Below are 288358 nucleotides of genomic sequence, written 5' to 3'. Positions count from 1 at the left end.
TGTTGTGGTAGATAATAAGGTCTATGCTTATTTTTGTGGATATTTTTGCCCACTTTAAGATGATGTCCTCAAACAAGTTAAGTTGTTGCTGGTGTTTCAGTGACTAGAACACAAAATGGAAAAAAAATACTTTTATTGTGAATTGAGGTCAGCAGTTGCTGTTCACCTCCAGGAAAAGAAGATGGACTTAATAGGTTCAGATTACTCTGAATTGCAATTCTTTTTCCCCTTTTTTTTCATAATTTTTAATGCATATTTGTGAAACACTCAAACTGACAGCTTCTTCAAGACTTACTTAGGGATATTAATTACAGTTTTCTTTGGAGTATTCTGATGGTTTATTTTACAATGAAGACATGGTCCAGGTCTCAGATTGTTTCATATATACTTAATGTACTAATCTTTTTTCTTACAATTCAACGTTGAGCAATTTACTTTTCACTTACAGTGGCCTAAGACAAAGAACAACTAAACTATTTCTTAGGTATATTCAGGTTACTAGCTGTTTTGATTACAAGATACAGTATCTGAAACTAGCCATTTTGTTAAATTGCCCAAAGAAAAACAGATTGTAAGATTTAAAACAAAGAAATCAATTCAGCCCTCATGCAAATTCGGATTTTGATCAGGGTCATAATATGTTTGAAGTTAAAGTAAGCTTTCATCAACAAAGTATGTTTTTCTCATTTGCAAAAGTCAGTGCTTAAATGAAAAATAAATCTTTGGCTATTTAAAATAGCTCTTTTTTAAGTCATAGCTTCTCTTGCGTTTCATGCTGAGGTTGATATCTTTATGTTAAGTACTTTTAATGGAAAATGGCATTGAATTAAACTATGCAATAATCTTCAGTTGCTGTAGAAGTGTAGAAATTGAATTTAAACCAAATTATTGTTTTTAAAAACAAGTGCATGATCCCCTGGAAATAATATTTTTAATTGAAGCTGTTGGGAATTTTAATTCCACCCCAGCCAATAAAAAAAAAAAAAAGAGTTGTAGTTGGTGGAATTTTACCAGTATTTGAAATCGACATAGAGACACTAACTTACACCCTTCCTGTATAACTGAATTCAAACCTCTTTGGAAAAAAAGACTTATGCCTACCAAGAAAAGAGTATTTATTCTGCTTTATGTATGAATCAAAATCCAATTATACTTTTAAAGGATTATTATTACTAATGTACGGAATTAGACTCTATAACTCGAAAGTTATAAAGTAGGTATGTTTATTGCGCGCAGATGCACAGGGGATCGCTCCTCCACGAGCGTGCATGCCCGAAGTGAGGAACCATCTCACATTTATACAATAAAACAAATGAATACTCAATTAACGCCTATACATATTAGTTACCTAAACCCGCTTACTCTCGCTTTGTATGTTAATTAGCTTATCAGTCCTTTTTCTGGAATGTGGTGGTCTTGCAGGTTTGTAGGTGATTCATGTCCTTGTGCCCATCTGATCTTCTCCAGCAAGGAGACTTAGCACTCCCTCTAGATAACATTGGAATATCTCTCATCCTTTTCTCATCCTTTTTATAAATAGCCCCTTTGTCAGAGGAAGCAGGGTAGGTGTCTCCTCAAAGCTGTGTGGCTATGTGACCAGACACCGCACCCATGACCAGTCACCATACCCACATTCCTTGAGCCGACATATACATCACAATCGATGTCCATTGTCCCCATTTCACACTATTTCTCCCTATCATTAAATCTGTTATAATCTTCTTATTTTTGTTTGGCAGTTCTTCAACAAAGATGATCAAAATAATATGTTCAACCTTAAGCTGAGATTATTTTTTAGTCATGTAATGTATTTCTCTCAAGATCAGTTTTATGGGCTGTCCCTCAAATTTTGTCTAATTTGTATGATGAAAAGTTTCTTTGCAAAATTTCCAGAAGCCAGTCAAAAAAGGAACTGTTACTGTTACATAAATCATTTAACTTGTTCAAAGACAAAGAATAGTTCTATTTTGCATCTGCAAAACTATTTGCAGTCGGTCCCTTTATGTGTTATAGGAAAACTTTAAAGTTGTAGCTGTAGCCATTTTCTGATGGATTTCTGAAGGATTAAGCAGCTGTTTCCATAGCCATGTAATCAATAAGGCTGTAGAATATTAGTGGGGGGAAAATGCATTCATGGGTGTCAGTTTTCATTCAAGCACTTCCTCCTCAAATTCTCTGTCCAGTAACTTTTAGGTTCACTGTGGTTTTTTTCATTGACTGCTGAAATGGTAGTCGCAGCCTGTTGGCAGAAAAGGATGGTTTTGAATGGTGGGTATTGTTCTGTTAATGTTAGAGGCCTCTAGCTAGGGGATCAGCAAGAATGCCTGTTGAGATAAAGTGACAATGTTGTCTGGAGTTCATGGGAATAACTTGCTGATAAACTATGACACTACAAAAAGCCCTAAGGGCTGAGGGTGGGAAAAGTTCTATGAAACTTCATATATTGCTCAGCAGAATTATTATTTACATGCTAATTCATCCATCAGTACCTATTAGGAAGTATGAATTCTAGGTGCATCTTGCACAATAAACCTTACTTATTTGTACTGTTGTTTATAAAATAATGCTTGAAACAATTACAAATTATGAGATTGTATTTCTCTCACCTTTCATGTTGTTTTTTTGATGCCAGACTGTTTAAGGCATCATTTTACCCTTACAGGGCAAGGGGTTATGCAATGTTTATTAAGTAAGTATATTTCCAGTACTCTTACCCAAACTTGTATGCCGAAAGGCTAAATAGTAAGTTTCTCTCTCATACCTCTGAAGAGTAACTCTTACATTCAGACTAATTGTAGATAAGGATTGGTGCCATCATTGTTCCATCCAGTTCTGCTAGAATACTCCAAAAGATACTCAGTTTAATTTAAATACATTTATAACAAGTATTTGTGATTAATATGCTGTTATAAAAATACATGCTTCTACATACCTCTGGAATTAAACTTTTCTGTGGTTCTTGAAACATTTTAGGAAGTACTGCAGATTAGAATTCTCGGAGACTGTTATTTCATCCCTACAGTAATGTATGCTTTAAAAAATTTTGTAACAGTTGTTGAAACTGTTAACTTAGAATCATGGAATCGTTTAGGTTGGGGAAAGACCCTTAAGGTCATAGAGTCCAACCATAAACCTAACATTGCCCAAGTCCACCACTAACCCATGTTCCTAAATACCACATATACACATCTTGTCTGTAAATACAATGGTGCGCAACCAGCATGAGGTAAAAATCCAAACACTTACGAACTAAGATTTACTGTAACTCTTAAAGATTTATGTCTAGGATTCATATGTATTTAGAGAAGAAAATATAGCATGTCTCTTATTTCCCTTTTTTTTTCTGTCTTGAGTGATGTTTCTTACATTAAATCATCATGTTGTAATTATTGTTCACTGATTTCTATCATCATAAAATTTAAGCATTTATTGTACTGAAACTGGTGAAGTATAGATGTTCCCTTTGGCTGGACTGTTTTTTCAATAGTGAAATTGTCACATGGAAGGAATAACAGAATTAATCTCTTACACTTTTTAAATTCTTACTATGGTTGTACAGTCAATTTTATAGCTATGTATTTGATTACATTTGTGAAACCTCATCAGCTCTGTAAGGCTATCCCTTGCTTTGAGATCCAAATAATGCATACTGTAATCTAAATAAGTGGAATGAAAATGACCTTTTTAGAGTACTTGCAGAGAATATTTTAGAGCTTCCATTGTTGCAAATATACTGGGTTTCTGGATAACTTAGAGTCTACTGGAATCTTTTAGTCTTGAAGTGTGTGGGTTGCATACCTTTATTTTATTAAATACTAAAAATTGTTCAGACTTGTACCTGAAGGTTAAGTCATTCTGAAGTCTTCTGCGTAAGGGTCTAGCTAAACAGGTGAGTATGAAACAGAGTATAAATACATAGGGATCTGTAATTCTTGTGTGGTTACTCTTGCTCTAGTAAAAATAGGGTTTTTTTCTGGCTTCAGTTCCTTGAAACTTAATTGAGCCTTGCCATGAAATTTTTTTTTTTATATATTTTCCAAAAAATAAAGTGTGTCCACATGGGGGAATGTACATTGTTGTAATAGTAGTGGTTAGTTGTAGGCTAAGCTCCTGTTCTGTTCATAATCTTCTAACTTCCTTTTTGTAACCAGGCAGAAAGAAGCTCTAGTACAGTGTTTCTTTAATTTTCAAGACTAATCTGAAGGCAGTACTGAGTAAAATACTTTCTGCTATTCTGTCTTTTGTATGATCAAAATGACTTCACCCATTCCTTCTTTGCCCAAAGAGTGAAGGAGGTCTGTTCTGTGGCCCAAAACAATATTTGAGGTGCGTCCTCACCGGGGCCAAGTACAAAGGAACAGTCACTTCCCTAGTTCTGCTGGCCACACTATTTCTGATACAAGCCAGGATGTCTTTGGCCTTCTTGGCCACCTGGGCACACTGCTGGCTCATTTCAGCCAGCTGCTGACCGACACTTTCAGGTCCTTTCTGCCAGGCAGCTTTCCAGCCACTGTGCCCCAGGGGTTGCCCTGGGATTGTGACACAAGTGCAGGACCCGGCACTTCTGATTGTTGAACCTCATACAATTGGCCTCAGCCCATCGGTCCAGCCTGTCCAGATCCCTCTGCAGAGCCTCCTGCAGATCCCACAGATCAACACCCCCCCCCCCCCTACTTGGTGTCATCTGCAAACTTACTGTGAGTGCATTCAGTCCACCAACACTTCGGTCACAGTCTAGAGCACATGTCTTACAAGGAGCAGCTGAGGGAACTGAGGTTGTTTAGCCTGGAGAAAAGGAAGCTCAGGGGAAACTTTATTGCTCTCTACAACTACCTGAAAGAAGGTTGTAGTGAGGTGGGTGTCAGTCTTTTCTCCCAAATAACAAGTGATAGAATGAGAGCAAATGGCCTCAAGTTATGCCAGGGGAGATTTAGATTGCATATTTGGAAAAATTTCTTCACGGAAAAGGTTGTCAAGCATTGGAAGAGGCTGCCCAGGGAAGCAGTTGAGTCACCATCCCTGGAGGTATTTAAAAGATACATAGCTGTGGCACACAGGGCCGTGGTTTAGTTGTGGACTTAGTAGTGTTAGGTTAGTGGTTCTCTTAAAGGTCCTTTCCAACCTAAATGATTCTATGATCTGCCAAGATCAAAAACTGCAGTAATGGGAACTCTGACCTGTTTTCCTCATCTGTAGGCTCTTGCATTGCCAGAGGATGAGACATAGAGTTCTGAGAACCTTTTCATACTATCTGAGATTCTTTCTATGAAGCATCCTTTGCAAGGGCAGAGTCAATCCATCTTAAGGTTTGCAACCTCAACAATACATATTGTCCACACCTATGAAAATTTTTGCCATACGCAGGCTCCGTTCCCCTCTAGCACAAAAGATCTGGTGTCATACCATGGAATCCTTAATTGGTTATTCTGATACAAGAGATTTGGTACTATCATTTCCAAGCTTTTTTTCTCCCTTTTCTAGGTATGCTCCATTGCACTTTCTTTTCATGTTTTGTTTTAGTCATGGTTATATTAGTTTACTGTTTGAAGCCTTATAGTTGCCAAGGAAAGAAAAAACACATGCTCAAAATGGGTACTTAAATGGAGTTATTGAGGACTATTGTTTTTGGAAATACGTGTTAAGGAGCTCTCAAAAGAAGTAAAATTTTTAGCTTCTGGCATTCATATTTCACAGTATAACAGTGCATTTAGTATCTTAAGGTCTCTTCCTATAGTCTGTCTTTTTTCTACTCATAAATCAGCCAAGAGATACATTTTGTGACAACATTGATGTAAAGAGTATAAAGTTCTTATTCTTGCTTTCTTAGCGATCTAAAATGAAAGGAAGTAGGTTTTGCATTGACTTGAGAGGTTATTTATATTTATTGAAAGAGTAAAGAGAGGATTCTTTAAAAAAATAGATTACTTTTTCACCATTAAAATAAAGATGTAAAATACATGCAAGTTAAGTTAATTTCCTAATAGCATGAATTTATTATATTAAGTATTGATCACATGTAGTTCTTATCTCCAAGTTTTGCAGTTGTATGCTAAAGGGTCTGTTCCCTCAGTGTAGATACACAGAAGCAGAACAGGTAACAAATCTGGCAAATGCCATCAATAACTTACTGATGATAAGTATTTAAAGAATGATGTAAAAACCTAAACACTAGAGGGGTGACTGGATTACTTAGTGAAAATGAAAAGTTTATTTGGCAATTCCAAATAATAATGAACAGGTCTGCAGTTTTGAAGGTGAGATTAATTTACTAGTCTCTTTTTAATGATGACTTTTCACTATACCCCCAGCTCCTGCTTACGCATTTTTACCATTTACTGTGCACACCTTTCCAGGCCTCGTCAGAATCTGACTTATTTCACTTCCCTGTAAGAAAATTAACTGAGCAAAAGCCATAAACTGTATGCTTTTGTAAAGGGAGTGAGGCTGCCTAAACTGGATGTTGTGGTAGAGGAAGGAAGAGCAGATTAGAAAGGCAGTAGTGCAATACCTTCTGTTTTCAGTGTCAGCGAGAGCAGATTAGGAAGGAACAGTAGGCAATACCTTCTGTTTTGTGTCAGCAGCCTATTAAATTGTCTGAGCTGTTCATGAGACCTTCATCTATGCATACTGGTAAATCTCAGTTTCAGTAGTATTTCATTATGTTGCTTTCCAGTTGTCAAATTGTATTAAAGCATATCTGGTATTTTCCTATTTTGTGAACTTTACCTTTCCAGTAAATCTTTGTTATAGTTACAGGTACAGTTGTTAATTAACTGTGAATGAGAAATGTGAACTGTTGTGAGTCTATGGTAGAAAATATTTGTTGAAAAAATATGAAATAGCGTGATTTCTGTAGAATTGGTACTATTGGAACACTGACTCTGGAAAACAAGAGGGATGACAGACAAGTTATTTTGATACAGGAAGCCCATTTTAAGATCAGACATTTAGTTTTCTCATCCTTGTGTGTCTGCCACTCCAGCAGTATTAGATTGTAATGGTATGTCTTGGGAAAGACAAGAGACCACAGGTTCTCAATAGAAAGAAAGAGTGTGTGGGAATAATATCCTTCAGTTCTTTAAAAGTTATTTCCTTATTGTGTTAGAAATTGAGGGACATACTGATAAGAACCTGAGAGGCCTTATATTCTCTCATAGCATGTTGCCAATAACAAAGTTTTCAACTTCAATATAACAAAAGAGTGCATCAGTGAAGCTTACATGGTCAATGTTTTGCCACTACTTCCATTAGTACCATTATTCCAATAATGAGGAGGATAGCCTGATGCAGAACAGCAAGTGTCTTCCCAGTGTTTCCTTGGGAACTTACTTTACTTGATGAATCTGACATACTGAATTCAAAGGCATCATCAGATGCTTTCTCTCCTTCAGATGTATTTTCTGGGGCTTAAATGGTGTTGTTTCTGCTCATTTTGTTGGGTTCAGGTGGAAGGAAAATGAATTAAGGAAGAAGAAAGCTTTTAGAATTGTCTCCCTCCCTCTCTCCCTGAAAAATTTTTAACAGGAAGCTGGAGAAATTTCTAAGTGAAGTTATGTTTTCTTTTCTGTGGCATACTTACTGCTCTAGCAGTCTGCCACTATGAGATCTTTCTATCCTTTTTTCATATCTGTATAGTTCATTGCTCTCTCCCAGTTTTTTTCTTTCCTATTTAATTTCTCTGTCTGATTTTATTTTGACCTTACGTTGAGCGTTGTCATGAATTTGGTTTTTTTTCCTGTCTGTCTTCTGTTTCTTCCTGTTTCTCTCCAGCTGGTGATAAGTTCTATTATCCACTGCCTAGGCTGACAAAGATTTTAAATGTATGCTACCACAAATTCTAAATATTTTCATTGTTTTCATTTTAAAGCTTTATTTTTTTACAGCAGGACAACTTAAAACCTGATTTATTTCATATTGATTTCTTGAAAAATATGTCAAAATGGAATTTATGTGCACCCAATACTCTTTTCAGGCTTTAAGCGCTTCTAACTAAATAAAACAGGGAAAAAATTCCATAATGCAAAATGAACCATATTATGCCCTCCAACTCACCCTCCACAGAAGAGTCTAGGGTTACCTTAACTATTTGCTGACCCATCAATAAAAGTACATTTTTGTTATGGCTGTCGTAAGAGTTATGGATTCCATGATTTTAATGTTTTTTAAAAAATGTCTATGACTTCTGACACTGTGGGTTTTTTTAATGTGTGTAGGAGGTTGTGATGGTAAACAGTTTGAACGATTTTCAGTGAGAGCTTTCAGAGCTGCCAAGTTAAGCTTTGAGCTCCATGGGAAGCAAGTGAAGAACAGGAGCTCAGCAGCAGTTCGGCAGTGACACGCAGAATTAGGCATGCAAACTCTCAGTGAGAATTTCTAATTCTTCCAGAGGTTGTTAGGCTTCCACTTCCTCAGGAGGGTGGATTTTTTTTTTTTATATTGTTACTTGGAAAGGTCAATAACTATATAGCAGTTCCTGTTTGAGATCACGCTGTAGTTCTCAGAGTGAACTCCACTCTTGGTTTCTGGGGTTTTTTTGCCTTATTTGGTGGAGTCAAGTACTTGAACTTCTCGGTATAAGAAACTATGGCTTACAACACTTCGCACTGCATTTCTATAATCTTTAACCTTTTATGTCAGCTCATGCTCTCAGTTTTTGAAAAATATCTAAGAAAGAGCTCTTACATATGGTTGTTGATTATAAACACTGAATCAATTTCAACAAATGCTGTTTTCTGTTTTGGTTTGAAAATATGATAAATTGAAATAGCAAAAACACTGAGTTTGTGGGTTTTGTGGTTCCTGAATTTGGCTGGGACTAAGGTTTGCAAATAACTTCAGGGACATAAATTAAAACTGCATTGGATTAAATAATGGTTTATAGAAATGTAATCTGTTTTTACCTTAAATGCCTCTGTCTTTTTCCACTCGTCTATCTACATGTGCCAGTGCCTTATAATTTGATATTAACAGATTATCATATGAAGAGTGGCTTTCAAAAGCACACAAAAATAATATGCAGCTAAGTTTTGTATTACAGATTGGTCTTGAAGAGAGATATTTACATGCATGTATGAAAGGCTTATGTTAAATGTCATTTGCTGTGATAACCTGTGGCACTTTGTAATCTCTCTCAAATGGTCTGATCTTATGATTGAAAAGAGATGCAAAACCAGTTATGCTTAATCAGGAAGTATTTTAACCCATGCATGCTTTCTCTTAATGAAGGGGCCTGTTTTGTTTTTTTTGTCAAGTAAACTGAGTTTTTCAACTGTGTTGCACAGCGCAGTCAGGAAGTTTAGGCTAGGCAAGCTTCTACTTGATAAATAGACCCAGTATCCTTGAGGCACCATGTCCATTCAGATAAGACCACAGTTTTCAAATTTTAATTTGAGAGTCCATCTTTTTTGTGCAACGTGTGTTTCTATCAGTACAGCATATATAGATAACATATGGAACTGTATTGTTAGTGTCAAAAAATGTGGTATCTTCAGATACTAGCAACTTGTTATGAAGGGGCATGAATTAATGTTTTTGTTCTTAGTTTTTGAAGGCCAGGAAGTGCTATTAGAGTATGTAATCTGACTTCTTTCATACCACTCATTCACTTTCACAGTTACCTAATACTGAAACTTGGTTATTTCATGTTTTAGTCATTAAGCAATTATTGTTAGTAAATTGGCGTATAACAATTGTGCGTATAACACAACTAGAAGGTTCTAGTAAGAGATATATCACCAGTAGTCAAATAAGTAGTGTATTAGAGAAAGTATTAAGATTTGCCCATATTAGTGGGCAATCTGAAGAAAGAAGGTGAACTCCCAAAATTTCTTGTCAGCTGAATCTGTGGATAAAGTCCCTTGTGATGCCCAGTTAGACATTTTGAGTCTTTTATCTCAGGATTTTTTTTTTAACTGCCTGAGAAGAGTGGTGTAGCCCCTCTGATACTTTATCCCCATTATTTTTCAATTACTTATTCTATTAAGGAAAGAAAATAACTTCAGCAAATTGTATAAAATGGGGTAAAAGTCTTTCTTCTCCTTTTTTTTGTATAGTGTCATGTATGATTATCATTACTGTCTTAATTTAGATTTGCTACTGTTGTGACTATGTTAGAACTGTAAATGTTAGCATTTCGCCGTAGACTGTGAAGTATGTGCAGAGAAGGTAGGGCCATTTGTTCGTTAAAGAGCAATAAAAATTGATCAAATGTTATATTCTTAAGATAGTGAAGTTTGTGCTTTATGCTTTTGTCATGTGGGAAGTGATTTTTAATAAATATAGGCTTACTGCCAGGAAATTCTTGGGTAAACAAAGGCCTATTCTATTACGCGTAGAGAGAAGTGTTTAGGAATCTAGGAAGAGAGGTATAAAAGGGACCTTTGAGGGCACTCAGAACAAGCCCCTGCTATCACAGGTACAGAATTATACAGTCCCTTTCAGGAATTTATCAAGATTTATTCTAAAAGAGAGTGTGCTGGTTTTTTCCTTAATTTAGATAGGTACTACCACATACATATATTTTCACTGTTACATTTGGGTGTTTTTCTTTTTCTCATGTCAGAGATTTACCTGGACGTGATTTTTGATTTTCTGGAAAACAGTTAGACTACTCTCGGCACCTAGTTATTTATATATAATTAGGCTTTTTCAGAGTTTTTAATATAGAAATGTGACAGCTGGCTACATTTTGTTTCCCTAATGTGCTTACAAAGCTGTCTTCTTTTTTGCTGCTTCTCATCACTTCTTTACTGTACATCCTTTTCTAAATACATCCTTTACTACCATGCTCCCCTAGACATCTACAGTTTTCTTCAGAGTAGCTGAAGGAATAGATTACGGTTTTATTCCATCCTTGTCATTATATCCTTCATTTATGTGACTGACATCTATGAACTAGATTAGTGATATAAGAACAAAAGAAGAAAAATAAAAGCAGACATATTTTCGTCTCAATTTGCTGCTTAAGTTTTGGAGATTATCTTCATTCTTTTGTTTTACAAATACAATGACTGTTTTGTTTTCATGAAGTCCAGCAATCCTCTTTGAGTCAGAGTGTGATTAGACACAGCAATATTTCTGCTATCGAATACATCACATTTGTGCAGAAGAGCACAGAAGGAGTTTTATCTGTTCATTAAAAAGATTCTGTCTTTTTAAAAGTCTACCATGCATTGATAAAATGTGTAGATCAGGACTGAGGTCTAGCCATTTAGTTTAAGAAAATGAAAATTACTCGCAGTCATTGTTATAAAGCCAAATATTTTTTACATATCCTTCATAGATTACACAGACTCTGGAAGAGACCGCGAAGAGAGTATTTCCTTGTTGGTCTGCATGATTCTGCCATTAAGTAGCCGGGGGTATATTAAATTAGCCCAAATACTCGAGCTCAGGTATTCTATAACAGCTTTGGAAAGTACAACAGATCCAAAGGATTTTCACTGTATTTTCTTTCCAGCTCTTTGTAGGTAACTATCAAAAATTACAGCATTAGAGTAGACCATTCTGTTTCTGTGTGTAAGTGAGTAAACGGTGCCTGATTCTGTCACCTTCGTACTAATGATTTTTCAAAGAGAATAGTATGCAGTGAAGACTTTGGTCAGAAATCTATGGTTTGCACATTTCATTTTTATACAAAAGTCTGTGTTCTGGTCTATGAATCTTAGTTAACTTTGGACAGTATAGATTTTTGAATGCTTGGCAAGGAAGTATGTTTATTTTTGCTAACAGTGTGGAAATGTGAAACTTTCCTTTTCCCCATCATGTAAATTGGAAATAGAAAAAAGTGGCATAGATTTTTGGAAGAATTAAATCATCTAGTCTGACCTTGTGTATACCATGATTTGTCCCACTTACCCTTATTGTAAGCCCAGTAACCTGTGTTTTTTGAAGGCAGAATTTGTGTTCAGTTGCAGAATATATTTTTGGGAAGTGGTTATTTTGACATGAAGATAAGAAAATATGGAGAATGTACTGCTGCTTCTAGTGGCCGGGAGTACCTCCTGTGAAACATTTGTGCCCAGTTTGGTACTGGCAAATATGTCTTTTTGCTTTTCTCTGCTAAATGTTAGGTCCTTCTCAATTCTCAGTGTTGTTTCCTCTGATTTCGTTTGTAGACTTATGTTGTATTTCTTCTCAACGTTTTTTTAATTTCTTTTTTTTTTTGCCTTGGAAAGACAGAATAGGCAGTCTTGCACTCTTTATACAAGGTATTTTCTTCAGTAGCTGAGCAATTTTTTGGCTCACTTCTGTGCTACCTATGAAATCGCACTTGTCAGAAAAGACCTATTTTCTATAAACTTACTAAATATTTGAAACTTTCCTACTTACTATTTACAGAATATCTTTGCTTTTTCCCCTCTCCTTTTTCCTTGTATTTAGTAGTTTGTTGGTACCAAGCTAACTGGCTGATAAACCCCCTTGGTAATCCTAAATTCACTTTGCAAAGATTAGCATGATATTCTTAGTCTTCTAATATTCACATGATGAATTGAAAGATGAGGAGACAGTCTTGCAACTAAGCCTTTTAGATATTTAAATAGAAGTTGACAGATTAAAATGTATTTATTATTCAAGTAGATGGAGTTGTAACAACTTCCTTTGTAACTGGTGGCCAGAACAATACTGCAGCATTTTTGCATGGTATGATAACGCAATTTCTGGTTTTGCCAAAGAGAAAAAAATACTTTTTTTTGTGTTCATCTCTCTCATTGTTATACATAGTGTTTTCTAATTCTAGTTGCTACCTTCACTTTGACGGTGAACCTGGCTGGATTTTCTGTCAGTATCGTCCTTTTTCTGTGTTGCAGAATTGTAATTTTGGGCCAACTAAATAGCTGTCTTCAAGGGCTTTCAATTACAATCACAATTTCTTTGAATTCTAGTGTTCTGGGTTGGGTTTTTTTTTAAATAATTTTAAAAGCCTACTATAATTTTCATCGCTATAGGAGAATAGCTCAAATGTCACACTGTTTTCATAAGGTTGTGAGCTAGTTTGCTCTTTTTTGTGTGTGTGGGGTTTATTATTTTGGTTTTTAATGTGTCATCTTTAAGCAGTTGCTTAAAATTCAATAACCAACTAACCTTCACATCTCGTAGTGAAGGCCAAAATGCTTTGTGTTGGATGCAGTATCAGTGATGTCAAAAGGTCATATGATACTCCTTAAAATTTGCTTTCATTTGAACTCCTAATACAAATTTCCTAATACAATTTCTGCTTTTTTTCACTTAATGTCTTCTAAACAGGTAATTTTAAAGTATTGTGCTTTTTTTTGTTTGTGTTTTTGCTTGGTTTTTTGGTTTTCTTTTCAAGGCAACACCTATAAATATTCTTTTTTAGGATGTTCATTTTTTTATTAGCTGTCAAACTGGTCTGCAGGCCTGAAGATTTCTTCAGCTCCAAAAGTATTTTAAACTAATTTCTCCTTCCTAACCTTCTTTTACTCTGTACTATCTTTATTAACTAGAATTCTGATTGCTAATTTCTACCCAGAGTTTTCAACACTTCAACCGTGTGTATTGACCCAGTAGGTTTCAGTAACGTCAATTATATCAGTTAGCCAATTATACCAATTAGTGTCATCTCACTAAGTACTTGGAATGTACGATCACTCATACTAGAAATAAGGGCATTGTAGTAAATTCATGTAATCTAAAGGCAGAAGGGATATATTAGGTCATCTAGTCTGTCATCTCATCAGCAGGGGATTATACTCTTTCATACTTTCTAAAATTATGTTGAGGACAAAATGTTTCAAGTTATGATACTTCCATCACTTCTCTAAATTACTCCACAGCCAAATATGTTTTCCCCAGCAAAATTCCTCTTTGTTGTGTTTACTACTAGATTATTAAGTAACTTATCTTTAAGGTACTAGCAATTGTCTTGATCAAGCAGAACTTCCACCAGTATGGTTGCGTATTTGTTATATTTGTGCCCCTATTCTTCTTTTAGATTGGTGTGCCCTTTCGTAAAATCCAGCTTATATGTATTCTTCTAACAGGAATCTTTTGTGCAATTTTGATAGCTTTTTCTAGTGTTACGAAGAGTGCTTCTATAAGCGAGTTCATGTGTCTTAACCACTATTTTCCACTAGAATGTCAAACTGTATTAATTCCATTGCATCTCTCACTGTTGATATAATTCTTCTTAATGTACTGACTTTTTATAGAAACATGTAATCATACTGCTGGAGAGAAGGAAGAGGGTCATGTGCCTATCAGAAATACCATTTCATTAAAATATTGGGGTTTTAATGTGGTGTGGTTTATTTAATCTCCACATGTGTTTGGATAAACTTTGTTTCGTGTATTCATTTGGAATGTTTTTTCCTCTGCCTGTTCCCTGCAGTCAGATCATAATTTTTTTCATATAGTTATTGATCCAAATTGTTTTTATGTATTTAAAATATCTAAACAATTACAATTGTTATTGTTAAAAATTATTGTGGATTAATCTTGAATGGTTCAGTGCAAATCCTTGGCATCATGTAGTGAGAAGTTATGTAGTTGGTCATTATCTATTTCTCTCCTTTGGTACTAGGTATCAAATCTGTTTAAAGTTGGCAGTTTCTGTGCATGTTTTATTGCTAGCTTATACCACGGCAGCAGGTAAATATTGCAACAGTACAGCTGTAGTAATGTGAGTTCTGAAAATGGGGAGAAGGTTCACAAAATTTTTTAAATATTCAGTGAGCTTAGATAGAAGTAGATAATGACTATTTGCGTTTTTAAAGAATTATTTTAGTAGTTGTTTCTGTGTGTAGTGTATAGTGCTTGCCTTTTGGTGGAGATGTAGAATGTGCAAACATTTCACTGGAAGTTAAAAATGCTGACTCATTGAATTCAAGATGCTAGGCTCTGGGTTATGGAGTGAGAGGCTTGTTAAGACTGTGAAACAGGAGACAGACAAAACAGTGTCCATGACTTAGAACTTCTTAGGAAATACATAAACATGTGGCACAGAATGGAGACAAGAGAAGGAGTTTGGAGGTGTCTCAAGGAAATGAAGTTATAGGGAAAGGATGCATTTTAATGAAAACTCACTGTGTGTGCTGGAAATGTCTTTTATATGCCCCCCAAGCAGATGAAAGGGTGCTTTTTTCTTTTCATGAATTGAGACCAAAACATAACATCACTACTCCACTGGAGACTCCTGTGGGACAGGTGTGGTCAGAAGACGACTGCTAATGCTGTCTGAAGGGAGGGAGCCTGAGTGAGCAATGCTTTGAGACAGTTAACATTTACTATTCCGTAACAAGTTTTCGCACACATTTCCAGACCATTTTTTATGAAGCTTACTTAAACAGTGGCCATAATATTTTTTTTTATTTTCCTTTTTTATTTAAAAAAGAAACAAAACAAAAAAATCAGTCAGATTTTTGGGTTTGCTGTGTTTTGGGTTATTGACTTGAAGATCTTTGTATATAATTCATGCCTATCTGTATTAAAAGATAACATGAAAAATGTAAGTGATACTGAGTTAATCTATCATTTTTCCGTGAAAAGGAAATGGACAACCCAGAAGTTACTAATTACAAGTAGTTTGATCACCAAGAGAGGCAAAGGCACATTTGCTCTGTGACTAAGAAAATAAGTATTTCAGAATTGCAGATGGGTTGTTGAGCACAGTGAAGTATATGTCTCTAACAGTATTTTACATATATTATTTTGTGTGACAGTATGATGGCAGTTGAATGTTACATCTTTAATTCTGTGGTCATTAAGTGTGTGTTACCTATTTTTCAAAATTAACATAAATATTTACACAAAAGGTAAGCTACTTCGATCAAATACAAGACAGGTATGTCTTGAATATAAAGAGTCTTGAAGTACTTGCATTAAGTTTAGTTGGTTAAATTGCAGTGTTCTCATAAGCCTATTAATGTTATAGGAAGAGAAAATCACAAAATATTCAGAGATACAAATAAAATAAACTTTTGTCATTAGCTCAAACTATTTCGAATGTATAAGATTGTTCTTTTCTATGGGAGAATGAAAGACTTGTCAAACAATACATTAAAAAGGCTGACACCAGCCTTTTATCCTTCTTCCTTCTTATCCTTCTTAAGAAAAGTGGTAGCTGTCAGTAAATTCTATACTTTTGGGTTTAGAGAAAGGGATAGGCATACCTTTTTGACAATTTTCTTCTGATTTTTCTTTCCATATACTTAAAATTCATATTAATACATGCGTGAAGCACATAAAAAATACAGAAGAAGCCAGACTTACTGCAGAACTTGCTATCCTGAGAACAAAACTTAGAGATTTCATTGAGAAGATCATTCCTATAAACCCCAACCAGCTGAACAGAACAACATGGAATTTTATTTTCATGTCAAAATGCTTTTAAGTCATTGTTTCTCAGGCCATAAAATCGGATTGTTCAGTTCTAAATGATTTAACATTCCTAGCCCATTCATGCAATGTTAAAAATGTCAGAGCAGCATGAATTTCCATTTCAGTGTGATACTAGAGAAGAAATACTTCTGAATTTGAGACTTGATTTTTTTAATATTCTTTTTTTTGGGGGGGGGTGTCGGGGGGTGTCGGGATTAAAACAATCACCTTTACATCCAGCAGATGAGCATTCCTTTGATCCCAGCACTTGACAAGTTACTAATTTGTACAATAGTGGTGCAGCTTCATAGCTGACAACTAATTCGTTTTTTTTAAGTTCTCAATGTATCTTTTTTGGGACTTCAAAATGTAGCAAACAACAGAACAGCAGATGTATTGTTTTGTTGTTTCTATGCTTAAAAATATTAAATATATAAAAGCAATTTATTCAGTTTAAGTTTTAATTTCTGAGTTCAGGAACAGAGAAGACCCCAAGCAGTAAAAATTGCCTGCAAGTGGTGCCATAGCATGAATTATTCATGAAAAAATATGTAATACCTGCTACCAAATGTAAATAAAAATATAACCAAAAGCAAACCAAACCCCACCCAACAAAGCCCTGAAACATAAGTCAAAATGCATGTGCAGCAATATTCTCAAAATATTTTGTGGACTCGTTTCCATGCATGTTTAAAACTCAGACTATTCAGTTAGAAAGTACTATTTAATGAATTAGGACTACATTTTCCCTCTGCCCAACACCTAATATGTAAACATTTGCAAGTGTTAAGTATATGAGAGAGTGTATATACTGTCTTCTCCTGTTCTTCTGGCTACTAGCCTGTCTGACTGGATGTCAAGCTAACCACCCTTGCAACTGATAGTTTCACAAACAAAATGTTTACTGAATTTCTCAATTTAGCAAGTGTCTCCACCTCTAACTCTCTTAGGGGCTCAGAAAAATATTCTGAAGGAAATCAGTAAGTATTTTAAGGTTAAAGGGAGTGAGTCTTTTAGCAATGGTACTGCAGTTGTGCACCATCTCAATGCTTAATGCACTTGGAGGTGGCTTAAAAATAATCAGTATGATAATCAGCTGTGCAGTTTTTGTCAAAATTACTTTTTTCTTTCCTCGACTGTAATAGTTTTATAGGACTCCTAAAACCACTCCTTGCCTGCATAAACTAGTTTGGTTTGCACTTGCATGGAAAGTAAGATTGCCAGTTATCCCAGTAGTAGTTTCATACGTCCTAACACCACGAGCTATATTCAGTTAATGTTCCAGCATAAAGGTTATGAGCTCGGCACTGCACTGAATGTACTCCCATCATATCTTACTTTTGTGATGTGTATTTGAAGTACAGGTTTGGTTTTTTTTTTATCCATTTACAATGACAGTTCTATAGAAATAAGTCTTTATTTGTGGTCATATATGAAGGCATTTGGCAATTAGATACTGGAGAGAAAAGTTACTTTTTGTATGTGTATATATATGGATGAAAAATGCTATCTGGTGGTAGATCATGCTTATTTTTAACAATAAAACTGTGAATTGCTATTGTTTGTTTGTTGCCACTGGATGGTGTTACCTGTATGGAAGATGGTGTAATGATAATGATTTTTAAAATAATATTTAAATATTTTTGCTGATTTTAAAGTTCTCAGCAAAGTTGCTGTTTTAAAATAAAAGGTAATTTATTTTCTGTTACTTCTAATAGTCTTGATGATTATTGACAGTGAGGGTATTGATGCTACTATATGTAACTGGATTTAGGTAATTTCAGACTGGATTTTGTGTTAGTGTGGAAAGCATATAATCTTAGCTAGTGTACTGCCAAGCTATGGGCAAACAGAGAAGTGGGGATTGGGGGTATTCATACAGCATACAAATACTGAGCACCAAATCATAGGATTGTCTTTAGAAAATAATGTAGTTCCTCTTGTTTACTGTTTTGATAAGTTGGATTAGAGAAAGACAGTGGGGAAAAGTAAAGAGGACAGAAGGTGGCTATAGACTGACATCTGTTTTCCCGTGGTGTCAGTCAGGGGTTTGTGGGTATTTTGGCTGAGGATGAGTAAACAGGAGGCTTTTGAGAAAGAAATGTTAGTCCCTGTTCTGGATTTTATCACGGAATTTCAACCCAGACAAAAGAGGCAATAAAAGAGAAAGCAAAGTAATATTTAGGAGAGGAGCTAACAAGTATTGATGTACAGACCTAGATACAGCTATTATGGAAACCTTGTGCGAAAGGGTTTAACAATAATTTTACACCGTAGTAGTTACATGAAAGGCATTGCCTGAATTCATTTTACTTGTCTGTAGTAAACCCACATTTTCGTATTTCTGGTGCAGATATAGTCTGATAGGAGTCAAAACACAGCAGTTGTATAGGATTGGTATCTTGTACAAATGTAATCAACAGTGAACATGTGCTGTTGCCATATTCCATTTATAAGTACTGAAAAACTGCCAGGGCAGCATTTTGAGCCAGTAGTTTGTATTACCTATACCCAAGGCAGTCCCTATATATTTCTGTAATACCAGCTACCTCGTACTTAGGAAGAAAAGCACTAAGAACTGCCATTATTTTCTCATTTCATATGTTGTCCTTTTTAATGCAAAGGAACACAAGATTTCAATCATCATTTAGTGTAAACTTCATTTTGCATTTATTTTATTTCTCTCAAATCTAATTTCTGTATATCTCTGTAACTTCAAGGCATCAGTCCTCTCCAGAAGCAGTAAATTCTGTTACTTTAAAAAGACAGTTTTTTAATTAGAGTTCTGTTTTAAGGAAGCATCTCTGAAACTTAGGTTTTAAAACAGTATTTTCATATTCAAATATACCCACTCATCTTTGTTTTCCTAAATGCTCTAGACTGTGCTTCTAGAGAACTTATGAACCTAGGCCCTATTTCTGCAGCAGATGATATAGTCTAGTGAACCTGAAGGTAGTAGCACTTTACCATATGGTATTAGAGGTGTGAGATGCAGTTGATACTTATGCTTCCTTCCAAATGCATTCATTCTCTAGTTTGTTTTTTTGATAGATCTGATACTTAAATCAGTAGGATTTATATGACATCTGTTCCTGGTTTAGCTCTCACTGGCTTCCTTTGCTTGCTAGACAAGCTTACCACCTAAATTTTTAAGGCAATGTTATCTGTTAGTATTGAATCCTTTATCTAGAAGATGCTAAATATTGTAAACTGCAAGAAAATGCAGAAGTAATCAGAAGACTGCTTTGTTTTCTAGTTCTGCATAGTTTATAAAATGTAGCTAAGAAGTAATAAATATCACTCAATAAAAACTATTTATTAATTTTGCCTTAGCTTCTTAAAGAGTTTTTTACTGCTTTCTCCAGAATGTTAAAGAAATTACTTTCATTTGTCATAGGGTTCTGGCACATCTGCTTAGTGTCAGGGGTGGGTAGAAAGGGCAGATGTGAAGCCTGGCGAGAGAAAGGCATGGCTGTACTTCAGTGGGGCTCACTACTGACCCTGCTATTTTCACTGTTCCACATACCTTAAACTAGTTGTGGGAAAAACTGTTCTTAATGAATTAACCCTTCTCTTTAACCTTTAAATTTTTTTTTAGTAAAGGCATTAATAAAAGTATGAGCAATATGGCTTTTCACTATCTCATACACCAATCATAAATGAATGGATTGTCTTTTTTCTTTTATTTTTATACCACACCACAAATCATGCAATAATTTGTAAACTTAAGATTGCACCATTCCTTGTAATAAGTGCTAATCTTTCAAGAAAGATAAGGCAAATATACAAAACACAGTATTTGGCAATAGTTTGCGTAGGGGTGAATTGTTAGAAGGAAAAAGTAGGTAGCGGAGCAGTCTGAAAAGAAAAACAACTGATAGGCAGGAAGCACTGTTGCAAGAGTAACTACTGGGAAACTAATGAGCCAGAAGTCAAACACATTAATACTTGACTGGGATGAATAACCAAGCACTTTTTAATCTAAAATAAATGCTAGAACTAGGTCGACTCGATATTTAATTTTTTCATGTCTTTTTTTAGGGTCTTAAATGGTCTTGTTGATGTTTTTCTTATCTAGTAACATAGTGAGGCAGAAGAGTTGGGCAGATTCTTGCAGTTGCACTGATACAGAAGGCTGCTAAGATGATCAGTGTTACTCATAGGAATGCAGAATAATTTTTCTGTGTCTAAGCTACACAAAGCTGATGTTAAGTACCTACAGAAAGAGTGTGTGAAAGTAGCTGGCTAGGAGCCAGCCCAGTGCAGGGTTCATTATCAGGAAAAAATACATGTTTGAGGAAAGCAAGCCAGTGAAATAACTTGAGAATAAACTTTAAAAACAAAAAACACCAAAACCCAAGAGCAGGTGGAAGCCGCCTACATAAGATGGATTTATGCAGCTGTGGGACATAAACATGTCGATACAGTAACTTCCATATAAGTGTGCTGTTCAATTTTTATTTTTTTCACAATGTTGTGAATTCACAAAATGTTGTGAATATGCAATTAATAGTTTCATGTTTTTATGGTTTTGGGAATACTTTGATCACAACCACAATCCAATAAACTGTTGTTGGTTTTTAAGGGCTTGTATTATACACAGTTTAAAAAAAATATTTGCCAAGTTTTAACTTGGAGATTTCCCATTAGTGCTTTCTATTATCACTTTACTATATCACTTGCAGTGTTGGCTGTTATGCAGATCCCTTGTTGAGCAAGATTCTGTAGTAGTGAAATTCTTTGGAAAGTAATGAGTTACAAGAAAGTTTCTGCATGTACTGCTTACTTGGTGATTAAAATTTTGTTTAACAGAGTTTGGGTTTACTAATTGTGAAATTTTCTGTAATATAAATATGTCAGTAATAGAAATCATTATTCATCTTCCCTTTCTGTGTTTTGTTCTGGTAAGACATACTTTAAACAAAATGTGCTATGGTTTGATATGACCATTTGGTCATTTCTGAGAACAGAGATACAAATGAGATTATTCTTTTATACAGGGCACTTTAAAAATATGTATAATATTTTACTGGTGAAACAATTATGGGCCTGTAGTCTGTTTGTTGATACATTACTTCAGAATAACATGAACACTAACTGTTTTCCTCATCCAAATTATATGAAGCGTAAACACCAGCCTTGTCTTGGAAGTTAGAATTTTAAGGATGTTGTGGCACAAATAGTAAACTGATTTATCAGTGTGTTTTAGAAGGCATTTATACAGAATATTAATCAGCTTCTTGCAGAGCACTAAATTTAGAGGTATGTAATACTGTTCTGTTAGTGGTTTCTTCTTCTAATGGCCATAACCACCCAAAACTGTGGATTGTGAAACTTCTCTTTTTTTCACTAGAAACATTAATTGCTATATAATGTCATGAAAATAGCTGCCTAGGTTTTCTTTACAAGCTGCATTATTTATTTTTTTTTTCTCCTTTGGAAAGTACAGTACCTACTAACGGATAGGGAAACCTCAAAAGGAGCCAGTTATCCATTTGAATGTTTTAAGTTTTACTAATCTGTCTAAAAATCTTTTTGTAAAGTACCTGTGCATCTTTTGGTATCTCTTGGATTTCATTCAGTTTAGAAATACAACTGAATATAGTCTTAACCAAGCATGTTCTTGTATGGCTTGGCTTACCAAAAGTGTAATTGATACTGAATTGATATGGTGCAACTACAAGATTACTCACCTCAAGTAGCTATAATTGACAATTTAATTTTAAGCTAGTGTGCTTTATTTTGTATTTGTGATTGCCAGAGTGTATATACAGTTATAACTGGTCAGTGGACAGAAGATAACTACTAAAGCTTTTGTTACCTAGTCATGTCTGAGGGTGTAAAATGGCATGTTACTAGTGGGGGTTTTAAAAGAACATGAACAGAAAAGATTCAGGATGCTTAAAGGAAGGGGGAATCAGAATATTTGAACTGGATATCAGAAATATTTTCCAAATTACGAAACATAAGGAATTTGTTGTTTCAGATACTTGAATCAAGAGTACCAAAAAGGAGTATGTCTTGTAGAAATGAGGAAGTAGATAAACAGAATAACCTAGTAGATCTTCTGCATTTTCTTCCTCCAGTTTTAAAAATTGTTTGCTAATAAATTTGAAGTATCCCTTTTTAGCCGTTCCAAAAATCAGTTTAATGTTTGTCATGTCATTCTTCACAGTGAAATTTCAGCCAAGACTGATATGACCAGAATATTAGTTCCACAAAAATTTTTAAAGGGAACTGCAACTATCTCCACAATGCTGGCTTTAATTAGGTTTGTTTCCCTTGTCTTCTGTGGCTTTCATGTTACTGCTTAGTTCTTCCCATCGACTATCTGTATTTTTAACTTTTTCCCAGATGTGTTTTCTTGCAATTTTCAAGACAGAGTTCTTTCTGCCCATATTTTAATTTTTGTAAGTCTGTTAATGCATTTCTGTTTTCTTACTGGAGATAACAGTTATTTAGTGTCTGCAGATTTTATTAATGTGCTGTTTACTGTCTGATTCATGACTTAGCCGAGTCAGTTCACCCCTCAGAAATAGCTAGTGAAGAAACACAGTGATGAGCAATACCAACAAATTCAAAACACAGATGACCACTTGAAAAGTAAGATTTGTGGTATTAAAAGCATGGCAGACTGGGTAAAAACCAAAAGAGCAAAATCACGTATTTCTGAAGTAATCTGGCCACATGGAACAAGCTTATCTCATGTGTGTTGCATCAGTATAACTCCAATTCAGCCATAATGTGAAATGAAACACTTTTTACATGAATAGTATTTAGTCTGAGCATAAATGTAATTCGATTTGTGGAAGTGCAATGCATCTGTATTAGCAGACACACAATGATTTTAACAAAAAAAAAAAAAAAATTCTGCTAGCAGATGGTGTCCAACAAAGACCACTATTGTTTCAGTGTGAGATGCTTCAAATATTCTGGGCATTTAGCCCAGACAGAGCCATTTTTCCTATAGTATGTGACCAGGCAATAACAAAAAGAATGAAAATAGAGGTGTCAGTCCATATAAAAATATTTTTAAAACTTAATATATCTAACAAGTCAGTGGCAATTATTAAACCAAGTTAAATTAACAAAACTGATAAGATTGTTCTTTTTACATTTTCATGTCTCTCCAAACAGTTATTTGGCATTCTGCCTTCCAGGAAAAATGAGTTTGGAAAGTTAAGCTACCTGCTGATACTGTTTAAATGCCCACAGATAACATAACTCAAGCTGCATTGTGCCTGAAAGTGAGTGTTAGAGCAGTCAACAGGAACAATAAAAATCTGTTCAAACAGAAAATCCACAAATCCCAAGGATTTAGAGCCTCCCTATGGATTTTCCGCAAATTTTGCTGTTTTCAGCAGAATCTAAGTTTTTATTATAAAGGTGAATGGCAAAGCTGAAAAGAAAATTGAGTTAGTAAAGTATGTGCTGAATCCCCTGCTCTCCTTTTGCAGCCTCCTAACTGGGGCCGTCTGCCACATATGTTTTGAGTTTTTCTTTTTTTAAAAAAAAAAGCAACAACAAACTCCCACTTTGAATATCATCTAATACTTGCTAACTTCAAGAATAAACTTCCATTATTCTCAGTACTCTGAAGTAGTTCTTAAATCCATGAATTCATTTTCTTCAAGTCAGATGACTGTCATCCCTCAGTTTAGTCTTACCCACTTTCTTTGTCCGCATGTAACTCTTCAGAATGTGAACTCTGGAGCATACATGTAACTCTTCAGAATGTGAACTCTGGAGCATACAGCTGTATCCTTCCGTTTATAGCTGATATATTTTCTAAGAAGAATGAGATTAAGTGTTCCTGAGAAAATGCAAGGATATTACTGATACACATTTAGGTTAAAATGTTGGTACAGGTAGCTTGAATGAGGGGTGACTGTTGATTTTAGTTTACAACCATCAAAGTATTTTTGGTTTTAAAAAGTAAAAAAAATCAGATTAACTCTCAACTGTTGTGAGAATTCAGTTTATGGTAACTTAAGAGCCACAAGAGATTTTTATATAAAACATTTCAACTGGCATTCCTTATTTGAGACTATTTAGTGATAATCATTAGTAGTTCAGTGAAAACAGGAATAGGACTTTACTGATGGATCAACAAATGAAAACCAGATCTCAAATTGGTTATAGTGATAAAAGGGAAGTACCCAATACTCTAGTTAGTAGGTATGGATTTTTAAGTAGAAAAACCTAAATTACTGAATGTATATTGCTTTTTTAATGTTACTATGCATGCACTTCATGATAGAAAGGAGGAATCATAATAAAAATGCCTTTTTTTTCTTCCTAAATGTAACGGAGAAGTAGTGATGAAGACTAGGGTACCCATTCTCAGTGTTCTAATGATGTTTGTTATTCTAGCAGTGAATTATGGGTGCAAAGTTAAAACTAAAACAGAATATGCATTCTGGTAAAAAAAGCATTGGCAAAATTTAACATTCTATATTGTTGCAGTAGTAATACTTCTTGCTTGGGATCTCCTTAACTTTTTCTTTATAGTATTTTTTTCTTCATTGATCTTGACTGGCAATAGAAGTTCTTTGCCAGTTAATTTTAGTAAGAAAAGGAAAACTTATAAAAAGGAAAGGACATCCTTTGGTTTCTAAGTGTAGATATCATCATTATTTCAACTGTCTCTCTGACTTAAGCACTGAGTTTTATTGATTTACGGGTAGACTTTCACATTTTTAGCTGATTAAATAAATGTAAATTCAAAGCAACTTAGAAATAATTTATAGTTTGATGCTGAGAGTTTTTTTGTATGGAGAGACTCCTATCAACTCTGTGAATTTCTCACAAAACAAAGTTCACCCTTAACATTATGTATTTAAATAAAAACACTGTTGAAAGCATTGTTTGTGATGCTGTGTGCCTATTTTTTTCCACAGGTAGGGATGCACTGGGCCCAGTTAGTAACTTTTTTTGCTTAATCCAAATGAGCACTGTCTTTAGCAGGTCATTAGTGCTACAACTGAGCTGATTTTCTTGTCTGTTTAATGGAACTCACCTATCCTAAGAATAATTTGTTTTTATAGAATCTAAAACGTTAAAATGATGATGCTATATGAGCAGTATTATGTAGGATGTTGATAATTCATGAGGTATACTATGTAGTATATAAGCAATAGTAAAGCAGTTGCATTATTCAGATTTTTAAAACAAATTATATTTACACATGATAAAAATATTATTTTAATTATATAATCAATTTTTTGTATTTGGCCAATAGGTCTTGCCTACAGCACTGATCAAATTAATGTCAGTGGTAGCACTGTTACAGGGACTGTTCTTGCGATACTAAATGTAGAAGTACTGTCTGTGTCAACTTAAATATAAAATTTAGACAGTTGTTTTATAATAAATTAGATCTGCAAGGACAAAAATTTAATTGACTGAAACCTAAAAAGATGAAAATTGCAGGATAGTTATTGATGAAAGCTGTTGGGTTAAAATGCATGTCATCTTGCACCTGTCTTATAAATGCTCAAATATAAGCTTATAACTTAACTTGCATGCTTACAGCTAATTGTTCAGAAGTGTTTCAACCTCAGCATTTTAAGTGTGTAATACATGAACAGTAGTCTTGCTGAATTTTTTTAGCATTTTATTTCAATTTGAGATACAGGAAATAAATTAAACTGTACTTTGAATAACACAGTGGAATTATTTACATGTAAAGTGAAGTACAAAAGTGCAGTATTTGAGACCGTACTTACAAGAGAAATAATTGGTTAATTATGCCAATATGTTATCTCTGTGTTGTGACTACTAGAACAAAAAATAATGTTAAGCATAATAAAATAGATTTGATATAAATAATATTCCTTATTAGTCAATTCCCTGCTTTGCTTTTAAAATCAAAATAAATGTTTTCAATTACAACTGGAGTGAGATGATCATCTGAAGTGAACATCATGATTCAGGTCCAGTTTGAGATCTGCTGCAAAAATAAAACATCTTTGGTATTTGGTTTGAATTTTTGAGACTTTCTTTAGCCCAATCTAAAAATACCTTTTATTCAGTCTAATGAGGTCTCAAAATGTTTTTTCTGACTCACCTACAGTCCATGCTTAATTGATGTACAGATATGCAATAATAATGTAAGAGGCATTTTGGGGCCATTCTGTCTTCACATGAGAAGGGAATGGATAAAGGGAAGAGATTAGAGATGGAGCTGCTTTGTAAGAATGTGAAATCCATCGGGGGTAAGGAGCAGATGAACTTAAATATTCTTCTGTAAAATAACCTAGAGCTCAGATAGTGGTTCTGTAACTCTGAGTTAATCAACCTTACTTTTTGTTCCTCACAGACTTAACAGATTTTAATAGTTGTTGAATTCCTTTTAAAGTCTTACTGGGAAGCTACTATGTTGGTGATTCTTGTGGCTGATTTTATAGTTGAAATAAAAAAATCAGATGCACAGAATGTACTAGGCACACTGAAATACATGATGATACTGTGAGAAGCTGGGGGAGTTTTTCTGGTTGTGCATACATTAGTGTAATTAATTCTATAGTCTTCAGGCATTTGCTGGATAACTCTGCATCAGCTGTGGTGTAATGGTCATGTGTTGACTGTTTGGTATGGAAGAAGTTCACACAGGTCCTAAATACCGAGTCGGGCTTTGATTATATTTCAAAATCCATCTAATGATTATTAAACTCCTTCCTTATTTAACCATTCATGCATTACTTAAGAATTAGAAACTTTTTTTTTTACCTTTTTACATATCTCAGTTATTGCTTTCAAAGTTATATCGAACTTTTCCAGTTACATGAAAAAGAGAATGATCTCTCCTAAAGCTGTGAAAAAGCCTACTTTTCCTCCATTCAAAACCAGAAAACAACAGATCACTTTCTCTGAGGAATACTTTTACATAAGAGTTACTTCACCAAAAACCAAGCAAAAAAACCCAAATATATTTTTTGTACCTTTAGACGTGGACCTCTCCAGTATGGAAAATATCACTGTACACTTACGTGCTGCTAAATCAAAGTAATAAATGTCAGGTTTTTAGAAGTCATAATTGATTTAAGAATAACCTATGCTGGATTAGATCAAAGATGCATTTAGCCAAATATCCTGTCTCTTGACAGTGGCCAGAAGCAGGTCAGCTCTAAGATACTACAGGGGAACTTTTTCTGTTGCCAACAATTGCGATTTTAGGGTTTATTTAGTGAGAAGGTTCATTTGGCCTGTTGTGTTTAATATTCTTCGGTGTATTTTTCTTCCGTGAATAGATGTAGCTGCTTTAACCTGTTTGTGCTTTTGGTCTGTATGACGTCTTGTGACAGTACATTCCTCAATTTGATTGTAGCCAGTGTGGACAATATTTCCTCTTGTTTATTTTAAATCTGCTGCCTGCAGTTTCATTTTATACCAGCAAGTCCTTGTCATATGAAAAGTAGTGAATAACACCCATAGCTTACATTCTGTTGAAGACATTTCTGTCCTGTATTTGTTTAGATATCATTTTCAGGTTCATTCAAATCTCTAATTACATTGTAATTTACCTTCCATATGAAATGTCCATATCCAGCATCTCTCATCACATCCTGTCTGTAATGTCTGGATTCTGAATCAAGAACAAACTTGGGAAGTGGTGCGACATGAGGGATTTCTTCTTTCAGTGGACAGCCAGAGGGACTTCATGGCCCATTCTCACTGAAATCCCAACTAAAAGTGGTCTGCTCCATCTGTCAGCATATTTAGATACAGGGGATCATAAAAATAAGGCACAGGGTTCTTAAAAGGTTCTCTTAACCATCCTTGTGTTCTGATAGAGAAGTAGTTGTAGACTGAGCTATGGTGCTTGACTGGTGAGTGAGCCACAGTTTTTCCAGAGAGAGAGAATTCTCTAAATACTACTTGGCTGATTGTGAATGCATTGTACAGTGCATCTCTGAGGATCAGTTCCCTGAAGTGCTGTGTTTACTGCGTGCCTGTGTTTTCTGCCTTTTAACAGAAAATGAGAAACAAGGAGCAGGATGCTGCTGCCAGAGCATCTCATCCAGCCCCTACCTAGCACTCTCTGTCTTCAGGAGCCCCTCACACTTAGACAAGAAGTATGTTGTAAGACAGAAAAATTGTTCTGACAGTGGAAATCCTGGCTTTTGACTTCCCCAGAAAGTCCTGCACCTTCACTCTGTCGCATCATGTACATGTGGTCCCTTCATGTGACAAGAGTGCTTGGGAAAGGCAGTGCTCCAGCTCAGTTTTTTTTTCTTCCTGCCAGAAAAATTCTTTCCAGTCTGCTCTCTCTTGTCTGGATCAGAGGAGCCCCTAGAAGAGGGGCAGCCGGGAAGGATCTTCAGGCTGGATGAATCACCCTGTTGGATCTTTTGAGGCTCAGATAATACTATTGGAAAGAGGATGGGTTTTTTTCACTTTGAGTGAGGCTCAGTGATTGCTTCTAGACTTGAAACATTCTGCAAATCAGTCTTTAAACTGATACTAAGTTGATGACATTTTTATGTATAGAAAAGCAGTTGTATGTAAAGTTGAGTTTTAGAAGATTAAGTTATTTTATTTCTCTTCAGAGAGCTCATTTTCAGTCTTAGTAAAAAAAGAGAATCTACTTGCTTGTGGAGGATTACAGTAGGTAGGTTGAGTAGAATGTTTAGCTGATGTTTCAGACAATTTGGCATTGATCCTGCAAACACCTCAGCACATGCTTAACTTCAAGCCTTTTTTTACATGATTAGAACTGTTAACCACTGTGTACTCGGGGTTCTCAGTTGTAGTTTGCAGTAGCAGAACATTTGAATAGGATTTGTTTATATAAAATATGCATTATATAGAGACTGCAGAGCAGACTCACTTGGGAATAATGTTGCCATTTCGTAATAGGGAAGAATGTTAAAATCTAGAAATGTCTAAACCAGCTAACTCTGTGAAATATTGTTGGCAAGATTGTCTTTTTTGAATCTGGCTTTTCAATATAATTACAAATCAAGTAAAGTTGAGTGTTTGTTTTATTTAAGGCTGCTCCTGTGACTGAATTTACTATTTTGTATAGACAGGTGCTGTGGCAGGTCAGAAAAGGATTCTGTATGTCTGTGGTGACTATATTTTACAGTGTCTGATAGGTTTTTATGGAAGTAATTTGGTGATCTCATCAACAACAAGTCTATTGTTTCATTACTATCAGATTCAGTGTGTTTGTGATTAAATGAGCAGAATGGAGAACATGAAGGGAGTGCTGTTCACTTGGCAATCATTCCCATCTGTTACAAATTTTTATCAGATGTTGGGAAACAGCAGGCAAAACTCAGAGCAAGTGTTTTACCCAGTTTCCAAGAAACAGTGATATGTAATTGGCGTATGTTGTGCTCTTAGTTCAATCTGTCTATTTAGATATTTGATATCCTATGGTATACTGGTATTAATAGAGTATCTAGAAAGCTATTTTCATCATTCCTCATGTTATTTTCTTTTGAAGGCTCTGATGCGGATATATATATTTTGGTACTTGGTAATTGTGAGCATTCATGGCACTTACTATAAAATGGAGAGTCAGAGTGAGATTTGGAGAGGAAAATCTCTGTTAGGCATATGCTGCTGTCGTAAGCGTCTTTGCCTCTGTTGACGATGTATTGGCCAGTACCGTTTGCCTCAGAGAAGTGGGAGAGGAATCCATCAGCAATACACATCAGCTGATTTATAATTAGATGGTGCCAAGGAATGAAGTCTTACATTCCTGAAATTCATTTTTATCATTAGTTGTTCTAAGTAGATGTTCCTGGTTTTCATGTAAATGTCTGAGATACTTTTAATAATGTGAAGGCTCTTACTCCAAAGAAATTATCTGTGAAAGAATTGTGTGGTCTTATCTGAAGAGTGAAAAATATTTTATCTTTTTTTCCTAAATTACTGAGATTTTACAGTCTCCTGGACTCAGATATTAGAAGTCTGTAACATTTGTGGTTTTCCTGGGTTTTTTTCATGTTTCCTTTGTTTAATTTTCTTTCTGAAGTGAGTAATTCCATCTTCATGTCAGGGGCGATTTTTCATGGTGGGAATAATCTTTGTTATCCTTTCTGGAGTTTCCTGTATTATTGTGTTGGTCATTTTGACATGGGTTGTGCAGATTCATTTATAGTATTCTAAACTGAACAGTATTGGCTGTCTCTGATACTGCCACTAAAATACTTCTTGTATTATTCTGCTTAATAACTGTACCTTTTATGTTACTCTTTTCCACAACTATGTGTTATAGAGGTCTTCATTGAGCTGTCAGTAGTAAAGTTCAGAGGCTTTTCATGAATTCATTTTGAACTCATTTTGTTACTTTAGAGCTGTGTAAGGTGTACGAGGATTTCCCTCTGTAGTCTCCTTCAATTTTGGAAGACAGGTCAATCAGAATTTCTGAGAACCTGACTGTGGCCATTTGTTCTATTCTCCATTCCTGAGTTACAAGCATGAGAAATCACTGAATTTTGACTGGGCTTTACTGAGCACCTGATTTTGGATCTTCTGGAAATGTCACCATCAAGTACCTCACTCAGTTTTTTAAGCGTATTTAATTTGAACTATTAATTTTGCCATATCAAAAGTTTATTGCTTATTCTTTTCTCAATTTGGCTATTTTTTTTAACCATGTGCTTTGTTTTCAATCCATTTCTCACCATTTGCTTTCTCTTTTTTTTTTTTTTTTTTTAAAGACTCATTTGTGAAGGCTGTTTGAATATTTAGAGCTGTTCACCTTATCCATTACTCTGTTCATCCACACTTTCACCAACACATTGGAATGAAACTACTAGTTCATTGAGGTAACACAGAGACTTACTGTACAAGCTTATGTTCATTGTATTAGTTACTTAAAGCAACTCACCAGAAGCTGCCATGAGGTTTACTGTTTTTCCTTGGTCATCCCTTTTGTTCTAAAGATACAGTGTTTGTTAGTCATCTGATACAACATTGTTTTTAAGGTGAGTTAATGGAACAGCCATTCCCGACATCCTTCCAGAGGATGTACTCCAGAGTTTTATCACACTTTAATATGTTGGTATTTCTTCTCCTGACACCTCTGTCTCTGATCTTGTCTCATCTTTATGTCCAAGTCAGGTCAGATACTTAAGAGTTTTCTCCCTAGCACCTTCTTTTGAGAAAGCTGACACGAATCAGTCATTTATCTTATCGGCAGTGGTTTTGTTTTCCTTTATTGTTCCCTTTAATCCCATGTGACCTAGTGACCTCTTCCTTCTCTTATGTTTTCTTGTTTTAATTAATTCAGTCATTTTAGCATTAATACCTTCAGCTGTTTCCTCTTTAAAACTCATCATAGCCCCTTTTATACATCTTTTAACATGTGACCTGCTACAATCTGTTCTGACAGCCCTGTCTTTAGATTTACAGATACAAAATTATTTGCTTTGAGTAACCTCTTAAACTTTGTCCTTCAGTCACACTTAAATTCCTTGTGTTTCTGGTCCCCTTTTTTGTGAGGTTTGCATTGCATCCAATACTTTTTTTGTTTCACAGGAAGCATCTGTGTTAAAAGCATTTACTACTTTTATCTAAAACATTACAACTTGTCTGACTTGCCTGGTGAAACCACCCTTGTAAGTTTTCATATTGACTTACAGATTTGGTTTGCTTCCTCTAAAATGGTAGAACAATATGATATAATGTTCTAGATTTGAAAGTAAGAATAATTAAAGAAAACAATTAGCGGCTAATCGAAAAAATGTGTTGAATTGGTTTACTAAAACAGATTCTGCAAAAGTAGCCTGTCTCTAGGTATTTCCTGAGAAAAAGTAAGCTTTTTTTCTAGGCTAAATATATATGATAAAACATTATTCTGGACTAAGCTGGAGGAAATGGTTAAAATGAAAGCGAGGGGAATATAGATCAAGAACTGTAAGATAGGTAAGAAGTTGGTTAAAGGAGAATATAAATGATGTTGAAAGAGCAGCTATTGTTTTGGGTCAAATTTATTAGAATAGTTTTTATTTCAGGTTTTCGGTAATACTTTAAATATTAAAACAAACAAAACAAAACCCCCAAAGTTTGTTAAAATAATCTTGTAAATAGTACAGAGTTGGAAAGTAATGTAATGAGATGGGATTAATTTGGGTAGGAATATCCTAATGGAAAATTGGATGATCTCGAAGCTTGAATAATAGAAATAGGGTGAAGCTTAACAGTCATAGGATCATGCACGAATTTACCCTGCAAGCTGTCATCCAGAAGTGACAGAGGAGGGAAACCTCTTAATTACAACAGCTGTGAATGACCAGTGTGGTGTGTAATTACAAAAAAAGAATAAAGGCAAGTGCATTTCTATGAAGCATTAACTAAGCATTTAGAATCCAGATACATATGCTATTGACCTGGATGAGAGATGCTGGCAATCTCCTCCAGTTTTTCTGTTTATTTGTTTTAGTTTAATGGTGTTGCTGTCTTACATTAGCCACAGTTAGGTTCTTCTCTTACATTGTGAAAATTTAGGTTCTTCTGTCTGTTCCAGAACCTGCTTTGAACATGGATGTGCAGATAATGCATAAAATCAGCTTTAAGTTAAAACTATGATATATGCTTCTATATGTACCCTAATGCATACATCTGCAGTTTCTGGCAGTGTGACTGGTGGCTGAGCAATGTAAGCAAAGAAAGTTTGTAGGGAAAGCTAATACCTTTTATTAAGCAAACTGGAAGAAAAATAAACTAGCTGAAGAAGAGCTCATGTGCACTGAAACCTGTGGGGTTTTTTTCCCCTCTCCATCTGTCTTAGTTGCCATAATGGAATAGATCACTTCCCCCGTTATATCTTTCTTCTTCTTGCACAAGTTTATACTTCATGCTCTGCCTGTGGGCACTGCTATTTTGCTAAGCTTCTCCCAACAGAGTAAAATGGTAATGTTCTTCATCAGTTTCGGCGAGTGAGAATTCATTGTTTAGTGCTGTGATGACATAAATGACATACAGTGTCATTTATAATCCAATATGCCTAATTACATTAAAATAGAGTGCCAGTTATCTGATGCTTTAATTATGTGATCTGCTTATTCACACTCAGGTTTATGGAAATGGAAAGACAATAGTCTTTGATCATGCCAGTCCTATTAGATTGCAGCACTGAAGTCTTTCAGTAGTCCTAGATAAAATGTATAAATATTGGTAGTTTGTCCATAAATTCTTTCAGTGCAGGAGTTTAAACAAAGACTTACAGTACTAATTTCAAACTGTAGTTTACCAATTACTGTTAGAATCAAAACCAGCATTAAATGTTAGCATTAGTGTTAGCACATGTGTCCACACAGGGCCCAGCAGCTATATATTAAAATACAGGTTTCCAGTGTCAAGACCTGCTGAATATGTCTCCCACCATTTTTGTATCATCATCTTACTTGAGATATGACTGTGGTGTAGCATTTGTAGAAGTCAGACAGATATATATCTGATTTCTACAGCAAAACAAGGCTGGCAAAAAGACACTGTGTGTTTTCCAAACCTACAGGGTTTTTTCTCATTTTTACAGCTGTAAAATTTTTGCAGTGTCAGAGATGAACAATAATGTAATCCAGACAAAAATAAGATCCCTGAACCCTAGAAAGGTCTTATTTTTACATAGAAATGGGGGAATTTACTATCCATTCCAAGAACTGTATGTTCTGCAGGTACCCCAAGGGGCAGAAGGGGGAATATCAGAAAAGGCTTCAAATCTGACATTTTAGAGCAGACATTTCTCTTGGTTCTTCCACACATTCTGCACATCAGGTAGTTGTACAAGTCTGACATTTTATATTGTTTCATTTTATTGTTAGTGGTCTATTTAGAAATACTACTTGTATTTTAACTTAGAATTGGAATTTTCAAACAATGTATTATGCATTTTTTTAGTATCTAGCAGAAACTGAAAGCTGTCATCTGAACAGGGGTTCTTCCTCATTGTTCCTGATATTAAGGTGTCCACTTGTCTGTTCTACAATGACTTTACCATATAAATCATGGGTGCTATTGACATCATCGGCATTGAAAATTGTCATTAGTAAATTTAAGAAAGAGAACATGGAATGTGCTTTTTACCTTAATACCTTTGGGAAAAGGAATGCGACTGCGTTGAATCCAGGACTTCCTTCCAGGCTATTAGCTTACATTATGAAGGGATACAGTTGTACTACAGCTCGATTTTTACTTGGTTTATCTAAACTAAACTAGAATAATCTATTCTGCCATGAAATTAACATGACCAGTGTTAAAGTATATTAAAGTACTTCAGTATTAATTTTATTTTATTAAGGTGTTAAAGGATGCTGCTCATGTAAAAATTAAACTTATGTGACAATCTTGACATGCTTTTATTATAGATAACATTTTAAAAATATGAAGTAAACTGAATAAGAGTATTTTTTTTCTTGTTCTGATATGTATACTTTGAACAACACTCACTAAATAATGTTACTATTTATGGATACCAGTTAGTAATTTTCCTCTGATGATACTGAATGAGAAGACAGCAAAAGCAAATGAAAGGAAATGGCCTTTAAAAACAATAAAACCAACGTAATTATAACACCATAAAAAGAGGAAGGGAAATAACATGCTATGCCATCAAAAATAATAATTTAATGTAATACTTTTTATTACAGAAGACAGTACTTCCCTGAATAAATTCTTGTTTCAACTACAGCATATCTTTTAGAAAAACACACAGTCCAGTGATGCAGAATACATCATAACCTTTCAGTTGTTCAGTCACTGAACAGTTTCTCCATTATAAATTCACATTTACCTGAGTGAATCCTCTGACTGTGAGGCTCTCTGTATAGTTTTGGCACCATCTGAGTACCTAAGTTTTGAAAGAATGTGGCCTTGTTTAATATTGTGTGTGCAGGGTCAGTGATGACTGTGTGCTAGGATAACCTCAAGCAGGTTGGCCCTAGGGGCTTAGGTGCCGTTTAGAGGGGGAAAGGTGAATACTCTTGAATTGTAGTGAAGTTTAGACTGGAGTTGGAATACGTTTGGAAATGTATAGAAGGCAAAGTTTTCAGGCATTTTGTGATGGGAATGGTATCAAGTGAAATTCAGCATCTACTGAGCTTTGTCATCACTGGATGGGGAATATCTAAATTACAGTTTCAAATATATGCACCCACCTTTTCCCTAAATCACAGCTGAATAAGGTCCTGTGCTTCTCTAGGTCTTATTTGTGTCTGTGTATCATATATATTTTATTAGTTACAGATTTTATATGCTTAAATAAATACAGCCAGTTATGGTTTATATATACATGTGCATGAGCCTACAAGTACAAAGAGACATATATATATATATATATGTATATATATATGTATATATGTATGTATATAGAAAAAGATGGGTAGGTTTGTGTTTGTGCATATCAAGTATAATTATATGGTCACTTACACCAAAATCACAAGTAGTGTTTATTTCTGTAATCAGTTCTCTTTTCCTCTGCCAAAGTGAAGACAAATACAGAACTTCTCCTTTTTGAATTAAGAAGTTACTTTGTAAATTCAGAAGAACCCTTACTACTTGCAGCAAGACACCTTCAGTACATGGCACTTGAAAAAAAGGTTTATTTAACTTAGAATATTTGGCTAAATTTCCAATTTATTTTATTCCTTATTAACTAAGTATTAATTCCTGATTTAAAATGCTAAAGAAAACCAAAATAGATTTATTAGAGAGCTGGAGCGTGGAATATGCGATGTTGTAAAGATAACTGCAAAACCCCCTACTATTAAGAGAAAAGTGTATTGAAATATAAAGCTTTAATACCAGTACAGATAAGAGCTGAGAGATGGAAGATCTGTATAGTAAACAAGCACTGTAAGTGGGTTTTGCAGGGCTAATGTACTGAAACTCTATACCACAGCATACCACCTTGAGTTTTTGGATCTATGCTTGCTCACAACTCATCAGCTACGGGTGCAGCATAGGAAGTCTGTCCTTGTTCACTTGTGGGTTAGATCCTTAGTGACAGAACTGGGCTAAGAGTTATGTTATTAACCTTTAGTCTTGTGTTCAACCCACTGCTTCCCACTGCATTTGGTCGGGATGGAATCCTGATCTGCCAAAATCTTCTTTCTTTCAAATTCAGTAGGAGGATTAAGGTCAGGCAGTCTCCAGCAGATTGTGTGTGGAGTCTGTCCAGCCGTAGGGATGTCTCTAGGCTTCTAGGATATTATAACATTATATGACTTGTGACATTAATCTCTGAAATATTTTTAGACTTGTAGTCAAGAAACTTTTGAAGATTATGTATTGAAATAATCAATGAAAAAAATCTTTTAACCTTGGGATCATAGAAAATAGAGGAAGATTTTTCAGACCGATACTTCTGCGTGTCTGAGGCCTGCTTCACCATGAAGTACATAAAACTGCAAATAAATAATGAAGGTACTTCGGCTTGCACCTAATGACTGTGAACCCTTAACTCCAATACAGCAGAATTGTTTGAGATATGTTGATCCACTTTACTGCTGGCTTAGGGATTAGCAGACAAATAGTGTTTATGGTTGAATCACAGAATTATAGAATGGTTTGACTTGGAATGGACATGTAAAAGTCATCTAGTCCAACCCCCCTGCCATGGGCAAGGACATCTTCAACTCTAATTTGCTCAGAGCCCCATCCAGGCTGACCTTGAATGTTGCCAGGGATGGGGTGTCTACCACCTCTCTGGGCAATCCATTCCAGTGTCTCACCACCCTCATAAAAAATTTCTTTTATCTAATCTGAATCCAGCCTCTTTTAGCTTAAAACCATTACCACTTATCCTATTGCTACAGGCCTTACTAAGAGTCTGTCCCCATCTTTCTTGAGTACTGAAAGGCCACAATAAGGTCTCCCTGGAGCCTTCTGTTCTCCACACCGAGCAACCCCCAACTCCGCCTTTCCTCACAGGAAAGGTGCTCCAGACCTTTGATCATTTTTGTGGCTCTCCTCTGGACCTGCTTTGACAGATTTGTGTCTTTGTTGTGCTGAGGGCCCCAGAGCCAGACACAGCACACCAGACGTGGTCTTAACAGAGCAGAATAGAATCACCTCCCTCAACCTGCTGGCCATGCTTCTTTTGATGCAGCCCAGGATATGGTTGGTTTTCTGGGCTGCAAGTGCACTTTGCAAGCTCATGCTGAGCTTCTCATCTGCTGCTGCCCCAAGCCCTTCTCCACAGGGCTGCTCTCAATCCCTTCATCCCCCAGCCTGCACTGATACCAGGGGTTGCTGTGACCGAGGTGCAGGACCTTGCACTTGGCCTTGTAGAACCTCCTGAGGTTCACATGGGCCCACTTCTTGAGCTTATCCAGGTCCCTCTGGGTGGCATGTCATCCCTCAGGTGTCATCGGCAAACTTGCTGAGGTTGCACTCAATCCCACTGTCTGTGTCATTGATGAAGATACTAGACAGTCTCAATATGGTATCCCCTGAGGGACACCACTTGCCACTAATCTCCATCCAGACATTGAATTGTTGAAATGGGAGATCAAAGACAGAATGAAGGGTTGTCAAAATATAGGGATTGTTCTGGGATATCCAAATCGAATGTGGAATAAAGTCACACTGGGAAGGGAACATTCTGGTTTAAAAGAAATATGAAATCAGTGAAAAAGAATACTGATATGGCTATGAATATGTCAAATTAAAATACAGATACCAACAGGAAAGGCCAAAAGAGTCAATGATAACTTGATTACATTACCATGATGCTTAAAGTAAGCAAGGAGGCATCTTTTAAACAGTTTAGATGAAAAAGCGGGTGGGGGGACACCTGAGGTAGGTTATGCATTAAGTCATCTCCTATATTAAAATGGTAAAATCATTATATAGAAAATTTAAAATTACTCAATAGGTATTAATGTTCTGTGTGTGGAAGAAAGGAGTAAAAAGTTCACATCCATTAGAAAGCAGGAAGTTGGGCAGCATCTTTCATGATTAAGCATTTTCAGGTAACAGGCCTAGCTAACTTAGTCTAAAAATGTTGCTGAAAATGCAATCCTTTCTGCTGTACTGGTGTTCATTTTTAATAAAAAATGGAAAATCATGAGAATTCCAATGAACAGAACTCCTATTTCAGAGTCTAATCATGGCAAAAGGTATGATGTAGAGAAATTAAGACAAGTTAACCTTACTTGACTCCTAACCAGGTATAGCAGAATGCTTTGTTTGGTACGCTCTTCAGGAAAAAAAAAAATAGACTGAAGTTGCATCTAATGCTGGTTAGAGTGATTTTTCGAGTAGTAGATAACTTGTGTTGCCTTTTGGGGAAACTGGAGGGAGGGGATGACAGGTTTAAAAAGGATTGACTTTTTTGATTTATAAAAATAACTGTTGGTGTAGTGTTTATAGTACAGGTAGACTTGTATCAAACATTTGTTTAAAAACCACTGATATCTTTATGTTTAAAAAGACTTTATAAGAAAATGATAGGATGCGTGGGAACAGACCATTACAAATAATTTGAATTGAATACCTAAGTGGCCATAATGACATAAAAACCCTCTTGTCATACAATTAAATACCAGGCTGGAAATTAGAAATGCAGGGTTGTAGCTGCAGGATAGTACAACTGCTGAATGACATTTTTGAAAGAAGTGACTAAGAGGTGGGTTTAGTGTCACTGTGGAAACTCATGTGAGTGGTCAGTGCAGTGACAACCATGTGTTCCTTGGTGAGTTAAAACTAAGGTGCCAAGTGCACTATTGGCAGGGCCCTACAGGAATGCTGGAACCCATCAGTATGTCTCATTCTGAAGCTGATGTTCAGAAGGATTGTGGAACACACTGCAGGGTGTCCCGAAGTAGATGGTGGATTAAAGCTGGGAGAACATCCTTTCCTTTAAAAAGAATTCTTGAAGAAGTATAAATTACTTAGTTTGCTAAAGGGAAGCCTGAGTGGTGGCTAAGATAACAGTGTCAAGGTGATTTTTGATCATGCATTCAAATAGTTTACTAGGAAAGCTGATGCCTTCACCATGCATGGTGTCTTTAGGTTGTAACTAGATTTCAGCCTGAAGTTACCCAAGGTCTTGTAGCTCCTAGATTCTGGAGTTCCTGTCAGTCCTAGGAAACTAATGCACAGTCCTCTCAAATCAAGCCACAGCTGAACCAGGTAATTCAAAGGGATTCCTAGACCTGATTTCACTAGAAGTCTTACAGATTAAAAAAATGTATTTACTCTGAGGAAGCAATCTGAAAATTCTGGAGTTAGACAGTTTGTCCTGAAACAGTTTGACTTTTTTTTAAAAAAAAGTTTTCTGCAGAACGATTATTCTGATTTCAGTAAACTTTAGTATGATTAGGAAAAAGGAATAATCTTTTTTTATTGCTGTGTCATTCTAAAATTAGACTTCAACAGGCAGGTTTTTGGGTTTTCTTTTTTCTTACAGTGCTTTTTGGAATTAAGTATCCTAGAAAGTATTGGCAATATTACTTAGAGAAAAAGAATATGCTTTATAATTCTTGTCTTCAGAAACACTTAATACATAATTTATTGTATGCATGCACGCATATACACAGAGTTATTTCTTTGCTTGATCTTGAATACAGAACAGATGGTTGAGACTGTTATGACCATTGTACTCAGCCTATCAGTAAAGTTGTTTAAGAGCTGCTATCTTTCAGGATCTTCCAACTTCAGTCAGAAAAAGATACTGACGGTTATACGGTTAAGAGATTGTAGTGATTACACAAAAATAGTTAAGCTAAGCTACTTCAGATAAAAGGGTAAAAGCTGTTGTTTATGTATAAGCTTACATATTTGGAAAGTTACGGCTTTCATTTACTATAAAATGTAATTAACTTGCAAAAGTTATATGAAAAAATCACTGGTAGTAGGAAATTTGGTCCATGTCATCTAGCTTCAGAAGAAATTTCTGGAAGATAGAATCCAGATTGGTGCTTAAGCAATTTCACTGAAATATTCTTCACAAACTGTGGAGATAATAGATCAGTTTTAAAGGATTGGCTACTTTTCTGTTTTCAAAATACGAAATACAGGAAGGAAGTACTTCTTGGTTTTGTATGCAACATTGGCAATGCCATTTCTGGAAAAGAAAAAACAGTCGCATGTCACTTCTTTGTTTTCTATTTGTGTGTTTTGGCCCTTCAAAATGGTGGTAAGTAGTCAGAGAATGAGTTTACACCTGCTGTGGAAGTACCTCTCTGTGTTGAGGGAGGAGGGAGGACAGCTTCGAGGCTGCAGGAAGTGGCAAGGAGATGAAGAACAGGGAGCAAGAGCAAGGGGAGAGCCTGCAGTGTAGCAGTGGGACTGAGAGAGCAGTGAGGCAAGCTTGGAGGGGACAGAGCCTGTGTAGAGACAGAAACTTTCCAGGGACAGGTGGCAACTGCATAATTGGCTACAAACCAACTACTAGGTTATATGAAACCTCAGTGCAAATGTAGGGCGCAGGTACAGACTGATTTGTAGTCCCTTATTTTAATTCTACTCCATCAATTTGACATTTTCCTGTTTACAGAACGTCAGTTATTTCTAGTTCTGTTCCAGTAAATCTGGCTTGTGAGTATGGCCTGACATTTCTACCAGTCAGTACTTGTGGCTTCCTCTTCAGCATGCAGACTTTTTGGATTACCCTGCTCATCAACTTAACTTGGTAAAGTGAGCCTAGGAATAATAACTGTAGGAAGCATGGAGCCTCTAAGGAGCGAAGTATCAAAGTCCTTTATTGACACACTACTGATCATAGAGAGAGCTTGAAAAGGCATTTTAGAATTAGGCCGTGTAGGAATTAGGACCTTCTGTGTTCTGTGCAGAAACCTCTTTCCACGGGAGGGGGAAAAAAACCACACACACTGGAGGGGTGTGTGGGGTGTGTGTGTGCACTGAACAGTTGTCATTAGCTAGTTTGTTCTTCATACAATAATAGCTGAAGGCAACTAAGAGAAAGAGTGTGTTGTTGCTCTTACAGGAAAACTTCTGATGTGCTAGGCTTTGTTACTCATAAGTGCCACTTGTAACCCCTGCTTCCTGGGTTCCTGTCACTGCATTTTGACATTCTAAATATTGCAAACATACTTCTATTGACATGAGTGTTGTTTCTGCTGTACAACTTCTGTAAGAAAATGTTACAGTGTACTAGATTAGTGTTGTGATGCAGCTTGCTTCCGTACTACCCCCAATTTATATAAAAGCAATGGAGTTACTTGGGTTAAAACTGTCTTTTTATCCTTCCTCTATGGCTTTCTTTTCATGATGGAAAAGGAGAAATGTAGTTGTTAAAAGCTGTTAACATGCCTTAGTTTAGCTTCTGCTATGATGTTGCCATCTGTTCTGTTCTTTTGTTGTCTCTGCTAATGAAAATATGAACTTTCTTAGGTTCTAATTGATTTTTAAGCCATGTCCCTAGCATTGCTGAGTCAGTACCTTTCCTTGTTTATATCAGAGATTTACTGTCCATTGACTTCGATTCTGTTTTTTCTAAGTGGCTTTAGATTCCCAGAAGATAAATTCTTGTAAATATTTTTCTCTTTGCAGTGAGGAGCTACGGAAAGAAGTGCGACAGCTGAAGCGTGAACTGCTGGAAGCAAAGCAGAAAAAAGAAGAGCGAGGTTTAAAACCCAAAGAAAAGGAAGGTAAGAGTATATTACATCAGGTGTTGTGTAGATCTCCAGTTAACATTCCAATTTTGAAGTTTTTACTAGTTTTGTGTTATATGTGGTTAAATGTGGACACCATATTGTTGAAATTTAGAAATTCTTTTCCAATAAAATTGGATTTCCTTAATAATGGTAGTAATGTAAGGATGCCAGCATATAAATAAATTGTACAGGTGGCATTTATTCTTTCAGATGAGGTAGTATTTGTCCTTCCAAGTTGGGCAAGCTTCTGGATTTGAAATACCATGGTGTATGATTGAATTCTTTGGTGGTATATTGGGTCTTGCTGGGCCCCACAGCAGCCCTCACAGTGCTGTGCTTGGTTTGGTAGCTGGAAAGGTGGTGATAACACACCAGGGTTCTGGCTGCTGCTGAGCAGGGCTCACCCCGCATCAAGGCTGTCTCTCCAGCCTTCCCCTCATCCGCACCAGTTGGGGGGGGAGAAGGGGGCAAGATATCAGGAGGGGACATAGCCAGGACAGCTGACCTAAAGTGACCAGGGGGATATTCCATACCATGTAACGTCTGCTCAGATATGAGAGCTAAGGAGAAAGGAGGAGGACAAAGCGGGGGGGCATTCATTATTTATGGCGATTGTCTTCTGGAGCAACTGCTACAGGTACTGAAGCCCTGCTTCCTGGAAAGTGGCTGAGCATCATCTGCTGGTGGGAAATGGAGAATAACAACTATTTTCCATTGCTTCCGTGCATGTGACTTTTGCTGTTGCTTCATTAAACTTCCTTTATCTTGACCTCAACAGTTTTTTTCACCTTATTTTCTCCCCCCTCTATTCTGCTGAGGAGGGGAGTGATAGAGCAGCCTGGTGGGCACCTGGCATCCAGCCAATGTCAACCCACCACAGCTGGGTATTTACCTGTTCAAACATGACTTAGAATTCTGTCTTCTTGGCATTCTGACTTGAAAAGGTACTTAAATGCAGATGGTTAACTTTGAACTCAAAGCTGCTGACTTCAAACTTTTGTGCATCTTAGGACACCAGTGGAACTCAAATTCAGAAAGTCGGTTCCATGTGCGTTTTCCATAAACCTAAGCAGAATGGGGTCTTTCAATGCCTGCTTCCTGGTCAGAAAAAAAAAATATTCTATTTCTTTCTAAATGTGCATGAGTTGCTAAGTTTATAATAGTATGTAAAGTGCATGTTTTAGTGCAGGTGGATGTGTTACCCTTTAATAGCTGAACTGAAGAAAAAGAAAAAGGACTGTTTTTTAAGCACACTGGTGTTGCTAGATACATTTCTGGAGTGGATTCTTGGTCCAGTTCTCAATACCATAAGAAATATGGAAGAAAAAATAAAATTATTCAGAAAAAAAATCCAAGCGACACACAATTTATAGGAGTGATAGAAACTATAATTTCTAGAAAAATTCATGGACTCTCTTGAGCAACAGATGAGCTTGGTCAGCAGCCAGTTTGGGAAAATGAAAAATATAGTATCCTGTACTTGTGTATGAAACCTAGCACCAAATTTTACAAAGCAGCAGCTCTGAAAAAGGCCTAGTAATCATGCTCAGTTACTGAATTGATATAAACTATTGTTGGCAAGACAATGAATGCTATCACTGGCCATGTAATAAAAGAACTGCAAGCACAAAAGGTAAAGAGTAGTCCTTCTGTACATATATGATAAATTATTTTTAGTAGTGCCATGTATGGCATGTAATACTATTGCTTCAACATTATCCCTGTTCTGGTGCCAGTTAAGTCAGAGGACTTACTGCAGAGTAATTTGAGCAAATCCACCTTTACAGTGACAGACTAAAGTAATACTTGGCCAATACTCATAGTTACTACTATGGTACAGTTTTGAAGGATACCTTTCATTTGAGGAAAGGGAACCTAAATGCCAGAGTTGTTTGGGGGTTTTACTTTCTTTGAAATAATAAGCAGGTGGAAGACAATCCTATTGGCAATCTGTAGGTAACAGCTAATGGTCAAAATAATCTTTTTGGAAAAATCTTGGTTTTCCTTGTTGTGGTTACTGTCAGAGCACAGGAAGGAGTCTGTTACAGTAGCTGATGAGAAAGATATGTGGCAGGAAAGAACCTATTCAAAAAGTTCTTGGAGTACCTACACTAAAAATTCTAAGAATAAACATTTTCTAAACTTTAAGATACAATTAAAAAAATTACATGAGATGCAAATGGTGAAGGGCAAAATGATTAATGAAAATACAGTAACAGGAGATGAATGAGCAAGAAGAGAGTTCATTGTCTTTGGCTAAACAAAGAGGAAATAAACTTGAATGCTTGTTTTCATTCTCTTTAGCACAGCGGTCAACTTTGATCATATGGTTACGTATGATTGGTTGGCATAGAAAGAAGTATTCCGGTACAGAACAAGCAAGTAGAGACTACTTAGATAAATTAGGTGCATTAAAATCATTGGAACTTGATGGTGTTCACTGAAGCATATTAGGGAGTTGGCTAAAGCAGTCCCAGAGACATTAATATCAACAAAAGATTAACAAAGTGCTTTCAGAGTATTGTTTGTAATCAAACTGGAAAGCAGGATTTCTGGGAACCTGTTTATTAGTGATCTGGAGAAAACAACAGATTACCTTTACAAAATTTGCAGACTAAAAAAATATATGGGAAATACATGGGACAAGGGAAGGGGAAAATGAAAGAAAACAGTAAAGAAAAAAATAAACTCATGTGATAAGGTTGCATTTTCACATGGGGTTGTTAAACAGAAGAGCCGAGTGGCTCACTCTCTTCCCTTCCACTACTCCATGTTAGAGCTTTTACTGATGTGATTCCGTTTAAATTGGAAGAAAAGTGTGCCTTTTAGCTATGGTAGGATATATTTGTGTGGGATTGGTAGACTGAGTCAGTTCATAAAGGTTAAAAGCCAGGTCAGGATAAACAAAATACATTTACCTTGGGAGATCTTGGGCGGGGAGGAGGGGGGGAAGGGTTATAGTAAGTGGTTTGTATGTATCTCAAATGATGAGTTGCACAAACACAAGATGTTAGGTAGCACTTGGGCAGCTTAAAATCCAGAAAACATAATAATTAGAAAGCTGAGAGCAAGCTGATAGTGGCATGCTATTAAAAAAGACTAAATTGTACCATAAAATATATAAAATGGACTGTTGTATGCAAGTCAGACTCATTTTCTGTTCAGCCTGAGCAAGTCTTCAGCCTGAATCCTTTGCCCAGTTTTGGCAATTGCGCTTGGAAAAAAAACCGTACAAGGCATCTCAAGGGAGGACAGAGGAGAGCAACAAAGGTGATTGATGATCTAGAAAGCATATTTGAAGATTGTAAGAATTTTGTGTTTAGTTTAGAGAAGAGGTGACTTTGTAAAAGGAGATACATTAATGATCATTAAGAATGTTAAAGGCTACTATGGAGAATAATTTTCCATGTTCTATGGAAACACTGTGGAGAGGACAGGAGATAATAGGTTTCAATTGCAGCTGAAGAGATTTAGGTTAAATGTTAGGGAAAACTTCCCAAAGGTACCGGGATAGCTGACCTACAAAGTGGAACTTCTCAATAATGAATTAAGCAAATACTTCTTATGACTGATGTAGATAAGGTTGATCCTGCCTTTTGGGAGGAATATGCTTAGATGTTCTGTTTTTCAAGATTCTGTGAAGTACCACTTAAAAGAAAGGTAAGATGTCAACCGAATAAGGTTTTGATGGGAAGGAAAAACTAAGCTTCCTGTTAATAGTGATAGTTAGGTGGAAGCATTACCAAAAGCTTTGTATTTACAGTCACTGTGAGTCTTCAAACCAAGCAGTTAAAATAGAGGCTTGGTTGTATGTCTACCAAAGTAATTCAGCAACGCAGTACTCTCTTTACTTTTTGCTTTCTCTTCATATAATCTCTTCTGGTTATCTAGTTAATTATTTTGTCTGAAAAGAGAATGTCCTAATGATGTTTTCCTTTTTGAGGAGGTCTTGCACAAAGGAATGTAATTCACTATATGATCAAAGAAGCTGAAAAATTTTCTGGTAGTAGGCAACCTACCATTACAAAACGCACACACAAAGAATAAATGTAAAAAACTCATTAAACTGAATTGATATGGTCTTGAAGGAAACTGTTGCTATATTTAGATAGAATTAACATTTACTGTTTAAAGGTGGTGACTGAAAGATAGATGAGAGATTTGTTGTATAATTGGCATATAGTTTGGATTATAAAGGATTCTGGATTAAATATAAGAACAGCTTAATTAAGAGATGAGTTTATGATGCCAAACATGTAAACATGATTGAAACGCTACTGTGAAATACCAGAATTAACTCAGCATTACCACATGGCCTTTTCATTAGATATTTAACTGAAAAATATGTTACTTGTCCTCTGTCTAGCTGTGGATGCATACTGACACTGGTAGCATAAAATAGCCATAAAGTTGCCATAAATACTGTGTGTTTTGACACCAGAATTTAGTGCAACCAATATAACAAATTGAAAAATGTCAATTGTTGAGGGAAAGAGTGCAAACAAAATATGAAGCTGTGATCATATTCTCTTCTGTGAATTGCTAGCTTTGCTGAAAGGGGTCGCCCTGTAGGATATAGTCTTTGGGAAAAGTTTTTTTTAATAAAAAAAGAGAATTTTTAATTTCCCATCCCTGCTTCTAAGGGATTTCTGTGGTATCTAATAAAGTCCAGGTACATTAATAGCTAGGTAAGTAATCAAATCTTGCTTTTCTGGTTTTCTTTATCCATGCTTGGAATATATTTTTCTATCTCTAAATCCTTTTCCAGCTCTCGGTTTGAATATTTTTTTAAAGCCAGCAGCAATCAAAATACAAGGTAGAGATTCAATCTTAAGTAATTTTTTTAAATCTGTCCTTAAAAGTTCAGGAGTCAGATTGTCTTTGCTAATTTATCAGGACAACAGCTCACTTGGCAGTATTGACAAAATTCAGACTTAGAGAGAACTGAGCTTTTAAATAAAAGAAAGATTTTAAAATGTAGGGTAAGTGGTTTTTACAGTATTTTATAGGTCATCTTGTGTATGTCATTTAAAGTTTCATTCACTGTCTTTAGTAAGTAGATTATTTAGTAAGGAAGTAGATTTACTTAGTAAATAAAATTACTGTCTAAATTTGTTTAGTAAGAAAGCTTTCTGTCTTTATGGAATCAAGAATAACAATGGCATAATCTGTGCCTTGCAATGTAGGGTTCACATTTGTGACTTATAGGAAAAACTAAGATTCCAGAAATAAATTTTCAATTTTTCAGGAAAAGGTGTTTTGGTTTTCTTATTTAAAACTAAATAAAATGTTTCAAAGTATCAGCAACACCAGAATCCACATAACTTTCTCAAACATTAACATTTGATGATTAAATCACATGCTTAAATTGTTTGTAATACAAAAATAATTAGGTGATGGAAAGATCTAATTTTTGGTGTTGGCTGTTTTTGTCTTGACTTCAGCTGATGTCAGAAAGTATCAAAATGCTGACAACATCAACTGGCACTTGCTATGTACAACGGCACTCTTTCTATGATGTAGTCTTTCTGATTAGTGCTGTTATTTAAATTAGTGATCCAGTTCGCCTGTCATATAGTGTTTCCCATCTCCATTTATCCTTTAGATATGCTTTATTTCCATGTATAACTAAAGTAGCAAGATCAAAGTTTGCCTTATCTTTCGGTGTGATCCCAACACTTACAGTATGATTTAGTAATGCATGGTCCCAAAACTGTTTGATTTGGAAGGGTTAGATTTGTCCCAGTTAAGAGGAAAACCAAAACTTGAGTTGGGAGTATACTGCTGTTGTTTTTGTTGCAATCAATTAATTTTCTGCTAAGAGAAAAGAAAGAAAGGTCACAGTGAGGAAAGCCAAACGGGTGACCCCTTTCATGATGCAGAATAAATCCATCTAGAACTGATTTTATGTTCTGCTCCACTGCTACAAGGAGCTTCCCAAGCAAGTGGCCTGTGAGGTTTAATTAGTCATAGGCACAGTTCCAGTTTGTGGTAAATTTACTGTAACAGGTTGTCCTGGTTATTATCAGACATTTTCTTTCATCAGAAGGTGGAGCACCAGGTTCAGTTTTTGCAAAGAATGCTCTGTTGACAGGGCTCTTCCAGTGGGCTGGAACTGATTATTCAGTTGGTGAAATACTTTGGAAAGTCCAGTATCCACTGAACCTCATGTGGTTTAAGGCTCCTTTTCAACAAACCATTAGCTCTTTCTATCATCCCATTTGATTTGGGGCAATATGGGGTGTGGAATACCCATTAAATCTCTTGTTTTGCCCAATTTTGCACCTCCTTGCATGAGAAGTGGGAGCAGTTATCACTTTGGAAGGTGTCAGGAGTAGGCAAACTTGAGAACCAAGATGATAGCACCTGTATTGTATTTTGTCCGTCGGCACTTAGTTGCTGTAAAGAGTCCAGATTCTACTTCTACACCTGTTAAAATATATTCATACCCAGCTAGGGTTTCAGCGGGTGAATATAATTGATTTGCCAGGTAGACCATAAGGTTTTACCTTTGCTAATGTACAAAGGTGGTACTTTAGTGGGGTGATCTGTTCATTATCTTAATTTACACTGGGAACATTCTGTAAGAATAACTTTACAAGTTTTCCTGTGTCGAGGCCAGCCTTTGCTCTGTGCAGCAAAATGAAGTACTTCTTTATCTGTATGAAATGATTTTTGATTTAGCTGTTCTCCCAAAGAATACTACTCAGGATTTAAGGAATTCCCTAGTTTTATCTTACTGCTTTTGGTCAACTCATCCACCTTTTTATTCCAGTTTGTAGCTGGCTCATTGTCTTTGGCATGAGCTTTTACCCATCCCATCCTGAATGGTGTTTTCCTGACTATATCTAGTAGTAATTGCCAATCTTGAGTTCTCCGTACTAGAGGTCTGTTTACCTCCTAGTGTAGGGATGCCCACTGACAGAACCATTGTGTGGTGCCAGCCCACACAGCATAGGAGTCTGTGTATGTAATCGTTGCTCCATTCTGTGCTGCCAAAACAACTGCCCTTAATTCTCCTGCTTGTGCACTACCTTTACCACCTTCTATTACTTGTCTGCCAGCAGCAATATTTAATGCAACAGCCTTGTATTGCTGTTTACTGCGTATTCTTTTTGCTGAGGCGTCAGTGAACCAAATGTCTTCTGATGGTGTTCCCTCACTGAAGGGGAGGCGCATTTAAAATTGGTGAAGGTTTAAAATGTTGTTGTAATACTGATGAGTCTACATTTACAGCCATTTGTAATTTGGAAACTTTAGAAGGTCCTTTGGTTAATTTCATTCCTTCTTGCAGTTTCTCTCAAACAAGCATACCGTTTTCTGACTGTAGGTTTTTGTGCAGCTCCTTCTGGGGGAACAGGCCCCTTTAGGATTGCTTCTAGCAAATTAAGTGGTGCTCTGGTTTGTATGGGTTGTCCCTGGAGTATTTTCTCAACATGTTTTACTGATTGGACTAAAGACAAAAATCCCTTTTCCCACTCAGAATATCTTGGCTTTGTCTCTTTAAATGCAGTCAAGCTGAATAATAAAGGTCTTTTTGGTCCATCAGAGCCAGTTTGGAAGAGGTTACAGTAAGTACCATGTTCAGCAAAACCCCATTCTGAAGTAATAAGGTTATGGGGGTGTGCTGATCCCAACGAGTGATATGTTTTTATTCCTCTATTAAGAGTTTTAACTGCTTCTTCATGTTCTGGGTTCCATTTCCATAGTTTTCCTTTTCATAAAGTAAGTATAGTGGGTGCGCAATGATAGAACAATCCCAGTATATGTTTTCTCCAATATCCTGGAGTGCCTATGAGCTGTTGTTATTCTTTCCTAGATTGGGGCAAATGCAGTAGTTTTGTTATTCTCAAGGTAACTGGAGGAATCATTGCACTAACTGTTGTCCACCAAGTACCCAAAAACTTCACTTCTCTAATTGGTCCCTTACATTTTTCAGATAGGATCACAATTTCTGCTTCATTTAGTGCTTGCCTTACTGCTATTGCTGCTTCCCTCATCTTTTCAGGGGAATCTCCTCCTGTTGTAATATCATCTATATTTTGGTATAGTTTCACATTCTGAGGAAGTGAGACTGTTTGTAAAGTTCAGCAAGTATAAGCAATTACAGGTGTGTGTTTATACCCTTGTAGTAGTCTGTTGAAGGTACATTGTGTACCTTCCCAAGTAAAGGCAAATTTCTTTATATCTTACTGTCATAAGGGGACCATGAAGAACTTGCCATTTACATCTAGTGCTGCCATCCATGGCTGCTTGTAGGGTGGCTGCTAGGGTTGTAATATTAGGTACTGCATCTGTTAGTGGGTCTGTATTAGCACTCAAGCACCAGTAATCAATTGTAAGACAGCATTTCCTGTCCAGTTTTCAGACTGGCCAGACTGGTAAATTTTATGGGGAGTGGGTTCTGAGGTTCTGGAGATGATTTGTTGGTTTTCCACATCAGCTCTGACTTCAAAAATTCGTTTTTGTGCTGCAGCAGGAATTAGGTGTTGTAGTACATTAGTAATTTTTGACTCGGGGAGTACATTTGTTGTGTGGAGTACACACCCTGTAGCTTCCTGATATTTATCAGGGTTGGGGTCGATATTTGAACTGAAGGACCATAGCTGCAGTCTGGCAGGCGCCAGGTCTGGCCATTCAAAACATCAAACCCCAGAATGTTTTCTTTGTGATCTTTAATCACAAAGGGATTAGATGACATGCGCATCTCGCCTGGGAGCCATGAATTAACCCTAGTGGTTTGACAAATAACACTTGCTCTGGTTATTTCAGTGGTTTTAACTCTTTGCTATCTGGGTCATATACGCAGCCTCTTGGCTTCCTGCTAACATTGAAGTGTGTACACCTGTATCTATTAAAAATTCTAGCAATTGTCGTCGAGGGCCAAATGGATTTAGAATGTTTGGGCTGTTGTTACCTATGCATTGATAGGGTTCCACTTACTGGACAGACAGGCCAAATTCTTGACCAAGGGCTATTTGGGTTTTGGTCTCAAATTTCGAGGGAGAAAGTGGCTATCACCCTCTCGTGGAGCTGATGATGGTGTCTGAGTGTTTGGAGTGTTTACCGTCCTACTGCTATTAGTGCGTCTCTGCACTGTGTGAATTAGATCTTGGATAATGCTGGCAGGTTGCCTCTGAATTACAACTCTTGGGATGCCTATGCTTGATCATATAATTCTCTCCACCTCTGAGTCTGGGTGGATGATCAAAGGGTCCATCCTATTCAGGGATGATGGTATAACTTGCCTGACATTACAGCCTGTATTTTTGGTCTCACTAGGTTGATCACTGTATCCAGCTGTCTACACACTAGGGCTTCGTTATATGATGCTGAAGTCAGTGTCTTCTAATTTCATCTTGTTTTGCAATGAGATGTTTGAGCGTAGCAGGGGCTTCCTTAATTAATGGTTTCAGCATATCATGATTTACAATTGCCAGTGTAGGGGCATCAACAGGATGGTGCTCATGCATCATGTGGATCCAGGCAGCTCTTGTAATAGCTGTGGAGACCTTGTTCAAAGGTTTAATGGGTTTTAACAGGGGTTTTCCTCTTTCCAGTGTATCTATTCCACTAGCCCAGTATGCCACCCTGCTTGTTACTGAGTGGGATCATCTGGGGGCCCAGGCCCAGCATTTATAAAGACACCAGCACCCCAAAAGCCATTGGCTTCATTGCTGTTTAGTAAGATTCTGTCTCCTCCAATTGAACATACTTGCCATAAATACTCAATTCAGTCTCACCTGGCTTATGGCCATAGCACTATTGTGAATTAGCCATCTGAATTGGATTGAATGGGGTTGTTTTTCGGGTACAGTCTCCTGCTCCACCCCGAGGTCCAAAAGTTCCTTCTGTTTTTATAATGGGTCTGTTTTCATATTAAGGGAGGCTTGAGGCAGGTAAAAAAGTGTTTTCCCCAGTTTGTTGTTGTCGGGTTCACCCCATATACTTGAATCCCATTCTTCAGGGGTTGCAATTCATTTCGTAATTTGTACAATGTCAGGGAGGTTGGGAGCCCACATAAGCATAATTTCAACCTTTTCTTCCAGTTTTTGTTTTTTTCTGGTTTTCTTCCTCTAACTGTTTCTGCAGCTGCTCAGTTTTCAAAGATAGTAATAACTTGGCTGCCTTTCTGCCTTCTATTTCCTCTTTCAGATTTTGTTTCTCTTTATTGCTATTCTTCTTATCCCAACAAGCAGCTTTATGCAGGTGCCTAACATTTTGCAAATAATTCCTTTCCCTTTTCCATGTTCTGTAATTGCCTCTGGCCACCTTTAACTGTTTTTCTCCAGCTTCCTGATCATGCCAATTATCATGAGCCCATTCTTCTGAAAATTTAGGACTTGGATTTATTCCATGTTTTTGTAAGTAATCAGTGATATCACTTGCCATCCTGCTGACTACACCACTTAGTCACAAACGAGTGGTTTAGGTTAAGTCATGTAAAGAATCACCATCAAAGGTATAAGTGAAATAGTTTTAATAGGAATTTGTGGGAGTGCAACTTCACAAAGTTCAATGGCAAGGTTCACTTTATTGCTTACTACATGGATAAATTACACAAAGAAGAAACAAATTAAGATTAAGCTGGAATGATTTACACAGAGATTAAAAATGTAAAAGGTTAAGGGAGAACCCTCCCTTTGAGTCCAGAGGTTCAGAATGGACCTCTTTGCTTTCCAAACCGTTAATAGAGTTTAGGTATGGCTAGATCCAATCTTAACCTCAGATTTGGTCAATGGTTTATATCTAAAGGATATCAGAAATATTCACAGTTTAAGGTTGATCATAGGATTTTAACAGCACTTAATCATTGGTTTATCATTTACAAAGTGAATCAAATAGATTTTACTTAAATTATAACTTAACTATGGATTCAAAATATTAATACTTAGGCTATAGTTACTATGAGGTTACTAAATTCACATGCACATGCACACAGTATTAAGGAAAAATAATTTCACACACAAACTCATAAAATAAAGAAAATGGGAAAGCCACAACAGTGAAAGATACTTCAGGTTTGTACTAGAAAACTGAACATGAATTTACACTGTGATGTGGCTGTGATTGTGTGGTCATTGCTACAAAGGCATTAACTGTAAAAGCACAGTTGTACTACTGTACTCTGTTCCAAGTATCATACCACCAAAAAAAGACACTGGAAATGACTGGACAACCACCACCCCCAAACTAGCAGAAGACTACATGAACTAATTTATTGGGAAATACTTGAAGATATGTCTAATTTAGGTAGAGTGGGATGGCAGGGTGGAATCTTAATTGTTTAAAGATGGTAAGTGAAAGAAATGAAGGATACCTTTACTGTGAAACAGCCATTTACAACTGAAAAATAACTGTAGACCCTAGAAACACTTTAGTTTGAATATAATGCAGTGTAACAGCAGTAAAAGTGTTGTACCTGAGCAAGTAAGTTTGCCTCAAAGTTAAAAGCATTTATTATATCTCACTTAGTAATTTTTTGTTTATTGAACTAAATTTTCATCAATGTAATAAAACTGTCAATATGTGAGACAGACTGCTAGATGTGTAACAGTTTACCTGTTCCGCATTAATTTACATATAAGAAATTACATATATTTAAAACCAATTACTGTGAGGAAATGAATGTGTGTGTAGCAGGAGATTTTTCTACTGTTCTCTGCCTATCCTCTTGGGGAATGTGGGATGGAGAGTGAGTTGTGTCATGCCGCATCAGGTATGTCTATCCAGATGGTGCAGACACTAGCACGGTGTCTGCCTATGCTGTGAGCATTATGAAAAAATGCTAGTTCAGAGGCTATGTAACTGTGTTAATATGAATCTGTGCTTGATTAATAAACACTGCATCTCAGCTAAAACTTGCAGCTGTAGTGGGAGACCACAGGACTGTGAGAATAAGTCTTAGGTCATACTGGACTTTTTGCAGGATCAGGGCTAATTCTGAGAGGACATTTAAGGAATAGGTGGCAGCACAACACATCTATTTTATGTCCACTGGGCAGACCTTTATTAGTGTGGGTATCACAGTTAGTATCGCTACTTCAAATTGTTCATGTTATATATTATACCTACCTAATTTTTTTCTGTATTCAGAAATGAGAGTAATTAAGAAAGATTTGGGGGTGAAAATTTAAGTGTTTACATTGTTTCAAGAGGATTGAGAAGAAAAACTTGATTCCCTCTGTACATGTTTGATTATAACCAGCCTTCCAATTTGTGAATAAGATTGTTGACTATGCCAGACTGCTGTCAAGACCTTGCTTTAAATAAGATGGTTTTCTTTTATGTGACATTTGCTGTAGTGATGCCAGAAATTACATCAAACACTATAAATTGAGTGCTGAATTACTTAAGCATTTTGAAGTGCTTAATAAAATATTTGAAAAAACTTCTCAAAGTTCTGTAGTGTAAACCTGTGAATATACTTCAGTGAGGTTTGCTTTAGATAAATACCATCTGCCCACTTGTTTAAATATATGTTGTTTTTAAATACTAGTAGTATTTAAGTAGTATTTTAGTTTTACATGTTAGATCATTTTTGTAAATTGATAATCTGTGAAAGGTGAACTTTAATTTTCACACATGAGAAAACAGAAAAGCTACAAAATACTATCTGAGCAGCAAAACCTAAAAACTGATATAAAAACCAACATTCAAGTGTAAAAATTCTACTGAGGCATGACATATTTTCTGTTTTCTTTTAATTGTAGTATGGTAATCCAATGATAGAAGTATTTAGAAAACTCAAAATCTAGCAAGGATGCCAGTTTAAGGTTATGTTTTATTTCTGTTTTATTCCTAAGTTTGGGTAATGTCAGTGGCACTTAAATAAGATTTAAGTCCTGTCTTACACAGTAACATGCTTTCTTGAAGTCTGAGACTAACCAAATTATGCACCCTCGAGAATATCATGAAAACAACAAAATCCAAATTTTAGTGGCTTGGAAATTATGCAGCATAAATACATTAAGCATGAGAATTTTGCAGTATATACAGTATAGCTGCATTGTATCAAGGTATGTGTCTTTATTGTGTCACTTTTGCAAACCTTTGTTTCACTACTAACATTTCTCATTTAATCTCATAACATAATACCCAGCATCCCTATTTAGTCTCTTCCCTGCTGTAGTGAATGCCTTTCCCTCTTGTCTCCCTGCAAAAGAAAAGAGGACAAAAACCTCACTGTAAGCCAGCTTTGATTTTAGTAGTAAACTGAAGCATGTGCTCATGATTAATTGACATAAGCAAATTAACCACGTTTTAGACTGGGACTGTGTGTGTAAAAGCTACCAAAGTTCAGAAGACTTTCACTAGAAACTTACACTATTGCGTATTAAAGGTTACACTTTTTTAGAAATCAGTGGGCTATGCTCTTTCAAAGAAATGTTTTGAGACTCTAGGAATTCTAAGATTTTATTGTTTGAGTCTGTTAATGATCAAGTAAGTTTGTTCTAAAACTGTTGCTTTTTTCACTGTAGCAAACTGAAAATCCAGGTATAAGTCCAACCCCTGGAAGCTCATCTTGTAAACAAATCTAGTTATTCATGGTTACTAAATCTGACTTGTAGGCAAACAGTAGCTCTTCAGGAACTCAGGCAGGCCAGAGCTATAGTAACAGTAACTGAATAGTATTTAAAGGTGCAAAGAAAACCACAAGTAGAATTGGTCCTAAACAAAAACATAGTGGAGAGTATGTTTTAAATTCTTTGAAGCATAATATTATTTCATATTGTATTTTCCTGTAGATTCACTGTTATTTTACTTCACAGGAAATTAATGTTTTTATTTTCAAAGACACAGTATTTAATGCTGGAAGAAATTTTTTTCCTGGATTCTGGAAGAAGTGTGTTATCTGTCTTAGCTCTTAATTATAGAAAGTGGCTTTATGTTCTCCATCTGTCACTTCTGATAGGAATTCCATTTTAATTCATGAAATATTGAGATCTATCCGAACTTCTTCTGTAATTCATAAGGGTTTTGTTTGTTTTGGAACAAAAATAATTCTTCTTGTCAAGATTTGAATCTCATCAAGATTTTTAAAATCAGTACCAAATATCTCTGTACTTCCAGAGGAATGCAATATAAACGGAATATTGATGAATAGCCAAAAGTGGAATGTATTGCACAAATACAGGAATGTGTTTTAGGCCTCTTAATTTAACACACAAAGACATTCAGTCATAACTTCTTTCATTTCAAACAAGTTGTCCAGGTTTTTCAATTTGTTGTTTTCCCTTTGGTATTTAGTCTAGCTATACCATACATTTCTTGAAATTTCTGCCCAATAGCTCTTTTATCATTTCAAATGTGTCATCTGAGTTGCTAAAGAATACATTTGAGATACTGGAAAAAAGTTAATGAGTCCACCACATTTAAAATATACACAAACCCTGCTAAATAAACCGGGGTGCCCTTTAATACAGATTTCTTTGTATTCTCTACTTGTTATCTTACCTGGGTTCTGCATGAACTCATGATCATGTATGCAAAGTGTATTACAAGAGTTAATGGGACTACTTTTGTGAAGTTCAGCATATCAGGAATGTTTTGCAACGTAACATACTTGTTGTCTTGTGTAAAAATCTTCATGCTAGCTGTACCTTATCAAAGAAAAAACATAAACCAAAATTCTTTCATTGATCCTTGTCAGTACTGTAGGCTCTTTCTTTTTTATAGTGACATTAAACCTTCAGACACAGCATGTATTTTTCTCTATCATAATACGTATTGCTTCTACCCTTCTGAAGATTAGTGTTTCCGGTAATGCTTTCAGCAAACCAAACTGCTTCTTTCTCCAACAAATGTTTTATATGCAGCTTCATTATTTCTTTCTTAAAAAGGAAACAAAATGTCTACATTTTATACAGAATCTACCACCTTTGCTACAAGGACAGTAATTATTACAAGGTTTGTCAAGACTGGTACAAATAGCAAAACTGTTAAATAGCAAAGATCATACTGTGGGAGATTGTATGCATACTGAAATACATCTGTCTCCAATTGTACCTTATCCATGCTACAACTGGTGTACATGCTAAGCCAAAGTTGCCCCACCTGCAATGTTAGAAATGAAGCCCAGTGATTAAGGCCAGTGTGAATGTGAGCATAAGCAGTGATTGTACTTCTCTAATCTGCCTCAGTCAGCAGGCCTAGAACTCATGCTTCTTGGTTTTCATATCGTGGAAGATAAAATTCAGTTGCAGTTTCTGAAATAGATCATGTCTGATGGAACTTTTCTTGAATGTTTACTATCAAGCTTTCTCTTCTGCTCTACTTCCTATTTAGGGATTCATACAAAACCATCCAGACTGCCATTCAGTTCAGTTCAACACCCCTGGATCAAGTTCTCATGTCTTAGTTATACTTCTGCAATTTTGTAGTTAAAACCTGACATCATTTGAACGGTTTCTAATTTAAGTGTGAGCATAATAAACCCTTCTGTATTATTATTTTTTTTTTAAATCAGTCTCTTCCTTTCTGGTTGAAAGACTTTCGAATATCTTCCTTAGTTTCAGGCTATCGTTGGAAACCGTGTCCCAAAAATGAAGTTTTAGGTTAGATTATACCGTTGTGTTGGCATCTGTTACTCATTAAAGGAATATTCCAGGACAGAAGAATCTATCTGAAAGAAAATAAATTACTTAAATGCTAAAGTTTTTGTCTCACTAAGATGAATGGTCTCTTGGCAGTAAATCAAGCTAGCTAAGGTAAGTAGCAATGTACTTACAAATTCTGTTAAAAGTAGGATGAAATGGATTTTCAATAAGGAAGGTTGTCTTTTTATTTTTCTTTTCCTCACCTTCCTTACTGACAGAATATACACAGCAACTTGTTCAAACTGTGATGCTGTTTACACTTTGTGATGAGATGCCACTAGGGCACGAGTGCTACAAGACCCCTGTAACTTGAACTAGCATCTTCTGCATCCTGCAGTACTTAAATGAGACATTTAATTATTATTTCACTGCTGTGCATCTATGTTGTGTTTCATTAATTTTTGTCTGAATAACTCCTCTTAGATTAAGGAGTTTGGAGCTTAAATATTTTAATACCAATGTAATGATCCTCATACTTTTGCTGGATCAGCAAGCTGGACCTAAGTTTTTCAAGCTTGATGTGAAGATTAAGTCCATTGTACAGTGCTGTCATTCTTCATTTCTCCAGCTCTATTGCAAAAGATCTGGAGGGGCTCTGGAATGCTGACTGGGAGATAGAGAGTAGTAGCCAGCAATCTATTTTTACATTTTAAAATGTTTTTTACATTTTAAAAGAGTTCTTCCCACCAACAAGTGTCCCTTCTGGATGTTTTCTTTTGCTTGCTGGTTACCTGAGTTTATTCATTTTATTCATTAATAATTTTCATAAGGAGTTTTTACTTACCAAAACTGAATGTTTTATTTCTATTAATAAAAATAAAGCTTTGTGTCTTTGAAATGATTGTTTGGAATTTTCAAAAGTTTTTAAATTAGTTAGAAACTCACTGACTTAGGGGCTTTTCTTGAAAATCCTTTCTGTTGTATTACTTGCTTTTAATGTGGTTTATAAGACCTCATAGAGAAATATAAGCATGTCTTTAAGTCATTTTATTGAAAGGTGCAGAAATATGATGCATACAAGTGCGTAACTGTTTTGGTTGACTCTCCCTGAAGTTAGTTCAGGTGGATCTGATTATCTTTTGTCTGACTTAGGAAAAGGCTTTCCTAGGAGGCCGAGAATGAAGTTGAAGATTAGAAAAACTGACAGGCGAAGACCCTAGAAAACAGTAATCTCACGTCTTAAACTGAAATGTAAAGTATTTGTGTTAACATTAAAGTGACAACCATATGAGTGTGATAAAAATACACAAACACACAACTGCAGGGGAATTTAAGATGTTTGTATAAGAACTATATTTGAGCTGCACTAGATCAAACTAAAATCTTAGTCAAAAGACCTATATAACTAAGGACCACATCTTCTTTAAATTCATCATATGTTTATCAAAGTTTGGATCACAGCTTTAAATGTTTATGGCCAGCTTGAGACTTGTCATTTTCATAAGTATTCAAGAACGCTTTTCTCAGTTCTTTTACTTGTCATAGGTGGGAAATTATACTTATAATTGGGTAAATGGGATTTATTTCAAATTACCCCCGAAGTTAAACATACCCAAAAGGTTGTTCTTTGTAAGAAAGCAAGTGGTTTTGTAGTTCAGGTTCTTTATCTAGAGGCACAATGTTAGTAACACAAGGCAGTAAGTTGTTTCCACACAGTGATCAAGTTTGATTGGATACATGCATTCATGCGAAAACTAGTGGTTTGTCTTCACAAGGGATTGGTCTTGAATTAAGAATGGAGATTTTTATTAGTAGAAAAAACCTGATGTAATAGGGGGAAAGATGGAGATGAGCCATTATGATTTTTAGTTTTATACTGTACTTTGTTATTCTTTCCAGTTCATTTGCTGTTATGCTGCATGAGGTTCTATAGTAGATTTTATTTCATTTATTCAGAGGCTTAATAATCCCTAAATGTCTGTGTATATAAATTTATCTCTTTTGGTCATTCTAGAAGATGACTTTTTTTCTTTCTTTATCTTGCTGGTACCTGTAATCCTCTGTTCTTCATTTTATCCAGCATGTCTACTGGAAAACAGGAAAAAAACAGCTCTGAATGGTATTGTGTATGTTTGATTGTTTTCCCTGATATTCTTTAAATACATACATGCGACGTATATATTAGAATAAAAAGGATGAGATTTTATTTGTAGAAATATATAAATAAGTAATTTACATGTAGATATACCATTAAAATTTATTTCCTCTTATTATAAAATGCTGTGTTTATGAACTTTATAGAAAACTTCAGGTGAGAGAGAAGTTTGTTTGGAATCAAAAATTTTCTCTGGGTGGCGGTCAGCAGTTATGTAAAAAAAGCTGATACAGGCTTTGATTTAGATTCACAGTTCATCAGGCTGTATATCCTGAAATTTGATGAAGCATTTTCCTTCATAAATTTTTTCTGTTGATCATTTGAAGTGGACATCTGGAGTTCTTCTTCGGTTCCTTATCAGGAATAACAATCCTGTAAATACGTGTACATAAATTTCAAATATACTAAATCAAAGTGTGAAATGTCGTAATGCTATTCAAGAGAAAGAAAATATGAAAGGATGGTGTTGATAATTTTTGAATTGCATTTTCGTCATGTTAAATTATTAATTTGTTATGGCAAGAGTAGCTGTTGACTAGTCCAGATATTACTTGGTTATTAAGGAGGCTTTTTCCTGATTGACAAAATGATCTCTAAAGTAAAAATGTTATGGGTTTTTTCCATATTGCAAGGTTAAGCATTTGGTTTGTGGCTACTTCAGCCTACAAAACAGGAAAACTGTGAATGTGTCTATAGGCAATATTTGTCTATATTTTTCTACTCTGTAACAAATAGTCATAGAATATTAATACACATAACAGTTTGGCTGTTCCAAGAAAGAGTTTCAGGAATTAAGGTAAACTTGTTAAAGGAATTTCAGCAGTTTTCATTTCTCATCTTAACATCAGGGGTTTTATTTCTGTTACCATGCTTTCCCTGGCTCCATAGCAAAATAAAATTGAAACAAGAATTTCTGGACTCATTGTCTGCCCAGTACAGTGTTGTGTTTTTCACTTCAGCAGGTAGCTAATCATTCTACTTGCTGAGAAAGCAATACAACTGAAACATTTTATGGAAGTGTTTTGCTTGGTTTTTCAGAAGTCAGAAACAATCTCCAAAATGGTACTAAATCATAAAACTAGATTTAATTTGTTTAACCAAATATGTTTCCTTACTCAGAGGAGGAACCTGCTCCAAACAGCGTTGTTGAAGAATACCTTCAGGAGAAGAGAAAATACGAAGACAAGAGGAAGCAGCAGCCAAAGAAAGGAGTTTCTCGTGAAGATCAGGTAATAGTTTGACAATCTGGCGAAAAAAATCCAGAAAAAGTTCTGAAAATATTTCTTTCTTCATTTGTTTAAAAATAAAAGTTTTAAAATACAGTAAGTTTTATTTTTCATTAAAAAAATAGTCTTATTTGTAAAAATAATTGTGTACCATCTAGTTGGCAATTTTGATTACCAAAGTAGACAGGTAAGTGAAGTTTCAATGTGTATTCGAAAGTGCTGTCGGTTTAGTCACTAAAATCTTCCAAAAGGAAAATGCTGCCCGCACAGATGTATATTTGATTACATTTACAAGAGTTTGCATTTCTGTACAGTGCTTTCCTTGGCTCTGCAGCTTGCCATAAGGTAACATGGGAGAGAAGTTTGCATACTTGGCATCTCTCCACACTGGGGTTTTTAACATTTTAAGTTATGTTTTAAAGAAATTACATTCATCCATACCTTTTCGTGTTGTGAACAGAAACAGTTTTTAATTGTACTGGGGAAAAAATAGGCTTTTAAAATATAATGAAAATTATTTTTCAGAATGGATGTATGTAGACTTCAGTATGCAAATATGAGCAAAGTTTGACATAAATATTTGTTTTTTCTAAAATAAGAAAGTTTCAAACTGTTAAATACGTGAAACTGCCTGTGAAGTGGAAAATACCGTTAACTGAAAATCTGTTTACATCCAAATGCATTGGTTTATAAGTGCATGTCAGTTCAACTATGAAGATTTTCATATTCAACTGTTGAAGCTAGAAGAGATTGGAAACTTTAGGCTTAGTAGCTTAAGAGCAGTGGCTGGCAAACCTTTATATGTGTGACCAGCTGATACAGCTCTAAACTACTAAGTTTATGGAAACTTGCATTCAAAAGCCCATTAACTTTGAATCAAAGAGTACTAAAGCTCTGTTGGCAATGTGGATCAAGGGACTTAAAACCACATCTAATTAATTTATAACAGTCCTGTCCTGGACATCATAGGAAAACAAGATGAGATGACAGGGATGTGCCTGCTGTTAAACAGTAATTAATCAAGTTCTTTGTAGTCCATTTCACTTGTGGAGAGCCTCTTGTAGCCTTGTATCCCTTCTACCTGGTCCTACAGCACAATACCATTTTCCATGGTAACTCCATGCAAGAATTAAAGAGGGGGGAAAGGTATGTGTCTCCTTACAAACTAGATATTGGAAGTCCTAACCTTGTAATTCCACAAGAATCAGTTTATAAAGTTACTTGATCCACAGTATGGCATTTAATCACTCACTGCAAAAATGCCTACTAAGATACTTAGAAATTATTTCTGTCTCCAGATCTATTCACAGCACCTCTGGCACCAGAGAAAGATAGACAAGACAAAAGGAATGTGTCTTTGGTTGTTCACAATTCAATGTAAAAATTTCATATGAAAAGGGTTTGTTTCTTGCCTTCTGATGGCCTAGGCAGGGATTTTGTGTCTCAGCTGTTCAAAGTACAGGCTTTGTTTGCAACAGTATGGAATGCTATAGAACTTGAATGTTTTGCAGGTCCAAATTATCTTTGAAGTTTTCCTCACTCCAATCTTAAACAGAAAATGAAAAAAATAAATGCAAAAAATGCTCCAAAACCTGCCTTTGGCAGTGCTAAGATAAGTGTTTGAAAGAATCCAAAAGCCAGGAAACTCCTAAAGTTAAGATTGCTCCCAGAAGGAAATTTGATTCCAGTGAACACTTCTGGTATTTCCTATTTCTGTTTTCTATTCTTGTTTAGTTTTTATTCTTTTAAATTTGAAAAACTTGACCAAACAAAACCAAACAGCCATACAGAGGTGTTTTACAACATAGGCTGCCAACCTATCACCTACAGATCAAATGTAGCCTGCCACGTAAATTCAGTCAAGTGCTTATTCCCTGATGCTTTCCTTTCCAAGAGTATCTCAAATATCAGCAAGAAGTGGGCTGTGCAGATTATTCATATGATCTGCCCTTTTGCTGAAGAGCCCCCTCTCCTATCACAAGGCTTAGGCATACAATTCTTGCATAATCAAAATATCATCCCAGGTGATCAGAAACAAGATCTGTGGTACCTCAGGTGTCACCTGAGATTTAGTGACTTCATTGTAGCCAAAAGACTGGACAATGTCAGCTGGAGAATAAAACAGCAAATATAAATCAGTATGAGCTTAATGTATGCAGTGCAAGAACCTGTATCTGTATAATTACTTAAGGTGGTTCATTGCATTTGAGTCAAAAGCTTTGAATTTTTTTTAGTGTCAGTACAGAATTTAAAAGATCAGCAATGTAAAGTATATAAATATCAATCCAACTGTGTCTTCAAAGCTTGAATGATCTGTAATTTATACAATGGATTGCTTTACAGTAAAAATTGTCAGTAGTCTTTAAAATCACCTATTTTATTCTGTAAGGAGCCACAAGGTTTTATTCCTTAAATATGCATTTTGATTTCACTAGACAGTCAGACAAGTGTGCTTTCACACCTGCAGGACGCCGTCCCTGCTTTCTCTTGCTGCCTCAGCATTGCCTGCTCGCTCTCACTTGTTCTCTTGACGGGCACTCTCAATGCATTCTCGATTTTCTCAGACACACACCCCCCTACTCTAGCTCTCTACAGTGTTTCTTACAAGTTCATATGAAAGATCATTCTTCCATCTCATTGTACTATTTCTCAAAATAATAACAGTTCAAAGATGTTGTATATACATATTGTTGTGTGTAAATATGTATAACATCTCTAAACCCATGTATTTAATTTCAGACACTGGCACTGTTGGACCGATTTAAATCAAAATTAACCCAGGCAATTGAAGAAACTCCTGAAGATGAGGTTTCTGAACCTGAAGTAGATAATGATGAAGGATGGTGAGTTTTTTGGATTTAGATTTCTGTGTTTAGAGCTGGCAAGCCTACCACACTGACAGAGTCTCACTGTTAAGTGTAAATTCACCAAATCTGAAGGCAGCTGCTGCAGCAGGAGTCTGCTAAAATGTACTGGTTCAGCACTCCAGAAAAAAAGGCAGAAGTGTATAAGATGTTCTGCATTGTGTCCTACTAAAGTTCTGTGTTGGGGGTGATAGGTATTTTAGAAATTGATGGATGAGGTTAAGATAGACTCATCTGAACTGTAGGGTCACTCCAAGGAAGCAGGGTAGCATTTGAATTGGTAAAGCACTGCAGAAGTTATGACCCCAACAATTCCCAGTCAAGGAAGCAACTTGTACTGTGTTGTCTCATGTTCATCTTCCATCCTAAGAACAAACCGTAGGTAGGGAAGGGGATGAAAATTGGTATGATTTGAAGTGTGATCCTGAAGTCCTAGGCTGCAAGCTGTTAAAGAGTAATAAAAGTATCTGCATAAAATTGCTAGGGAAAAAGCAAAACAACATTGCAAAAATGTTTTGTAAGGATGGGTCATCTTATTTTACAAGGTGAGCAATATAGCTGGTCTAACGAAATAAGTTGTCTGTGCCTACAACTTTTTCCTGAGTTGTGTGCCTAAGCCATCACAAGTACAGCAACACTACCACTAAAATAGAAACTTAACAAATTTTTTTGTGTTTTAAGACAACGAATATTTCTGTATCCCAGAAAACTTAAAATTATTAAGTGAAGGTATGTCAGATGTATGCTTATGGTCTTCCTAAAGGCTCCTTTCTTGGGAGAGGGAAACCAGTTGGATACCTGCCTGCCCCAAAATCTCCAAACTAGCACCAGAACTAAACCTGAAAATTTTTAATTACAATAAGGAGAAAAACTAAAATATGTAAGCATGTCCAACTGACATCTTTTTAAAATAGAAAATAAATGATGTACCTAAATGTGACTCAAGCATCCTGTATCTGTTTCTACAGGACTTGTACAAAACTGTAAGGTAATCACGTTAATTAAATTGGTTTTCTCACATAAGACAACAGTTGGCACTGGTAGGATATACAGACTGTCTAAATAACTTTGTTATTTTTGCTTTCTACAAATGAGAAAGATGTGCATGCTGAAGTAAGAAAAGACACCGTAAAAAAGGCTGTGAGGAAGTTAAGATGTAAAAAACATTTTTCATTCCATATATTAACTCATATATTTTTTCCATATGTTGATAAATGAAATTCTTCAGCTACCTGTAAGTTACACATCAAGTTACGGTAAGCTATATTATAAAAATGTGTGTTTATATATATATAGGATCAGAATATCTTAAGACTATTTGAAGATACATAGCATAAAAATCACAAAAAACATCATAGGTCGTAAAAGGTAAGCTGAATTGCAAAATCTGAGACCAGCTGTGTTGATGAGACTAAAATTTTAGATCACTCTTAAATAACTTCCTTTCCTGCTTGTGTCATATACATAATGAACCATTGCATATGTTTTAATTTAATAAGATAAAACTACACAGAATCTGCAACTTTACGTTCACACCTTCTTGCTTTTCACTGAATTGAGCTGAGACCTGACAAGGGAGATTCTAGGATTTGTAGAAAACTTCAGATACATGTACTAGCAGAAAGAATAACTCCAGTAGTATAGCACTTGTGGAAATCTTACAGTTTATAAAGCAACATTTTTACATAAGTATTGTGTAATGAGTGCATTTGTTTTTTCAGTGTTTCTTTGTGGGCATTAGTGTAGTCTGCTTTCATCTTGACATATCTTGGCATTTCCATCTGGAAATGCACTTAAGTGTTACTAAGTTGGGTATTAAAAATCCTGTGATTCTTTCAAAATGGTAGCAATTCAAACATCTTGCTTTTCATTTTATTGATTAAACTCTTTATTTAAAATTATTTTATTGTTTTCAAAGAACTCAGAATTTCTCACAGCTATAATCTAACCAAGCCCTCTATGTCTCTCCTGTCCTCTCCTCTCCTCTACTTTTTTCTTTTCCTTTAATCTGTCTGCTCTTCTCTCTCTCTCTGCTCTTCTCTCTCTCTCTGCTCTTCTCTCTCTCTCTGCTCTTCTCTCTCTCTCTGCTCTTCTCTCTCTCTCTGCTCTTCTCTCTCTCTCTGCTCTTCTCTCTCTCTGCTCTTCTCTCTCTCTGCTCTTCTCTCTCTCTGCTCTTCTCTCTCTCTGCTCTTCTCTCTCTCTCTGCTCTTCTCTCTCTCTCTGCTCTTCTCTCTCTGCTCTTCTCTCTCTCTCTGCTCTTCTCTCTCTCTGCTCTTCTCTCTCTCTCTGCTCTTCTCTCTCTCTCTGCTCTTCTCTCTCTCTCTGCTCTTCTCTCTCTCTCTGCTCTTCTCTCTCTCTCTGCTCTTCTCTCTCTCTCTGCTCTTCTCTCTCTCTGCTCTTCTCTCTCCCTCTGCTCTTCTCTCTCCCTCTGCTCTTCTCTCTCCCTCTGCTCTTCTCTCTCCCTCTGCTCTTCTCTCTCCCTCTGCTCTTCTCTCTCCCTCTGCTCTTCTCTCTCCCTCTGCTCTTCTCTCTCCCTCTGCTCTTTTCTCTCCCTCTGCTCTTTTCTCTCCCTCTGCTCTTTTCTCTCCCTCTGCTCTTTTCTCTCCCTCTGCTCTTTTCTCTCCCTCTGCTCTTCGCTCTCCCTCTGCTCTTCGCTCTCCCTCTGCTCTTCGCTCTCCCTCTGCTCTTCGCTCTCCCTCTGCTCTTCGCTCTCCCTCTGCTCTTCGCTCTCCCTCTGCTCTTCGCTCTCCCTCTGCACTTCGCTCTCCCTCTGCTCTTCGCTCTCGCTCTCTGCTCTTCGCTCTCGCTCTCTGCTCTTCGCTCTCGCTCTCTGCTCTTCGCTCTCGCTCTCTGCTCTTCGCTCTCTGCTCTTCGCTCTCTGCTCTTCGCTCTCTGCTCTTCGCTCTCTGCTCTTCGCTCTCTGCTCTTCGCTCTCTGCTCTCGCTCTCTGCTCTCGCTCTCTGCTCTCGCTCTCTGCTCTCGCTCTCTGCTCTCGCTCTCTGCTCTCGCTCTCTGCTCTCGCTCTCTGCTCTCGCTCTCTGCTCTCGCTCTCTCTCTTGTCTTCTCTCTCTCTCTCTCTCTGGTCTTCTCTCTCTCTCTCTCTCTGGTCTTCTCTCTCTCTCTCTCTCTGGTCTTCTCTCTCTCTCTCTCTCTGGTCTTCTCTCTCTCTCTCTGGTCTTCTCTCTCTCTCTCTGGTCTTCTCTCTCTGCTCTTTATTTGTTTGTTTGTTTATCATACCTCAGAAGAACAGATTATGAAATTTTAAAATAGAAATTCAGGTTATTTTTCTGACATGTAAGTTTTCTTTCTACATTTAATGTTACTTCAATTATCTGGAAATATTGCCTTGCTTTCTTTGCTTATATTCTTTGGCTATTCTAACAGGTAGATCAGAACACAAGCGTCTTGGCTGTGAATTAGTGGTTTTGAAACAACAGAGAAAATAATTTCCTAAATCACTCCCCTTTCACAGTAACTGTTGTTACTAACTTGCTATTTCTTTAAGTTTTCTCTTGTCACCATCTTATGGGCTGCTTCTTCAGACCATATAGCCTTGTTTTATTATGTCCTTTCCTATCTCAGTCTCTGTAATGATGATAACATATAGCATAATTTTTGAGGTCCCTTGATTTCACTCTGCTTTGAGATTCTTCTGAGCTACCATTGTGCTTCTAAGTTCTCCAAGAATTACAGAATAGACTATTTCAAGTGGAAGGGACTGCAACAATCATCTGGCCCAACTGCCTGGCCACTTCAGGGCTGACTAAGTCAATGCATGTTAATAGCGGCATTGTCCAAATGCCTCTTAAACACTGACAGGCTTGAGGCATCAATCACCTCTCTAGGAAGCCTGTTCCAGGGTTTGACCACCCTCTTGGTAAAGAAATGCTTCCCAATGACCAGCCTAAACCTCCCATGTCCAGCCTGAACCTCCCTTATGCAGCCTTTCCATGAACCTGAAAGACTGTTCTTCATATCTGATATTTTTCTTGTCACAGTAATATAACCAGTCTTTTAAAGACTGTATTACACAGTCCGATCAGTGTTCCCTTTCTGAGTAACTACTGACACATAGTTGGCAATAATCTGTAAGTAATACTGAACGAAGAAGGGTGCTGTAATTTCAGACTATTAAGTTGTATTTTTCTTCAGAAAATAATATTGCATTCAGAATTACACTAAAACAAAGACTTAGAATAATATGAAACTACGTAATAGACCAATAATTAACTTATTATTAATTTTGTAGTGCAGTTAATGACACGTTAACTTTACAAACAGATGAGACATCTCTTCAAAGAATTTACTTCGAAGCTAAGTAAATTGTAGAATGAACATGTTGCATAAATTTGCTATGAACACATGAAGCATCAACAAAGGAATTAAGTCTTCTAAAAACTATTAATGATTGTTAGAATTGCTTGGAGTGGTAAATATATTTTGGGCTAAGTGTTTACATTTTCAGTGTCCTTGCTGTGTTGGAATATTTGGGATAATTATAGTGACTTTACAGTTTAATATTCTTTCTTAATTCTAAACTACTCCTCAAAAGACAATACTTCTACTTTATTTGACTTCTATTAAATATAATTAGCATGTGACATATGCATATATGATATGCACAAATTCTGTGATTTTTTGTAGGTTATGGTTGCTGTTTTTATGGGAAGTGAAAGCCTGCCAGTATGCTTTGCTCTACTGTCAGGTTGTGTTATCTGAGGTGAAATGATTGCCTCTAAGACATTTTTATGTGTCTGCATGAGTGGCCACACATTGAGGTATAATTTTCATTTTCTGTCAAGATAAAAACCATTACCAATTTGTTATGTTTTCTTTTATTTGGCAAACTTCTCTGCATATTTGGCTGAGCTGCTGTGTTGGCATGCTGCATAGCAGACATTTGGGCATTTTTCAGCAGCGTTCTACTTTTTATGCAAGAAAAAAAGAAGAAATATGACTCTATTGTAAACACTGTATATGGTGTTTGATAATTATTACCAGATTTTACTGTCTAAAAAAGCATCTGAGGAAGTGTTGTGAAGAGAACTGAAGAGAAATGCATAATACAAAGGTTTAACATGAAATACAGAATCTTTGCTGAGACGTTTCTATTGCGAACAGTACTGCTATGTAAGAACAATTACATACATCTGTCTGCAGCAATCAAAATCCAGTTTCCCCTACAGAATTCAAAAGTATCAAAATAAATATGGTTGATACTGGCAGAAAGGGTATTCATAGCAATAAAAATGTCTGCAAACAAGTAGAAACACACATTTTTACAGCATCTGAGTACCCCAGGAAGGACATGCCTGATGCTAGTTCTTCTAGGCACAACCATTATTGTCCCTGTGGTTCCATGTTGAAAACTATTGCTTATACTTTTAATGATTTGTGAGATATCTTCAGTACTATTGGATCATGAGTTTTTCTTTATTAACTTACAGTCCAAATGAGTCAGGTGCATGGCTTCATTCTTCTCTTTCACAAAGGCTGTACAGCATGCAGCAGAGGTAGGTAGAGATGATCTGGAAGAACTGGACTTAAAGTCTTACCCAGGAAGACACGGTGGCAGTAAGGTGTCATCTGCTTAGAGACTAATAGTATGAAAACCAAATATGTCACAGCAGAAGACCCAGCTGGAATAATTTATCTACTTGGTACTCACCATCTGGTTTAGCGGATAAGCCTGAATTTGAAAGTGAAAACACTGCACAAGGCTACATTTTATACAGAACACTGCAGCCTTCTCATCTTCTTCAGCACTTGGACTGCTGTACACATATAGTTGCATGCCTGTGACATGTAGTCAGGTTGTCGTTCCGCTTCAAGGCTCTGATTATAGTATCAAATAGTTACAGCTATAGTAAACCCCAGATTTCAGACCAGAAAGTGTTACGGCATTTGCAGATGATAAAACTGGTGATGCAGATCCCATGAATACGACAAAAAATGTTTTGCTTAAAGATAATCCATCTGTGGGAGAAAAAAATCTGATGCAATCAAACGTATTCAAAGTTTGATTGCTTTAGTTAATCTATGCAATATATTCCTCTTCAAATAGGATAGGAGTGATACTTAGTACTCTGAAACACCCTCCCATCAAGTAATTCTGGGAGTTCTGAGTGGTTCATCTCTTCCAAAGCATGAAATCGGAGACTAGATACAACACTCGGCTAAGTCTTTGGCAGTGTTGAGTGCAAGGATTACTTTATTTGTCATTGTTTCTTTCATGCCTGGTTTCCAATCCCTTCCAAGCTACATATCTTGTCCTACTGAATGGTTGCCTAACCTATTTGTGTCTGTACACATGCTGTTGATGGCTCTTACTGAAATTCAGCCATTGCACTTTCTGAATTTTATCCTGTTTTTATATACAACTCCCGTTTACCAAAGGCACGTAAATTCTAAATTTTCCAATAAACTTTCAAAACAGTTCTTCACAAAACTTCATATTATATATACTGTCTGTAATTATATTCTTCCCCAGTAAAGTTGTAAGTGGAAGTGAACTAACCAACCCTACCACATGAATCTTTTTACTATGGCTATCTAGTCCTAAAAATAGGGCTTTCCAGCTGAATTTTTACTAGCCTTACCTACTTAAGAAATGTAAGAAATACATATCTATGCTTTTCCAGATGGAATACTGGTCTTTGTGGAAGGAACGGATTCTTTGCCATAAAAATTCACCTGTCATATCCTTAACCAAAATTCTGGACTGTCTTCTGCTCCTCTCTGATCTTTGAAAACAGGCAGAGGCTTCCCTGAAATTGCTAGATTTATTGATATACTGAAGTATTGCTAGTCCTATGAGAAATTTTACAATCCTAACAATTTTTTGAAGTGATGGAATTTTCTGCAGAAAAGAGCCCACCATTTTCGTTCTTTAAAGCTCACCTGGTTGCCAAGTCAACTTACGGTATTTCTGTGAAGGGTCGCCATTGTTTGTGCATTCTCACAGATAAAATGCGCCGGAAGGTTTACAAACCAGCTCCAGTACCACTCCTGGATTTAAAGCTTGTCATGATCGAGTAACCCAAATCTCGAAAGGAGCAGCCCTCCATACATCTAAGAAAACAAATACAATGCACACTAAACCAGTTGAGTTTACAGTACCGTACAAAACCTGGAAGACACGTAGGCTAGCAAATAATGGTGATTCTTTTTTTTCATAGATTGATTGAAAAGATACTCCCATCCATTCACTTCTAAACAAACTAAGTCCTTAGTTGAAGTACATAATATCTAATAGGCAGCAAATAATAGAAGAGCACCAGAAGGTATTGGTATATGAACATTGTATTGAGGCAGTATTCTCTTCTTACTTGAAAACTGTTTCTATGGTGGTAATCTAAGTCCTGATAAGTATGGTTTTACATTATTGTACTTCTTCAGTTTGGATTTTATGGAGATGCCCCATTCATCCTGCAGGACCTTCAATTAGAAACTGGAATATTAACATGTGAAAGCCATTCCTTAACTATTGTTGCCACTAGGGAAGCAGCCAAAGTTTGTATCCTCATCAGTAGAGGGGTTTGGTCTATTATTAATCCCATCAATTCACAAGTCAAGGCTGCAAGTAGATCTCCAGTTGATTTTAGGGTTTGTGTTACAGTAGAGCCCAGTAATATTTTCTTCATTCTGCACCTGGCTAGAAGTTTAGGATTTCTTCTTCTGGATTCAGATCTCATTACTGGCCTCTATCTGCTCTACAGCTATTTAGAACTTGACTGTGACTGCCAGCATGCTTCATTTAATTAATAGCATGTGATGCCAGTGCTTCAGATCTGAACCAGTGCCACGCTTCATGGGTGAAATGTGAGGTGTTGGATGTGAACAACAAAGCTTCTTAATCTTTAAAAGAGATGGACTTTTTCCTTCCCCATGAATGCTGTCGTAGCTGTAACTAAATGACAGTGTAAATGAGACAGTCACTTTATTTTTGGGAGGATGTCTAGTCTTTGAAACTTACTCTTTCTTTTTATATGAAATAACATAAATCCATTCAGCTTTGAGACAGACTGTGGGACAAGAAAGAATGAGTAAAATGGGAGTTTGGAATGAAGTGGTGGTTTTTCACATAGGTTTTCAGTTTAAAATTCTTATGGTTAGTTACCTTTGTTGAGACTGAGCTATTCTAAATGTTGGTTAATTTAAGGGATAGGAAAAATAGGCATTTTTTACAATCAAAGTAAGTTATAAATCAATGCCTGAAAATACTTTTCAACTTCCAGTCAAAAGGTTGTTGTGAAAATTATGTGAAATTCTTCCATCTCAAACAAAAAGGCTTTTCAGATCTTGCTTAATAGATTGTTTCATGTGCATGTTGTGTAATTACATGTTGGCATGACTATTGTCACCTTAGTTATTTATGACAAACCTCATTTAAGATAGGGAAGATTAAAAACAAATCAAGTGGAAATTTAATGGCACTGTTCACTTAATTAGACTGTTTAAAATCTTGTGGCTCTCAGAAGGCTTTTAAAGATACCTTCTTTCTGGTCACAAAATACTGTTTTGATTTGTGCAGTGCAAATGTTTGCATGGATCCGATCACCTGATTATAGCAAAAAATAAAGAGAATGGGTGTGCTTTTATTAATTTATTGCTTCAGTGGTCAAAAACCACTGAAATTCAGTACTAACCATTTAAAGTGCAACCTGGTTTGTATATGTCAAATTCTGTAATCTGTTCCCAGTTCTGAATTTTGCAAAACTGCCACTGAGGCCACTTAAACATGACAACATCGGGTGCTAATGCTAAGCCCTTGCTGTCATGACATTAATTGCAATTAAACTGTATAACTTTTTACACACTTTGTAGAGACAGTTATATTTTACTCCAGAAGAAACAAAAAATAAAACTGTAAAATATTCAGTTAAGTTACTCTCTATCCAGCATCAATAGTTATGTCCTTTATCTTCTTTAAAAGTGCAAGGAAAACTTCTCTCAGAATATTTAGCATTGGTTTTAGTGAGAAATCTGGTGCAGTTAGAAGTGGCAACACACACTATTTATTTTTTTTTATATATTTTCCCAGCAAAAGACTTTGTGGCTGAGAGATACTTGGGTTTAGAACAAGGTATCAAGGCACCACCTTTCCAGTGTGTGTTGTAGAGAGTAGGTTAAAGTTGGTTTGGGTTTGTTTTGTTATTTTTTTTTTAATTGAAATAGCAGTTTCTGGATCAGGTAAATGTTGACGTTAGCCAGACTTGTTATATTGCAAGATTTCATTTATAGTAAGAACTAAATCATGGTACACACTTAGTATCTACTCCATGTAAATTTGATAATGTCTTCCACATTTTATTTCCAGGATTTCCTATTTGATACAGTATCTACTATTAAACTTTGCATAGTGAAATTCTTCTGGACAAACGCCTAAAAATATTCGTTATATTTCTTTCATAATCCTACCTTTATAAATGTTTCCTAAAATACAGTCTCTTTCATTCCTATAATACCTCAGACTGAGGACTGTGAAATATGGCTTCCTCAAGATTAGCACTGGTCTCTGCAGGTTCAGTACAGAAGCTTAACTGTGACACTCAGAAGCACACTGAGCTCCTGAAAACTAAGCAGCAGTCTTTTTCACATGCTTATGCTAGCTTGGGGAATGAAAGAAAAAGTGCTGCTGTAATTTATGCCAGTGAGACACAAAGAAAGATTAAAGCCACTTTTGCTCCCCTCCTCCCATTCAGACTTGAGCCAATCTTGCTCCACTAGTCTGGAAAAACTGGCTTTATATTAGGTCTCTCCTGCTAAGGCCATTGATTTACTCAACTACGTTTTTAAAAAAGTTGACAAAATACTTACTTGATTGTTACAAAGGATAAATGAATGCCAGAGTTCTATATTAGAAACACATTGGAAAGAGAGGTTTCTTTTCTCTTTGGCAAAAATTAAGTGTTTGTTTGGGTTTTAATATTGCCACTAACATTTAACAGAAGAAAGAAAAAACCCCAAACTCCTGCTGTAATTTTTTTTTCTCCAATTGTATCTCCACCTTCACTTGTCTACTGCTAGAACGTGGTCAGACCTTGATATGTAAATGCTAGCACTGATTCAATCAGTAATTTTGTATTAAGGAATTGTTCTTCTGCTGAAATTGTATATTATTGTTGTATATATTTATTGCTTCTAGCTGTTTAGCATGCCTGAGAAACTCGGGATTTGGGGTGGGGTTTTTTGTTTGTTTAGTTTTTGTCAGTTCTTCCATGTCTTGAGTTTATTTGGACTGGGCATCTGGACCTGGAATCAACTACTGTTTGACTTAAATTCAGAGATAATCCATGCTTTGCTCAAGGGATATCTAGTGTTACATTTACTGTCTGGAAATCTTAAATTTTATTTATTGCCAGAAAATATAGTGAAGAATGAAGAAATAATTTTCTAAATCTTTAATAGCCTAGCTTAAGCTTTCTGCATATTTACACACCTTTTCAAGCACCCCAACTTCATCTCATTCAGTAACATGTTTAAACAGTAAGGATTTGGACATAATATGGGGAGAGGGAGGGACAAAAGAGAAAGGAGGATATCCAGAGAATGTTGAATGTTATGAACATCTGGGTATTTTTGTGCTAGAAATGCTCTCCTCTCTTTCCCCTCACTCCAACTTTGTGCTCTGGTGATACAGTACTGCCTGACTTTGTGTTAATTTGGGGAGGCAGTTTGCTGACTTTTAGAGTATCAGGTATTGTACAAGCTGTTGCCAGAGACAGGATGCTAGACTGGATGGATCATTGGTCTATTCCGGTATGGCGATTCCCTTGTCCTTATAGTAAATGCTGTGTAAAATTTTTCTACGTTGGTACACTGTCTGGAACAACATCTGGAATTTGCGTTACAGTCTTCCACACCAATCTACTCTACCAGGAGCAGTTGCCTATTTAAAGCGTGCAGTTTCTTTCATCAAACTACTTAACATTTTTGTGAAGGGGACAAGGATATAGTGTGACTAAACTATATTTGAACTGGTACTGAACACATGTGATATAAAAATAGGATAACTGAACTTTTAATAGAAATACATTTATTACTTAGAATTGTAAGTCATCATGGGTTTACATATTTTTAATTCTGATCCTATGAGAGCTAATCACATTTTCCCCTAGTGCTTTGATTATTTTTTGAATTCTGTGAACTTTTCTGTAGATGATTTTCCCTTTCTCTTAGAAAGTTACTTGCAACTAAATCTTCTTTCAAGAGAAAAAAATGCTCAGTACTATCTTGAACAATGGAAGAATATGCTGTTACATTAGTTGTCACCACGAATAGTTTACTTTGTTGTTAGCTTTGCAAAAACTGAAGTATCTTTTGGCTTTTTTTAACCTGCATATCCCATACTTAGTGAGACTATGAGTTCCTTATTATTTTTCCAGTGAATATTTTGTGTGTAGTGTGGGGTAAAACTGAGCGTGTAGCATTCAAATAGAGTATCTAAATATTATTATGTTAGATATATCTGGAAGAGTTCCATTCTGATCTTTTTATGCTGAGGCTTTCACAAAGAGAAGATACCAACAATTCAGTCCTGGCCCTGTGGAGGACCCACAATTTTCTGGTTATTCTGAAGAGGTTAAACCAATTTCTTCATCCTCCACTACTTGTAATACAATTTCAAAGAGCTAGTAAAAATTAACAGAAGTGTACAGTCTGACTTTGTATAATATCTGTATCGGGTTTGCTTGCTTGGAATTGGGAAGATACTTGCTCTGTGTAAGAGCAGCAATAATATATTACCGTCATTGTTAACATCCAAATGCTGAAATACTGTAGGCTAATAGTACTCCATTCATCCAAAGCTAGAAAATACCACTTTTAGGTCTTGCAGAAACAAAATTAACCTCAGGAGAGTACTTGGGTGTTGGGGTATTTATAGCAATAGTGAAATCTTAAATTTCAGTTTAACATCTATGTTCTGTACCATATTCAATAATATAGATTGAAGCAGTGTTGTTTTGATGTAGAATTAAATACTTAACCTGTTAAACTGACTATGATATGGCAAATATCTGTATTTATAACCATTTTCTTGATACTCTTCTAAGCATTTTTTTTGTAATAGAAACTTCTGTGGAATAACTAAATCATTTGAATTTGGCTAGACCTGCATAGCAAATCTTATCTCTCTTTTTAAATAGCAAGTCAAGTTTGAAAAATACAGGGTTTTATGAAAGTACAAAATATGGAGGGACAATTGGTCTGATCATTAGGAAAGGAGATGGGGAAGGAAAAGCAAAGAAATATGGAATGGTGGAAACAAGCAGTGAAACAAGGAAGAGTGAAATCTCTTAGCGGTAACAATTACAGTAGAAACCTATGACCACAGGTTATTACTAGGAGGCAGTGGGTGGCAGTCTCTTCTCCCAAGAAACAAGTGATAGGACAAGAGGAAATGACCTCAAGTTGTGCCAGGGAGGTTTAGACTGGATATTAGGAAAAAATCCTTTACTGGGAGTGTCATCAAGCACTGGAACAGGCTGCGCAGGGAAGTGGCTGAGGCACTATCCCTGGAGGTGTTTAAAAGATGTGTAGCTGTGGCGCTTAGGAATATGGTTTAGTGGTGGACTTGGCAGTGTTAGGTTTACAGCTGGACTTGATCTTAAAGGTCCTTTCCAACCTAAACGATTTTGTGATTCCATGATTATAAGCTTGTTTAAAGTGAAATCAAACCCAGTTTGGCAAACTAGGCTCAAACAGGAACAGTGTGTGACACAGTGGAAGGCTTAAATACCAAATGCTACAGAAGGGTATGGGCTTTCATGAGTAGTTTAGCACAGCTCCAGTACTAGGAGGTAATGAGACAAAACATACTCAAGGAGGCATGTTATCTGTACACATCTTTTATTGTGGTAGCAGTGGCTGTGTGAAATAGTGAGAATTGAAGAGATGAATCCAGGGTGAGACTGTCTATAGCAGTTACTTACGCTATCAACTCTCATTACTGCAAGAATCGGAACGTACTTAAGTACTTGCGGAAAAAGTTACGTTCCTTTTCATGATCTGTAGTAGAGGAAAAACTTGGATTACAGGACTCCTTTGCGGGAAAGGAGGGATGATGGGTTATCTCTTAGATGAAAGCAAAAACAAAGCTGGATATTGAGATGGGGCAGACAGAAACCAGGGGACGTGCCCGCAAGAGTCATGTTACCCAGAGCACTGAGTGATGGTTGCAGATTTCATTAGAGACGTAAACATATTTCCTCTCTCCTGCTGCACTGTGTTTACAAAACTATTTGTAAAGCACTTGGACACTTGTGCAAGGAATGGTGACAGGAACCTGAGCCAAGAAGCTTGTTTTGGTTGTAGCATCTCAAGTCTGAAAAAAGGTGAAAACAAGATTGGATGTTATTAATGTATTTCATCCTTCAAGATTGCCATTCTTTTATGGTTTTTACATTCTTTTTGTCTTGTTCATGCTCTTGTTCTCTTGATACAAAACGTTCTATTCTCAGTTGTCATTTGACATTTGTCCTCAATTCATTTACATTTTGGTCAGTCTCTTTTTCTCATTCTTGTCTTTTTTTTTTTCCAGTTTTTACCTTCCTCATTTTATCTTTCTTTCTGATCTGTTTACTATCTCTCAGTGTTTCTCAACTGTCTCTCCTCTTCCAATGCCACCCGCTAATCTGCTGGAAGTGAAAAGAGTGCCAGAGAGTTCATTCTTCCAGAACAGCCAAATTTTTTTTTCCTTGGAACAGAGATCTCATTTGCTTTGTTCTGTGGATTCACTCATCTGTAATTTCATCTGTTCACATGAGCTACATTTCTATCCACTGCCTACATATCATGAGGGTGGTGGGAGGACAGTGGTGTAATGTTTCCTACATTAATGCTTATGTAGTTTAACATACACATTTACAGTATTTGGAGGAAAATTTTGGTGGCAAATAGAATGTAATCTAAGGAAAGCACTAGTGCTCCACTACCTCTTACTATTGTTTTTTTAAGTATATGGTGCCTTGGTGATAATTGAGAAAAATAGGTGGCATCGTACTTGCAAGCAATGTTGAGGTCAGAAACAAATGGTAATACTAGCAGTTACAGTCCATACTGGTGTCTCTTTTCTAGACAGGCTGTACAATGCAAGAAGCAGCACTGAATTTCCTACACAGGCACTCCTGCTTTGTTCATTTTAAGCATCCTGATGGAGAGAACCAGTAACTTCCATAAAACTTAGCAACAATTTGAAAAATTATGTTATTATAAATTTTATAGCAATGTGATTAGTTGCTTACTTAATTTAATCTGCATTTAGAAACAGCATGTAATTTTTACCTATGTTCTGAGTACCAGTTTAGCTACGCTGTAACTAGTGCATTTTTAGTAACATACAGTTCTGCATCTAAAAAGTGAAAAGCTGTTTATTACTTGTTCTTGATGCCTGCTGATTGCAGAAGCAAAGGGTATATGACCAGCTGCCATGTTTTATACAGGCACCTCCAAATGAATCATGGCTAAAACTGCTTAAGAAGTTACTGCCTCTTAACCAAAAGCTACTACCCCCACAACAGACTTGACAGAACATAACTTTTGTCCACACCTGACAATGATTTACTGCAAAGCTCAGCTGTTTAAAATGCTGACATAGGTGAGTGTGAGGTAATGTCCCAGGCTCTCTGCTGAAGTGGTGGAGACACCAGAGGGCATGGTGTGTAGAGTCACTTGTGCAAGGTTAAATGGACAGCAAGTGAGCAGGTAGCAAGCAAACAGCTGTGTCAGTTTGGTAAGCCAGTGTGGAATTAAGCAATGCAGCTTTGTACTTTCATTTGGTTAGTATAAAAATCACTGACCTGGAAACCTGAGCTTCATCAGTAGTGCAAAAGCATAGCGCTTCCTTGCTGTTGCTGAGATTCAAAATTATTCAGTTACTGACTGCCAATTCAGTTTCTCCTGAAGGGCGGCTCTGGAAAGGCCAGAGCTGTTGTGATACCAGACTTGTGTTTATGCTGCATTTAACGTGACTGACACCTAACAGCCAGCAGCTGGTGTATGGTTCAGATCCACTGCATGGCTCATGCATCTCAAAATCAGAGGGATTACTCTATGTTGTGTCTTTGCTTACAAGTATCATCTCACTAGAGCAGTTCAAAAGAACATGACCAGTCTCCTTAATAAACTGCTTGAGTCTACCTGGAGAGCAATGTGTAGGTGGATTCATTCTGTGATGCACAGCTGGCAAATGCGGTGTTGCCTGTACTAGACTATTGAACACGCAGCTTAATTGTGTTGTAATACTTGAATGCTTTCTGGTGTGCTGAAGTTTCTCTTTCAGCTTCAGTTGCATTGTCTCACTTGTTACCTCCTAGAAAGTAATCAAACTGATCGCCATGGTAATGTATGAGTCACCATAGCCTATGGACATATAGGAGCTATTCTGCTGGTAACTGTGAAGGAACAGTCTCATTTACTGACTTGCAAAAAATCATTATCTGAGAATATCACTAGGCCAGGGGAGTATCCATGTACCTTTGAAATCTGTGCTGTCTCTGAAAACAGTCTTAAATGGATTCAGATATTTCAGTCTTAATGTTTGAAGACATTTCATTTGCAGAATACAGAAGAGAGCCAAGTAAGGAATGTCCTTTAATAGCACTGAAGGAAAGAAGTGCAGTACAGCAGAACTGCTGCTCCCCCAGTCCATGGAATAGGACAACAGTTGAAGTGTAGGATGCTCTCATCTGGCTGGGGTGCAAATCAACCCTCTCCAGAAGTAAACCCATGCTTATTTTGGTTTGCAGCAGTATCTTGAGAAAAGAGGTTAAGAAACTAATTTTGTGGTTACTTCTAGAGAAAGTCAACAATTTGCACACGTAGATATTTTAAACACAGAATCATCAGTTTTGGCAAGCTATTTTATTACAACTGGTTTTGAGCAAAAACAACCCTAAGGCGCAAAACTTCTTTTTTTCTTCCGAGTTTTGCATAGGAGAACTGACAACCTTTCATACTTCAAATTTTGAAGAAAAAATGTGTTTTAAAGTTATATGTCTCACTCATTTAAAATTAACTGTCAACAAGCAGTGATAAGCACAGGTTGGTAGGTTCCTGCAAACCAGAGATCACTTTTGCACCGTGATGCAGAAGCATGACTGGGCAGCCAGCTCCCCAGTGAACCCAGGAGCATGCAGAAAGGAAGAGAGCTATAAAGCAAACAAGGAAAAGTCTCATGCAACCTGTATTTGTGGACTTGCAGCCCTAGCTCCACGCTTGGAAAATTAAGGAAGTCAAACTGTTGTTGGAGGACCCTGAGTAAGATAATTGTAAATTCCAATAATTTATATAGAAATAATTATTAAATACTTCCTCTGCTCCTTAAAAAAGGGAACAGTTTGAATTGGTTTCGGAAAATACTATTAAGTATGATTTACCATTTAAATACATGCAAAGCAGGTCTACCTGTGAAGATGTTTGACTTGTGAAAAATAAGCTTAAGTTCACATCAGGAAAATATTTTTTAAAGCCTCCACCAGTCTGTGTTTATTTTGCTTTATCTGTGAGATGCTGCATCTGAAATTGATTCTGGGAATATCAAAAAGTTTCTTAATATTGTTTATTTTTAATCACAGCTGGGAACACCTCATTGGAAAGTTATGAGTAGGAGTCAGAGACTACGACTTCTTTCAGCTTCTGGGGAGAAGTAAACATTGCTTAGTCTGAATCTACTGCATCTAATTTGCAAACTACCTGTGATGTGCAGTGTGACCTGACCCAAGAATTAGAGATGTATTTATTTTTAATTCCTGTTATTTGTATCCTGCAAGTGTGCTGTGGCACACTTTGAAAACCTGAGTTGATGAAATGGCTAAGTGCGACTACACTTCTATGTACATTCATATAACACAGTCTAAAACCACTCACCATCTCTTTAGGACTGTATTTTAGTTCATACTAGGATAATGTGATTTGGTATGTGTTCTTAAAAAAAAAATATTTAAATGCTCATCTTCAATAAATCGAGAAGAATATGACAAATGCAGAAAGCACGTTAACTAAAATAAATTACTTCAGTCCCTCCACTGTGAGACAATGTTTTTCTAATTAAACTACAAATATGCAATCATGAGTCACTCTGATGGTACATTATGTTATTCTGAATTGTAGATATGACTAGAAAAATAAGTTTTGGTGTTTGTAGTACATATAGGGTTATAAACTACTGAAGGTTTTACACACTAGAAACAACTGAAGTATTTCCATAGGACCGGGTAATATGCAGGCATGCTGACAATGCTTTACAATAAGAGATCTATGAAACCCACACGTCAAGAATCAATTGCAATGAAAAGTCTCAAATTTTGGTTTTAGGATTTTTCTAAAGCATTCAAACGGATCCCATACAATCTATAGCTTTGAGTTTTGTCAGGTAATAGTACTATGTTGTAATCTACAGTAACTGACCTGGTTCTCCCTCCCTCCCTTTCTTTACGTATGAAGATTTGCACTAGGGCTCATTGAAAAACCTAATATGGGATCTCTTACATGTTGCAAGGGACTGATAAGGCAGATATTCACTGGCCACAAAACTTTAGTTCTGAATATCATAATTACAGATCATAACTTTCTGTTCTTTCACTGAGTTTGAGCTATGTTTTATTTTGCAGGATGTCACATGTACTTCAGTTTGAAGATAGAAGCAGAAAGGTTAAAGATGCAAGCATGCAGGATGAAGACACTTTTGAGATCTACGATCCACGGAATCCTGTAACTAAGAGGAGAAGAGAAGAAAGCAAGAAGATAATGAGAGAAAAAAAGGAAAGGAGATAAAAAGAGTGTAAAGCCAGCCAGAGCTGCCTTGAAAAGTGACTGCAATAAAGTACTGGCTCTTTTGCAAGCTGTAGTTTCTAAAAATATCACTGGACAAGTGTGAAAAGGAATCTCTCTCAAGAACCTGTTGTGCAGTTTTGAAGCAGAGCTATCATTTGTTTCTTAAGTTGTGCAGTCAAGTGCTTGCAGTGCATTTATTATCCAACCTCTCTAAAGGTTTTTAGAATTGTGTATTTTAATAAAACAGCTGGCTTGATTTTTTTCTGTGTTTTAATTACAGTAGTTACTGTTTATTCAACATGTGCTAATCAAAAAGTTTTCAAATTAATGAATGAGAATTTGTCTAAGTAGGAGTGAAATTAGGAGGCAGAAAACCCATCTGCAGGCTTTTAAGATCTTCTGAAAGTATTATTTTAATTATCTGTATTAAAGGCACATGAATGTTACAGTGGTAAATGCTACCTGCCTGAAGCACTCTGTCACAGAATTAAGATGGTGCACTTGCAGAATTCTGTAAATGGTCCCGGCTTTCTTGAAACTAACAAAATTTAATTTGAGAATTTGGTTATTTTCTCCTTCTTTTGAAATATGTATTCCAATACAAATCCCTGCTTGGGAAGCTGGGATAACACGCAATCTGAGGAGTGTTATTGCAGTATTTGGACCACATGAACAAAAAGAGAATCTGAACATACTGTAGTGGTTGCTTAAACTGTTGCAATACCAGAAACATCCCTCTGGTAGAATTATCACTGCAAAGTAGCTGGTAATGAAGATTGGTTTGTTAATTAGTCCAATACAGAAGTGAAAAAAAGTGATCAGCTCATAAAAAACATAACCCTTTTTTTTAACAGTGATTTTACTGGTTTTTGTCTGATCTTACTGATTTTATCTGAAAATGTACAGCTCAAGTTTCCAGTTTAAAGACTTTCCACAGATTTTTCATCCCCGGATGCTAATATTTTTACAGAAAAAAATGGGAATTCTCAGTGCTCCTTACAGCATTTCTGATGCCACAGAAGCTTGAATTACCCATATGGGCAATAGCTGAAGAAGAGTGAGTGCAAGTGAGCAAGGTCATTAAAAGGTACAACCCGAGGAGTGTTTGGCTGATGTTGTTTTTAGAACAAGTTCAGTAAGGTATGGTGTCCTTATCAAGCTGCCACTGCCAAACTTCTTGATAGGGTCTGAGGTGTGAGATACATAAACCTGCATCGGTGGGTTAATATGGCCCAAATGTCAGAGGTTAGATTAATACAGACTATTGCTTTAATGCATGGTGCAACCTTTGAGATAAGAAGAAAACTTGGATGTGTGATGTGAAATCCTGTATAAAGCTGTCATTATCCTCCTCTTAGGCTGAGTGAATTATACTGTTCCATGGTGTAAAGAAGTTAAGAGGGGTTACATTCTTAAACACAGCCGTTCAGAAACTAAGTTTTTTAATCATTAAGTCATTTGCCATCAGGGTGCTATTGGTGAAATCAAGAACATCTCATGTCACGTGCTGTTATCTTTATTCATTGCTTTGTGGAGAAAATTTTAAAACTGTTATTACAGGAAATGAGCGTATCAAAGCCCCATTCTGATGAGGATAGGAGAGAGGAAGAGAGAGTGAGCATGTGTGTGTGTGTTGGCAGAAGAGGTCAACGTGGGGAAAGCGAGGGCTGGATCTAGAAAGAAACTTGACCATCAATTCCAGGAGACAGCTACTGCCTCTGTAATAGTAATAGAAAAATGTTCTAATGACATGTTTTTCCTGTAAGCTAAAGGAGGATGCATGACTCAATGAATGGGCAACTTGACTAACACCCCTTTTAGCTGAATCTTTTTGCCAGCTACCTGCAGCAGCTCTGTGTGTGCTGTATTACACAATTCCCATTTCTAAGCACTAGACGAGCACAGGGAGAAAAGCTTAATGCCAGGTTTAGGGCTCTGCCCAGTAGGAAGAGGTCTGAAAGGCTGGACCTTGCATACACAGGACTGATAACGTCACAAGAACAAGAGAGCAAGTATCTTGACATTTTCTTGATAAGTGAAGCATGTACTGAAAATCAGTGAACATTTTTACAGAGATAATACTTCTTATGTAATTAATGCTGCAGTTGAAACCAAATGTGTTGCCTGTTAAGCTCATTCTAAACACTACACTGTTACACTTTCTGCTAGGAGAGCACAAGGGCTGGACCTGGTGGAAGGATGTTTACCCCAAGCAGCTGTCTTTTCTGTGTCTTATCACTCTAAGTGTTAATGGACATTTACTGCATTAAGCCAGTGTTCCCAGTAGTAAAGCCGGTATGTGCTTTGCACTAAGGCTGGCTATCCGGGTACAAAAGAGGAAAGTTTCTGGAAAGGAAGTGGGGTTTGATGTCACGTTTTTTTTTAAATGAGAGTTGGGACCAACATTCCTGGCAGTTTGCATTTTGCTCTGTACCAAACCCATATGTAAGGCTAAGGATATTTGGATTAAAATCTTTCAATTTCATTTTGATTGTGAATGGAAAATCCACTTTACCTTGATGGGGACAGCTGGAAGTGCCTAGCCCTGGATGTTTGCGAAGGTTTTTGGACTACTTGAGTCTAAAATCAGTCCTGTGCCACAGGGGCTTGGCACAGAGCCTTGTGCAGGCAGAACTCACCATGAGGGAGCATCAATGAGAAATGCTACAAATAGACAGATTCAAGCATTTTTTGGTTATCAAATCTAGGTGCTAAAAATACTTCATAATACTTCCCAGGAATATAGAGCCTCTAAACATTTTTTAATAACTACAAGTAATTGTTAGAAGTGATACTAGTCTTCAGGGCCAGTCAACCCTGCATAGTATTTCACAAGGTGTTCATTAAATAAACTTCTCTCAGAGTTCTCAGTTCAGCTGTTTTAATGTCATTCAATACTTCTTCAAGAAAAGAAAAGGATCTGCCTTTATTCCTTCCGTAGGGAAAGAACAAAACTATGCTTGTAGTAAAGAAACCACACCTATGCAGTAAAGTTACCTTCCATTTTTAAGGAAGGCAATTTTAATAGGCATCCCTGTTGTTACTTTTTCTTCCTACAACCAGTGACAAAACTTTCTTAGCACTAAGGACTGACATATGCCACACTATGGGAACATTAGACATATGTTAAAACTATCAGGCAGATAATCTCAGCTAATCATCTGAGAATCACTTAGAAATGGACTGAAGTGTCTAAATTTTATTCATTTCACTAAGGCAAAAGTAGTTCTGCATTTCATTTAGGAAATGTCTAGAGCAAAGTTAAACCCAACACCAAAAATTAAGAACCTCAAAGAAAGAGGCTGATGTGGTGACAGTTGTCTGAAACAGCTAGTTTGCAATGTGACAGCAAGCTCCCATGCGGCCAGTAACAATCCTGCATGTTTCCCATACTGCTAGGCTAGTAGAAGCATCTTTTAACTCAAACCAATTTCATTCATCACCTGGTGTTCCTATAGTTACATTAAATGTAGAATCCTACAGGGTTGCAGTATTTTTAATACACTGAAATACATACACCTTTTATTTGTCAATAGTGAAAAGCATGTGGGAAATGCAATGTGGGCATGCGTCCCCCTCTCCAAGAAGCAGAAGTCTTATCCTAGGTTATTGGCTGAAAACTGAAGGAACAATTGGTTTTGTGGCTGTCGAAATAATTTTTTCAATGGTAGTGAGATTTTTCACTGAATATCTTTTCTTGAATCTTTTTATTAAGCAGCAGCCATGTTCCACCCTGGTGGCTAGCACCTCACCTGTCTGTATAAACTTGAGCAGAATGTCTACATAGTTGTAATATAACATCTAGGAATATTTGTCTATGCACTAGTAATATAAAACCAGTGTTTTGACATTTGAAGTTTCCTTTCGTAAAAGATGCTATTTTTGTGCACAGATCACTCAGTTTGAAGATGCACACCACAGTGCTGGTATGTAAAAGATTTCTGTGAAAAAGTCAGTGTTTAAAATTTCAGGGTATCATTCACTTCCCCCCCCCCCCCCCCCCCAACCTGCTTTTTCATTACTCAATTCAATAAAAATTTTGTAAGTCCAAACTATGACTGAATTTTGAATTAGAGCACAAAGGTCAGGGCTAAATTAAGTGGCAGCTAAATTGCAGTTTCAATACATCGGCTTTGCTGCCAGTACAGTGGGCCACTGTTGACAAACCATCTGTGAGACAGAGTCCTTCCAGTCATGCCTGTCTTCCTTTAATTAGAAGGAATTTAACTTTCCTAAATGAAAAGAAAGGGTGGGGAAAAAGTATTTGGTCCCTGCACAGACCATTCTGTTGGTAAAGTGGACATTTTTGTTTCCAGACCAGCTGGATTTCAAGTAGTTAGGTCCTTCTAGGCCACAGCTGGTAATAGCAAGATCCTCGAGAACAGCTTGAAGGTTTGCCTTATGAATCCTGTTGGTGACGCCAACAGCTAGTACAATGTACCCTTTCTGCTTTGGAGCTAAAAAAACGCTGATTTCCAGCTGAAGCTGGTTTAATTCTTCCAAAGAGCTGCTACACCTAGGCTGCTAGGGGCATAGTCTGCAATGCCACATTACACAGCTTTCCCTGAGCTGCTGGCTTGCAGCATGAGCAGGTTTGGGAAGGTTGTCCGCACAGTCTCCCCCAGTAAAAGAGTGTCTGAACTCCAATAGTTAAAATAACTGCACACCAATGTTGTCTGTTTTTGTCTAGAGGACCTCAAGTTTGCAGGAGCCACAGATATGTTTTGGCAACATAAAAACTAACCTCAGACAGAATGGATAGCTCCAGACTCTGCCTCATTCTGGCAGAGACATCTGCGTCTGTCATTACTTAAATGATGACAGACTTGGATGCTTAGAAGATGATGAGGGGACTCCTGTGTGTATATTCACAGTAAAAGATGCAGGTATTTGCTTACATCTTTCACTGTAACAAGACATGAACGGATCATACAGTGGCTACATACAGCACAGAGGTTGTGAAGTTAGAAGTGAGACCACATCTCCTAGTGTAGAGTTTTAGACCAACTAGGAATATCTACCAAATGTCACCGATTAAATCCAAGGGGCTGAGCACATTATATAGCCAGGACATACACTGGAAAGTCATGACACAGAAATTCCTTGAAGAGAACTGGGAGCACTGGTGACAAGCATCCGTTGCTACCCTGCAGCGCAGCCTCCATCTCCCTGCTTCTCCCTGCTAGCCAGCATACGTGTGAAGTCATGCAGGCTGAGTGGGGGGAACTGCCTTACTGCAGTGCTGTTGCTGCTCCTGTGTCCTCCTCTTCCAGCACCTACATCACCCAGGCTCAGCTCAACAGCTAATTTACCTTCCCTCAGGCAGCACCTTGGACTAAAAAGTGCCCTGAGTGCATGCTCATGTCCATCAGCTCTCATCCCATTTTTGCATGTAGATGGTAATCCTTTGATAACACATCCTGCCCTGCCAGTACCGTAAGCTTGATATATCCCAGTCTAATGCTGTACAGTGATTCCCCTTCAGCTATCCTGGTCAGACATGCTACATTCCAACTTGCTAGTCACAAATTCCTCATGCAGACAGACAGAAACCTCACACTCCCAGTGGGGCACTCTGATTGATAACCTCTACTCACAAGATCTGCAAGGCACAAGGGGCAGGTGGCACACAGCTTCTCAGTGGCCAACTACCTATGACCTCAGCTGCTGTCACAACAGGATAACTTCTTCTGAATTCATTTTCTTCTACACTGTACTGTGAAACAAATACTTTTTTTTCTTGAGAAGTTTTATCTTCCACTTCAGTATCCATCACAGATGGAGTTTTCCATTTATTTTACACACCTTCTTTTCCCCTTTTTTTCCAAGAACGCTTTCACATGGCACAAGTTTCATTTATAAGACACAGATTGGAAGCGTATGTTTAAAGAGCTACTAAGCTACTGCACACTTGTGCAGGTCTGTCTTACACATCTCACACAAATGTGTAAGAATTGCTTTTTGCCTTCCAGACTTCGCCACCACACTCTCATCATCATACCTTCCCTGTCAGCCACTGTTACTGAAGGGCCAGAGGAAGAATTTATATCATCCTCCTCCTCCTCCCTCTTTTGAAATGGATAGCTATTAGGTTTATAGCTAGGCTCTGCCTCACTCTCCTCCCAAACTATTTCTATGTCTCTGTGTGCTTGGCATCCCAGTGCAGAACTGAAGAATCTGTACAACCGTAGAAAAGCCAAACTTAAGCTGAAGCTGCATTATATTTTATTATGTGCATGTGTAGTTTCTGCACATACTAAAAATGAAAAAAAACCCTGAAGTCAAAGCTTCAGTGAGTAGAGTTATAATTGATATTTTAACTTTATTATGGTTAAAACACTTTCTCTGTATATCTCGCTTTTTTATTCCTGAAACACACAGCAAAATAGCATTGTACCAAAAGTACTTTCTCTGTTCATTCTTGATCCTACCTTTAAGTCGTGCATAAAGAACGAAAGCTGGAAGCTGCTAGAAATACCTAATATGCATGACAAACTGACATTAGTTAACTAAGTTTGAAGTATCTGCTACTCAGAAAAATCTGACCACAGAATGAGGATCTTCTGATTGCAGCCTACAAATGGTATCTGATACTCCTCTGGAAGCAGTAAAAACCTCTGAAAGCTAATTTGGGGGAAAAAAAATCAAACCTTTTCTTTTCCACTTTTTTAAAATACGAATTGGTTGATAGTAGTAACCTTCTACTCCTAAAGCACCATTTAAAAAAGCACAAGGCCTACCTTAACAACTCTAAATTTACAGACATGAAGCTACAAGCATGACAGTGCCTTCTAAAAAAGAAACAAAAAACCAAAACAACAAAACAAAACAAAGCAAAACCAAAAAGACCCACAAACCACACAAACAAACAAAACCCCCTATTCTTAAATCTCAATGCATCAGAAAAAAAATGAGGGGTTTTGCAATTTTATTTAGTGTCTCCAGATCTACATGAAGCAATATTGCAGTGTGGGAAAGGTAGAGGGAAAATCTACTGTTCTTGACTTAGAAGATCTCTTGGAAAACAATGACTGATACAAAGAGCTTTTACTATGGTTCCTATTTTTAGTTTATTAAATACACTGGCTATGGAACAAAGCAAGATGCAACAGTTGTATTCCTCAGTCAATGGGAGTCACAAACTTATAACTCCACTCCAATATTCGTAGGGTTATTTAGGCTGTACACCTGCTCCCCGTTCCGATCTGTTTGTAGTAGTAAAAGGGCACAGTTACAGAATAGCCCTAGGATAGCATTTCGTTTTGGCAGCTTCATTTTGGCAGCCATAAAGCATTAAAAGCTGAAGCTCTTTATATTGAACAATCTGGAAGATCATGTTTTTGCAACAGCTACTGAAAACTCGGCTCAAAAACATGTTTGCTCTTCTTCAGAAGTAACTTCTAAGTCAAACAGATTTTAATGCAACATTGCATTCAGAGGATACTTCTTGCACCTCTTGGACCAAGTGCCTCTCTATGTTCTTGGCAAGCAGTCAGAGACACTGATTCATACAAGTTCACTTATGAACATACACTGATTCAAAAATATTTTTCCTATTTCTTCTTTTTTGTAGCTTTACTGTGTGAATGGCCTGCATGATATGACCTATATTATCAGGTATTGTGCCCTTCTGCCTATAAAGTTATTTCACTGGAATGGCAGAGAATAACAGTCAAAATATGTATAGTAATTAAAAAAAAAAAACAAACAAGATTTCCATTACAGCTACACTATAATATCTCTTACATTTAAAGCATATACAAACCAAGGGATACCATACATTAAACACATTAAGCACAAGAATTATTTCACATGGTAGAGCATGGGTTGATCCCATTCTTATGAACTGGGATAGACTTGGCAACATGGCATAGTAAGCATGAACATCTGAATAATGATTCAGGGGGATGAGCTGGTAAATGGGATACTATAATACGAATCTTTGCCCTGGAGAGTGGGAAGACAGTTTTTAAGATGATTGACCCTTGAGGGGAAACAGAAATATGCATGTTTTAATAGAGAGCAAGATAATGCCATCTAAGGCACCCAAACAATCAAGTTATCTCTGAATGACACAGAACAGCATTTGAGAGAGCTGTAAAAACATGAGGAAACAATAATTCTGACCCGACTGTTGCAGGCTTATTTATATTTGTAATGTAGGCAGAAGAGTCTCCTTCCAGTGTTTCAATAATCATTTTATTTTACAAAGACAAAAATCATTGGACAGAGAAATCAGTAGCAATGTTTGCCTTTCCCAAACAAAGAATTTATGTAAACATCTGCAACTGAACACCCCCCACCACCCCCCGCAAAATCAAACCAGCTTACTTCAACCTTTAAATCTAATGCACTTTACTTGTTTTTGTTTAATTTCAGGTGGTTTCACTGCTACAAGATGAGACTTCATATACCGAAGGGACCAGAATATACTACCTCACTGTCATATAATTTAGGCTCAGTCATACCTCAGACAATATTTTTACAAGGTCACTTTGCAAAAGTATGTCTAGCCTATCCAAATGACAGTATTATTTTTGCCAAAGGTTTCACTTTGGGGATGGAAGTATTCCAACTACTGTTTAATAGGCTATATGGAGAGGCTAAGAAAACATCATTTGTTGCACACACAGCTTATGTGTATAATATAGAACTAAAGAGTACAGACTGACCATTGGCAATATAGCCTAAAACTAGCTTTACTGAAAAAAGCCACAAAAGCAATGAGATTTTGAGTTTTCCTTTCTGATATTATTTTTGGAATTCCTGAGCTTAACCAGAAATATGAATGCACAAGTGAGAAATACATCTGAATTCAGTAGCTATCTAGATTTTCAAAATGCAAAAAGATATTTTTCAGAAGATAGTTTATAACCCGGGTGTATGACTTTTTACAAACAGACAGGACAGCATATTCTCAGCTACAATCTTAGGACAGGGAATGGACAGGAGAGGAATGGCAGGAACTCCAATAAAAAACTTTTTAGAAATACTGATGTGAAGACAACACGCTCTTCATAGCCAAAGTAATTAGTATCAGGCCCAGTTTCAGGAGGGGATTAGAATGTAAAGTAAAACAAGCACATATCTTTCTTCTCAAGCTCTGTTCTTAGAAGACAAGCTTCATCCACAGACTTCATTTCTAGTCAATTTGTAACAGTTTTTCTGGTAAACTTCTTCACGGTCTGAAACTTGAATTCATCATTGTTACTGAATATAATTATAGTGAGAATGCAGTATATTTTAATGGTGTGAAATCTGTCTAGATATTAGTCCTGATTCTTGTAACCTGTGCTGTTTAAAAGGTTAATTTATTCAGGAAGTATGGTGTTTTACTGCAGTAACAGGAGTTCGTATTGAATACTTACTTATTCATAAAGCTCAACGGTTAGAAACAGGAAAAGGTGTTTTTCCTGTGACTCTGTCATTCTTATCAAGGACAGTGGCATTATTCCTTAAAGAAAGTCACTCACCTGCTGTCAGAACCCCTTCAGTGCACCAAGAAAGATCCTTATTCTCATGCTGTGAGTGACTAAAATTACAAAATCCATACCAGACAAGCACTGCCACATGCACCAGAAGAATACAGCACTTGAAAATCAGCTGGCATCTGAACAATCTTAGTATGCCACAGTCAGTAGGTTACTGTAAATAAAATTTGGAGGAACAGAATCACAAGAGAAGACCCCACAGGCTGAGGAAGGAGCTGGAAAAAATACTGCAGCTGTGTAAGGATCTTAGCCAGGGAACCATGGTTCGTAGGCATGGGAAAGCCCAGCCAGGCATTTTGAGTAAAAGTACATGGCATAAGAGGCTTCACAATGCATAATATATACACTACATAATATTCTGTGATAGTTCTGCTTTCAATATAGAAAATAAATGTTTATTTACCCTACAGAGCTGTAGAACAGCTGGCATTCTTCCTCTGTTACAGTTCCATTTAACTCCATGCTTTTTGACAGCACCAGAACATGCAGAAATCTGGGGCTTCTTACCAGATGAGAAAAACTACAGAAGGGTAAGCAACCATTTTTCCTTTGTTTTGAAAATGCTTTTTGTGAACTGTTGGTCAAAGCAGCTACGTTACTGAGACTGGCAGCAGACAGTGGAGTGTTGCTCTCCCCGACCTGGCCACCATTCTAGTGTTTAGGTCTCATCTGTATTTTGCATATATCAGTTGGCCTTTCAGTTGTCAGATCACAGGTTTAGTTCAGGTTCCAAACAGGAGGGAGAGAGGCAAGAAAAGAGCTTCTAATAGCGACAAACTCTTCGCTATTTCCATAATGATACCATGTGACTTTTGGAGCAGTAGCCCCCTGTGACCACAAAAAACCACAGGCATTCAGATATATTTGAGTAAGCTAGTATAATATCACACAGCTATGGACAGACAATATATGGCTCCTGGTCACCCTGTGTGGAATGCAGTTTTAGAAGAAAAACATCTTAAACTATTCAGCTGAAGGGCAAGTCCAAAGATGTCTTGCATAAAGACTCAGTGCCTCAAGTTATCTATTGATTTCTACCCTGAACAACTAAAGCACACATTTTCTGAATGGTGTGAATGTATCTAAAAAGAGAGTTTGGAGACTGAGGTGGTATTTATTCACATACCACTAAATAAATATGCACTATACCTCTCAGAAATATAGTCAACATTAGGAAGGGAGAATACAGACAGCAACTCTAATCATGGAAAAAAAGGATGACACTGTACAGAGATCAAACCTGACTGAACAAAAGGTAAGTCTAGACTCATTCAACAGTAGTGAATTAATCAAGAACCTTTAGTACCAGAGCTACACCGACAGCAAGTGGGGCTTTGTATGACACAAATTTTCCTGAAGTTTCTCTTTTCATGCTTTCTTGGCTCTGTGCTTACATACAGCACCCTCTTTTTAGTGAGTTTTCCAAATAACATAGCCACTAAGCATGATTTCAGGTCAGAACAGACAGGATATAATCAAATGTTCCTACATAATTTAAGTAAGAAGTTTGTCTAATCTCTCTCCCTCGGTATTCCACACTTCCCCAGCATGGTCTTTTCCAGTGCATGACCATTCTTGTCCTCAAAAATCTTTTCCTAAAACCTTACCTAGACCTCCCCTGCTGTAGTTAAAACTATAGCTTCTTGTACCACCCTGAATGAATAACCTTTTCTGCTCTGCAGCAATATTTTATGTATTGGAAGATTTATCATGTCTCCTCTCAACTTTTTCTTCTCTAGAATAAACAATCCCAAATTTTTAGTTCTAAATCATCCCTACTGATTTTCTCTGGCTTTTCTCCCAGCTGGCCTGCATTCTTCTTTACCTGTGGTACCTACGGAAGGCTGGACACAGCAGTCTAGCTAAAGCCCTACTAATGCTAAGAAGAGAGGAATGAATTTTAACTTACAGCACCCCTGTTCCCCCTTCTCCATTGGCACAACTTTTTTAATGACATTTAGCTTGTGAACCATTATAATTCTCAAATCCTTTGCTAGTAACATACTGGTTAGTATTTATTTTTTATTTTAGCAATTTGTTATTCCCAAGAGTGGTATTTTATATTCATCTGTATTGAACTGGACTTTATTGTTTTGGGATGTTTTTTCAATTAGTTGCAATTGTTATGATTTCTAGTCTTATTCTCCAGCACTCTTGCAAGCCTTTCTAGCTGTAGTTTTGCCTAGGCAATACTTCCTCGGTTGCTTATGAGAATGCCGTATGAGACAGGTCAAACTATCAAACAATTAAACTTATGTCTCTGCTATCTGCAAGCCCTATTACCATACACTAGAAGGAAATTAGGTAATCAAACTAAATTTATGCAATGAAGGCTAAGCGCAAGTTCATCATGTTCTGAAGAATAATATGAAGTGAAAAAAATCTATTCCACAGAAGGAAAATATTTGCTGAAATGCAATTTGTTCTTAATATGATATAGTCTGTGCAGGATAAAGAATGCTTTTCATATTTCACTAAATCCAGCAGCATGAGCCAAGTTAAGATAGAGCTGAGGCTTAAAACCTGATTGGACATTCAATCACATGCATTTCTTTTCTTTAGTTGTGTCATGAACCTCTGGCTGCAAATTGCAAGATTATGCATACCCCAAGCCTCCAGTCCGTTAAACTGGTTGGATGAATGTGTGAAACTGAATCAAAAGCCAGCTCTGGGTCTGCACAGATGGTAAGGCAGAGGTAAGCACTACCAAGCTTTCTCAATCTTTTTATGTCAGCAAGGGTACAGATCTTCTGAAAAAAGAGAATCTGTAGAGGCTTTTTACTTGCGTTGACATAGCAAGTTGTGTCATCTAGACACAGTAACTAAAACAATTTCATTTCCTGTATGTCCTCATATGAATGTTTGTAATTCCTCTTACCAAATAAAAGGGCTGAAAAGGAAAAGAATTAAAGTCTCAGAACAACTGCTCTCATCTGTCATTTGAAAACTGATATGCCATGTCTCCACAAAGGAAGTCAAATGCCTCCAGCAATTCTTTTTAGACTGATTTCCACATGGTTCTTTACACTTTAGTCAAAGGTACTGCCACTGAGAGGAAGCCCACAAGCTACAGAGAAGGAAGATAAGGGGGTTGCTAAGTATGTGAAATATTTCATGATGACTGTGAACGTAGAACAGCATTTCACATTTGTGAAAGCCAGCTGGACTTATGGGGAGATAATTGGAGGTTGTCTAAAAAGAACCTCAGCCTTGCACGTGAAAACAGAATCTGTCAGTGGTCAGGCTGAAGGTGAATCTCGTCTTTATCTTCTAAAATACTGGACACATAATCAGGATGCGACTTCTATTTGAACAGTTGTCACTAAACAGGTCCAAATATATCTGTCCTGTGCAGTGCAGTCTTTGCTATCATCTAGCCTTTGATTCTGGCACTTCGATTTTTCTCTGTGATCAGTGAGACTTTAGATACCTTGATTCGCCTGTCTTCTCAGGATCAAAGAACATATTTTTTTGAATGGGGCCTGGTAGTTTATTAAGCAGAATTCAAGGAAAACAATAGATATTGTCTTGAAAAGTCTGTTGAACTGGGAATCAATTGCCTTTTCTTGTTCCTCCTGGCATACTGGTACAGTTTAGGGGAGTACTGTTTCCATACACTGCTCTAATCCTGGAAATTAGTAGACTTATTCATTATAAGGTACAAGTGAAAAAGAGTGACAGTTGTTTCCTGGGAGGTATTGGTACTAGAATGTGGTTATTTGCTGGTATCAACACAGCACTTAATGTTCTGCTGTTAATCCTTTCTGTAGGACTATCCCATCCCATGCTCAACATTTTGACCATTCTTAAATCATACACTTCTTGAACAGAGCCACTGCTTTCCTCAGACTCAAATATGAAATCATCTGACTAAATGAACATGTCTACATTTCTACAACTCTTTTTTTTTCAATGGGCATTACCTAATCAGAAGAGATGTAGCAATTACACCAGTAGTTTGTGCCTCAGGTCTCCAAATTTTTGTTCCCAGAACAATAAGAAAAAGGTGGTCAAACAATAGTCAGGTGATGCATCCCCTAGAAAATCCCACTAGACTAATTTTTCTGAAATTAGAAGATTTTTAACATGACAAGCAAGGCTGACACCCCCACAGTAGGGCCACAGAGAGAACCACTTTTCAGGTCTAAAGAGAAATATTAAATATTCATCTTCTCATACTTGAACGAAAGCAGTCCTGTATCAGGTTTGGAGTCAGATTATACCACCAGCCTCTCCACTTCCAAGCAGAGCTTAGAACCTGTCAGGCAAAACATGGCCGTGGCCAAGAGCTGCAGTCCGTGCTGTGCTTCTGAGAAGCATGTTACAGAAGCTTAGGCTGCCTTAGCTGGGAATACTTGCATGCTGCTTCACACACAGTGCTAACTTATCTCCTCTGTCTGCTTCTGCCACATTTCTGCTTTGATGCTGTGCATTGAAAAAAAAATAATCGTTTTCTTGTTAGAGCAAAGCACTAGGTGTCAGAAATAAAAAGCACTACCTCTTTATACACTGGTTGCACCAATACAGTTACTTCTTTTTTACCTAATATGAAATTATTTTTACTTACTTTATATTAGACGTTATTGTTATGAAGTAGCTACGTTTGTTTTGGTGTTTCTTTTTTGGCCAAAACTGTCTTGCAGGAAGACCAAACAGAAAAACATATTTTAAACCTTCCATTTTACTGCATCAATTTTACTAATGTGATCTTTTTTTCTTTACAAGTGTTTTTCCATAGCACCCATGCCAAACTTACTCTTAGGCTATAGGGAGGCAGAAGACAGACAGGGACAATGCTATTTGAAAGCAGTTCAACTCACCTCCGAAATAATGCAGCTGTAGTCTGTTGCTACATTGGCCCATGCTCACAAAAAAACACTAAATGAAGTGCTTAAACACAGCACTTCATTCCCCTCAAATCCAAAGAGAACATATGTCCCTGCTCAGTACTTGGACTCTGACTGTTTTTTACATCCAGGTAGAAGTGGGAAGTCTCAGGTATTGAGTACTGACGTAGTATTTTGAGGACACAAGCTCTCAAGGTCAGGGCTTTACGTTTAAACTAGTTAAGAGGCATAAAAGCCCTTCTGAAGTACTTAGGAGTTTCCCTTTCAGCAGAGTTCTAGGAAGATTTTTATGGAGCAAATCCATTTGATACGTAAAAAGGATGGAATGCAAATACCATTAAAATAGATTAAGATGGATTTGCTTTGTTCACGACCTGTATGAAAAGTATCATCAAACAGCAAGCTTGGAGGTTGCTGAAGGAACAGTCTCTGGGAAGATTACAGAAAGCTTTTTCCTCTTGTCCATAATCAACATATTATGGCAAGTTCACAGAGTTAGTACTAATTATTGCATAAAAATTAATTTGTAACTATACGGTATATGAATGTTTTCTCTCTGAAGTGAAATACAAGCATATTCAATAAAATAAAAACATGTGTAAAAGCTAATGGTACAGAAAAATCCCACTAAGGGCTCACACAATATGTCCTCATGTAAATCAGCCATCCAGCTACATTTGTGCTAAAACATTGTGCTTCTGTAGAAAAGGGTCATTCTCTGTCCATCTTATTAGAAGATATTATTAGGAGTATTAGAAACTATTGAATGGAAAGTCAGGTCACCTCCAAGAAGTCACTGAGGAAAAACTTTATTCCTAGCCTTTAAACATAAATACTGCATGAAATTAAAAAAAAATACCATATGAAATAAGTCTTAGTCATTCTTTCAAAATAATTTTCATAAACTTTCAATTCTGGAGTCATTAGTGGATTCCTTTATAGTATAAAATGTCTATTTAGAGTTATGTATAGCGCTCAGAAGCAAGAAAAGGAACCAATATGGAAGAAAAAACCCAAATAAATTACACAGCTCAGTTTCTCTTTCATTTTCTCTCTCTCTCCTGCTACCTTGCTATAGTTTCTTTAAAAGCTCCTTTCACCTCAATCTTCCTTATTTTCAAATAGGTTTCTTCTATTTCTTCTTTAAGCCACTTCCGGCTAACCAGGGAGGTCCCAGTTGACTGGAAGTTCGTGAATGAGATGTCCATATACAAGAAGGGCCAGAAGGAGGATCTGGGGAGCTACAGACCTGTCCGCCTGACCTTGGTGTCAGGGAAAGTTAAAAAGCAGATCATCTTGAGTGCCATCACACAGTATGTACAGGACAGCCAGGTGATCAGGCCCAGCCAGCATGGGTTTATGAAAGGCAGGTTCTCCTTGACAAATGTGATTACCTTCTATGACAATATGATTTGCTCAGTGGATGAGTGAAAGGCTGTGGAAGTTGTTTACCTGGACTTCAATAAAGTCTTTGACACCACCTCCCACTGCATTCTCCTGGAGAAACTGGCTGCTCATGGCTTGGACAGGTGTACTCTGTGCTAAGTAAAAAACTGGCTGGATGGCCTGGCCCAAAGAGTGGTGGTGAATGGAGTCAAATCCAGTTGGTGGCTGGTCACAAGTGGTGTTGCCTAGGGCTCAGTACTGGGGCTGGATCTTTCTTGATCTGGACGAGGGGATCAAGTGCACCCTCAGTAAGCTTGCAGATGACACCAAGCTGGGCAGCAGCGTTGCTCTGCGGGAGGGCAGGAGGCTCTGCAGAGGGGTCTGGACATGCCGGACCGATGGGCCGAGGCCAGCTGGATGAGGTTCAAGAAGGCTCCGTGCCGGGTCCTGCACCTGGGTCACACCAGCCCCACACAGCGCTACAGGCTGGGGCAGAGCGGCTGGAAAGGGCCTGGTGGGAAAGGGCCTGGGGGTGCTGGTCGGCAGCCGGCTGGGCATGAGCCAGCAGTGTGCCCAGGTGGCCAAGGAGGCCAGCAGCACCCTGGCTGGTATCAGAAACTGTGTGGCCAGCAGGGCTGGGGCAGAGATTGTCCCCCTGTACTGGGCACTGGTGGGGCTGCACCTTGAATACTGTGTTCAGTTTTGGGCCCCTCACTGCAAGGAAGACTCTGACGTGCTGGAGTGTGTACAAACAAGAGCAATGAAGCTGGTGAAGTTTTTCGTGAGCAAGCGCTATGACAGATGGCTGAGGGAACTAAGGTTTAACCTGGAGAAAAGGAGGCTCAGGGGAGATATTATCACTCTCTACAACTACCTGAAAGGAGGCTGTAGGGAGGTGAGTCTCCATTTATTCTCCCAGGCAACAAGTGATAGGACAAGAGGAAATGGCCTCAAGTTGCATGTCAGGGGAGGTTTAAATTGGATCTTAGGAAAAAAATTCTTCACTGATAGGGTTGTCAAGTATTGGAACAGGCTGCCCAGGGAAGTGGCTTGTTTGTCTTTTCTTGCTGCAATTAAATAACCAATGTGACTCCAGCTGACTTCTGTGACTCCTCTATACCTTCCCCTCTGCCTCTTTGCTAACAGTCTTTTACATCTGGCTACAAATGTAGAAAACTGCTTTCTTCCTCACCTTAACAGGAAAAAAAAAAAAAAAAAAGAGGTAAAATATCCCAGGACACTGCTGAGGCAAGCAGTAACACTTTACTAATCATAACTGCATTCACATATCCCTCCTCACCAGCTGTCAGACCTTCCTCCTTAGTTATGTCACCACTGTAGCTCCTGACCAGGGGCTGTTCCTTAAGGACAAGCCAGCGAATACACCATACACGACTGAAAAGGTTAAGTAAAGAACTCTGGAGTTTACCCTTCCCCTGCCTCCTTGGCATGCAGCCTGAGCTGCCTTCTTTTCTATGAGAGGCTCCAGGCTTGCTGCCTGGAGTTTGAGGCAAAGATGATTTGGATGATACGCATGTCAGGTTACAAGCATATTCTGCTTTCCTGTAAAAGAATGAAGACAAGAAATCAGACACACATCTACACTTCAAATGTGCCATTTTCCAGATTGTGTAGTGCAAGCTAATGGCAAAGGCCCCCCACACAGCAGCTGCTGTCAAGGCAGATATAATACCATTCTATAGATCTTGTTTGTAAAGCAGAAAAACTGGGAGATTCTGTATTATTTACAGCCCCACCTTCTCATTGAGACTAGTTCACACTGGTCAAAGCAGCACCAAAATGTGTACGGATAGGCCAGATTCCTTCCAGCTAAGTGATTTCAAAATGGGAAGAATTCGCAGCTAGTCATCATTCCTAGGAGGACCACCCTGGCTTATGAGGACCAGGTCAGGTTAGGTACAGCTCAGTCACAAACACTGAGAGAAAGGTCCCTTTTTATGGGATCATACACAATCCTTCATCATCCATCCATAATAAAGGACCTCTACAGCCCCCCTAATGGATTTGAGCAGTGAGAGATTACTCAGAAAGGACACGGAACATAAACAAGGGCTGTTAGATACATCTGAGAAATAAGATGCCCCTTTAACACCTAAAGTAACTACAAAAGTACAATAAACCAGTCAGGGCTAAAAGCCCTTTCAGCTTTTTGACTAGGAATCTCAAATTGAGATAATGGGCTGTCTGCCCAGGAGCTCAATGAAACCTGTTCATTATCACAGTCTCCAGAGTGATATCAACAAGGCGTTCCACCTGTGGGGAGGGGAGGGGAGAACTTCTTTTGAAAGGTAGAAAGCAAAAAAAAAAAAAAAAAAAGAAGAGATTTGACTTTCTGTCATTTAGTGCTTCTGCAGGTTCCTATGACAAGCAGCTACTTGCTCCCACCATCTGCAGGTACCAGTCCTGTGACATCACCCAGTCTCTCCTGGACTAACATAATGGATGCAGTAGGTGCCACCTTCTCAGGTAGCCTGACTGGGTGCCCAAGTGCCAATGCTGGTAGAACAACTCACCTTTTTGGCTGCTCACAGGAACATGAACCCAAAAATGGGAGGGTAGGAGAGCTCTCCTGCAGAAGAACGCTTGCATTTGAGCCTCTGCTCCCAGTCGTGGGTAGTTCTTGCATTCCCCACAACCTTTGTAAAAGCAGCAGAGAACTACTCATCAACTAAAGCCCAGCTGACAGAAGCTCCTTGGAGTAGTCTGTAAGATGAGGTGAAGAAAACTTGAAAAAAGGCTGCTGTGCTGATTTTACTACTGTGCCCTTCTGGGCAAAAGGGCTTCCTGCATGCACGTGCAGTTGCTGGGAAAGGTAGTTTGCTGAAATGTAGAGATGTTCAGCGCTTCCCATGGTGGTGTCCCTGCCCTGCACTTTACCCCGACCTAATCCCCAGCAGATGATGAAGGTCACTGTGAAGCTTGATTCCTGCCCTAACCTCAAAACAGCAACTCCCCAAACACCCATAGCAGATGCCTGGCAAATCCAGTGAGTCTGAGCACTCAGAGCGAGTAACGCCTGCTGCCAGAGAGCCTTAAAGGAGCAGCCTGTGAGTCTCTCCAGTACCCAATGCGCAGTAACCCATACCAATGACCCATACTAATGCACATACTGGAAAACAAGCCGTCCTACCACCCCTACAGAGTGATCTAGGGCACACCCAGGTCATCAGCTTGGTTAGGAGGCCACAGCAATTCTCACCATCATCCATGCTGGAGGCAGCATGAGGGTGGAGGCATGCATGTTCACTTTGAACTGCTTTTCCTCCCCTCTCCAGCAGGTGACAAGGGATTTTCCTCACCCCACAAGGATGGTGTTTTTCAGAGTCACAGGGTGAGCAGTGACTTTCTTCCTCCAGCCCTCCTGATGCCACCTCAAGTCTAGGAGAAGAGAAATAAGATGTTAGTATTCCCTACCTTGGAGAGATTGTTCTTCAGCAGTTTGTTTTAGACCAATAAATAGGCCTCCAGTCCCAGCTGGGCCCTCCAGGCAGTGGTCTACATACCTTCCTCAAATTGTATACTTGCTCTGTAGGGGATCATGCTGTGCCTCCCTTTTCTCCTCACCAAGCAGTCAAGTGCATGAACACAACAGGATGGGCACTTTAGTACCATATTAACAAGAAGAGGCCTCTCTCTGCACTATGTCTGTGCCCCTGACTTTGAAGGGACGTGTTATGAAGTGCTGGCAACACAATATGCAAGTGTGCTGGTACAAGCAACCACATGTGCTGCACATGGTGAACAGAGAGCTCTGCAGTGAAAGCTGCACAACTGCATGTGGGTAGATTCAGTAAACACAGTGTGGTTGCCAAGGCTTCATCCTTGCTCCATCGAAGCATACAGTTGCTCTCACAGTGTCCTAAGGTTAGGACAGAATTAAGAGACAGGAAGATTAAACCTCTGGGAGGCCATGTCAGTGGCCTCACAGGATAGCTCACCCATGGCCAAACTTCAGTCTCTCTTGAGGAAGAGTACTGGGACTTTAGGATGTCAGTCAAAAGAGGACGATGATTAGAAAAAGATCACAATAGAGGCTGGAAAAGCATACTCTGAAAGGGTGCAGAATATACGTATATGCTAGGCATTTATGAAGGGGTGTGTGTTACTGAAACTGTCCAGAAATCAAATAATTTTGTTTCATCTGCAAACGCCAGATTACTATTCATCATTTTATAGATATCAGGGGGAAAGGACAAGCATAACTAAAGCTTTTACAATTAGTGCTTTTACCTATAGTTCATTTTCATATGCCTAAATTTAATCTGATCATGTAGATATACGGATTTTGCATTTCCCAGTCTCTTGTGGAATTGATTTGCATTCAGTGAATTTTCATTTTGTTCCCCCTCCCAGACTGAGTAACGTGCTACCACACAAAGACAAAAAAAGGACCAGGGCCATTGTAAAATTAAAAAAAAAAAAAAAGAGACTGCAAAACACACCACACACCAACTTTAGAGCATGCAGTGAGAGCTTTTAAAATCTCAGCCAATGTGATTGTCTTTTTGTTTGGACAGTGGTAGGAACAATAGGATTTTTGGCTAATCCCTACAGTTCTAGGGAATTAATAAAGGGAGATATTAAACAATATTCACTTGGCAAGGAAATACATATTTAGAATTACTGAAATGGCTACAGGTGAAATTTTATAGATCCCTATTTAGTTGGATGAGGAGAAGTTGCCTTTACATGTACTATTTTGCAAAATACATGCAGCAGTAAAATATAAAATTCTGGAAAAAAGCAGAATCTGCAGGATAAAGAAGGGAGAATGGGAGCAGGCTGTCAGAAGTTCGTATTTCCCACAGAAGGAAATGAACAAAGACATATGGGACAAAACCAAAACAATGAAACATGTAAGCAAAGATAATGCTTAAATGGAAAAAAAAACAAGAGAGAAAAGATTGGGACGTGGGGGTGGGGTTGCGGGGGAAGCATGCTATCAAAACAAAAAGATACGGGAAGAATACTAGAGGAACAAAGAAGAAAAATAGTGATAGATGGCTAATATGCTGCAGGTCTAAATTATTTTTTCACTACACTGCACACAAAAGGAAAGAAGATAACATCCTAGGGACTGAGGCATGTTTTCCTAGGCTTGGGGGAGCGAATTGTTGAAAGGCTTTGCCCTCATCATAAAACAGATAAGAAGGCAATTAGAACTACTGAAAGCCAACAAAGCACTAGACCCAGATGACTTAAATCCCCAGTGGAAGAAAGGGGAACTGGAAACCTTATAGAAAAGATTTATGACAGCTTATTGAGAACAGGGTATTACTAAAGGTCTGGAGAAAGAATTGATGCATTACCACATTTAATAGAGGATAGAAAGAGCCAGGGAACAAATGTGTTCAGCTGTAGGCACACATATGTGAAATGCTTACTAGGAAAGGTAAAAAATTTGTATGAGATATGGAAATAATAAGGAGAAAGGGAGACAGGGAACACACATTTGCAAAATTCATTATTTTTGGTTTCTTTGGATATCTGTTTGCATTCAGTATTGATCACCTAACAGTAAGGAAGGGCATATGTAGTAATGGCCATCTATCTGGGCTTGAGGCAAGAATGTAATACGCAGCCAGAGTCTCCCCCAGATCTGCATATGGTTGTTAGTCCAGGAGAGCAGTTCTTCCTGATAAAGGACCCAGCACAGGCAGCTGTATCAGTCAGTGGAGCATAAACACGTTCATTCTAGTGGTGGGTTCCAGCCTTGCAGAAGCAGAAGTTAATTGAATAACCTGGCAGACACATCTGACCACTTAAAAGCAATTTCAAAAGCACCTCAAAGCATGAAGACATGTAAATAATCCTTCAGAGACTACAGAGCAGCAGCAGAACACTACTGAAAGACATATGAGTCACAACTCAACACTGAAGGGACACTTTCAGAACTGCCCTTAACAAGTGAGCACTTTTATAAGTGCAGACACCACAATTCGAAATTATTTGCATGGTCAAGGCAACATATATGGGGAAAACATTAAAGAGATTGACACAATTTAAGGTCAAAACACAAAATACAGTACGTAGATGTTTGTATCCCTTCCCTTTCTCCCCCAAAACATTCTGCTAAATTAATCCTAGATTATGCTATTAATTTACTCTGGACATTGATTTATAGTTTTAATTTCCACTTTCTATTTAAGAAGAGTTACTAGCTTCAGAAAAAGCAAAATCTTTAGGATAAGAAGGTAAAAAATGCCTAGTTATGCATTTGTGCACTTAGGTTCTGGAGGGCAAAATTAGAGCTGCCAAATTAAAAAATACTCCAAACACTAATTTTCTTGATGTGATTTGGCACATGGAGCTGAGAGTCAGGTAGCCAATTAGCACACTAACTCCTTTAAAGGTCTTCTCACATACCACTTCACATTACAAGCTGAGAAAAGTACTATACAACCAATACACTAAGGATATTTTTCAAAACAAAAAGTATGAACATTTCTACCAAAATGAAGCTTGTAAAAGCATAAGCATGGTTATGGCAAGAGGCAGAGCCACAAGACAGCCTTTATACTTAAATTAATGTACAATCTTCAAAGACCTTCACCTTTCTTATCAGCAAGCCTGTGCACACTCTTGTCCAGAGTTTGTCACACAATTTATCTTTTCTAAGAGGGGGAAAAGATTCTGTGGGAAGTGCTGTTAAAAGACTGGCACACTTCATCAGTGTGAAACAATTTAAAGAAATGCTGCTATTTTTAGTTTCAGTGAGACATTTAGTTCATTAAGTGGCACTTCTAGCTGTCCTAATCACCATGTCTACCTCTTCTTATGGCCAAAATTTCTGATCATCAGAAAACTAAAATAAACTTGCAACATATACATCACCCCCAGAGTAACAACAGGGATAAGAAAGGGTTGGATTCACTGAGGGGAAAAAAAAATCCAAAATCAAAGAAAGATTTACCATGCAGATCAAAATGCTTATATAAGCACCAACAAATTAGAAAGTGGTACCACACTGGAGTCAGACATCATGTTTTGTCTTCTAAAAAGTGTCTGAAGTATTTGTGTACTTCATCCCAAGATCACAGCAAGACATTTTGTTCATAAGTTCACACACTGATTAGCACATAAAATCAGACGAACTACATTTACCAAAAAGAATTATTGAAATACAGGAGAGAAAAAGCAGCATTAGAAAAAGGATTAAGTGCACTGAATTATGGAAGTTGGGACACGTTGATAAGAGAAACGATGGAAGTTCAAACCAACTAATTTTTAAATGTAAAGACTGTGAGAAGAGAAACAAAGAAGAGCTAACAGCTATATTTGCATCTCCAGTATTTTATAATGACAGCTATTTGTAGCTCCATTCTGAACAGTCGCCTTCTGTCATTTAATATCTGTGTATTCATAACTGCACAGTTAATCTTACTAAAAGCTAGCAATCTAAGAACTGGCTCTCCACTCTTTATTCATGTAGTTTTCTCACTGTATTTCAAAGCATTGATTGGTCAAAAAAATTAACACAGCTGGGATTAAAAGTGCTACACAACAGTCAGGAGCACATGCTGGTTATATACAATAAGTTCAAAAACAAATAACAGCTGTGATGTTTTTTGACTCAAGACAGAATAGTTAGCTGCTAATTCAACTTCTGACACACCTCTGCACAGTCAATTTTTCTTTGCTGTTTTGTTTTTATGTGACTTTTCATTTCACCAGGTCAGACCATATCATCTTGGACAGCCTCAGGGGCCTCTGAGCAATCAATGGCACAGAGTACAAAGGTTGAAAAAGCAACTGCAGGTGCAAGCTCTGATATCACTGATCCAGTTTGGTGCACTATAATCACCCATTGCTTAAGGCTTCAAAAACACCAGAGTTGACCCTATGCTTTATAAATTATGCTACTTTTACAGAACTATCCCCTTCAGCTATTGAATGAATTGTTTTGTATAAACATGTATCAAATCTCATTGTTCCTTTCCAAGCTTCCAAAGTGCATAGCTTCCCCCAGAGGGGAAAGAGGCTGAGAGAGACTTGGAAGATTGTAATGGATGGGGTGTGGGGGGGTGGGAGCAGCGGGGGAAGAAACAAAAGAAAAAAAACCCAGCTACTATATTTTGGCTAATAAAAAACTATACAAAACAATGCTTATCCTCAGGATTTATCCCTGTTAAAACAACTTCTGGCATTAATTGACTGCAGCATAAATTTCCCAAGAACATTCAGCTCTCCAATACAGTAAAACAGGTTTGGTTTTTTTCATTCATAATCTCATCTAATTAGCATAAGCAAAGGAAAATGCTATAAGGCTGACCTTCAGGCAAACAAACAGAAGTATTTTATGGCTACTATCAGGAAAGAGGAAGTCAATATATTAGACTCATAAAGAGGCTCAAGATCTGCATCCATCTAGATGTCCATTAAAACCTAGCTCGTGAACCTGCTGTCTATGCCTGTAAATAGCTACTTAGCCAAGTTATTAAGAAACTACACTTAGGTTTAGGTGCGTGCCTAAATACATACCATTTCAGATGCATTAGGCAGGGGGAGGCTAAGTTATTCTTTATCATAGAATAGAGATGTTGAGTCTCTCTCATGTGTGGGTGTATGCACTCAGACCCCATATGTTCAAACAAGACACAAAGAAACTAACATCATTATTTCCTACCCTGTGATTAAAACTGTCATCCAGGATGTGGGAGACCAGAGTTCAGTGCCCTTATTTGCCTTGGGGATTAGAATCCATACCTCACCTGTGCTTCCTTCCCCCCCACCCCCCCCCTTCCCCAAGGACAAAGCTATGGGATACCTTAAGCAAGGGGTGAAGACATACCCATTCAAGGGAGATACCCATTACACTGACACAACATCCTTTTGTGCATCTAGCCAGTTACACACACACACACACACACACACACGCACACGCACACGCACACACGCACACACACGCATGCACACGCACACGCACACGCACGCACACACGCACACACACGCACGCACACGCACGCACGCACATGCACACACGCACACACACGCACACACACGCACGCACACACGCATGCACACACGCACGCACGCACACACACACACACAGAGAGTATTTGTTTACATGGCATTTTGCAGGCAGGCACATGAAAATTCCACCGAAACTGAGCCAGCAGGACAGTGCCAACTCTGAATGAAAAGCCATACTGTTGCATTTAGCACATCATTGAGCCTCAAATGATAAACCCCACTCAGCAGTAAGCAACTTTAAATTCGGGCATTTCTTAACTTTTCACTGTTTAACTATATTAAAACTAAAAATGCCTGCTTGCAATATATTAAGTAGCGAGATTAGTAATATTCCTCTGAAGCACTTTCCTAGGACTTGAGCTAATGATAGTAATAAAAGACTGGCTTTCATTTTGTGGCCCTATCTGTAGGGGGAAAAGACACACACCTTGTAAATTTGTTTTACAAATTTTTTGCAAGACAGTAATGCAATTGGAGATCCAGGAGGAGTGGTTCTGCAGGCAAGCAGGCCATAGTTAATAAGCCAGTCAAAATGATCTAGCTGCTTCTGTGAAAAAGCTTAGAAAAAATGCAAAGCTTAAGAAAAAATCATTACCTTAATGAAAATATTTATCGTCTTTGATTTCCCCATTCCTTTGCTAACAAGAAGATCTATGAAGACCACTGCTAAAATGTCCAAGATTCACATAGAAGACAACAACCTACTATTTCTGCCAATTGCTTGCTTGCTTCAAAGGATTTGCTTTGATAGACCAAAGTTTTCCATCTGTTTAGAGCTAAAAAAACACCTTAAAGAAAGTAGTATGACTTTTAAAATCAAGCACTCAAAAGTAACCAAGAAATTAAAATAACACCTGCTTATGCAGCATTAGTTCAGCTACCTGTTTACACATGCTCAGGTCAGATCTAACAGGAAAAGGAGCTAAAAGGACACCAGACTTATAAAGACACTTCTCAAATCCAGGGCTAGTAATATTCACTGCAACATTATTACCATCCAGAAAGTTACTAACAGCGATGTTGTCTAGTTTCAGTTAAGAAGTAGTAATTTTGGGGCATGCTTTTGGAATTTTCAGTCTGCCTATATGAAAAACAGTTTTCACTATGTAAAGCAATTTTATGCGCACTTACAGTCAAATCCCAAACCACCAGTCTGACATTCCCCTAACAACAGGTTAGCAGTTTGTATATATTTCAGCAGCAGGGCAGCCATTAAAAATGTCTGCTTACTGTTGGGAGTCTGAGCCTTGCCTAAGGGTCCTGCTAGTTTAAGGCAAGTAAGTGTTGTGAACAGCCGACCAGCAGGAGTGTGAAGCCTAACATTACATTCTGAATGTGCTTCTATTACTGAAAGAGGGGGCTGAATCTGAACAAAACCTCATGAGAAGTTCAGTGCTACATGTATCTTTTTGTGTCCAAGAGAGATTTTGCAAGAGGATTGAATTGTACTCTTGATGTGAACTATGAAAATCCTCACCAGACGAAAGAGGAAAAAATCCTTCAGGGGTTCATCTAAGTTAATCTTGTAACTATGGAGTTAATACTGAGGTTGGGTAGATAGCTATTTATGTACTTGTCTAACATTTTCTTGTGTAAATGTTGATTCCAGTCTAAGAGACCAAACACCACTGCATTCCTTTCCTGTGAACGTGGCAATTCCTAAGACTGAGAGAAGCATAGCATTTCAGCAGGGAGAGCCTGAACTTCAGGACACTCCCTATGAGTCTGCAACACTCCCTCACTCCCCTCATCTGTCCATGATGTTATGTTGCATACTTGAATGATCACAAAACAATTTTTCTTGAATGACCTCTGCCCCATTCTTTGTGTTCCAGACTTGGAGGATGAATCAAGGCTGCACATGCAGTACAAAAGCTGCCTTCTGCAAGTACTCAGTTTGGCCAAAAAGCTGGAAGAAAAAATTGAATGAGGCCAGAACTGCAGAAAGAAGAGTCTGGTTTCATACTCAAGGCTGATAAGTGATAATCTGGATCATTTCTCTTGCCCCTGCATAACACTTTTCTTTCAATTTTAGTTAGTGCTATACAATGCCAAGTACATAGCAGAAAAAAACTAGAAAAAAAATCATTCCAAGACTTCTGAAGCTGGAGACCCAAAGTGGGTTTTAGCATTGGATTGTAAATTTTCTAATCTATTAAATTATGAAATATGGTGCCTTTTAATCTGCTACAAGTTTTCTGAGAATATTAGTCATTACCTGACTAATATTTGAGGATGTTTAGATACTGTTATGGCAACTTCCTCGTAAGAAACCATTAGGAAGTTAATAAAACTGTTAACTTTTCATGATTTTGAGAAAACACAGTAAATATGGTCAAATTTAGACAACAAATTGCTTGTTATTCCATCATCAGTTATGGTATACAGAAGTAGCATAGCAAATAAAGATAGCATGATATATTTGGCCTTATATGCAAAACTACTTCACATTGCATTAAGAACCAGTTTAAAAATGTTGAGTTTTGTTAACAACAATCCAGAATTCTGAACAGTTTTGTTGTTGCCACAGTCACCCTGGTTAGGCATGATTAAATTTCAAAAATACAAAAGCAACAGCAGATCTGGGGAGGAAGGTCTTATTTTTTATACCATCATTAACAAATGAAGTGTCAGAGGAAGATAAGAAGAGCCCACTTTCTATTATTCTGTGCAAAGCTTCTGAAACTAAGATGACCTAAAAAGTATCTAAGACAGAAAACTACATTTACATTTTTACATCTTATTCTAGGACTTCATTACTGAAGTTGCTCACACTAAGGAAATACTGTAAGAGAGGAAATACTACTTAGAGGCCTGTTTCTTTTCCAAGGATTCACAGAAAAAGACTTTGAAACTTTCTAAAATGTAAAACTTCTCAGAAAAATGGTGTTAAATAGAAGGCACTTGGCAGTTTGCAGTAAAGCTTATTTCTCAGGACAGAAAGTACATTCCTTCTTTGTGGCCTGTAAAATACAGAGAACTGTATTACAAAAATTGACAAGTAATTACAAGGTGAAAAAAGATTTTCTTTTTAATCCTTTTTCTTTGTTATAAACTGGCTTCAGCTGATACTATTTTGACCACAGGACTTCGGGGTACATATATTCAAAAATCACTGCAAAATACTAAACCATTTACGATTTTTCTCCTCTTCACAGACAAATTGTGGTTTTCCTGCATATATTAATCTTAGAATGGATTTTCTTCTCCTGCAATGTTATGCTTACTTGACACTTCATAGCTTCCTTGCTTTGTTTTTTAGACCAGATCTGGGAGAAAGTTTCTTCTTTAATACTAAACTCCAGGTTCCCCATAATTCAGGAAACTCTCCCTAAAAATTGAGGGAAAGTGAAGTGTGTCTTGTTTGGTTTTGTTGCTATGCCTGCTAGTGGTAATGCTTAAGATTTTGAGAAGCTTCTCACTGAGTCTAGACTGAAGCACTTCCTAACTACCATAATCATATTAGGCAGTAAAAAAGTCAAGGCCCCATACCCATGGTCAAGAGGAACAATTTGATACATATAAGGCACATAAATTACTTTTTCTGGGTGAATATCATTGTTATGGCTTAGATTAAGAGGAGAAAAGTTATTGTAGACTGCACTACATGGCAAACTTCTCTCAAGGGTTATGAGATTATTTACTATTTGGATGTTTCTTCGTTGCTCAGAAGTTATTATCACATAGGCTTAGAAGACTTTGAGCATATGCTGAAATATGACATGTAGCATGATAGTATTTAACTGGCATACATCCATATTTCACAGTTGAAAGTATGTCTTATTCGTTATCTCCTTTTAAAGATTTGAGGTTAAACTTTCTAGGCAAATGACAATGCACACTGATATTTTTTTTTTTATTTCCAGAAAAATCCATTACAAATTCCATGTTACATGTAAATTTTCTTCGAATAAGCAAATAATTTGTTTGTACAGATAAAATATTCACAGATCTTCAACCCTGTTTCATACCAGCAAAAGGACACATTTTAAATGTACCATGGAAACATTTTGCAGGTACTGAGAATAAAGTATAATGGGATAGTTTAACTGTGGGAAATGTCAAACTAAAAATTCAAGCAAACTAATATTAAGAAAAATAAAAATCTGTCACATCTAAGGTTTTATATAAGTTTTTCAGCTTTTGTCCAAACATGCTGCCAGGAGATATTATCACAAAGGATATTCTTAGCTTCTTCAAGTCTCTTTCCATTTACTGTGTAGCAAGTATAGCCAGAAATTCAAGAATGTAACCTGTGTGCCATATTTTGATGGACATACCCCGAGGATGCAATTCCATAAGTGATTAACAGAAAGGAAACAACTGCTTTATTGTCATCTATTGACTGAAGAAATCGCCGTCATGGCTGTCAAAGAAAGCATCAGAAGTTACTGAAAGGAAGAAGAAATGAGCATCCCTCTGGGCATCAAGTTTACAGTGCTAAGCCACTTCACTGCAATATATAGAGTAAATCAAAGTCAGATAATTACTCATAGCATGAACAACTGTATAGAATAAATATGCATGCTAAAGGGATAGTAACAATTTCAATGAAGTATTATTTAGTCCCTTATTTTCAGTAAAGAAAGTTGTTGAGAAAAGTCTATCATTAACTAGCACGTGCTCACATACATGTTCTTTTGTAACTTGAAAATGGAAAGGAAATGCAATGTTTAATGTTTTCATTAGAATATTGTCCTTGTTATTGGTAATGATGCCTTAAAAAAATACTGACTAATCAAATGAAACATCAAAAGAAAAACAGCCTGAAAGGAGTTCCCTTTGTGAGGGAAGATTAAAAGAGCTACAGAATTGCAACCTCTCTTCCCCCATCTCTTGAGTGGACTGACTGAAAGGCAAGGAATGGGGGAGCAAAGTCCCTCCCACTGTAAGAGAAGATCAGGTTCATGACCACCTGAGGAACCTCAACATACATAGGTCTATGGGACCTGACGAGGTGCAGCCCAGAGCCCTGAGGGAATTGGCTGATGTAGTTACCAAGCCACTCTCCACGATATTTGAAAAGTCACAGCAGTCACGTGAAGTCCCCGGTGACTGGAAAAAGGAAAACATCACACCCGTTTTTAAAAGCCTAGAAAGGAGGACCCTGGGAACTACTGACCTCTGTGCCTGGGAAGATCATGGAACAGATCCTCCTAGAAGCTATGCTGAGGCACACAGAGGACAGGGAGGTGATCTGAGACAGCCAGCATGGCTTCACCAAGGGCAAGTCCTGCCTGACCAAGCTAGTGGCCGCCTGTGGTGGAGTGACTACATCAGCAGACAAGGGAAGAGCTTGGATGACATCTATCTGGGCTTCTGTAAGGCCTTTGACATGGTCCCCTGCAACATCTTTCCCTCTGAATTGGAGGGATACGGATTTGATGGATGGACTATTCAGTGGATAAGGAATTGGCTGGCTGGTTACATCCAGAGGGTAATGGTCATTGGCTAAAATTCCGGATGGGGACTGGTGACAAGTGGTGTCCCTCAGGGGACTGTACTGGGATCCATACAGTTTAGTATCTTCAACAAAGACACAGACAGCGGGATCAAGTGCACCCTCAGCAAGTTTGCAGACGATGCCAAGCTCAGTAGTGTTGCTGACACACCTGAGGGATGAGATGCCATCCAGAGGGACCCAGACAAACTCAAGAATTGAGCTTATGTGAACCTCAAGAGGTTCTACAAGGCCAAGTGCAAGGTCCTGCACCTGAGTTGGGGCAACCCATGGTATCAACACAGGCTGGGGGGTGAAAGGATTGAGAGCAGCCCTGTGGAGAAGGACCTGGGGATATAGAGGATGAAAATCTGGACATGAGCTCACACCCAATGTGTGCTTGCAGCCCAGATGGCAAATCATATCCTAGGCTGCATCAAAAGAAGCATGGCCAGCAGGTTGAGGGAGGTGATTCTGCCCCTCTACTCCACTCTGGTGAGACCCTACCTGGAGTGCTGTGTCCAGCTCTGGAGCCTGGAGCATAGCAAAGACATGGACCTGCTGGAGTGGGTCCAAAGAAGGACCAGAAAAATGATCAGGGGGATGGAACATCTCTTCTGTGAGGAAAAGCTGACAGAGTTGGGGTTGTTCTGCCTGGAGAAGAGAAGGCTCCAGGGACACCTTATTGTGGCCTTTCAGTACTTAAAGGAACTTATGAAAAAGATGGGGACAGACATTTTAGCAGGGCCTGTTGCAATAGGACAAGGGCTAATGGTTTTAAACTAAAAGGGTGTAGATTCAGACTAGATACAAGGAAGAAACTTTACTGTGAGGCTGGTGAGACTGTCCTGGTGGAACAGTTTACCCAAAGAGGTGGCAGATACTCCATCTCTGGAAACATTCAAGGCCAGGTTGGAAAAGTGTCTGAGCAACCTGATCGAGTTGAAGATTATCCTGCTCATTGCAGGAGGGCTGGACCCAATGACCATTAATGGTCCCTTCCAACCCAAACTATTCTATGATTCTATGTCTCAAGTGGTAGAGCCAAACCTTGACTAAGGAAAGAAAGTCTGTAAATACTTTGCAATAATTTGGGATACAGAATTATATTCTTTCATTGAAGCTAGACAATGAGCATTCATATTCTTGCATTTTCCTTCTTTCACATCCTTTTCTTCAGAAGTCTACATGTGACCATTTATCCAATGTGTGTCCTAGCTGTTTCTTAACTATCCATAATGGTCTAGCCTCACAGCTTGGGTAATGTAAATAGCTTTTGCCCCAACAAAATCCCAGAATCATGAAAATTCCTAAAGAGCGTGAAAAAAAAAAAAGCTGGTTAAGTTGGTTGAAGAGTTGGAAGGTCCTTCTTACAGATATTTATTCACAATCTTAAAGATGTTGGGTCTCCCCAGCTAAAATGGGAAGAGACTTTCATTAAGCATCAATTGTAACCAGGATCTTCCAGATTTTCAAGGAATCTTAGAAGACTTTTCCACATCATGGAACAAAGTGACATTTCTAAACACCCCACAGCAAGAGTGAATGCTTTTCTAACTTCCTGCCCCCAAGACTCTGCTTATCAAAGATTAGATACAGACCACAAGATGCAATTGAGTGGAACAGACAGGCCCACCAAATGAGGAGGAGTGTAGGCAATCATCTGTTACTGTTGTACAACTATTTCCACTCCCACTCCTTCTTCCCTTCCTGCTTTACTTTCTTGATTTATGAAAGTAGAATAGGAAAAGTTTTTCATACATTCAGTTATCTCCAGTGGTTTACACAGGACAGCATCTAGCAAATGAACAGTTTTTTTGTCCATACCCTCAAGCTATCTGAAGGTAATAATAAAAAACCTTGTTCTTATTTTTTTCTTCTGTTTTAGCTTAAGTACTACCTTTTACTGAAGAAACATGACTATCTAATTATCTCGGAGATGAAAATCAGAGCCAAGCTGATATATCAATAAAAAATCTGTATAAATGATCTTTTCTCCTTTGAAAAAATAGCAAAGTCATTGACTAATCAAATTAGACCTGAAATTCAGGTTTTATTTTAACAAAAGATACAATAAACTTAATTATTTCCTCAAAATGTGACAGTTCAGCCTCACAACTACAACATCCTGTGCTAATCTTAGAACAGGAGGATAGACCTATTCAAAAATTGAAAGTTACCAAGTCTCAAAGCATGGAATACAGTCTGGATCCAGACTTGGAGCAAAAATATTAAACCAAGTAATAAGTTCATTACTCGTCTAGTCTCTTTACAGTTCAAATTTTGTATAAGCATTGAAAGAGCTTGTGCAACCTGCTGCATGCTTAATGCAGGTACTTCCAAAAATAGTATTTTTATATGACTGTACTTTACAAAACGTCAAAAGCTCTTTAATTACAAAGAATTTCCCTGACTCATTATAATGTCATTGACAGTTACAGAGTATTATTTTCTCTTAGTCAAAGCCTCAAATTGCTAGCACATTTATATATGGTCAAAAACATATCAGCAGGGTGAAAGAACACATTTCACTTGTTCCAGGCTAGGATGGAGGATGAAACACACCTTGGAGTCTAGATTTTAGTGAAATGACAAAAAGAGGACTCTCTGTTATAAAGCCCTTATTTTGAATAAGAGTAGAACTTAATTGTACTAGTCATTTTCTACCCATTATCTTATTTTGGGATACTGCAGCCAGAGCAAAGAGAGGTAAGAGATAGGTCAAAACTCTTTCTCTACAGCGTTGTTTGCTCAGATCAGGTGGAATATATAGGAGACCTTTAAGATCATTTGGGGAAGGAGGGTTCTTGACCATTTTAGCTGCTGACATTGTTTTTCCACTAACAAGATGACTGAGGTTAGTTAGCTGGAGTGCTGAATAGTTTTAGTGAAGAGCTAAATAGATGTAATGCACATTGATTGCACTTAAAAAACTAAAAGCCATCAGATTGCTTTCTAATCTGCACAGAGCTTAAAAGTCATTTGGTATTGGTGTATTTTAAACTTCACTTTCACATCAAAAGACATAAAAACTGGGACATTTTACTTGGATGCCTTAAGCCTCTGGGTTAAAGTACAGGTTAGCTCTTCAGTTTTTGTGGGATAGGAAACTTGTACAAAGCATCCCTGAGTAAGACATGGCTCTTCATCTCTCAATTTTGTGTGCTTTGGTAATTGCTTTTCATCACAGGACTGTGTTTTATCTGCAGATGTCACTTCATAGCATGTAGGTAAACATCTGGCTAATAGGGTTGTACTGGGCTCCTTTTTTGTTCCCTCCCATGCCTCAAAACCTACATATCTAAGTTTGACAGTGGGCTGCCTCCATTCCTCAAGGCATAGGAAGGAAACATAGTAAACAAATATGTAAAATTCCAGGTGGCTAGTTCTGAATGTAGAAAGCTGTATTTCAATAAATGTTCCTTAAATGGAAGCTCTCTCCATGTTGGCAACATCAGCAACACTACTGCTGCATACATACATTTTGTGACGTATTTCTTACTGGTTAAGTGACTACCAAGGCCACAGCAGCTGATCAAAGGTTGTACAAGCACCAGGTACAGGCATCTAGGTGGAACACTTAGGTAGAATGCTAGGTAGGTATGTAGGCATTTAGGTAGAGGCCAGAAGAATCTGTGCACTAGAATCATATTTGAACAGATTTCATCTTGCAAGGGAGCTACCTTTTTATGAGACAGCTGCTGAAAACACACCTTTGTAATTTTCACAGTTCTGAAATAAAAACTCTCCCTTCAGTTTAATATAAGAGAAGAATTTCAGTTTAGCAGAAGCTTTTTAAGAGTGCAGATTTCCACTTAATCATGAATAATGCAGAAAAGTCCTGCTTTTCTGTCTGCCATATCCGAACATGGAAAGTTTTATCAAGCTAAACCACACTGTGAGGCTACTCCTTACATAGTTCTGGTCCTCCCTTTCTACTTCATTTTATCCCTTCTTTGGGGTGGGAATGGACAAGGTGGTTATTCTTCAGGAGTACTTGATTTGGGTTCCTGCCTGCTGTTGTGCACCTCTGAGCTCCTCTGGGCTTGCATAGATGGGCCTTTAGTGAGCTGCTCTCTCCTGTGATGAGCTTGGCAGGACAGTATTTGGCCTGCCCTTCCTGCCATTGTCTCTTTGATTTCCTTTGTGGGTGTTTTATCACATAACCTCCTACTTAGATTTAAAAATCAATAGGCAAATAATTTTGAAAAAAATATTTTTTTAAGGATGCTCTTCAGAATGACAAGACATCTCCAAAATGGCTGTTTATAATTTAAGCTTTCCATTTATTCTTACAGTCTCAAGCTGTAATGACTGACAGTTACAAAAGCACTGGTGGAACCAAAGGAGATAAAGTGGAGATAAAGTAGTACTTAAAAATAGAAATTGCATCTGATTCATACCTTTCTTTTTTTTTTTTTGTCTCATCCTAATTCTACATTCCTCAGCAGATCTTAGAAGACTTACATTTTGAACACACTCTGAGCTATATTTCTCCTGAACTTATATTATGCTTAGCTTCACCTTTTCACAAAACTTCTTCCTGTTTCAAAATCACACAAGTGTCAGATACATGGTCATAAGTAATAGCCTTAGATGGGATAAATACATATTCTGACTGTGGGTTTCAAATACTGCCATTGCGAAACCACACTTGGACACAGAGAGTCTGATTAGAGCCAAGTGTTTAATATTTTTTCTAGAGCTCACAAGTTTTGGCACAAACAGCAGGTACCTCAGATTCTTCTACTGCTTTTAGAATAAGACAACGTTTAGTAACACAGTATAAATTCAATAAATATAATACCAAAGGATTTTTTGCTTCATATTAATAAGGACACCAATGAACAGATTATAAGCAGGCAGGGAGGGGAATCTCACTTTACTGACTTTGGCCTAAGATTCCCTGAGAGAGGAAAAAAAGAAACCATAATTGCTTTTTTCTAACCAACACAGCATAAGCCTGACTAGTAACAATGCTTAAGATTACTAGATTTTCTTTTTTATAACACCATGCTCCTCAAGTGATTAGATACTCAGCAAGAAAGCAGCTTTAAATACTTCTCAGCTTCTCTTTAGCACCTGGGTTTGCAGCATCTACAATTCTTTGACCACCAAGAATCCAGTAACTGAGATTAAACCTAGCAACATCCAAGCTGCTGCTGTTTCAATTTATTACCAGATGTTTCAAAAAAGGTAATTTTATATCTATATGAAAGCAGAGCATTAACAGTGTTTCTGTCTCCCTATCCTTGCCAACAGGGCTCAAAATAGCTCATCGCATGAATGCAGAATGTAACTCTCCTGGACTGTAACACAGCTCGGTGATGACCATTTGAATTGCCTCTTAATGTGCACATATGCCAGAGCACTGCTTGATTTCAAAGCAAAAACTCAGTCAGATTGACACTGTATCTTCTGAAAGCAGGCACGCATCATCAGACCTAGTTAGCCAGGTCAAGAGACCAAACCTCTACTTACTCTTACTCTGTTAGTTGTCTGCATGTGCTACAACCTCTGAAAGGTACACTTTCATCAAATTACCAGATACCAAATACTTGCTGCCTCTCACAGCAGTGAAGTGACCTCCCTTGCCACCCTGCAAAGCGCATCAGTAAACCTGCACTAACTACTTGAAAACAAAGATTATCTCAGCTCTAATCACTGTAGTGCCAAAGAAGTTGTCTGTGAAGGTCTTTTGACTGCTGGCAGGCTTAGTAATGAGTTCCCAGTACTAGGGGATTATCAGCCCAGGCCTGCTTTACTCCCTCTTTGTTCTAAGCAGAGATCTAAGAAACAATTAACTAGCTAGGGAAAAAGTGGTATTCTCCATCAGTGGCAAAGAACTTTTTCTTCTAACCTTTGAAAGGGATTACAAACAGTGAACATCCCCTATATCTTAACGCTTTGTTGAATGCCCCACAGGACAAGAGATTAATTGTTAAAATTAACATGAGTTATAAGACTCCGCAGCAGCTTGGCCTGCCTGGGATCTGCCTGTACGCTTTCCTATTTGCCCCCATGCAACGCGTCATTGAGCAATACGAAATTTATAGAATTGATTAAATGTGGTCACTTGCTCCACACAAATAAATCCTCATGAGCTCCATGGATTTGCTGCTATTCACAGCTCCAGGTATCAGGCATCCTCTGGGAAACAGAAGCAGCCTTATGGACTGCTTTATCACTTCAAGAAATTAACTCATGAGAGCAGCAAAAAGACTGCCCAAAAAAGATTTGGGAGCCACTTCCTACTTACTAGAATTGTATGCTCCAGCCCCAAGTCACAGGAACACCACCAAGAGCTTCAGCTTTCCTTCAGACAGAATTGCTCCAGCACCAGCTCCAGAAACACCCTCTCACAAACCACAAAGGAAGCATCAAAAAGCCTATCAACAACCCTCCTTAACCTCCTCTTCAGAAGCCTCCCAATGGGGACAGCCACCTAAAGGCACTTTTGAGAGGAACTGTAAGAGCCATGGATCAACCCACTTCACAGCCTGACAGCTACTTCTATTAGTTTTAGAAAGTGCCTGAGGTTACCTAGGACTAATGGTTTCTCAGAACTCTCAGCAAAGGATTCACATACAATTTCCAAACCCTTTCAAACCTTTCTGCATTTCCATGACTAGCTGGAGGAGGAGTGATGATGAAGTCAGTTCCCTAATACACCCAAAGTAGCAAGGAAAGCACCTACAGGACCTTAAGGAGAAGAAATTCTACCTTTACTTCTGTTGCACAAGCATTTTGTAGCCTCTCATCTCCAAATGTACAAGTACTTGACTTTGTTTCTATACAGTCCAAAATCTATCTGTATACAGCATTCCTCACAGCTGTGACGACAACACCAACCCAGGCCGAGTAACTTTGTAAATTAAGCACCATACTGCATCTCATATGTATTGTCAATTCACTTCCCATATGCCTTTTGGGTTAGTCACACAGAATTACTATCTCAGAGCTTTGTGAAACAGGAAAAGCAGTTTTGTGCTGAAACACCGCCACTGCAAGCCAGTTCAGCAAGAGCATTCCCTCCTTTCTGCAGCATCGCTTCCCCTCTGTCTGCCTGTGCTGACTTGTACATATAAGGACCATGGCACAAGTGTAAGAGTTATGCCTTGCCAGAGCAGGTTCTTCATAAAGGCAACTGAGGAGTTGCTGTGGATTGCACAGAACAGGAAGGTGAGCTCAGTATTGATAAAGACTTTTTAAAGCTGCACCAGGAGTAACATTTGTTTCTCTTCAGGAAGAAGGGATGATCCAGAGCTGAACTTGAAAGCAGAGAGGAAAAAAACATGTCCAGACATAGGAACAGGCAGTCAAGTGTGTGACCCAGCCTGAATTCATTGATTTGAGTACTTTGAGATAAAACATGTAGCACAAAGCCCAGAATAGGTAAATGACTATATTAAAATGAGCTTATTCTGTAACAAAGTAGTTCTGTTTAAAAGTAGTTAAAAAAAAAATTAAAATTTCACATTAACCAGAAAGCAGTGTAAATGCATCTCATGACACTGTGTTAGTTCTTGCTAATAACCAGGAAACGTGTAACTAGCCTGAAGAGAGGTGAATGTTAAAATAAATGTTGTAACATGCAACTTACATAATTTGGCATTTCGTTCCAGGAACTAATGGAATAAAACAGTTAAAACTTTTAAGTTTTAAATATGAATGCTAGTGGCCAGATTTCAAAAAGTTAGTGACAGGTAACTTCTGGCACAAAATCATTTCCAAGCTGCTTTTCAAAAAATTCCTCTTTAACAGAAAAATACAACTATGACAAGGTAGTATAAGATACAGCTGGGAATGTCCAAAGGTTGTGTATAACATGGACACAATGCAAAAGTGATCATCACTGAATAAACACCTCAGTGCCTGTGTATGCTCATTTACACATGATCTTGCAAATGCTGATGAACTTTCTGAAGCATTAACTGATTTCTGTAAAATGCCCCAAGATCCACTAAGAACAGAGTAAGCTGAGAGTAAGATCAGATAAGGAAGAAAGAAGGGGGAACTGAAAGGAGACCCAAAGTGCCCAAAGTGGGTTTTACATTTTCCTGCTGTCAATTAACTGCAATTGCATGTTAGTTAAGCAATATAGGGATCGTGGGGGAAAATCTTTTTTTTTTAAATTTCAAAACTGTTTCTCCAAACAATGCTTTGTGAGTATTTTTCCTAGTACCTGCATATATTTTTAAAGAAGACTGCTAACAGCTTTTAAAGACTGACTTGTAATTTTAGTTCTGAGTCAGAAATGCTGTTTGTGCTCTTTATTTTGAAATCTGAACTGAAATTCCAAAATATTCTTCAAATACCCTTATCCCCACCACTTCTTCAACATCTGCCTATCAGAAAAATATATTTGCTGTGTAACCACATGGTAGGTTGCAAAAGAATCTTAAGAAGAAAAAGGAGACAAAATACATAGTTTGGGAAAAATTTCTGCCAGTTTGTAACTAAAAACACTGAAGGAAATTCAGTCCTTTACCTAACACATTCATATATAAGATAAAGAGTTTGATATATAACTTCTTGATAAGTTTTCAGAAAACTGTAAAGGTAAGTCCTCCAACTATAAATCACAGGAGCACCCAGATACCATCATATCAGCAGAGTCCTTCATAAAATACTTAAGTATGAAAATGGGTCAGACTATCCACCCAGAAAAATCTTATTCTTTCTTGTATGTTTATTTCAACATTGTTATGTACTTATATGGAATTGTTAAACCAATCATGTTTTTGCCAAACTGCCTATAACATAATCCACCTATGACTGACCAGCTACAGAACAAAAATTAAACAAACATTTCGCTGCTGTTAATCTTTTTTTCTGTGGGTTTGAGCTTCTGAAGCCAGAAGGTCACTTGGATTATGTATACAATGTTGGTAATTGCATTCCTTAAATCTACAAAATGCCATGAAGCTCACTATTTTCCAAAATAACTTCACAAACAATGACAATTACTGCCCAGACATTTTCAAACACAGCAGGTTATTGGCTTGGGCAGTGATGGAAACCCTAAAGAGAAGATAAATATTTTGAAATGCACTGTAAATCAAATTTGTGCACTGGAATAAGAATGGATTATCTGCCTCTAAAGAGCAAAAGATGTTTTAGTTTGAGAGGTTTTATTCATGCTTATTTACTAGAAATTACTTTAAATTGTATCTTTGTGATTTATTTTTTTTATTTTCTCAAGATTTTTAGCAGTTGCATTGTAATAAATACTCTAATATAATTAGTTATACATACTTTACTCATTACATTTACTGATATCCAAGAATTCACTGTTTCTTAATCTTTTAATAAAAAGTATATTTTTCAGATTAAAAATTGATTGGGAACAATGCTGTGTTGGCTTCATGCTGCTCTGCAAGTATTTATAGCAGATGTATCTACAGTCACAACCGGACAAACTATATTTTGATACTATGGCACCAAGACAAAAGCAGCCACTTTTTGCATCCTTCATTTCAGAAAGAAAGTATCTGGACAATAAAAACAGACAGTTCAAATGGGAATTCATGCAACTGACTGTCTAAGCAGCTTTGGCTAGTATCAACAGAGACACAACAACCTGGAAGCCAAAGGCATTGGGTGTATGTGTGCACACTCCAAGCTGGTTATGGATTATCAGGTTTCTGACTTTATGCCAGATTCACTTTCCCTGGCAGAGCAAGACTGTTGTAGGAGGAAGACAACATTACCTTCGTACTCTCATAGTAGTCCTTCAGCAGACCACTACTTCTGGTTTGCTAGGCATCTTCACAAAAGAAGTAATACAGGTAAAACAGGATGCTGCTAGACTGTTGTTGAGGGTTTACTAATGAGTATAGAGTTGGTATGGCACACCTCTCTTTCCTAGAAGATCACAGACATTAGAGACAAAGTGAATGTGGGCAGAATACCCCTGCGCTATAGCAGTTTCCAGCTGGAAGGCAATGCCTTGAAATGACCCAGAAAGAAGCAGCATTTCACTAAATCAGGTTATTATTTTTATAAAATAGGGATCAAAGCTTAAAATTTTATAAAACAGTTGCCTGCACTGACAAAGTGCAACTGGCACTTCCTAAAAAGTGTAGTGAGCATTTCCTTCTTAATGATAATAGGATATTTATTCCGCTAGCCCTTGTGATTTTATAGCATCTGAAAAGTATTTGTGTTTTCTACTGAAAGACTACTGCAATAACATGAATCCAGGTGTTGAATTTCCTACCTTTCCTCTCAACCTTACAAAATTAATTTTCTAGTTTTCCCTCAGTATAAAGAGGGGGGGGGGGGGGGGGGGGAAATGAAAGAAGTTAACCATAAAGTTTTTTTTAAAAAATGCTAATAAAAGATTAGTAACTCAGAAGTTTGGTTTTCATTTCATGTGGTTTTTTTTTTTCCCCAAAGTTTCATGATTTTTTCCAAATCCTGGCTCAAGATTTTTGAGCAGTAAGGCTGACTATTTATCTGTGCATCTTTTCCCAAACTTCCATAGACTGAGTCAAGGTAAGTATGGCCCATTAAAAGCAGCCTCTGAGAACAGCATGAATTTGATCAAAATAAAGATAAACATACCCAGTTGAATGACACACGATATAAGAAGGAAAACACGTGCAAAAGCAAGCTGGCATTTTACACATAACCACAGCACTCCACTCCACAATTCTGGACACTCTGTGCAAGGTGACTGCTTTTGTAATCAAGTTGCTTAAGCCACAGAGGAATGTACAAAATTTTAGTCCAAAGTTTACCAAAACATGTTACCACTTTCTTACCCTTTTATTTTTAAAGGACATTCAAGGTTTATTGTTTTGAAGGCTTTAGGTCTCAGACTGTTAACAAGCAACATACCTCTTGGCAGCTCTTCACTACCCTGACGACCAGCTGAGAGACAACACACGCTGTAAGCATTTGTTCATCAGCTCAGCAGAATTACATGGGACTCAGCAAGCATCTGGCATTCGAGAATGCTGCTGTCCTTGTGGCAAGCAGATTTATGGGCATCATTTTTGCAACTGCTACTTTTTGTAATCATTTGCAGATCACTCATCTGCTAAATACAGCATAGCCAATTAAAACAGGCTATCCAAAGAAACATAGAGTTCAGCCCACGCTGCAAGGCACCAAGAGCTATCGCTTCTTTCTTTTAACGGTATACATAGCACTACCAGAATTCACTGAAGGGATTAAACTGACCAGGGGTCTCTCTGCCTCCCCAGGCCTCGCATGGGCCCTCCACTCTCCATCCTGAGGACTGAGCTTCTGCAAGGGAAGTCCCCTTGGCCTCCCCAAGCCTAAGGCTTTTCTACAAGTTTTTTCCACACTTCCTCTACCCACAGGAGCCATCTCCTCTCCACTGTAGGGGCATCTCTGGCTGGGATGTGTGGTCTCCACGAGCTCATCCCATCCTTGCCGCAGGATCCCCTTACTACCTGAGATCTCCTCAGCCATTCACACCCACCCAGACCCCCCACTCCATACCCTCCCTCCCTAACCTCTGGCCCCTATGTAGCTGTCCCAGCCCAGACACTTCCCTCCCTCACTGAGAAGCCCCGCCGATGTGTGTGCCCCAGAGATGCAGCCCCACTGTGGCTCCCTGTGCCCCACCACCAGCCTTCCACCTCAGCTTGAGCCTTCCTGCTCACATGTGGGGACTTCTCTCTTTGGAGCCGTGTGGCTTCTCACTGTGGTGTCCCCTTCACTTCCCCAGGGGAGGAGGCAGCTGCCATGAGCCACGGGATGGGCAGCGGTGGTTGCTCAGCCCAGCCCAGCCCGTGAGGACCACAGGCGCTTCTTGCCCAGGTGCTCCCCAGATCTGGGACTTCCCAGCATGAAGCTGGCCCACAGCCAGCTCTCAGCCTGCCCTCGGGTGCCAGCTGCCCGTGGAGGGGACGCATCACAGCTTGGAGCTCCGCAGGTCTTCACACCACAAAGTGACCAGGGCAACCCCAAGCCCCAGCCAGGCCTGTGACAGGCTTGTGCACACCAGCACCGTGTCCTGGCTGCCGCTCTGGGCTGCCACGGGGCATGGCTGGTCTCCCAGAAAGGGCTGAGGGACAGCTGGTGCCACAGGCAGGGAAGTTAAGAGGAGGCTGCTGGCCAAGTTTGGAAGATGTCCTGGAAGGAGCCTGCTTCTTGAGTGCAGCCTGTCCCCACCATGCATGCCAGGTGATGGGAAGGCCACGTACCAAAGGAACCGATTCAGTGCAGCCCTGCCAAGGCACCACAGGGGCACCTGCAATGTCTGAAGCCACATCCACCCGTTTTACTGAGCCTCTGCCCACAGCCTGGGAGTGCCAAGGAGCAGCCAGTGAGCCTCTGGTGACAGAAATGTGTTTTGCTCATACTGGGGGGAAAAGGGCCGCATGGCAGTTTTCCATCTAGAGGAGGCAGAGAGTGAGGAAACACATCCAGGGCCATGAAACCAAGGCCCCAAACCCATCGTTCTCAGCAGTTTTTCTTTCATTAAAATTTGTGGTCACCATGACTGCATGAAGTGGCAAAAACAGCATTGCAACTTCACAAACCTTTCGAGGATCCTTTACAGAAGGATGTTTGTCTTAATGCTCGAGAGCTTTGTTAGGCTGATGAAGATAAGAAAGTTAAAAAAATATATCCATATAAATAGAATCCAGGCCATCCACCTTTAGCTTTACAAATATTTCACCAAGGACTGCAATGACAACCGAAGCTGAGCCAACTTCTTAAACCTCACTGAAAAACCCAGGATGGAGTATGCTTCCCTTCAGCTTCCCCTTTGTGTCTGGTGCAAAAGGCAACTTAAATTCTTTCCCCCTGTTATTTAAACAGGCTGTTCTGCACTCTCTTTCACAAGGACTCTGAGCAAGATACAGTTAATTGATACATGTAATTATAGCCATCTTATATCCACTCCTCCCTAGAAAATTCAGTTACCAGCCCTATCCCTGACAAAATGCTTGTCAAGAATAATACATCTGAAGTCAAATGTTATCTGCTAATTGGCAGGATGGTTTCAACAATGTAACCTTATCTTAGGTAAATAAACTTCTAAGGAAACTTTGAGCCAGAAAGACCAAATGAAATGTTTTGAGATTCCTTTTTACCGCAGAAGGTCTTGTTTTGATAGTGCATTTCAATAGCAAAGGCCAATGTGACAGAGAAACTCAGAAACCAAAAGAGAGGCTCAGTTCCTTCTGTTCATATTTGCTCCTCAGTGTTTTTCATAATAAGAAAAAGCATACTGAGGGGGTCTTTCATTATTGAGGTAGGAAAAAATGTGAAAAATTATCTGGTATCTTATTTGAAAAAATAAATTAATGCATCTCTAGAACTTGTTTATTTAAATTCTTACTTAAATTTTCTATTACTTTTTACACTTCAATAACTAATTCACAAAACCAGTCTAAAAATAGCATTTCTAACATACAACATTGTTGATATGGATGTGAAAACCCTTAATAACATTCACATTGAAATATCAGATCAAAGACAGCAGTACTCTACACCAAACATGAGATCCACAGACATGTGAAAGCAGTGAGGAAGAGAAGCAGTCAGCAGGAGGGAGAAGATGATAGAGGGAAGAGAAGTCCTCTCCCAGTATGTGGAATCCGAGGAATGAAAGAGAGCTTCCCAGAAATGGACTGCAAATTTTTCAAACATGTTGTTGTGTGTGTGCAAGGCCCTAACCCTGTCTGATCAGTACTGAAAGATGTTAGAAGGCAGTGACCCTATTATGTGCACTGCACTTCTGTAAAATTAATTGTTTTATAAAGCATAGCTGACCCCAGAAGAAATGTGGCAATAATAACTTAAAATGCACTCTCAACTTAAGTTGGTCTTCCTCAGGTAACTTGGGTGTCTGTGTCTTTCTATAAAGATATAACTGGAAGATATTTCCACATGTGCAGAACTGTTATGTCAGCTAAGCGGCGTACGAAGTGTTAGTACCAATCTGCTTCCAAGGGGAGGGAGACTTTGAATCCTACATAGAAGACTGATCTTCACTGCAAAAGAGAAATCATATTGTGAGATGGGTTTTCAAACAATATGAATGATAATTTTGTTATGTTATAAACATTGCAAGAGTGTGTACAATTATAAGGACTTTGATGTCAAGGGGGATGGGGAGAAGAATAAACAAATACACTGACTTTGATGTGGTTATCATTGAAGAAATCCAGTTTCCAAAAGTCATGGCTTATCCCTTATCAACCACACCAAATCTGATCCCGCTGGGTGGTCATGGCAACTGAAGCCTGGAGCACTCTTTGGATGAGCCTTCACTTCTAGCTCCCAAAACCTTCCTTTTCTATCTCAAGCTGTGATCCAACAAATTTGTTCCAAACAGGGTTGCTAAAGAAGTGAGATCGTTTATCTAGTGATCTTGCTAGGTCTTCTCTAAAAAGGTCTGCCTGTTTATAGAAATGGCATCTTCCCACTCTTAATGCAGAGATAGATACTTATATCCTTTCCAGGTCAGATTTCAGTAATTTTCTGACTGGCAGCTATATGACCTCTGAGCATAAACTATGTGTCTTGTAGCCTGTCCAGCTCAATGAAAATGTTAGTGATGTGCAGAAATAGAAGAAAATAAATAACCTGTAGTGCTTTGGTAAAATGCCAGTTTAAGGGACACAGTATCCTTAAATGCACACCATACCACATTCTGAGAGGCTCGGTTTCCTAAACTGGACATGAACTCCTCCTTCAGCTGGGCCAAATATACTTGGGAAACTACCAAGTCGCTAGTACTATAGTGAACCTTGTTCTGTGGCTGACTGAGCCCTTATAAATCTGTTTGGGATTCCATCCTGATTACTGCATGCAAATGCTCTTACACTGTTCTGTCTAGGACAAAAATTGGAGGGACCACACAGAAGCAATGATCCATCCCTTCCACCTAATTGTTGTTTGTGGGTAAGGGAAGACGGCCAGATAGGGTGTCACTTCTTGCAGAATGACAGCCTCGGCTTAGTAATGGTCTTCTCTTAAGACCCTTAGATTGATGACTGGCTGAGTCCAGATGAGGCTCACAGGACTCATCCAAAGCCTGCTGCAGTAAACCTCCACAGAAGAGTCCTGGATCTTAATTCCTAGTAATAAAAAATAATAAATAAGTCAGCAAAATAACCAGGGCCTGTTCAGCATTCTACAGAGGATATTTAAAAGTGTCTCTTGTAGGTCAGATGGCTTCAGAGAGAACAGGGAGCTTACTGATGAAGGAACTGCTGTGGGCTATAGCTAGGGAAATGAGGGAAAGGAAAAGCCAGTATCTCAGGAAAAGTAATGTCCACTGCCTCAAGAAATAAACTGAAAAAGCGTAACAGAGAATTATAATTGCAGGGTTGGCTCCAGAAGGAAGTTTAGGTGCAGGAAGAGCACATTTTCAGAAGACTGAAGGGTATGTTGTGTGTCAGGAATTCTGTAGTCAGCATGGGTGATGGTAGGTTTAAGGCAGGAGGAGGAAGAGGAAAAGCGGGGAACACAACAACATCTGTTTCAGTGTACCCAGTTTGTCATTATCATTCAAAATACAAACACTCCAGGGGGAAAGAATAACACTAAAAACCGAATAGCGGGAAACCTATCGGGTAGTAACTTGTAGTGTCAATGTGTGGGAAGAAAGTCAACAGTTTTGGAATAACAGAGAAAACTGTTATTAGACTGTTATTTACTAAGACTATGCCATCTTTAACTTCAAATCTGTAGGGCAATAAAACTTTGTGACAAAGCACAAGTAGAAATACCTGTACCTTTAAAACAGGTAATTGTTTTTTTTAATTCTTATTTGTAAACAGAATAAAAAAGAATAACCAAAATTAGTAAACACCTTATCAGAATAATGAAACTTCTCTACTTTTAACAGCCCACTCATAATAGTAGGGTGATTTTCACTATATCAGAAAGGAGATTTTAACTGAGAAACAAGAAGTATTTCATAGGACTTGATCAGAGATCTCCATACAAGGTTTTTTTACTGGAACAGATAAGAATCATCTCTCAGCAACAGTGGCACCAAGTCTTCTAATTTTCTTCTTTATATTAAAAACCAACATGTCTTCAGATAAACTTCAGATAAAACCTTAAAAGCTCAATGCAAGAAGGACATTTTATTGTTATTATTGACTAGCTGTTAATCAAATCATTCCAAGAAGTACAGGATATTTTTGCTGCCATTAATTTAATTCTTGATCTACATTATTGCTTAGGCTAAAATATCATCTAACAATGTACATGACCACGGTCTTGACTTTTCCTTTTCCTTTTTTTTTTTGCTGATATATGACAAACATTGCTGCTGCCAAGGACAGGATTGTAGCATAACATATAGATGTTACTTGAAAGAAAACATCTTGTATATATTTTGATGCATCTGATGAAGCAAATGGTAAGCATACAGAATTCTAGTAACTGTTAAATCAGGGAATAGACAACTGTACCATGGGTATCATTCTTAAAAGCTGCAGTTTTATTTTACTAAATTATCTATGTTAAAAACAAATTTGTGGCTGGTGTGGAATTTCACTGCATCAAGTGTTACAATATTTTTTTTTCATTACAAGCAGGAGAATGCATGTAGAACAAGTGTTAAGAAACTTGACAATAAATTAGAATATAATTTACAAAAGCAAAAATAACAAAGTAACAGTGTACCACATTAATACTGAGTATAAAATAATAAGCAACTAATCACAATAATACAAAGGTAATTTCAGTCTGTATTATTAAGGATATCTATGTGACATTCACTCCATTACAAAGTTCCTAATGAAATGGACTATTTTTGGGTGTATACACCTTGAGGGGTTAATCTCTAGATTTTTCTTTCTGTTTTGATCTTCTTCTAGCTGATAGTGTTGCTCAGTGGAAGTACTGGCATCAGATTGATTTCTGTATTTCATATTCTACTATTTGATTCTAGGCCTGCCATATTTATAGCCTATACAAATAGTCCTTTTGTCACTATTTAGGAATATAACACTATTTAGCTTAGATTACATAGATGGCTACAGTGTAGCAGCAGCAATGAACTGTGCTGTGGAAACCAATTATTTTTCTTTGAATTATGTTTCATTTTTCAGTCTTAGTCTGAAGTGTTGCTTAGTTTGTAAATCCACATACATTCTGTGTTTTCCCTTTAACAATACAAATTCAACCTTGCTCCAGGGAGTTCTTTAAATTCCAACCTCAGAGCTGTTAAGTTGTAAACATCAGACTCCCTAGTGTTCTAGCACCAGTAAGAGAGCAAAATGTGTCTTTGGAAACACTCCTTTCAATTTTAATGTCCTAAGTGAGGTAAAAAAAAAAAAAAAAAGTTTCTTTCGAATACATAGAAAACCCTTTTCCTGTTAGCTGAAAAGACACATTAGCTGATAAGCAAAATCATGCCCTGGAGAAAATTGGACCCTGATACAAAGAGGTCTGTTGCTTAGGGAATGCCATAGCAACCCCTTTCCCTTTGACTGTATTTTTGACCTAGCCAGGGCATGCTAGCACCAAGGTGTTTTGTCAAAAGAATATACAAAGTCGATTCACTTAACAGAGAAGGACTGCATATTGCCCTTAATGTCTATGTGCAACTCCCAAAGGCTGTGGGGTTTTTTATTTACTGGTGTCAGTTTTAACAGGAGTTGTTTACATGGTGATGAGAGCAGCAGATAAGCATATGTGAATACACATGAGCCAACTGAAAATGAATTCCACTGGTCACACAGGCCTACAGAAGTGGAAATAATGGCAAGAGGTAGCAGATGACAGGAATCTGATGGTCATGAACACATGGGCTACACAAAACCCCACGGACAGACTGTCAATATGTTGGAGGGATTTCATAGTATGAATCCTGTTAACAATACTTATTGTTCCATGTTAATTCACGTTAGTAAATAGTGTGCAACACATTTGGCTTGTTATTGGTAAAATACACTGGTACACTTCAATCTTGTATTTTGGAATTATTTTTCATGGAAAAGAGTACTTTTTTAAAAAAGTGCTACTTGAGTTAGAATTTGTAACACATTGTTCACGTAATTTTAATTGCATTACAACAAAGGAGGCATAGCTGGACACAAAAGCACTTCATCAAGTACCTGCTGCAAAATGCAAGTGTTCAAGTACAATATGTTAATATAAACAAGTACCTACTTTTCTTACCTCCTTTATTGAGTCTGTTACTGAAAAGTGAAAGGGAAGAGGAACAAGACAATTAGCTTTTTTATAGTAGATTCCTGAATGTTTGGTTTCACATTTAAAAAGCCAAGTATTTGGTGACTATTAAAAATATGGTAATAACAAAATAAGTGGAGTATGGCAGCAGAATAGTTAAGGTATCCGGTTACTAATCCAGAGGCACGGGTTTGTTCCAGTCTCATGCTGAAAACTGCCCCTAGCTTTAAGTATGGTCTAGCTCTAAATATGTACCTGGGCATTTAGGGTAAGGTGGCTAGACTTCATTCTAGCCACCCTTTTTCCAGTGTGCCTTACTCCTGATAGTCCAACAGGCCTCTTGGCTCAAGCACACTTTTCACTTCTCATTTGAACACAACCTAGATACCTCCATGAGTTGTTTATTCTTTGGTTGTAAACTTTGCCCATGTGGATGGGTTCGCCTGAACTGCACATTCACATATTCTTCCTCACAAACAAATGTACTTCTGCTATGGTATCAAAGAAGGGAATACCGAGAATCCATTTTGACTTTCAGCTTTGCAAAGGATGGTTGCTATTACACAGTAGGCTTATCTTTTGCACTGGAATTCCTTGGTTTTGGAGAATCATAAGTAACAAGAAAAACAGATCTAGATGCCCACAAAGTTGTTTCTTCTTTGTGGCTGGTGTTGTAAACAAAAGTGTAAGTTCTAAGCAACCTATATAGCAGTAGTGAAGCAGCTGGCAACATGGTCTTCACCACTGCTGGGAGTCTGCCTCCTCCATGATTTTGAAATATGTTCCCTTTCAGTGGAAATCTCAGCTTCACTTGTACAATGGTAAGATGGCTATAAACCTGCAACACAGATTTAATTTCGTTTCATAGCACACTTGTATTTCATGCACCACTGCAATAACTGTTGCACCTCTTAAAACTAAGTCCCTCATGGTTGTTCGGTTTAGTATAGCTTTATATATGGCTCACAGCAGTATTCAGGAAATATGGATTACTCCAAAGGGAATTAGGTGGAATGAAAGAAAAATACATATCTTTTTTTTTAATTTCTGCTCCTTAAATAACATTTCCAAGCTCATTTTATAATTTAAATTGTGGTGCTGTGTTGTGAGATAAAATAGTTAACATTTTTAAGCTATGACTTAAAATTTTTTTTGATTCTTCTTTACTTTCATAGTAGACCAAGTCATAACAGCTACATTTTAAACAGTTTTAAATACAAATGGATTCAGTGTCATTGCTAAGTCCATAATAAAAATTATTTTAATGGTCCAAGGAGGTAAACAGACTATTGGATTTAGTCAAAAGAACACAAATGTTCCACAGTAAGCTATTCTATATGTGTTGTGTGGATCTTTCCAATTTGGCATGCCCTCCTTATACTGTGTCCAGCACTTTGGATTAATAAATCCCACTTCACAGAAGTTAAAATAATATTGAAATCCTGTCAGCTGGGGCTGACCAGTGGTTACGTTTTCCACAGGGTAATGCATTTGCAAGGACGTCAATCTCACTGCGTTGTGTGACTCTCTTCAATGGACACTCTGACACTCTTCCACAATGGTAATAACAAGGCACATTCTTGTGCTTTCTGTGGGTCAGTGTCCTTGGCAGGTCTTGCAGCACATCTGTCTGAAGTATGCTCGACTGCAGAACTTGAACTTCAGCACCAGTGGGCAATATGCCACTTTGTTCACATCTTTGCACTCTAATAATTAAAAGCATTAAAGAGAAAAAATCAGAAATAAAAATTAAATTACGATGAAAATTTTACGTTTAACATGTTGCTTCTCTATCCAGCCACCTTGCCCTGTTTGTAACTACTCTTTCTAGTCCAGCACTGTGCACACAATATATTTTAAAAAGCCATAAACATGTTTGCAGGGCTTCTCCCCCAGACATTTAGAAGTGTGCCCGCTTTGTCTTGGAAGAATTATCATTTATTGGGATAAATGATCACTTTAGACAGCTAGGAAATACAAGTAATTTTTCTTACAATGCTTTTACAGCTTTTTTCTCAGGAGTTATTGTACCCATCCACGAGAGGTTATCCAAACGATTCACGCTATTTGGTACCATGCCTCTACATTTGTACGAATCCCTGAAACAGAATGGGCACTGCAGCTAACAGGGATGGGGAAAATGATGAGTGTTATGAATAAATGCACCAACAGTGCGAGTTCATTGACTGGACTGAATGGTGGATTATATTTTAGGCTTTGTTCCACACATCCACAATTTCTTTTATGTAGAAAAAAAAGCCATTCCTATGCCCATAATAGACATGTAAGAGGTTTTTTTCATAGTTGCCTTTTCCCTATATGCTGGGCTTACTGCCTTAGCAGCCCGTCATACTGGCAGGTAACTCTCCCAGGAAGAACAAAAGCTCAACCATGTGGAGGAAGGATTCCTTTTCTGTCCCACACAGGTTGTATCTAAAGTGACTTGTGGGGGTACGTTACAGGAGCACTGCTGGAATACACTGTGGTTCTCCTCTAGCTAAGTTTCCTTTCTGTGTAAAGAAGGTGTGAATACAGAATGGAATAGTTTGGCCCATTCCCAGTTTTTATGCTGATATAGCTGGAGATAAAGCTGCATCTGTCAGCTCAGGGGCACGTTCTGGTTCTACAACTCAGATGTTGCTGCTGCAGATTTCCTTTGCACTGGAGTGAATATTATGACAGATGCCCAATAGGGGATTTTTAGTCAAAAGCATTTGCACAGTTCCTTCCAGACTGATACTAAAATAGGACTTTGGCAAGGAGCTTTGCTTCACGTGTAGGAAGATGGAAGAGATGTATACAGAGAAAAAGTAAACCCCACAAGTTTGAATACCAAAAATTAAGTGATGGGAAGAATGAAATTAAGATTCATTTTCTCAGATGATTTGTCTCAGAAGAAAGCTCTAAGTTTTTACTTTTCAGGTTGGATTTGATACTGGCTTCCTCCTACAATCTTTCTCAAATTGCAACAGCTGTAAAGAAAATGTGAAAAGGGTATGAACTAACAGTACTTCGACCATTATCATTACTTTGTATTGATTTCATATCTAGAAGTGCAGACTGGAGGGCAGGATGTTGTTGCTCTAAGGCATAACGAAACAACAACCCTTGACTCCAAGATGTCTGTAAGCCAAACATGAAAGAGACAACAGACACACCAAACAGGCAAGAAAAGAAAAAAGTAGTAGAGAAACAAAGACAATCAGCATGTACCATTTTTCAGCTCCTTCTGTTTGTGTTGTTCTGCATAGAGTTTCCTAGTATGTAATTTTTGTGTTGGAACATGTAGTTATGGATGATGCATTCATGCTGCAAGCATACATGTGATGGGTTGACATTGGCTGGATGCCAGGTGCCCACCAAGCTGCTCTATCACTCCCCTCCTCAGCAGAATAGAGGGGGGAGAAAATAAGGTGAAAAAACCCTTGTGGGTCAAGATAAAGGCAGTTTAACGAAGCAACAGCAGAAGTCACGTGCACGGAAGCAAAGGAAAACAGATGTTATTCTCCATTTCCCACCAGCAGATGATGCTCAGCCACTTTCCAGGAAGCAGGGCTTCAGTACCTGTAGCAGTTGCTCCAGAAGACAATCGCCATAAATAATGAATGCCCCCCCCCTCTGTCCTCCTCCTTTCTCCTTAGCTTTTATATCTGAGCAGACGTTACATGGTATGGAATATCCCCCTGGTCACTTTAGGTCAGCTGTCCTGGCTATGTCCCCTCCCGATATCTTACCCCCTTCTCCCCCCCCAGCTGGTGCGGATGAGGGGAAGGTTGGAGAGACAGCCTTGATGCGGGGTGAGCCCTGCTCAGCAGCAGCCAGAACCCTGGTGTGTTATCACCACCTTTCCAGCTACCAAACCAAGCACAGCACTGCGAGGGCTGCTGTGGGGCCCAGCAAGACCCAATACAGTACTACAGTAGCAAGTCAAGTGCAGATGAGGATTTTTAGTATTGGAACCTAGGCTAGCATCAGTGAGGCTGAACCCTAGTATCTGTACTGAATGGTATTTTTTAATTTCACTAACCCAATGTTTTATGCACTACTTTTCTAATTTTTAAATTCTCAATTTGGAAACAGAGTTGGGCACCAGGAGAAAAGACATTTGGGGTAGCTGGTTGAAAGAGACATGTTTCTCTATCATACGCAGTCATTGTGTTTCACTGTTTCAAAAACCTTCCAAAAGAGGTCAAATATTTCTCCAAGAAATATTTCAGGTCCTTGTGTTTGTGAAGACTGGGAATATAGGAGACAGATGGTGAATTATAAATGAAGTAAGGAATAAAAAGGTTCACTTCATCTTGATGAGAAGTAAAAAGTTCACTCGGCCCCAAAAATAACCTCATACACATTGCATTTAGTCAAATACAGGTAAAGCCACTAACTGCATTTCTGCTAAAAGTAGGATTTGAAATTATCCTATTTCATGTTTCCTTGAGTTATTCTTCCTTTTGACTAAAACTGGAACCTGTCCAGCCAATGCCATTTGGACAGCAGTGAGACAATATTCTGGAAGTTGCCCACAACTTCTGTTTTAAAAATCAGTTTTGAAATAGATACAGTGGCTGATGAAGTAGCCTATTCTTCATAGGACTGTGGTTGAATGGAAGAGGTTTAGCAGAAGGCTTTTTGTTCCTAGTAACTACTGTTAATAAGTTTCAGAAAGCTAAACATATTAAACTCTCCCTTCCTGAACTTTTGTGGCTAGATCAGACAATATTATGATATTTACTATCACATTACAGTAATAAAGTCACAGAAAGTCACTGTGCCTTTCAACTAAAGAGACTACAAAGACATACCACACAAAGCACAAGGAAAACTGAAATGACATAAATAGAGATAAAATAGAATTTCAGGTGAAGTTTCAGATGCCTTTTAGCAGTCTAGACTCAGCAGATGTGTGTGTATATATATATACTTAAGACAATAAAATAATTCTGAATACATTTCAAATCATGTGGTACCTGCTGCCTGTAGTTCACTTCTAGCAGCAAATGCATGTTACCCTCCTCAGTGGCAGCCTGTCAAAACCCCATCTACAAAATTCTAAATCACAAGTCAAAGAAAACAAAGAGCTAAAGCAGATGTAAAATGTGACATGATGTATCATAACTTCCTTTTACTATTTCTGTATCCCCAAAATTTTGAGTCTTATTTTATGTAAACAACCTGCACTTTCCTCCAAACTTTACCAACATGGTCATTATACTGCAAAGTGGCTCAAGCTTCCTCAAAATAATGTACGTTCTTTGCTTGGGTTAGCAAAATTAAATTGTGCAGGAATTGTGTAACGGGTTCCACAGGCAGTGAGCACTGGAGTTTGGTAAGTGAAGGGAATCAGGTGGTTTGCTGGGGTTTGAAATGGGAAGGGAATCCCCTCAGCTACAATCCCCCTGCTGCAAATCAGTGATCTGGAGCTGAAGTTGCTTTTGGTCCACACTGGGGCCCAAAGCACGAGGCGATGCTACTATGTGGCATACAGACAAAGTCTCCGCATGTGAGCAGGTATGCTCCACTATGTACGCACATTCCCACCGGGCAGAACACTCCCTCCCAGAGACCTGACTCCTTCCCGTAACCCAAATGCTGATACACAGTTCACACCCCACTGCACCGGGAGAGAGACAGGAGTGAGTGTACAGGCACAGCATGCTCCTCTCACAAATACATCCTCGAAGAAATATCAGAACTCAAATATTTCCTTCTCAGAATTATCTTTCAAAAAGTAGTTGTGCTCTTTAGGATTAGTTACTTCTTGAAATCTAACAAGCTTTCCATCATCTGTTGTATGCTGAAAAAGATATGCCTCTCTGTTTAAAGGCTAACACCACCAAAACAAGAGATGGGAACTCCTTGTGTGCAAGAGGATTATTTTAAGGCAGAAAATATGCAATATACAGACATTATTGTGCAAATCCTCAGTTTATGCTTCTTATATTCATTATATAATAGCAGCTTTGAAATGTGTATAAGTTAGAGTATGTATTTAAGAAATACTCACAGAAGTATTGAAAAAATACCACGAAGACAAAATCTTTATCTAATTTTGGGATAGGGCACCCTTATTACTTCATGGATTGCAGCAACAATTTTCTGGAAGGATGTAGGTATTTTAGATTATCAAATGATCTTCAAGATTACATTTACTTTTGAGCCATCTGAGCCACTTAACCATTTTAAAATGATCAGTGGTTTCCAGTAAATACCTTCAATGTGGGACGTAAGCAAAAATGGGATGCTAAGTGGCAACATGTTGGGAACCGTATCTATTGGAAGAGATTGTGCTGTATCTCTGTTCCTAACTGTGCTAATGAGGCTGCATGGCTGTCAGTAAGGTGGCTCACGCCTGACCCACTCAGAGTGCAGGCCAAAGAGCTGAAGTCCATCTGGAATACTGTGTAAGTGATTTTCAACATTTCTATTTGTGGACCCCAAAAATCTTCAAATGAAGTCTGTAGGTCCCTCAAATTCACTATGACCAGCAGGCTTACTGTTCAGTTACCCTGCACAGTTCCACTGTAAAGAAGTGTATGGCCGCCCAATGTCCATATATCACACACCGTAAACCCCTAATTGTATTCATCTATAGGAGATTAGCATTTTTTCCTGATAATATTGAAGAATTACTAATGTAATGAATATAAATAACAATACGACCTTGTCATCTTGAAACTAAGAGGAGACTGGGACTAAATCATGCCCACTTTGCCACTTTGGAAAAAGTCAACATCTTTGTTTGGAAATAAAGTATCATTTAGCCTTTGAGCTTTAAGGAGCAGAAAGTTTCCTAGATTGATAATCATCATGTAAAGATTACTTGAGAGTACTAAGCATAAGAATGGGAATTAAAATAAGCAAGGAAAATTCTATTATGAAGATGCTTTTCAAATAACAACGTGGAATGATAAGCCTCTGTTTAAAATCAAATTTCCAAGCAGTTAATTACGGTGCTTGTACACTGAATAATAAAGTGTATTTCTGGGAGATTTTAGTATGCTCCCATTTCATCACAGACATCTCCATTTGACAGACTTTTATGACAACTTTGAATCTACAGTGTGAACTTCAACGGGTACAGTAGGTGTTGAATGAATACCAAATCTGGGAATACTGTACCATAAATTTGCTCCCTGCCCCCCCCCCCCCCCCCCCCGTTTGTTTTTTTTTTTTTTAATTATTTAAAATCAGAGTATTTGTTCCATATAAAGAGGATATTGAACTCCAATGTAGTTGGAGAGCCTGTGTAAAAGATACTCCATTATTTACCGCACAGAGATTAGTTATGTTAAAAAGAGCAGTGGTATTGACATTGCAGTCAATTACTCAAAATTTAGGAAAAGTCAACATTTAGGGAATAATTGTTTTAAAAGACCTAACGCTGTTGTGCAATCTTTCTTAAATTTTGGACATGTGTGTTTTGGTAATTTTTTATTCCACTTCCCCTTCCACACAAAATGGAATGTACTCATCTGGTGAGTAACTACTCTCAATTTCTACAATCAGTAAAGAAACTTTGGAGTTTTACTGCCTAGCACTCCAATTCTACTTTGAAGACAGCATTTCCTAATAGGTTGGTTTGGACAATTTATGAGTTCAGATCTGGAGCCTTTCCTAAACATTAATAAGCTTACTTTGACATTATTATCTAACATATCCTCTAGCAAAAATATGTTATTATGAAGCTAGTTAATAGTCTGATTAAATTAGACTGCATCATGTAAAAAAAATGTAATTATTTTGAACAGTCATTAGCAGTCCAAGAAAATAAAAGTTACGTAGAAGCTGACAAGTAAGTCAAAGTATAAGAACAGGCTTGAAACATTGTATAGCACTAAATCTGTGGTCCCACTCTTTCAATGAATATGTAATTAACTATTTTTGCCACTACACTGTTATGTTAACCACTGATGGAGCAGGTCAGGGTTGAGAACTATATCATGCTCCCCCTGCTCTTACGGACATTTCCATTAAACCAATAAAGAGACTGGAAAATTAATGACACAAACCAATAGTATTTTGTCCATGACTTAGGCTACATGTTTTAAGGGTGTTTTTTTTTAAACAAAGAACCTGCATTTAGCTTTTTATTGACTTCACCTTTGAACTACAACGACTAATTAGAAAATAATTATAAAAAATTCATACACAGTCTGAGATGATGTCGTGTAGACTTTTACTAATAAATTAATGCAGTAATACTGACCATGCCATTTTACTCTTTACAGAACGTCATATTAAGATGGCAGACATACCTTCTGTGTTGGAAATGGGAGTACTGTCACATTTACTTTCACACTGCTGCATTGATGGAGGTCTAAGTGTTTCTGGACACTCGCTAGATGCTTGTCCAGTGTATGAGAGGCACTGTACTGTTCTCATCTGTTGCCCAAGACCACACTGTGCAGAACACTAGAAATAAGAAAGGTACAAAACTAAAACAACTTGGATCCAATTTTTAAATATAGAACAAGGTAATAGGAAAGCAATCAGGAACAGTATAAATGGACAACCTTACAAAAGACAGGCATCTGAAGAGATCTGGTTAATACAAAGCATAATTTTCATAAAATAGTTTATATTATTTTTTTTTTTGACAGTATATGGGAACACTTGTCTTTCAAAGAAAAAGAACCACAATGCAATGTTGGCTCCCAGAACAGTTCAGATTTGAGGTATAGTTTAAACTATTTCATATATCATGTCTGAGTTTAAGTGCATGTTTTCAAGAGAGCAATAATCACTTTAGAACAAAGAAGAAAAAACAAGGAAAACAAGACTTCAAATCTGCTACAAACTTTAAGGAAAAAGGAAACTATCTTTAAAAATATATATACTTTGCTGTTTCAAAACATTTTTAATTTCTGTAACTAAACAGTGGGTTTAGTACAATATCAATTTAAGATAAATGCGCATCTGGACAGCTACCATAAAAGAAAAGCCATAATACCACAAATGCTTGTACCCTGGTTAGTTAAACTGAACTGTTTTATTTTCATTAGTGCCATTACTCAACAAACTTAGAAAATAAAGCATCCACTTATTACTTTAAAACAGGCCTTTAATCATATGCGAAAACGAAGAAAGAAGCAAACTCAGTGTATCATATTTAGAAACACTGCATAATGGTAGCTATGTTCAGCCTGTCCTGTAACAATTTAGCTCTCTGTCTGGTAATTTAGCATATTTTATGTAAAATTATATAGATCTCAAAGTTTTTTTGGTGGAGATATCCATCTATCTATCTGTCTATCTACCTACCTATCTTACTAAAATAGGAATATATATATATATACACGCCCCTATCTTACTAAAATAGGAATTGGCTTCATATTTCCATCATGTTTCTCAGGGAAGCTAGATGTATTTTAAAAATAGTAAACCTTGAATCATTGCTGTATGTATATCAAAATCCCCTTCCAAAACCCCTATAATTAGGACTATTTATTTTTTTAAAAAAATACATACAGAAACCCATCCAGTAGAAAATAGATTGCTGCCAGCAAATCCTTTCTAGTTCAGCAGACAATTATCATTCAGAATCACATTTCAATATGAGCCAAACAGGGAAGCAGCTTCTCTTTCAGTCATGGGAGCTACCTCTTCTCCATTTCCACAAACATCTTATCCTTAGAAGATGCTAATATGTAGTACACTTAACAGCAATAAATACTTCTATGAACTTTCTTACCTGTCCCCAGTCTCCAGTAACCCAGCGAGGAGGAGGACATCGGCCTAAACTACAGCGGATGCGGACTGGTGGCTTGCTTTCCTCTTGGCATTGCGCAGCTGGAAAAGTTTTTAAAAGATCGCTGCTTTTACACAGTACAATTCTGTGTTTGAATCCTGGGCCACACTTTGGTGTGCACTGAAAAAATATTGATATAAATACATAACGAAAATCTTCAGTTAAAAGTCAATAAAAGTGTCAGATATGTTATAACATAAAACAGGAGAATATATTTATAGTTTTACAAAATTTACAAAATTTTAAAATGTTTAGAAACACAAACAAGCTGACTGATGATTGCTTTCTTAAGTAAAATTTTTTTAAGTTTTAGTTTGATAAAAGTAGATTTCCTTTGCTATTTGCATTTAGACTATGGCGTTACTATTTATTTTTATATAAAACAGCATTTAGGCTGTTGGTTTTAATAAAAAGCACTTTGCTGCAAAGTAGAAAGGTCCGCCACATCTAGTGCTACTATGAAACAAACTTGAGTGTGCATTTCAGAAATTGAAAGCAAAACTCTCTGTTTCCAACTCACTTATAGACTATTGAGCTACGAGGAACACATTTTTGCTCAATAAACATACTGGTAGAGAAGTGGTTTCTTGGAGACTCCATAGAAACCGGGCTATTCAGATAGAAATACTTTATCCTCTCCTACAATGCATGCTTTTCTCTCCTTTCCTATTTAAATTTTAATTCTGTTTTCACACATTTCTTGTTTTTCCTCTTTTTATCATTTCTCTGCTTGTTCTAACTGCAAGCCAATAATAATAATACTGTAATCTGAAAAGAAGCAGGTTTGATGATCTCTGCTTTTCCTTCTTTCTTCATATTGGTTCCCCCCCACCCTTTCCTTCCTTTTTGCTACTATGAACTGTCATTTACATTAGCACAACCACAGAAAGGGGAAGAGACAAGTGCTAACAAAACTCAAGACCTTCCCCATATCAGTCCCTCTTTAACACCTGACCAGAAGATTTTGCAAGCAGTTGTAGAATTCCCTATTGGCATGTATCCCATAAGCCTATCTGCAGTATGTGGACCAGGATTAGTTTCTGACAGCATAAACTTCACACTCAGATTATGCTAAACCTGTCAAAAGTGGAACTGCCTTTCAATATGAAAGCAGCTGGAGAGACAAAACATTATCTGGGAAATAATACTATGTCAAAATGAAGCAATATTCAAAAGGCACACACCAAAGGCCTTCCACACATCCAAAACGGGTTAGTATACATTTGGGGAAAAAATAAAAACCCCCAAGAATAATTTTCAAAAAAATCACTCAAGTGATCCAAACTCTACGTTGTATGCCTAATCCTGAAGCATCTCTGCCTAATTTAAGAAATTTTAAAACAGTTCCACAGCACTATGTAAGGTATTGATACTCCCTATACATATGTAAAGGGTTACGTATATATGCACACCCACCCCCGCTCAAAAGAAGATCTTTAAGAAAATCTCTCAGTGGGAGCCACCTAAACTAATCAATACAGAGTGGACAGATTCATCCTAAACCTTATCTCTGCTTAGATTTAGGATCTTAAACTGGGCTGCAAAGACATGGGTCCTTCGCTTGGAGTTTATAATCCAGAACTGCAAAATGGGTACATAATCCCTTTCCCTGAAATTTCACCTCTCCTTCCCTATCCTATCCTTTCCTGTCAAGGTGCTGCCTCCTTATCTACAGCAGTTCAGTGCTCAGAATTCTGATACAGAACAGCCAGGTTCAATCATCCTCATGTCCTCATACTGAATGGGCTTTTAACTCCAAATCTCATATACCCTAAGTACCTGCCTTACTATAAAACTAGGGGAAGGAATTAAGTGAGAGAAGAAAGTTCTCTGTCTCTCTGGCTGGACTGCAAAAACAGTATTAATGCTAAATAGAGACCAAAAAGAAACAGCGACGAGTGTGTGAGGTCTTCGGCATCATCACCATGATTCCTCAGTACTGGTCCAAATTCCATGGAATATTGCGTGTATTTTCTCTCACAAATATTTCGTCTAAAATGCATGATTTTTAAGCAGGAACTAGAAGCCAACACCCCTTTATAGCTGTGTGCTTAAAAACCACTTGTGCTTTATCTCTTCTTCTCAGTGACTTAACATTCTGCCAAAAACAAACAGAAGAGAGACAAGGTTGAAAGGACCTTGTCAAAAATACCAAAACCCAATGTGCCTGTGCTGTTTCATGATCTCTAGAATGTATTAGCAAATAAACAAGAGTTTGAGGATCAAAATTTGAGTTTAGAAGAAATGCGTCCATTTTCTAGTCCTGCTTGAAGACATGTTCTTTTATCTATATCTACATTGCCATCTCAGAAAAATCTTTCAGCTACTGGTACCAGAAGAACACAACATCCCTTAAAAAATTACTTTTTTCGGAGTCACAGTAGAAATTCCACTAAGTAAGATGGACTACACCCAGTCCCCAGAAATGAAAGCAAAGTAAGGAAATAGGATGCCTACAATAATACTGAGTCACCAGAACTAAAAAGCATCAGTAGGATTTAACCAAAAATTTATGTCTCCAAAGCAAATGCAAGACAAAATACCCAGACAAACAAAACCAGGAAAAGTCATCCACTACGAAATGCTTCTAGAATTTTTGACTCATTTAGTGGAAGTCATGACTAATGGTAATATGAATGCAAACCAAATGTACTTGTCTGATAAGGCTCAAGAAATCCTCAGATTATTTTTTGCCATGTTATTTTACTATCTGGAAAATTATAAAAGAAGTTATTTATAGAGGGCAGAATAATTCAGTCAAAGCTAAACTATTGCAAAGCATGAAAAAGTTTATGGTAAAACTGACATTGCCTGAGAATGGCTACATTCCACTGGGCAACAGACTGTTAGCTTTAATTAGTATTTGATAAAAGCACTTTTATGTTCTCCTAAGGACTTTCTTTAATGTGCATGTTTACAAAATGTTTTTGTTTCTTTGACCAAAAAGATACAGAACTTCTTGTTAATAATTACTGAAGACTAAAAAATCAGTACATGTGTTCTACACTTGTTTGATTTGTATCACATACTGCTTCTTTTGAGTATGAAAACAAAACTTTAGAACTTGCATTCCAGAGAAAAGTACTAAGGTTTGCCATTGGTTTCAATGGAAGCAGTATTCAACTTTTCATTTTTTGAGTTCACTCTTGTTTTCTTTTTCATGCTTCTGTCAGAAATTAATAAAATACATATATAAAAATGTTTTGATATATATTAGCACAGGATCTAATACATTATATTTCTGGGAACCCTGCACAGAAAAAAGCGCTATTTTTCTCATTATATTAAAATGGTATCATGAATCAAGACAGTTTGCCAAGTTACACCAGGCAAAATTTGTATCAGAAAGAATTTGGCACTTCTTCACAATCCTGATTAAATACCGTCACAACCAGGAGCTTAGCAGAGCTTGAATCTTTAGACAGAATGATTTTGTTCAAAATTATAACACACTCCTGCTGTATAAAAGGCTGGCAAAAAAGCCTTAAAAAATTGTTGACGCTTATGAGGGTGGCAATGTTAAAAGCTCTAAGGATGATGCATTAGTGAGCAATGTCTCAAGGAGGTAGCTAAAGGGTAATAGTATATAGCCAACACATATCTATGGCTCTATAACATCATATGGATACTATTATTTGTTAGTACTGAGATGATGTCTAGATATTCCAGTTGGAAATAAAGTACTGTGAAAATGGATGCAAAGAGCTTACAAACTATCAACAAGAGATGTGGTATGACAGTCTTCAACTGAACATCCCCTTCCACTCATCCATTCTTTCCTTCTCTCATTTCCGCTTTAAGTCAGATTCCTTTTCAAAGAGCTGGAATACACTGTACCTTTTCAAGTAGCGACAAGGACACTTCAATACCTTTTCTGTCTTGATTTTCGTGCCCTACCTCTTGTGTGAAATGCTGGCTACCAGTGGGGTAAAAAAATACTGTTCTGCATGTAGATTCACTGTGCCGTTTCTATGTTTCTCGAGGTCCTGATCTACACTGAGAAAAGTTGCTAAAAGAAACTGCTTTTCTACAGGTTTCAGGACACAAAGCTGACAACTTTTTATAGAACTGATTCTAAAAAATATCTGTTACCTTAAACTGAGTAAAGCTAGAGACAGATAGAGGTATTGTGTAGGAATGACCTACCTGTTTTATGATAGTGGATTATTAATAAAACCTGGTACAAATAACGGGAGATTCAGAATATAAGCAAAAGTATCTGCCTGATAAATTAATGAAAACAAGGAAATTTTAAAAGCTCACATTGTATTTTAGAAGATTTTTCATGGATTTAAAAGCTCTTTAAAATGGCATTTAGTTCATAATTCCTTATAGAACAAAGCCAGTTGAACAGTACAGCAAGTTGACACATTTTCCTTTTGTTCAAAGAAAAATAATGGGTACAATAATAAAATAATAATAATAATAAAATTGTCTACAAAAGTAGTTTCTTCAGCTAAGAACAGATGGAGACTATACAAGCATGAAATTCAGACATCAAGACAAGGAACAACAACAGCTTCCATGGCAGTTCACAACACTGTAATTTAAGACATGGATATTACTACTTTTAAGTACTGCCACTAATGCTTATACTATTATTAACAGCAGATTGAATTCCCATTCTTGGAGATATTAGAAAGCTGTCTGGACATGGTCCTGGATAACTGGCTCTAGGTGGCCCTGCTTGAGCAGAGAGGGTTGGACAATATGACCTTCAGATGTCCCTTCCAACCTCAACCACTCTGTGATCTCATGAACTATATTACCTGCATTAACAAATTATGGTAAAAGCTGTTCTGTACCACTTCTGTGGGTGTTCACAGTGACTCTAGTAGGCTTCCTTCTTTATGCCTTGAAATTCCAGAGACTCTTAACAACTTTTGGAGCTAAAAGTATCTGTATGTAATTAATATGTGATAGCTGTGGGACAAAAGAAGCTTATTTAGGGTATGCTGATACACTGTAGGTTATGGTTATTTTCATTAGAGGCAGGAAATAAAAGGATAAGGCACGTGTGAAACCTCCTCTAACTCTAGTAATCCATTTCCAGAAAGACAAATTCAAACTGAAACATGAAAGCAGAATGTGATCAAGATTAATTAACTGCTGATGAATAATAGCTGGAAAGGAAGAACAGCTGTTTCATGTAACAAAAGCAAACAGGTATAAACTGGCATAGAACTAAACATTAGAATGCTTCTTGCAATTCAAAGATTGAAGTTCAGGAAAAGTTTTCCAAAAAGCAGTGGGACAAACCTCCAAACTAACTAATTTTAAAACATAATTTAATCAGTTTATGAAAGCAATTATATGATATGGCTGCATTCAACAACAAGGACACAGATATGGCAACTCAGGAAATCCTAACTTGTAAGTAGTTCAAAGGGTACTCCGAGATAAAAAGTGGGGTGAGATGGGAGTCCAGGATAGCAAGGATCTGAAAAAAATATAAAGACATTTTTTCACTCTGATTTGCATGTGATGCAGTCCCATTCAAATGAATCTGCCTTTCCTTCCAGCTGCACTGGTTCACATTCTTCACACTTAATACCTGAATCAGTATAAGGTATAGTGTAAGTTTGGCTTGCACTGTAAGACCTATCACCATACTTAATGAAAGATGTTCTCTCTTTAATAAAAAGAACACCAACTTTTAGGTCTGCCTTTTGAGGTATGTTCCTAAGAATGTGATGCTTTACATCAGCACGGTTACTTCAGGAAAAAGAAAAAAACCAACAAACAAACAGTCTGTTCTGGCTTCTGATATGGTAAACCTATCATCTCTACTATGCAGCTACTTGCCTGTTCAAAAATCAATGGAAATGGAAATTGCTGTTATCTTTAAGACAATTATCTCGTATCAAATGGCTATTCTAGGGGGTGTGTGTTTCATTGGGGTTTTTTTACTACTTTACTATTCTATTTTGTATTTTACTATTTTTCTACTATGATTAATAAAACCAGGTCATAACTGTTTGACAAACATACAAGGAAAGAATAAAGAAAAAACTGCTTCGGTATTAAACCTATGAAGTTTTGCATTTCTTATTAATGCTTTACAAAGTAGTAATAGAAAATATACTAATCTTCAGTGATCAGAGTTCCTGTCTCCACTATTACCAATGAGGTAACACAGCAAAATTGCCTTACTTCTGACCAGTCCAAAGCAACCCACTGGGGAGGACAGGACTGATTGTTACAGGGCTCTTTCTCAACAGGCCGGTGTGTTAAACAGTTGGTATTGTCCAGTGTCTCCTCCTCAGAAGGTCCAATCTTTCTGATACAGAGAACTGTCCGTGAACGCATTCCTCCATCACAAGTCTTACTGCATTCTGACCAATCCCCTATAAACCACCTGGACAGAAAAAGTTAGGAGACTCAGTTAATGTATTTCACAAACAGAGTGGATAACTGCGCAAACCCAAAATCCAAATAGTTTAAATTACTAAACCCAAATAATTGTTAATAATGCATGTATTCACAGTGAAACAAAATAGAAACTTACAGGTCTTTTACTGAGTATTTTAATTTATGTCACACTGCAATTATATCTTCCAATAATACTACTACTTTGTGTTTTTCTATAGCAGCAACTTCCAGCCTAGGCTACTAATTAGAAAGGAGTGTTCAGCCTGACACAGCTGCAGCTATCTAAGCAGATTTGCACAAGACTTGCCTGAAATTATTTCTCTGAAAGTGGTTAACAACTCGAATTGTTTGGGAACCACTACTGTAGGTTACAGCACAAGTTAAAAGCCAAGATAGTTGCCTCTCTAGTATCATTACAATAAAATATTTTGATCTCAGAATTCGGCTGTCTGAGAGTTAATTCTCATGTTTCTATACTTTTTTATAAATGCAAAATATTCTTACTAATTAGAGTAAATACATTAAAGCATTTGTTAATCCTGCTGTGACATTTTTTGTTTCGTGTTTTTTTTCCTACTGATGAATGGTTAATGCAGCTCAGTTCACTGGAAATCTCTCTTCACGCTGTTGAGCACATTTTGTCTTCAGGATTTCATACTCTAATTAGATGCACTCGTCTGTATTATCCTTGCAAAGGAGGAAGGCTAGCATACTATCAGATGTTGCCAACATGACAAAAATGCCAGGTGCCAGTAGTCACCGTGCACATTCCTTCCTGGAGGTATGCTTGGAGCTGCCTCATAAGATCTGTCATTTTCTGATGCCTTTGTCAAAACAAAACATGCTGCTATCCTGTCTTGTGTTACAGAACATATATTCTAATATGAACTAATAGGAATTCTATATTCTCTCAATACAGAAATGCAAACGAATACGCCACATTCTGTCATTAATTTTGCAGCAAAAGAGAATCGAATTGTGATTCTTTGCCACCAAACTTATGCTTTTACCACAGTAGGGAGAATCAGAAGCTCTTCAGAGCTTTGGAGAGGCTGAACTGTTAAATTTTTAGTTGTTACTATGATTTACTGAAGTGCATTCTCAGGTACCTTTTATGTTTATACATTACAACAAGAAAGTGTTATTCATAATTCATATTACTGAGTTACCTGTATCATTTCTTGAAAACTGGAATTTTAAGAGTTTTTATCACAATAACAAACAAAATACTGTGAACAAACACAGTCGCTGCTGCTGCTGCTGCTCAGGGACATCAAGTATAATGTAACTGTCATTTCAGTTAGAGTAACATTATAATAACCTTTGGAAGACACCACATGGGAAACAGAATTATGTTAGTTGAAAAAGGAAGTACTTGGCCACTCCATGTAAAAGAGTAAGTCTTACTGGGTGACAAATAGCTCAGCCAAAAGGGCTAAACTTCTTTGGGTAACCATCTGTTACCTGAACAGCTTTCTTCTAGACTACTTACACGATCAGGAATCAAGAACACTTTCTTAGGAGTTTGGCACTTTGTATTCACCCTGTGAGGAACATCAGAATGGAGGCAGATGTGGGCTGAACTGCTCTGACATACTCAAGCAGATGCTGATTAACACACACCACCCCCTTTCTAAATCTTGATGACTTGAGTTTCACCATGTTGATCAATGTCCCTGCTGTACTGGATGCAGAATGCAGAGGTGTACTGCTTTGTAGGATGGGAGGTGTGTGGTGTGTGTGTTCCTGTTTTTTAAATAATGTCAGTACAAAAAAATAAAAATTCATATACTTAAAAATATGTCAAACATTTAGTATGTAATATAAATACCTACAGCAAAGTTAGTGTCGCCTCAAGATTCTTCTGTCATTCTTGCCTTAAGAATGGTCCCCAGTTCTACTCTGAGCACTATGCACCACATCTGACACACCCTAAGAAACTGCTTCTATCTTTTTACTTACAATGTCTGAGCTGCTTTGAGTAGTTCAGACTAGTTTGGAATAGCTATGTTAACACTACTTTTTGAAGTGCTAATTTTTTAATAGTTAAGCCACACAAAGGAAGGTATAGGGATGTGTTTGGTAAAAAGGAACTGACCAAACACGACCACTTCACAAGATCTGCTCTCAGGAACATGCCATGACAGTTAGTCAGCACACTTAGAGCCATACTAAACAGTGTTACCCAAACAGAATCTAAGTGCACAGCCTTGCAGAGGAAACATCTATTTACAAATAGACTGTGGGGCCAATGATTTAGACCTACTTTAGACCTGTTTGTGAGGCAGCACATTCATGTTAAAGCACACTCATAGTGAAAGCAGTGTAATGGCTTCACTTCTGTTTATGTCAAAGGAGTTTGGTACGTGACACGTGAGTAAGTGTAGAAGACATTGCTTTAACATCCTGCAACTAGTCACCATACCAGGGAAGCAGCTGATACTCCAGGAGGAAACTGGTTTCATGAAGACCTGTTGCAATGTTAATGCATTATGGTCTTGTCTCATTTCTCCCAGTGTCCTTCATGCTACAATTTTCCAATTTCTAAGAGATATTTAAAAGAGACCAAGTACTTCTTTATTGTCTCTACATTTAATCAGCATTAGTGATTTTCATGCACAATTAGAATATAGTAATAGATTATCAGCAAACTAACCAGAGCCTACGAATCAATGAACTGTTGTATCTGTTCCAGTTTTTCCACAAGTTTTGTCTCAAAACATAAGAAGCTGCTGTACACATGCTGAAATAATTTTCTAGTGCAAAATATCACGACTGTTTCTAAACAAGTTTTGTAGCAAGATTAAGCTACGCTATAGGTCCTTGCCAAATTTTGTTATTGAACAAATGAGCTGATGTGGTTTTAATTATGTTTTCAGTATATAGCATAGCTATCTTTCAAAATAAAACTAAATACATGCAAAAAAGTAGGTACCTATTCTAAAGGCACACAGCATTACTGTACAATACTCAGTACCCTGGATGGAATGTTGTGTGACAAAATAATTACCAGTAAATGGTTTGTTCTGTTGAGAATTCTCTACATTTGCCATCTCTCATGTGAACACTTCAACCCAAATTTCAATATAACACACTTAAAAATATGGCAGACATTCAATATGTAATATAAATATCTATGGCAAAGTTAATCTCACCTCAAGATTCTTCTGTCATTCTTGCCTTAAGAATGGTATCCAGTTCTACCCTGAGCGCTATCACCACATCTGATACTTACACCTTAAGAAACTGCTTTGCTAGTATCTTTTTACTTACAATGTCTGAGCTTCTCTGTGTAGTTTAAACACCAGTGTTCTTCAGTCAGATCAGGCCTCCTCTAGGTCAAAGTATGTATTTTCCACAACTGATTTCACAGGAACAAGAAACCATAAACCAAAACTACATATCTTGTCTGGTAAGACAGGATGCTAATACTAGATCACAATTTTATAGACATTTGGTCAACAGGATTTATTATAGACTACAAAGATTCTTCTATCTATGCAAAACACATCAATGACTTACTCAGGTGGGCAAGGCTCAGTGTTGCAGGCTCTTTGGTTTTCTGGAGGCTTACTGTCAGGGTCACAGTAACTGTTTTGTACAATGGAGCTGTCATCCAGCCTTTTACACACCACCTCTTGTTTCTGCACACCTTGGGATGAAATGAAACACCATTAATTAATCATTCTTGCTCTTCTTCTACTTGTTGAGTAAAAGTGTATTTCACCTATTGATTATTAATCCTTCCATCCCACTTTAACTGGATGAATGCTGCAGGGGTGTGAATTCCAATTGACTGAATGCCCCTGACCACAATAAATCTTTCATTTGCCTTCAATTTTAGGCCACCCCATTGAGAGAAGATTATAAAATGCTGTTGTTTTCTAAAACAAAGGGAATATATTTATAGATTTACTAACAGACTGTTTTTATTTGTATATTGTACAAAATCCATTTTCTGTCTGCCCTCCTCTCCCAGTAAAAGACACTTCAATTTCCAAAGAAAACATCACCAAATAGAATGTGGTCACACTTCAATGGAGAATTATTGGTTTTGTGCTCTGCTTTAAAATAAACCAGCAATACTGGGAAGCAGTATTGCATTTTTATACATGTTATCCTATAAACATTTCCTTCATTAAAAAAATAGAAGTATTATTCATTCTGAAAGATGCAGTTTCTCTCTGTGAATGCTCATTTTGTCTGGCACTCCCAGCTCCTCTCTCACTGTTAATCCTCAACAGGGCAGCTCAGACCTCATTATCATTCCCAAAATATAATGATGTAACGCTGCCAAGGCAACATAAGTAGTGTATTAAGCAGAACTTCTGATTTTTAAAAAATAGGATCTAAAGAAAGGCATTAAAGAACCATTGATATGGCAGCAGTGTACCTCAGAGAACTGTGAAGAGTAGTACACGAGGCCTCCCCCTCTCTTTTTAGAACAAACTGTATAATGTTTGCTAACATAAAAAGACCTGTGGATCTGCAATTCATTTGCAGTTCTTATTGAACATGAGTAGTCATAATACTGAAATAACACAATTATTTGTATGAGAAAAGTTGCAAAAAGCCTTGAACTTTTCATAAATACAGAAGCAATTATTTAACTTCTTAAAAAAATGAAATGTGAAAATTTCATGAAAAAAAAATGTAAGTGAAATGCTTACAATTTCATAGGGATTAAAAAATCCTGGCTTCAAATATCTGCCAACTTTACTTCACAGCCTTGTCTTCATTTTAAGACAAGCTTTTTATAGGAGGTAGACGTGCAGTAGTAAAATTAATTACAGAAATATGTTTTTCAGACACTAAACATCCCACTAAAAACATGGAATTTGTTTCACCAAATATTGGAAGTCCTTTTGCTCATTTTAAACAATAGGCTGCCGTTATTTGTTGGTTCCAACTTACCTTGTAATTGTTTATTTTGTTATTAATTATTGACAAGAATCAAATCTCCTACTTGTGTTCCCAAAATGTGACTTCTACAGAAGTAGTAACTTCAGGTATTTAATTCCAACAATGAGTCAAGCCTAGCCTTGAGATGCCTGAAGTTTGGCCCACAGCGCATCCTGCTTGGTTATGAACAGAAATCTCCAGTCTACACACATGTGAACTATCTTCACAACATTACGTGCAAAGGACATGGGGCAAATGGTAACCTTTTCTGTGAGTTTTGAGGATGGCCTGCACTCCCCCATGAGGCTGCAGATGCAGGAGTGAAGTACAATCCCTTCTCACCCTGAGGGGTTGCCTAATTCCCATGAGCACACGTTAACTTTTAAGACTTAGTTGTTAATTTAGCTAAGGTGGCAAGACTATGAATTATAGTCCGTAGATTATGTCTAGTTTTTATTCAATTACGGTCTGATGTAAAATGTCTAAATCATCTTGAGATCAAGGATGAAAATCCATACGTGCCCATGCTAGATTAATGTCTTATTTTCTGGCTACAGATTAAACCCCTTCCTTTTCTTCCTGCCACAAGCCCCATGAATCTTGCATCCCTGGCTGCACTGTGGCCCAGAAAGCTTACTTTCTCTTTCCCCATCCTCTTCAACTCCTCAACTTCCTATGGAACATAGTTAAGAGTACTCTTCTGGAGATATATTCCTAGCTGACACCTCTTCATTCTGCAGTAGGGAATTGCTACTTTAATAGGTAATTATCATGGCATCCTGCAGAATATGGTTGTTATCCCTCTCGTAAAAATACAACCTTTTTAATTCAAATACTCACAGTAAACCCAGCAGTCTGGATCCTAAGCACATAATGTTCCATGTGTCCTCAACTCTAATGTTCATGTACCTGACAAGCAGGAGGAGTTAGATTCATCACTCAACGTACTACTTACAGGATGCTTGCTTAGCAGGTGAGAACTTTGTATCAGCCTTCAAAATCACCTGCCTCCTCACCTCACTTCAAAATCATTAACCATGCTGAGACCAAAGATGCCTAAATGCTGGAGACTTCACTCTACTGCAGTACCTAAATCCAGAGTCCAGAGCTTTGCTGCTGGGCTATCTCCTTTCTGATTACAGCTACACACAACCTTCACAAAGCAGGCACTTTAAATAAGGTTGTGTGTAATCTCACATGCCTGACATCTCAGGTTATCCATAAACTTCACAATATTTTTAAAGTAAGCTTTATTTATAACAAAACATGATTAATATGACACATATGTCTTACAGGTGAGCCATTTGCTCCTCTTTCTACATGTATCTGGACGCCACATTAGACAACACTAGGTACCACTGAACCATGTGGAAGGCTGCCATATTTGTTGGTTCCAAGTGTATCCTACATACACAAATCTACATGAATAAGGTAAAACGAAAATACCATTTTTGAACAGTAACCAACCTCAATTTTTTTGCTAATTTTCAATTTGTGTGCTTTACATGTTGGAAAAAAATAATTTTGCTAGATAGATATGTCCAGCTGGAACTGAGAAACAACTCAACTCATTAGCATGGGGAACCCCCAAGGGCCAGAGGTACATGCCTCCACAACTGGTGGCCGATTGTGTTAACATACAGATATTCTCTTCCACATATTCACCCATCAGGTATCAAAGACTTAGGTGCTTCATATAAAGATGTTCCATATATAGCATCCTCAGAACCTAATATTTCCATTACGTGAAATGATATAAGCAGAAATTCAGTGAGATCTTGCCTGTAAGGGCAATTAAATAACTTTGGAAGACAGGAACTTGGAACATACAACTAGAAGTAACACCCTTCTATTGCTGAGAACCACTCTATGCAACCCCCTTTCATAAACTGATCAAATTCCACTTCAAGCCCAGGTATATTTTTTTTCTCTGAATTTCACACCTGTGACTAAGTATTCCAATTTCCATTCTAGGTGCACTAAATGCCAAATTAATTTTTTAAAGTCAAACCAGTTTTCTATTCAAGTAACTTTATTGTGTTAACCAAGTCAACTCTTGCAGTATCTGTGTTGTTAGATACAACATTCCTTTGGTCAGCCTCACAACCTGTCTGTGTGTCTGCTCATACCTGAGTTTATTACAGCCACAATACCAACTGTTCCCAGTACTCCAGAGATTTTACTAGTGTCTTATCCAGTGTCATTAATACTTTTAAATAAATACATCCTAAAATTATCATGACTATCACATATCTCAGTCTTCCCCATACTTTTCCTAGCACTGCACTGTCAGCAAATTACATCAGAGCTTTCTACTTATTATGCTGAAAACCAAGAAAAACTGAAGACTCATGAGCCATGTGAAAGGCCTATAAGAAGCCCACTAGGCTCACTGCCTTTTGGACCATTAATTTACATTTTGATCATGCATGCCTCATCCACTAAGCTTTTCTAATTCTTTTTTAGGTGTAGGTGACAACAAATACCTTAAGAAAGTCTAGATCAACAAACATACTACATTTCCTTAGTCTAGAATATTAATTATATATTAAAATATATCTAGCTAGCTAAGCATGACCTATGATTTTACACTTTGCCCCATTTGTCACTTACTTCTAGACCTTTATACTTTTCAAAATTTCAAATCAGCTAATAGTTCAATGTTGGTACAGATTTATACATATATATATATACACACACATACACACACACAGAGAGAATGAGAGATTATTTTCTTCAGTTCTCTACTCTTTTAATACTGTTTTAGTAAAGAAAAGGCATATAAACTGCATCACGAAAGAGAGAGAAAAATGTTTACCAGATGAGGGTCTCCTTTATAAAAATCTTCCTTTGGTTCATAAAAAATAAGTGAAAGATCTAAATACCTGAGAAGCTGTGACAAGATGATTCACTTTAAATCCTATAATCTATGCAAACACTGCCAACAGATGAGAATAATTAAAATCAACCTGAGTAGGAGTATTTCTTTTGCAATTTTCTCTCAGACTTCACCATGAGAAGAAATAGTATTCAAAAGGTATAGCTGAACAGCAACGCTATAACATGGCAATGTTAGATGACACGGAATTTATGTTCAACTCTGATGAATAATCATTTATCCTTTCTATCACAAACTGCCTTAATTCTCTTGGTGGCTGATAAAATAGGATGAATATTGCCTTCATAAAGATATTTCACTCAAATATAATTGCTTAAAAATAGTAATTCATGCACACTCTAGGATTAAGCATTTTAATGATGCATATCATTCTCACAAATATATATATGGAATAACATAGATGTTAATGTTAACCTTTCCCTGAATTTGCTACTGGCATCAGACACATTTCCTTCTAGACTTTGGCTAAAAATTGGCAGCCTCGATGAATGAATTTCTGAAGAGCTATGTAATAAAGTGTTCTGAAGTACTACGAACACTTAGTATCATTGTGCTCAGTTTAAAAAAAAATTTAAGTCAGACGTTATTAATTGAATGTTGGTCTGGTAGCATATCACCCATAAGACAGTATTCACCACTATTCACTTACACATTGAAGAATCTTTAATCCATGCTAGGCGATATATTACCAAATTTTAAAATGTTCTGCAGCATCTTGCCACATAGTACGTAAACTTTATGTTACTGCAGTCTAATTACAGTGTTATTTAAAAATATCTCAGAAAAAATGCAGATTCTGAGTTTAAGACAAGGAAAAGAAATGGAAAAACCTGGACATACAGTTTTTATCCAGACAACAGCTACAACTTGGTTAAGCCCTGTGGGCCTTGAAAAAAATCTTTTTAAATTATCAACTCTTCCCCAAATACATGGTCTCTCTTAAAATAATCTAAAAAGCACAGCTAAACAAGTTCATTTAAACTCTTGGGGGAATAATTACAAGCAGTTAGACAGAAACACCCTGCTTTCAAACCTACAGATTTATAGTTTATAATAAAAGACATAAAATGTCCTCATGACTGGTCAATGCAAGTCTAATAGAAAACAAAACTTCAGTGGTTTAGTGACCATAATCTCCAGAGAACTGAGATGTTTTGCAGATTTCAATTCACAAATAGTCTGCATGACTTTCAGCAGCCAAATTCTAAATTACATTTTATTCTTAAATTAAAATTTCAGGCATGTAAATGCTGTATCTATTTATAAAAGCAATCCCAAAAATTGTGGTTTGCGATTGCAACAGTTAATTATAAAGATGCCAGTACCAATATATTGTGAATCCTGCATCATTAAAACTAGTGCATGCTGGTTAACCCAGACATACTTTCTGAGCTCACTCATCAGATCACAAGATGTTCATCACAGAGCCAAACTTACATTCTCCTTGAAGAGAGCAAGTATGTTTTATTTGTCTAAAGACAGTTTCATAATTTGTCTGAAAGGCATGAAAGGAAAACATCGTAGGCACCACTCGATAAGAGTGATGAGCAGTAAAGAAAACTGGATGGCAATCAATTCACTTATAATATTATACTACCTGAATATTTCATAAAAACTCATTAATATCTAGGGCATTCAACTTATCTAGAGATGAACTCTAATAAAATGAATGAAATCAAAACCCCCGTTTAGTATACCTGGTAAATTCTAGATAATAAATGCTGTCATTTGTTGCTAGAATTTATTAAGCATGGAATATATGAAGCACATAAGAAATTAAAAAAAAGGGGGGGCATATACATTTAAAAATAAAGTATACAAAAATAAAAACACAGAGAAGGATTACTTTTTTTCCTTTGTGGCATTTTTTTAAACAATACCACCAGCAGTTCACTTCTTAATACTACTTATGAATCTGGACAGTCATACACTTGCCTTTGGAAAGCTACAAGGTAACATGTAGGAAAAGACAGGCATGCAAGTAAATAAACTACTATTCTGTGATCTACAAGTGATGTATATCATCCTTTCCCATTTTAGCACTTTATTCTTCTATTATTTCTATATATCCTAGTTTTCCCTTTCTCAGACTTCCTCATTACATAATAACCAGGTCCTTAAAGAAAATACTCATTTTTTTCTGAATTCCAGCAAATCGTTCATCCATCCAACCCTTCTGAATTCCCTGTGTTCTCTCCTCTCCCACTTTCCTCTGTATAGATGAACTTGCACTATACATGCTGGTATTTTCTGGCAGTGTTCTACTGTAGTCTTGTCCAAGTCTGCCACCATCTATAAAGACCTATATGAGATAGTAACAAACTTCGCTTCTGAAATCTCAGGAGTAGAGCAGCTGGTGGTGAATATACAGGAAAAAAGGGAATTAATATGAAGAATGTATGTAGCTAAGTTTTACATAGTATTTCCAGAGAGGAAGAACTAGTTCAGATACTATAAAACTGTATTTTAAAGACAAGTTTTTCAATATAGAAATATAGGTCCTATTGTACAAAAAAGAAAAAAAAAAAAAAAAAAGCTGTGATTCTGGTATTCCAAGTCTAAGAACAGATACCAAGAGATATTAGAAATTAATGGAATTATATTCTCATCTTACATATGAGTACATGAATCCAGGAAAGTAAAAAGAGTTGTCTATTACCAGGCAAGCCTTTTTAACTACCTGCTAAACCTGAAGAACCTATTTTTAGAAAAACTCCAGAAAATATCAAAATAAATCTCAGACTTTGGAAACTTAATTTGTGTTCAGTTCACACGGAACATGATGCTCATTGTCAGAGACACCATGAAATACTTTTTTCTTTTCTCCTTTAACATGAATGACACTAAATACAGTTTATAATCTCTCATGAAAGAAAGACTAACTTCCTTCTGGATTTTTACATTCAATTTAAAAACATAACTTTATTTCACAGACTTTATCTCCTAGACCACTCTGTGAAGGACACAGGGGGATAGGAGGCATAATGTCTGCTGAGCAAAGAGTCTGTTGATTTCAGGTGTCTGATTGAGTTTTCAGAATATTTTGCTTTATACACACTTCATGCAATGATGAAATTCATTGCATGCTTCAGAGGTCAGACACTCCAGAGAGGTACCCATATAATGATTAACTGATAATTAGCAAGTAGGACTCTTAATGTATGCTTTGAGTTTTCAGCATCACATGAGAACCACACAAGGGAGGTAGCAAATGGAATCCAGAGCTCTGGCACCACATTGAGCTGTTGTAAGCAGGAAACCCTCCTCCTCATTCTATTCTGCAAAATAGGCCCTAGAACAGAGGTCCTGCTTGAAAATTCAGAGCACTTTTCGCTGTTCCGATGTAACTCATCAGCACAGCAGAGATAATACAGAAATCCAGTGGAAGAGACAGCATATTACCATCTAATTAAAGATTGTAGGCTGCTCCTAGCTTGCCCTTAGCTTGCTCCTTGTCTCCTGACTGCCCTAGTTACCCCTTCTCCAAGACAAGGCCCACAAGCTCTAGAAACAGCTGAATGCAGTGGATTCCTCTCAAAATACTATGAAGAAGAGAGTGCACAAAGATTGGACACTTCTGCAATATACAATAGTCCAAAACCAATTTAATCTTTGCACTGCCAAAATGCTGCTGTAGCCTAGCTCTGCTTCATGACATTCAACACATACCGTCAAAATTCACAATACAGAAACGTCATTTTAGTGGGCTGTAATGCAGTTCTCACTTTTATGTTTTAGATTCTTTGAATTAAAAAACATACATCAAGTAGTAACTATGTTTTAAAAGACACAGACTTGGTCAAATGATATGCAATGCAGATACAGTCAGTCTGATTTAGAGAGAACTAGACTTTAGTGTGGAATGGACATGAACTAGCCTGTGACACAGCCTCAGCAAGTCCCTGCTCAACTGGTCCTTCTTCCACAGAACAGTCACAACGACAGAAAACAATTAAAGATTCCATAGTCATCCTTAATTCTGTCATTTCCTAGCTTATAAATACTTGCAAATTTAATGTTCTTTTAAGACAGTATTTTAAGTGTTACCCAGACAAAAAGACATAACATTAAAATATAGATGCAGACATGTTCAGAGGTGGACAGAAGTTAAATGTGTGGATTAGAATTTAGATTTACCTATAGCTTTGACAAAAACCTGTGCCTTGATATAAAAGTATATCTGGCTCTATGCCATCTTAGCCTTCTTGGATCAAGACAGAATATCATATGATCAAACCTTGATCAGTCCACGTACAACAGCTGAGCTACACCTGCCAAGAGGCAGGAAAATGTTGATGCCTTTAACTTGTTCAGTCTGTCACAAAGTCCCTATATAATTTTTTTAACCTCATAAATAAAAATAATTTACATACTAATATTCCTCACACATGTTTATGGTCCTTTTTTACTTCCAGTGAGAAAATCTTTAACTGCTTAGTATTTTGTTATCCTTTGATGTAAGGCAAAATTTCTCTCCTAAAGATGCAGAGTTCCAAGTAAACAGAACTCCAGTAATGAACTTCATAACAAATTCTACAGAAATAAAAAAAGTCATGCAGTGGTTTCATTTCTAAGTTTTTTCAACATTTCATATTTGTATCAGCCAAATTTTCCAGTTACAGTCTCTGTCTCTGCAACTTTTGTCTCCCTTTTCTTTCTTCCTGACTCAGCTCCTTTTTACAATTGTGTCTTCTTTTGGCATATGGTGAAAGATGTTTCATAAACTGGGAGGAACAGCAAGTACTCATATGAAGAAAGTATATACAGTTTTAACATGAATTATAGTTACAAAGAAATATTTACTCCCTGAGTACAGAGCTCAGTGAAAATAAGCGACCAAAGTATACCCTCATACTCAAGCTGAACAAAAGGAGAGCAAAGTGCCTGGTTTAGCTACTATAAGCTACTGAAGAAAATCTTCCCCCCAAAAGTTCTAAATTAATAAATGTCTGCAATTTTCAGGGATTCACAAGTCTTCCCTTAAAAGTTAATTAATCAAGTCAAAATGTTTTCATCTAGGCAAACACTCATCCCTTCAGAGCCATTTATTTTTTCCATGGCATATTGTGAATCTATGAAATGACAATGACCTGCATGACAGATCAGTGACTAAAATTTTGTCTCTACCCAAATCAATGGGAGTTCTCCTATGACTTCAAAAAGATCACTAACTCATTGCCATCATAAAAATAGATTTTGGCAGTACTTTTAAGGTTCTGATACTTGGAACTGTATTTTGCTATGAGCTAGGCACTTCCCTTCTTCATACTACTTTAAAATATTCCTTTTCCTACCAGATTCACCATTACTGAAAAAGTAGTTATAAAAGCAGTATGCCACCCAGGAATCCAACAGATGAACAATAAGAATAACAGAGCAAGTTGGCACCTTACTCCATTTTGTTTCAAGACATTCTCTAATTAGCAGCACAGAAAAGAATTTGTGCTGTCCTTTGTGTATTACATATGGCTAAGCAAACAGCAGCATTTAAACAGCTAACAACTAGTAACAGCCACAGCAGTTTCCAGCAGAAAAGAAAGATGAGTCATGACAGTTCTAAACATGAACACCTTCAGTAGCCAGAATAAAAAAGGACCAATATTTGGTCCAAAGGTTCTTAAAAAAATATAGTGTGTTCCTCTTGCTATGGGCAGTGCACAGTGCAGGAGAAAACTGAAATTCTGAGATGGATTTAAAGCACTCTCCCCTATCTTCTGAAATAGACATATGTTGGGGAGATGATGCAGTCTCCAGAGAAGAAAGATACTGTTCACACAGCACCGCTACTCACCAGTCCTTGCAGCAGCAATGGTGTTGGCTTTGAAGGAAGCCAACTGTCCTGCTCTACCAGCCACAGGTAAAGAATTGCATTCGTGGCCACTAGAGGGAGGATTAGGAATACAGTAATTTGTGGGCAAAAGGCACCCATGATGCATCACACGGGTCAGCCTACAAATCCCCCACTGCTGCCAAAGGACAACAATTCTCAGATACTGCTGTGGGCTGGGAAGTAAAATCCAGTTGTTACCAGCTGCTACAGAGGAGCTACCAGTATGCATCCTAAACTTTGGCGGCTGAAGGATAGGAGGGCTGACTAGGATCATGTGAAGCATACCTACAAACCCACAAAGACACATCCCTTCATTTACAGCTGCCTTATTTGTCTTCTGGTTTTTAATCTCCTTACTCAAAAATTCTGATGTCCTTTACCAAGGAAGCTCCTGTAAAAGCAAACAAACCAACTTCAAGAGAATCTCAGAAGAAGCATCAGCAAAGACACACTGTGACAAGATACACTGTATCTAACAAAAACATCTCAACATATTAAATGTACTGGAAAACAAAATCTGTTGTGAGAAAATGAATGTTTTCACTACAGTAAGGTTGAGGCATGTCTGAAAGAAACGTTTTCAATTAGTTACCTAGATAATTATGTAAAGTGTATCTTTCAATTCAGTTTACCCTGTAGCTTGTCTGCCCGGTGTCTTACCTCCAGCACAAGTGGCAGAACATTCTGACCAAGGCAGGTGATTCCATGCAAAGCCAACTTCATTGTCTCCACTGCCAGTGCGAGAGATGGGAACATTGAATTTATACCTTATACCCAAATTTTGTTCCTGTAGCAGAATCTGTAGTTGAAAACAACTGGTTATACCATTAAAACAGGCAAGCAGAGGGCAACTACAGTGACATTTAATCTAGGTATATGTTAAGTCCTGCGGAAGGGAAAAAAGTAATAAGGGAAGCCACAGTAGTTCTTTTAGGTATTCCCAAAAGAACTGGATTAACTTTTAAAACATATACAAAAGAAAAGCATTGCTGTCTAAGGTGAGCTTTGTCTTCTCCCCCTTAACAAAACTTTATAACTTGTCAGTTCTTTATTCTTGACATAATTGTTCTAAAAAGCCTGTTTTCATAAAATTAATGTCTTAATGGGAATTAACTTGAGAATTGAATAATTATGCAAGGTCAAAGTTGGTTAAGGGCATTACTGTGCAAACATGCAACAGTCCTCATGGAAATCTTGCGAGGAGCAATCCACACAACAGAACCTAGCTCTGCCATTATTTGCACTTTCAGTGACTATAGTAACAGTAATAATAGTAACAGCAACAGACTTGCTGAGATCATTGTTTTCTCCTAATGCAACAGCCAATAGCATTAGCTTGGTGGAATCACACCTGTGCTTCCTTGAAAGGAGTAATCAAAACTCTTGCTGCAGCCACATCACTGCAGGTGATACAGACAGAAGTGCAACAATCACCATGAGTTTTTGTCTAACCTAAAGTGAACTGCACTTCCACACACCACCTGTCCAACACTACCCTTTTGAATCTATATCAAACATTTTCTTTCTGTTGCTAATAATGTATATCATGTTAGATGCAGCGATTTGACACATCTATCTTCTGTGAAATTTTTCAAAGGCGTATCTGCCCATCTCCATCAGAGAAAAGAGCAGAGAACTTTTCAGTAAAAAAGTCAGTGGCATGGGCTGAATGAGAAAAGGCACTATAATCATTGTGTAACTCATTCCATATGGATTATTTAGCTTATCCACACCTACAGAAAGAGAAAATAGGATTCAGGTGTTTGAAAATGCTGCCTAAAATGTGACTATCCACTCAACAATCATTCTATACACAAAAATACTCCATCTGGCTCAAGCAATCCCTGGACTGCAAATCTGGCAGCTGGCAGAATACACTGGGCAAGCATCACCTTGGTTTTATACTTCTCAACACAGTAGCACAACAGCAGGCTCACTATTGCTGCTCTCAGAGACAGGGTACCAGGATCCCGGCCTCACCTTCTATTATGTTCTCACATTTTGTGCAATCTGTTCAGAGCAATGTATGTCACAGCAACACAGTTTAACATGGGTCAGATCACGATACTCTTGTTGTGGCAAGAGTATACTTCACACTCAGGCTAGGCTTAAACCCACTGACAAGCACAGAACTGTCAGGAACTGTCATGCTGTATCTCAACACTTCCATGTATCAGCAGTATGCAGAGGTACAATGTATGTCCCACACACAATTTAAGCTACCGTTATGCTGAACGACACTTAACAGAGATGGGGCATTTCCTGTGGCATTTCCTGGTGCTCTTCTGACTTTATTTTTGCTCACCACAATGTTTGCCAATTTTGAAAGGTAAAGCCGTGTTAAAACATAAATGCAAAGCTGCAGCTAGGCAGGCTGTATGGTCTTTGAAAACACAACTTATTTTGATTTCATTCATGGCCTTTGCTTTTCTCAGAACATGAATACATATTTCAAATTTCAGAAATACATTAATTACAACTTTACCATGACTATGAGATTTTCTGAAGTAGGGCCCAGTGCTTCCAAAGACTCTGGTTCATCTGTTGGCCTCTTGTAATGGAAAGCTGTTCCAGCAACATCAAATTTCCTTGGCCAGTCAATAGTCCAGGCACCATTAATATAGTAGTCATCCTCTTCAGATTTTAAAGCTTAAAAAAAAATACAAGCCACCTAAAAATTGGAAGCAGCATTTATAATGGAGAAGCCATTGCAAATTAATCTACTAATCTGTTAGAAGTACATGAGCTTCAGCTCCATGACATGATTTTTTCAAGCAATGTAAAGTCTTTTCTTTATTGTCAAAATATCCCTTGTGCAGTTTGACCATATTCCTCTGCAATAATCTTCAATGTGCAGATACACTTTTCAGATTTCAACATGCAGATGCTATATGGAACAAAACAGAATGCCTCATGCAACTTGCAATATAACTTTAAATCAATATATAGATATATAAAATAAATAAATGTAACTTTAAAATTGAGACCATGTGCAATGGATGCTGTTCTACATAAGATATATGTAGGTCTTAAATGTATAATCAATTACCAACATAATTTTTAGATTAAGAAGTTGGGGCATAGGATAGGGTATCTCAGATAATGTGCAGACAAAAAAAAAAAGAGAAGGAACATTGAGTCTGACATATGGTGCCAATCACTTCTTGCTTTGCTGCCTTAGTCCACTGGGGTTATATATAGATAGATAGATAGCTTACATATAGGTGTTTTATATACATAAAATCTATACCTTATATATAGAGACAAGATATATAGATATTTCTACTACAAACCCAAATGATAGCTACTTAATTTGATAAAATATTGTATTATTCCTATTTTACAGCCTTAAACCATAAAAGCACTATAGATACATCAAATTTCTTAGCTAACCAACTAATTAGGCTGGGCAAGCAGATATTATTCAGGGATTTATATTGCTCAACTATATTAAAATACATTTCTAAATACAAAACTGTCTTTGTGTTTTAAGGTGAATCGTTCTGTTAATTAGATACTGACTTCTTGACTTTAGGTGAAGATTACAGTTATTCAGCATTCGTGTTTACTTTAAATAACATATGTTCTTAAAGGGAAAATAATGGTTGGAAATACGTGGTCAAACAGCCATGTCATTTTCGAGACAAATAATTGACTTTACTAGATAGGCAACAAACGTCACAATCATAAGGAATAAGATAATTTACCATCAAGTTTTATTCTCAACTTCATCTGTGTGGACAGATGGTTTACCTTAAACAGTTAGGGAAAATGTCTCAATGATGCTCGAATTTTCTAAAACTGATCAGACAGCATTCATATGAGCAGGAGACAGTTGGAGAGGTGGTATGGTTCTGCTGGTGACAACCACATTTGGCAGGTATTAGTAACCATTTCCATCAGCACCATAAGGCCTGAAAAGGAATGTCTTTCCAGAGCATACATCTTACTCCACTGACTTCTCTGGATTTACTTTGGAAACACTCATGTAGAAGAAACTAGCTCTGACACATTCATTTACCTGGAATTCTCAAAGTAATTCCGATTCCTTATTGTCTATATAGGCTTTGTAGTACAAGAAGGAGATTTTTTAAAAAGTGAATGTAGGAGACCAAGACAAATTGCAAGCAGTACTGTACTAAAAGAAAGGAACAGTACTTCACTGTTTATCTATTTTGCATAGGTATATAAAATAACTATGTTACGGATGAACATCAGAATTTTGTTTTATCGATGGTCCTATTGCACATAGCCAAAACATCTATCCGTCCTGCTTTTATAAAATCTAGCTTATTTAAAAGAAATTTGTAGGGTCTTCCAAAGCTACCAACACATACTGAAGTCTCTCATACTGTGCCACTCAATCCCAAATGTTTTCTTGTCAGTATATCTAGTATCTACCAAGAGCAAATATTGAATTACTGTATTATTTGAGACACATAAACAACTACAAATGAGACATACAAATAAGCACAAGAGAATTAAACATCCTCATACATGTTTACATAATTAATAATTGTGAAATTATATGCTAACAATTGTATGTATTCTATATACACTTCAACTAATGTATATCCAGAAGCAAAGCCATTAATTTTTTACCTGTCAAAGAAAGATGCATTTGCATTCTGTAAATAGATTTACCTAATTTCAGCTGTTACACATAGGTGAAAACCACACTGTTGTAAACAGCATTCCAATGATATAATTACATGACAACGATGACACAGTGGCATACTACTATTAGCATGTAAGACAGAAGGAACAAGTTAGTGTCCTCATCAAATAGTTCATGGGAACTTGACATTACAGGAAGCCCACAGAAAATTAGCACACAACACCCTGTTGTGTAAGGGGATTATAAGGGAAGATGTCACCCTGGATCAAGCCATTTACAGGAAGGTAACAGCATTACTAAATACATGTTTTTTTCAGCAGCCTGGAAAACAGGCAGTTTTGGGGTTTTTTGCTGTTATTTGGAGTTATTTGCTGGATAGCTCAGTGCAAAATACTGAATTATTTATAGAGCTGCAAAAATGTGCTTTTACTTTCACAACACTAGGAGCAATAACTGGTGCAGAAATGACAGCCAGAGACAGGGGAACGGATGACAGGTGTTGACTGAGCTAACTGAATCACGAAATGTCTAATAGCAGCCTAAATTTGAGGCCATGGCTTGTAAAAGAACTGGATCTTAGTTTAAGGAACCATGGGATGTTTGCTGCAAGTTAGTTTGAAAGCCTGCAAACTGAAAAGAAGAAACTTTGAAGTCCATGTGACAGCTACCAAGGAAGAAGGTTCTATTCTTCCATTTTTTTGTGTATTTCTGAAAGGAGAAACTGATTTCTTAGGCTGTGGTCACATATCTGGCAGCAGTGCATGCAAAACAAAACATAGTAATATGTGTAAATGAGCGGAATCAGTTCTCTAATCTCATTCACACTGTGGCCACAAAAACAAAAGTCCTGGAAAACAAAGTGAACTCTATACAAAGACAGGGAAGGAGCTGTGAAGTTGATACTGCCACTAAAGAAATATCCATAATACCCTTGATGTATGTATTTTAACGTAATAAACTAACTTTTAACTATCACTCTGATTGTATGGTTCTTTTAAGGCAGCAGAAAAATTTGAAGCCTTGCTTTCCCAAGAAATTGGTGATCCTAAAGTAGTGATCTGATTCACACTCAGAGAACAAAGAATCCCTTTGTGATGAAATGGATAAATGTGATGAAATGGATAAAATGAAAAGACCCTGCAACTTAGAAAGATTAACTGTCGTTAGGATCCAATGGCACCTGTGAATGTTGGAAACAGAAGAAACCAGTGAAGGACAGGAATCCCCCAGTTGTGTAGTCAGGGCTGCTGTGGCATGAAGCAGAATAGCAAGGAGAGAGCCTGAAACTCAGAAAACTCCTCAAAATTGTGACAAGCACATTAAAAAGTGTTTATGTACCGCTTTACAGGTTTAGATCTCTGGCCGGATTAAATACCAATGAAGCTGTATTTTTTCTTTAAGCCAAAAAATTACATTTTTCATTCATTTTATACAGATGGTGCCAATCTAAATGCTTTTCCAAATCACTTTCCTCTGCTTATGATACAGAGGAATAACAAAATTATTTGTAGTAGCTAAGAGTTATCTTATTTGTTCTGGTTTTCAGCTGCCCATGGAATAGTTCTTAGCAGAAAATGACAGTGATAGGATGCACTGTGTGCCTCTCTCCCACAACATCTGTTTGAAATGTCAGTATAGGATATATGGGCAACCTTACCCACAGTATATTTTGACATAGGGGAGAGACCATGGGAATGTGATGCTGAAAAAATAGTAAGCACTCTACTCCTGGAGTACCAGTGTTGTTATTCCCACAGAATGGAAGGAGACTGATTAACTGCTGAACTACAAAAGGGTAGGGGCAGGCAGGATGAAGGCATCCAACAGTAAAAGGTACTTTTATTATCAATATAATCAGCTTAGGAATTAATGTATCCAGGAGGACAGTTGCCCTTCTAACACACACTTACAGGCATCATATTCCTTTACAACATGTTAATGTTATATATATCAACTACATAGAGTACAGAGTGACAAAAGTAGGCTTGTCATCCACTGTTTAGCCTAACAGGCAATAGCTTTTGGTTGTGTTATTCCGTTAGTTTGCTGTACAACTAATCAGCTCTGTAATCTACTTTTGACTAAAAAAATGGGTTTCTTGCACTACTGTGAACTGACTGCTATGCAAAATAGGGTACAGGGAATTCCAGAAATGCACGTTGTCTTGAGTTCAATGAAGCCAAACTTGTACATATCAGTATTAAAAAAACAGAAATCAAATTTAACACAGTCTTTAAAGAAAGGCATAATTATTTGGGAATTTGGATTTAATTTGGATTTAATTCTGTGGTTCACAACAGGCTCTCTGAATGACCTCAAATAAGCACCTAGTTTTTCTGCAACTCATTTTCCTTATCATTCAAGAGGGATGGCATTTAGTCCCTACAACACAGCAACACAGAAATACTGTGGAATTATTACATTAAACCGTTTGAAGATGAGGAGACAGTATTCTTAGCATTTCAGTAACTATGGCTGTTGAATAATCATTCCAAGAACAAAATAAAGTTTTAAAACAGCGTAAGCCCCCAAGATCAGAGACTTCCCAGATGGAAGATACTACCCCAAAGTGGGAGAGTACATCACTTGAATGTTCCTCATCCACTTCAGGTCAGGTCTGACACTGTAACTATAATGAAATTGACTTGATTTTGCACTGAGTGGACAAGGAAGAATCACCGTGTATTTCATTAGCTGCATTCAGAAGAATACATCCTAACCAACTGCTGGAACTGTCTGATCACAATCTAATATTAACAGCTAAAAATTTCCTCTGCTGCTTCTACTATGTGTATGGTTTGGCCAGACCAGAAAATGTACCTTCAAATCACAACATAATCTCTGACTTAGTAACAGTCTGTGATTTCAGCCATGGTCTTACCAATGTAATTCTTTGACACTGCCACTTCTCTTACTTCAATGTGCACAGAACCTCTTGGAATTTGAATCACTTCCATATAGCCTATAAAACAAAGGTAAATTTGTTTACGTTGACAAGTATTAGTCATTAAATTAAACATTAATAAATTATTTACTAATAAAAGTTACTATGACAGATGGGATTCAAATGTACTTGAACATTTTATTTCACATGATATAGAGGAAAAGAATAAATTTCGTCCAAAGATTTGAAAGTGATAGCAAGAACTTAAAAAAAGGAATTCCTGACTGTGTGCTAAGTGCTAATACAGTCTTTTCAACAGTGTATCAAGGAAATTAACATATAAAATGACCTTAGGATCGATCATAGGATAATTCATGTTGGAGAAGACATTTGAAAGCCATTTAGTCAAACCTGCTACAAGCAGCATCAGCTAGGAGATCAGGTCAAGTTACTCAGCACTTTACCCTGCTGGGTAGTAAGAAACTCCAAAGATAGAAACTGTACAAGCTTTCTGGGCAACCTGACCCTCTCCTGGACTGCCCTCCTTGGGAAAAAGTTTTTCCTTCCATTTGGTCATCAGGTGTCTTGTTTCAGTTTATAGCCACTGTCCCTTCTCCCACCATGTAACTACTACTGTGAAGAGCCTGGCTCTATCTTCTCCATAACCTCCTCACAGGTATTGGAAGGCTGATACTAGATCCCCACAAACCACGCCTTCTCCAGGCTAAATAAGCCCAGTTCTCTCAGCCTTTTCTCACAGAGAGGCAAGTGCTCCAAACCCCAATAATCTTAGTGGCCCATCACTGAACTGAACTCACTCCAGTGCATCAATCTTTCTTCTGTATTTGGGAGCCCCAAACTGACAATACTAAGATTGCAATGCTAATATTACCTTTTTTGAGCTAGGCTTTAAACTAATCACCCATATACATTTCCCGAGTTCTTAATAAGATAAACTTTAGAGACATTTCTGAATTCCTTCTATTTTAAAATTTCATGTATGACTAAATGTCAAATTCTGCCACACACATTAAATTCACATACAACACTACCCTTACTATACCACTATAACTAAATAATAATTTTAAACCCCCACCCACTTCTTTAAGTGCATATGAGACCATGAAAACAAAGTATTCAGTAATGAAACGCTGTTTTATTTGACATCAAACCCACTAATACAGTAAAAGGAAACAAGGCAAAAGGAGTCAAAGTGAATGTCCAACAGCTATGCCATGCTGGAAATCAATGCAGCACTGTTATTTGCTAAGAAGTGATCTAAATGCATTGTGCAATAGAACGAACATATATATGCATACCTCCTCTGGGCAATGAATCATTGAAGAAACCTTCAATGGCTTCACATGTACTCCCATCTCCTCCGCAAACACGACATCTATCTTCCTTAGCATCAGACCCCAAAATATTATCACAACCTACATGCTGAGAACAGATAAGAAAAAATATTTTAACAGGATGATGGCCTTGCACCACTATCTTAATAACTTTTTTGAAGTGTTTCTCTCAAGTTGGAGATATTCAGTTCTTTTTATCTACTGTTTTGATAGCTGTTACTGTAAGTGGGTTTTCACTTACCAGAGAAAGAAAAAAAAAAAAAAGAACAATCCACATTCTGGGTTGTTACCAAATCTTGATCAGCAAGTACCTTCTATTTCTACTGTGACTTTCAGGAAGGGATCTCAATGATTTACAAACAATTTAGTTAATACAGTTACCAATGAATGATTAGTGATGTTTTTACTTAATATTACAACCATTAACTGTGTTACATCTATATTGCCTTGTCAAGATAAACATTTGCAGCGTGTTCCTTAAACATGTATGCAGTATAAATAATATTATCAGTCCTAAAGGCATTTACAGCTTCATAGAACATATACCCACATCCTCCAGGCAAAACTTGCAATTATTTTCACAAGTTTCAATGTGAAGTGTAAATTGACTACACTGTAAGAATGAATGCAGAATGAAACTTAGTGAAAGGCCATATTACATGCTGTATGTATTAAACAGGATTCAAAAGACTCTGGAAAAAAGAGGTGTCTATAACTGATCATTAAAAGTACCTTACATTTCTGATTATGTACTTCAGAAATCTATGTACAGTGAACAAAGATTAACTCCCTGTAACTTATTATAAACAGGTAATACATAGGTCATAAGGGAAGTTAAAATACTTTAAGTAATTGACAAAGTAGTATTATTTGAATTGTTTACAATTTTGAATCTGATCCACCAATATGTCAGGGACCCAAATTAATAACACAGCTTATTCTCAACTTGAGATTTAGTCTGACTATTAGTTTTAAAAGATTTCTCAAAACTACTAAGATCTTCTTATGTATAAACTACATCAGAACTCCCCAGATTTGTTTTTGGTTAGTTTGCCAATACATGGCAAATGCTTTTGATCTCATCATGTTATTCAATAAACATACATCTTTAGCCCTCAGTTTAGCAAAGAACTTAAGCATTGGGTTAAGCTTTAGTTACGTTAGTGGTTTTTTAAAAAAATAGTTTTAAACAAATTTTCTAGTCACCAGCACTGTTCAGATGCCTATACTTAAGTACATGATTAAACACTTTGCTAAACTGAAGAAGCAGTGGGATGTACGTAAAAAATACAGCACAGACCTCCAATCCTATTTAAATTCATGTAATGCAGTTCTATAGAAAACTTACATAACCAGATTTTTAGTACATGGCAAATACTTGTGTCATTAGAACTACAGAGCAATAGTGACAACTTTCTGTTTCAATTCAATTAACAGCAGAACTGTTTGCAACAGGATGAACTAGTCAGAGAGAACCAGATTAGTTTGTTCACATTCACTGTTTTTCAGCCAGAGTGGTGTTCTAATTGGAATGACTGAACAGGCCTTGGAACATCTCAAGGATGCTGTTGATCTCCTGTTGCCCCTTTCATTGGTTCTCCAAGAGGAAACACAAAGCAAGAAAAAAGACGACAAAAAGAAGGATTCTATGAATGCCTGTGAGAAGCTACTGCAATTCAAATGATTTGTCTAATTTATGCAATATTTTTTATCCTTTTGTCTCAATCTTACTCTTTCATTGAAAACTTGACCTGTCAACACTCCCATTTCATATAATAACAAACAAGTATCGTAATTAAATGCAGGAGATAGCAGACACAACAAAGTAATCCATAAGTACTTCATAAAACATTAGTAACCTTGCATTCTCCATTGATACAGATATCCAGTGAATCAGCATTGCACTGAGTCCCATCTATTACCGCAGGAGCACGTTCAGTGTAAAAATTATAACCTTCAGCCAAGCAGTTTAATGCACATGGTTTAACCCCACCTGGACAACAAAAACGAACGAAAAAAAACCCAACAGAAATCTCGAAAAGTTAACAATTAGTTAAAAATATATATGCATACAGATCTGAAATTTATAATCTTATCTCATACCCGACACATATAAACTATACACTTTATTTAACTCCCCTTTATTGATTTCTCTACTTGACTCTTCTTTCTTGCAAAAAAGATTAATTCCCTTAGTAAGATACAGCAAGGTTGGCTGGCTCCGTAACGATTCCATTATGTTATACAACCCTAATGATTATTGAACAATTTAAAACATTAGGGATACCACTTCATCATTCGAAAAACAAGAATAACAAGAAAATGTAATCCTGGAAGTAAATCAGGGTAAATTTCAAACCCAAGATCAGACTGTTTCAGTTATGAATTTAGTCCTATTGAATTCCACTACAGATCAGACCATGTGACCACAATGATAATTTTTAGGCTTCTAATCTAAAAAACTGAGAGTAAAACTATAAAACTATAAAAGTCAATAAAATACAATACCACAAGGGAAAACACAGACTTATTCACTAGAGTTTACAACAGTAAAAAACAAAATAAAAAAAGGGTAACCTAAGAACTTTGAACAATGGCAGAAAATTAACTAAACTTGATTAAACTGTCTGAAAGAGAAACAGAAATTACAGTCCTTTTCCCTGCTGCAAAATACCCTTTTATTGCACAGTGCAATTATAAATAATTAATCTAGTGAAGTAGTCTTTAAATACTCTTATGAATGCTTTCACTTATTTCTCCTTTTCCTAGTATTCTGATGTTAACAAAGGAAAATTCATTGTGAGATTTTTTTATACTGTATGCATCACTGTAGCATGACAGGCACTTACAGATCACCTATGGAATTTCTAATTCTATTGCAACTGCAGGTGGAAAAGGGCTGCATATTTTAAAAGTGGAGTCACTACGATGCTTAGTCCCCTTCACAGTAAAACAAAACTCTTAACAGAATATAGAGATGGCTCTTCTGCAAGATTTTCAGAAACTGACAAAAGTACAAGCTTAGCAAACTTAGCTCATTAAATTTTAATCAAAACATTCTATTCACAAACATTACTCTCTATATAACATTTATATAATTTTGAAGACTTCACATATGATAACATTTATACAAAGCTAACCATTACCTCCAGTGTAGGGTTTCCAGTTATAATACTTTCCTCGGAAAGGCATATTGTCAAAATCTGCACACTGCTTTTCTCGAAAATCACGGGCCCCTGAAGGACATGGCTGAAAGAAGAAAGACAAAAAATGTGACATTCTTCCAAATTTTAATGTAAAAGAAAATGCATACATGCTTATATTGATAACGTAATCATGCAAGAGACTAGCCAGTGGTTCCCTGCTTTGTCTTGTGGCTCTGATTCTGGAACTTGCTTTACTGTTTTACAGCTGAAGTGTCTATTTTGCAGTCAGGCTGGCATGGAGTAACTGAAGTAATTTAAACAAAATTAATTGTTATATAACAGTTTCCATAAAACTGGACAACTAGAATCACATCAAGCTATGCTCCATAATCAACCCATCAGCTACTGCCTTATAAACACACATTAAAAACACCTGAAAAAATTAAAAATAAATTTACTAAGATTTGTATGCTCAGTTATACTGTACTAAGCAGCTGTACTGAAGACATGTTATTAAGGCATCAAGAAAAAAATCAAAACACTTTATAGAGAGGTCTATCACCTTTGCTTACTTGCAGACTTGACAAAAGCATTGTTTTAAGGCTGAGAATGAGAATAAATACCATGTTTGGCTCTGATTTCTACCAGTCTCCAAGCATGAAGAAATAAAAACTTTTAAATTTTCATTACTTTGCATTGCAATTAAAAAACTGTAAAGTATCTTTTTTACTTGGAATAAGGGTAGATGTAAGTGAAATTCATCTCAGAAAGAATTACTCATTTTTCATCAGTAGGTTCAAAATAATTATTACAACTAACCTTGAATACACCCAGAATTAAGACAGCACATTAAGCATTGTTATCAATGCTTAAGTACCTGTCAAAATTTCAAGCTGCATCAAAGTATTGGAAATACATATTAAAATCATTTTTACACTGAAAGAGAAGAGAATTTGACAGAAACCAGAGGTGTTAATAAATACTGCTGTTTTATGAGGAACAGAAGAGTTCATTTTATGACAGTCTTACTGGTCTTCCTATGTATCTAAGCCAGTTAGCACTGTTCAGGAATCTGAAATGCATTCAAATAAAATGACCTCTATAAACACAGATGATAAAAATTTACTGCACAATGCAAATATTAACATAATAATTATGGTTCTCAGTATACATTAATCAAACTCTTATAACAGCCAGCCCACTGCAATATGATTCAGAAACTAGAAAATTTTTACCAGTTTTGAAGCTGTTGCAATACAAATTAAAATAATGAACATCAGACAGAATTTAAATTTTCTTTATAACTCACTCTATTATTATCTCTTTCTAATTAAAAATATATTTTTGAATGTAATACATTTACTGGTGGAAAAAAAAAGCACTGTAACTACTTGAACTCACCAATCCTTCAGGTAAGAGCGAGAATAAGAAATAACCATACAAATAAAATAATGAAAAATTTTAGAAGTTTTTTAAATAGCAACACAAATGAAATTTGCCTCTTTGTGTCATATTCTCTAGGCAGCAGAAGGATCAGTCTTGAGTCACCTCAAAGCTTGAGTCGGAATCCTATACTGGTCACTACACCCTATTCTTCAGTCCCACTTGCTTAAAGTACTAATCTACATGGCTGGTATTTTACTGCACCAAGTTCCCCTCACAAGTTAATTAAATCACCCACCATGGGAAATCTTTTTTCTAAGTAGTTATACCAGGACAAAACAATAAAACACAAAGATTAGTAAAGAAGGATCAAGACTTCCATATTTATATTCTTAAAAAAATTACTTGCAATCTGATCTCTGAGATGTAGTCTTATTTATCTTGTTTGATGGTGATCTTGGATGCGTTTTGAAGCAGTAAGATCACTTCATAAATGATCTGAATAAAGGGGAAAAGTATACCCTCAAGAAGTTTGCTGATAACACAAAACAGAGAGGAGTGGTTGATAAGGCCAGAGGGTTGTGCTGCTGCCCAGAGGGACCTTGACAGGCTGGAAAAATGGGCCCGCAGGAATCTCATGGAAGTTCAACAAGGAGAAGCGCAAAGTCCTGCACCTAGGCAGGATCAACCCCATGCCCCAATACATGCTGGTGGCCAACCAGCTGGAAAGGTGGTCCGTCCTCTCTACCCAGCACTGCTGAGGTCACACCTGAAGTCCTGTGTTCAGTTCTGGGCTCCTCAGTACAAGAGAGACATGGCTATGCTGAAGACAGACCAACCAAGGGCCACGAAGGGCCTGGAGCAACTCTCATGTGAGGAAAGGCTGAGAGAGCTGGGGACTGTTCAAGTTCAGCAGGGGATCTCATCCATTTGTACTAACATTTGAAGGAAGGGTGTGAAGAAGATGGAACCAGACTCTCTCCAGTGGTGCCCAGTGATTCACCTAGAGGAAAGGCGCACAAATGGAGACACAGGCTCCTACTGAACATCATGAAACATTTTTTTACTGTGAGGGTGACCAAGCGCTTGTGAGTTTGCCCAAAGAGGTGGTGGAATCTCCCTCTTTGAAGATATTCAAAAGCCATTTGGACATGATCCTGGGCAACCAGTTTGAGGTTTGAGCAAGAGGAGCCCTAATACGATGAACTCTGGAGGACCCCTTGCAAGCAAAGAAAAATCCTTCTTTTAACCTATTAAATACCAATTCAGTTTTTGTAACAACTTAAACTGCTAAAAAACCCAGTTTGTATCCTCTTTTCTTCTTGAACACAGTTCTAGCAGCCTGACAGAAAACCAACTACACAAAAGTATGCATAGTCTGTAATCTCACCACTGACAACAAAAGCAGACAAAGCTGGGAATACCTGGGAGCAGCTAAAGGAACTGTGGAAGCAAAGCCCCTTTCACATAGCATTCCTGCTTTTTTGATATTTTTTCTGGTTTTGGTAGTCCTGCAGATTAAATCCTGGTTTCCTACACTGTAAGTTATGTTAAATAAATTTCACAAACTAATATATTCTATGATATCAAAGCTTTTACATAATGTGGTGTCTTTGGCTCTAAAAATGCAAATCCATCAATCCAGAGGCAGATTTGGTGATCTTTGCAATAAAGTAGGTTTCCATTTTAGTGGCTAAGTCCTCTCAGTGAATACCCTCATCTCAGGGTCTTGCTCTTTGACCAAATCATTAGTCTGAATCCAGCTTTCAGGCGGAATCAGTAAAGTTTTCAGGCAGTCCTTCTCAAGACTGCCGTTACCAAATGACAGCCTGAAACCTGAACATTCTGTGATCTGAAGCACAAAACGCAACTTAAAAATTTGTTGTTGCTGCCACATAATTTTCGTACCTTGTTTACTATCTCATTAATACCTGAATGAAAGTAAAACTATGACCTCAAGTAATGCACTCAAAATCATGCTTGACAAATGCGACCATCTTCTACAATAAAGTAACCTGCTCAGTTGATATGGGGTGAGCTGTGGACATCGACTACCAAGACTTCTCCAACGCTTTTGATAGGTTTCCCACAGCCTTCTCCTACAGAAACTGAGGTGTTACGGTCTAGACAAGTGGTCTGCGTGGTGGATGGGCAGCTGGCTGACAGGCCACACGCACAGTGTGGTAAAAGGCTCTTTATAAAACTGTCAACCTGTCAAGTGGGGTGGCCAGGGATCGATATTGGGTCCAACAATGTTTAGTATCTTCCTAAGTGATCTGGATGATGAGGTCAAGCGTACCCTGAAGTCTGCTGATGATACCAAACTGAGTGGGGAGGTGGACACTTCAGAAGGGAGAGCCACCCTGCAGGAAGACCTTCACAGGCTGGAAGACATGAACCTAATGAAGTTCAACAAAGGCAAATGTAAGGTTTTGCACCTGGGAAAACATAATCTAGGAGTGCAGCACAAGCTGACATCAACCCATCTGGGGAGCCGTTTTGTGGAAAGGGACCCTAGGGGTCCTGGTAGACAACAAGCTCAGTAAGAGCAAATAGTGTGCTGCTGCAGCAAAGAAAGCCAGCAGGATGCTGGGGTTGCATCAACAAGGGCATCACCAGCAGAGATAAGTAAGTCGTTATTGCATTCGGCATTTGTCAGGCCACACCTGGAATACTGAATTCAGTTTTGGTCCCTGCTATATAAGAAAAGATGCAGACAGGTTGGACAGGATCTAGAGAAGGGCCACAAAGCTGATCAAAGCACAGACAAGCCTGCTGTAGGAGAAAAAGCTGGGAGAACTGGGCTCGTTCAGCCTTCAGAAAAGATGGCTTAGGGGAGAACTTGTGACCATGAAGATGGAGACTACCTCCTTACAAGGAGTCACATAGAAAAGACAAGAGGTAATGGGTACAAGTTACTCCTGGGGAGATTCCGATTGGGCACCAGAGGAAAAATTTTTACCATGAGAACAATCATTGCAATAAGCTCCTCAGGGAAGTGATGGATTCCCTAAGATTGGACACTTTTAAGATTCAGCTGGAGAGGGTGCTAAGCCATCTTGTCTAGAACATGCTTTGGCCAAGAAAGATGGGCCCAGATGATCACTGAAGTCCCTTCACCTGGCGTCCTATAAGTCTGAAAACTATAGGTACAGAAATGCAAAACTATTACTGCAAGATAAACTACAATATGCATTTACAAAATGTCAGCTTTTTGCACTGTATCTTTGTGTATTTACTCTCTTCCCAAGGTAAATGTGCAGTAACTGCTTCTCTTTACTGGGTAATCTATTTCTCTTTTTTCATGCAGTTATAGTACATGGATAATTCTTGTCAAGCAACAGGCTGCTTGTGTTTCCAAATGCTCTTTAAGACTGCAAATCATGAGGTAGGAATCTAACAAATGTACAAGAATTTAAAATCATGCCTAAAGGTCCTGAGAAGAAAATAATGAAATAATTAAATTTTTGAGTGTAAAAAAAGCATTGACTTAATGAAAACAAAAAATTTTAAGACTGAAGCAAAAATAAATTGTCTAAAGAGTGTTAACGAATCATTGAACCAACATTGACATGATACCAAACATCTTATCTCACAGAAATCTGTTTTATCTTGGAGCTTAAAGTCAGGCAGACTTCACTATTTGAACTCACTGTGTCTCCTATTAACAAAGGGCTATACTACACCTCACAGAAGATGATAAACATGGCCAGAAGGGTGACAGTTAAAACTCGGACTGTTCAAAGATACAGCTCCTCACATGAATGCATGTAAGAAAAAATAGTCTTGAAAATATTAGAATTACAAAAGCAACAAACAATACCTGTGAATGTATGCACAGTGGAAGGAACCAACAAAAAACATTTGCCTACATTCTACTAAGACAAAAGTCTGAAGAACAAGATTCTTTAAATGGTATGTATACACTCATGCTTTTATGTAGATAAACCATTCACAGAACTTGTAAGCAAAATATGTTTTTTACTGTATGTAAAAAATTAGGAGGCTTTTACAGTTTTAGACGTGTATTAAATCATGCATCACATCCTACACATTTTAAATCAGATGAGTTACTTTGAGTAATTATGTGTCTAGCAATTCTATTAGCATTTTGTATTTTTTTTTTAAATTAAACATTTTTGTTGGAAAAATACTGGTATTTTTGTTAGAGATAGTGTGGGTTGTGGTAGAAAATAAGTTTCTGATGACTGTGCTCTTTCTACAATCCCTTTTGTTTCCAGAACTCATTAGGTAATGTTCTTTTCTGCTGATCTCAACGTTTAGCAGATGCCTTTTGAATTAAGAAGTCATATATGGCTTTGGAAGTGCTTGATGAGAAATATGCTTAGTAGGAGTGTGTGTGCTGTTTCCAAAGAATTAAAGTGATCAAAAGAAAGGACAACAGAATGAACTCATCTTTGAAAGAAAAATGAAGTAAAAGATATATTAATCTTTTTTTTTTTTGTTTATGAATAGTAGGAGCTTTAGGGAGTGCTACATTGAAAATTACAGATGGACGATGAATGTTGACACTGCAAAATAAACTTCAACAGAAAAGATGTACAAACAACATATTTATTCATCAAAACAATGACAGATTTGCAAGATTTGCATGCTCTTAATGCTTACATAAATCAAACATACCATTCCATTAAAAATTTCAAGCACTAAGGAGTATCATAAATCTTGAAACAAAATCTACTAATCTCAGCAGTTCTTACCTATGTAGAGCCCTAAAAATTACTATGAAAGAAATAGACTCCAACCATCAAAACCATTAAAGCAGTAAATTTAAACTTCTGTAATTACCAATATGTTTTTGCAATGGAAAACCATCCCCAAAAAAACACGCTAAAAAAATGATTCACTATCATAGTGTAAGAAGGGCATTTCCAAATTGCCTGGCCAAAGTCTGCAATTGTTCAAGATTTTTTTTAAGACCTAGACAACAAAATGTTGTTTCCTTTCCACTATGTTGTTTAAATTATTAAAATCAGAGTATAGGAAGGGAATGAACACTTCAGAATCGAAGACTATAATTTCAAAAGATTTTGATAAATTGGAGCAGCGGTTTGAAATAAAGGAATGGATGCAAATTACTACACTTGAGTAGGAACAATCAACTGTCCAAGCAGAAACTAAGGAAACAATTCCTAAACAGCAGCCCTTAAGAAAGGGATTTGGACATTATGGATCAACACAGACTAAATACATAGTCACTCCTTGTAATAAAAATGAACACAGTACTGAAATAAATGGAATCCCACCACTAAGATGACAGACTATGTTCAAAGTTATACTTACCTCTGACAGGCCTCAGCTAGAATCCTGTGCAGAGGTTTGGGCACCACGCTTCAAGATGTGTACTACTGGGATCCCAAAGGCTTTGAACACAGAGACTGTCTAGTGTAAAGAAGACTGAGACATGATAGTAGGCTGCAAACACAGGAAAGGCTCCCACAGAAAGAATATTATCAGCTGTCTCCCTGCTGGTGAAGGAGTAAGTGAGGGTCTTAAAGGATCAGCAAACATACGCTGTGTTTTATGAAAACCATCCTGACTGTAAGGATATGGTAGAATCCTTGGATGGGAGGTATTTCAAAACAGATCAGCTTCTTAACCATCAGTTAAGAATGGTTTAATAACAATTGATTTTGCCCTTGAGCCACGGAATAGCCTGAACGGCCGCCTCAGACATCTCACAGAGGTTCCTTCTGTGACCCTGCAGGCCTCCTCTCAGCAATAAACAAAGAAAGAAAAAGAGAAGCAAAACCAGCTAAGAATAAAACTGTCTGAAAAGTGTCTGACAATAATAGAACATATCCTACCAGCATTTCAATGGTATCACTAAGTAGCTAAGGTATGACTGTTAATAATAAAGCATTAAAAAATTGTTGTTTATTTGTGAGGAAGCAGGATTACGTATTATGCAAACCTCCTTGTATACTAGTTAGCATGGCAGAAGCTAAATAATATCTACTGAAGATAAACATTTTAAATAAAAATGCCTGGACAATTACCTCACAGAAGTCCTCAAAAGAGTAAATGGAGGAGGGCTCCTGTGTGCCAATGTGAATTTTGTAACAAATCTTAAGACTGTATGATCAAACTGGAACAGTACTAACGCAAAAAGGTCATTATTTGAAAAGGACAAACAGAATATGCTAGGTTATAATTTGCCTGATATCAAGACCAAATAAACAGAAAAGTTTGCAGAGACTTGACTGATACAGGTTTAAAAGAAAGATAAATAATAATACAAATCAGTATTTTGTATAAGAATAGGTTCTATCAACTAAAACTTTTTAGAATCCCTAGTTAAATTAAAAAGATAATGGAATATGCCAAGGTTTTGGTAAGGCACTTAACTAGTACACAACATCCTGATTAAAAAAAAAAAAAAAAGCAGAAATGAACCTGTAATAGTTCTGTAAAACATACATTAAATTTATTAAGAATTTACTGACAGATTTCAACAGACAGGTTTCAGTGAGGAATCATCAATTACTTGGTGAATTAAAAGGTGGATTTCCTATCAATTCTAAGAATAAGAAACACACTCAATGTCACTCAACATTTTCCTTTGTGATTTGGAACTATGAAATCATTCCGTGCTTATGAACTCTTCAAATTAAAAAAAGACTATTGGAGGGAAAATAAAGAGAAAGGTGAATTAATTACAGTGGATCATCTGAGAAGCTGGATCCACTCAAATGAAAACTGCATAAAGACAGCCAAGCACAAAAACACACGTCTACAGAAAAAAGTACGACTGTCAAAGTTTCAGAATGGTCCACTGCAATTTGGAAGCTTGTATGACTGGAAAATTTTTACAGCTCCTACTGGACAAGCAGCTTAGCTTCAGCTGCTCTTACAACAGTGGCCAGAAGGCCTAACACATTTCTTGGCTGTGTGAACAGAGCAGCTGTGATTAGTAGTAAGAACGTAATTTCTAATTTGGAAATTTGTAATACTGCCTAATAATGAGAATAGCCTCCATGGAGAAATTTGCAGAACTAATACTTATAATAATTAGTAATCATCATAAAAACAATGATATTTTTTTTTATTTTTTTTTTTTTTAAAAGGAATCTGCATATTAACCCTTGTATTTTTTCCTGAAATACATCAAAAGATAAACAGGTAAATCAACACCTTTAGGTACAGATTCTCCCACTGTTATGAACCTTCTTGAATTAAGAAGAAAATTAAGAAATATTGGAAGCTAAAATAATATGACAGCCTATTTATGTTTGTAGCTCTATTAACTGGTAAAATTACTAGTGAAATTATTGGTGTTGACTTTTTTCTGGTTCTCTTTTTAACTTACTTGAATTTGTAATTTAGGTTCACGATTTGATTTTACACATTTATAGTCTGTCCCATCCCCTTAGTGGTAGTTCATTATTTGATGGGTACAGTTCTAAAGTAAAACTGCATGATCATTCTGGTAATACAAGAACCAACAGATACCTAATGGCAAAACAGCAGGTTTAAAACACACCAAAAGAAACACATTTTCATAGCACGTGTAAGAGGATTGTGTAACACATTAGCACTTGAAGTAATGAAGGTATAAGAAAAGAGTAAGAGCATTTAAATGTGGATTCATAGAGGATAATCCCATATGTGGCACTTAACGAAGTATAGATACGATATGGAGCTCAAGAAATCTTTAGACACCCAGCTTCTGGAAAGTCATACAGTATATCCATGAAAAAGTCATGCCTAGGCATTATAAGAGTTTGTAATTTTTCCCTATTGGCTGCTACTGGGAGACGAGACACTGGGCTAGACAGACTTTTGCTCTGATCTGGAATGCCCCTTGTTCACCTTTAACATAGATGCTCAAGTTGAACTCACTCCAGGCCTTAATGTGAAGGCACCAGCTGGGCATCACACTGAGACAGGGATCCTAACATTTAGCAAAACACATAGAGTGCCTAAAACATAGATGTGCACTAAAGGACTGTTCGCCAATAAAATGCAGAATGCACAGTTTTCTGAACTGGGAGAAAAAATGCACCCATTGCTGCTAAAACGAAAACCAGACAAGTTGATTAAACTTTTACAGTGGAACAAAATTTACTTACATCGGTATTACAGGAGCGATACCGCTTCCTTTCTCCAAGACAATATTTGCCTCCACCTGAAGGCCTGGAAAAACATATTTTATGTGTTAGTATATGTATTAGTCAAAACACAAGTTCATAAGCGATACTAATGCATTACTAATATAAATACTTCAAGACATATACATTATATAAATAAAAGTACATGGGAGCTTTAAGGTGAGATTTTAAAATATTTAATTTAATAAGAATTACAGCATTGACTTGAATTAGATCAGATACAAAACAATAGTGGGCACTTAAAAATTGTCACTCATCTAGTATTAATCTAGTTTGCATACATTTCAAGCAACACAATTTCATTGTATTTTGAACACAATAAAAAGCCATTGTTTTAAATTATTTGCTTGCTCTGTAAAACTAATGAGAATTGTGTAAACAACGTATGTGATATTTCTTTTTTTAATCTTCTCATGTTACACTTGAAAATACAACAAAATGAAGAAATACTGCCCGCTAAATACTGGAGCCAGCGAAGACTGCATTTTTTAGCTCAAGAATCCGATTCCGATTTGAATTAAGCAGTATTAAATCTGAGGAAACTCCAGAGTAAGCAGGTTTCTATTAGTGTGAATAAGACACTGGCTCTTAAATTCCCAAACTCTTCAAAAGCCTTATCTATCTTCCAACAGAGGTCAAATAATGAATTAACATTGACTCAAATGGAAGATTAATCAGACATCAGCTATTTGGCTCATAACCTGAAAGCAGAAAGGAAAAACACTTGATGTTTGTTTAATTTTTTATAATAAAGAAATGAAAAAATTAACTAAAAAGAAAATCAATATTATTTTCCACATTACAGATATTTAACCAGGCAACATTGCCCTTGAACCAAAAGGAATTTTTTTCTTAATGAAGACATGCCCCCCCCAAATGCATTTACTGGCTGTACTGTCAAGCATTTAATATGTAAGCACTTTTCAGCATACCAACCCATATACACGTTGACAGTAGTTAAAAAACCCTTAAAGAATCACTTACTCTCCAAACAAACATTTCACTAGCATTTTTACCTACTGCTGTGAAAAAAATAATTAATGCATTATTCTCTCAGTAACACAATCTGACATGTTATCGATGCATATGGATAATTTTTGCCTTTTAAGCCATTCAGTAAGTTGTGCTGTTTGCCAGATTTGATACGTTATTGTTAATGACAGGAGATGAACAGACCACCTTAAGCAGTAGTAATGTGACATTATGGTGTCTGTCCTGCAGAGCACAGTGGAAAGCTGATGTACAGCCTGGCCTGTAAAGAACCTAAGTCTACAGAGACGAGAAGATAAGAAAAAAGTGACAAAAGCCACAAAATGGAATTTCATTAAAAGAAGAAAAAAGCTTAACATTTTCAAGAAAAAGTGGTCTTAAGAACTAATAGTTGTGATGGAAAAAGTGATTACAGGACATGATAAGAACAAAGTATGAAGTAATAAAACTATCCTTCTGCCATGACCTATAGCTGTGATGAGGTATCCAGACCATGGCAAGCAGCAACAGAGAAAAGCAGTGATTCATTTAGCAAAGAATGGGAACAGAAATAAGCAAATATTCCTCATCTATGAAGTGCTAGTGACAGAGAAAGGAGCACTTACCTGACAGACCTTCTCTGAACAGTGCTCAGGACACTGGAAAGCAGACAGGTGACAAGACCAGTACAGATACACACAACTGATCAAGCTGTAGTGGAGAAGTTGGCCCATCTTGAAAGAGAGTAGATGGACCAACAGGGAGTAGTGGCAAGGAGAGAAGATGCTGAATTGTTTTAAGAGTCAGTTGGGAAGTACAGCTGAGTGTTGGACATGACAGCATATAAATGTATTGTATGCCACATAATATACTATGGTTTATATGTAAGCAGTTGTATGTAAAAGCTTGGAAATATTGATTTTTTACTAATTAACTGGCAATAGTTATTCTATATCATAGACAAGCATTAGAGGACTTAATATCTTACATGTCTTAAGAAAGGAACCTGTCTAAGGCATAATTTAAATATATTTTGCACGAACAGCAAATTACAGAAGGAAATCCATTATAGTTACTGCTAAATATAAATCCAGCTATCTTACCTTGTACAAGATACATTAAAATGTTAGAAGTACGTCTAGTGAACTTCTCCTGTTTAAGTTTTTCTGTCTGCTATTTTGAAGAAAAATGTTGGCAAACTAGCAAAACATTTTTACAGATAACATAAACTACGGGTTTGAATAATTTCCATATGTGTCTTTTTATTGGCTCCGGCTTACTTTAGCTACTTACGCTGGACTGTCACAGTGTCTTATAGACGAGGAGACTCCTCCCCCGCAGGTCCTGCTGCACTCTCCCCATATTGACCACGGACCCCAACCCCCATCTATGCTCTGGGGCCAAGTGCCAAAAGGTACGCACTCTCCCTGATAACACCACTGAAAGATTTCACAAAAAAACACAAAATTAGCTTCCAGGCTGACAGTTATCAGGACAGAAAAATATAAGGGTCAGACAATGACCAATTATAGGCATTAGTATTCCCCGTACAGATAACGAGACTAATATTTTACTTTTTCTAGCCATGTTTAGACATTGGTGAGGGTGTGTGTGATTTGTTAATTGTCTTCACTAAGTCCTGAATTATAGGTCCCTAACACACACCAGAAGTTAAAAGCAAGCTAAAAATAAAGATTTTCTTTTTTCTTCATATATCCTCCCTAATGTTTCACGTTAAAGGAACTGCAAGTTGCTTACATTGTTTTAAACACTAAGATTAATTTCTAAGATTAGTTTAGAAATCCACTTAGGATTCATGTAGGGACTTCATTATGCAAAATGAAAAATCCCCACAATGGTATTTTTAAGTACTCCCTCAGGTTTTGAAGAAGAAAATCTGGACAAAGTTACAATGGAAGAAGAAGTTGTTGCAGTACTTCATTTATACTAACACTACAGACATAATAAAAGTAGTGCCAAAGCATTAGACATGGTACCGAAAAGCATTATACAATAGTGACTGGCCACTCGTTCAGGGACAGAAAGTTACTGTTACTTTGGAACATACAAAATTACAGACATCTTGCGCAAATGGCTAATTGTTAAAGTAAGTTTGTAATTTCCTGAGCCAGAAACCTTTTTTAAACCCTTCAGAAATAATACTGGAGCCCACAGTTTGATCCACATTCTGGTGTCTACTGCATCACTGAGAATCTGGAATAGCTCAGTTAAATAACCCTTTAGTGCCTTTTATAGGCTTAAGAGACAGAAGACATGGACAGACAGACATATCCCTGTCCACCCTTAAGCAAATAGAAAGTTGACTTCATAACAATAGGCAGCAAAGCCATGTTTTCTCTTCTCCTGAGTCCTAAGGCTCACCTAAAGCCTCAGTCCCAGTGATGTAGGACATACATAAACAAATAAATATAGCCGTTCATAATGACCTGAATTCCTCTAGATTTTTCTGAAAGCAACTGAAAAGAGAATTTAACCTTCAGTCATTACTGAGAAAAAAAAAACCAAACAAAGAATTAACAGGAGTTCAATATGAACATGGATTATACAGTGTCAAAGAAAATTAAAAAAAAACCCTTATTTTTTTATTAGAAATATAATTTTTAATAAAAAGTACTTATAGACTGTAAAACATGTCAGAGTCTAAGCGTGTACCTCTCAGGAATGTACATTAAAATGGGGTCTAGCAGAAGATGTACCTGCCCATGGTAGTGGGGTTGGAACTAGGTGATTTTTAAGGTCCCTTCCAACCCAAGCCACTCTATGATTCTATGACCAATATTAAAATGTGTAGCTTATCATCCGTAAATGTGCCTAGATACAACATACTTTTGCACACACACACATATGCTAGCATCCAACATATTTCCTTATTACATTATTCCCTTTTTATATCCACATTAATAAGTGAAGCCTGTAGCACTATTTTTCTAGCCACATTCATTCCAGTTTCTTCTCTCAAAACATTTTGATCCTCCATGACCTGTTTTTTCTCTGTATATGCTGTACCTGTTTTAAAACACTGCTGTCATAATCCAGCGCATTTCTGTTTATAAGCCTCATCCAGTTAGAGAAACAAAAAATAAGCATTAATGTATCTACAGAATAGATAAACCAGACTATTTTAAATCTCAAGTTCAAAATGCATTGCCTTTTCTACCAAAGTCTGGCCAGGTCAGAGTTCTCCTCCTAGCAGCCCATGTGGTGCTGCATTTTAGGATTGTGACCAGCTAAAACACTGATGTTTTAGCTATTGCTGAACAGCGTGTACACCACCAAGGCTTTCTCAGTTTCTCAACCTGCCACCCAAGTGAGCAGGCTGTGGGTGGGCAAGAGGAGGGACAGCTGACCCCAACTGACCAAAGGGATATTCCATACTCTGTAACATCATGCTCAGCAGTAAAACTTGGGGTGGGGGTGTTTCCAAATAGCCACTGCTTGGAGATTGGCTGGGCAACTGTCTGCTGGTGGGAGGGAGTGTGTGATTGCCTTTGATGTCTTGCTGGTTTTTTCTTTGTTTTCCTTTCACTTACTAGACTAACTCGGCCCATGAGTTCTTCTCACTTTTGCCCTTCTGATTCTCTCCCCCCTCCCTGGAGAGGCAGTGAGTGAGCAGCTGCATGGGGGCCCTGCCGCTGAATGGGGTCAACTCACTGCAACCTTCTTCAGACAAAAAAGAACCCAGACACGTGTTTCCCGTGGAGCTGTACTGAGGAAAGGAAGGTTTATCCCTCTCAAAGTTCTGAATTTACAAAGCGGTGGTTTATGCCAACGAGTAGGCATCCATCAGAGGAACAAAAGCTTTATATGGAGATTCTCTTAAAATCCAGACTATCACTGACTGTCTGCGTAACACATAACACCATCTGTATAGTGAACTCACATTTTTAGGTAGTACAGATATATCCACATGGCACAGTGTTTTGCAATGCCTCTAATAGTGCAATTACGATGGAGAATAAGTGTTTTTGTGAGTTACACATGAGGAATTAAAATGTTCTCATTTTCTTCTCATTATAGTGATAAATAATAATGATTTTATTAACTAAAGACAATAATCTCCTTGCAGCATTCTATTGAAGATGCAACACAAGTACATGAACAGTTAACTAATGCTGAAGTCAAAAACTAAAAATTAAAACGTTTCTAACAGTAAAAATGTATGCCAATAGTTTAATTGAAAATACACTATATGTATTACAAATGTCAAAATCAAAGTTAAGAAAGGAAAGACAGAGTTACAAGTTAAATGCACAAGAATATCATATGTGTAAAACAGAATATGCAAACCATCCTAGTTCTATACTATCACAACTGCATACCATAGGCAGGTGCATTTTACCTGCTTTCTTTTCCAAAACTGTGTAAAATCCCTGTACTCTGAATTTACTCTGTCATGCAAACATTGTCTTCAACATTCACATAGCCCCCTGTAAAAATTCGTTAAATTCTCCTCTAGTGAATTTAAATTTGAGGGCATACTGCTCACTTCAGTGTCTCCTCTTAATTTTTTAGTGAAATTTTATCTTACACCAGAAGTCAGTGATGCATAGGATCTCTGTCAGAGTAATTCAGAATGACCAAAATCTTTATTTTTTTCTAATGGGACTACAGAGATATGCTTCCTCCACAAATTACAGCAACATCATCTACTATGATAACATAAGGGCTATTGAGTAAACAGTATATGAAGAAACAAGAGAAGGTGACAGCTATATTAAAAGAACAATCCTTCATGAAAGGTTTAAAACTGAAATGTTAATTCTTCTCTAACACCAATAAATAAGATAAATAATTTTCACTTAATTCAACTAGAAAGACAGGGGCGATGCATTTGCTTATGTATAAATGTACAAAAAACTGTGAATAATGTAAGCAGTCTCAAATTTTTCTTATAAAGATATTAACAATAAAATAAACCACAGTATTACAGCACATTTGAGATCACTTATGTAAGTGTTGGCTATTTAACAGAACTAAGATTTACAATAGTATACTTTTATAAAACTCACTAGGGAAGTGCTCTAATATTGAGGAAAAATGATTGCATCTTTTGTAAGGATGGGAAAAGATTAGTTCAATTTTAACAATGGATTTTCAATCACTGCTTCTACAATTGTTTTGCAAGAAAACTTCATGTCCAAAAATAACTTAAATTTACCTTATCTTAATTTCCAGTAATAACTTATATCATCGCACAATATAGCTATTTAAACTGTCCTTTCAGCACACTCTTTCTACTATTTGCACGTCTGCCCCACATTTACATCCCTAGCATGGATCTAAACAATGAAGTTAGAAAAGGTTACTTTTTTAATTACTTTAAATTCAAAGACAGAATAAACATTCCTATCAGTTTTGTCTTATCATTTTATATGCATCAGAATCCTTTCAAAAACCTATCAGTTAGTCTACCTTCACGAACACATCTCTGGGCATACCAGAGAGAAACTTCATGTATATTTAAAATTATTATTATAAATTAGTAAAAAGTGTACCTTTTTGAACCCAGCCGAAACGTAAAACCCTTCACCAAAGCATGAACATATTAAAGCTTCAAAACAGAACAGATGTACAAGTTCCATCAGTAGCAAGAAACCACTCTATTCTCTTTCCCTGTATGCAGAAAACAGCTGAGTAACTTTTATGGAAAACACTCTAACAACCTTCAGGCGTAGACAGACATCTACTGTGGAAAATTTCAACCCAAAGAGTTAAAAGTTTGGCAGGTTTATATAAGCAACTGAAAGAAGGTTTTATAATAGAGTGTTAGGCCAATTTAATTACAGAAAACCCTCCCAACACTGCCAATAAGATGCTAATGCGCATTGCACCAAATTTTGCTTTGAGTTGAGTTAATAGCTACACTGAATTTACATTAGTGTAACTAAATGCAGAAATTGACCCTCCAAATATGATTAAATACTCTGAGATCTTGTTAGGCCTTTAGAGCAGAGAATGTAATTTATTACATATTTGGACAGAGCCCAGCAAAACAGGGCCTAATTTGGTTGTGGCCTTTAGGCGTGACTGCAATATAAATGTAGTAGTAGTTGTAGTAGTAGTAGTAATAATCATAATAATAATAAAGTGTTATAGAATTGTAACCTATTATTTTCTCCTTAGCATGTGGTAAAGAGAACGACATATTTGGAAAGAGCTCGTGTTTTCTGGTTTTTTGCTATCAGGAACTAATAATTTACAGGAACCTTTGAAGCTGCAGTTTACAGATACAGCTCTCTGCTGTTAACAGGCACGAACAGTTTACCTTTGTAAAACAGTACAGATTCTCTCATTTCCCTCTAAAACCTAATGATAGAACAAGATACTGATGACTGGAAAAAGACATTTTGTAGACAGCAAACCAATTAAAGCCTCTGGCAAGTGGACACAGCAACATTGTCTTAAAGCATCTCAACTTGTTCACCGTAGTCCCATGGTTTAAAAAATATAAATTGAGGTAAATTGCTCCTTGTCATTGACAAGGAGCGGTGGTTCCAAAATAAACCTAGACTGTTGATTTAAGAGTAGAGCTTCTAACATTTACTGTTACTTTAATAAAAGGTAACATTTTTGGTAGAATGCGAAGGTCTCTATTTTCATTGGCTAACTCTAAGCACTCTATTTTTTTTAAATGACCCCTTCTTCAATGAATTTATTTAACATGGTTTACCAATATTTCCAAACTCAGCATGGAAAAGCCATCAGAATGATGCTAGGTCATGAGCCCTGAATGAAGCCGTCAACAAGCATTAATAAACTGTGACAGCTGCCCAAAAGCTTTCATTCTTTCTGTTTAAACATCAGACTGAAAGTCAAAATGCAGTGTAATCTTTGTTGAAACTAGCCTAGCTAGCCTGGCAAAAGTCAGAATGAGAATAGATGTCAGCAATCACTGTTAGGAAAAAATTCAATTTGGAGCAGTAAATTTTATGAACAGATGCAGAACTTTCGAACAGATACTAGATACTGTTTAATATAATAAGGTCTCTTCACTTTGTACGAACATAAAATATATTATTTGGGGGGGGAAAAAGGCATATAGAATTCACTTTTTCCCCAGTACCTGTCTTGCAACTTAATAATTTTGAAAAAATTTCTATCCTCTTTAAGACCTGAATAGATCTTGCCTTGTAATTGAGAAATGCTCTTTTACTATTCTTAATCTAAAACTAAGTTTCAGAACTTTGTCTGAGACCACTGCTATACAGACATTGTTTTAAAATCAGAATACACATGTTCAGCCACATACAGTAGCACTAGACTTATCTATTGCAGCATTCACTTTCTGTATTTTTCTGTTAGGTAGAAAAGTTTATCAGACTGCACGGCAAAATCCTTTAAAGCTGAACAGTTATGCAAGTATAACTGAATATTATAAGAATAATCCACAGGCAGAACAGAAAGGTCACTGGGAAATATGGCTTTTAGAAAACTCTTTTATTAAGGCAACATTTTTTCTTTACGTTTTTATGGTTCAGCTTGTACCTGAAGGATTTTTTTTAAAAAAAAAAAATCTTCTAACAAAATGACAGAATTCAGGCTCTAGATTTATGTTACACATTTTCAAAGTCCATGCCAGACCTAAAGTTATAACAGTCCTCTATGGAAGAGTGCTATATAATTTAATAAACATTAAACTAAAGAGTTTTTACAAAAATTACTCAAAAAATATGCTAAGTGTACACAACAGTTTTGGGTTTTTTCAATCCAGGCTATAGATTTTTATAGCAAGCACAAATGTTTTATTAAATTATATATATAAAATAATTGTGAAAAAATTCTGTGGGATACCTCCAATTAAGATGCAAACATATTCTGAAATATCTCTTTTTTTGAAGTCTTATGTTGCTTCTAAGTACTTTAATTTTCTTGTCCTCTCTTCCTGTAGTCTTTAAACAATAAATTGCTTCTTCAAACAATAAATTATTTGTACTTACCCCCTTTTCAATGCTCCCTGTTTGGCAAAGAGTACCTTCAGCTGCTGGAATGCTGTTGGTAACACAACGGTTACTTTTGCTGAGGCACCAGAGCTCTCTACACACTTCCTAGGAAAGAAGGCAGAAGCAAGTTGATGAGAATAAAAGCCTAAAATTGCTTTCAGTCCTCATACACCCACGTATACACAAATTTGTTTTGAACAGAGACTATTAAGAAGTAGGCTGCAGAGATAAATCTATACACGGCTGTGAAATATTCTGGAGCCAATTCAGAGTCACCACATTTTACCCAAGAATATTCTGCCAAAAAAATGTATTTCTGGAAGCATCAAACTGTAGGCTACAAGAATGCGTTTTTCACACCTGCCATGCAAGTCATGTTTTATAGATGCTTTTTCTTGATTAGTGCTAATACTGGGATTAATTTGTTTTAGTGTTGCTATAAAAGCAGTCTTCAGATGCTCTGTAGTATCTCCATTACTGTCATTATCTGCCTCAGAAATGCATGGTAAAAGGATACTATTGATTTTGAAATATAAACCAGCAACAATTATTTTTGTTTCCTTTAGTTAAAGCCAAATTTCTGAGCTCAGATTACTTGCACTTCTCTTCTGTAACACTCGCTGAAAAAGTACATGCATATTTAGTGCTAACTGAGGTATGTACTAAAATATTTCCTTTAGGCTTTTTGATTTGTGGGTGGTATTTCATATATGATTTAGCCTAACCTGTTTCCCTGTGTTGTCATTGTTAAGCAAATACAGGTTTTCAAATAATCTTTTTTCCTACCATATTTTGTTGTTTGGTTTTGCACATTTAAATTAAGCCAGTTCTGCTGACATGGGAGATTCATTGTTAAAACTATCTAAGGTTGAAATTCATAATGTGGGCATGATCCAAAGTTGGCTGCACACTGGAAATCTTCATACTTGCTTCAGTTGCACTTGGATTCAGGTATGCATGCAGAATGGAAGCAAAAGTGGTTTGCTTCTACAGTAAATTACTTACATGATAATCTTTCTTGTGTTACTTAAGAGTGTCTGTGCAAGAGCTCACCACCTGCTTGTATATATTTTCTAAGTATTTTTTAAAATTTGCAAGATACTCAGATCTTTAAAATTACCATATAGTTATTATTATTTTGCTTTATTTAATTGCTGCTTGAAATCATATCTTAGAATTAATCCTTGCAGAGATTCTATGGCTGAACCTTGGCACGAAGAGCAAAAAGGAAAAGACAGTGTAAGTAAATTAAAGTTAATATGTGGCCCCACCCCGAAGTTCATTGTTTCTCTGAGGAAATGAATGAGTACCTAGTGTCTAGGCTATCTTATTTATACATATCAATAGGAACAACTGTTAAATTTAACACTAAGATTCAAGTTTCTTGCAAAATCCATATATACAATCCATATACAAATGGATTTATTTATACATTATTCACTAGCAGCTGACGTACAAGCTTTTCTCAAATAATGCAAAATTATTTTCCAAGTTTAAAATCAGCTGGTGCTGTTCTTGCAGGCCTATTAATACACTGTATTTAAAGTTTCATTATTGGTACAAGCAAAGCATCTTTTTAAAATCCATTAAAAATATACCATATTATAATGGTTTGACATTATAAGGAATAAGTAATGATGGTTTCTGCAGTTTCCATCTAATTTGTGACTATCAGGCCTAAACTATTTTTGTCCTGTTTGGTGGGTGGCTCTGTGAAAGCTTAAGGGAATTGTTGAGTCTCTGTTTAGGAGAAATACTGCTGCTTGTAAAAGAATACCCACTTACAACATAGAACTCTTGCTTTTCAGATTAGAATTATTCTTTGAAGAAATGCAAACAGTTTTATTTACTTAAACCTCTGAATAAAACACTTGCTTTTGCAACTCAGCTGAGAAAATTTTCAGATTAAGATACACAATTGCAAATAAACACACAATTTAAAACATCAAGGAGGGAAAGAACAAAAAGTACATCACAAAGATTCTTGAAAAAGTCTAACTAGATTACTAATTCCACAGTATGAGGTGCTGCTGTCATAATTCTGCCTTATTTACTTTTCCATTTATTACTTTCATTTTGTCAAGCAAAATTAGTGTAATTAACTTGCTCGTGTTTCATGTGTGGTTTACATTGTCAAATTATAAGCGTCAGACTGTGACACTTCTACTTGTGACCTTATGTTTATTTGGCATCTGATCAAGTTCAAATACTTAAATTAGCGGCTGTGTTGTCACTGAAGTTTCGTTCAATGTTCTGAAAAGCCAAAAATTCAATTACCATGAAGAAACAAAGATTTCAACCATTCTAATATAGGCAAATGCAAAAAATCAGATCTGGATAACAGTCTGGAATTTAAAAACAACTACATTTCAAGGCAGTTTGAATCCAGAGTTCTGGTTTGTGCTCCAGAGTTTACATGCAGAATTTCACTTCTGATACGCCTACACAAGCATGCCATCTATATATTAACATATATGGGAAGTAATAATTGAAACATGTATTTCATTGTCAGGCTAACATATCCACAAATGAGAGTATTTAACAATTTCTTTCTGATAGGATTCTTTCTCTGTACTCCAGCTTCTTCATGGCACTAGACTCCTCCAAATTCACTGACTAGCATCACCCAGACACCTTAATTTCAAACAAATAATCAGCTGAACTGTGTGAATTAATAGATACAGCACTCCAAAACTATTTTAGCCATTCATCTGTTTGCAGGATGATTGTAAGCATGTTAGCTCACCTCCCTACTCCATAAAATGTGAAAAATATTTCCCTTCTTCCTAAATTGCTTTGGGAGATAGAATAAAAAGCACTGCATCAAACCCAGATATTATTACCCACACAGTCTGGTAGTTTTTATTCAGACCTTAATTTCAGCAGAAGTTTGCTTAAGTAAATCCCTAATGACAAAATGAAAGTTTCTGACAAAATGAAATGACTGTGGGCTGTATCACACTATTAATATTTGAGAAAAAACCTCTGTTTAAATCAGAAAGGAGTTCTGTTTGAGACATACAATATCCCAAAATCAACAGAATATTTCCTTACAGAAACTATGCAAAAACCAGAGGATTTATTAACTAAAATAACACAGTCTATTAATTTGTAGAAGTAATTCATATTAAAAACTATAAATTAAAGTATTTTTATAATTTCTCTTACATCTAGCCACACTTATTTAAGAAGCTGTTTATCGTCCCTTGCTGTTTTGCATTTGAAAGAAAGAGTAGAATCTGAAGTACATTCTCGATTACCCTGTACTTGAAGTTAAAAATAACATGAACGTTAATTTGAAAACAAATAAGATACCTAAAAAGAAATGGAAATTCCATCTGTGCTGTTGTTTCATTAAATGAAAATGGAATTATACCAGGTACTACTATGGCTATGTCTTCTTTATTTTCAGCTGATTTTATAAAGTTAACAGAGAAACTCTGACCAAGGTGCATAAAGCTTTCTGTTCTCCAGCTCAGCCCTACAGCTGGTACTACCTTAGTTTCATAGCTACTGATTTGAGCTATTTCCTTACTACCACCATTCTATCTGTAACATCTCTTAAGCAACTGATTTTAATAAGCCAGCCTTAAAAACATGAGGAACTGCCCCGGAAAGGTCAGGCATAAAGTAACTAGTAGAAAGTATACTGTTTTTTTTCACACACTAACAACCACACATGCATGCACGCACACCCACCCACCCACAACTACCCATCAACATAAGGTGACCCTTTAGGGGTAGCTTTTTTTCACTGGCGGACAGAGGATGAAGCTAACATATTTTTTGCCAACATTGTATTTGGGTGAATAATTTACTGAAACCAAGAGAAAGAAGCATAACCTGAAAATCATTCAGTGACCTCAAAGTCAGTCTCCAAATGTGTGGATTTAATAACTACTAATTTCTAAAGCAAACATGTGAAAGTGTTTTAAAAATCCAGGAAACATAAACTGAAGCTGAGGCCTTTCACAAGATCAAGACAAGATAGATGACAACCTGTAACGGTGTATCTTAGGGCTCCATGACTTCAGTTTGGAATTCGGATGCTTGTATTTGCAGTAAATTAAACAAAGCTGAACCCATCTAGAGAAAAAAAACAGCAAATCAAATTATCTTCCTTTTGCCTAAGTGTTATCAATGATGGAGCCTCCTTCTGTTTTGTCATGCAGAGTTACATATAGGCATTTCAAATTATGTAACATCTAAGCATCCTATATCATAATCATCATAAATGGTAACAATACAGCACAATCAAAACTCAGTAATATGAGCAAAGACTAAATTGCTGTGCTGTTCTTAATGTTCTCAACACTAATGAAAGCCTCCAACAAAAGTTAGCAGTTTTGCCCATAATATTAAAAAAAAAAAAAAAAAAGATGGTGAAATACATTCACAATGCATATTAAACTATGGTAATTTGGGAGTTCCATTTTTTCTTCATATCATTTTAAAATGTTAATTAGGATTTTGTTACTTCAGCACATTTTATCTATAATATGCTGCACCTCTTGATGAGCATTTGCCAAAATAGAGCATAAAAATAATTAGCTTGAATTGTAATTTACAATTCAGACCTGAAAAGCATCAACCTAGAGTATTTTCAGCCTCACTGCTGAAATACTGCTGGCAACAGTTAAAACTAGACTATAATTATGGGTGAGCTTGAGAAGGGTCAAAGTTTAGTTCAGATAAGCACCCAAAAGTTACCATTTTAGTGCTCCACTACCTAATGCTCATTAAGTGGTGCAGCATGTTATGAATCACAACATGCTGAAAGAATGTGAAATAGAATCTAAAGCTTAAGTCGTGCTTTTGTATTATGATACCAATATTCTTTCCTAAATATTGGGTGCTTATGTGAACCTTACGGAAACTACAGAAGCCCCACAAGGTCAATCACCTCCAAGTAGCATCCTCCCTTTCAGACACATACAACCTATCCCATCTGTAGTCAAACCATACTCCAATACCTGGAACCTCATTACTGCTTCTACTGTCATCTCATGCGCTCCTCCTGCTTTAATCACTAGCTTCACCTTGCACATTTTCAAGCAGCCTTCATAAGATCCAGGCACATTGGTGTTATGCCTGTGTCTCTTGTGAAAGAGAGAGAAAGAGAAGGGGAGGTGGCGGGAAGATATAGGGGGAGAGAGAGAGAAGGAGGGGGGAGAAAGGGTAAGGGGAATGGAGGAAGGGGGCTGGAAAAGGAAAAGGGGGGGGGCGGAAAAGAGAACAGAAAAGGTGGGCAGAAAAGGGAAAGGGAGTCGGGAAAGGGAAAGGGAGTCGGGAAAGGGAGTCGGGAAAGGGAGTCGGGAAAGGGAGTCGGGAAAGGGAGTCGGGAAAGGGAGTCGGGAAAGGGAGTCGGGAAAGGGCGTCGGGAAAGGGCGTCGGGAAAGGCAAAGGGCGTCGGGAAAGGGAGTCAGGAAAGGCAAAGGGCGTCGGGAAAGGGAGTCAGGAAAGGCAAAGGGCGTCGCGAAAGGCAAAGGGAAAGGCAAAGGGAAAGGCAAAGGGAAAGGCAAAGGGAAAGGCAAAGGGAAAGGCAAAGGGAAAGGCAAAGGGAGTCGGGAAAGGGAGTCGGGAAAGGGAGTCGGGAAAGGGAGTCGGGAAAGGGAGGAAAAGGAAAGGGAGTCGGGAAAGGGAGGAAAAGGAAAGGGAGTCGGGAAAGGGAGGAAAAGGAAAGGGAGTCGGGAAAGGGAGGAAAAGGAAAGGGAGTCGGGAAAGGGAGGAAAGGGAGTCCGGAAAGGCAGGAAAGGGAGTCCGGAAAGGCAGGAAAGGGAGTCGGGAAAGGCAAAGGGAGTCGGGAAAGGCAAAGGGAGTCGGGAAAGGCAAAGGGAGTCGGGAAAGGCAAAGGGAGTCGGGAAAGGCAAAGGGAGTCGGGAAAGGCAAAGGGAGTCGGGAAAGGCAAAGGGAGTCGGGAAAGGGAGGAAAGGGAAAGGGAGGAAAGGGAAAGGGAGGAAAGGGAAAGGGAGGAAAGGGAAAGGGAGGAAAGGGAAAGGGAGGAAAGGGAAAGGGAGGAAAGGGAAAGGGAGGAAAGGGAAAGGGAGGAAAGGGAAAGGGAGGAAAAGGAAAGGGAGGAAAAGGAAAAGGAAAGGGAGGAAAAGGAAAAGGAAAGGGAGGAAAAGGAAAAGGAAAGGGAGGAAAAGGAAAGGGAAAGGGAGGAAAAGGAAAGGGAAAGGGAGGAAAAGGAAAGGGAAAGGGAGGAAAAGGAAAGGGAAAGGGAGGAAAAGGAAAGGGAAAGGGAGGAAAGGGAGGAAAGGGAAAGGGAGGAAAGGGAGGAAAGGGAAAGGGAGGAAAGGGAGGAAAGGGAAAGGGAGGAAAGGGAGGAAAGGGAAAGGGAGGAAAGGGAGGAAAGGGAAAGGGAGGAAAGGGAGGAAAGGGAAAGGGAGGAAAGGGAGGAAAGGGAAAGGGAGGAAAGGGAGGAAAGGGAAAGGGAGGAAAGGGAGGAAAGGGAAAGGGAGGAAAGGGAGGAAAGGGAAAGGGAGGAAAGGGAGGAAAGGGAAAGGGAGGAAAGGGAGGAAAGGGAAAGGGAGGAAAGGGAGGAAAGGGAGGAAAGGGAAAGGGAGGAAAGGGAGGAAAGGGAAAGGGAGGAAAGGGAGGAAAGGGAAAGGGAGGAAAGGGAGGAAAGGGAAAGGGAGGAAAGGGAGGAAAGGGAGGAAAGGGAAAGGGAGGAAAGGGAGGAAAGGGAAAGGGAGGAAAGGGAAAGGGAGTGGGAGTGGGAGTGGAAAAGGAAAGACAGGTGGGGAGAGAGAGAAGAAGGGTCTGGAGACAAGATAGCCCTAGCAAAGAAGAAAGGAAGAAAGGGGACTACAGGAACTTGTTACAAAAAAGATACAAAAAGGATGTAAAACTACTTCAGGATTCAGAAACAGGAAAACTTCCACAATTTCTCTTGGCTATACCGATCTTAATCTTAAAAAAAGAAGAGGGAACAAAACTCACTTTTAAGAATAAAAGTGAAAATGTTTCAAATGTTCTTAATTACAGCATGATCCTGTAACTGCTTACACAAGAAAAGCTTGAAACTTTATCATTCTAAATGCAAAAGGCCTGCACAATAGTGGTGACAGGTTTTGCACTTGACTGGCAAGACCTTATGAAATAAAAAAATAATGGAAAGGTTGCTAAAAATGAAAAGAGTATACCACCAGGATCTTAAATTCCTCTCTTTGCCTACACATACTTTAATACCAACTTGTGAGCAATGTAATATAAATCCATTTGATCAAACTACTTACGCTCTGTTAACAAACACCACGTATAAAGTGACTTAGCCATGGTATGACATATGAAGCTTTGGGGAAAAAAAGTCACTTTTCAGTGAGTTGCTAAGTACTATGTACAGATTCAACTGAATACACAACTATAGTCACAGTATCAACAAGTGAGGGAACAAGAGGGAACCAGTAGTTTTACTGCAAAGATACACCAGTGGCTTCACTGCCTTTCCTTCTGAAAAAACAGCTTCCAGGCTCTGCTTCTACCTTCCTATAAAAACCCAACATCAAGCTCAATATCCCTCTTTATTTAATTGGAGTAAATCACATCAGTGTGTCACGAAGAAAGTGACAGTTTAATTCACCAACATTAAAGTTTGTATCACCTGATTACAAGGGTCAATTCTAATTCAGGGTATTTTGCCCTAAAAGAAATACTGTAGAACTATTGTGTATAGTAATTTATGCACTTTCCTGGATTTGAAAGTTAGCTGATCAATACTATTTTGTTTTGGTCATTACTAACTAATTCAGTTAAACTATTCCATCTCTGAATTGGCATGAAGGAAACCAGAGAGCAATGAAGGTATGACAACTGCATGTTCTTCCACTTCTGTAGTCGACACTTTCCTAGCAATTAATGCTAATTAACTTTATGGTCACCATAACTCATTAAAAACTTCCCAGAGACAACTAATGCAAGGGAGCTATTGAACACCAGGAGGGCTTCTTAATCTGAGAATATCTTCATTCTGCCTGTTTACAAGCGGTAAGTTCTATCATAGCTTGAACTCTCATCTGTCCTCCAAAATGCACTCAGAAAATGTGAATAAAAACTGTTATTTCAGTTTAAAGCTATTTTCATTGGCAAACTAACTGAAGAACTTACTTGCAAAGATAACACCATAACAAAGAGCACTACCTATCATCAGTTAAAATACACAACCCAATGTGTTAAACTCCAGTGTGAAACACAATGAGTGGTCCTGATGATTTCAGTGAAGCCATGTATGCAAAGGAAAAGAGTTTGTCACCTCTTCCCCATACTCAAAATATTTAGTGACACCGATGATGGTGGAAAAGCATAAAATGTGAAAAAATATACCAAAGAATTGTGAGGCACTATCTCTGATATGCATGCCAGCAGCCAACAGCTTCACAGATCATAAAACACACCACAGCAATATTAGCCATACGCATAAAGTATTAACTGCTATTAAAATGTCTGAGGTTTTAGCCTCTGTCCTAAAAATGAGAGGACCAGTTCTAAGGCAAAGCATTATTTTGAACCACAAAATCCGTAAGTTACAGTCACGTATTTTCAGGTATTATTTAAACTCATAAAACAAGACTGGAATTTGTTCCTGAGTTAACCCAGAGACAGCCAAATGCCAAATGTTATTAGGCCGATGCTCAAAGGTTTAGGAGGTAAGGAGTCAATGAAAAAAGTTCTCCTTACACTCACCTAAACAAAGGGAAAGAAAAAGGTTCTGAACTACCAGGGGAACTGGCATACGAACCGAGCAAAGAGCAGAGACAAAGCTGACAATCAGTAGAAGAGAATTCACACTGCACCACCCTAGAAGTTGTAGCATATCTAGTAGTTAGATAAATGAACCAGAACGAGCTCCAGTTATTCCTGATAGCCTCAAAATCTCCCACTGTAGTGAATCCAACAAGATACCTGAAAGCATGTGTTGTCTTCAGGGAAAAGTTATGTTTCAGTATTATATGGTGAAATTTCCACCATTACAATTTGGCTCACTCAAAGTCATAAATTTAACATTCTCCTGAATCTGAAAGTGTAACTTAAAAATGAAATATTTTAAGTAATTTGAGACATTGTCTCTCAATTCTTTATTCAAAGTATCTATTTCTTCACTTAAATTCTCCAAAATTGCCCCTGTATCATAAATGGTGGAAAGTACAGAATAAAGAACAATGCACATGTAACATTAGAAGGATCACTGTTTACTATCTAACATGTAGTTTTAATTTTTCAGCTTAAAGAGCTAAAGCATCTCTTTGAATTCTTCTTTACTTATTGTGCTGAACAATACAGGGAAATCTGACCAATAGCCACAATACTTTTGCTGGAACAGTTCTGTCCCTAAGTGACTGAACAGTTTAATTAGGTCTAGTACTTAACATAGTATCAAAACAAATCTACCAAAGAGCTCCTTTTAAGGACAAACTGGCTCCTTGACAGTAAACACAGAAAGGCAGAAACTTGCAGCCCCTTTAGTACTTTAGTTCTGATACCTTAATTGTTCCAACACCTCTCCATGTATTTAACTTTGAGTTCCTAGATGAGAAAGGCTTCAGTTACTTAAATGTGAAAAACTCTCTGCAGGATTAGGACATGATCTATGATCAAAAGAAACAAAAAGTTTAAAACACACATACAGAGAGAATGGATGAAGAAATAGGGTAGAAAAGTCAACAAACACATCAACATTAAAGATAGATGGTTGAAAGAGGTAATTTTTCACACGTTTAGTAAAATATTACACAGAATTCCAAAGTAGAAAGAATCTGAAGATTTTCCAAGTTACATTGAAAACATCAACCATTTCAACCAAAAATCCCAACAGCTCCATCAGAGCCCAAAGACTTGTAACTTTTTGGCCTTTGAGAGTTTGACTGTTTCTCTTGTCATGTCTCACCATCACAAATCAGTAAAGAACATGAGCAACAGGCAAAGGCAAGCAATTTTCTCTGAGATTTCCCTTTGGTTTAGAATTTATTTCCGAGTCACTAAATCACATGTTGGAAAACCCGCCCTACCCCTTTTTTACCATGCACTTCAAATAAAAAGGGCTAAAAGAAGTGCTGTACAAAAGTTAGTACACAAACTACATCCACCGTTAATTGGGGATTTTTATTGGTTTTCCATCCATAGCTGCACATGTGTCTGTAAGAGTAAGATCAATGAACTATTAATGGCATCTTCATGTGAACAGTACATCAAATAGGAATACCCAAAGCACTGCTTATTTTTGAAAATGGAAAGGCTGAGCGGAGTATTCAGCTTGGCTTCTCCTGGTATTTAGATCTAGTTCCACTACTCAGTTCTAGAAACCATATTATATATGAATAGGTCTTTCTTGTGTGGGTATTTCCCATTTGCGTTACCAGCTTCCAAAGACTTTTTTTTTACCCTTTCAAAATTATCACTTGAAAACTGTATCATCATAATCATCATGACAATATTTTCAGAGCATTATGGCCATGGAGGATAACACTTTCAAATGCAGATGCTATTTTAAATGCATACAGTTTCTTAAAGTGGGTATTACCGAACTTCTGCAATAACCTGTTATATTAATATATGCAGTCTGAATCTATCTATTAAAAACGGGGGGGGGGGGGGGGCGGGTCTGAGACAAGTAAGTTATGCTTCCATTGATGGCACACTGATGGAACACAACATACTACATCAGAGGACTGGTAATGTCACACAAAGACGTAACTTTTTAACTATTGCCTCAATTAAGTGTCAACCTCTTCTTTGTAACTATAAGGGAATCCCAACAAAAACTTTACAACAAAAAGAAAGTAGGCAGAAAGCCAAGATTACCTACACATCTTCATTACTTCCAATTGTTTGTTGTTTAGAAACTAGCTTAAGAAAGGAAGTGTATCGTGCAGCATGATCATCACAACAATGATTACATAGTTTTAAACAGTATTTGAAAAAAATAACATACATGGGGAAAAGCCAGGTTTTGCACATTATTAACTTTCCAGTTTAATTTAAAATGCATTATATCTCCAAAGGCTGTGCTATAAATGATGGAATTAAATACCTGCAGATTTCCTTAGTCTGAAAATAAAAGAGTACATGTGGTGAGAATTTTTAAGAAAAAAATAAATTAAAAAAAGGTATAACTTAGAGGTAGTGACAGGAAACAAGGCTTTTAAAGAACAGCAGTGGGAAGTGAGAACTTAAGAGGAACAATAAAGGCTGAAAGAGGTTTGATGAGGGATCAGGAGTAGAAGACCCAGTGAGCTACACAGCCAGCTACATACAGCTTTTAAATCCTCTGCACAATGCAATCTGCCAAAGAGGCATCCCACGAATAATACTGTATTTATCACCCCAGGGATATTAAAAATGGACTTTCTTTGTAGCTAGCCTTTAGAGAAGTAAATAGAAGTTCAATGATTACACTGTTTTATTGGAATAACCTAAAAATTAAAATATTATTAAAACTTTTTACTTTTAAACCACTAGATATGTTTTCAAGGTTTATTTAATTTAGCCTCAGCTTATTTTTTGAAAACAAGTACAGCAGAACATATCCTTTTACTACATACTTTGGTCTGTAACATTTTAAGTAAATATTTACAAATTTATTGCATATAGGCCCAAGTGTGCAAGTTCTACTGTAAATTTATTTACCTCAACTATTGCACACTGGTACTTCCAGCCAAAGGTTTGTTACTATCTAGCTAGTCAGTATTCTATTCAGCTATCTAACTTCATGTTCCTCTGTTCCCTTAACCACATCCCATCTTTCCAAAAAGAGATCTGAACAATGTAAGAAACTATATGCTCCATGTCAGAAAAAAACCCCAAAAAAACATCCCCCCCCCCCAAGACCTGACAAATCAATACAAGTACAAAAGTAATTTAAAAAATTCAAAAGTAAAAGCCAATACAAAGATTTCATGTTTCAAGACTAATGCAACATGAACCTAACCTCATTTAACTGAAATCTGGGAAAACTGTGTAGTACACTTTACAAGGAGCAGGATCAAGTTTCTGGGCTCCTTTTTTTCCCCTAAAATTAAAGAATGCTTTCCCCAGCTCATTGTTACACACATATTTTGGTGTACAGTACATACAAATGACTCAAGCAAAAGATGCAGCATAAGGATTAAAATTTACCCTTTGCTTATGTATGATGGCACCAGGCATGCTATTGGAAATCTGTAACCCACTACTGCATCTAACTAAAGATTTATGTTATAAAGGAATATATACACATGACTAAGCAGAACACTCAGCATAAGGATTAAGACTTCTTACCCCATATTTACATTGGCGGGATGTTGCTCCATACTGGAAGCGACACTGTTCATCAGCATCATACACCTGACCTGGGGCCACAGCTGGATAAAGAAAGTCACGCTTGGGAGGCTCATTATCAAGGCAAGTACCACGGCCCGAACTGTTCAACATAAAGGACCAAATCAATTAGGAATTCTACTGACTGTAAATCACAGTAACGATATCATGTATCTAGTTCTTACTTTTAATAGCACTGGGTGTGAAACAAATATGATTGCAATAAACAAACACTAAGATGGTACACCCATAGTAAAAAGAAAAAATAATTAGAGGGAATTAAGAGATTAAAATATTTTTTCATCATTATTATTAACAAAATGGTTATTTTAGATTGCGAAATAGATTTCATAAATTATCCTTTTTTAAAGTGTGATAATTTCTGAGCCACACAAGACTGATTTTCATTTTTGTTTTAAGATTCCTATTTGTTTTCTCTGAAGAATAGCTACATTTGGTCATAGAATGAAAAATAAACACATTAAGCAAATAAAGAAATTCAGTTTACAATTCTTAATGACCTTCTGATCCTTCAAACAGCTAAGTATAATCTTACAGATAAGAGCAGCTCAATTCGTTTATATAAAAGTAAAACACATTGAAATTTCAATATAACTAAATGTTTATAGGATTAGGACATTAACATGCACACTTTTCTTCCACTCGGGTGAACAAAATAGTTACAGTGGTAAAAATCCTGCAGGATCTTCAAATTTACCTATACTAGTGTGAATAAAAACATTTGTATGGATCCAAGATCTTTTTTATTGTGTTAATATTTTGCCTTTAAAATTTCATATTAGAACTAAGATCATACAGTATTTTCTTCTCTTATATTCGCTGTTTTGTTTGGTGGTTGGCAGGGGTTTTTTCCAAAATATGCCCATATTCAACTACATCAGTGTAGTGGAATAAATAACAAAGCAAGCCAAATACACGCTGAGTTCTGTCTAGGAAACTTCGCAACTTTGTACTTTGCTAAATATAATTACTCAGTTTTATTTAGGCAGTGTGCATAAAAGAGGGCAGATGCTTTTTTACTTTCATTTTACATGTGAATAAGTGAGGATTTTTAAAGAATTCTTATGCCAACACTTTAAATTTTTTCTGACATTCCTACAAATTTTGCCAGCACTTATGGTTTTTTTTCCAAATCTTTTCCATGCACCTTGCCAAAGGAACATAATTTCAGAAGTGAATGTTCTATGCTGTTTTTAGGAGATCTCTAATTTTCTATACTTTTCATGTGAAGATAAAAAAACGAGCAAAAAAGCCTACTCTAACTCACATTTTGTGTTCTTATTTTAACCCCATTTCATTCAGTTCTTTGAAATACTACAATAAACCCTTTGAAAAAAACCAAAGAAACAACTGCTGACCATTTCAGAAAAAGGCAAATAGCAACTAAGGCAATACCAGGTAAATACAGAAAAAAATATGATATTCAGTTACTAATCCCAATGAATTCAGTGTGATTTACCTACACACACACACACACACACACATACATGCACCCTCAGCTGAAATCTACCTTTAAAATATCAACTGTGTGGTCCTGGCATAAAAAAAATAATGTACTTCCCCTTTCATTCCAGCTTTAATTATTGCAAGCATAAATATTTTCTAATAGGAGAAGTTGGGAAACTATCCTACATTCTTTTGAAATACTTCAGTGTTGTATTTTGTGTGTATGAGGAGTACATGTTAATAATTCCAATATGAAAATAACACAAATACAGTCTGATTTTTCTGCATTGTCTGGACCAAACTGCAGATAGGAACTTTACTTCCAAGCAGTTGGAATGTTAGCATTTGACACCAGTTTGAGCTCGTACTGCAGGTGATGGGAACATTTTCAATGATTCCAATAGTGCAGAGTTTGATCTGTAAACTACGATCTTGTAGACAGCCAAAGGCACAGCGTTAAAAAATCCTCATTACCTTTGGAGACTCTCTGCATAGGCACACATACTCCTACATCCATTAGATTACAGAATGAGATCTAAACCTTTAAATTCACTGAACCTGTAAACCTGTTAAGTCTATACCTACTCTACAAGTCATAATTGCAGAAATATGTCAAAATCCTTATAGTAAATACAGAAATATGCCTCTTCTGCTCTAATGACAGGATTTTCATCATAATGAAAAACTGTTGCGATAGTAGAAAACCAAGAAAATTACTACAAAGCAGTTGTTCACTTAATAGATACATCACATTACCATCGCTCAGACTGAAAATTGTTTCTTACTTTCTGCTTCAGTTCTGTTATTTCACTCAAGTAGCTGAACAAAATCAGCACATTTCAAAAACTTAAGCGTTAGAACCTGACACTGTATTGTGTGAAGTACTTTGGAAAGGAAATACCATCTGTTATAAACCACATTAATTAAACCACGGACCTTCCATTGGTAATGAAAGGTCTCACCAAAGCTGCACGAAGGATGAATACAGGCCAAGGACCATAAACTTTTCAGAGAACTTCTACTGGACTCAGGAATGGTGTAATACTCTTGAATCTATATCCTTGTTCTTCTCCCTTACTCTTTGCTCCAACAAAGTAAACCCCAGATACCTGAGAAAGAAAATCTGCTAAATCTAGGGGAATAACCGAAAGGGTGCAAGAAGAATGGCATCAGAGCACTTTATAAACAGAGATCTAATAGTTATTATCAATCAGGCCTACAAAAGCGAAAAAAGTGCTCTGTCCAGATGTAAAAAAGGTACAAGAGGGAAAAGAATGCCCAAAATACCTTCAATTCTGAAATTTTAGAAAATTTCTACTCACAATCACTTTTATGCTTTGTGACCTTACTTTATAATAAGCATATACAAAGTCAATAATCCTACAGACTGTCACTGCAGAACATTTACATTTTTGAACATGGAGTGAATAAATCTTAAGTGTCTGCAATATAAATAAATGATCTCAAACTCATCCCTACATTCTATATACTCCACAAGATACTATTAGACTTCCTCTATTTCCTAATTTTAGTTTCATTTCATAAGGTTTTATGGGATATGGTGGCACTGGTTCCAATTATAAAGTAACAAAACTTGATGTCATTTCATCTCAGTATTGCAGTGTAGTGCCTCAACTGATCTTTGTAAAATACTCTGCAGTATATTTTAAACATTGTTTTGTATTATAATATCACACGGTAGCAAATTAGTCTTCTGTTTGGAAGCATATCAAACACACTAGAGCATTCTCTGAAAGCTTAAGATCACCAACATGCTACCACTGATAACTGATCAAAATAAAAGCAACCAGGGATTCAGTGCAAGATTCTTTACAGACAAAATAATGCAAAATTGAGGATCATCACTTCTGTCCAGACACCACTGTTGCACTGAAGGCCAATAAATAGAAAAAGCAAAAAACACTGATGTAGACTTTTCAGGGTTGACGCTCCTATTACGGTTTCTACTCCCAAACATTTCAGCAACATGCACAGTACAACACAACTCCTTCAGTGGCTAAAAAAAATATTCCAAGAACACTGGCAACGAAATTAGGTTTTGAATTTTACAGAATTGGCTCATTCATAATAATAATGTGGACTATAATGCAAGCTATGATTAACAGTGATACATTCAATTTCTTATAAATATTAGTAAGTATCTGTTATAGCTAAACAATAATATACATAAATATATGGATAGTATACACAATTTTATTTAATTCTGTTATCAAATTACTCATAAAATATGGGAAAATAGTAAAATTTATTAACTATAAACACAGTGCATTTTACACATATACATACATATAAAAATGTAAATAATTTACATGCCTATACATAACATTTGGCTCCTAAAAAAATCCTTACTTCTTCTTTATTACATACTTTTTCTGAGTAAAAACTGGTTTCCAGAGAACACCAGGATTTATTTCTGTAGAGGTTACAAAAGCTGCTTAACTTGACATTAATGAATAAACTCTGCAGATTACTCAATAGTCTACAGATAATAACAAAAATATTTGCAGAATCAGGGCATAAGTCATGGAAGTGTGATTTGGAGTGGTATGTTTAAAACTGAAATGAACCAGAACAGGATTATTAAATGAAAACACTCTTGAATGTCAAGAGAAATTCAGATGCTGATTCGATTTACCACTTACTCCTATGATAAATTCTACTTCTTATCAATCTTTTATGCAAGGCTGGCTCTACATCTTATTATCTATTTCATAGCAAAGACTAATATTGAACACAATCTTCGTATTATTAAATTTTTCTTTTGTTTGATAGTATATGATTTGCTATTTCTTTAATGTACACTTTTCTCCACAATATGATCTGTGTTCCAAAGCATTCTTTGATTTGTTTAAATAATCATCCAGAAGCCATATAAGGAAAAATATATTGGTTCATCTACCAAAATCATCCACCTACCAAAATCTATTGGTATCTAGCCTTCAGAGTTTGGGAGATACTAAGCTATAAAATATAAGGTTTATTCATTGTTCTGTATTTCTTTCATCAAACATACAACAGGGAAGTTAATGGGAATCTGCTGATGATTCTGCCCTTTACAATCTCCTCAAATTTAAATAAGCCAAGAGGTAGACAAATAGTAATACTTGCGAAGTCAATGTTTAAAAACATATTTTCATGATTACAGAAAGTGTAAAAGCCTTTTAAGTAAAACATAAGACTTTCAAAGTTTCAGAAATCTACAGTAATTGCGGGCATATGCTTTTTATTCAATTATCTGATAGGTAAAAACCAAGTCCTAGTAAACTTTAAAGAAATAAGCAAACTGTAATTCAAAGTGTAGGTCAACAGATAATACTGAATATAAATTTTCTCCATTGATTTGTAGAGAGAGATAGGAAATTTTGATATGATTGATGTGACCTTATATTTCAAAACCAGTCTTGGGTTGTACATTTTAAAGATAATTTAGGTTTCTAGAGTACTAGAGGAACGGCCAACCTGCCATAAAAAGCACATGAGACACATATCCTATATTTATCTTGCATATCCACTTGTATGTCCAAGATTCTTGGGTAGATGAAGTCTGGGCCCAAACATTGGATGATTTATCTTGTCTACATGGGCTTGCTTGGACCAGCGTAGTTTTGGCTCCTTTCCAGAGTTAGAAAAGTGTAGTCTCAGACCTAAACCCTGCTGTATGGCAAACTTAGACTCTCTCCAAGAACCTCCTGTCATAGATCTTATTTATTCAAATAGTTTAAAAGGGTCTTGGTTCTTCTCCATTCATCTTCAAAAGACAATCCTGCCTTTGAAAGACAGAGCTGGCCATCTGGCTTCTTCTAACACCTTCTCTTGCTGACAGGATTAACGAACTATGATTCTAGAAATCAGATTTTGTTCTTGCAAAACATAAAAGCAACAATAAAAAATTCTAAGCAGAGAGTTCTCCTCTTTACATCTAGGTATCTGCACGGCTCTATAGGCACACTGTGTAAATACATGCTGGCTCTCATGAAACGTGCATGTTATATATATAATATACATACATACATACACACACACATGCTGCATAGAATTAAATTTATATTAAATGGTTTTCAGTCACAAACAGTATTTTTAGGCTTGGTTCATTACTCTATGAACAGATATCAAGGGTTTCCACTTCTCTGACAAGAATCTCTGTTCTCTGACACTGTTTCCCAACCCTTCAATTCTCAGTGAGTATTACTGCCTTTAATTCCATAAAAGGTTAGTGAAATTCAAAGCTATTGTAAAGCACTTATGAGCAATTCAGTTGATAAACTGAATTCAGTCAAACTCCCACTCTAACATAAAGCTTGACAGACAACTGTTATTCTGTGTTAGAAGGAACGTTTTCCTCAGAAAAAAAAATATTTCCTTTAGCCATTTCAGAGCCTGTGTCGGCTGACCATCCTTCTTGAGAGTTTTGATAGATCTATTACCAATACATAGCGTTACTTTGTCTTATTGCCATCCTCTAAGCCACATTCATCCTCTATCTGGCCATCTCGCAAAATAAATTGCTTTCCCAACTAGTGCCTGACCGAACTGATACCTTCCAAGTGATACTTAATGGCTATTCCTGAGTAGTGTCAGTCTGGAAAATTTGTTTCTGGGTGTAGTTTCAAGAAAGTCTTGAGTAAAAGAAGGATGACGCTACTTTTGATTGTGACCAGCATGACTTCCATTTCAAAATGCTTCTGCCTGATGATAAAGGACAACATGGTATCTACATTACAAAATGGCACACAGTGAAAAACTGCTGTAGCAGGTGGTGACCCAAGCTGATAAACTAGTACATCCACATTAATCTACCGTACGTATAACACTGTGAAAAAACAATGAGCTTCTAGTGGAATTCATTCCAGCTGCATCATCCAGGTGCCACGACAGCGCTGCTCAAACTCACATCCAAATCCAAGCTGATAAATCAAAAGGTGTTGTCATACCGACACACGGCTTCAGGTTTTCTGCTTGAGTATCTGCATTTCATCCCATTGTGTTCCATCCTTCTTGTTAAATACAGCTAAATGAATCCTAAACTAGCCATATTCATTCAGCACAAGAGGAAACCATTGTCTTTCTTATTTGTAGTCTATTGGGTCCTGTCCCCGCAGTTTTCCTATTGATGAGGAAAAACGGAAAGAAAGGGGGCAAAAATCTAATCTATATGGAGACACAGGTGACAATATCTTGAAACTTTGCCTCTAAAGCTCTAAATCAGTATTTTTCTCATTTGTTGCTAAGTTTTGAAGAAGTATTAGGAGAAAAACTGAATTATTTTTCCTGTCTGGATGCAGACTGTTCTCTTACAGGAGCAGTCAAGGAATTACTACCACATGAAACTTGCTATTTCTCTTTGCTTCTTGCTCATGGATCATTACAAGTAACAGAAAAGGATCTGCTCAGGAAAGGTGTGAATGGGTAAAAAAAAGTAATCTAGGCTTCTGACAGCCATCTTGCAGCTACCTGAGCTTTAGATCAACAGCTTCCTGCTGTCATTGAGGAGATGACATGAAAAGCTTGGGAGAAAACTAGAAGCTGGGGGAAAAAATTTACAAATTTACAGACCATTCTACTTTATGAAATAATAAAACAACTATTTTGAGAAAAAATTATTAATTCATTCATAGTATAGTAGAAACACAAACAAGAAGCATGTATTTATAATAGACAGATCATGTTTGAGAAATGTGACACTTTTAAAAATAGACTGCAAATGTAGGACATGAAAGAGAAGTTATCTTTGGATCTCAGTACATTTAACACAGTATCATATACAACTGGAAAATCTATTCATAATTCCAACATAATTGGATAAAATGTTTATCTAAGGTGGCTTCGAAAAAAATAACATCAACGCTCCAAGTTACAAAAATACAGCTAAAATACTATAAAAGATAAATTATTATTGAAGCAGCTATGTGTAGAATTTATTTACTCTAGGTCAAACAACACTTAGTATCTTCAGTAATGATTTTTTTTTTTTACGAAATTCAAAGATGATAATTTGAGTAGAGTTGCAAATACTGGCAAATAGAGAAGTATCTCAAAAAAACTGAGGAGATTATTACTTTGGGGACAGATTCACCAGAGTAACATTCTGGCTTTATGCTAAGGTAACTACAATTTCAATGGCATCCCACAGACTTAAAAATGAAACTTAACAGTGAATCAAATCTAGGAAACAGGAAAAAATAATGGAGATGCTAACAGTAAATAATAAAATAAAAAATTAAACATAGAGGAGGCACAAGCCAAACATGTTTTTAACTGGCAGTAAAAATCTGAAAGATCACTATATACATATCAAGTACAGAAACAAGAAAGTTTATTCAAGCTGAAATTTAAAACTGTGTGGGAACATAATGAGCAAATATTCAGCTCTGTTACATTTGCAGCATAGCACAAGCCACAGAATGCTACCATATTTCTTTCTCTAAATCCATAAGAAATTACTTATTACCTCTCTGTTGAATTGTGTCTTCATCAACAGACAACTTACTGTCAGGACAATTACGGGATCAAAATGGAATTCAGAGAGCAACAAAGTAAAGTAAGTGAGACAGAGAATAGCAGAACTGTAACAGTAAGAAACAAAACCCCACATGCTACAAGAAAATACCTGAATTTTAAGCTTACGCTCAGAACTACTAAACTGTGAAATAATCTCTCAGTAGAGTTGTGAAAACCGTATTCTTTGTCATAGTTAAAACTAGGCCATGTGATATACTAGAAAGTCTAATGGGAACAGTGTTGAATTAACAGGAATGATTGGTTATGATAAAACAAAACTACCCTGTACATTTATTTTTTTTAAATAAAATAATAGGAGTGTTAAATGAATACATACATATCTCTCCTGAGAAAATCAGTTTATATTATGAGAAACCTGTACCACACATATACGTAAGGACGACTTATTCAGTCTGTTTTACTTTATAGGCACACATCTTAAAACACTACCGTACATAAAATTGGGTGGGTGCACAATTCAGTGAGATGATACAAAATGCTGATTAACCTGACACAGTATCTGAAGTTTTTTTCCTTTGAGCAGCACCACCATGAAACATTTGTCTCTGCCCACTGACTATTCTATGAAGAGCTGAAACACCTCTCCAGAGCAATGCAGTGATCCTCTACACTGCGTGTGAAGCTACATTTGAAGCACCCTAAAGAAAATTTATTGGTCTGGGTGGTTCCCTTTAGGCAAGATTCAAAATACAGCACCTTATTCTGAGGTTAGATCCCTGAAAGAGCAGGAAAAGATCATTTTGTTCTTAGCAGTCTCATTGTTAGACCACTTGACTGCTTTAAGTCCATCTCCTAAAACACAGTAAGTGTACGGATTATTAAACAACCTTTATTTCTTAGAAGACTGATTGCACTGACGACACTGAACCTGCCAAGCAGCTGCCATTTGCTCCCATAAAACCTGTGTTACACTATATTTAAAAATCCTGTTATCAACCTGTTCTCTGTGAACTCAACTGTTTTTGTCTTTCCCAATTTAAAACACATGCAAAGGCTTCACTATGCATCACATACACCAATGTATACATGGATATGAGCACATTTTTGAGATTAACATATTTTGACTGTTTAGATTTTTTCATACAGAAGTAAAATTTCAGGTAGCAATCTACTTCTGGATAAAAATCACCACACAAGTGTAGGTTAGCACAATTTTAATATATTAACGTAAAGATCTATGCCATCCTCTCCTATAATCTTTATATTCTCACCAATGCTACCAAAGAACATTGATAGATAAAAAACCCACAAGACTGCATGAAAAAAATCTGAAGAATGAAATGTGCAAGGATCAGGGCCACAGCCTTGTTCTTTGATTAGATTCCTTCACGTTATGCACGTATTTAAAAAAACAAAACAAAACAAAACAAATCAACAACTTCCCATCATTCATAGACAAACTCCACCCTTCTCTGTTCTTTGCCCTCAGATTAATGAAGTAGTAAGATATCATCAACAATGCAAAATGTTTTGAATAGATTAAAAATGAGAACTGTAGGTAGGGAATGAAGCAGAAGAAGCTTTTGCCAATACATACAAAAAGTGCTCTACAAAATAAAAAACTTACATGACTTGCTGTCCATTTTAAAAATGTAAACTATCAGAACAGGTCACTGTATCTCTACTCTTTACCCTGAAAAGTGTCAATTTTTTGTAAACTCATGATTTTTCTTGTGAGATTACTTACTCTAAAAAACTGGTGATGTAATCCCGACTGCAGGCTGACCAAGAGAAAGGGTTGGTGTTTGCTGTAATATGAGCTGCCATTAGCTTTGCTGCTTCGTGACCTTTGGTCCCACAGGAATTTCCAATTCCATCATGATTCATACCAAAACTGCCCAAAAGAGGAGAGAAACAGCTCATTACATTTCTACAGCATCAGATATCTCTTAATGCCATCTTTACAGAAATCATGTTGGACCTAAAAGTACGCAGGAGAACTTGGGTGGAGAATCAGGATCAGTTAAGTTCTCTTTAGTTTATTCAGATCTCAGAATACTGCACAATTAGATAAATTTCCTTTCTCTCACACAGACTTTTGAAAGCATTTTACTTATTTTCTAAAGCTTCTAAAGAAAATATAACAATATTCTTGCAAAATAAATACAGAGCACTCAGTTCTTATTTGGTATTGTACCTGGATAAGGAATATACCTTGTGGCACTGATACTCAGATTAGTAAACAAGGACAAAGAGAGAATAGTTGATGTTGCGGTAACAGTACAGTATAGGCACACAGCAGCCAACAATTCAGGGAGAAAATGAGTTCTGCAATTCCCAGGATCACACTGCATGCACACTCTCTCTCTGTATCCACTCACAGAGTAGAGTGACTTGGAACCTTCTTGTTGGAGGTCTGCTTTGTCATGGAACATCAGAATGAAAACAACTAGAAATCAGCAGAAAGTATAGTAAGAAACCTCTGGGTGCACTTGGCCAACAGAGATTTCTAGGCAACAAATTAATTAATTTTCAAGAACGATTATATAACTGTGGAAAAAGAAATATGGAAAAAGAATCCTTATGTCTTAGAAATCCTGTGTTACTGAAATAAACCCTCGGAGCTATAGATAGTCAACATAATCTTTAAATCAAAAATAGAAGTAAATTCACAGAGCATCTATTTGAAAAGACTTTCATTAGAGGATAACTTTGATTAAATTATTACTGCTATTCCTAAACAATCAACAACACATATCTGATGGCCTGACATAAATGAAGTACCTGAACACAGTATTTCTTAACAGTATGCACTTTTCTAAAGCTATGTTTTTCTGTTCTCTTAGTCTGCCTCTGATTAATTTTCACACAATCACTTGGGGGGATAGATCTATTTCTTTAAACATCAACCTTTGGTCAAATTCATTCCTTCTTCCCGAACTGGCACAAGGCTTACAAAAGCAGAAGGACAGGTAGTGAGACACAGAAGAGCCTCCCTGACCACAACACAAAAGCAGTAGTTAAAAGGACTGCCAAAACTGAGCTTCTACACACCCAGAGCAGCAAAACTGTCATTTCTTGGTGTATCATACAAAGAGATCAGCCTTTGGAGCCTTCTGTACTACAAATGCTAAAAAGACTGACTCCCTGATTTCTTACTCATCGCTCAGGAACACAAATATGCTAAGGCACTTCATTTTGATTTTCTATAAACTTCAGGACTGACTGCCAGAAGATAAAAAAGGTAGTAGATTACAGGCTGGCCATTTGTCTATGGACAATACCACTTCATGCCACCTTCTTTACTGAAAACAGTGAGAGTGGTGTTATATTAATCTAAATATATTGGTCCAGAATGTGGTATAAAAATACATGATCTTCATGTTACTCTGAGCTTCAACACACTGGGTACTGTTCCACCTCTTCAGCTGATCGTACCTATCTACAAGCACAAGGTATAGCTAACCATTCCTCCCAAACCCTATTAATGGCACGGATGGAAAAAAAGGAACATCAGTGAATGACAGATGTTTCCTACAGACTGGGGAAGAACATAATAAAAAAAGCATCACTTCCTTGCCTGTGGGATGTCTCCCTATGCAATACCTATCTGTACCTAGCATGTATCTAGATCAGTGTATGATACCACAGAAATGTGACATTTCATACATGGGAAATTTTATACATGGGAAAGGTCTGGCTGACACCTTAGTTTATTATATCATCAAAGGCATACCTCCTGCATATAAAAAACACAGCTTTAATAACAACTCATCTAAGCAATGGATGTATTATAATGAAACTTTCAGACCTATGTTAATTATTATTATGATCAGCCTTCAATATCGATAGATATTTTGGGAGGGAAGAACTTAAGCGGTTCAATGCACAAACTGAACCAGAATTTTACAGCGAAAAATGTGCTTTATTGACCTAGTTCTAAACTGCCATAGCTTCCTAGAATTAAGGGTACTTCAAATAGAAACACTTGATGTTGAATTGCCTCTGAACAGTTTCTTAAAATACAAACCTTAGGTTTTTAATCATCTCCAAGAGTGACTCCTTTATAGAAATGGGCAATTGGGTATGGGGGAACAAGTTGAACTGGATCATGTTAACTATCTCTGATACCCAGCTTATCTGTAGTGTTCTCCATTTGTCAAAGAAATGGCAGACTTTAACTGTTTGGAAAATGAAATCTGGATCTTTTAGGCCTATCTAAAAAAAAACAAGAAAAAAAAAAACCAAACAAAAAAACCAAAACAAAAGCAAAACCCCCCCACATACACACAAAAAAAACTCCACCAAAAAAACAAAAAACAAAAAACAAAAAAAAAAAAAAAAAAAAAAAAAAAAAAAAACCAAACCAAAAACAAATGGGCCACAACTTAGTTTTATTAGTTAAACTTCTTAGTTTAATATTTTTCCTTCCTCTACTAGCTCTCCTTCTGAAAAAAGATGTTGCTGATGGTGGCAATGGCATGCCTGATAAAAACCACGTCTGTAAAGGAAAGCTGTGATTTTTGATATACACAGGAACTCAATGCTTTTTCATGAGCTGATGGTATTCTCAGTTTCTATAATTATTCATTCACCTAAATCACCTATTCCCTTCCAAGAAGGCTCTTCTACTTGCCTCTGCTTCTGAACTTAGAAGGAAACTGATCATTAGGTGCAGGTAATTTTTTCTAATGTTTGGAAAGGGGTTCTGCAATTACTGTCATCTGTTTCCAAAGACGGTAGTGGCAGCATGCCATTACAGCTCAGTAAATTGCACTCCTATGGCCAGGACTGCAGATGAAAACACATTTCTGTCCAAAGTACCAGTTTTATTTCCATCAGAACACATTGATTATATTTGGCCACTGTTACATTAAAGCTATGTCTTTTACAAAAGCATGCTTGCAATTAGATTGAGGTGGGCAGTGAGGGAAAAAAAGAAGGAACACACAATATTCTTCATGGAACCACCGTTATAATTTACTTACCCTTTTCAAACTCACTGAACAGATGCAGACCGTATTTCTTTCACTGGCTTCAAGAGCCTGTCTAAAACTACCAGTATAATTTTGTTTTCAAAAGAACAGCCAGATGAGTGAAGAGAGAGTGAAACATCTCAGGTGACACAGGAATTTTTCTATGAAGTTACCTTTCCACCCAGCATCTCAAGGAAAAAAGTTTAACCCAGCAGCTCTTGTTTTTCAAGAATTATGGCTTCTCTTTTCCCAAGACAGCACCTATATTACATTTAAGAACTGTGCAAAGCAGCAACACCAAAACCTTCAAAGTCACAAATTAAACTCTCCTGCAACTCCTCAATAATTTGTATACTTCTTTAAAAATACTAAGAGGGCAGCACATCTGCCTAGTGCACTGTGCCTGTTTCATCTGCTACCATCTGTAACAGAACAAGATTATTTTTTTCTTGACAATCTGTTTTTTTCCATGTATCTGCAAAAATTATCTGAGGGAGTTATTCGAATACACGTCCAACTTAAGATCTGACCTCAGAAATCACAGGGGAGATAACTAGTCTCAGCTGCACTGAATAAAACAGCAATAGATAACCAGAGACACTGGAGTATAAGCAGACGGAAGGATGGGAATGTAAACATCTTGTCTACCCTTCCTTTATCTTGTGAAGGAACAATACTGCAGGTCGCTACAATTTAATTTGTGTTTAAGATTAGTTTACTGATTTGTTGGATAGTTCTAAACTATGATGCTTATGGTCGCCGAAACACTTATTGCCAATATATCTGGAATGAAAGCAGTTATTCTGTGAGACAGCCAGGATATTACTGTCTTGATTTATTATCCAAACACTTAAGATGCAGAGAAGACAGATCCAAACCAATGAGTGCTCCTCAATACTGTTCACTGAGGTTTATTTTGTATACCATGTACTTTCATAGCACTGAAAGTTACCTGAAATGTGCTACTCAAGTGAACTGCTTTTCCTCAGTAACAATCAATTATCTCTGCTTTCCAACTGTAGTACTAATGATTTGCATATAAAACCATTTCGTAACTTTCTTAGTGTTTGGAGCATTCAGAACTGCAGAGATTGCTAATTTTTCCTTTCTCTAAACACAACAGGATATGCTCATTTTTCAGTCACTTATGATTCATCAATTCATGAGTTGCATGAATTTCACCTAATTATTTTAAAGTAGTGGCTATTACCACTTACCACAGTTTGCTCTTCCACTCATTTAACGGCATAAGGAAGAAGCATACCAGAGACAGAGATCTTGAGTCAGGTGAGGCAACAAAGTTACAGGAATACAGGCAAGAGAAATACTGTAAAATCAAGCACTTGATCTTCTTGTATTCTTACCTGAGGCTGATTTAAAGCTGCATAACTACATGTAACTCTTTAGGAAAAAGAAACCTTTCTGTCCAAAAGACAAAAGAAACTTTAATCTTAAGAAGTCTTATTATACTACTTACTTGCACTAGGAGAGAAAAAATAAACATACATACTAAGAGGGAAATGGGTCATTTTCAAGCTAAGTATCTTGACCCAGGTATGTTGCCAAAACTTCCGCCAGTACCTCAGCACATGAGTTACACACATTACTCTCAAAACATTTATGGAGAATGAAGAAAAGGGCAGGGAAAAATCACAAAATGCACCAGTGAAGAATACTTTAAAAACTTCTAACAATAAATGTCTACTACAGTGAGAAGATGTACCGAGCATGCTTGATCAAGTATTCTTGTACTAGATATAAAACCTAAGGGGTGAAATACAATTTGCTTGTAAAAACTGCCAGTTCATTTTATTAGATACCAACTTTTTAATAAACCTTGTATTCATTTAGGTTTTTAGTATGTTGTATTCTCACAGTTATTAAAAAGGTTTCATTAAAATCTAAATATATATTTCATATAGCTTAGAACATCTATTTACAGCTTACATTGAAATAATAAGAAAATTGTCAGCTTCCCTATATGTGTAAATGTTACCAGTAGTTTTTGCCTTTTCTTAGTGACATCAAAACATGTACAAGGAGGGAAGAGTTTCAGCATTATTTTGTTCAACAAAAAGTGCATGAATGTAAACATTATCTACCATTAAAGAATAAAATATATTTTTTCCCCTACAATATCAGAGCTATGAACTCAATGTAACAAAACACAATTTCTGTGTGGACATACACAGTAATTTTCTCAATTATTCTCAGGTCTACTAGCAGTGATAAATATGTCAATTGATATAATGTTATGGTAAATTTTTTGAGAAGATACAATCTTCACATTTTATGGTTCTAAAGTAATAGAAGATCAGCACTTTTTCTTTACCTTTTTAACTATATTCCCATACTGTTTTACAAGAGAACGTTCTCCTCTTTCTATGTAGCCTTCCACCTGTTTCTAGTCAATGTTATAAAAGCATTGGTTGTACCTTTGTAACAGCATGCAAATTGCAACTGACCCGTAAATGACACTGCAAATAAAAGAGAAAATAATAAAAATGTATGGTCTTGAAAAATCAGTTTATTTTCATTTAGGATCACAAACGTTGATAGCATTTATTTAAAATACATGATACTTTGTAGTTCCCCTCACGGGAGGAATCAAGGTTAATTAGTTACTTAACTTTCTATTTCCTTCTCTTACTGTAGGTTTTAACCTTAACTGCAGATTTCCTGCATTTGGAAATCATTATATGGTTTAGAGCATCCCTAATCCTTTATTTGAAGTAATGCAGAATTTAAAATTTTGATGCTGTGCAAACATACTACTTCCCTGAAAATTTGTGAAATAAACTAATTCCATAATGGTAGCTTTATAACAAGCATACCTGTCATGCAAATAAGCACAAATTTAGCATACTTTTATCATATCATTTTTCCCATTTACTTCCTAAGCATCATTCTTCCCCAAGTTACAGCTGATGATCAAACACAACATCAAATACAATTTTTAAACATTAGCAGAATTTAATATTAAATAAGGTATGAGCTCTTAAATGCACAGCAAATTCTGATTTGCTAAAAACTGCAGCCTATTCAGAAACATAAACTTTCTTACGGGGAAATGACAGACGTGTGGGAGTATTAGAAAAAGTAGAGTACTAACTTCTCCTGGTTTACATTGCCATAGCTATCAGGTTTTCATGCCACAAGGGTAACATCAAGTAAGGTCTGTGTGCTGTACAAAGCCAGAGTATGAATACTCTCAGGTCTCTACACTGTAGGTCAAAGTGGAAAGTATTGGCTCTAATCAGGAAGCAAACTTAAGAGCTCAGATTTCCTTTGGAAATTCATGATGCTCTGAAGGTTAGGAAAACCTTCCTCTTAAACCCCATTTATTCTTTTTACACTTAAGAACTATGAAGTGTTATTACATTCCTTTTCCTTGATCACAATGCTTTGATTTAGACAAATCATTTTACTACTGGAAATTCTAAACTTCAAATTTTTCACAGATATTTAGACACAAGCCTTTTTCATATTGTAAATATAAACATGTCCCAGAAAACAGAACTGTTCTTCCAGCCTTAGGTTTATGGTATTTCATTCTATATGCACAAAACATCATTAAAACTGAAGTCCCAATTAAGACTTTTTTATAGAAGTTACATGCTTTTATACCTGCAGTATTACAGAGGCAGACATAACAGAATGTTCCTTTAACAAGAAAAATCAGGGCAGGTGGTGGTGGTGGTGGTGGTGGTGGTGGTGGTGAGGGAGCGAGAATATGATTATGTATGGTCTTAAGCGGCTTGTCCAGCCAAAAAATGGACACATTTGGTATGTTTGTGGGGGTTTTTTAACTAAAAACGGTTACTTGAACTGTCCCTAAAAACTTCAGCCATTGTTTCTCTGTCAATCCTTTGCATCCAGCAGGACTCTAGGCATCTACCAGGGACTCATTTTAACTTGTTCTGGCTGGTGTTGAAGTGTTCATACACTGTAGATTTGAGACAATCTGTTAGCCCTGCTATAGTTGAGGATGGAAGGCATGATGAAACGGTAACAGGATCAGCCGGAGATCTGGCCATGGGAGAGCTGGCAGGAGGTAGTGTTAGTACAATTCATCCCAGTTGTGTTTCAACTATTTTTGAAAGCTTTTATGAAGTTTGGTATATGTGTCTTTATTACCACAGACTGGAGTATTTTCCTTCTAGTTGGGCAACACATACATTCCTTGACATGCATTACTTTAGAAATCTTACTCAAACTCAGGTCCTATAATGTAGCTGAGGTTTGACTACTTGTGGGTCAAACCAGGTGCCAACCAAGCCACTCTATCACTCCCTTCCTCAGCCAGACAGGGGAGACAAAATAGACAAAAGACTTCTGGGTCAAGATAAGGACAGGGAGAGATCACTAACCAATTACTGTCATGGGCAAAACAGACTAAACTTGGGGAAATCAGTTTAACTTATTACCAATCAAATCAGAGTAGGGTAATGAGAAATAAAAACTAAATCTTAAAACACCTTCCCCTTGCTCCTCCTGTCTTCCTGGTCTTTACTTTCAGTTCTCTCTACCTTCTCCCCCTGCACAGCACTGAGGAACAGGGAATGAGGGTTGTGGTCAGTTTAACACATTGTCTCCACCACTCCTTCCCCCTCAGGGCGAGGACTCCTCACACTCCTCCCCTACTCCAGCATGGGGTCCTTCCCACAGGCTACAGTTTCTCCACAAACTGCTCCAGTGTGGGTCCTTCCTACAGGGTGCAGTCCTTCAGGATCAGACTGGTCCAGCGTGGGTTCCCCCCAGTAAACCTGCTCCAGCCTGGGCTGCTCTTTCGGTGGGGCCACAGGTCCTGCCAGGAACCTATGCCAGCCTGAGCTTCCCACAGGGCCACAGACTCCTTGAGGCATCCACCTGCTCTGGTGTGGGGTCTTCCACAAGCTGCAGGTGGATATCTGCTCCACCATGGACCTCCATGGGCTGCAGGGGCACAGCCTGGCTCACCATGGGCTTCCCCACGGGCTGCAGGGGAATCTCTGCCCTGGTGCCTGGAGCACCTCCTGCCCTCCTTCTGCACTGCCCTGGGGGTCTGCAGGGTTGTTGCTCTCACAGTCTCACTCCTCTCTGGCTGTGCTGCACAGGGGTTTTTTTCCCAGTTCTTAAATATGTCATCCCAGAGGTACTACCACCATTGCTGATGGGCTCAGCCTTGACCAGCGACAGGTCCATCTTGCAGCAGGCTGGCCCTGGCTCTGTCAGACATAGGGGAAGCTTCTGGCAGTTGTTCACAGAAGCCATCCTGGCAGACCACACCTACCAAAACCTCACCACACAAACTCAACACACTGATCAAACATGAAGCTCACTGATCCCAGAAGAATGAGGAAAAGACAAACACCTTCTGAAAGTACTGCTAGGATTTTCTAGATCAGAAATTTCTACTGCAACACTGAAGACCAACTTTCTCATATGGGAGGAGAGGTATTTATAATATTTTTCTACTTTGCATACAGACTAAGAAAAGACTTTTTTTTTAAAAGTGCTAGAATTGCACGCATATTTTTAGCTGCATAAACTAATTCAGAACTAAATACATGCTTGAAAAATTATTGTTCATCTCAAAGCCAATTTACTCTGTTAGACTGTATCATCTTATTATTTCTCACACCTTTTTTTCCAGTAAAGATATGACTGCCGAACTCCTCTATTTTCAGTTTATTACATTTACCATAAATCAAGACAATTCTGACTTTTCAAATATTACTTCAGATACCTGTCTTTTCTCCCTGCTCCTTCTGTAACAGCCCTCAATAGCTGCCTGTCTTTAGTAAATTCTGTTCCTACTCCAAGTTTTATGGGCAGCTCTTTGTTGTAAACGTAGCCCACTATCCTCGTATTTTGAAACTTCCCCCCACCCCGCCCAATTTTTTTTTTTTTTATTTTGTCTGTTTCACTTTGTTATTTAGTTTCCAGATCTCAGCTAATCCATAGGACTGCAAAAATGAATGGCACAATGCCTTTCTTTTACGGATACACCCCTTTCAATGGAACCTGAAATTCCATATCAATTTAACTAAGCATCCTGTATGGCATGCATGGGGCAAGCTAGGCATTTTAAGAAAGCATCCCAATTAAAACGCATACAGCAGAAAGCCACATAATTCAGCCAGTAGGGTAACGGAAAATGTGACTGAGTCTTAAATTGTACCATTTGTCTGAGCTTAAGAGCATACTCTAGCCTGAAAATAGTTCCTTTCTTCACAATGCAGGGGATACACATTCAGTTCTCACTCCTGCCATGAGCAACCACTAGTTTAGACTTGTGCTTACAAGAAATCTTAAGCATTTCTTTGGTGTGAAATATATAATGGCAGGAAAGTAAGCAGTAAGTCAAGCATCATAAATCAAGTCTAGAGATACTATTCTAAAGGCTAAAGGGCCCACTCTGAACTTTATCCGATTCACAAACGTATTCTAAGTAATTAGAAGTTTGTGCTATTCTCAGAACCATGCATAGGGAGAAACAATCATAAAACTGTTAGTCTAAAACCAATCTTTATGTCCTCAAGAAAGAAATATAGAATTAATCACAGTGTATGGTCACCTTCAGTAATAAGGCTGGTTATGAGTCTCAACTGCACACAGCTTATCTGCACCAAAACTGAGTTATATACCTATAACAACTAATAGTAGTAAGGCTCGGAAGCCAAAAAAGTATGTTGAAAAATACTTACAAATATTTTACAGGAAGTAGGACTGACCAAAATAATCACACTCTCAGTTTCTAAGTATTCAAGACTAAGTGCTCTTCTGAATAATGTTCTTCAACCATATGAAAGTTACTTGGATCAACACCAGGGTTAAATGAGCTAAACTTAATACACTATGATATACAGAAAGTCAGACTGAATGATCTGATTATTTCCCATCAATCTATAATTTAATAAACTACTAGAAACTAAGAACAAGTTGAGCCCTACGTCCATCAGTAAATCTTACAAATCCAGTATTGGAGAAACTGTGGGTAATTATCAAAATGTATGTATTATCATTACTGTTCTCTTTTAATCATAAAATAATTTTATTCCTTAGTTCAATATTTTTAAAAAAACACTCAGTATTCCATGGAACTATATAATAAATTAAAAAATGATCTTTCCAACTGCAATTCTTCCATTCTAATTTAATAGAGTGATTTTTTGTTATCTATTCAGCACAGACATGTCCCTTAAATGCTTCCGTTTTTCATTTGACAATGAAGCCAATTTCCTACTTCCCATGTTGTCTGAAGAGAAAAGCAATCATCATGGTACAGCCAAAGAAAAGTCTACAAGGCTCACCAAATGATTATTTTACTCGCATATGCAAGTACACATAAGCAGGTACTAGGAAGCATGAAGCTGACTGGAAATAAGAATGTCCTTGATTTAGACGTAGAAGCATTCAGTCACAGCATGGGTGAATGGGAGGTAATGCTTGAATAGCACAAAAAGCTATAAAACATGAAGATTTTTTGCCCGTGTATTCTTCTCAGTTTTTACCGAAGGTATCTACACGGCACATTAATTTTTAACCCCAAGCCTGCAGCGCAACTTTCTTGAATCACTGTGCACTGGATAAAAGCTAAAGTAGTATAATTTCTACTTTATTTTCAAACCAACGTTTGACATGTCATGCCAGCTACATGATGAAGTGAAAGCCTCAGAGAGCTGAGAATGATGAAGTGAAAGCCTCAGAGAGCTGAGATTTCAGAATTTTAAAAGACTTTATGTATAAGCAGCCAAAAGATATGGAAAGAAAAAAGAAAACATAGATGGTTAAAAAAATTCCTGTGATCACAGGATATACGCTATCACTATATTATTTTTCTTGGATTCTAACCAAAGTCTGAGCTCTTCAAATCAATTCTTATCATGCCAGCTTTACATGATAAAATAGCTGCATATTTTTAAATTATTGTCATGTATCTGTGGAATAACACGTATAAAATATGTTGCATGACATATGGATTAGAATGACTATGTGGTATTGGAATACTGTTTTTCTTGTTAAACGTGACAAATTCACAGCGAGGTCACCTATTACTTCAAAATATTATTAACAGGAACTTCATAACTATGAGTGATTTGGAGAAGCCCTTTCTTCAACAGTGGAAATATATTTTCCTTTACCCTACTTTTTTCAACTAATACAAGTGAAGGAAAAGAAGGAAATGAAGATGAGGAGAATTACGTATGTTTTAAATTATTTTTGTTCGTATCTTACGATTGCTTTTGGATTCTAAAATTTGTCTACTTCAGTGCAGCTACAGGACTTTTTTCATCATAACATAAATGAGATCATACTTGCCCAGTGACTACCTCACATGATAGCTGGGCTGGAAATAACTGTTTACTTCCAACTCCTTTTTGTGATCAGCAGGTTGATAGCTTCCATTTCGGTTTGCATTGGAACTTCTAGCAATTGCATCAGCTAATGACTGGAAAAACGTCATCCATAACGCATTGTTGGTCAAGCCATGTAAACAAAGAAGGAAACCCCTTGATAACAGTTTACTTGTCTTTCTAGTCATCACAATAGATTAAAAATGCTGAAGGAAGACCTGAAATATTTCCAGACCAAACTCAGATTTTGTCAGTCTCATAACATCATGCTCTTTAAAATATGCTGATGCTTAAAATGTAACAAGTGATGCTATGACTACTCTGACTGTTCTATATATTTCATGTGTTTGAGTGAAAGATGACCAAAAGTGTATGAATATTGACAACAGAATCAATGTTTACTGAAAATAGTTTGAACTATATTTAAGAAAGAATAACAAAAAAGGGGGGAATTACCTTTTAACCGCTTTTCTTTCATAAAGAAATGGACACAAAAGTAAGAGGGGGGCAAGAGAAAATTTTCAAAGCCAAATATTTAAAAATATGAAACAGAGTACGAAGGTTGTAAGCCAGATCTCAAAAGCACATATTTAACTAGAATCTGAAATCAGAGGGTAAAGAATGAGCCTTCAGTTCTAAATTTAAAGTCCTTGGTAATAAATACTAAATAAAAGTCACTGCCACTCCTGAATACTATATACAGAAACATGGAGCACCAGAATAGAGATGGTACAGCCATGCAGGGAAAAAATGTATCTATTATTAAACTAATATTGAAAAGGTAATACATTAAAACGTATTCTTTTTTTAAACACACTCACTTGTGACCAATCTCATGTGCAATGGTAAAAGCTGAACCTAGGCCAATGTCTTCATTAATGCTGCAGCTCCTTTCAGGCTCACACATTCCAGCCACAGAGGCCAAGCCTGAATAAACAGAAGGAGACACAAAGGGTCATGCCAAGGTGTTTCAGTCTTAAAAGCCCTAGTTATAAATGCCTGGATTCTTTTTAATAACCTCTATGCACAGAAGGAGCAGTTGGCAAAAGGTTAACTTTCTAGTCATTTGCAAAATCACTGGGGGGAATTTCACTTTGCCGGCTAGACATTAATATTTTTTGAACTGCAGTCAGTGCTGGAAAATGTCTAGACTAGGGGTTAGATTTATAAATTTTACTTCTGGTAACTTGGGACCACCTAGTAACTTGAGCCAGGAGAGGGAACTCAAGAAAGCATTTCTATTTTAACATTCTTGAGCCTGAAGAAAGCAAAGTGTATCCACATTATTTTTCTAAAGAAATCTGTTTAAGTTTAGTGGGTTCATAAAAACATACAAGCAACTTTTTTAGCTATGAAAAGCCCCACATGGTACGTTAAAAAAAATAAAAAAACAAACCTGAATGCATCTATGAAGAGAGAGAAGACATGTTAATAACAAGAATTCATTTAACCATAGAAGTCTTTTCCATTTATCACCCATCATCTTCTGGAATTAATACCTTATTGTATTACAAGCACTACTTAAACATTACTTTAGAGAGAAAGCCACTGACATTTACAGAATATAGCTCTTCTGTACCTTACACATTCTTCAACAAAAAATTATCACACAACATACTGCAATCATAATTTAGTGCCACTAGAGAAAGATCTAAACATCAGATTTATTTAATGTATTCCTCCCTAGAGTTTCTTATCTGAGAGCAGCAGTAATCCTTTCTATAAGGAAATTACCTGCTCAGTTAACTACACTATAACAAAAAAATGTCTGGAGAATGTGTAACTTTCGTTAGGGTATGGGAGGCATGGGGCAGGGAACAGGGAAGAGTGTAATCATACTCTATACAAGCAGGCACATCAAATTATTCTGTTTGGACTAACAGTAAGCAAACATAAGATGACAAGTGCTTCCTGGCTGTGTCCACATTAGCAAGTAATTTGGAGCCATAGGAGCAGGTCAGCAGAGTGAAGCACTAATACTGAGGCTCCTCACATATCTTTGTATGTGGGTTGGACGCTCTACTTTGGGCTAGTTTAATCCCACAGGCTGAACATATTTACTACACGTGTGGTTCAAAACTTTCTACAGGGGAAAAAAGGTCTAGTGATTTAGACCCTGTTTTGCTGATTGACTGGATACCAAACAAAAATTATTTCCAAATCAAATATAAGAATAAATTAAGTTTATTATATTACAAAATAATAATGGAAAATAGCATGCAATGTGATAAAAGGAAACAGTACTAGTACAGGTACATTATGATAAAAAAGCAATAGGAGCAAAGCATCAAATCATTACTGCAAAGCATTACAGAGACTAAGAAAAGAACACATCACCAATTACACTGTTAACACCATCCAGGCCCACACTTCAGCCCCATGAAAGCCCTTTTGCAGCTGGCACCAGGAGTCTTTTGGTAACTGGGAAAATTCCTACATGGTGCATCCACCCATAGGTGAGGCTCCTGCCCCAGTCCCGGAGCTTGCCCACCTTTATACTCAGTGAAAAAAAACAAAAATAGTTTACACACCTAGTGTATGTAAACTTTAACTTTAGGCTAAGTGCAGGTGTGCACTATGTCATGATTTGTAAGATTCACACATGCCAGGGATGCTGGCCAGACACCCGAGTGTGGTGGAGTTACTGCCATGACACAGCTGCATTGCATTTATTGTCTGGATGGTCCTGCTCATATCTGGCTTGTTCAGGGGGCTCAGGACACACACCACCTTCTCATTAAAGTTGTCCTTGAGCTCCCTGAGCTCACTGTCCCAGTTAAATTATTTCTAACTAAAGTAATCAATTTCATAAACTTTCACCACAGACCCCAGTGTCTCCCATAGGCAGATATGGAGCATTTAGGGAGTGTGTGTTCTGACACCTTTCCCCAAAACAAACCTAGTTTGCAGATACAAAAACTACTATGATAATCAAACTGACATGGGCAAAAGGTGATAATGTGCATTGGCAGAATTTGCATCAAAACAGTACGACTGCTATAATCAGTCTAGGCACACCCACTGAGGACAGGTTAAAACATCAGAAGAAAAAAGACTACCCGTGGAGAAAAATCTGTTGGGTTTTTTGTTGGGTTTTTTTGTTTGTTTGTGGGTGGGGGTTTTTTTCAGGAAATACAGTAACTACAGTTCACCTATGCTATTCTAATTGACTAGGACATGCTGAAGACAACGTGGCAATACTTATATACGAGCTGTCATGTTCCTCTGCAAAGTCTACCATACTTGAGCAATAAAGTCATCTCCATGTTCAGATCTTGTAACTGAGCGCTTGCTGCAGTGACTTACAGGAGCAGATTAACACAATCCCATACCATGCTTACAGAAAGTGACAAAGATCACATCAAGAACTCAGTCCATGGCTCAGATTTAAAAATTGAGTTGTCCTTCACTGGAGCCACAGATGCACTGCAAAGACATCTGAGGTCTCTTTTCTAAGAGGTTCTATGAAAGACTCCCTGTTTTAGGAAATTTTAATAGGAAAGAGATGTCTATGCCACACAAAATCCTCTACTTCCACTTCTTCCTAGAACAGCAATGATTCAGATTTCTTTTGACCTTTTGAGACTTCTCTGAGACTTTTTCTCACAAACTCCTTAAATATATGCTTAACTTAAGTTACTGTGGGTCCCTGGGACTTACGCATATTAAATGACCTGCAAAGGAGGGCCACAGGGCCTTGTCTCTTCTCCCATTCAATGTCTATAATCCAAATATATTGTTATGGTTGTGTTGCCAAGTGTCCTAGAACACTGAGTTGGAACTGATACCATATGTAATTTTTATTTTTAAAATTATTTATTTAATCGAGCCTTTTGCTTAATAAAACATTTGCCAAAGCCTATCCTCTGTTAAGCTGGATTCACATGAAGCAGAATTTACCTTTATGCCAAAGTCTGACACAGTAAGAACTGGTACACTAATGACCTGAGTTAAAAATATCACATAAAAATATAAAATAGTTCACATGTTCTATGACATCAATGTAGGCAGTCTCTTCCATTTTGTCTCCTCCACACAGATGTCAAAGCAGATCAGTTACATTTAGAAATTAATCAGCATCATTTGCCTTTTACTAAAACATGCTGTGGATATTGTTTATGCAGATGGCAACATTCTGGTACCTTTCCCCATGCAAACTACATCGCTGTGCCAGAAGCATCTTGCTGACTTGAGCAGGACTGGTACAAAATTAACACGAGTTAAGGCTATCAAAGTAATTCAGGAAAAGACAAAGTAAATACACTTGTGAGCTCTGATTGAGAAAAGTATTAATAATTTGAATTTGAATAATCAACTTAGAATTGTATCTTTAATTACTTTGAGAAAGAGGCTTCTGAAAAGATGGAAACTGGAAAAATCTAAATAAATGTTACATTAGTCTTTGAATAATATCTGTCATATCATAAAACACTATTAAAGGTAATAACTATAGTACAATAAATAACATTTGGTGACAAATTTAGGTACAGATTCTACAGAACAATAGCTCTCCATCCTGCACCTAAGGTTGCTGTGTGCTTCTCCATTATGAAACCTTTGTTTTCAGTAGTTTCAATGTTACTGTAATTCACATCACTGTGGTATTTTTCTGTAGGTCTGTGAAACAAACAATCTGAAGCCATACTCTCTGTGTACAACACAGCAACATAAACGTCAAAGACATAAACGTCAAAGGCAGTTTCTTTCAAAAGGGTTGGGGTTTTTTTGGTTGGTTGGGTTTTAAGTGTCCTGTGGTCTTTGAGTTTTGCTTTTGTTTTGTTTTTGTTTTTTTTAAACAAGATCATGGAGACAGGTTAAATGTACATACAGAGCAAGTTCTCTTCTGTAACAACAAAGTTTAAGTGATCTGATAGTTTTTCTCAGAACTACAGCTGCCAGAGAAGAAACACACAGCAGCAGCTCACTTAAGCTTCCAGCAATGTAAGAAAGCCAAAACCCACCAAGGTTACTTTTTATTGTTCATGTTTATAAAACTGCAAAATTTTGAAAGCATAGCCTTAAAAAGATCTAATAGGTCAATAAAACAATAGGCAAGTATAAAGCAAGGAAACAGCAAATACAAGCTGAAATTTCTCCTTATGATCTTACCCAATGTTCCACAAGGCTTGTTTTTGTAAGTGCAGATATCATATCTGTTAAGGAGAAAAAAATGTAGATAAAATATGTCAGAGAATCACATTGTAATATATTTTGTATATTTGTCACATTATCTGTATCATAATTCAAGTTGTCAGACCACAATCAGCTTAATTATGTGCACCCAGCTGGTGTTGTTCATTTTCTACACTCTGGTGTAAACCACAAGCTGCAGTACACTCACAGCCGCTGGCCTCAGGCCAGTGGGACACCTGCCAGTGAGAAAAAAAACGGTTAAAGTGGATCTTTGTAATCACCGGCTCCATAAAGCAGTCTGCCACGCTGTTGCAAAGTTACAGCAGCATTTCTATAGGCTGCTACTGACTCAAAAAACTTAATTTTACTGTTTGAACATAACTGGAATCCTTTTACAGTCTCACACCGATCAGCTAAACAATACTAACAGTAAACTCTACTACTTACACTTTGATTCCAATTAAAACTGTAACTCTCAAATATTACACCAACAATTACATATTTTAAAAAAATCTTATGAACTACCTTTATAGCTCCCTTGTAATTATATTCCAATGATTATATGTGCCTTAAGTGTATACTATAACAAACGAAAAACATTTTCATGAAAAGCTACATAATACCTTAAGAATTTTCTATTTCAGATACAATCTTTCAAATACAGAAGCTTGAGTTTTTGTGTAGTTAACATGTAAGTATCTGGAGCTGAAAATGGAATTAAAATGTCTTCTGTGACATTGCTGATAGTAGCAACACTAGTCATGCAGCAGCCAATTTATTAATTACATCTTCATGTTTTGAATATACAATCCCATGATACAGCTAGTAATATGAGAACACTCCTATGTCTTTGATTTTTAAGGATTTATACTGAATTCCTTGTATGTTTCAGAACAAATTCTACTCTTTTGAACGGTGAGTGAAAACAAACATGAAAAGATAGCATCTTTTATGCTTTATTTTTTAACCCAAATACTAATTTCAGGCAACTGGACATTTGTGTTAAAAATAACCTAAGGACTCATCACTAGGAGTCTGATCACAAGAGATACACCTTCCAGTGCTAAAAGACTTATGGTCTGTCTGTAAGCCAAATCCATGGACATAATAACAAAGCTTAAAATTTGGAACAAATCCAGTAAACTCTCTATACGTGTAGACCGCTGTGACCACACGGAATTCCTGTGATTTTTGAAGGTACTAAGTGTGGAGTAGTTTGTGGGATTAAGCACTAATTTTGAACTCAAATGTTCATATATACAGAATCTCATCAAAGTGGTTCAAACTCTGCCATCCTATATGCACATAAAGCTCTCACTGATTTCCCATTTGCTGTTTGGGAAGGGGAAGGCAATCAAATCGAATTCCTATATAAAATATGTTAGAATATAATCAGGTTTTGTATGTCACAAAGCTTTAAGATGACACAGATACAAAAATAGATTTTTACTGAATATTTCCCTACTTTAAGATATTTAAGGAAGTAAACTTCTTATTTCTGCATTTAGGACAGGCCTGAATCTAATCCTATTGAAGTTCATGCAAAATTATTCCTCAAAGAAAGCAGACAGGGCTCAAGCTGATTTGGTGAGAAAACCCAAACTTTGTCAAATTCTTCAAAATGTAGTTTAGAATTGAACACAAGGAACTCTGTGCAATACATGGGAATTACTGGTCTTCTAATGCTTTTTAATATCCAATGGTAACGGGGGGGGGGGGGGGGGGCAGGCACGACAATTAAAGCTAATTATCCTTAGATAAAATGGATGTTTAAGAAGAAAGCCAGTTCCACTAAGCTCAGGTAAAATGCTATTACTGATTTCAGCAGAGCTGAAAATTTGCCCTTATGGTCTGAATCTGCTTACTCTTATACATCTATGTATCTGAAGTTACTCCTCACTTTCAGTTCAGTTTCACAATGAACTGTGGTAAGAGAGAATTATATGAATTTAGCACCTTCCTTGATCCTGTTACATTTTTGAAAAACAAAGACCACAGTATCCCTGTTTATGCTGGGTAGCAAGTGTTCTTCATTATGCATAGGCTAGCATTTGTAAGAAAACATGACGACAATGGAACTTAAACTAGATAATAAAACTAAGGAAAACATTTTTATTTTCCAATATACTAATTATTTTTGTGAGAATATATCTAAGTACTAATGTGTTCTAATTATGGCTTCATTAAATATTAAAATTTTATAGGCAATAATTGATTTCCTGTAAGGTGCATTCATATACTCTTATGCCTCAGTTTATCAGAAAAAAAACTCTACTGACTTACTTTACCTACATCTTCAAGCCCCCCCCCCCCTTTTTTTTTTTATTTTCTTCCTTTCATATGGATGATTTCTGCTCGTGATTTGTTTGAAAGTTCTTATCATTTTTATGTACTAAACTGCTCATTTCCATCATTTGCTTCTCTATATGATTTAACCATATCAGCCTGTCTGTTTTGCTTTTGACACCACCTCCTCTAACTGTATTTTGAATTTCCAAGGAGTCCATTTAACAAACAGATGCTGGGTTCCAAAATGCAGAAGACTACAGAGTCAGTAATTGCCAGATAGTAGTTTCAAGCCAAGAAACCCCTGAAATGACAAATTATCCAGATTACCCATGGGATTCAATAGGTCTAATTGCTATTAAAAAAAAAAAAAAAAAACAAAAAACACAAAAACAAAAAAACCCAAAAAAAAACCAAAAAAAAAAAAAAAAAAAAAACCAAAAAACAAAAACAAACAAACAGAACAAAACAACAACAACAAAAACCACCCTCACCCAAACAAAAAACCACAGGCAACAACAACAACAAAAAGAAAAAACCCCAAATGCACCAAAAGGAAAGAAAGAAAAAAAACACCACAAAGGTGAAGGTAAGTCATAGCTTTTAGGTAAGTACCTTAGTAAATACCTCAGGACCCCAAAGACAACCAAAACAAATTTTCAAGCCAACAGTTACCTCAGCCAATGATGAAAAAAGGTAACAAAAGTCACGAGAGTTACGCAAACACAGTTTGCAAGATGTTAAAATGTTTTCTTCTTGATTCACTGACAAAATGTGTAAAAGAGCCACCACCCAACATTTGAATGTATTACAGATGTGCAGGTTGCAAAAAACATCAGGATGAGATGGCAGCCTGATCATTCTGAGATGGCCAATGAAATCCTTTGCCCAAGTCAGAAGAGAACATCCTATGCCTCTGAGTAAAATGGGTGCATATATCCCTGAAATGTGACCAGGCTGGGGAAGTGGAATGTAGAAAGAGGTATGAGGCAAGATTGTTGATTGTGCGTCTGTTCCCACCCTGAATGGATAAGTCATTTGATGAGGCAGGCAGGGAAGAGGACTGGGGCTTCTGGGCACAGCCGCAGGGGTACTGTAACAAACAGGTGGGAAATACATGATGTATGTACAGTTGTTACTGACAACTCTGACTGACACATCAGCCAGAAAGGAACCGCAGAGACAATTATCAGTTCAAACAGGATGGCCAAGAACTGGAGCAACAACAGCCTCCTGTCATGCCATGAATCAAACATGAAGTGTTAGTGTGCCCTCCTAGGGGACTTAGAAAGGAAAAATACCTAGTCTTTTTTGGCAGGATATGAGCATGTCCCGTGCTGAAATATACATCTATACCACTGAATTAAAGAATGAAAGGGACCACAGTCCTGGACACTGAAATTCTATTATCTCTATTATTAAACTGTTTTACAAGTCCATCAAATCATTTAAAAAATGTTTCTTGCACAGATTTGGCTCATGACAACAGCTACTCACAAAAAAATTCCCATGAAAATTTCAGAAGGTGGCCACACACAATTATGAACAGGCTATACATACAAAGCTACTCTGTTCTGCAGAAATCAGCTTTATTAGTGTGGACACGAGAATTTCTGTGGCAGTGGTCCTCAGTGTAAGAAAAAAACTCAGTGACGTATTTATTTAATTTATTAGTGTACATGCAAACTACAGACTATCTCTTGAAGAAGCCTCAGTTACCTGCAACTCTGACTTGCAGAAAAATCCCTTTCCTTTGCAAATCTGATGAGTAGCACTATCCTGATCATTTGACTAAGATCCAAATCAAACAGATAAGAAAGATGAGTCCTCTGTAAATAACGTAAGCACTGCTCAGTCTTGTCAGGTAAGTTATTTGCAGCTACAGCCAATCTCAGAACCTTAGAGGAAAGAAGGCATTTCTCTCCTATCTAGCTGTACATTGCAGGGAAAGGAGAGAGGATTTGTCCTGATCCCTGTGCAACCTGTTGGCTTGCTGGCCTAATGCATGTAATTGTGCAACTAGGAAGTTCACACAGAGTTCTATGTAAGCAACTGTATTCCCTAATTTAACAAACAAAAAGAAAATGAAAGATGTACAAAATCACAGGTTTGAACATTAGAAAGCATCTCAATTCCATCATGCCTCCGCTCACCCCTACCTAGCATAAAAAAGTAAGTAATTTATTCCAGAAGCTACATAGAATAAAAAGCTATTCCTTAAAAGCTACTCAAATTCATATTAAGACTTGTTTACAAAATAATTGAGAACACCTGTACTAGGTTATCCAGTTCATCTGCCTCTCCCTCCACAGCAGTCATTTCCGAGTGCTTGCAGAGAAAACAGGTCAGCACAGACTTACAACTTCCCTGACAGAAGTACCCAGCTCTGTGGCTTTGAGAACTTCAGATGTAAAGAATGCATCTTAATTGATTTTTCTTCTAGTGTCTTTAGCACTTCGTTAATTCCTCCTTAATCTTAAAAACAAATTAATTCGATGTCCATCTGGGGGATGTTGTTACGCCTTTATCAGCAAAGTTGAGTCCCTCTGTCCCAGTAGAGATCTCTCCCATGCTGAATTTTGTTTTCTTTTAAGTCAGATTAATAAATTGAACTTTGTCAGCACTGCACCACCACACTGTGCCCTTTCTGCCACCTTCGTTTGAGCTCTAGCGCTTTTTAGAGTTTCTGAAGCATATGTATTACAATTCAGAAAGTTGTTTTCATACTGGTATTACAGTAGCAGATACAAAGGCAAAACTAATTACTTCTTCTTACATGTTAATATCTATTTATATGTTGAAGGATAACATTGTCCTTTCCACCAGTCTGATTATGTGAAATGTCCCACTGAAGGAAAAGAGTCTCTATAAAGCACTGTCATTACTAGCTGTATATTACTGGAAATGTTCACTGTGCCTGGAAAAAAGACTATCTGCATCAAAGTAACACTGAGATAGAAATACACCTGTAACAGGACTGGAAACATATATGAATACTAGCATTGGTTACACTTTGAAGAATTTAACTAATCAACAAGAAGAATAACCCACATCACATAGCTTATTTAACACAAACTGTTCAAAACCAGTACAAAATACAAGCTACTTACTTATAAGCATGTAAACCTGCTTTAAAATTACCTGAAAGCTACCAATATGCCCAAGTAATATTTGAGATAGAGATTGACAGAAATAACTGATGCTTTTAAAGAAGCATCTCTTAATGGCAAAAAGAGTTGAGAAAATAAACACACACACACACACACACAAAAACCCCACACAAAAAACCCACAAAAAAACCCACAGTCACAGCAAATTGCTGAGGAAAAACCTGCAAAGATGACTGGTACATAAACATTAAAAGTACATTAATAGAAGAAAATTGAAGCTAGACAAAACCAACAAATAGGAATGACTGGACATAAAGCTCTTCATAACTGAGACAGACGAACACGTACCTCATACACATACTAACTACTACAGGATTTGCCTATTAACCTGCTTGAGAAGGTTGTCAGAAAACAAGTAAAGCCTAAGACCTGCTTCTGTGCTGAGTAAAAGGAAACAGAGCTAACTACTACAAATTATTAAGAGTTAACTTCTAGGGAACATATCCAAATATGTTCTCTCTGAAAGGAATGGGTTATTTTTCCACATGTTTTAAACTAAGTTTGACCAAACCATACTTTTTGACACTTGCTTTTTATTACTGAATGTTTCAACAATAAGCTATTCAAATAATGTCCTTTTCATATACCCTTGTTCAACAATAAATATAACAGGCTCATTAGAATTCAGTTATTTTTTTATTTTTACTCTTTATGCTATGCAACAAGATTTATCTATGTACCCAATCATGTGTCTCATGTTTGAATAGGTGTTAAAAGATCACACACACACACACACACACACACAAATAAATTAAAAAATTAAGTTAACCTGGTTCCAATACCCTAGGACTATAAACTGAACTCTGAATCAAACTGAAATCTCAGACTTCCCTTAAAGGATCAAAAACCTCAAGCTATCTGAAAATTCCAACTCCCATTTCTAAATTACGGAAAACAAAAATGAAAAAACAATGAGTAGCTTGTAGTTGCACCATGCTCTTTTGCATACCTAGACTGAGCTATGATTAAAAAGTGGTTATTTTGCAATTGCAGGCAATGTCACTAATGCTAGAGAATTGCAAGGGAAAAACAGTTAATGGAACAAATACTGACTTTTGGTCAGTTTTTATAAAAAGCTTTGTATCACAATTCTTCAACACTTCATCACTCTTATAATCTAGTCATTCATTAGATTTGTACAGGTTACAAACAGCAATATTCTTTTATAGCAGAGTATTTTTTGATGTCTTTCTAAAAGCTTTACTACAACATATCCTTAGCCTTAGAGAAAGTGGTACACCACAACAGCATTCTGCCTTAAAATAAAGTACACATCTTATTTGGTTTCTTCCTCAAAAACCTCAAACCAAAAAGAGCTCTTTAAACCAAGGAAGGAAAAGAATAATATACATGTTACATATCACTCAACAGAAATAGCTTTTTCTATTATTAGTTTTCCATGTCTTTAAAACTACCACAGACAACCAAAGTCTGGCTCTATTGGACCTTCTTCTGATACTTAGCTTGGGTGGAAAAATAACGTTCTGAATTACAGCTAGAAAAACTCTTTCTGCTGTAAGTCCTAAGTCTCCTGATTTATATGAAAAGAAATATTTTAAATAATTGCACTGTAGAAACATTTCCATACTACTTTTTCTACACTGCAAATGCACTTAGAATGGTAAAAATTAACTCCATTCTGAAACAATTTTTCTAATGCTGTCATTTGTCTTCATTAATTTTGGCAACGTACCATTAGAATAACAGTTGAAAATTTACCATAATCAGTAGGATTACTGGTGTAATTAGGACAGATGTACAAAGCTTATTTTGAGATTATGATTTATTGAAATATTATTTTTAAAAATAAAAATAATATAAATCTCAACATAAAATCCACCTCAAGTGTCTAAAAGTTTTTAAATAAGTTCATGAAAAACACATCACTGATAAAAAGCCATCATACCCAAAAAACAGATGAGTAGCTTAAAAATTTGTTATTTTGAGGAAATAATACATTTAGGCTTTTTAGTATCTGCTTTCTAAGTCAATCTTACATTTAGGCTTTTTAGTATCTGCTTTCTAAGTCAATCTATATTTATTTAGATTATGACACTCTTCAAGGTTTATTCTACACCTACCCAAACTGAGAGCGTCCTTTTCCAAAGTAAGCTGCATACAGAAATGTGTTCTTAGCAGCTACAGCAATGAGAAGAGAATAAAGTACAGACTAACAAGTGTTACAAACTGTTCTGTCAGAATCTAGTTAGGCTTCTAAGACAGACACCTACAGAATCCTAAAAGCACAAATTCAGCATTCTACTAGTGAAAAAAGGAAAGAGGGGAAAAAAAAATAAAAATGATTCAAACACCATCAAACTGCTGACTGGTTCAGATATGACACATCACAAAGCAATCTTTGCTCCTGGAGCGCAAGTCTTAGGAGGAACAGCTGTGGGAACTGGGGTTGTTTAGCCTGGACAGGAGGAGGCTCTGGGGGACCTCATTGCTCTCTACAACCACCTGAAAAGAGTTTGTAGGCAGGTATGGGTAGGTTGCTACTCCCAGATAATTAGCAACAGGACAAGAGGCAAGAGCCTCAAGTTGTGCTAGTGGAGGTTTAGGCTGGATATTAGGAAAAACTTCTTCACTGAAAGGTTGGTCAAGCATTGGAACAGGCTGCCCAGGGAAGTGGTTGAGTCACCATCCCTGGAGGTATTTAAAGAATACATTTATGTGGTGCTTAGGGACATAGTTTAGTGATGGATTTGGCAGTCCTGGGTTAACAGTTCGATTTGACGATCTCAAAGGTCTTTTCCAACCTAAACGATTCTATGATAAATGGTTTAAAATAAGATAGCATAAAAATACAGATAATTCCTTGCTGTTGGCTGGTGTATTGTTAGCATCATTTGGAACTCTGGAAAATAATAACTCCCTTCCCTGCTTTCTTATAATCAGAATCTTTCTGTGGACCAAACATGACTGCAAAGTAATAAAGAATCAGCTCAACCACGATATATCATGAAGGCAAATGAACACTGTACAAACTCATTAGACTATTTCAGTTGACAATGTAGACTTCAGCATTACTCTAGAGACAGCTTTATAAGCAAATCTGGCCACTGAATTAACAGCCAGGCTCTTGTGGTTCCAAAGCCAGACCCCCGCAGGTCTTGGACTAGCAATGTCACTTCACTCCCTGCTCTGCTTTGATTTCTACGTCATTAGAATTTAACTCTTCCTTTCTCTACTCTGTATCTGACACATACAGGCTTACTGCTCTAACTCATCCCTCCCTCCTCCATATATTTTCTTTCGTGACCCTCAGTTAACGTAAGTTCCAGCAGAGTTCTCCCTCCACACCTTTATGATGACCAGAGATCAACTGGCTCAAGCTATCATCAACTAGCTTATACAAATAGACCTATCCTACTATAAACATAAATTTGAGGGATACCCACACTGCAGTCATAGCAGCATCAAAAGGCTCAGCCTAGGGTAGCTACCTGAAGACCCACCTTGCTTACTCCAGTCTTTACATCCTACACCAAATTCTGTGCATCTGCATTTAACATCAGCACCCAAGCTAGCTAAGGAGGTTTGATGAGTCTTCAGCATACTGGAATCACTTTACTGATAGCAGTACAGACAGCATAAGCCATCACACAGAAGGAGCTCCAGGCCTTCTAGCAGTTGCAGCTCGATCTTAGATAAATCTGTCCTTCTTCTTCAGAACACGTTAATTCTATTTCAAGCTAGGCTTGAGGTCCCCTTTGACACTAAGACTCCTCAGCTAGGCATCTTTCAACAAAATCATTAAAAACCCCTTTTGTTTGGATAAACCATATGCAGATTCCAAAATGGTAGAAATCTGAAAATTAATTACAATGGTAAGACACAAAGCTTGCAAGCTGGAGGCTGTGAACCCATAAAAATGATCAGAGTTTAAACCTAGCAGAATTACAAGGAATGTTTCAGAGTTTTTATGCAGCATATCTAATTTTGCTCCCATGGGATAGTTCCTGATTCATAGGATATTTTTTTTTACCCTGGTGTATCAGACCTGTAGAGCTACCTACCTGCATGTCAATCATGACTTCATTACCATTCAGAGACAATTGAGAGATGCAGCATTTGCACTATCACACCATCACCAAAATGTAGGCAACACTTAACACGCTGTTCCTCAAAAGCAATTGTGTAGTGTTATTGCATTCTCAGTACTGAGCCAAAATTTAGATGGAGTTACATTGATGTGATTAGAGATAGCTGGCATAGAGAACAGAACAAAAATTTCTGCATATCTGCTCTAAGTACATTGCTAATAATTTTTCATCAGTACCTTCAGGAAAAGTCTGGCAACAAATACATAAAGCCTTTGTTCAGAACACACTGACTCAGAGCAGCTCAAGCAGCTTACAGGGCAATGCTTTTTTAGAGTGTGCTAATGCAACGAAGTCTGGGAAAAAGGAAGACTAGCAAAACTAATTACATAGGTGTGGTTGGGGGCATCCTGCCACATAGCAGAAAATACCATGCTAAACCGTTTATAGGAAGCCACTAGTCTAGACCTTTGGCAGGAGGGAAAAACAGCTAGCAGCTATTATTACTAACCAAGTTTTAGTTCTGTTGTAACAAAATAATGAGATAAATTATAGCAGAAACATATTGCAATTATATGTATAAGTTTTGCTCTGGATATGGCCTTTCTTTCTTGTCTTACTTTCTGAGTATTATAAATTATTAGTTTACAAGTCTCTCAGAAGATCACACATCTTTATACACAAAATGTCCACTTTATCTGCCCTTACTCACACTGTATAAGGGATAAAAAGCTTGGTTCTTGAGGTAGGTTGTAAACCGTAGCAGTTCATTAGAATGACAGACCACACCTGGTACAAAAAGAAGAACACAAAAATTGCAATATGGGCCAGGCCAAAGGTTCCAGTATCCCAGTACCCTGTCTTCACAATGATCTAAGAGAATGCTCAAGAAAGAGCAACAACAGTGCAAGCATAACATTGCAATTATCCTAATATTCTCCCAACTTCAACTATTTTTGGCTTAGATTTTTTGAGACAGATGTGCTTCTAGATATTTTTTAACTCTGATTTGATTTTTCTTCCTTGAAGTTGCCTAGCCAATCTTTCTTCTGCTAAGTTTACTGGGAAGCTTCTAGTTCTTATACCAAAAGATGCAATGAACAACTGTTCCTTATTTATGCCCTCCATACAATCTGTAACTTTTTAGATGACTGTAATATCCTCCTAAATCTGACTTTTCCAAAATTTGACTCATTCAAGTAAGACAGTCCTCAACTTAGTCATTCCTTGTAAAGAAAGTCGCATATTTTTTTGATCATCCTTGCTTCTCTTTTCCAATTCTCCTAAAACCTTTTTAGGCAAGGCCAAAATGACACAAACAATTCAAGACATAAGCATATCATGCCTAGTTTACTCAATGGCATAATAAGATTGTTTATTCTTTTACCAATAATTATTAATATTTAATTAACTGGAATAACAATATATTTTACATGCAGCCCAAATCTTTTTAGTAAAATCATAATATTATCAAGTAATAAAATCAAAACAGTAAAGAGCAGCAGTGATTTTTTGCAATACCTCTCGTTGATCTTTTTACCAAATTTCTGAGAAAAGCACTGGAACTCTTAAGCAGGTACTGTTACAACTTATTTTTCCTGAACACTATGAGAAAAATATGCCCTGTGCTTGGGCCCAGTTAAACAATCACAAGGTATGTGGGTAATTACAGACTTGTATTTACACAGAGAGCTAAATTTCAGTACCTTAATGTGGCAATTGAAAGCTTCTTCAGTCAATGGAATGAGATACATTTGATGACTTCTTTTTCAATTAAAATTAAAGACAATCACTCCATTCACACGATTTTTAACTCTGACCAGTATCAAAAAGAATTTTAGATTATTTTGAGTTTGCATTAAAACTATTTTACAAGGTTAGTGTTTGTTTCTATAAGCCATGTTACAATAAACTACAATTACAATAAAGGATTTCTCATCTTCAAGAATGACAGCAACTAATTTGGTTGCCAGTGCTTAAACAACAATACAAAGCCAATCAAGTGCTGGCCATCTGTGTTAGTTCTCCAGATAACACACATAAATTCCATCGAACGGGCTGCTGCGGTGTTCTACAGGCTAACAAATTTGGAAGCTAACAAATAGTGTAGATTGCCTGTGAACTGACAGGAAGATAAATGGACAGACTGACAGAACGAAATAGCAGTAGAAGCAATGAGTGTTATAACAAAGGTAAGTTTAAAAGATGTCAACAGAGAATAAGTCTACAAGAGTAATAGGAAAGAGAGCTTGTCCAAGTTTGTGAAAGTGCACCTACCCAAAGCTCCTGTCATGTTAAGACCAAAAGGAATTTAATTCCGTTTTCTTATTTTTTAGAATGTGTTGGCAAATGGGATACCTGCACCTCAGACTGATCTCTGAAGTCTGTGGAACCTGTGCATTCAATCCAGAATCGAACATAAATCTTTGCTTCATCTCCTCTTCCATACAATGCACAGCAGGAAGAAATATTTGTTCTATTCAAGACAAAAAAGTTTGTGTGTGGCATACATTACCATTTTCTGTCTAGCTTACCTTTTACAAATTATTTTAATGACAATAGCAACTAAGTGTTGTGAATGGCTGAATACCATGAGAACAGTAACTTACTTTACAACAGTGGCTCTTCACAAACCTCATTACTCTTACTGTATACAAGTTCGGATTAGTCAACAGTGTCTATCCAGACTGCATGCACACATACTTAATTTCCCATATCTGTAAGAATGTAAAGAATGTAAGAGTGGAGCAGGTGCAGTTTATATTAGTACTTCTGCCAATAAGGAATCACAGAAGACTCAGTACTAGCTGAGGGAAAAAAATAGGCTGCAGCAACAGCAATTCATCTTGCAAAGGGATGCACCTGTCAGATTCCTTTCCCAGCGTATGAATTCTTCAAACTAAGTTATTAATTCCACATAAAAAGTACCTGATTGTTAAAAGGCATTCCTCACTGATTCCTTAGTTTTAAACTTCCATACAGTATTCATGTCATTATTTTGTAAAGTAGTCTTTCAAACCTAACGTATTTTGAAGCGGAAAAATAAATTCCTCTTCAGTACTTTTACTAAGTTCACTAAGCATTTAGTCACTTGAAAAAAAAAACCAAACACCAAACAAAAACCACAAACCACCACCCATCAAAAACACAAACCCACCACTTGCAGTTGTATTTCCACAACTAGATTGGCTTCCTCTAAAAACGTTATGAAAGAATAATTCCATTATTTTTTAATTGAGAGATTACTCCTTTGTATTAAAAATTATTTGAACTTATGCTTTTTTATTTTTACCACATACTGAATATTAGCATGAGACTATTGAAATAATTATTCCCCCAAGTCTTATAAAATCTTAAATGCTGAGCAGAAATTTTGACTGGTTATAAGAAGAACTTTTTCCCAGTGAGGGCTGTCAAGCAGTAAAGTGGGTTGCATGAACAGCTTTTGCAAGACTTGATTGGATAAAGCCTTGTGCAAACTGGTTTGATCTCACAGCTCACTCTGCTTAGAGGAGGACATTGAACTGAAAATCTCCAGAAGTCCCCTTCAACCTGAATCCCACAGATTCTAAGTAGGTGTTACCTGAAAATCTTCAAAATGTTTCATTAATAATCATGGAATAATAAAAATGACATTTTAATATGACTCTTCAGAATATTCTTTGAAAAGTAAAGTAAATTTCATACTCAGAATGTAAGCTTCGTTACAGCCATAGCTATTGTAGTCTTAATATTTTATCAATATAGAAAATGGGGGAGAAATTTCCCTCCCCATCCCACTCTGAGTCAGAACAGTTCTACATCTTGGTAACAATTACATAGGAAACCTCCTGAATCACGTTCCCCAATTAGCTGTTAAGCTTTAAGCACTTGACATTGTCTTGTAAAACATGCTCTTTTCTGCAATGCCAACACAACTGCCTAAAACACTAACTGTAAGAAATCCAAGAAGTTCAAGATGAAAGAAAAATAAGTATGCCTTATTTTTTCCGGCTCAGTAAGTTTTCCAATTAACATAGTTAAACCATTACAAATAAATGCAAGTAAGTGCTGTGAGATATGCAAACAAGAAAAGTTAACATCCAATAAAACATTTCTCTCCATTGTGGCTGGAAAATAGGGAGGATTTAATTTTTTTAAAAATCACAGAATTATCTTATTACTTTTATCTGTGTGTAGTTAGTGAACCAAAACACTTCCACCCAAATTATACAGAAATATGTTTCAATATAGAAGTTTAATAAAGTAAGGATGCTTGAAGAGAGGTTGGATAACATGCAAAAAATACCAGTATTTGGGTTTTTTCTCAACATAAAACTGTAATTTCTGTTGTACAAAACAGTCTCTTTATTAATTTGTTCCGTTTTAGTTACTTTAGTGTTTCCATTAACGTTAAATGCGGTTTTATTCAGTAAATAAAATTCATTTACAAATGCAAATACTTTAATCAAATTCTCACTTGTGCTTGGAAGAACTTGTAAAAACCTGAAGCAAAAAATCTGAAGTAAAAAAATATTTTTATAAGTTCAAAATGTAAAAATATTAAGATGAATAAATGTATTTAAGGTCTAGAGCTACTTAAAAGAACGTGCAAAAGCAGTTTCCTTCCAGTAATGCACAAAGACAGGGAAAATTCAACAGTGCAAAGACTACAAAGAAGACCCACACATTTCAGTGAAGTTACTACCCCTAGCACTGCACCATACTATTTAGATCCCCTTTTTTAAAAGGGTCACGTACAGGAACAAATTTTTTTGGATCACCAAACTATCTGTTTAATTGACTCAAGACATAACCAAAAATAGAATTGCAAAACATTACAATTCTCCTGACCAATGGCATCTCTTACTATTGCTATTGTTTGCTGCTCATTTTTTTAACCACTAAATAATTCACAATCTTAGCCAAAATATGACTAAAACGCAATAGCTTCAAAACCAATCTTAGCGAAAGACCCATAAACACTTTCATGGCTTAATAGATTGCATTTCTCGTCTCTGAAAAAATTCTTTGGTTTTGCTAGTGTCTGGAGTACATTTTCTTGTTCTTTAGTGTTTCAAAACATACCATTCAGAATTGCATAACGTATTTCACTCTACTTTGGCAGGTGGCTAAAGGAGCTCATACGGTAGACATTTCTTCTGAAATAATCTGGACAATGAATATTTGTCAGCATTACTGGAGCTTGCAATTATTAAGCAGGTCTGACCTTAATCTAGAATTACAATATAAGCAAACACCTTTCATTACAGCTAAATTAGTGTGCGAGCTAAGGAACTGCCTGTACCTCTTCCTCCCTATTTATCCAATCACTTAGCACTCCCTTTTTCAAGCTGCTGAAAGTAATAAATGAGACACTTGTTATAGGTCTAGCTGAAGCACTGTGAAGGCCACCCAAATGGAACCTCAATGCTATTCAAGAAAACATCTTAAAATGTCTGGAAAAGAATCACTCTTATCTGGCAGTTGAATGTGATCAGCTCTACAGAATAACACCTGATGCCCTAACAAAATATTACAAATATCTACAAAAGAGATTTGACTGCACTGGATATTGATGAAGTATCATCCCTTCAGCAACTCAGTACAAAGCTAATTTTGAAACAAAGCAGCCATATGGGAAATAAGTAATGAATTTTGACAGTCTCTATCCTTCTAGTTCAGACATTAAAGCATCTTTTCCTTCAAGATCTTAACTGTTTAACTCTGAGCTTACTGACAATGAAAGAGTAGCTGACTCAGTATATGACAAAACAGGACTAAGCTAACTTGTAGTATCTTGCTGGTAATTTGTAGTAAGTTGCTCATATGTCTAAACCATTACACAGCCTCTTACATTTACCTGGAATCAGTGTTACTCTATGTAGGTCTATGAGTATCCCCACAAAAAATCACATAAGTCAACATGCTCTTAAAACACCAAAACATATCAACTGTAAGTCACTTAAGAACTACATCTCAACTTTGGAAAGAACTTGAACAATAAAACACATGAAAAAATACTTCAATTACCTGATCTAACTATTATTCCTTAGCCACAGACTAAGGCCATGATTTCACAGTCCAGTTACTCTTACACAGAATCTAAAGCCATTACTGAAAGAGTTCTCCGCAATTTTTGAGTAAGTAACAAGGTTATATGAATTCCAGACTACTAAGATTACATCTCACTGCAAAGCAGAAAAATGTTACTGCCAATGTTTTGGAATTTTTTGAACAATAACAGATTAGAAGTTATCAAAATATTTTGCAAATCACTTTTTTTTATTTTTTGGCAGCATTAAAACACGGGGGGGGGGGAATCAAAAAACTACTTGTTTTGAAACAATACAGTATTTCAGGGGTTTTAGTTTCTACTTTTTATTCTTAATTAAAGCTGCTATTCATTAGAACTAAATTGTAACTTGCTTTTATAGAGGGGTGGGGAAAAAGTCTCCCCATTTATCAACAGACCAGGTTCAGTACCTGTAATGCCACAGCAAGTGTTTCCATAACACCCCTCCAAAACTGATACAAGACTCAGGTATCAAAGTTCATTAATATTGGTGCAGTCTGATTGCTAAAAACAATGCCAGCGACTCTTTAACTTTTGTAATATGGATGTTTATTTTCTTCTGCCTGGAGAAACACTAATGATAAAGTTAGTGTTACCCACAGAGAATTGTCCTGAACCATAACTATGTTCTGAGAGATATTACAAAAGCTTTCAATTCCAAATCATGGGAAAAAGTCACAATGATTGCTCATTAACTGAATATACTGGTAAGTGCACATGTGTAGATGCACCCTTTTTCTGCAGTATCCAGAGCACAGTGTATCTTTTTAGCAAGCTGTATACCAAAGACTCAGACTGCAGAGTAGCAGTAAACTGTCAAGACTCTGAAAACTCACATAGGTACCCATTCAAAATTATTATGGTCTTAAACTGTGGGGGAATCTTCAGGATAATCTGTTGGACCAGTAAGGCTTGGGCAAAAGAGCAAGTAATTAACTATTATTTATTTCAAGTCATGGGAAGACTCCTTCAGTTGTTTAGGAGAGAGGAAGCAATTTTCTTGGGGGGAAGGGGGGTTGGGGTAGGGGCAGAATCTAGAAATACAAAAAATCTAGAAATAGAATCTAAAAATCTACAGAAATTTTAAAATTTAATTTATAATTTATTTTTTATTTAAATAAAAAAAATCTCTGTGGGTAACACTAACTTTATCATTAGTGTTTCTCCAGGCAGAAGAAAATACACATCCATATTACAAAAGTTAAAGAGTCGCTGGCATTGTTTTTAGCAATCAGACTGCACCAATATTAATGAACTTTAATACCCGAGTCTTGTATCAGTTTTGGAGGGGTGTTATGGAAACACTTGCTGTGGCATTACAGGTACTGAACCTGGTCTGTTGATAAATGGGGAGACTTTTTTTCTCCCCCTCTATAAAAGCAAGTTATGATTAGTTCTAATGAATAACAGATTTAATTAAGAATACTTTAAAAAGTAGACACAAAAAACCCTGAAATACCATATTGTTTCAAAACAAGTAGGTTTCTGTGTTTTTTCCCCCATGTTTTCAATTCTGCCAAAAAAAAAAATTTTTTTAAATTAAAAAAAGAAGTCTTCCACCATCCAATCTGGAGAACAACAGAAGTTGTGACTGGTAGCGTATTAAAAGAGCATTAAGACAGCAAGGAACACAAAACAATGATTCTGCTTTGTATGGAATCTCAGAAAGAAATTTGATTCTGGGAGGATCTACTCCTCAGTGCTCACCACCATATCACAGACCATGGATCACCAGCCCCAAGGGCACTGGTAACCGATGTTTTTTACTAAACCAGCTATGGGTTTCTGGTTGAGAATGTATCATAGTTATCATGACCAAAGTGCCACAAAACATCAGAGGAACACACCTCAGTTGTTAATTGCATTCTGTTTGGAAAGCTGAAGAGGATTTATCTTTTCATTTTACTCGATTCCAAGGCAAAGGCAAAACCCAATTTTACTCTTAGTAAGTAAAACGCAGGAGGAATAGCAGAAGATCCAAGTTCAGCATAAGCTGGCATTCTTTTCTGCCTTGAGGAAGCTCTCATTGAATACTATAAAAAGCTTAAGATGAAATGTTCTGTTTTCTGAAAAAAACCCAACAATGCCACTTCAAATCCGTATTAGAAAACAAAACTAGCTGCATTACAAGATGGGCAGATTCCAAAACCTCTTTTTTATATCCATCTGTAATAAGCCAAATTCTCTTTACTCTAGAAACTAGAGAAAAGGTATGAAAATGGTGCGGATATTGTTTTTCAATGACCAGGCTGCAAAACACCAGAAAAAACAGGATCACACTCATCTGCTATATAAAAGGCTAATCGGAAAAGCACAAGTACAAATCTGTGAATCATATAAGAATTCAGTCTCTGGAACTAGTAGTAAGAATAATGAAAGAGATAGTGAAGCCCAATTTCCCTCGTTGCCATGTGTTCAGGGGACACAGGCATCCACAGCATGGCATGGGCAAAGGTACTGACAATCAGAATTCTAAGATTGTAACTTTATATAACCCAAGCATATTGGCAGTAAAATTGAATTTTCAAATTAATTTCAGTAACACACATGTGAAAAGCATGTATTTAAAGACTGTATTTTACAGTTAAAGCGATTTTCTATAGTGATTTGCATTTATGTCTGCAGCAGCAGAATCAGACCTTTAAGCATACAAAAACCCATGTCAAGACATCTTGTTTTGATACTATGAGCACTGAATATCATCAGCACAAGTCCATGCCTCAGTCTCACATAAAATTCACTGAAATGTAACTGATTGGTAAGTTTTACACAGGGAATTTTCATCTTACTGTGAAAACTATTCTACTGAAGTCGTAAGACTTGTTATGGGACTAAAGATTTGACTGTCAGACCCTGTTAGGTGCAAGTTGGGCAGTGGAAGAATATGTGTATGGGGGATATTACAACAATTTTAACAGTAACAGACATAACAGTTCAGAGAAAAAGTGTTATCCAGCAGCATTAATAACCAAGATTGAGACAAGCAAGAACGTAATAATTAAACAGAAATTTTGTCAGAATATGACAACTGATATTCTTGTTCTAATGAGCGGAAGAAGCAGTCAGAATCAATTCTATACTGTATTCTAAAAAAGGGAACCTTAAATACAGATAACCTAGGCATCTTGGTGACTCAGAGGGAAGAGTGCCATCTACTGAGTCAATAACTTAATTATAATAAAACCAACAAATTACATACTTGTCATGGAACAGAAAAGAAAGTTTCAAGTGATATTTAAAGAGTTTTCTATCTTCTATTGAAAATCTAAAGTTTTTTTATTTTGAAACATTACTACAGTTGATATGATAATGATGCCATGTTTCTATACAAGTGAGCTAGTGTCTTAGCTAAATTAATAATTTAGCCTAAATATTTCTGAAAGGCTTCTGATGCCTTTATTTCTAAGCAATTTAAAAGCTTTCATTTCCAAAGGGAAGATGTCACTTTCTGACTATTCTGCCTCTTAAAAATCCCTCAGATTTGGACACAGAAACATGAAGATGTTCACATTACACATCAAATTACTGGAAAAGTAGAAAAAAAATGGAAAAGTAGATCTTTATTCCTTTTTTTTTCTGTCTTTTTAAAATATTGTGGCATACGGGTCTCTATGTTGGAGGACAAAATATTAAAACAGGACAACATGAATAACCAGTTACAGAAGATACTGTTAATTTATTTGACCTTTGGGTTAACAAAGTTGTTGATAATCAACCTGCAACATATTAACGCATACCTTTGCAGAAAATTTAACTACTTCTAGAAGTATGTAGGGTGGTCACAGAAAAACTTTGTGTAACCCTTAAATGTGGTTCTATATCTCACTCTTTGCCAAATATAATGTTATTTATCTACAGATTCCAAATTCTTTTACTGAAATTGTGGGATGCAAGTGATTATTTCTGGATGTTTCTGCTGTGCCCTTTACACAAGGAGTGAACTGATACTATGGCTCCTATTCTAAAACATTTAAGAGTATATACAGAAAATGTGATTTTTGTCACTAAGTGCTCCAAGCTGCAACACCACACAAAAATCAAGCCTTTATTTCCACAAGTACTCAGCAGTGAACAAGCAATACGGGGTGGGGGGTGGGAGGGACGGTGGTGGAAAATACACAGTGGGGTAGAAAGTCATAATTTAGATTCTGCAAGCTTCTAGAAATTAAATATAAATCTTTCATATTAACAGTCCTTTCTTGTAGACAGTTTGCCTTCCACGAAAAACTTACATCACAGTAACTGGAGGATCTGAGAAGTCAGCTGGATATGGAGCTTCTGAAATGCCCCAACTGCTTTGCAAAATCTGCTTAATTTTACAGTTCTAACTACTGTATGTTTAACAGATTCACAATCTTACTTTCTTATTTGTGAACAGTGTTTCTGAAAATAAGGAACTCTTAAAATAAAAAACCCTTCCACACAGGCAATTTAAAAAGCTTCAAAAGTGCTTAGCCCCAAGCAGCTTCTAGCAAATCCAATGGAGGTAGAAATGTTAACAAATTTTATGGCACATTATGGTACAGAGATCCTTTATTTTTAAAAGCTTGGCTAGGAAATTTTCACATAATTCCTACAAATATAGCATAATAAACCAATAGTAAAGCCCTTACCACAACCCCTGCAGAACTTAAAAGCTGTGTGAAGACTATTACAGTACTTGCATAATGCTCCCCTTCCAGTCCTTCAGCTCTCTCATCACATTGTTTTCAACCAAACAGCTCAGCCTCATATGTGTTTTACTACCTTAGTGGGAAAACACATGCAAATACATACTATTGCAGTTTACTCAAGTATAATCAAAAGCAGTTTTGTGATGACCATTTAAAAAAAAGGGGGAGGTAAAATAAACCCCAAATTTGTTTCCAAAGTTTTTATCCGTGGAAAGCAAAACTTCAGAAACATCTGACCTTATTTCTAAAGTTTCCTCCAAAAAGCTGTATTTGAAAATATGAATCAATCATGAACTGGCAGTCTTGTATTTGACTTCATCTTCACCGCATGTGATAGGAAATTACATGGTAACTATCTGGGAGAAATAGATACACGGAGTGGAGACCATCAAGATTTTGTTTTGAGAGCAACTATAAAATTATGTCTCGTTTAGTGTTTAGGGAGTTCATACTGTTGAAAAACCAGATTCTCTCAAGCTCAGTTTCAGCATATAAAACTGACATAATTCTTAAGAACAATACAAGCTGTGACAGCTTTAAGGGCAAAATGGCAATCAAAAAAAAATAAAGATGTTTTGGTGGGTTGCATAAATGAAGTTACCTACCAACAGATTAAGTACTTCAAAATACATTGTCTAAATATGCATTTTCATAAAAATCATACAACCAACATGATAATGGACTTCTTTTTTGCCATAGTATTGACAGCCAACCATCCCCTCTCTTCCTGCTCTGTGCTAACATGTATAATTTCCCTACCTCCAGCTCCGCACTCACATTCATCCCACACCATTTTCTCTCATCTTCAAATGACAGGCTGTGTAGAGATTGAAGAAGAGAAATGAGGATGGGAAAGTCTGGTGCATCAAAATAAGTTCTGATGCACAGTAGATACCAGTAGCAATTTTGCTTCTTTCTTGTAGTGCTGTCAATACACACCATCTCTGTCACAGAGGACTTCAGTGTTGCTGTAGACTGTTCCTGGGATCCAAGGCAACAGCAACTGCATATTTCTACCCAGGGCTGCACCCCTGCATCCATCCCAGTCAATCCCAAGCAATCATCCACAGACATGGAAATGTATTTCAACAAAGCTACCACAGTAAGCATGGTAGAATGGGTTCTGAAGATTAAGGCAAAGCTTTCATTAGCAGGCCATTATCCATTTGGTAATTTTTACTGGTCTACTGCTACTTCAGGCCTTTCAGCTATAAAGGCAAGTAGCAGTGAAGAAGTTTATTTGTTTTGTAATAAGAAGTTTAGTCATGTGCAAGTGAAACTCTTTACACCAATTAAGTGCAAGAGGTTATAACAAAATAGCAGGCTAGGAGGAAGGTTTCACCTACTGCAAGAAGAAAATGATCTGTCTCAACTCAGGGCAACTGAGGAGAAAGAAGACAGCCTGCTGTTTATGAATCTGGAGGTCTTGGACATACAGTACAGGTACACTAAAGGCAAAAGTCTAGAATTGCAGTGCTTAAGTTGCCTACGTGTTACGTAAACACGCACAGGCAAGAATAAATAGCTAGGTCTGTCACTTTCAAATTGTATTACTCTAAGCTGATCACAGCAGATCAAGCACTCCTACTTGATAATTAAATTTGGAAAAGGCAGATTCTGTTTGAAAGATTCACAGAAGCACTGTAATTTTTTTTACACTGCATACAGTTCCTTAGGAGGCTTAAAAATATATAATGCAACTCCAAACAACCCAGTTTTCTGGGCAGAGAAATGCAAACTACAAAAGAAAAAAATCTCCATCTTCTAATCTAAAATTCATTTCCTCAGGATCTAAAAGATTTGGATCATTATGAAGTTTTCTATGTTCACAGCATAAAATTCGGTATGAAACTAGAACAGCTCTGGCCCAAAGAAAGAGAACTGCAAGAGACTCAAGTATTTTAGAATACTGTATTAGTATAATACTCAACAGAAAATCAGAAGTAAACGTATCCCAGACATGACTTAGGAAGAAGCTTTCTCTTCTCCACATAGTTTAAGCTTACATGCTTGAAAGAAAAACAACCACGAATACAGGATCTGATCTTGTAGAGCATAGTTTATGTAAGCATTTCAACTGAGGTTTAGATCCCTTTTTCCTCCTGAGTTTGCAGAGCTGCACAACCTTTAGTGTATGAGCTAGTTATGGCCTTGGGTCTTTTATGTCTTTATAATCCCCTTCTCTGCAAGTATTACACTAAGCTGCCACTTCACATATGCAAGTATCTTTGATATTGTCATATGAGACACAAAATTTTGTTTTCATTATACTTTTTCCCTTAATTTGATTCCAGTTTTTAACCAAGCATCTTACGAAGTATTTTACTAACAAAAATCACAACATTTTGATACAATGGAAACACTAATTCCAGAAATTAAGTATTTTATTGTGAGCTAGAAGAAGCTACACAATGACACTTGCTGAAATAGTTCATCTCAAACCTATTATTGAAGTGTCTTGTCTCTGAAAACACACACTGATAATCTGCATATTGCTTGCCATTTACAAGCATCAAATTACAGCTGTGTACAAAATACATGTACTTGCATGAAGAAGGTTCACACAGTGAGGACTGTACATGGTCTCACCGAGTACGAAAACGTTTTCCCTCTGAGCCTCTGAACAGACCTTACAGAAAGTCACACTTTGTAACTATGTCCAGTCAAGGAACACCAGCATTTCCAAAGGTGAAAACAACGGTCTAGCAACTTTAATGAAATACCCTGTTGGGCTGGAAAGAATTTTCAACGAGAGAAATCTTAAACAGTGCAACATGAGTCCCCACTGCCAAATCTTACGTGAGACTACAGAGCAGTACAGGAATTACACTCTCAGCCAAAGAGCCTTGAACCCTTCAGCTCTGTTAACTTGATATATATGCGAAGTGAGAGGTATCTTCAGAATTAATACAGATATTAACTATTACGTATCGTCTTAGATTTAAAAAATACATATTTCTAAAGTATGTATTTATTTTACACTGCCATGGGTCTGATTCCAAATAACTTTTAACAGTAAAGCGTTCTAGTTATACAGATAAAGTGATTTTAGAAATAGGAAACTAAAGCACATCTGTATCACCAGTCCCACAAAACATTGTTCCAGAGCACCTCACAGAAAATACTTCCACACAGCTGCCACAGACACTTGGGGAACAAGTGATTCAAGATTTTATGGAAGAAGAATCTCTTTAATATGCAGCAGGGGAGCAGAGGATGCAACTGAATCTGAAGGACAACAGACAAGCTTATGGCACATACCATGTGCAACATGTACATTGGTCAGTAACAGCGACCTTTACCAGAAGGCATAGCTCAAAACTAGATCAGTGAAGTAGTAAAAAAAGATTTTACAGGCTTAAAGAAAATACTGTTAACATTCTTATTTTCCTTCCTAGTTTTACAAAGTTATATAACTTGAACTGAAGTCACATCATCAGCATGGCAGGAAAAAAAAAAAGTTGGAAGAAATGCCTTTTTAAAATTATACTATGACATTGTAAAACAAGTCCTAAGTACTACAGTTTTAAAGAGTGATACTCTGGTGTTTCAGGCTGAGGAATCTTGGAGGGGTTTGTTTGTTTGCTTGCTTTAAAGTGTGGAAAGAAAAAGAGGGTTTGGGTGTTGTTCCCTAAGGACACGAGTGCCCACAAACACAATGTTCTCACCTTCCTTCCCCTCCCTCCCATACACTAAATCTGGTTGTTATCACCTGTAAGCAAGACTAAGAAAGTACTCTGCCCTCTGTATGGCCTAAATCCTTCAATGTGATATACTCATGCAGGGTTGGGGTTTTTTTAATCTATGTAATTGTGCAGAGCCAAGTTAATATTTTAGGCACTTGGCATAAGCATGAGAGTTTAACTTACAGATGAAAATGCAGGACTGCAGCCATAGTAAATACTCTTCCTGGTAACTCACTAAACAGAACCACAAAAAAAGTTAAAATGTATAGAGGTCATAGGCAAAGGAAGATAAAATTATATATTACTCTGATGGCAGACAGGTCTTTTGGATGAGGCTGAGGAAGATTAAAATCTTCTTTTACAGACAAAGAAGCCCTACCGTGTAATGTGTCTCATACCTAACAGCTAAATGTTTTTAGATTATGTTTTAGATTTTTCTAATGTTCAGAACAATTCTAATTTCTGCATGACACATAAATAAATTAATTTAATTTATTGAACTAAAACTGCCACATCTAACAGTGACTTTGCTGCAATTAGAATGTGGTATATTTCACGCACTGTGCTACCACCAAAAAAACATTTCATACTGTAGTATAAAGAATATTTAAGGAAATCTTAATCTTCAGGCAGGCAAATACACAGTGAAAAGACATAGCTCACCTCTCTGAAAGAATGCAAGTTCACCGCTACATACTTTCACCATAAAACACTTGGCATGATCAGTGCTTTCCTGAACAAATGGTTTCAACTGAAAGCTTCTATAAGTCATTAAGGAGAGAATACAGTATTTCAGTTGGAAGGGACCAACAACAATCATCTAGTCCAAAATACAGAGGAAATAGAGAAGAATAGAAAAGAAAGAGGAAAAATAGAGAAGGCGGCAAACAGAAGGACTCCTGGTCCAAATGCATGATGAAAAGTAGACAAGAAGAGACAGATGCAAAGGTGACCAAAAAAAAAAAAAAAAAGAGTTCTGTGGGTTTTAGCTGATTAAGACGGGTCTTAATCAAGGAGATTACTTACACTGTATACAAAAGTAAGTACAGCACACTTGAGGAGTTATTCTGAAGGTACAACCAGGTACTTAAAACCCAGCCAAAATAATTTTTTAATCATGGTTTTCACCTTGCTTCCATTAATCAGAGAAAACCAAAAACCATTCTAACATAAAATGATACGAAGAAAATTCATCACGCTCAAAACTTAGTGACTGCTGGTACAGTTTTGCAAATCAAATTATCAGCAACAACATACATGGTAATCTGAGTTCACATCACCAAAGGGCTCCCCTCACTGGGTCCAGTATTTTCTGTTGTTGATTACCACATTGCTGGAATTTACCATCCTAACTATATATGGTAATGCGTGTTACAATAAAGGATGTACAACCCTACTCATTTCACAATTTGTTGCACCTACATAACATTTATATATAATATGCAAAACCTAAAAATAAAAGCTTCTTTAACTTAAGTCTTTTTTTATATAAAAGTATTTTCCCATTTGTGATAAATGGTTGAAACTGATCTTGACCTTATTCAAGTCCAGTTCAACAGCACTTATAACTGAAAGCCACTTCCCTCTTGCTATGCAAAACACAAAATGCAAGAGAGGAAAGCGTATGAAATATTCAGTACAAAAGATCTACACTATAGTGTGCCAAAGCAGCAAACATTAGAATAACTATCATTACTGACAAATTAAGATTTTGACTCACCAAACCGTATGAAACTGCCTGAATAAGAGTGCTGCCTGTTAAAGAAGTGATCAGTCATCACTCAATCTAAGACAACCGCACATCACTTGGAAAAAGTATCCATGGTGGTAGGACCTGGCCATGCACATACAACATCTTTTGGCTATCTCCATAGTGTTTATGGACTACTTTGACACACTTCTGAAATGCACTACATAGTGGTATGTATATTAAGAGTTTAAACTAGGAGTGTTTAGAATTTTGCATAAGTGCATGTGTGGATGATTAATGACCGGTAATCTAAGAAATATATTTGATTATGCAGCTCTAGAAGAGATTTTTTTACTCACACTGTTGCTAATGTTGTAATTGCTGGCCTTTACTAGCCTAGTCAGCAGAAATACAGCTAGTGAGGGCAAAATCATCGAAAGTACGGAGAGTTTCAAGTCTAGAAATAAGTAAAAAATAAACACATAAAAAGGCAGAAATTGTTACATTTGCTGAATATATTCCCATCAGGAGTATTCCCATGTGCTACAGTTTCACCTGCCGGTAACAGGTCAACGTGGCAGCAACAGAAGGTAGCAGAAAACAAACAATGGTAGGAAGAACTGGAAAATAGCACATGAAAGAGCAGATATACACAAGACTTGCTAGTTATTAAATGTGTTTACAATTTCATATTTAATTCTTTACAGTTGGACAGACCACTGTTCCTTCACATACTGTTGCAGCACAACTCATTTGACCAGAATTTCATTTAGTTCTCAGTGTTATATCACTTGTGTTTCAGCAACTGTATTTTCCACTGTTTACTTCATAAAGACAGTGAAACATGTATCTTTAGAAAAGTAATAGTCAGTTAAGAAAATGATTGAGAATACAACGGAGGTGGTAAATTAATTCTGAATACGCTACATGTAAAATATGATTTCTTATTTTCTTCATCACATTTCTTATTAACTAAAATGTTTTGAGTTGAAAACAAAATAGTTTTGATTTCATTTGAGTTTGAAGCAAAATTTCATGTGTTGTTTGGCAGATCTGATTTCAGAATCAACTTTAGAACCAATTAACAGAGCACATGTGATCAGGCCAGCATGGAAATTACAAAATTAATTTAACTATGGTATTCTAACCTTGTATTTTTACCTCCATCATCTAGTTCTGGCAGAATTTTAATAGCCTTTTAAGCTATCTTTTATCATACATTATGAAAGTGAAACTGAACAGTTACAACTGCAGACATGAACTACAACATATTTCTTTACTTGGGACAATTCTGTAATATACTCTGCTCCTGCCTATTCATCCCTGCTCTTTGAATGGAAAACTTCCAGACATTTCCTTTCAAGTGTCACTTTGTTGCTGTAAATTCACCAATCAATCAAGCACACAAGCAAAAAGTAAATAAATTTAACCTGTAAGTAATGCTAATCACTTTGGAAAATACTTTTAAGACACTGAATGTACTTCAAAATTAGTTAGGAAGTGACCTATCTCTATGCATAATAGACATTTATAAAAGCAATTTAATACAGAAATGGGTACAACTACAAAGAAAATACCACCCCTAATTTAAGAAAACATTATGACACTCTTGCATCTGACTTCATTAATCCATGTTTTAAAGCTGAAAAGTATTTCAGAAAGTTATTAACTAGCACAGAACAAACAGTGCTCACTTTAGGTTTTACATAACTACTTGCATAGTGAAAATGAACAAGCAATGAACTCAATTAGAAGACTTATCCAGATCCTACCGAAATAATGGACATGCTGCCATTGACCTCAAAGCATAAATAATCATGCCATTCATCAGGATAGACAGGTGTAAGCTAGCAGAAACTGAAGAATACTGAATACTAAAATTGAATGGATATGATGTTGCCACTGAAAGAATTAATTTACAACCTGTGTCCTAATTAACGCACTCTTTTAATGTGTTCTTATACATAAGCAATCTAATAAAATACAGCTATAAAGCTGAGCTAAGTAGTCCAGGCTGATGTTTAAAATGTGAAGAAAACATAAAGATGTAGTATATATAAGTGTGTGGTGAGAGACAAAATTTATGCAACAGATTGCAGACAAAATCCCAAACTGGTGAAAATCCAGGGTAAAAACTGGCCTAATATGTTTTTCTGGATTGTTAAGAATGAGCAGCACAGCTACTCACTTGCATATGTATTATTCTGCCAGTCATTGTAAACTGTGAAAATAACAGCAGCCCCCATATACAATATACTTAAGCAAGAGAGGGGTAGGGGAAGAAAAAAACAGGAAAAAATGCTAGGATTCTACTCAGGCTACTAAGAAAAAACAAAAATGAGATACTTTTAGACAAGTCTATGTTCTTTATAAAGAAGAAGGCAAAATATGACATTTCAAACTGCTAGAAAGCCCTTCCTCAGATATCTGTCCAAGCAGTAACTGAGTGTTCTAACAGATATCCCAAAATATTACCATCAAACATTTCCTGGAAAAACTATCATTTGAATAGTTTTATGACCCTTTGTGCAACTCAGAAGGTAAATGCCTGGAGAAAAAAAAAAAAAGGGAGGGGGGGGGGGCGCGCATAAAAGCATATAAAATTATTTTTCATTGACTTTTTTTCTTCCATAGAAAGTCCAGTGTGTAAAAGCAGAACTTTTATTTGCAAACTACAGCAGGCATTAATAAACCATTACTATCAACAGCGAATGTAGTTCGAAATTTTATGGATTATATCCCAATGCAATAGTAGTTTTTAACTACCAAAGGTTTCATTGCTTCATTTACAGAAAGACTTTTAACTGGGGGCAGTAAGAAGCTGCACTGCCCATGTTGTGTGCTGGTAGATATTAAGTTTTCCAGTTGAGGAAATCATTAGGTCTGTAACCACTTCTACTCAGTAAGCACATCTTCAGAGAAGTTTGAGGGATTACACTGAAATTATCTGTCTTCAGTTAAGATAGGAGAATGTTATTTGTCTTTTTACTCAGTGTTTGAATCAATTCACACAAAAAAAATCAAAAAAAAGGAAACGGATTTCAGACTCATGCTCTACTCAAAGCATGAAGGTCTGCGCTTTACTCTTGACACTGCTCACTCTTCCCGATTTGATCTTAAACGTTTTGAATACAGTTTATCCATCTGGAATGGATTAGGCAAACTCTGGGTATACCTTATACCTTTTCCACCCTTCCACCTTCACAGACTCAAATTTTATAAACTCAATCAGAATACATATCTTCTAACTAACCAACCATAAACTAAGAGTCAACTAATGGCATCAGAAATTACAAATAACAGCCTTTTTATTGATTAGAAAACATTCCACTCACACAGTGTGCTTGTTAATTAGCTGCAAATCACCTGCTGGTTGACATTTGCCATGCAGTAAGCAGTTTCTCAGCGTCACGTTCTAGCCAATTTATTGTTGCATGTGAGTTCTCTCAAATCCCATAGTGTCTATTTGATTCCATTCAGCTATAAAATCTAGGAATAAATTTTAAAGATACAATTTACCCTAACCTCCCCCACACCCCACGCCACCCAAAAAAATCACAGCCAAGGTACCAAGAGCAGAAACCTGAAAAAACGTTTCAGGCCTTATTCTCTTAATGTGCAGGGGGGGAACAAACCAACCCACCCCACAAGTAAACGTATAGCTGTCAGATAAAGGAGAATTACATAATATGACAACTGATTTTATTAATTCCCAACTGTTTCAGATTTTTCTTTATTGCCCGAGTTATCTAGTTTCGTTGTCTACCACAATTATCACAGCCTACAGCCTCTCAGCTCACAAAAAGATACACAGAAAATGGATGACGGAGAACTCTCCACCGAAATATCTGCATATGGTTTTTTCCCCCCACTGAACATGCAGGGGTTTCAATCTTGGAACATGGCTCTAAACCCATATATATCTTGAGCAAATCATCTACACACAGATCCTGTATTGCTGTAATGGTTCACAGTTATTATGTTGCATCTCAACCACAACTTCTCTTTTGTCAGTCACTCAGGATCCTGAAGACCCACAAAATGTTTTTGACCCTAGAGTAAGAGTACTGGAACTGTGGTACCAGCACCGTGTCTAGCAACATACTGATCCTCTCAGTGATCAGTAACTGGTCTCTAAAAAAAGATGTAAGGAACATGTCATATACAGAAACCCTGGTATAATATTCCTATTATCCAAAGCATCATGCAAACAACATCAAATACCTTACTTTCCTCAATCTGCTGTAGCAGAGTCCTAGTACATTTCAAGTTTGTTTCAGGTTTTTTTCCAAATACATCATTTTGAATATGCAGATAGATTGTTCAGGTACACCCCTTTAAGCCCCTGAAAACAAAGAGGCAGGGGGAATTTGGTGTTACTATATCGAAAGTGGGCTCCTCACATTTTAAGTATCTGGAGAGACAGGCATTAAGGGCAACATATATATCTCAGCTTTTCAGCCCTCTCTCTCAGAGAAGTAATCTTATCCACATTGTGTCCAGGACACTAAGTCTATGGACAATGTTATGATTTTTGCACAAAAATCAACCAAGTCCTGTCAGGGGATTAAATTCACTGCAAGGAACTCTAGTGGAACAAGCTGAAAGGTTCCATAAAAAACAGGGATGAGAATCGCTTAATGGACTAAAAGTCAACGAAGTAAGAAGCAAATAGATACAACTGACATCAGAATTACTTCTTGAAATCAAAGACCTTCTCATTAACAGAGGGAAACAGCAGAAGGAGGGCTGGTGACAGGGCTTCACGGGAACAGAAAAGCTTTGGACATCCAGATTTATTGGGCTAGGAAATGTCAGCAGTCTAGTCAACGGGCTAGTCCTGACACAGCACCATGCAAATGCCTTGTATATAAAAGAAATCTTTGCAACAAGGTCAGAAGCCCAGAAAAAAGTGGAAAATTTCCTCAGAAAAGCAGCGTAACAATCTTGGACCTGCAGGAGGAAAGGAATGTGCAGAGTCCTGGCTGGCCCTACCTCGCTACCAAATGCCTTAACTAGTACAGAACTCGATGGGAAAATGTTACTGTTATTATAAAAGAAAAGTATATTGTTAACCTATAAGCAACTGGCATGCAAAAGGACAATGGTGTCCATCAAATGCATTTCCTTTTAGGGCTGCTATTGGGACAATGCAACTACCAAATCATCTCTGACTGCCTAAAGCTCCTTAATGTTACAAAACAAAAGAAAGGCATGACTGTGGGCAGCTCTACACAGGTATGCAAAATGAAACAAGAAAATTTTTGACCCTCTCGAGTATCTCCAGCAATGCCAGAAACATTGCAGTTCTTTAGATCATGAACCACAAGATTTACAGGAGTTCAGGATTGCTGCCATATACCTCCTGCCCCCTTAGAGAAACTGGCAGCACTGGCCTGCACAGGGGACGCAGATCTCACAGACAAATTAAAGACAGTACACCTTGCCCTTGAGAGCACATGAATGACAGAATAACTAACTGAAGCACTGTGAAGTTAATCTTGTACATATACAATAAACATTAACCAGTTCTGTAAAACTTCTCTCCTTCAAAGATTTGAAAAATCCACCAATTGTGTAATAAAGCTAATGCCTCCCACATGGGCTTCAGCAGTGCTGCTAGAGCCATGTTACAGACCAATACCAGAGTTACTGCTAACAACAGCCATACCACACTGCTTAGCAATACGCTTACTGAATTACAAGTACAGTGGTACCTGGCAAAAATACAAGTCTGTATTAAGACAGAGCTCATTCATTCTCTCACAAAAATTAACATACACAAGCCCATTTAAAACTCAGAGAAACAGAAGATTATACCATCTGTGGTATTGAACATTTTTACTGACACCAGTCTAACCTACAAATCAAGATGTATTTGGCTTAATCAATAAGAACACCTTATGGCCCTGAGTCTTTATTCAAGCAAACGAAGATTCCTCGAACAGAGTGTATCAGTTCAGTGGGGCTACAGGATAAATTGTTGCTGAAGCAGTAAACCACTTACAAAACTAACTCCAGCTAACTCATATCCAAGTAAAAGATTTTTGGTTTTCAAGATATTACAAGTCATTAATTTCAGAAGCTCTATCTAAATCAGTGCATCTCCAACAGCATAAGGGGTGGGAGAGGTGGGGAAGAAGAAAAAAGGATGCTAGTTTACACTCTCAAAACTAAAACTTTACAAAGCTTTTTGCATGGAATCACTGATGTTCCCATCAAAGCACTGCAGCTGCATCAAAGAGATCTTAATGCTTTTGTCAAGTATAGTGGATATAGTTTTCTTTTAAAAAATCATAAAACTCTTGGTATGCTACCAACAGAAGATGAGATTCAATGCAATGATTTTTGAGAAGTAATACCTCTTTAAATAAGTACGATTTCAAATGTTTCTCTGTTTAAAACATTTGTATCTTAAAGACCAAGTTCTGCCCCTTTAGAGAAACACACATGGGCATCTCAACTTCCCTCTGAAACTTTCCTCTCTGTGGGCTGCTTGGTATGCCTTCTGCTGGATCTACTGACACACCAGGAGACAAACTAATAGTTCTGGATCTTCCCTCCCAACAGGAAGAGACTCTATTGCTGCAGGGTTTAGAGTCAGTCACACATGTCATTTGGAAAAACAACTATTTAGGACAAACCAAAAGAACCATCTTGAGCTATACAGAGCTCTAGGGAGCATTTAGGGTGTAAACTAAAAAAAAAGATTTGTAAAAGGCTTGGTTGGTTTGTTGTTGTTTTTTATTTATTTTGTCACCTTCTCCACCTCTACTACAAAGTGTAACCAAGCACTGTGGGTTGACCTTGGCTGGATGCCAGGTGCCCACCAAGCTGCTCTATCACTCCCCTCCTCAGAAGAATGGAGGGCGGAGAAAATAAGATGGAAAAAACCCTTGTGGGTCAAGATAAAGGCAGTTTAATGAAGCAATGGCAGAAGTTGTGTGAACACAAGTGAAGGAAAACAGATGATGTTATTCTCTACTTCCCACCAGCAGACGATGCTCAGCCACCTCCCAGGAAGCAGGGCTTCAGTACCTGCAGCGGTTGCTTCAAACATCATAAATAATGAATGGCCCTCCCTCCTCCTCCTTTCTCTTAGCTCTCATATCTGAGCAGATGTTATATGGAATATCCCCCTGGTCACTTTGGGTCAGCTGTCCTGGCTATGTCCCCTCCCAAAATCTTGCCCACCCAGAGTCTACTGGTGAGAGGGGGGAAGGCTAGAAAGACAGCCTTGGTGCTGGGTGAGCCCTGCTCAGCAGCAGCCAGAACCCTGGTGTGTTATCACCACCTTTCCAGCTACCAAACCAAGCACAGCACTGTGAGGGCTGCTGTGGGTCTCTGCCAGACCCAGTACAACTAGAATGCAACCCTCTGGCCCTTACCATTCTGTGCAGGTGCACAGGAAAAGGAACAGGTTTGTAATGTATAACCTTGCAAGTTAACCAAGGTATTGCTGAGGAATTCTGTAATTCTTCCTTTATGGTCTATAACATCAAGAGAAGGAAGCAACTGATTGAAATTGAAGGGAAGCTAGGTTAAAGGATTCTTCAAAAATCACTAACGATATCATACTGTACATTGTGACCTCTGAAGTTTTGTGGGTTTAAGGTAAACTATGGAGACTATTTCTTAGCAAGTTTCTGAAGAAACAAAAAGAAACACGCTATCAATGAAGGTTAAAAAAATAGTAATCAGCAAATAAACAAGAACTAACTTCAAAAAGGCAAAGAGATACTTCTACACTGGGGGTGAGATGCGCAAGGGGGAATATAGAGACTCTCAAAACTTACAGAGTCTTAAAATGACAAATCTGAGAACAGACATTGTGCTAAAAAGTAGAGATGATCACATCTGTGATGCAGGAATACAGGAACAAAATGCAAAGACTACTTTTTGTATACCAAAGACTTAAGATTTAGAGAATCTTACAAGTTTTTCTCCTTCTTTTATTGATCTGTAATACAAAAGAAAATTTTAAGGATTCACTAGATTTATCTAAAGTCAAAGTCACTTCATGGAAAAAAGACTGTCTTAACAGCATTACACTATTAATCAACTTCATAATTAAAACCTGTCTGCTCAGTATTTTACTTTCACTTCCTCTCAAGAACCTAATTTGGACAGATGACAAAATATTCAAGTCTGAGACTTAAATATAGTCTCCAACACAAAAAAACCTAGGTGAAATTTCAATGAGTGAACACTATACAAAAAAACCCAGGCCTCACTCTTTTAAAACATTAATTCAGTCACAGTCTTATCACAAAATAACATTAAGCATTTAATTTAAGACCCAGGAAATACAAAAAAATGTTCTGTAAGTGAATGAAAGAAGGCAAAAGCACAGTAACACACACAAAAGTATTACCAATGTTCTGGGTAATTCCTATTCTTGTTATACAAAGTCACCCTATATCCCAAGACTCTGCAATAAGCCCTCTGTATAAGGCCTATTACCTACCCTTGGGTTCTCATTCTAGAAGGTATCTAATTATCATCCATTTCAGGGATGCTCAAAAGCTCTCCACTGAAACTGAAGGAAGATGCTTCTGCTGACAATAGTATCAGGAAACACTCCTGCTAATGATCATTTTTATGCCTACAGCATAAAGTCTGGCAGCATTAACGCAGCTAAGCCAGTCCCAATACTCACTATAGTGAGTTGAGAATGGACATTATTTTTGTTACCATACTTGTGCAAGTAATACCATCTTTCCATCACCACAGCTTTGCTCTCCAAATTGGCAATTAGGCGTTTACTTGGACCAGTCTCTTACTTGCCTTATTTTTTATGATCAGCTAAGTAGTTGTCTGCAGCCCCCGACTAGCTTTGCAAAACAACCGCTCTGCAGACCACTGGGTGCCTGCTGGACACCGACAGGGAAATCTACACACCAGGTACACTGAACACAGCTGGGCTCCTGTTCAAAGACCAGTGGCTTAGCAGGCATGGTAACATCTCCATGGGACTTTCTAGATTAGCTTGGCATACCTTCATCCCAGTGAGGCTACCTATTTTTAGCATACAGTTAGTTTAGGGTACAAAAGTCTGTCTGTGTTGGTCAAGCAGACACCCCTGGGGAACCAGTACCCTTAATACTGTTTTTTAACCCAGATCAGAGCAAGCCATCTTTGGAAGTACCACGGAGGAAAGCCAACAGTTGCCAAGAAAAGCTGACATGCTGTGTTCAGTTGCATGGATGAAGATAACGATTTCTTTTCTTAACAATTTTGTCCTGCTTTTCAGATAAAGATTGTTACAGTTACAAACACAAAACTATTCATAACGTTGTACTGAAACTTTCCTACTTTCAATAAAATAGTAATACACACAATGACTAAACATGGTTCCAGTGTCAAATTCAATTAAAATGTAATTATCCCATACAAAACAGAGCAGCATCAGTGGGACAGATTCAGGAAACTGCTTTTAAAACAGTATTACAGTGGCTAAAAAATAATTCAGTATTTGGTAGTATTGGTTCAAATTCCTATGAAGAGGTTACTAAAGAATTCTTCAACACGTTAAGACTTTCAAGCACTGTAGCTATACCCTTGTCTTTCACATGTAATGCATTAACTCCGGTTTATCAGGTGATGCATCCAAAACAGAATGAAAACAAGCATGTTACCATTTCATAATTAATTTAGAATTATTTAAAGTTAATGGATTTACATGTTTATATTAATATATATTAATATAAATTTATCTTTACTCATTCCAACCTAAAAATAGAAAAATCCATTCTTCACATAGGCTGATACATTTTATTAGTAAAAGCCAGTTTCAGTAATAGCCTGATTGATCCATTTAAATTCATCAGTGTAGCCTTTGAGGTTATTTTTAGAAATTGTAATTATTATAGTAAGTAAATGAATACAAGCATTTTATTGTGAAAGCATACAGCAGTGCTTTATTAATGCACGTATTACTAGTCTACAGCTACCACACTAAGGCACTTTGTGGATTTAAAATACAGGTATATACTAAGTGCAAACTCCTTAGAAGTAAACGAGGATGTTATTTTTATAACTCGTATGTCCTTTTTAAAAGGTAGCATACACAAGTCCTAAAGAAACTATGCAGTGTACTTATATAATTACTAAGCCCTCCCATAATGAAGAATAAAATAAGTCCTTAATATTTACTACTTTTTGCTGAAAAAAACTTTATTTTCAATGGGTATTATCCATGTCCTCTGAAAATTTACTCCTTTTGCAGTTAAAGGTCTGGAAGTTAGCACTGTCTTAAGCCTTCATCTGGAAGGCACAACTGTTGCTGGGATCATCCTACCAGAACAGGGAAGCCAGTACAGAATATACAGTAATAAAATGTATTAAAGCTCAATAGTGAAAGAAAATAAACAATTGTGCTTTGCCGTGCCAGAATTACACTAACAAAATGTCATGTTATTCAGCCGTAACAGTAAAAATACAGTGTTGCCAACACAGTTTATGCATATATATTGGGGGGCTTCAGCTGGCATAACCACACCACCTACAGATTACACTTTTTCACTCACTGCCTAAATTATGCTAGCAAAAGCTTGATGTGTAGCACAGCTGTAAAGAAGTATTTCACATGAGAAACTCCAGTGAAGGAATTACTTATATGCCTAAAACCAAGCATAATTGTGAATACATCAGATCTTAGAATGTAACTGTATTTTTATTTTTTTTTTAATTTCATTCCATTTATTTTTATTAGAGACTATAATATTAATTTGTTAAACTTCTTGGTCTGCAACAACTCTCTAAATCACTCTGGCATTTAATCATTCTAATGGTTACTATGTAGGATTAATAACCACATGTAACAATTACATTTGAAATATGAATGCAAAAATACATGCAAGTGTATTCTGGAAAGTGTTTCCTCTCAAAAAACAAAAGCTCCTTATACAAAAAAAAAAAAAAAAACCAACAAAAAAAAAAAAAACCCCAAAAAAAAAACCAACAAAAAAAAAACAAAAAACCCCATCCATCCTGAAAAAAACCAGCCACTTTTCCACCTTTTACACAAAATTTCAGAAAAGATCCATTATTTTAACCACCATTTAAAAATTTTTTGCCGTGAACACAAATCCACAAATAGGTCACATACAAAACAGTATAGAATTTGTCCTGAAAAGCAGAAACTATAATAAAAAGATCCTAATCCAAAATAGTGCTGCTGCACCTGATGCTATTTAAACAAAATAAAAAAGAATAGCATCCTTCAACAACAGGGAAACTGATCTCCTAATAAAGTACAGTTACCAACCCATAAATGAAAAGGGCAAACAGGAATACATTTATCAAGATTGCAACACTACACTGCAAGCTTTGTCGAACTTATCACAGTAACTGGAATGGAAGCAAAATGGGCACATACACAGGCTTTGAATTACTTATTAGAACTGTCAATTCTCATCTTAATTAAGTGTAATAAATCAGAACAGCTACAAAGCAGATTCTCACATTGCCTGAATCTGAAAGAACCTGTTTTTCAAAGAAATACTATTACAGTAGTTGAGGCTCTGGCTTGAAATTCTTATTAAAAACATTATATATGGTTAGCCAAACATTTTCCATACTATTTTGTTCTCCATAATCTTATGAATTCTCTTAAATTACAAAAGTATAAAATGTTCAACAGGATCAATCTGTTCTACAGGAATACTTTGCATTGGTAACTATGAAGTGAAAACAACAGCAGAAGCAAGTAATTTGCAGACCTTTCTTTCCCAAATTCTTAATCTATAGTTTGATAGTCCAATATATTTAAGACAAGCCATCTATTAATTTTCCTCCTTTTAAGATTACCTACAAATTATATTACTTTACAACTAGCATATATAAAGTAAAAAACCAAGAAAGCTACTATAATGAAATAAAATAAACACAATACTTATAATGACCATACCTAGTTATAAGAACCGCATTATCATGGTGGGCAATCCCATTTTCTGGAATGGTGTTTCCATCACTTTGGTGGGAGAGAATGGATTTCTGCCACTTACAGAAGCTATCGAGGGACTTGTCTGCATGGTGATTTATCTCCAAGTTTGGCTGCAATACAACATGCATACCAGAAATGTTCCAAACAAATTACTAAGGTCAGTTGTTAAGCCTTTTGAAAACTAAAATGGGACTATAATTAGAAGCAGTGGTTTCTAGGAATAAACTCTTCTTGCCAAATTTTATCTCTGTAAAATCTGACCCCAAGTTCAGCTCTGTATTACTGAACAGGCATTCCTTCTGCTCGAACTTTAATGATTATGTCAATAGAGAAAAATCATACTATCAAAATATAGATCTAAAAATAAAACTGACATCCCCAAAAAGGTATATTAATATTCACCTGAAGTTAAGAACAGGTATCTTTGAGATGATATATAAGGAATATTCCTTTGAACTGTTTCATCTTGATTAAAGTAATGAAATATTACAAGACAGGTTTTGTACTCAGATGCAGTCATTTCAAGCAATAATTAAATGAAATCTGTATTACACAACATAACTTGTATTGCAGGGATATAAAGCTTAGTGCAACAGCTCTTACCTGATCTTCAGTGAGAACAATTAAACGTGTCACTATAATATTCACAACGTTTCCTAGACTGGAATCACGATAAAGTTTGGCAACCTGACCTCCAGAAAATAAGAAAAGGCACAAAGTCAGACAAGAAACACTACTTGTTTCCTAAATGGTTAAAAATCAACCTATTTTCTCACTCAGTGTAATTCCATGATGTTAATTATCATTATCACCTAAAGAAGTTATTTTTGGACCAAGAAAATCACTATTCAGTAAAAGAAACTTCTTGCGACACACTTCATTTTCAATCAAAACTGTTTATACTTCATTTCATAATTCAACCAGCATAAGGAGCACTTAGACTGTTGACTTAAACAGAACAGATCTGTACAAACTGAATGTAATCACATGCTTTTAAAATTAAAGACAAACAATATAAAAGTGATCACGGCACACTTCTTGACAGAAACAGTACCGCATTTTTCCCACAATGTTAACATTTGCCCTATTTCAACTAATTCCTGCAAGCTGATACATACTTTAAAGCATTATTCATGCCAATAAATACTTTTCAGTTGCTTTATCATTTCAGTACATGCATATTGATATGAGCACAGAGAGGGATGAAACTTACAATATTCATTACACTCAAAATGTAGTGTTCAATGTCTTTGCGACCATGGTATCCCACCATCATTTTGTCAGCTACTACCAGCGTTTCCACAAACCGTTCAAGGCTTACTGATCTCTTCTGTCGACTGTGACTACTTAATGTGTCATTGACTGGAAGTGAAGTTGGAAAAGCAGATGCATCACTCATCCACCAAGGTTTACCGCTTCTTGTGAGGTCTTCTAGGAACCAAAATAATTAAACACCTCAGAGGGGTCACTGGTAAAATTCATTCAAATGCAGCTCTTTTATGTTGAGATTACCATCTTCAGGCTTCTAAGAAGTCTTTCTTGAGGCAAAGAAAAATTGAATTATTATGTAATTTTTTAAATTAAAAAAATACCTTATAGAATGGAAAACCAACTTTGAGCTCTAATATCCTTAAATCTTCCTAAGCTGACCTAGGATAATAAATCATGAATCTTCTCTTAACAGTTCTAATTCTGCACATCTGTGTTAATACTAAATATTAGTTCTAATTAACCACAAGTACACTTCAGAATTTTAAGGATAAGAACAAGACAACTATAACATCGGGGGAAAAAATACTGGAAACCAAAAGATCACATTTAAGGCAAAATGTATCAAAATATATTAAGGAATTAAACGTGCTGGTAAGGCATGAAACTCTGTAATTATTAGGCAATTATGCTTACATGCCTAATAATTTTAAGGCCAAAAAAAAATATTTTCTCTTCAGAAAGCTATCAGATTATGTTTTATCTATCTTGTGAATGAACTATAACAGAAAGTTTTAAATGGCCTGACATGGGATAATTGCTATAGTTATTTTTGACACCAATTTTCATTCAAATACGTTGCTTATTGTACTTGTTTCATGTAAAATCTACAGAAAAATATTTCTTGCATCCAAGAGATTATTAAAAATCTAAGCAGCTGTAACTATCAGCAAAACAAACACTACAAAGTGACTTTGTATTCCTGTCCTCAGGACAAAACTGAACCTGCCTTTCCCTGAAAAACTGGCAAATTTTTGTATATTAAGTATCTCTTTTCTACAAAGGTCCACACAGATCTCAACCTTAAGTTTATCAAAGTGTATTATTAGTCCAGTTTTACCTATGTAGGATCTCAAAGTATCTAAGGTATTCTAGTTATGGATAAACGTAACATTAACAGTTAGACACACTTATAATTGTCTGAACAGGACTGACTGCTCATGTGAGCAATTTCCCAGATGCATCCTTACCTCTACTAAAAGAGGTTCAGCTAAGGATGAGTTGAAACAGGACCAGTACCTTCCGTGAAGAAGCAATACTTTATGCAACTCAACTAAGCACACTATTTTCAAAGACGAGTAACTACACCACAAAGAATGTATGTTCAGGTCAAAACCAGGAATATAAAGCTTCAGCATTCCCACTGTTGGCATATTTCATAATCTTTGAGGCCACAGTGCTAGCTTTAAAAGGTGCATATTTTAGAAAAGTCAAAAACTGAAAATAAACCTGGTTGTTGAAATAATGCTGGTAGTAAAATTGTCCTTATTCTGCAACAGGTATAATCCACTCTAAAAAACCGTATCAAGTGTTAAAGCCTGTTGAGGATTCTATAATGAGTAATAAGCTGCTTCCTGTTTTTCCTCTCTTCTGTAGGAAATTCAAAACTGCTGTAATTATTCAAAGATTTTCATCTCACTTAAGCAGTAATTTAGGAATGTCTGGAAATTTCTGTGATCGCTTCTGTACTAAAATTTAAAGAAAATCTACTCTTCATTTTCAAATAACAAATAGTGATGTTTGAGGGTTTCTGATGCTCTTAAGATTGCTAGAAGTAGTTTAGAACTGCAATACTGCTTCCATATTCATTCATAATTTTTCACTCAAAGATGCAAATCTATTCTAAACATTTGAAAACTGATGAGCTCATGCAGAAAGCTTCCGGAGAAAAGAAGAAATATTATTTTTTACTTATCTTGGTTGCATCTTTCAAACAGAAAACTTTCAGAAGACTTCACAAACCAAACATTTCTGCTTTTCTTACCAGATGAGAAGCTTAGGCTTCAGCTGGTCTCAAAGAAACAACCCTGAGTTCTTAGGCTTGCACTCCAGGATCTATCAATGCTTATGCTGTTCTACTTTAAAAAACACTAAATAATGCTGGCTGAATTTTCTTTTAAGACACGTCAATAAAACTTTGTAAATCATTTAACAAAAATAGTTCTGTGGCAAGTTATGCCATTTTCCCACCATATTCCTAGATTAAAAAAGAAAAAAATTCAACTTCATTAATATCAAGCATAGCAATCAGGAAGTAAGAAATGCAGACATGGAAAAGGCAAAAAAAAATAACCCACAGGAAACCACATAATTAATCCCAAAATAATGATTACAAGAGCAGAGAGTTAGGTTTTAAATTGCAACTGAAAAGAAATCCAAGTGTGTGTAGACATGGACTTCACAACTATAGTACCCAAATTTTCCTAAGTCAGTCCTCTAAATATGTTAGATGGGGTGAAGGCAGGGAGGAGAGAACACAAACAGGAAAAGGTCTCAAAATGCAATAGTAATCATCTATGTAAGATGCAACTATGAGAACATTTTGACATGAAGCATTATGTGCTTTTTTTCTTACTATTTTAACATCATTTAATGCATATACAAGTATTTTTTCATTTTAGAACACACTGACTGTGAAGTGTAGCGTAAGTAAAATCACTATGTAAGACAGCATGTAGTACAGCCATCCTTAAACAATCTGCCACTCTGCAGCTTTCATATGTGAACTTTTGTTGTTTCTCAATCCTATCCAAACAGAGCATTCTGCAAGAAAACCCAGTGGCCTCAAATCCCATTGAAAAACATCTTACCAAGGCCTTAATGATATCAGCTATATTTAATAAAAGTTAACTTGGTGATGGTACACCCATGAAATAGTAATTTAACATTTTTAACATTTTTAGACATTATTATAGCTAACTGCTTAAAATCTAATGTAGGTTATGAAAATCTAGCCCATGTTCCTATTCAAATCTCCCTGCCTCTCCAATTCTTCTCTTGTATTAAGCCACCATAGTTCTATCTACTATGTAGTCCACTTGCTCATCACCAACAATTCCAATCATCCTTTCACCAAATTCCCCACTTCCTATCAGTTATTGCAATTTTTCTCAGAAAGATCAGAAATAACACTCTTCTTGCCTCTATCAACACTTCAAAATCCTGACCACTTCCCTGATTCAGAGCAGGTATACAACCAGTTCAGGTCTAGGTTACAGCAGGAGAAACTTGCTACATGCTGAGGAGCAGCACAGCTACACATGCAGATTCCTCCCAGAATACTACACTGGCAAAACTTTTCTGAACATAAAGATAAAAATCAGTCTCCAGACAAAATAAATTATATACTGCCAAAAGACAGCTACAGGTTTGTTACAACAGCATTTTAAAATGCAAACTTGGACTGATTAAATCTGCCAAAACCAGTCAAATGCCCCAAAGATTACTGCAAACCTGGCTTTAGGCCTACTGACTGAAAGCCATGAAAACTGAAAATTAGTATTTGGTTTTACTTTTTAGATATTATGGGGATGCTCTGGGTTCCATGGCACTTTGGGATAAAGATACAACAGTGCTCAGAAAACAAGTTTTAAAGGTTTTGGTACCCATGAGGAGAACAGTAAAATAGTATGTCATCTGGAAAAGTAAGAGCTTGCAGTTTTGTGGTAAAGCAACTTTTTCAGAAATTTTCATGGAGTGGAAGTAGTACACAGAAGAACAGGAAAAGGGGGAACAGAGATAAATGGCCATGATAGTAGTCTCAGGCTTGTAAAAAGCAGTGATTTAGTATTTCAATAATTAAGGACTTCAGGATATGACAGATAAGAAAACTCAGGAAATGCACAGGAGCTTCCAAGAACAAAGACAGCATCAAATATGCCCTAGTAATAAATGCTAAATATTACTGCATATTTCACAAAAAATGGATGCAAGGTGCATAGCTCTGATCTACCTATGATCCATCTGACAGACACCATCTGAATGACTGAATGCAACCTGACCAAACTAGCTGCCACTGCTTCATCCTCACTTGGAGGAGAGTGCATTAATCCAGAAAGTGACATCTGACAGGCCAATACACCTTTTCTTTTTCTAGGGATAAAAAATGGTAAAAATTGCGTCATTCTACATTTCATAATCCTTCCACTTGTTTCAAGAGCCTTAAGTGGCAGCTTTTCCTACAAAATTAACATATATTAGTACTCTTACTTTACAATCAGTTAGGCAGTAATAGTTTGGAGACTTGTTCTGCAATATTAGAAGCACATAGATGAAATAATGTTTCCAAACTAGAACAGAAGTTACATGGATGAAGCTGGACATTCCCCTAAACACAGTTATTAACTGAAACACTCAGGAAAAACTGTCTCCCAAGCATGGGCATTTGTAGACAATCTGTACTGTAAGATCAGCCAACCAGTGCCAGTAAAAATTACAACCTCGCAAAGAAGCTTAACAGTGATATTATTTTATTTTAAGTTTATTATTTGTCAGCTTGCCCTGTTGCACTGAATCGCATGAAATACAACAGTCCAGGACTGAACTTTTAAGAACAAGCTATTTCTGATACACAAATGACAAGGTTAAAACATTTTTCTATGATGAAAAAAACCCCATCATTTTAGCACTTTAAAATAACTTTCCAAATTCACTCCATGCTGTCTTCAAGAGGTTAGTTTTCAGTTTCAGTTTAAGTAAGTGAAAATCATGTCAAAGAGTACTTGAAAAATGTATTTATGGAAGCTAACACTGCTTTACAAGGTAAATATCTCTCAATCAAAACTATACAGTCCTTCCCATAAGGCACCTGTACATCACATATTCAACTCTTGTGGAATAACATTAACCCACTGAACCAAAAGCCAGTATCAAAGCACCACAAACCTCTGTAAACAAGACAGATGTGGACTCCAGTTCCAAATGAAGTACTAACCATGATACAAACACATTTATTGCATGTCAAGTTTCCTCAAATGAGATGGAACACTTACTAAAGATTAAGCTTTAAGTAATACTTAAGTCACTCAACCATGCTTTCCAGTTGGGGAATCAAGTACATTAACAGCACATTTTGAGGAAGCCTGTGCTCACAACTACCACTGTACACAACACAGGCATAAAACAAGACTTACTCGCAGTGTCTCAGTTTTTGGAAGACACTAGACTCTCGATCTCAATCTGAAAAAAAAGCAAAACTACTTTTTAACAGGTAACACCACATCACCCAAAAGGAGGAGCTACATTCTCCACTGTCTTACATGTGAACCAAGCAAGACTTTAAAAGAGAGCTTAAGTTATGATTTTTTAAAAGGAATGACACATACTCATTTACCTGAGACTCCACAGTGACTGTGATCATACAGATGTTGCTGGTGCATGGTAGATTTTTTGTATATAACATGAGGATGACCCTTTTCATAATTAAAGTTACTAGAATCTTCTGTTATATTCCTTAAAGGCTCAATAAAATACTCTTCATCTTCTGTAGCAATGACTCCATGCTTAAAGAAGAAAATAAGAAAAGAAAAACTTGCAAAAGACAATATAAAACTCATATTAAAAAACTTTAAAAACATTTGACTTATCACCTATCTCTGTAAAGAAACCCATAACTATAAGCCAACACAGCAAACAACACATGAGCCAGCTCTCCTCCACCGATTTCAGTGGCAGCAGGAGTAAGTGCCTATAAGTAACACAATGAGAAAAGAATAAAAATGTCATTGCCCTATTTCTGGAGTTCTTTCCCATCACTTCTGATGCATGTAGTAAGAAAGCAAGAGATATTCTTAGTATATGACAAACAATCTCTTCACAGAGATGTTCCAAAACTAGACGATTCATATCCATTAAAAGTGATGCCAAGCCAAAACAGCCTTGCGCAAATCGTGAGACCAATAACCCTCTATGAGACACACCAGCAGATGCTTAAAGCCGCTTACTGCATCAAAGAAAAACAGCATGAAGGATTAATTTTAGAGCAAATATTCAGGGAAACCACTCAGCATTTTGTGTCCAGACACTTAATTCCAAAACTGAGCTAGTTATTAGAATCAAATTATTAATGTTAACTTAGGATACACTATCTACAAAGCATTTATTCTTTAAAAGGTCTTGCCACAAATCTGGCAAACCCAAGCTGCTGCAGACTGTGCACTAGACCTCATTATCCATAACAAATGAACATTTTTTCCTCATATTGCAGTGCAAAATAGTAGATACTCTATTCTTATAACTATCACATTTGTGATCTCAGCTTCTTCCAAACAGGAAGTGGTTTATGAAAGAAGGGGGAGATTTCAGGCCAACTATGCAATTTCCTGAACCTTCAGCAACTAAAACTTGAGCAGAAAATCCAGCTTTAGGATCCTTTCAGATATAGAAACATTGTGGAGTAAGCCCTGAAGACTCCTACACCTATACTGCCTACACAAAAAAATCTGGTATCCACATCTAGGAAATTCTGAATGTACGATTTCTATACTGGGAGAAAGAGCTATTCATCAGGTATGAGACTGGAAGCAGGAACTTCTGCATTCATATCCTGATTTGATGAACTACAAATTTCTATCACACCTTTGATCTGTAAAAGCAAGTTCTATACATAAGCCTTTTTTTAAAGGGGTTATTTTTTCCCTCCAATGAGACCTCTGTGATCAGCCATAAGACCACTTGTGCCATCTCTGCCCTAAATACCCTAAAGCAGTTCCTAACATCAGGGCTTGCCACTGATGGTCAAAAGCTCTCATCCTGCTGCTGTTCTGTACATCAAATGTGTGCTGTTCTTCACTCCTGGAATAACTGGATTTCAGTAGCAACATAACACTTAGAAAATAAAAAATTTTGTATAATGCATCAGAAAGAACAGCATTTTCCAAATATAACCCTGCTATAAATTCTGAAGATGTTATGTATGAACACACTGCAGCTTTCAATAACACATTCCTTACATAGTGACTATAACAGTAAGTGTTCCTCTTCGGTGGTATTTTTCATTATGAACTCATTTACTCAGGAAGGTAACATCTTGGTCTATATCACCTGGAAGATGCTGGTATCAAATTTTTCTCACAATGCCTTCTTGTTGCTTGTAGTCTAAGATTTTAATTTACTTACTTAGTACACTATTGCTTATATAGTATTGAAAATATAAACCAAATTGTAACTGGGTTTACCAGATGTGCAGAAAGAACCTTGGCAGACTGGACTGCATCCAGTCTGCATGTCAGACATCTGGGTTCAAGTCAATTTGGAACCTTTATAAGCTCTGGTATTACATTCCCACAGGAAGAGAGTCCTGCAGAGTGGCTGTGGCCAACACCATCAGGCTGTCTGCTTCATGCCAAGCCTAAAGAGAAAGAGATACCATCCAACCTGTGGCTCTGCCTCTGCAACAGAGTGGGTCTTGATCTAAATCTGGTTACTCCAGAGCACACATCATTTGTGTCTGTACTCAAGTCTAGCCAGGTTAACAAGTAAGCATGAATGAGATATTTTTTCAGATACTGAAACTAGACTGGTGGATCAGTTGAACCCTGATGTGAATGACCTTAGTGGGAGTGAGTCAAATAAGATGCCATAAACAACACAGTTCCTTCATGTACCAGCAGTGAAAAAGGTTAGGAGAGTATGACTAATTTTTCCTATGCCTAGCTGACACCTCACCTCATCTGCCCAAACACCATGGTCATTTAAAGAAAAGAGATTTTACTAACATCTGGTTGAGGAACTGCAAATACATTTTAATTTATACCTACCACCAGGTAGTCAGAACATGTATGCAGTTAGTTGCTGCAGCCAGCCAAGTGACTTGAAAACACTGGAAAAGCCCTTGTCCTGCGTATGTCCTTCAAATAAGCCCAGCATGTGTACACCATTTTAAACTTAACATGCTAATTCTGCTTGCAAACAGAACTGTTCTTCCCATATTAAACTGATGCAAGTGGTCTTGTTGAATTGCAGTAACTGATTTTAAGAACCACTCTGAACTCTGTACATAAAAAGTACCTATGTCACTGACAACCAACATTTATTCAGAGTTTAGAAAATCATGGCGGCTAAACACACTTCCATTGTATATGCATTCAGCAATGCCTGATTAACAAATAGTGGGAATTATGTTATTACGTCCAAACATTCTAAACCCCATTTTTGGCTTCTAATCTACTATTTGAGCAAAACACAATTTTGGTTGCAGAAGTAAAATAATGTCCTTTTAAAGCATTGAAAGGAATTGGGGGGGGGGGGGGGAGGAAGGGTTAGGTTTGCTATTATATTTGAGCAGATTGTGATTTAAATTTCTGCTGCAAAGGAAAAAAAATATCACTAAGATATAAGAATGACCAGCAAACGTTTTGAAAAGATACCAGCAAAAGTTTTGACAAAATACAATGAATTTAAAAAACAAGCCAAATGCCCCAAGTAGGTTACTACAAGCAACATTCTCAAGATTATTATCTAAAACAGATTGTTTGAGGTCCTGTGTTATACAATCCCACTACAGACTGCCAACTCCTGCTAACATATATAAGGTCTGGATCCAGCAGTTTGACATGCTCAGACAGATCTGTGAATCCACACGGAGTTCCCCTGAACTTATGAAAAGGAATCTTTTTCTGTCGGGTTTCTCCAGCTGAGGCCTTAACCTCCTTCAGATGGGGGATGTCCATCAGTTGCAGTAGCAAACTGAATTATCGAGGACAAGTGCATGCCTTTTCCACACAGTACTACTGTTGTACAATTTCTCCATGCCTTGAACCTTTCTAGACTTCATGCTTTACCCATTTTTAATTATGAAGTAGTAGTAATGGAAACTTCTGAAAATGTCAGTGTTGTTCCGTATGTCTACAGTTGGCTATACACTTCAGTGGGGTTTTATGGCTGAGGAAAAAGATTGCGTTAGCTTGCTGTGTTCTTAAAGATGAAAAAAATAGTGATCTGGCCTGAGACAGTACACCAGGCAATCTGAGATACCTTAAAACTAGGACAGGGACAGCTTACATATAATTTTCTGAATACTAAGTCTGTGCTGCAAACACATCTTAGTACCAAAGAGAGCTCACCAAAGACACTGATCTAGAACACTAAATAGTTTTTAATACAGTTTATGATCTTTAAAAATTATTTTATAAATTAGACATTATTTTATGTGCAATTAAAAAATACCATACTATATGCAATTTATAATCTATAAAAGAAGATGCATTCTTTATGGTAGAATCAGCTTTCAAACAAGCTAATTTAAGAAGAATATGAATAATTTATACATAAATCAGTTTAGGAATACATTAAACAAACATTCAGTCTTCCAGCAGCAAGATTATTCCTCCTTTAACCAAGTAAGGTCATGCTTCTAGCCACAGCCTACTTCTTGTGCCTTCTTTATCACTTCTGTCTGGATGGAGACATCTATGCTACCCAGCACAAATGTCACTCAGTGCATGGAAACTTCAAATGCCATGGAAATACTTGGCCTTTTACATTAAAAATTTCCTTGGAACCACAGTAGCCTCAAAATGTGATTTAATGTCTCATTCACTTTCCTAATAATAATTACTTTCTACACACTTTTAAGTACTTCCCATCATTGGGCTTTTCAGATCAAAATGAGAAAATCTACCCTGGAAAATTTATTTGTTTGAGCACTCAGTTAAAAACTTTGACACCTGGCAGAGGACAGCGGTGGGTCAGAATGCAAGAAGTTCGGTTTCTGCTCGATTCCACTACTATAAGCTCCAAAACTTTCCTTCTTTTAAGATTTGCTCCCTCAGAATTAGACATACTCCTTTCCCTTGAGGTGAAGTTCTCTCTTTGGCCAGCCTGCCATTGTTTCTTCTCTTCTTTCCTTCAGTATGACATACTCAGCTCAGGCAGTGCCTCAGCCTCGTTGCCTTGCTCCCGGCACCCAAAAGCCCCACCATGCTGCTCCTTGCAGGCTCTTTCATGGGCAGGCCAAACCTGCAATCCATCCACAAATATAACATTCACTAAAGTAAATAAGAGTCTGGAAGCCAGCCAGCCTGCCGGACAAGACCTTCAATTTCCTCACTGCTCACTGGATTATAGAGCTTTCCTCATAACTTCAGACAATTTATAGCATAATCAGGGCTCAGCAGACGGAAACTGCTGGAATGAAACTTTGGTAAGTAGCAGCCTGTAATTCTGGGGCACTTGGTAATAAGAAATACAGAGGGAGCGGCCAAAACAGGAAACAGTGACAGGGAAATGAACTGACTGCTCGTCACTTTTATTATAAGGAAACTGAGAGAAAACCCTCCTTGTACAAGTGTTCTTCCAAGTCATACAACTTTGGTTAATCAGATCGTGGACTTGCCTGACCACGCTGGATAAACAGATTAACTCAAAACATTCACTAAGGGGAAGAAATTTCCCAGATTTGGCAGAATGTGACAATTGGAATAAATGGAATGCTTAAATTTTGCCTGTGAGGAACTCACTGTTAAAGATGGTTACTTATTTTAAGAGTTAAAATGACTGGCTTTGAGACAGGTGTTAACCAAGGACTATGCAGAATGTGACTGGCAGTCTCTTACAGACCAACAACCTGACTAGAAAATATAAAAAAATATAAAAAGTACAATGTATTCTGAACTATCACTAATTCTAAAACAAGTGGTACTGTCTCCAATATTCACTGCCAATTGCTTTATTAAACATGTTCTAACCAGCAGCTGTATAATAAAATAATAATCAGTAGGAAGCATCATTTAAAAATAACTCGGTGATGGATTTATCTGACTGGAGTGTTAACTCCCACACTCTGGAAAGCCCTACCAACACTGGATGACAGAGGAGTTTCTGTATAGTAGAGGATGACACTGAGTTGAGCCCACTGCTGCACGCCTCTACAGCTTTTCTGCCTCTCTGAGAAAGAGCCTTTTGTCACCCCTGCTGCTGCTTCTAGAGCATGACAGGAGCTTCACATGCTTGTGATGAGCTCTTCTAGGAGATGCAGTGGACATTTGAAACTTGCAGTCCCAGGAAGAGGCATGACCATGAAGTACTTGCAAGTGCCAGTTGCGGTGGGCCCAGAGATCGGATTATGGCTGCCTTAATACATGGGAAGAAATACGCAAGAGCTGACAACAACGAATAGCACTGAAGATGAATTAACTGGGAATTACTCCACACTGAAGTTAGCTTATAAACACTAAATTAACATACTGACACCTAGAATGCCCCAGCAAAACATCATGTCTGGAGGCAGAGGGAAAGCACGCAACAATGGTAATGCTGAATGTCACCTTAGGGTATAAAGCACAGAAGCAAAAAGACATCTCTGCTTCACCATGATGCCTTGCTTGCCACTCAATTATTTGAAGAAATGAAATGTCATGAGGAGCAAGAGACAGGCAAAGCTCATAGGATGATACAGACTTTTTCCTGCTTCATACCACTCTTGTTTTCCAAACACGAAAATAAAACAAGAGTGAGCTAGGGCAAGAGCAGGCATTCTTGACTCACTCCCTGACCAAGGTCAGAGAGGAACTGAAATGGGAGCACCACAGCACTGACAGCAGGCTCCAACGGGGCCAACCAGTCTGTGCCTCAACTGGCAGAAACTCTGGACGTAGAGAAGCATACAGCCTCTTTTAAAGAAGCAAGTCCTGAAGGCAGGAATTTGGTCCATAGTATTTTTAGGTGAAAATAACTCAAAAGCAAGATTATTGAATATATTAGTTTAAGAGCTTAAATAACTGTGACAAAAAAGTTATTACACAGGAACTGCAAAACCAAAACAAAAATTGTACTAAATTCTGACCTATCCACTATAAGTGTGCATTAACCAAACTATGATACCACACTCAATGGAATCCCATTTTAACTACTTTTCTTTGAAAGTGTTTGCTTAGCCCTAGAAATCACCATTAAATTATTTTTCCTCAAGACTAGCCCAAAATGTTAACCTAGACTGTAAAAGAGATACCACAAAGCATCTGGGTGTAATGCAACATATCTGAAGCAGCTGGCTTTTGTTTGTAAATAACATCCCAAGATGCATTATTCAACAGCACATCCAATGATAAATAGGAATCAGTTTACCTATTTTCTTTAGCAATTAGAGCTGTTTATTCCTAAAAAGAAGATTGACCAGTGTTTACTATAGCTAAAACCAGAACGAATAACCATAATGTGTACAAATATTTTTTACTAGAGAAATTACTGACTCTTGATTTAGTATTTCCTTGTCATGCCCATCTATTCCAGTTACTGAGTAGTCTGGGGTTGGTTTTTTTTGTTCGTTTTCTAATTTTTGTTAGGAATAACAAAAGCTTTTTCCCATGGAAGTACTTCTGTCATGTAATCATGAGAAAAACAATAAAAAGAGAGATGAGCACAGAAGAGATAAGGAATTTCTAATCCCACCTTTAAATGCAACTGTTCACAATTTGTAAACAAAATATTTCAAGGGAAAAGGTAAATAATTACTTCCTGGTACTTGCAAAGGAGCTAATTTCCTCTTCACTTTTTGAATTTACAGAAATGACAACTTCTACACCAAGCAATTCCTCTTCTTTGTTACTTCACTCAAAGTTTCTAAACCCAGATTCTCAAAGACGACAAGCAGGTGTTCAGTTCAATCAATGTCTCCCTGGAGAGATGCAAGCATCCTAAAGAATCCACTGTTTCCTTCTCCCTGTGCTCTGTTTTATAACCTGTAAGGATCTCAGCACAGACCTAATCTTGCAGCCCTGGTGTAGACACTGTTAAACACCAAAAATGTTGCCTGCTAAAGGGCTACTGAATTGGGTCTTAACAACTAAGTTTGAAAAAATGATTAATACTTTTCCCCAGGACACAGATCAGGTTTTAGGGGTTTTCTGCACCTTCCTGTCTGCTTGTTTCCCATAGGAACTCAAAAAACTGAAATATATGCCAGTTAAGTTCTTCTTCTGCAATATAAAAGAGACAGGCACGCTATTATACTACAACATGTAACGTATACTTACCAGACCATTGCAGTTGCTTAAGGCCACTTTAGTTGTACTGTGTTGGTCTTGCAAATATCCTGTGTAGTGACAGTGGTCTAAAAAATCGTGCTTCCACTGCGGTCCTCCTTTCCCCCAGTATTCTACTGTAAAATGTCTGGACACCAAATCTGTGTTGAGAGTCAGGTTTAAATGAAAGTGCTTGCCATAGGCAGAAAGTTTAAAAAATAATTTAGATGCTGCCAGTTCTTGGTCATAAGGGTCTGTGCTCCTCCTCCTTCTTGAGGGTTTAGCATTTTTCACAGTAAAGCTGAGGAAGGCTCCATTTTGATCAACCCTTATTGGGACTGTTAGTTGGTAGTGTTCAAGGTAAGACAGGAATTCCTCTTTGTAATCACAAGGTAAGACAATCCAGGGAGTGGGCATAGAAGAGAAGAAAATATAACAGGAAACAACAAGTAGTAGCATAAACATAAACCATACTTGGCAAATCTAATCACCTTCATAAGTAAAAGTAATTTTCAAGTAAATGCAAGATGCAGCACTTTACTAAATGAAATAAAACATCTTTTCTTTCTTTCTTGAGTCAAGAAAATGTGTTCAGTTTCCTATTGATTTGATATCACTGGAATTACAAGTTTTTAACTACGTATCTTTTCCTATTTATCTAAAATACGTAAATATTTGGGGCTGAATTCTAACCTAAGAAGGACACAGCCTTCCCAGGCATACCATTCAAAAACAAAAGCTATTACATCCACCTGCAAGGATAAAAATGGTAGTGATGAAAAGTATTATATTGTAAAAACACATAAACAGCTCTTCATTTCATTAAAAAGCTATAAATGTTAATGGATAGAAGCCAGAATAGATCCTTACTTCCTAGTCTAAAAACATGTGAATGTTGTTATGGCAAGTCTCTAAACTGTTACCAAGCACAACATTTTACTAGATTTAATAGCAGTTACAAGTAAACAAAGAAAATAAAAACAAAAAATTTATTCAGATTTGCTGTATTTAAACTTCTATGACAATGAATCATGATGAAACTAAGAGCAGAGCCCACACGATCTCATGAATTATATAAACATGGTTTAGGAAATGTTACTCAAATGCAATGCAAAAATAGACGCTTCTTGTCAGCTACAGAGGTCAGATCCCTACCTTGAGAACTATACGAAAGCCTGTTGTCACTGTGAAATTCTGACGAAACCATGACTAGGCTCAAAATCCATGTCCACATCTTCCAAAAAACTTCCATAATTTAGAAAAACAGAAAGCAGGTTTTTTTATCCCCCTCCTTGGAGAGCTACCTGTGTGCTACAGAGTTAACTCCCCTCCAGAATTGCACCATAACAAGTATATTTATTTTATACTACTTCCAAATTAGCTATTGCATGTTCCACTTCTTGACAGGTGTTCTTTTCCAAGAACCTGTACTTTCTTCTATATCTGCAGTCATTTTCTCAATTCAAAATACGTATTTGTAAGATTCCTGAAGATGTCAGTAAGGCATTAGACTGGATAGTTACTGAACTTCCTCCATTTCTTTTCCTGAAAAAGAAAAGAAAGTGAGTCAAGGCAAATTATTTCTAATAAAAGAGATCTATACTGCAAAACAATAAGCCATCATAATGAATTATACAATGTAACATTTTGAAATCATATTAAACCATTACCACTTCCATGGTTCAAGGTCACAATCTTACAAAAACCATGAATTACCATTAACCTTGAACAGCAGAGCCATACAGCTTAAGAAGCACGTCTCGACTTCATGCTAAACAGGCAGAAGGATTCATAAAATTAAGGTTTCTTGTTGCTCAAATACTGTGTTCAGACTTGCTCCAGCTATAATCAATGTTACGCACTCATTGATTTCTGTGGTGAATAACTAAACCCAATATACTGGTAGACAAAAGAAGAACCTGGGAAACAATCCATAGTAGTTATCTGATCTTTCTGCAGCATATGTTTTGTTATTACTTGGGCCTTGGTTCTGCTTACGCAGGCAGAACTCTCATTCACTTAAATGGGAAGGCTGCACATTCGAGTACCAAAGAACAAATTCCGTATCTAAAGCTATTGATCACACACATTCTGATTTTTCAAATACTTGTGTCAAGAATGTCTTCATCTACAAAAATGTCATCAAACTACAATTTGATGTAGTAGAATATATTTTTATTCTATTTTGCAGGTCATCAGATTAAGCAAATAAGATGTTACTTCCCGCTAACACCCCACCCCACCCCCTTTTTTTATTATTATTTAAAACACTATTGCAGAAATACTAGAAAGCAGCTCTAGCTGTGGCCAGGGATTAAATGGAATATCTATGTAGTAAACTAACAGTCCAGTATCATAGGATACCAAACCGTGTGTTGTGTCAGCTGGTACTAATCAGTCCTTTTAAGCACTTACAGCACACCTGTGCACAGAGCAAATTCTGCTAAGGCACACAATGGAGAAAGAGAACACCTAAGATGGGGAAGACTGTTTAAAAACAAATTTCTAAAAGCACATATAGCCACTTACATGCACACCAGATAAACTTGCTTTTCTAAAATTCTGAGAGTGATTTACAACATTCATTCAGACAGGTTATACCCCTGCAGTCAGTGGACGATTTGCAAAGGTTAAAGAGTTGTAGCATATCATTTCAGGAAAGCTCAACATCATGCAAATCCTATTTACTAATAGCACAGTGAGTATTAGGAAACTTCTCAGCCAATTTCAAATACATTTAATTATTCCTTGTAAGTGAGGTTCATCTGATCATTCTAATACCTACTTTTCAAATATATTTCAAGACAGCACAAAGTATTTAATCAGGTTTGTAGAGGGAATAACAGATATTTTGCAAGCATAGCTTGGGCTTAGCTTCTGGGGAAGCATAAGGATTTAGTGATGCCATTCACATGTAGCAAGGCCTCAAAGCATATTATGAAAATCTCTGGTCTGGCCTTCCATGTAAAACCTTATTTCCTAGCTAACATTTAGTTACATCTTTTAGACTTCTACAAGTTTTCAAGAGACAACCAACCCCATACTCCTCAGCTACACCAGTTTACCAAATAACGTGCCTTATTCTTAAACTGAGAAAATCCTGTTTCAAACTCCTATCACTGAATCTTACTTTACCCCATCTGCTAATAAGCTGCTTTCTTCTCCTTGCATGACTAGTTATAATATGATACATGCACGTCTTGACACTTCCTGATAAGCAGCTCAACCTATTCTGTTTATCTCACTCTGTACTGTCCGGTTTCCAGACGTCCAAATATTTGTGCAGTTCTTTGCTGAACCCTTCCCAATTCATCAGCATCCATTTTCATGCACAGAGACCAGAACCGGACCACGTAGTCCAGTAATGGCTTGTTACTGCCATACAGAGAGGTAACATTGCCTCACAGCTTTTACTTAGTCAAAAAATTGAAACTGGGAGCTCACGTTCAGCCTCTCAGGATGATAACGTCACCCTAACATTAAGGCCTCCTGCAACTGTAGTACCTATGGACCTAGGTAACTCAAAATACTGGACGTAAACTATGTATCCTGTTATTTAGACACCAGTGGCCCACATGGTAGGCACTGGCCAAGAGCATCCAAGAGTCACCCACGTCTAAGTGTCCCTGCAGGGGGCTGTGTGAAATGGGGTCCCTCATTCTAGCTTCACACAAGAAAAACCTCCTTTCCCATTAAGCTTGCTGAAATTTCCAGTAGAATCTTTAACCTCCTTTCCAAAAGTGTTATAGCCAGCTTGAGCACTGACACAAGCAGACCACAGATAACTATATTACTGCTCTGAATTAAGGAGCAGTAATGGATGTGAAGGATAACTGACGTGAAAGATAATGCACTCAGGTAACTCCAGACATAGCTCTTCCAGTATGAAACGTGGTAGGAACATCAAAGCATCCACTGCCTACACCCTTTTTTCTTTCCATTTTCCTTACAAGCTTATGTTCAGTATTTGACTTTTGGTTGTTGCCAAGATGACCCGTTCAGTCCACACAAAGCTTACACTAAGAAGCATTTCCTCTGCCTCATCACTGAACTACACGTTCACCCACCTGTAAGGGCAGGTGTGGCTCCATGTCCTGAACATCTACTGAAAACCACAGCTTCTGCCAAACGGTAAATGCTCTAGCTCTGCCAAGCAGCAAAGACGGACAAGGTGTTTTTCAAAATCTAGAATACTGATGACAAAACAGCTCTATGGCACAGGCGTTTTTGTGGCGGCACTGATGGCAAAAGCGGCACTCCTGTCACCAGTGCCATAGGCTTCCTACCCACTGGAACTCAACAAGGAGGGAACAAAGGCCATAAAGGCATACTGGAAGACTTCGGGGCAGAAAGCATATTATGGGGAGCCGACTGGCCAGACTGCTCAGACCAGTCACCTTGAGAGCCTCCATCCTCGCAGAGGCTCCCTGAGCAGCTAAAGCGTCCCATAAACTGAAGGCAGCTCAAGCCTCAGGACGGGCAAGCTGAAGAGAGGCTATCCCAAGGCCATCGCAACACGTGCCGCCTCCCCTGGGGACTGCCACCTCCCCCACCGCTCCCGGCATCTCCACACCAAGGGCGTCCACCACCGAACGGCCAGGCTCCAGCACGCTCGGTGGCGGCGGAGACGGCGACGCGGTGTCCCGGTAGCTGGCGAGGTGCCGAAACAACCTGACACCGCCGCGCCGGGTCACACGGCGCAGCCGGGGGTTATGCTGCGGGGCGGAACGGGGGGGTCGAGGGGCGCGACACGCGTCGAGCTCCGCGGCGGGCGGGAAACGGCCCCGCCGATTCCAACGGGCGGGGCGGCTGCTTCACCACGCCCGCCCCGCCGGCGGCTCGGCCCCCGCGCGCGTGTGGAGCGGGGCACGGGCTCCCCCCGCCGCCGCGAGGTGCCCAGCGCCCTCCCCAGCCCGGGCGGGCGGCGGGGAGCGCCGCGCTGAGGCGCGGCCAGGGGCGGGCGGCCGCGCCGGCAGTACGAGTGGTTGCTAAGGAAATGGGGAGGGCGGGGCGGGAGGGGACGGGGCGGGGGGGCGGGCATCAATCACACAAATTCAATTACAGGTATCGGGGCTGGCCGTAAAAAGCGTTGCAGGGCTTCAAAAGCCGGGGATTAGACGCCCGCACCCACCCCCCCACCCCCCCCCGGGAGCTCCTCGGGGCAAACAGCGACGGGCAGACCGCGCCGGGAAGGGCTCGGTGAAAAGGAACGGGGGCCGCGGGGGTGGCGGGGAGGGGGACACGTACAAAGGGAAAGGACGGATCCTTCCTTCCCAGGAATCAAGCAGAAACGGAGGCGTGAGGCACAGAACCGCTGCTGTGCGTGCCCCGAGGTACGGCGGGGCCAGCCGCCCCGCGGGGGGGGGACGCGGGGCTGCCGCTGCACGCACAGCCTTCCCCCGAGCCGCCTGCCCCACGGCGCCCCGCCGGCCCTGCCCGCGGCTCAGCTGTCACTGCGCTTCGCGGGGGGAGCCAGGAAGCAAACGCCCCCCCCCCCCCCCCCCCCAAAAAAAGTCAACAGACTACAAAAATGCATGGCTACAAACACAACCCAACACGTATACACATGCATATTATATACACACGTCTGCACGCACAAAAAAAAAAAATTAAAAGTACTAAAGCAAGCCGCAGTTCAGCAGACACGCATCACTCAAAATTCAGAAGGAAAAAGGAAGGGGGGAAAAAAAACCCAACCCCAAACACACAACTCCCTGGAGAGGCTGAAGGGAAGAGTCTGGTTGCTGTGGTGGGGTTGATCCTAAAGTTAACTTTCAGCAGCCCATTTCCAGACAGCAGCGCTGAATCTATTTGGATAAAACGCGTGTGACCCAGACACTTGGCGTTTGGCCCAAACGCGTTGCACCGGCAGCCCAAATAAAAACAAGAGTCTGACTCTCCGTCTCTCTTCTCCGTTGAACAACAATGAAAGAAAACAGCGAAGACCAAATCTGCACACACATCGCCAGGGAGCGAGAGCCCACTTAACCTCCTCCCACCAAACAAAGTTCCTTTGAACCCCGGGCCGCTGCGGAGACAGACACACACCGATAAAGACGGCTCCGCGGGGTTAAGAGTCTGGCAAATCCCAAGCGGCTCGAAGTAAATCAAAACCACACGCTTCCATCTTCCTGACGAGCACGGCGAAAGCCCGACATCCCCGCCAGCATCGGGCTGCGGACGGCGGCCGCGCCGACCCTCCGAGCTCCGGCACAAAGTGTGCACTTGTCCGGCCGCGGCTGCGGACACGCCGGACACGGCACGGCCAGGCGCCGCGCTTCCCAGGCTGAGCAATCCAGAATCCCTGCGGGTTGTCCTTGGGGTCTGGGGGCTGCTTTGGCTTTCATCTGTTGTTTTGTTGTTGGGTTTTTGGTTTTGTTTCTGGTTTTACCCTCCCTCTACCAACGATTTAGTATTAAAATTATGAAAGATCTAAAGAAATTGCACCATTCGAGACCGTACTTCATATACCACTAGTCTTTTCGGCTGAAAACCCTCGCACCCCCTTCCCCCATCCTCAAAGGTTTCTCTCTGAAATCACTCCAAACCCACCTCGCCTAATGCAATATAAACCTCCCCCCGCTCCCCGAAGCCCTGCACGCACCATTATTCGGGACACAAGAAAAGCAAAAAGTTTTCATTGAATAGCGTGAAATCTTCCTTACCGTTCTCATCTTCAATTTCTGATATAAAGTAAGTTTCAAACAATAGAGATTGCACAGGACGCTTCTCGTATTCCTCTCTGCTTTTCCCTTCTGTGCAAGCAACCATCAGGGTTATATTCTCCAACAGAATAAAATTCTCTAGCCTTCCTAAAAGGGTTTTTTAGAAAGCGGGCTGGCTTGGCAGGAGGAAGGATGCCATCAATTCACCCAACCTATCACCCTGCACATTTTGTCTTTCCAACAAAAAAAAAGGGGGGGGGAAGGAAGGAAGGAAAAGCAGGCTTATATTGGGGTGGGGGTGGATGCCCTCCTCTTGAGCAGCCTCCTCTGTGCAAAATACCATGTGAATATCATCTGAGTTGGGGGGGGTAGAGGGGGGAGCGACAGACAGAGAGAAGGGGAGGAGAGGGGGGAGGGGGGGAAGGGGGAAGGCAGGCAGAGCAGGAAGGACTCAAGAAAGTTTGGTTGAAGTAGCCCCAGACCTCCTCTCGCTGCCGGCCCCCGGCCAAGCCGAGCGCGGCGGCAGCAGGGAGCCTTGGCAGCCTCGCCCGGGGGACGGCGCGGGCCACGCTGACGTCAGCCTGCAGATGTGCCCCGGGCTGGCGGGGCGGCCGCGCATGCGCGCCGCGTCACGTGGCGGCGGGGGGGCAGGGGTACAGTCGGGGGTAACGAGAAGGGGGGGGGGAGGCGGGGGAGGCCGCGCGCGCCTCGCGGCGGAAGGGGCGGAGGAGCGATGGGGTTAACGTCCCCACCGCAACCCTCGCCCGGTGCCGAGGGGTGAGGCGGGAGAGGCGCTGCCGGCGGGCAGCCCAGCCCGGCGGCAGGGAGGTGCCGGGACGGCTGTGCCGCCGCTGCCGCAGCCCCGGTGTGCGGGCGGGCGGGCGGCGCCGGGTAGGGATGCTGCCGGTGGGCGCTGGGCCCGGCAGCCCCTTCTCCCCCTCCCTTCGGCCGGGCCCGGCTCGCGTCCCATAACGGGCCTTGGTAAAAGGAAACTTGAAATCACGCCGTCCCGCTGAGGGGAGGCGGCGTCTGAGCCCGCGCAGCGAGCGGCGGCTGGGTGGCGGCCGCGGCCCGGCCCTCCGCGCAGCCCCCCGCCTGCCCCTCGGCTTGCGGCGGGGAGCCGGGCGGCCTGGGCAGGGGCGGGGGCCGCGGGGGTCGCCCGCCGGCCGGGGCCGCGCCATCGCCATCGCCAGCTCCGTCTGGAGGCGGGAGGAAGGTGGCCATGGCAGAGGGCAGCGGCGGTCTGCGGGA

General features: G+C 37.2%; 2 protein-coding genes across 2 annotated transcripts in view; one reads left to right on the top strand and one right to left on the bottom strand.

Moving 5' to 3' along the window:
• The window catches only part of CWC27 (CWC27 spliceosome associated cyclophilin), a 122550-nt gene extending 39978 nt beyond the window's left edge, over positions 1–82572 (top strand). Inside the window, exons 11-14 of the mRNA XM_013301769.3 lie at positions 41812–41909; positions 60729–60838; positions 63575–63678; positions 81312–82572. Coding sequence (XP_013157223.2) covers positions 41812–41909; positions 60729–60838; positions 63575–63678; positions 81312–81474 — 475 coding nt within the window. The 3' untranslated portion in view covers positions 81475–82572. The remainder of the gene's footprint in view (positions 1–41811; positions 41910–60728; positions 60839–63574; positions 63679–81311) is intronic.
• A 45486-nt stretch (positions 82573–128058) lies between these two features.
• Positions 128059–287656, bottom strand: ADAMTS6 (ADAM metallopeptidase with thrombospondin type 1 motif 6). The gene is made up of 25 exons (XM_055791488.1): positions 287108–287656; positions 281598–281987; positions 280455–280819; positions 272816–272984; positions 267428–267645; positions 266818–266901; positions 266179–266324; positions 228638–228681; positions 224350–224455; positions 211961–212107; positions 202228–202369; positions 189973–190080; positions 183308–183453; positions 181007–181070; positions 171531–171633; positions 170244–170377; positions 168349–168472; positions 167027–167107; positions 162013–162176; positions 160188–160326; positions 149419–149548; positions 145678–145882; positions 139468–139644; positions 138032–138188; positions 128059–131482 (listed from the first exon to the last, which is right to left on the bottom strand). The coding sequence occupies exons 2-25, from the start codon at positions 281692–281694 to the stop codon at positions 131373–131375; spliced, it is 3360 nt and encodes a 1119-aa protein (XP_055647463.1). The 5' UTR covers positions 281695–281987; positions 287108–287656; the 3' UTR covers positions 128059–131372.
• Positions 287657–288358: the final 702 nt, after the last annotated feature.

This window comes from Falco peregrinus, chromosome Z, assembly GCF_023634155.1.
Source record: "Falco peregrinus isolate bFalPer1 chromosome Z, bFalPer1.pri, whole genome shotgun sequence".
NCBI lineage: Eukaryota > Metazoa > Chordata > Aves > Falconiformes > Falconidae > Falco > Falco peregrinus.
The sequence above is the reverse complement of the archived record's forward strand: the minus strand, read 5'-3'. Positions and strand labels throughout refer to the sequence as shown.

Coding starts and splice junctions, on each gene's coding strand:
- ADAMTS6 (XM_055791488.1), bottom strand. CDS start 281,694: ATGGAAGTTTTTTGGAAGATGTGGACATGGATTTTGAGCCTAGTCATG. Junction 139,645..145,677: donor TTGCTTTGGACTGGTCAGAA/GTAAGGCAATTT, acceptor ATATTTTTTCAG/TGCACACCAAAGTGTGGCCC. Junction 131,483..138,031: donor TCCCATTTCCAACACAGAAG/GTATGTCTGCCA, acceptor TTTAATTATTAG/AGTGCAAAGATGTGAACAAA.